General features: G+C 45.9%; 3 protein-coding genes across 5 annotated transcripts in view; 2 read left to right on the forward strand and 1 right to left on the reverse strand.

Annotated features, from left to right (window-relative positions):
- The window catches only part of MED12L (mediator complex subunit 12L), a 1012447-nt gene extending 1003911 nt beyond the window's left edge, over nucleotides 1-8536 (reverse strand). For all 3 annotated transcript variants that reach the window (XM_075340741.1, XM_075340740.1, XM_075340739.1), the window contains exon 1: nucleotides 8236-8536. The gene's annotated coding sequence lies outside the window, so the exon portion shown is untranslated. The remainder of the gene's footprint in view (nucleotides 1-8235) is intronic.
- Nucleotides 8537-21880: 13344 nt separating this feature from the next.
- CLRN1 (clarin 1) lies at nucleotides 21881-75603 on the forward strand. Its single transcript, XM_075340755.1, has 3 exons — nucleotides 21881-22293; nucleotides 59674-59853; nucleotides 72109-75603. Exons 1-3 carry the CDS (start codon nucleotides 22041-22043, stop codon nucleotides 72372-72374), a joined length of 699 nt encoding a protein of 232 aa, XP_075196870.1. The 5' UTR covers nucleotides 21881-22040; the 3' UTR covers nucleotides 72375-75603.
- Nucleotides 75604-80649: 5046 nt separating this feature from the next.
- Nucleotides 80650-192585, forward strand: MINDY4B (MINDY family member 4B). Its single transcript, XM_075338590.1, has 13 exons — nucleotides 80650-80779; nucleotides 126466-126584; nucleotides 126692-126719; nucleotides 149203-149370; nucleotides 153572-153691; nucleotides 156617-156711; nucleotides 158301-158466; nucleotides 163335-163400; nucleotides 172206-172276; nucleotides 179755-179827; nucleotides 182744-182914; nucleotides 188503-188683; nucleotides 192131-192585. Exons 2-13 carry the CDS (start codon nucleotides 126472-126474, stop codon nucleotides 192271-192273), a joined length of 1395 nt encoding a protein of 464 aa, XP_075194705.1. The 5' UTR covers nucleotides 80650-80779; nucleotides 126466-126471; the 3' UTR covers nucleotides 192274-192585.
- The last annotated feature ends 55254 nt before the right edge of the window (nucleotides 192586-247839 follow it).

Here is a 247839-nt window from a genome sequence, read left to right on the forward strand (position 1 = left end):
AAAAACAATTGACATGCTGCTTCTTTGAACGCATGGTTTTTGCCACAAATTATGCAAATTAAACGCTGCATTTGGAAACGCAAAGTCCGGACTAGAAATCCACATATTTCATTGACTTTGCAGAAAGATCAAAACGCATGCATTTTGGCATGAAAACGCTGCAGTTCAAAACGGACCTAAAAAGCACATGACACACAGGTGAAAACGCAAAGTGCACACACAGCCTTATGCGACGAGGGTACTATGAGGGGAGTGGTGTCTCCGATTTCTGGTGTCGGGAGATCACAGCGCAGGGCTTCATACATATTTGCTCAGGTTACTACTGCTGGCTGTGCAGATTTTCCTTTATCCAGCACTGCTAGGGTTAAGGGCAGGACAACGCAAAATCTTACTGTAGCATGGACAAAAGTAGGATTTGTGACATGTGCATATGCCTGCTTATCAATCAAGAGCATCTGACTCTAGCACATCTCTTCAATACTGGCAAGAAAAATGCTGATCTTGATGAATAGGGACTTTTGACTATGAAGGTGCACACAAAATGTTAGACTATTACAATTATTGCAGGAGTGTTCTCAAATAACTACGGTATATCTGATCCATAGCTTAGAATACATTAAACTACCATGATCCTTCTTAGTACAAGTAATACACACTGGCACTAGGCCCAATATTGGTTTATAAAGTATAAAGTTCAGCCAATGTTATACGAACATCTTCCTTGGCTGAATGTATTATGTTATGTGCTTACCAGTGATACACAAGTGTACTCACAACTGCTTGATACTTGATCAAGCGTCAAGGTGCTCAGGAACACTCATTACTCAATTGAGTATCACGGATGCTCGAGAGGCATGCTCGAATTCCCGCCTTGCATGTTTAGCATCTTTTAGACATTCAATCAACATGCGGGGATTGGCTGTCATACACAGTAATAGTGTAGTTGTGACGCCCTGGCAAAACCAGGTAGTTACAGAGGTTGTACAAATCTCTCTGGTACAAAGCTCCATCCTCTTTGGCATGCCAACACAAAACCCACACCTGGGTACACCACACAGCCAGTAAAGCCCAGTCACCCCCTCATGACAATAGGGACACACCAGTGGGCGGGACCAGGTGGATGGGAGCGCCCACCTAGAGGTCCTGAGGTGTCAGGGGCGGGAACATAAGAGAACAGTGCAGACAACACAAGAGTTGAGTTCTGACAGTTGACAGTGGAGGAGTGTGGAAGTGCAGTGGAGTTAGGGGTTGGGGCCCCTGGACTACCAGACTAGGTGGCAGACGGCAAGCAGGACCACAGGCGACGGAGATCTGGTCGCGGGAGACCTAAAGTGGACCGGGGCAGGGTTGTAGCCTGCCAGTGCCAACAGCGGGAATCCGGTCTGTAGGCTGTGCACAGTCGGGATACCTGGACCCTAGGACGAGGAAGGTTGCAAGCCCTCTTGTTAATTGACCAGCCGGGGACAAGGTTTCAGGCCTTGTTCCACAGAAGCCCAGAGAGCGAAACGGCAGCCCAGCGCAGGGGATAGGGTGTCCGTCAGGACCCACAGAAATCCCAAGGGTCAGATTTTGCGGGCCACAGCTCCCAACATACACAGTATTGGGAGTGGACTAAGTGCAGGAGGAAGGAACCCCAGGTATGGGACCCGAATGCACTTGCCGGAGGCGACCGGTCACTAGCAATTTGGTTTACCACCGGACTTGTGTGCGATTCTTTAAACTGTGAGTACACCATTTACCCCCGGTCCAAACCGGCACGTCCCCTCCAGCGGCCATTGCCCCCGTGTACCTGGGCCCCGGGACTACACCTCCCCTACTCGTGGAGGGGATTCCATCCGGTTGACCCACTCCATCAGCTCCGGGCGCCCCATCACCAGGCAGCGGTGGTGCTACCAACTCTCACCGCAACCCACGGGTGGCGTCACCGACAAAACCATCCCCTGTAAATACTCCCTTCCTACGGTTCTGAGGACGGCTGGCCGTGCGAGCCCGGATCCGAGCAGCCCATGCAGCAGACCGGCCCCCGTCCGCAACATAGTCATGTTGTGTACTGGCATTACTGTGATTGGCCGGCTGCAGGTCTTATTTGAGATTTGGGGGTGCGATGCTCGTTACACTGCAGACAAGGTAGTGTTGACCTAGTAGGGAGAACATAGATTAGAGCAGTTTTTATTGCCTTAAGCGGGCTTTACACGCTGCAACATCGTTAATGCGGAGTCGTTGGGGTCACGGAATTCGTGACGCACATCCGGCCGCATTAGCGATGCCGTTGCGTGTGACACCGATAAGCGATTTTGCATCGTTGCAAAAACGTGCAAAATCGCTAATCGGCGACATGGGGGTCCATTCTCACATCTCGTTACTGCAGCAGTAACGAGGTTGTTCCTCGTTCCTGCGGCAGCACACATCGCTGCGTGTGACGCCGCAGGAACGAGGAAGCTCCCTTTACCTGCATCCCGGCCTCTATGAGGAAGGAAGGAGGTGGGCGGGATGTTACGTCCCGCTCAGCTCCGCCCCTCCGCTGCTATTGGGCGGCGGTTCAGTGACGTCGCTGTGACGCCGCACGGACCGCCCCCTCAGAAAGGAGGCGGTTCGCCCGTCACAGCGACGTCGCCGGACAGGTATGTATGTGTGACGGCTGTTGTGCAACACGGGCAGCGATTTGCCCGTGTCGCGCAACAGAAGGGGGCGGGTACCCACACTAGCGATATCGGGACCGATATCGCAGTGTGTAAAGTAGCCTTTACCCTCCTTTTATACTTATACTGCTGCAACCTAAAAACAAAAGTTCTTGTGAGGGCTACATACTGTCGTTTATTCTAGTAAAACCACTATTACCGGCATTCAGTTTAATGATAACTGGTGGAGGAGAGATAGTTTAGGTTTAGAGACATATAGGCCAGGTATATTGGCTTACAGTCCTTCTATACTTATACTGCTATTGCAATCGAAAAACAGTAGTCCTTTTCAGGGCTAAATATTGTCCTTTATTCTAGTAAAATCACTGTTACTTGCATTCAGTTTAGCGACAGCTGATGAAGGAGGGATATTTTTGAATTTAAAGCATAAAGGCAGAGTTTATTGCCTTACTCCACTTTTACGTACTTACAGTAAAACATACAAAACTGAAGATGAAATGGATTGTAAGAGAATTATAGAGGTAGGCCTCATACACAACTTGAAAACGTTATAAAGGAGGGCATCATACACACCATGAAAAAATTAAGAGTGAGGGCCACATGGTGACCCTTTAAAAATTAAGAGTGAAGATGGCCTGATGAGCATCTACAAATATTGAGCAGCCTGATGACTTTGTTAATTTTGTAATATCAGCTTTGCTGCTTTGCCCCGCATCTCGTTTTTGGCAGGGACGCCAATGTACTCACTTCAGAAGTGTCCCCAGCCTATGGCTAGGAGACATTAGCTATTTAAGGCACCCTCCCCTGTAGGAAAGTGCCTGAGCAACTTCCATATCTAGTGTGTCTTGCACCTGTTAGTATGTTGTCAGGTTCCTGTGACCTTGTATTCGCCTAAACTCGAACTTGTCCTACTTGAATCTAAACCTATCCTGAATGAACCCAAACCTGTCCTGTCTGCACTTGAACCCGAACCTTTTCCGCCTGTACCAGTCATCCCGTGTGAACCAGAATCCACCCTGCTGGTGATCCTGACCCTGTCTGCCTGATGCTCCATATCCGTACCTGAGCCCCTGACTCCTGGATCAGCTGCTGCAGTCCTGGGACTGCCCCGGAGTGGTACCTGGTGTCTACCAGAAGTCAATTCCAACCTCACCATCTGATGAATACCCAGTAGACACTTAGTCACACCCCTACAGAATACCATGAGGTACAGAGAGTACAGTCAATGAACTATGGGAAAAAAGTATTTGATACACTACCAATTTTGCAAGTTTTCCCACCTACAAAAAAATGGAGACATATGTAATTTTTATCATAGGTACACTTCAACTGTGACAGACAGAATACAAGAAAATCCAGAAAATCACATTTTATGATTTTTAAATAATTCGTTGGCATTTTATTGCATGAAATAAGTATTTGAGCACCTACCAACCAGCAAGAATTCTGGCTCTCACAGACCTGTTATTTTTTTTCTTTAAAAAACCCACCTACTCTGCACTCATTACTGTATTAATTGCACCTGTTTGAACTCATTATCTGTGTAAAAGACACCTCTCCACACACTCGGGTGCTAGGGACAAAATTGTAGACCTGCACAAGGCTGGGATGGGCTGCAGGACAATAGACAAGCAGCTTGGTGAAAAGGCAACAACTGTTGGCACAATTATTAGAAAATGGAAGAAACACAAGATAACTATTAATCTTAATCTGTCTGGGGCTCCATGCTAGATCTCGCCTCGTGGGGTAAGCATGATTCTGAGAAAGTTTAGGAATCAGTCCAGAACTACACAGGAGGACCTGGTCAATGACCTGAAGAGAGCTGGGACCACAGTCTCAAAGATTACCATTAGTAACACATTACGCTGTCATGGATTAAAATCATGCAGGGTGCGTAAGGTCTCCCTGCTCATGACAGCACATGTCCATGCCCAAATGAAGTGCTCGCCAATGACCATCTAGATGATCCAGAGTAGGCATGGGGGATGGTCATGTGGTCAGAGGAGACCCAAAGAGAACTTTTTGGTGTCAATTCCATTCGTCCTGTTTGGAGGAAAAAGAAGGATGAATACAATCCCAAGAACACCACCCCAACCATGAAGCATGGGGGTAGAAATATCATACTTTGGGTGTACTTTTGTCATGATTTATTCCTGGCTCAATTGCAGCTGACCCTTTGCTAGTATTTTTCCTCTGATACAGGTCACATTGGGGTTAATTTTCTGCCTTATTCCAGAGGTCAGGCCACTATATTTTGGCACTGCACCTCCGGAACTACGCCAGTGATATTTCCAGCTCTACTGCATTCTGCTCATGAGTGACCTGTTGTCTGCCCTGTTCCCTCCTGACCTCTGTGTTCACTTGACCTGTTGTTGACCTCTGTTCTCTGTTCCCACCATATCAGTGTCTCTCTCGCTGTCTCCCTTCAGTTCCCTGCTCATCTGTCTCTTTGTCCATTCCCCATCAGCATACCTTAGTTTTCTTTCCTATCCTCTTCCCTGTCCTCCCCGCTTCTATGCTCTTCACTTCCCGGCTACTGACTCCTTGCTTTCACCTGACTACATCTTGATTTTTCTCTGTGTACTGACATGACCTCATGTTGTGATCCGGTGTCCTGACTATTCTACTGCTGGTGGGCTTGACTACTATTTCTTCTGTTAAGGAATCCTCTACTCTAGACGGTTTCTCTACCCCAAAGCTCTCTTGTGGTCTACCTGCTAATTATCTTCAAAGGTAGTTCCAGGAGTCTTTTGTGTACTACGTGACAGTTTTTCTGCAAAGGATACAGGGCGACTGCACTGTATAGAAAGGAGGATGGATGGGGTCATGTATCACTAGATTTTGGCCAACAACCTCCTTCCCTCAGTAAAAGAATTGAAGATGGGTCATGGCTGGCTTTTCCAACATGACACTGATCCGAAACACACGACTAGGGTAGCTAAGAAGTGGCTCCATAAGAAGCATTTCAAGGTCCTGGAGTTGCCCAGTCTTCAGACCTGAACCCAATATAAAATCTTTGGAGGGAGCTGAAACTAAATGTTGTCCAGCGACAGTCTCGAAATCTGAAAGATCTGGAGAAGATCTGGATGGATGAGTGGACCAAAATCCCTACTACAGTGTGTGCAAACTTAGTCAAGAACCATAGAAAACATCTGACCTCTGGAATTGCAAACAAAGGTTTCTGTACGAAGTATTAAGTTCTGTTTCTATTGTATCAAGACTTATTTCATGCCATAAAATGCAAATTAATCATTTAAAATTCATTTGATGTGATTTTCTAGATTTTTTTTAATTCTTTCTGTCACAGTTGAAGTGTACCTATGATAAAAAATTACAGACTTCTCCATTCTTTGTAGGTGGAAAAATTTACAAAAATTGGCAGCATATTAAATACTTATTTTCCCCACGTTATATGGTCATAATACAGTTTCATTGTTGTATTTTAAGTGGATCTGTCTCTAGATTTCACTTTACAAATTGCATACATTATTAGATGCATCGCTTAGGCTATGTGCGCACGTGTGCGCTCTGCACCGCACACAAAAGGTCTGCTTCAGAGCGCAGCTGAAAAGCTCCGTTCTGAAGCGCCTGGTGCCTGCAGAGTTCGTGCGCTCTGCATGCTGCCTCTCCCTACAGACAGCATGCAAAGCGCACGACATGTCACTTCTTAGAACGCACGCTTCGGGCAGCAGCCGAATCGCTGCGTTCTAATAGGCCACGTGCGCACGTCTCATGCACAATCTTCATAGATTGTGCTGGGGACGCAGGACGCCTGCAGTTACGCTGCGGTGCAGAACGCAGCGTAACTGCATGCAATACGCACACGTGCGCACATAGCCTTAGACCGACTGAGGCTAATGTACTTACTTTGAAAATCCATGTTGGAATGTCTACATAATTATATTAAAATTTGCATTTTATATGTCCAACTAAAGACTGATATAGCCCATGAGTCCAAGTGTATTCAATCTCCACCAATCCAGCCCAATGGACATCGGCAGCCTGTACTGAGCAATGAGAGAACTCAGCTGCAAGAGGGACACTGGGAGGCTGTCAATCAGTCTTAGTAGTGGGTAGCCATTGAAATTAAATGTTAAAAAATTTACAAAGCGATTGGGACATGGATTTGCAAAGTAAGTTCACTGGCCTCATCAAGTCTAAAATCTGTTCGATAATACATGCAATTTTAATTGTAAAAACTAGTGATATATCTTATATCATTTAGTTGTGTTTACACAATGTTTTTTGTCTCAAAACCCCAGCAACAATGAACTTTTAACACAAAAAACACAAAAAAAACAAACACTTTAATTTTGCAGAGAAATTACTTTTTCGCCCCAGTTAGGCTATGTGCCCACGGGACAACGTATCCACGGATTTTACCGAGGAAAACCTGCGGATTTATCTGGATAATTATTATTATTATTATTAAATGTTATTATAATTATTATTCTAGATAAATCCACAGGTTTTAGCAAGTGCAGACACTCCCCATGTTATCCTATGGGATTTAGGGAGTGCTGTATCAATGCTGTGGTATGTGTGGCAGCGGAATATGCTGCGGATGTCCCGCAGCCGCATGTAACTGCATGTCAATTATTCATGCGGAAATATCTTCGGAATTTCCGCTCCTCCACTATGGGGATACAAGGCAGGTATTCCGTAGGTATGGTATTTCCGCACTTGTCCCGCAGGTTTACTGCAACAAAAATGCTCGGAACCTGCAGCAATGAATAGCTGAGAATTCCGGAGAGCAGCCGCGGGAAACCTGCGGACAAAGTAGGCGGAAATATCCGTGGGTACGTTGTCCCGTGGGCACATAGCCTAAAGGTGACCACACCATGTGCACAAAGCCATATAGAGGAGTTTTTTGAGGCTAAGTTCACATTTGTGTTGTAAATTTGTATTTGATTCTTTTTCGTTTTCATCATTGGAACAAAAAAACTAAATAAATCTAAGATAAACATAAGATAAATCCTCCCCGAGACAGTGACCTGCAGCGCCAAACGCAAGTCTGTTGGTTTGTGTGAAGCAATGCATAAATATATAAAGATATATAGAAAATCTTACGCCTAGTAGCAATAAAAACTTGTAATAGGAAATTCAACTACATGTGCCTAATGACCCAAATGACACTAAAATCTGACACTGTATGTATGAAATTTCATGTACGTGTTGTTTTTATATCGCTTCAAAAGTTCTGCAAAGGCGCAAAGTTATTTACATGACAAAAAATTAAAAATTCGGTCTCACGCACCATTGAAACTTTTGGGCTCTACAGATTTGGTTCAATTAATGAATCTTTCAAACATGAAAGAATCTTGGCAAACAATGTCCCAACCATCCTGACGGAAGCTTTCATCCAAGCGGTAATGGAGCAATTAAATCTGTGTTTTGTTCTAAGGGTCTTTTTTCAACTATTCCGCTCTGCTAAAGCCACGATAGGGTTAATAATAGAGCGCTCGTACAGCTTTATTCTGTGGCACTATTGTAGTAGTTTTTGACGGCAGTTGCTAAGCAGAATTTTAACTCCTACACAACAGCCGTGAACTATTTATGCAACCGGCTACTGGATTGTGTGTGCACTTTTACTTGCCTTGGCCTCAGGCTATGTAGAACCGGTTTCCGGCCTCCTGGTTGTGTGAAGACCTCCTAGTCAGGTTACTTGTAGGTGTCACCAGCAATACGGTACATGCTGAGGATGCTGGTACTCCAGGGCTGCTATTGTGTTCATCCCTTATTTAGTGCATCAGGGGGTTGGGATGACAAGGCTGCAGCTGGTATTCAGAACAGGTCAATGAGCAGAGCTGTTCTGTGCTGCAGGCCCTGGGAGGGATCCAGTGAGTGCTGCAGTCCTAGCGCCTCTCATAACCAAGGCACCACCATGCACTTGTTCTTCCAGCTGCACAGGCTGACGTCTGTCAGGCTGCCGGCATCCAACCCACTTCACAGCTGGCCACGTCACAAGGATATTAAAGGGAAAGGATGCTCATTCGTGTCGGCTAAACCTCAATCAGCGATGCCCATGGGAACGTTTCATTGTCATTATGCTCTGTCTTTCAGATGCAGTGTAGAGATGATAAACCAATCCATTATAGGGAGGACGCCTAAGGAAATTGTTCCTAGTGGTTTTCTCATAGGCATTTCTATGGAACTTACAAACAAAAAAAATACATATTACAAAAGTAAATAATAATAATAATAATACATGTAAAAAAGGCTATGAAATATCCCTGAAATTCATGTGGTTTTTTTTTACAAATATTTAAACACACTTAAAAAAAGTGATGAATGACTCCTAAAGAGTCAACTCATAAAGAAAATCCCATAAAGGCTGAGTTCACATGTCCTGTAATCATCCATTAGAATGGATCCAGCATTGATCAGTTGGAAAATAAGTTGCGCAAACACAACTTTTTTGACCATTTTGAAAAAATAGATTTTTGCAGGATCCATTTTTTTAACATTGGAGTCTATGGAAAATGGATTAATGCTATTTATCTAATATTTAAAACTGATCCAGGAAGCAAAAAACAGACCTGTTACAAATGCAAAAAAAACGGATGGTTAACTAGAAATCAGTTAACAAAACCATTTTCCACAGACTCCCATGTTAAAAAAAATAGTTTTTCAAAACGGACAAAAAAGTTTTGTTTGCAGGAACCGTTCTAATACATCATTATTGTCAATGTGAACTTAGCCTTATACAAGAGCCACTGATCAGCACCTGCCTACACGGATGCCATTGGCTATACAAATGTACTAGTGCATCTCAATAAATTAGAATATCATCAAAAAGTTAATTTATGTTAGTAATTCAATACAAAAAGGGAAACACATATATTATATAGAGTCGTTACACACAGAGTGATCTATTTCAAGTGTTTATTTCTGTTAATGTTGATTATTATAGCTTACAGCCAATGAAAACCCAAAAGTCATTATCTCAGAAAATTAGAATAACTACCACAAAACACCTGCAAAGGCTTCCTAAGCATTTAAAATGGTCCCTTAGTCTGGTTCAGTAGGCTGCACAATCATCGGGAAGACTGCTGACTTGACAGATGTCCAGAAGGCAGTCATTGACACACTTCACAATGAGGGTAGCCACAAAAGGTCATCGCTAAAAAGCTCATTGCTAAAGAAGATGGCTGTTCACATTGTGCTGTATCCAAGCATATTAGTGGAAAGTTGAGTGGAAGGAAAAAGTGTGGTAGAAAGAGGTGCACAAGCAACCGGGATAACTGCAGCCTTGATAGGATTAAGAAAAGGCCATTCAAAAATGTGGGGGAGATTCACAAGTTGTGGACTGCTGCTGGAGTCAGTGCATCAAGAACCACCACACACAGGCGTGTGTCTATTGGTCATGAGTGGCCTAACACAAGGAATGAGATAGTTGTAGCCTATGTCCAGGATGGACATAGGCTACAACTATCTCATTCCTTGTGTTAGGCCACTCATGACCAATAGACAACGCCAGAAGCGCCTTACCTGGGCCAAGGAGAAAAAGAACTGGACTTTTGCTCAGTGGTCCAAGGTGTTGTTTTCAGATGAAAGTAAATTTTTCATTTCATTTGGAAATCAAGGTCCCAGAGTCTGGAGGAAAAGTGGAGAGGCCACAATCCAAGCTGCTTGAGGTCTAGTGTGAAGTTTCCACAATCAGTGATGGTTTGTGGAGAAATGTCATCTGCTGGTGTAGGTCCCTGTGTTTTATCAAGACCAAAGTCAGCGCAGCCGTCTACCATGAAATTTTAGATCACTTCATGCTTCCCTCTGCTGACAAGCATTTTGGAGATGGAAATCTCATTTTCCAGCAGGACTTGGCACCTTTCCACACTGCCAAAAGTACCAATACCTGGTTTAATAACCACAGTATCACTGTGCTTGATTGGCCAGCAAACTCGCCTAATCTAAACCCCACAGATATTTATGGGGTATTGTCAAGAAGAAGATAAGAGACACCAGACCCAACAATGCAGACGAGCAGAAGGCTGCCATCAAAGCAACCTGGGCTTCCATAACACCTCAGCAGTGCCATAGGCTGATCGCCTCTATGCCACACCACATTGATGCAGTAATTCATGCCAAAGGAGCCCCGACCAAGTATTGGGGCATTTACTGTACAGACTTCTCAGTAGGCGCCAACATTTCTGAGTTTAAAATCATTTTTTCAGTTGTTCTAATATAATATACTGATTTTCTGAGGTAATGACTTTTGGGTTTTCATTAGCTGTAAGCCATAATCATCAACATTAACAGAAATAAACACTTCAAATAGATCACTCTGTGTGTAATGACTCTATATAATGTATGTGTTTCCCTTTTTGTATTGAATTACTGAAATAAATGAACTTTTAGATGATATCCTAATTTATTGAGACGGCTTCCAGAAACCTGTAAAAATTAGTCAGAGTAATTGCTCATTCAGACATGCCAATTGGTCCAAGCATGGACTGACCACGGCTCTCCCAACCTGAGCCTGACTTCATACAGTATATTTCTTGGCCAGTCTGTACATTGAGATCAGACCGATGTGCACGGATGTCTGAATGAGCCCTGATTAATGTTATAAAAGAATAAGCATTCTTTTATAACATTAATCAGGGCACACTGAAAGTGTGACGCCCTGGACTAGCCAGGTAGTCACAGACATAACAACATACACCCCCCCACCCTAGACAGTTACAACAGTCAGACAAAAACCTTTGTTGCCTCCCTCCAGGGTCTGATGTCCACACCAGGTGGGGCGGAGCCAGGCGGTTGGCCCCACCCACCGAGAAGTTCACAGACCTGGAGGCGGGAAAAACAGAGAGATTAGTTTTGGAGGTGAAAGTGAGAGGAGTAAAACGTCTGCGTGTGCCTGGGTAGGAGCCCAGGCACTGACAGCAAGGTTGGCAGACGGTGGTGGCCGTCTGCAGGAGTTAGCGGATCTCTGCGGAACCGTAGGACCGGGGTTGGGCGGTGGCCCACCGGTACTGAACCGGGGAGCGGAGTGAAGTTAAGCACACAGGCAGGGCCATCGGACCCCGACCAGGCTTGGAGCCGCCGACAACAGTCAAATCCGAGTGTGACAGGAACCCCAGGGGTTTCCCAACAACCAAGACCCGACAGAAGGCAACCGTCCACACCGAGAGGATATACAGCCACTGCCATAGGCTAGAGATCCAAGGGCCAGTGCCTGCGGGCAAAACGGGCTCCTACGGCACCTATACGCCGGGGAGCGGACTACCGGTGGGCAACCACAGGAGTCAGAACATTCTAACAGGTGCAGGGAAAGACAGCCACCATCAGCTGTCCGGGGAGGGCACAACAACACTGCAGCCGGCTGCGGGACCCGTCCATCCGGCCGTTTGGTTTACCAGAGACTTTGTCATTGATTGTCTGAGTGAGTACACCAGTGCCATCCGGCACCGCGCCGCGCTGTCCCTGCAACCCTGCACCCTCAGCCATCCAGTCTCCCCGTTACACCATCGGGCCCCGGGATCACCAACCCCTACCCACGGAGGGGACAACATCCTAGCTGCTCCCTACCATCTCTCCCGGGATCCCCGTCACCAGCAGCGGTGGTGCCATCATCACCACGTCCCGTGGGTGGCATCACAAACCATCTCCCTAAACAAACCATCCCTTTTCACTCACGGGTGTGGAGCGCTGCTCGAGTCCCCAGGTCTGGCCCACCGCTCGAGCCACCGAGCAGCAGCAACAGAAGCCCCAGACCCGAGCGTGGCGAGCGCGTCCCCTCCGCCCGCGACAAAAGCTCCGGCAGTTCAGTGGTCTCTACTTGTCCTCGGAGTGATGACATTGTAGAACATTTTTGTTTCAGTGTATTCTCTATGAATCCTCAGGGTTAAATATCACAAGCGATAATGATGTCAACTTTTGTGTAACCTGTGTAATACTGGGTGTCTCTGTATAGTCCTACAATTCAACAGACCACATACTGTACATGGTGGAAAGAGCTGCAAAAACTTAACCATTTCATGCCCTCTTGTCAGTGTAGATTATTTTTATTAATTTAATATGTGCCATGTTTTTTGTTGATTGTATTGGGCATTTTACATTTGGCTGAGGCTACATGGCAAGTCATGTCATTGTGACATAGATTACTTTGTGCAGCTGCTGTATCGCAGTGTACAGTAGATGCAAGTAAATGGGGGAGACACTGCAACCCCGAGGGTACCAGGAATGCAACACTCAAGTAAAAAAAAGTTGGACTGTTTTTTACTTGCTTGTCGCAGTTGCATTTTCCTCGTGGTAAGAATGTCACCTGCTTCCCCTGCAGTGATTTTTGGTCATGGGACCTGTGTTGTGGCCACAAGCCCCCAGCTTTATAATGTGAACAGTGCACTCAACAAGAAGCTGACGCTCATCACCACAAATTGCATGTAATCTATAGCACAGTCATGAGAAAAACAGCCTTCGGCACCATCATATAACTGAATATTATATAAGGCCTCAATTTTTTTGCACACACAGTCTTAAGCCAATGATATCACAGCCAAACAAGCTAATGTCGATATTATGACCCCAACAGGTGGAACCCTACGCTTCTATGGAAATAAAAGCCTTGGTTTACTCTGCCTCCTCATCACCTCTCATCCTGCCTACACCAGGGGTCTCAAACTCAGCTGAGTATAAGGGCCGCACATAGAAAAAAAAAATATTTGGGGGGGGGCTGCATTATTTGCTGGACCCAGTGACATTTTTAGTGATCCCATTTTGTGCACATTTTTATTTCAGTTTATATATTAAAACTACTTTTTATGGGGAAAAAAAATTATTCTTTATTTTGATTTTTTTTACATTGTATCCCTTTTTTGTAAGTAGTATCATTTTGACAATTACCAATATATAATAATTTTGTCTAACAATTTGTAGTTATATTCCCATGCTGGTCCTCATCTTTAATATCCCCATCCTGTGGTAATGCGCCCATATTGTGCCCATCCTGTGATAATGTGCCCATATTCTCCCCTTGTACTATGTGTCCATATTGTCCTCTTGTAGTAATGTGCCCAAATTGTGCCCTGTAGTAATGTGCCCATATTGTGTTCTGTAGTAATGCACCTATATTGACCCGTATACAAATATGCCCATATTGTGCCCTGCAGTAATGTGCCCATATTGCCACCCTGTAGTAATGTGCCCATATTTCCCCCTTGTAGTAATATGTCCATATCACCCTCTTGTAGTAATGTGCCCATATTATCCCCTGTAGTATTGTCCCCACATTGTGCACTGTGGTAATGTGCCCATATTGCCCCCTTGTAGTAATGTGCCCACATTGCCCCCTTGTAGTAATGTGCCCATATTGTGCCCTGTAGTAATGTGCCCATCTTGCTCACTTGTAGTAATATGACCATATTGTGTCCTGTGGTAATGTGCCCATATTGTCCCCCTGTAGTATTGTACCCATATTGTGCCCTGTGGTAATGTGCCCATATTGCCCTCTTGTGGTAATGTCCCTTGTAGTATCCCGTTATGACGTTGTTCACATACAAAAAAAAAGATTTTTCTCACCTTTCCTCCGTTCCATCGGTGTCTTGCAGCCCGCAGGCACCTAGACCCCATGAGGGATGTGACGATTGCTGTGTCTGGTACACGGGGCCGCTGCCATCAATGTTTTCCTACTGGAGAACGATTTGCGGCACTGCTCTCCTCACATCTTTACTAATGGCAGCTGCGCTAGCCAATCAGGATACACCCACATTAGCTGCTGGCCTCTGATTGGCAGGCGGCAGCTGCCATAAGTAAAGCTATGTAGAGGTGTGCTTCTCTGCGTGGTGCGTAAATTATATTTGCCGGAAGGAAAGTGCTGACGGCGGCGGCCCCATGTATGTACCTAGCCACAATCTTCACGGGGTGTAGGTGTCTGCGGGCCGCAACAAGCAGCCTCAGGGGCCGCATGCAGCCCGCGAGCCACATGTTTGAGACCTGTGGCTTACACAATCCACTTTACCTCCCTACAGAGCCTTGACAATCTATCTTAGCATTAATACTCCTGTGGTATCCTAGTATGTGTTCTACTTCTGATGAGTTAAACAGTTGTTGTGTGGCAGTAAATCTGCTCCAGTGTGCCAGAATTACTTTGGGCACTGTGAGTAAAGCCCCTTTCACACATCCGTGAAAAATGTTTGTGTTTTGTATGGCCGTGTTGAAGGTGCGTAGGGCCCATCCGTGTGCTATCCATATAGCACACAGAAAGCAGGAACTTTTTACTTACCTGTCGCTGGTGCTGCAGTCCTGATGCTTAGGTCTCCGGCGATGCTGCTGCTGTTTACGGGTCTACGGTGTAGTGAATATTCATGAGCATAATGAGTGGGCCTGAAAGCAAGTGACAGCAGCGCCAAAGACCGTAGCGCTGGAGACAGGTGAGTATAGAAAATAATTTTATTTCAAAGACAAGTGTTTTCTCCAGTACGTCACACAGAGTATATCAGTGTGTAGTCCGTGTGACATCCGTGCTGCCGGAGAAAAACAGATTTGTCTCCGTGCGGAACACAAAGACTCGTGTGTGCTCCATATGGACACATGGTTCTTGTGAAAACACTGATGTGTGCGTAGACCCAGTGATTTTAATGGGTCTGCATATGTCCGTGTCTCTGGGATGTATGAAAACGGACGTCATACCTACCGGAATCACTGACATGTGAAGGGGGCCTTAGGAAATATGTAATGCATTGTGTTATGTACACTAAGGATTGTTGAATATACTTTGCTGCCATCTACTGGTGAATGTATGCATATGAAAGTTAGGTGTTCATTCTCTTCGCAACAAGCTGCCATGGAAACTGCTGGGAGGAGTCTCCCACCTCAGTGCTGATACATCAAGTTAACTGGATCAGTCCAGTCTAGTCAGGAGAGCAGGAGGAAGCTCTCAGAAGCTCTGTCCTAGTCCATGCTAAAGGAGATATCTTTTTTTTTCATATGATCACCACCACATAGGAGATAAGCTTTCTACAGCTAGGAGAGATAAGGCAGAATATGGGCTCGCCTGCATACTAGTTTTCTATGCGTTTCCAGCCAGAATCAGTGTAATGTGACTTCTACGTCACAAACGCTGGCTGCCCTACCCCCTGTAATAGGGAATGGTAGAGCCAAAATCGTGAATAGCTCCATACCACTAATGTGTGGCCACGGGGAGCCAACCCATGAAGTTCCCTCCATCAGCGAAGCATTACCTGGACTGGGCTGAATAATATCTTCAACAGCAAGTGAGGTGAACTGTACTCCAGCCGCCATGAGAGGCCCAAACTTGCTTTTTGCATAAGGAGAAGACCCCTACTTTCATAGGCAAAATACTAAGTGTATCCTATACAGTAGAGCAGAGGTCTCAAACACGAGGCCCACGGGTTGCATGTGGCCACTCAGGCTGCTTCTTGCGCCCCACAGGTCTGTTGACTCTGTAACGATTGCGGCCGGTGCAGGGGCCACAGCCATTATAGCTTTATTGTAGATGAACATTTTGCTGGTGCTGCACAGTCAAGCTCTCTCTTTACAACTCAATTCTGCTGCCAGCCAATCAGAGGCAAGAAACTGATGCATATGATCTCAGTTGCTTGCCTTTGATTGGCCGGCAGCTGCTCCACAGACCTTGACTCTGCGCGGCGGCGGCAAAACGAAGTGCTGACAGTGGCTGCGATCGTTACCATGTCCACATGCCTGTGGGCTGCATGAAGCAAAGAGGAAAGTGGACACCGAGGGAACAGAGGACAGGTGAGAAGAAAGTTTTGGTGTGTGTGCGTTTGTGTTTCCTGATGAGGCTTCACAAGTCAGAGGGGCTGAGGGTGTGTGTGTGTGTGTGTGTGTGTGTAGCATCTCACAATAAGGGTCACTGTAGCACCCAGGGGGCAGGGGTTAGTCAGGCACGGGTCTCATATTTGTTTTACTCATCACCGGGCCGGTGTGGTGGTCTGGGATGTCGCGGTGGCCTGCCCGGCTTCGTGCCCCGAGGTGTACACCAATAAGGAGGGAGGATGATGGGGGTTGTAGTAGGAAGATTGTCATGACGCCACCTGTGGTACGCGGCCAGAGATTAGCCGCTGCTGTTGCTGTCCTCCGGGGTGGATGGTAATAGCAGCCGAAGATGGTATCGCTCCCCACAGGCGGAGTGGGCCCCGGGAAGGATCATGAGGGAAGTAATGATGGTGAAGGAGGCCTTTGGCACTGAGGCGCGGGGCAGCGGCAATGGTAATAAGAGTACGGGTCAAATGCTGCGGTTCCAGGTGTCTTTACTCACTCTTTGTGCCGCTCGCCCGGGTAGTACTGGTCACTCACTATGATGAGCCCCGTCGAAGTTAGAAGCAGTCATCAGTGTTAGAAAGAAGAAAGTCCTTTTTCAGATTTGCCCTTCCAGCAGTGAGGAACTTGGGCCGGCCCTCAGCTGCAAGCCACAGGCCCCGTGAAGAGATGAAAAGAAAGTGGTGATGGTGTCGTGTCCCAGAACTGGTGTCCCGGGTAGACTGTCTGAAGATTGTGTGTGCTCCTACTTCTGCCCCAAGTGGACCCCGCCCCCCAGGTGGTTGGCTTTAGTGACCGGGGAAATCCCATGCATCGTGATGGCCACCCCCCTGCCTACCCTGAGCCATCCCCCCTGTGAGAAGGCTCCTAACCTATATGTAAAGTGTGAATGTGGAACACTGGTGATTAACCCCCTCCTTACTCGAGGCGAATATCGCTCCCTAAATAAGGTTTCATACACTGTGGCGACTGGAGCCTCAAGGGGCCACACATGGATGGGATTTTTCTACAAGAAGAGGACCTGCTTGGGCACATTACAAGAAGGGGACATGCATGGGCACATTACTACAAGGGGATAAGAATGGACATATTAGTAAAAGGAACAAGGATGTACACATTACCACAGGATGGGGCACATTACTAGAGGATGGGCACATTACCACAGGATGGGCACATTACTACAAGATTGGGACAAGGATGGGCACATTACTACAAAATAAGGACAAAGATGGGCACCTTACTAAAGGATGAGGACCAGGATGGGCTCATTACTACATGATGGGGACAAGGATGGGCACATTACTACAAGATGGGTCAAGGATCGGCACATTACTACAGGATGAGGACCAGGATGGACACATTACCACAGGATGAGGACAAAGATGGGCACATTATTACAGGATAAGAACCAGGATGGGCACATTACTACAAGATGGGGAAAGGATGGTCTCATTACTACAGGATGAGGACCAGGGTGGACACTGTTATGATCCGGTAATCATGGAAGAATACAAAAAACTCCCATTGGTGAAAAAACACCAAGAAAACCGGAGTAGTTGGAACCTGTGCTGACCGCAATCCCCTGACTTCAGACCACACTAGAAGTAGCCGTCGAGTGTTCCTAAAAACCTAGACGCCACATCACAGCCTGAGAAACTAGCTACGCCTCACAGATAGAAATGAGGAAATCTACCTTGCCTCAGAGTAACCCCCAAAGGAGTAGATAGCCCCCCACATACAAAGATTACGGTGATCTAGGAAAACATAATACTCAGAAAAAATAGATTTAGCAAAGGCGAAGCCCAACTAACTAGATGCAAAGGAAAGGAACTTATTGTGATCAGTACAAAATCCCTGTAGAAAAATACCAAACTCCTGATAGTAAAAAATGGCCCTGGAGGTCATACGACCTCATCCCCACTATATCAGGTACTCCTGTAAATAATGGGAGAACAAAATACCAAAAGAGCATAAAATACAGAAATACTAATAATCAAATTTGACAGGGATAAAATCCCTTTTCTTGCAGGAGAGCTAGCACAGGGGGAACCCCCATGCTAACAACACAATTGAAACAAAACGTAACCTGCAAGAAAACAGATACAAAGGAAAATAAGGAAAAACAACACCCTAAGGTGTAAACCAGGAAGCAAGGCAAAAACTGAAACTTATCTGCAGAAGTCTTGCTCAGGGATACAGGGAAGGACAAATCTCCAGGCCAGCAACAGAGACAGAGGAAAATACAATTATAGCAACAATGTAGAAGGAAAAACTGGGAACTAAGCAGCTAACACTTCATCTGGCTCACTCCAATTAGCTTGCAATAGACATGCTCAACGCTTAGCTGTCTACTCCTAGAGCTCGCACTATATGGCAGTAGTGAAACAATCAGTCCGTGGTGCTCATTTCAAAGAGAAAGACTTCCAAAGTTGCAGAATTCATAAGAACGAAAGGCACTCACCAAGACTTGCTGTAACGGGAATTTTTTTCCACATCGAATTACTGGTTGCGGCAGTGAGGGAGGGGGATGCATGGAGCATGTGGGACAATGGCCGTTTTGTGATGATCTCTTGCGCTTCAACGAGTCCACATGGGCACATTACTACAGGATGAGGACCAGGATGGGCACATTACTAGTGGATGGGACCAGGATTGGCACATTACTACTGGATGAGGACTGGCATGAGCACATTACTACAACATGAGGACCAGGATGGTCTTCTTACTACAGGATGGGTAACAGAGAGCACAAGAGAGTGGTGTTTTAATGCCGCGCCAATGGATCACTTCAGATGATGTTCAGACCAGTGTTACTTTATTGTTTTCCAGGTCAACGCGTTTCTGGGGCATCTGCCCCCTTCATCAGGACCACCAAAGAAACAGATAACATCCAGTAACACTGGTCTGAACATCATCTGAAGTGATCCATTGGCGCGGCATTAAAACACCACTCTCTTGTGCTCTCTGTTATCTACCGTTTTGGTGGCTGCAGCCTTGGATTGTGTGATACATGCGATTACAGTAGTTGTGGCTTCTCACAACTACATCTGGTGAGTAGTTTCACTCCCCCACCCCCACCCCTCACATATTGGGGTAAGACCCTATGCGCTTGTTTTTCCACAGCTTTTTCTCCGTGTTACTACAGGATGGGGACAAAGATGTGCACATTACTACAAGATGGGGACAAGAATGAGCACAATACTACAAGATGGGGACAAGGATGGGGCACATTACTACAGGAAGAGTGCAAGGATGGGCACATTACTACATGATGAGGACCAGGATGGGCATATTACTAGAGGATAAGGACCAGGATGGGGCACATTACTAAAGGATGAGGACCAGGATTAAGACATTACTAAAGGATGTTGACATGGATGGGGCACATTACTACAGGCCAGGGACAAGGATGGGAACATTACTACAGGATGGAAATAAGGATGAGCACATTATTATGGATGGAAATAAGGATGAGCACATTACTACAAGGGGACAAGGATGGGCATAATACTACAGACTGGGGAGCAGGATGGTGCACATTGGAACAAGAAGGGGAACAGAATGGGGGACATTACTAAAAAATGAAAACCGGAATGGGAACATTACTGCAAGATGTTGACCAAAATTACTAAACGGTGCTACTTGTAAAACTGTATTACTTACAAAAAGGGGATAAAATGATAGAATGTAAAAAAAAATTAAACTAAGGCATGATTTTTTTTACCAGCAAAAATATGAGTGTATGTATGTATGTATGTATATACATATATATATATATATATATATATATATATATACTAGAACGTGGCCCGATTCTAACGTATCGGGTAGTCTAGAATGTGTATGTAGGTTAGCAGATTGAATAATAAGGTAATGAATGGACTGGATGGGTTAGGTTTAATTTAGTATTCTTATAATTGGTTATTGGTTTTAAAATGACAAACAACAGAAGGAACAGTTTTAATAGATGAGTCTAATGTTTAATGATGTCCATGGCTTTTAATGAATGAAGGCCATGAACAGTGTAAAGTTAAGTAAAAATATGCTGATGCTGTGATGTGGCCCAATGTGGGTATGTGACCCATCATGGTGCAGCCACCATCCTGACATGTGCCCCAATCTTGTTGAGGAAATGTGTGCGGGGGCGAAGTGCGTGGGGGGTGGAGCCGAGCGGGGCCATGGCGCTGAGGACGTTAGTGCCGGTGACTGCATGGCTGGGGACAGGTGACTATCCAGGTGTGTGTGTGTGTTCAGTGTATACATGCGGAGAGCGGAGTGGGGGAGGCGGAGCTGAGTGGGGTAATGCGTGCGGGGGGTGGAGTGTGGGTGAGGGTGGAGCCGAGCGGGGCAATGGCGCTGAGGACGTCAGTGCTGGGGAGTGCATGGCTGGGGACAGGTGACTATTCGTGTGTGTGTGTGTTCAGTATACACATGCGGAGGGCGGAGTTTGGGGGTGCGGAGCCAAGTGGGGTAATGTGTGTGGGGGGTGGAGTGCGAGGGTGGTGTAACCAAGCGGGGCCATGGCGCTGAGGATGTCAGTGCCGGGGACTGCATGGCTGGGGACAGGTGACTATCCAGGTGTGTGTGTGTGTCTGTGTGTGTGTTTGTGTGTTCAGTGTATACATGCGGAGGGCGGAGTGCAGGGGGGGTGGAGCTGAGTGGGGTAATGTGTGCGGAGGGCGGAGGGGAGCGGTGGGTATGTGTCGGCTGGGTTGCCGGTGTGGGCTCCCGAGGGTGCAGCACTCACCAGGGAGTCGGGGCTCCATGTGGGTGCAGGGAAAAGTGTCGGGCGTAGTCCTGTCAGCCCGTAGTTCGTAGCTGTTGGTATAATAAACAAAAAACAGATGTTCAAAAACAGTGATCCAAAGGTGTATAGAAAAGCAATAAAGTCACTTTGTATGTGGTCCCCCAAATTATTGTTTTTCTATGTGTGGCTTTTATACCTAGCTGGGTTTTAGACCCTTGAGCTATACGATACCCCTTTTTGATTATCTGGTGCATTTACATCATTTATTATAATTTGCAGAACTCAGCTAACTATATACTTTAGTTTCCATAATGACTTGATATTCTCTTTGTTCACATGGGATATAAACAGGATTCTTCAATGCAGTTTTCATTTTAGAAGTAAATAGAAATGTAAGCAGCTGTGGAACAAAAAGGTTATTGATGTCGATGTGAAACAAGATAATTAAGCCATGACATATTGTGCAGTGTTGATGAAGACACTACACAATGTGGACAAGCTTGAGGCTGCAAATATTGTAAACCTGAGATGAGTGTGTACGGGATCATTTCTATGAAGATTTACAGATCACCTGGGACACAACTGGATGATTTGTCCATTTTCCAATAGACATGAAAATGGGAATGTTGCCCGTTTCTGGAATTTCATCTCCACCAATCAGGCAGAATGCATATCCTTAGAGTGGAAGCATCTATCGGGTTACACAAAGCTTCCATCTGCTGCCCGAGTCATCAAGTCAAAGGGAAGAAATAAGGAATAGCACTTTGTTCTCTATGCCTGCTCAGATGTCCACAGATAGATCCTACTGAGAATATTCCGCTTTCCTTGACCTATGGCTTTGTATCTTGGGTAAATTCCTCTTTGCACTGAAGTGCTAATTGTATTTAGGATAACTGTAGACTTTGGGTGCAATCATGCCTAAATTGCAGAAGAAAGTTCTCTTTTGTGTGGCTGGTACACTGAGCTTTGCCTGTGCCCTGGCAATCGCCGCTGCACTAGGAATTCAGCTATGGGTAAAGGGAACAGTATTGTGTAAGACTGGAGCCCTGCTAGTCAATGCTACAGGGGACGAGCTGCAGAAGTTTATTGGGGAGATCCAGTATGGCCTGTTCTATGGGCAACGAGTAAAGCAGTGCGGACTTGGTGGGAGACCCACTACATTTTCTTGTAAGTACATATTGTGTATATTTAATTTTTTCTTATTTGTAACTATTGGAGAATGTCTACATTATACTATGATAAGGACAATATATTAATATAATGTAGCACCCAAATGTTGATATCAAGGACCACAGCTGTGGGGATTAGTGGTACCATGTGATTTTTCCCTGGATGATGCATAGCTATGGTATATACATGCATAATCCTCCATAAATCTGTAAATTGCATCAATACGGCTATTCAGGAAAATGCATTTATATCTGTGTCTGGGTTTAGGCTTATATTTTTGTGTGGATGGTACTTGCCCAGTTGTGGCATCTCCTGAAATTATAGGCTTTATTTTTTTTGGTTTTAGTTTGGGCTACACAATGGATAGTAAGTGAAATAGTCAGTGGCTTGAGAAAACTTTGTGATTGACAAATGGTCACTTAAGACTTTTTCTTCCATAGGTTAAGATGAAAGACTCATGGCAACCTCGATTTACGCAAAATTTTTCATTGCCATAAACCACGATCAATAATGTTTGTAAATTAAGAATCAGGAATGCCGTCTTTTATCTCATTCATTCGGCACTCGTAGATTTTTCCTTCAATTCTTCTTTTCTTTATTTAGATCATAGTGCATAAATCTACCAAATAGTGTGACGCGTTTCGGTGAAAGGGATAACATGACCTTTTTCAAACTCAGCTGTGTTTGAGAAAGGTCATGTTATCCCTTTGACCGAAACGCGTCACACTATTTGGTGTTTTATGCACTGTGATCTAAAGAAAAGAAGAATTGAAGGAAAAAGCTACGAGTGTCGATCCCTATTATTTATTTAAGTTGTGGAGACCATCCAGCGATACGTGCACCGCAGTATTGGGAGTGCCTGCCTGTATTTTTCAAGTTATCTTATTCATTGTGACAACAATCTACAGAAAAGTTTTCTTTCACTGGCAGAATTTCTAGCAATAGGACTGGTTTTATCACATCTGATGTTTTCACAAATATTGAAATTTGTCAGTTTTTACTGAGAAGATTTTGTCATGTTCACTAGAATGTCATAAATGTGACCAAAAATTATTGAGGAACATCACCTGGAGCAAGGCAATGAGGAGTAATGGTAGATTACAAGGTTATGCCACAAGACTGGTTCACATGGCGCGGACAAGTTGGGGTTATTTGGTGGCCAAAAAGCATGTAAAAAATATGTCTTATAAAAAAAATATGTTCATCGATAAAGAAATGTGATTAAAGGGATGTTTTTGTAAAGAAAAAAAATGTAGTTAGTTTTTTACTTGCTGTGTTAACCCAAGCTAAATAATTCATGAGTATGACAGGTGTACTAAATATTTCCTTCACTTGTGCCTGTCGGAGTAATATACAGCCAGTCCAATTATTTGGGAGATAATTGAACATGAGTTCACATGGTGCGGACGGGTCCGGTCTCGTTTAGATGAGAGTATTATAAGTATGTGCGCAGCTCGTGTTATAATCGGAGACCAAATGAACTGATGTTATTGAATATGATGGTTCAGATGACAGATTTTTTCCCATGTGCTGAAGATAAAACGTCCCTACACAAGTCTATAGGTGTGCGACAAAAATGATACCAATGAGGTTCGGATCATCTGTATGGCATCCGATATTTACAGATACTTTGACATTCGTAACATAACAAACTGTATTTGGTCTTGTAATTTTTTAAAACTGCTGATGTATAAAAATGGATGTCATACTGATGTCATATGGATGGAAAAAGCAGATATACAGAAGACACACGGATGGCACACGGATGGCAATGTGGATAACAATCTTCTTTTTTTCTGGATGACAATTGGCTGATTTTTTTGACAAGCTCATCTTGACCCAGTTATTTTTCAGAATGTTTCAAAAACTATATTGAGAAAACCACACATATTTATAAAGATTTGTTTATTGAATGTGCATTTTTGGAAATACATGTACAAAAAATACTCCAAACCATTCAATTACTGAAACCAGAAAAACACATAAAAAGTTTCTTGATCACAAGATACACGCATCTTGAAAAAGTATTTTAAACACATGGTATTTTGATTGGAAATGTTGAAGGGATTGTCACTAGTTGACACCCAGTGCTTAGTCATTTGAGGACCCTAATTAAAATAAAAAACATTGTATACTCTCCCTCCACAGTGGGAGCATTGCAGCAATGTTGTCGCCGCTATTCTCAAAGGGTGACATAACAGTGTGGGATCACGTGCCTGGTGTGGTCAATGAGAGGCTGCTGTTTGCCATATCAATATCCCGTCAGGGCGGACCTCCTCTCTGACTAAATAGTAAGGTCTGTAGCCACAAAGTGACTGTCCATTGGCTGCAGCATGCATGTGACCGAACAATCTCATCTCATTCTCAGGGAACAAGACGCAGACATCACTAGAATACTGGCACCGAGGGAGGTGAATATATGCTGTTTTTATTTTGTTTCTCAATTGATTAAGCTAATTAATTGATTATAGGGGTTGTCTTCTACTTGGACAACCCCTACTCATTCCCCATGTTCATCCCCATAAAATAAATAACCCTATACTCAGCTACGGTCCGGCAACGGTTCCAGCAATGTCTAAAGTCACGTTCTTGGGGCCTACGTGCCATTGTTATGACATGCGAGTCCAATCAGTGCCGGCTTCCTTCACCCCATCTTCAGACATTTGAGCAGGAAGTCAGTGCAGCGCCCATATCTTACTGAAATGTCCAAAGGTGGGGAGAGAGACGCCTGGCATTTATTTATTTTTACAGGGGCAAATATGGGGAATGAGCAGTGGTTGTCTAAGTAGTGGACATCCTCATTAAGTGACCAGTTGTGACAGCTCATTTAGCAATTGTTACATTTTACAATTATTACTTTTTTGAAAGGCATTCTTATGCCTCATACAGATGAGAGCATTGTACAGACATGGGCTGTCTATTTTAAAGTTGGCTAACATATCGACCGCACACTGACCAATGTACTTCAATAATGCTGTTCAGATGGCAGTTGATTCCCACAGATCTAATGTCAGTGAGAAAAATATTTGCAGTATGCACTGTTATATTTCAGATAGCTTTATTCAATAGATTCATTGCCATTAGGAACCTAGGAAATTGTATCTTATCATGTACATTTTAAACTGTTGAGATAAATACAGATGTCAAAATTTGACAAATGACACATGGATGGAATACACATGACAATATAAATGAAAATAGTGGATGAAAATTGAATAATTTTTCACACACTTGTCTGAACTTACAGCTTGTTCTATGAAAAATTGTTTATATATCTGAGAATAAGGTCATTTTGTGCTTCCCGTATTTAGAAAAATTAATGGTGCCTACAATGAAACATGAAAGGTAGCAGTGGGGCTGTATGAGTAGTGTTAAGGCTGCTTTACACGGTACGACTGATTGTGCAATTTCACAATCGATCGTACCCGCCCCCGTCCTTTATGCGTCACGGGCAAATCGCTGCCCGTGTCGCACAAAGTCGGTAGCCCCCGTCACACGTACTTACCTTTCGTGCGACCACGCTGTGGGCGGCGAACGTCTACTTCCTGGAGTGGGAGGGACATTCAGCCGCCGGCCAATGGAAGCGGAGGGGCGGAGATGAGCGGTACATAAACATCCCGCCCACCTCCTTCCTTCACATAGCCGGCGGCGGCCGCGTGACGCAGGTGAGCTGCTGTTCATCGTTCCCAGGGTGTCACACGGAGCGGCGCGTGCTACCACGGAAATGATGAACAACTAAATTAAACAATATTATGGAACCTAGCGGCCAGTACACGACTCACGATTTGTGAGCGATACTGCGTCGCTAGGAGGTGTCACACAGGCCGGCATCGCCAGCGATGCCGGATGTGCGTCACAAAAACCGTGACCCCGACGATCTATCGCACGATAGATTGTCTGGTGTAAAGCAGCCTTTAGTGTTGAGGAGCTACATTTTATTGATGGTATGATGAATTCACAAATGTACTGCACTATATTGAAAGAGAAGATGCCACCATCACTCCGCGCCTTTGGTAGACGTGTACTTTTCCAACATAACAATGACCCAAAACACATCTGTTACATTTCTAAAGAACAGGGAAAAAGTGATTTAGTGACCAAAGTATGTCTCCTGATCTGAAACCAACCAAAACAAGTATGGGGAATTCAGAAGCAGCAAGCTGAGCACCACTCTCCATTCAGGCAATAAAAGAGGTTGTTTTTGAAGAATGGAAAAAAAATCGATGTTGTCTTAAGGCCATTTTACACACAGCGACATCGCTAGCGATGTCGCTGGTGAAAGCACCCGTCCCCGTCGGTTGTGCGTCACGGGCAAATCGCTACCTGTGGCGCACAACATCGTTAGTCCCCGTCACACATACTTACCTACCTAGTGACGTCGCTGAGGCCGGCGAATCGCCTCCTTTCTAATGGGGAGGTTAGTTCGGCGTCACAGCGGCGTCACTAAGCGGCCGCCCAATAGAAGCGGAGGGGCGGCGAAGAGCGGCCAGAACATCCTGCCCACCTCCTTCCTCCCTCATTGCTGGCGGCCGCAGGTACAATGTTGTTCCTCATTCCTGCGGTGTCACACATAGCGTTGTGTGCTGCCGCAGGAATGACGAACAACCTGCGTCCTGCGACAGCAACGATATTTGAGATTAGAACAACGCGTCAATGATCAACGATTTGGTGAGTAATTTTGAGGCCGGATGTGCGTCACGAATTCCGTGACCCCAACAACATCTCGTTAGCGATGTCGTTGCGTGTAAAGCCCCCTTGATGCCGCCAACTTGTTCATTCCATGTGTAGCAGATTTGGTGCTGTCCTTAATAATTATGGATGCCATACTAGAGGTAGTTGTTTTTGATGTGGAGTGTATTTATTTTTACATCAATTAATTTGAAAACAGAAAATGAAGATGTTGTAATGAAAGCTATATTATTAACCTTACTTTCATTTTATAGGTTAAAAAAATGTTTAATGAAACAGTCTTGCCAAACTTTTGTAAATTGTTCTTGTATTCAGTGAATTATTGATTAAAATCTCACTTTTTTGGGGGGTGTACTCATTTATACTGAGCACTGTGTGTATATATATAATAAAAAAAAATGCTGAAGGATAAATATCGCTTTTGTGACACTTGACTTTATTCATTATTTATTAAGTATCAGTAGTTTCCTGAAGTTATGCAATGCTAGGTAACTCTATACTGATATGCTGGCCTGGGGTAATGTGATGCTCACGTTCTGTGGTTTGTATGCACAACACGCTATCTAGCATTTTAATATAGTAATGTGTAATTATTCCCACTAGTAAATAGCATGATGACTAATAACTGTGAACTTAAAGGGGATTTTCCACTTTTAGAAAAGTGGACCCCGAAATGTTCCTATAATGGATAATGACATCATCAGATAGTACTCTCACACCCTAGGTCTAGTGCAGATTCTGCCGCTTCTCCAGTCTCTGGGTTTTGCCTTCAGCAGTAACTGCACATTGATGACTCACATAACTACTGCAGCCAATCACAGAGCTCTGTGACTTGTGTAGTTTTTTTTTTTTTATAATTTTTTTAGAGTTAAATTTTCATTAAATAGAGCATCGCTCTGATCAGGAGAAGCAATCGGACACTGCAGGATTCAAGTCCCCTAGGTGGACTAGTAAAATGAATAAAATACTGTATTTTAAAAAAAAGTTTTAAAAATTATGATAAAAAACCCTACAAGTTCAAATCACCCCCCCCTTTTGCCCCATTGAAAATAAAACAATAATAATTTTAAAAAATACACATATTTAGTATCGCCATGTTCAGAAATGCCCGATCTATAAAAATATAAAATCAATTAATCATTAAACGGCGTAGCGTGAAAAAAATTCAAACACCAAAATTACGTTTTTTTGGTTGCAGCAACATTGCATTAAAATACAATAACAGACGATTAAAACATTGCATCTATGAAAAAATGGTATAATAAAAATTCCATCTCAAGATGCAAAAAATAAGCCATCACTGAGTCCCAGATCCTAAAATATGAGAGCGCTACGGGCTACAAAAGCGCAATTCTTTTTTTTTTTTCAAACGTTCGATTTTTTTTCACAACGTAGATAAAGGTAAAACTATACATGTTTGGTATCTACAAACTCATAGTCACCTGGAGAATGAGAATACCAGGTCAGTTTTACCATATAGTGAGCACGGTAATAAAAAAATAAAAAAAATCGTGCAATTGCACTTTATATGCAATTGACCCCGCACTTGGAATTTTTTTCCCATTTCCTAGCACAATATGGGGTAGAATGAATGGTGTCTTTCAAAAGTACTCTCTTGGAAGAAGGGAAGGATAAAATGAAAAACGGAAAATCGCCCGGAGGAGAAGGGGTTAATGTCTGTGTTGAAGCGAAGATGAATTGAGAGTGACTCAATTGCAAGGAGTAATAATAGTGAGAAGGGGTATCCCCAACGAGTATATATTTTAATAGGAAAAAGAGTTCACCACTATAGCGAACATAAGCTGAGGGGCAGCTATACAGAGCATCCAGACAAAGAGCTGGTCAGAGAATTTCCATCTTTGCACAACCACAAGCAAATAAGGCCACAACATGGAAAAAAAGGCTTTTCTGATGTAGCACGCCTGAACCACTCAGGGCACTACTATGTACTGCATCTGTCGCGGGCGGGGAGGGGGCCGCTGCGCTCACCATGCTCGGGTCCGGCGCTGCTGCTGCTTGCTGCTCGAGCGGTAGGCCGGATCCGGGGACTCGAGCAGCGCTCCTCGCCCGTGAGTGAAAGGGGTTAGTTTTTGGGGTTTGAGAAGTCGGTCCGTGACGCCACCCACGGTTTGTGGTGAGGTTGGGACACCACCGCTGCTCTGGACGGGGATCCCGGGAGCGATGACAGGGAGCAGCCGAGATGTTTCTCTCCCTTCCGTGGGTATGGGGGTTTTGGTGGTCCCGGGGCCCGGTGAGGTGACTGGAAATGTGGATGGCAGGGGTTGGTGAGGTGCAGGGTCGCGGGGGCAGCACGGTGCCAGGCGGCACAGTGGTACTCACTCAGCCAATAACGTATACGGAGTCTCTGGTAAAACAAACCGCTGGATGGACGGGTCCCGCAGCCGGCTGCAGTAGTCACTCCCAGTAGGTTGGCGGAGGCTGCCTTTCCCTACACCTGTAGTGTGTTATCGGCCCCGATGGCTTCCCTCCGGTAACCCGCTCCCCAGCTCGGATAGGCGCCGGAGGAGCTCCTTTTGCCCGCAGGCTCTGGCCCTGGGAATTGTAGCCTTGGCGGTGACTGTATTTCCCTTCACGGTTTAGACGGTTGCCTTCAATCGGGTCTTTGCTGCTGGGAAACCCCTGAGGTTCCCATCGCTAACGGATTTGACCGGTTTAACGGCGACTCCAAGCCTGGTCGGAGTCCGTAGGAGCTGCCGAATGGTGCTGGCTTCTCTTCGCTCCCCGGTTCGGTACTGGCGGCCACCGCCCGACCCCGGTCCTACGGTTCCGCGTCGATCGGCCCCTCCTGCAAACGGCCACCACAGTCTGCCAACCTTGCTGTATGTGCCCGGGCCACGTACCCGGACACGGTCAGACTGCTCCTCACTTGCCACTTACTCCTTCACTCTCCCTAACAGCACTCCTTCCTTTTCCCTCCTCCAGGACCGTGAACTCCTCAGTGGGTGGGGACAACTGCCTGGCTCCTCCCACCTGGTGCGGACATCAGCCCCTGGAGGGAGGCAACAAGGATTTAGGTGTGACTGATGTGCCTAACCGTGGTGTGTTGTTGCAGTACCTGTGACGACCTGGCTTGTCCAGGGCGCCACACCTCCTCATCAGGATGCAGGGCCTGCCCCCAGTGACCTGGAACACCAGTGCCAGTAACACCTGCACACACCAAAATCCCAGTTCCCGCTCCACACCAGGGGTAATTGGATAGTCACATACCAGAGGGATGGCCACCTAGAGGGCAGAGCCAGTCGAGAGGATTAGACAGCCTGGTGGGAGCGGACAGAAAAGAGTCAATTAGTAGAGAGGGAAGTGGAAATACGTGCCTAGAGCTGGGTCATGAAATGGTGACTCGGGGGCACAAGAGAGTGGTTGCCAGGGTAGGTACACCTGAGTACCACTGGGACCAGAGCACCAACAGAGCACAGGGTCCTAGGTCAGTTATCAGCTTCACGTGGCCTGGCAATTACCTGCCCAGTGAGGGGACCTTCACGGACCTCAGTGACCCACAGATCCGGGGGCACCAGCAATAAAGCAAGGATCAGGGTTCGGGACATGGCCCGGACCTACAGGGTCAACACTGTCCACCATACGGAGGAGACTGCTAAAAAGGACAGTCGGGCCCCAAATCAGCTCCAAGCTACGAGGACCCAACCACACTGAGGGTGCTGGGGACAGAGCAACTGAGTCATCAAACTGGCACTGGAAATACAGGGACCTGAACCAGCCGTCCAAGGGCCTAACTGTGAGTAAAGAACTATTAAACTGCAACCCCCGGTGTGGCCTCCCTTCTTCAGCGAAAGTCTCACCATACATCCCTCTGGGCTCAGCCCTACCTGCGGAGGGCCTACCACCACAGCTGCCGTTACCACCAGCCCTAGGGGTAACCAACTCAGCAGCGGCGGTTCCATCATCTTAACCACAACCCGCAGGTGGCGTCACACTAATGATGACTTTTATGTCCCCTGTAAATACTCCCCATTAAAAAGCTCCCAGGGCACGGGACCGAGCAACGGCCACAAAAGTGACATGTCCCAGTTATAAAGCACCCGGGATCAAGTACCCCATAACCCTGGGCGACACACTGATATCTGATGAAAGTTGCATGCCTGTATGGTTGCTTTGCTTGCAGTGATGCAGGAGATGGTAAACCCTTCGTATGTTATCAGACGCTTGTCTGTGAGGGACAAACCCTACTTGGTCTTTGGGTATAGTAGAACCCAGCCTAGTATTTAGACTTGGAGCAAAGATCTTATCTAAAAGTTTGAGATCTATACTGTTCAGAGATATTGCTCAGTAATTGGACCATAATAAGTGGTACCAATTTGAGTTGGGTATCGTGGATATCTCTGCCATAAGAAAGGATGCTCCTATATTTTTGTCCATCTTTAAGAGAATTAAAATAATTTATTATATGGGGGACAAGAAAAGAGGCACAATTCCTATAGTAGAGAGCTGAAAAGCCATCTGGGCCTGTTTTTTTTATCAAATTTTAGTCGTTGGATGGCTCTTTCTATCTCAGAGGGGGTGATGGTTTAATTTAAGAATGTAATCAAACTGGAGTTAAGGGCTGGGAAAGGAAAAGAGTCAAAGAATGCCTCTATTTTTTGTGTGTTGTGTAAGAAGGAGTCGCTGTATTGTTATTCTAGTTGTTAAAATAAAATTGGTGATCTTTTGCGGGTTAGCAGTGTTAGGGATGCGATTATGAGTATATAAGTATATAAGAATTATATGGAGATATCCATAAAGAACAGGATTTAAGATGGTGTTTGAACTGTACCCCACATATCTCTTGGCATAAGACTCAGACAGACAGTCTGGGCTATTCTTGTGACAAGTGAATCATGCTGACATTGCTTAATATAAATGAGGAACCAAGCACATTACAGTAAATTGTATATCACAGAATAAGCTGTTCTACTTTATCCAATAGGAGACGTGTTACGTATTCTTGGCACCTAGCCAATAAGGTTATATATATTTGTACAACTTCCGGAAATAAATCAGTCTTACTTTCTATTCATATCTGAGCACGTCTCTGGTGTGTCTGAAAGGTGGTTATGCATGCTACCACGAGTGACTCATAATTTGGACTGCAGACAGTTTAAGAGGGATGCATGACTAGATTGCATCAACCTAAATTACGGCCTTATCATTTGGCGCCCAACGTGGGCAACTGAAAGATGTTTTCACCCACATTAAAGCTGGGGATTCTTTCTGGCCAGTAATGGAGCCAGGTTTGCAGTGAGGGTGCGTGTACCCTATCACCCAAGTGACACTGAAAGATGTTTTATGTATAATGCACGCAGTTTTTGGTGTATAACACCGTAGGGTTGAAAAGGAAAGGAAAAAAAAAAAAGGGAAGTGTTAGTTTCTATTTCAGTGTCCTGTGAATGTATGTATGTTGAAATGGAGAATTCTCCCAAAATGGGGGGAGGTTAGATGACACTGAATACACTATGTGTATTTTACCTGTCTGTGGAGCACTGTGTCCACGTAAGCCCACCCCATTATTTTCTGTTTTGAATGTAGATTTCTTTCTGTCACTCTGCCCTGGGTGGGGTATGGTATGGGGATATTATTGCAGGGTCTGACAGGAGATAGGGATACGCTGGAGGCTCGGCCCTGACCACCATCAGGTCTACCGTCGGGATGAGGGAGAGTGCAGGGCCCCCAGTTACAGGGTCAGCACAGGAGAGGTAGAGTAGATACGCTCCACTGCTTTTTCCTAGTTGTGTATATGTAGTCAGGGGGTGCTGCTTGGTAGTTTCCAAACCCTCTTGTGCTCTTTTCTCTTTCCCCGGGGTTTTAGGGGATCTTAGTTTTTAGAATTTCAGTGTTCTCCTGACCCCAAAGTTACACCCATTGCTCTTTCTTACAAACCTGGGTATAGTCCTTTGTATCAGGTCTCTGAGAGCCCACATGTAAACTACAGCTGGTAAAGACCAGGACACCCTCCTTCAAATGGCAAGACGTATGGAGATGAATCTAGCAGCTTACAAGATCACCCCACATACAGATGTGCTACAGTCACAGTCACCTGAAGAGTATCATCACATCATCTCCAGCCCAGAAGTCATTCTACCTGTTTGCCATGGAGTAAGACAGCAGCCCTTTGAACACTACTACTCAGCCAGATTGAACACCTACCGAAAGCACCAGTTGAAGATCAGTGCCCGTATGACATCACTGCTCCCTGACAAAGTCACCATCTCCCGGTGTGCGGTCCTTAATCCTGCTGAACTTCTCCCTCTTCCAAGGGGGGAGTGTCCCACCTCTGACACCTTGGTGGAAGAGGTAGTCGACTCTGGCATAGCTGAAACTCTGGATTCGATACAGTGACGGATACACCTTTGGACCCTGACTTAACCCCTTTGCGGATGGATCAAGATGTGCATCAAGAAGACGGTTCCACATGGGTATGGTGCTGGTGGCAGAAGACGCTGTGCTGATAGAGCAGTCGCTACCCAAATGCCTGTCTGTGAAGAAGCAGATGTATGTGCTCTCGCTGAAGCCTGCAAGATGGCAGCCAGCATCTACTCTGTGGAGGACAAGAGACTTGATCACTGCCAATGGAACTGTACGCCGCCATGAGGCCATAGAAGAACGGATGGAAGCTTTGCTATTGCCAGACAGAGTCGCGGTGAGCAGGGTTGAGGCCTACATTGGAGGAGTCAAGGGAAGCAGTAAGAAGTGCCCTCACTGACAGAACATCCAAAGAAGCCCCAAGACCATTTACGAGAGAAACAGTCAGTCAATCTGTGCTTTTCGAATGACCCAGATGTGAAGAAGAAAGGAAGGATGGAAAGTCTTGAGAAAACGTTGTCCTGACCCTACAAGAGCAAGTCCCAGAAGAAGAAGAGGACTGAGATAGGGTGCAGCTGTGGGCTCCCGGAGACCATAGAAAGTGGCTAGTGACCTGCTTTCACTGCCAGCCAAAGAGATATGGCAGGCCTTAGACACAGAACTGACTCTACACACCCCATACCAGCCACAGAATAGAGGGAAGGTTGGGAGGATGGGGCAGTGTAGAAGGCAAGGGCATGAGAGTCTTCGCTTGCATTGTTCAGTGTCAGACACACCCCAGCAGGGACCACTAGGTTGAGACCCTATGAAATCCTGTTTAGAAGTACCCCCAGATACTTCAACTAAGCTTGTTGTTTGTTTAAACATGTGCCTAAGGCGGGCTTTGCACACTGCGACATCGCAGGCCGATGCTGCGATGCCGAATGCGATAGTGCCCGCCCCCGTCGCAGCAGCGATATGTGGTGATAGCTGGCGTAGCAAAAGTTATCGCTACGCCAGCTTCACACACACACTCACCTGCCGTGTAACGTCCCTGTGGCCGGCGACCCGCCTCCTTGTTAAGGGGGCGGGTCGTGCGGCGTCACTGCGACGTCACACGGCAGGCAGCCAATCAGAGCGGAGGGGCGGAGATGAGCAGGATGTAAACATCCTGCCCACCTCCTTCCTTCCACATATCCTACGGAAGCCGCAGTGAGGCCGGTAGGAGACGTTCCTCGCTCCTGCGACTTCACACACAGCGATGTGTGATGCCGCAGGAGCGAGGAACAACATCGGACCGTCGCGTCAGCGTAATCATGGATTACGCCGACGCTGCACCGATGATACGATTACGACGCTTTTGCGCTCGTTAATCGTATCATCCAGCCTTTACACACTGCGATGTCGCATGCGATGCCGGAAGTGCGTCATTTTCAATTTGACCCCACCGACATCGCACCTGCGATGTCGCAGTGTGCAAAGTGCCCCTTATACACGTTTTTGAGTTTTCTCCTCCAGATCCAACCAGATCTAGATTTCTCTCTCTTTTCTTTTTCTCTCTCCTCTTTTCCTAACTCTTTTCCTCTCTCTTTTCTCTTTTCCTCTCTCTCTCCCTCTCTTCTCAATCTTTCTCTCTCTCTTTCTCTCTCTCTTCTCTCACTCTTTTTCTTTCGGACGAAGATCCATGCATTCCACTACAAAGAGATGTCGGACCTGCCTGAGACCAGGAGATGGCTGTCTTCCCTCTTCTACCCGATACTTTGTGCCAGGACGATGATATCTAAGCATGTGGACCAGAAGACGACTGTGCATCCCACCTTTGATGATGTCCCACCATCAGCGCCTGAGGACTGAGGAGCATGAGACTCTGAGTGAACCCAACCCTGATAAATATTAGCCCATTAAAGGACTATTGCCACGTTCCCCCTTCCTGAATAACGTGTGCCAGCGGAATATAGCCATGAGGACAGTCTAGAGAACACGGTCAGGATCTGGCTTCCTATGCATAGTCTGTTGGGTGGGGAGATTCATCCACAAGGGATGGGTTATCTCGTATGTGAGTGAGGTAACCATCAGCATTAGGACAGATCAATAGACCTGGAAAAGCAAGGAAAGACTTTTTGGCTATCTCCAAAGGGGGGACTGTTAGGGATGCGATTATGAGTATATAAGTATATAAGAATTATATGGAGATATCCATAAAGAACAGGATTTAAGATGGTGTTTGAACTGTACCCCACATATCTCTTGGCATAAGACTCAGACAGACAGTCTGGGCTATTCTTGTGACAAGTGAATCATGCTGACATTGCTTAATATAAATGAGGAACCAAGCACATTACAGTAAATTGTATATCACAGAATAAGCTGTTCTACTTTATCCAATAGGAGACGTGTTACGTATTCTTGGCACCTAGCCAATAAGGTTATATATATTTGTACAACTTCCGGAAATAAATCAGTCTTACTTTCTATTCATATCTGAGCACGTCTCTGGTGTGTGTGAAAGGTGGTTATGCATGCTACCACGAGTGACTCATAATTTGGACTGCAGACAGTTTAAGAGGGATGCATGACTAGATTGCATCAACCTAAATTACGGCCTTATCAGCAGTAAACCCTATGGCAGTGCGTAGCCGATTTGAGGTATGAGGAGCAGGGAATTCATTTGAGGCATTGTGCGAGGTTATAGTTGTATTAATCATGGAGGGCATAAAAGCATTGCTGATACAAATGAAGTGCACAATCTGCATTTTAAGAAAGGCAAAGACAGAGTTCAGAACATGCATGTGTAAGGTCTTGTTATAAAGAGGGGGAGGATGAGCTCTTTATTTGGAACTCTAGAGCTAACACTTTACTCTCTAGATCAGCTGCAAGCAGCTTCTTGAATGCAGAAACCTCTACTACTTTATGAGTGTCATGATTCCTCAAGGTGTGTTTGGATGGGGTGATTGACAGTTCAGTCGTCCAATTGGAGGCAGGGGTGTGCTGAGCTGTCAGTGTGGTGATGGACAGTTCAGCCATCCAATAGGAGGCAGGGGTGTGCTGAGCTGTCAGTATGGTGATGGACAGTTCAGCCATCCAATAGGAGGCAGGGGTGTGCTGAGCTGTCAGTATGGTGATGGACAGTTCAGCCATCCAGTTTGAGGCAGGGGTGTGCTGAGCTGTCAGTGTGGTGATGGACAGTTCAGCCATCCAATAGGACAGAGGGGTGTGCTGAGCTGTCAGTATGGTGATGGACACTCCAGCCATCCAGTTGAAGGCAGGGGTGTGCTTAGCTGTCAGTAAGGTGATGGACACTTCAGCCATCCAATAGGAGGCAGGGGTGGGCTGAGCTGTCAATATGGTGATAGACAGTTCAGCAATCCAGTTGGAGGCAGGGGTGTGCTGAGCTGTCAGTGTGGTGATGGACAGTTCAGCCATCCAATAGGAGGCAGTGGTGGGCTGAGCTATCAGTATGGTGATGGACAGTGGTTACTAAATCTTTAAAATATTTCATAATCCAACTAAATGAGCAGTGCCACGTTTATGGTGAGAAATAGGTCAGCTGGACTGGGGAATGATTAACATGTGCAAAAGATAGAAATATTCGTTATGTTAGGTACAAAGTGACTTGTGCAGTTTAAAATAGCAGAACCACAGAGCTAAGTGATTGACTGCAGCGGTCATATTGTTGCGGGCGGGGAGGATGGCACAGCTGCTGCGCTCTCGCTAACGCTCGGGTCCGGCGCTGCTGCGGCTGCTGCTCGGTGGCTCGAGTGGTGGGCCGGATCCGGGGACTCGAGCGGCGCTCCTCGCCCGTGAGTGAAAAGGGTGGTTGGTTTGGGGGATTTAGTCCGTGACGCCACCCACGGGTCGTGGTGAAGATGGGCACCACCGCTGCTGGTGACGGGGATCCCGGGAGCGATGGTAGGGAGCAGCTGGGATGTTGTTGTCCCCCTCCGTGGGTAGGGGTCGGTGGTCCCGGGGACCGATGATGTGACGGGGAGGCAGGGTTGGTGAGGTGCAGGGTTGCAGGGACAGCGTGGCGCGGTGCTGGATGGCACGGGTGTACTCACTCAGTAAGAAATGTACAAAGTCCTTCGTAAACCAAACGGCTGGATGGACGGGTCCCGCATCCGGCTGCTGTGACTCTCCCCGGACAGGTGATGGCAGCTGTCTTTCCCTGCACCTTGATGTTCTCGTTTGACTACTATGGATCCCCAACGGTAGTCCGCTCCTCGGTGTATGGGTACCGGAGGAGCCCGTTTGCCCGCAGGCGCTGGCCCTTGGGTCTCTAGCCTTAGGCGGTAGCTGTATACCCTCACGGTGTGGGCAGTTGCCTTCAATCGGGACTTTTGCTGTTAGGAAACCCCTGGGGTTCTGGTCACATTCGGATTTGACTATTGTCGGCGGCTCCAAGCCTGGTCGGGGTCCGATGGCCCTGCCTGTGTGTGCTGGCTTCACTTCGCTCCCCGGTCGGTACCGGCAGGCAAACGCCCGACCCTGGTCCTACGGTTCTGCGTTGCTTCACCACTCCTGCAGACGGCCACCACCGTCTGCCAACCTTGCTGTCAGTGCCTGGGCCACAAACCCAGACACCCAAGTGTTTACTCCTCTCACTTCCACCTCCTGGACTAAACTGTCACTTTTCCCGCCTCCAGGCCTGTGAACTCCTCGGTGGGTGGGGCCAACCACTTGGCTCCGCCCCACCTGGTGTGGACATCAGACACTGGAGGGAGGCAACAAGGGTTTTGTGTTTGGCTGGTGTCCCTGTCTAATGGGGGTGGGGGTGTTTGTGTGTTATCTGTGACGACCTGGCTAGTCCAGGGCGCCACATTCCCCCTTGGTGAAATGCAGACCGTCCGCGGGCTGCCCGTCCATCACCGGTTTTATTTATTTTTTTTTTCAAAAGCTGTAAAAATATAAATAACATATAAACATTTTAAACATGTAAGCATTTCTTGTGAGAACACTTAAACATTGCACATATAAACAAAAACATTTTTAATAATAACTGACGGACGGACGGATGTCTTCCGCTCTCCCACCCAAGCAACCTAGCCCTGATGCTGCCCCTAAGAAGTGGGCAGCACCCCTTGACCTCAGTCCAGGTTCAGACTGCCCGAGCAGAAACGGGTACGGTTACTCGCACCCGGCTGTCACTTCAGGGGACCCCACGTCCAGGGGGACCCCTGAACCCCGGAGGATGGCCACTGGTCCTGGTGGTGGCCGGGCCCCAGCCTGCTCTGCTGTGGGCCCTTCCTCCAATCTGCCTCTCCGGAGGCGGCAACGGCTTCCATCCCATTAAATTATTTACATGCTTACCAGTTCGTGGGTGGCCTGCCAGTTCTCGGCCATGTCCATGAGTAGTCTCTCATGCAGGTGGTACAAACACACAGAGTCCCTCCGGGGACAACTTGCCAGCAACGGCCGGAATAATCAGGTAGTCAATCAGATGACGGTCACGGTTGATTAATGTCATTCACTTAAACTGCTGAGGGTCCCAACGGGGGACAACTGCTTGCAACGGAGGACCGCTGCCACTATTGCTCACTTCCGTACTCCTCACCCGGCTCCAGGTGAAGAAGCACGGGTTCCAGCCCCTCCAGCGCACGGCAGGCGCGACGAGGAAGAGCTGCCCGGTATCCATTATTCCCGTTCCGAGGGATGTAAGTGGCCTCCATGTCATACAAGCCGAAGACTCCCTCCTCCTCCGAGACAGGCTCCGTGTCAGCCCCCGAGCCGCTGTCATGTAACTCCAGGGGGTTAATGGTGGGACCTGGCAGATTGGTAACGGTTTCCAGCTGAGCCCAGACTCGTGGCTCCTCAGTGGCAGGTGACCCGTCGCCAGCCGGTGTACGGAGGCCCGTCCTCGGTTCTTCTAAGTCACCCGCTCCAGCTGTTGATTGGCTGGCTTCCTATCGGGCCTCCGGACCCTGGCGGGGCAACACGGACTCTGCCACCTCCATCGGGGATGGTGGTCTGAGCGGGGTTGTACGGGCGGTCAGCACAGGCGATGGGTCGGGCCCTGCTGGGGCCAGGGGTAGACCGAATCCTTCAGCCGCAGCGGCCGGTCCTTTAGGGACACAAGGGTGTGGGTCTCTCACCAGCTCCTCTAACATGGTCTCTATCTCATGCGCCTGCATGACCGCAGCCAGCTCCTCCATCTCAGCGGCCCAGCGATCTAACAGGTCCCGTACTTGGGCCCGGTTACGGCAGCACAACAGCATCACTTGGGTGTTCAGCCAAGCCGCTGTCCCGGGGGCAGGCTCCGGAGACTCAGGCTTCTCAGATGGTGCGGACATGTTGCAAGCTGCTTCCAGGAACCGGTTATGTTTGCAGAGTCCTGGCGTCCCCGCTTTTATAGCCTCGGCTACATTAGGCAGACACACACCCGCCCCCCCCTTGGTTCTCTTCAGCACTTCCGTTTTTTGGGGGCGGGGCTTCGCTTTCGCACCTTCCCTGCTCAGAGAAGACGCTCGAGCGGGAGATTTTCGCGCCAAGATGGCGGCGCTTCAAAATTTTTGGCCGGACACCGCCGGCGGAGATCACAAGGCGCACTTCTACTGGTAAATAGAGGGGTTCAATCCTGTTCGTGACGCCAAGTTGTCGCGGGCGGGGAGGACGCCGCCGCTGCTGCGCTCTTGTTAACGCTCGGGTCCAGTGCTGCTGTGGCTGCTGCTGCTCGGTGGCTCAAGCGGTTGGCCGGATCCGGGGACTCGAGCGGCGCTCCTCGCCCGTGAGTGAAAAGGGTGGTTGGTTTGGGGGATTTAGTCCGTGACACCACCCACGGGTCGTGGTGAAGATGGGCACCACCGCTGCTGGTGATGGGGATCCTGGGAGCGATGGTAGGGAGCAGCTGGGATGTTGTTTTCCCCTCCGTGGGTAGGGGTCGGTGGTCCCGGGGCCCGGTGGTATGACGGGGAGGCAGGGTTGGTGAGGTGCAGGGTTGCAGGGACAGCGCGGCGCGGTGCCCGATGGCACGGGTGTACTCACTCAGTAAGAAATGTACAAAGTCCTCGGTAAACCAAACGGCTGGATGGACGGCTGCTGTGTCTCTCCCCGGACAGGTAATGGCGGCTGTCTTTCCCTGCACCTTGATGTTCTCGTTTGACTACTATGGATCCCCAACGGTAGTCCGCTCCCCGGTGTATGGATACCGGAGGAGCCCGTTTGCCCGCAGGCGCTGGCCCTTGGGTCTCTAGCCTTAGGCGGTAGCTGTATACCCTCACGGTGTGGGCGGTTGCCTTCAATCGGGACTTTTGCTGTTAGGAAACCCCTGGGGTTCCGGTCACATTCGGATTTGACTATTGTCGGCAGCTCCAAGCCTGGTCGGGGTCCGATGGCCCTGTCTGTGTGTGCTGGCTTCACTTCGCTTACCGGTCGGTACCGGCAGGCCAATGCCCGACCCCAGTCCTACGGTTCCGCGTTGCTTCACCACTCCTGCAGACGGCCACCACCGTCTGGCAACCTTGCTGTCAGTGCCTGGGCCACAAACCCAGACACCCAAGTGTTTACTCCTCTCACTTCCACCTCCTGGACTAAACTGTCACTTTTCCCGCCTCCAGGCCTGTGAACTCCTCGGTGGGTGGGGCCAACCGCTTGGCTCCGTCCCACCTGGTGTGGACATCAGACACTGGAGGGAGGCAACAAGGGTTTTGTGTTTGGCTGGTGTCCCTGTCTAATGGGGGTGGGGGTGTTTGTGTGTTATCTGTGACGACCTGGGTAGTCCAGGGCGCCACAATATAAGCTCGATGTGAAGTCACAGCCGCAGACAAAACATCGAGACTGGAGCAGCCGTTGCTATAACTGAAGAGGGTGAGTATTATCTGATTTTGTTACGTTTCCCAACAGGAATTGTTTGGGGCTCACTTTCTAAAAGTTGAAAAACCATTTCATATAACTTGTGTTCCTATGCAGCTTTAGGCTATGTGCGCACTTTGCGTCGAGGTAGTTGCAGTTGTAAACGCATCCTCTGGCAGAAATTTTCTTTGTCAAATTTCGTTTTGACCACAAAAACGCTATAAATACGCTTGCGTTTTTACCGCGTTTTAGCCGCGTTTTACTGCGATTTACATGCTTATTCATTGCTTAAAGTCAGATGCGTTTTGAATACAAATACACTACTAAATAAAGTTTATACATTCAAACACTATGAAAAAAAGGAAAAAAAATGATGATAAATATCATGAGTAAAATCATACACAAATTACCTAATTTTATGAAAATTATAACTGTGTATTAATATTTATGCATAAAATAACGTTTAATTATGGATTTTAATTAATTTAATTGTCGGACTATGTGTGTGTGTAAAGGGACAGATCATGCCCTTATTATAAAGTCAAAAACGCATGACTTTATGTTGCCAAAAAAGTTTAGTTAAACGCTAGGATTTTGATTGTGTGTGCGTTTTGAAAGTTCTCATTGTCTCTAATGTTAGCAAAACGCTGCCAAAATGGCAAAACAATTGATATGTTGCTTCTTTAAGGCTATGTGCGCACTTTGCGTTTTTACCTGCGTTTCCACAGCGTTTTGATGCCAAAAGGCATGCGTTTTGTTTTTCAAGCACAGTCTATGGGAAATAGGGATTTCTTGTGCACAATGCTGTTAAAAACGCAGCGTTTTAGTTGCAGAAATTTTGGCAAAAACTCAGCGTTTAAAGAAGCAACATGTCAATTGTTTTTGCCATTTTGGCAGCGTTTTGCTAACATTGGAGTCAAAGAGAAGTTGCAAAACGCAATCTACTTCAGAATTCTAGCGTTTTACATGTTTTTTGATGCAGAAATGCTTTTTGGACCAATTAAATGCATGCGTTTTTGGCAAAATATTAATGGCATGATACCTTTCCACACACACATAGTCCGACAAATAAATGTATCAATCAAAATCAATAAATAAATGTAATTTTATGCAAAAATATTAGCACAGTTATCATTTTAATAAAATAATTCATTTTCTGTATGATTTTAATCATTATAATTATTATCATTTTTCTCCATTTTTTTCAAAGTTTGAATGTTTAAACTTTATTTAGCATTGTATTTATAGTCAAAACGCATCTGACTTTAAGCACTGAAAAAGCAGGTAAATGGCGGTAAAAACGCAACCGTATTTTTAGCGTTTTTGTGGTCAAGACCAAATTTGACAAAGACAATTTCTGCCAGAGGATGCAGTTAGAACTGCAACTACCTCGACACAAAGTGCGCACATAGCCTAAATCCTGAGTTTTTGCCAAATTTTCTGCAACTAAAACGCAGCGTTTTTAACAGCATTGTGCGCTCAAGAAATCACAATTTCGCATAGACTTTGCTTAAAAATCAAAACGCAAGCATTTTCGCATTAAAAAACTACAGTTCAAAACGCTGCGGAAACGCATGAAAAAACGCAAAGTGCGCACATGGCCTTAGGCCGTCTGTGCTTTCCTAAGGGCTCTGTATGTATGGTGCTGTAATACACAGATGTTCTCTGTAACATATCTGCTGGAGCATGCAAGCACTTTTGTCTGTTGGATCTATAGTAATAGAAAAAGCAAAGCTATAGTAAGACAAAAAAGCAAAGCTGCAGGCCACCTATAAGATATTCACCAAATGGTATAGAGTACCAGCAGGGGCGTACATAGAAATCATGGGGCCCCATAGCAGAATTTCTAATTGCCCCCCCCAAAAAAATGAAATTAATAATAATGAATAAAAATATTCAGCTGGGTCACAGAAGAGCATATATCCCAACTTTGCAGCCCTTACCCTCCCAACTTTGCAGCCCTTACCCTCCCAACTTTGCAGCCCTTACCCTCCCAACTTTGCAGCCCTTACCATGTAATTTTCCTCCTATTGAAGCCCCCAGATTCCCTTTCATTGCAGCCATAAAATATGATTGCAACAAAAGTGCCCCCCAAACACGGTCAGTATCTTACATCGGTATTTGTAGCCAAATCCAGGAGCGGGTGATAAATACAGAAGTGGGGCCGTGTTTCTATTTTACTTTTCCTCTGATTGTTCCACTCCTGGTTTTGGCTACAAATACTGAGGTAAAATACTGACCAAATACCCAACATGGGCACGGGGCTTTAGAAGAGAATAATGGGCCTCAGATAGTCCTCCATATAGTAAAATGAAGAGGTGATTACTTGTTTTCACCAGACAACCTCTGTAAGTGCATATATGCTACAGTGTAATAATCACAGGACAGGGAGGGGTTAAACATTCAAGTATTTAATTTCTACTGGAAATAAAGAATCTTTCCCATAATGATATTAGAAAGAAAAAGTGACCTCCATACACAACATAATCCACTATACAAAGACCAATAATATCACATACAGGGGAGAAATACCGCCACACCGTGACCAGACTACGACTACATATTACCACCACATAGTGACCAAATACACTCACATACAAGGGAGAAATACTGTCACACTGTGACCAGATAACACGTTACCACCACATAGTGACCGAATACAACCACATACAAAGGAAGAAATACTGCAACACTATGACCAGACCACATAGTGACCGAATAATACCACATGCAAGGGAGAAATACCACCACACTGTGACTAAACCACATGGTGACCAAACAATACCACATGCAAAAGAGAAATACCACCATATTGTGACCAGACCACATATTAACACGACATAGTGACCGAATACAACTACATACAAGGGTCAAATACCAACATGTCATGACCAGACCACATAGTGACTGAATAATACTACAATAATGATTATGAATAAAAACCACAATACTAATAACATTAATATTACCATCAGTGCCATTATACACAGGAGCTCTGTATATAGTGTCAGTGTACAGGTAATACAGTGATCACCAGTGACATTATACACAGGTGTTCTGTATATAGTGTGTGTGTGTGTGTGTGTCTGTGTGTGTGTGTGTGTGTGTGTGTGTGTGTGTGTGTGTGTACATGTAATACACTGACTTACCAGTGATGTCTCTAGCTGACTTTGTTCACCTTCGCTTTTCCTCTCCATCTAGCGCTGACCGCCATCATTTCTTCCAACCAGAACATGCCTCTGCAGAAAATAACACACAGTCACCTTAGGCCGATCATTGTCCGAGCACATTCCACACTGTTTCCCTAATTTCTACACTACATCAGACTTTTGCTCCCACCATGGAAGATAGTATCCTAAAAAATAAACTATATTTCATCAGTAATAATGTCCCCTAATTTGCCCCTACAGTAATCATCTCCAGTATTTGCCATCATAAGCCAATAATGTATGTTCCTCACTCTGGCCCCATATAGTAATTATGTCCCCCATCCTGGCCCCCCGGATTTAATAATGTCTCCCATCCTGGGCCCCTATGTTCCTCCATCCCAGTCCCCTAAACTGTCCCATCCTGGGCTGCTTTGTTCCTCCATCCCAGGCCCCTAAAGTAAAAAACAGACACATATACACACATATGCACACACACTCACACATACATATATATATATATATATATATATATATATGCACACACACATGCATATACACTTAAACATACATATGCACACTCGTATACACACGCATATACTCATATATAGACACACAGACACTCTATAATATATATATATATATATATATATATATATATATATGTATACATATATATATACACATACACCCACATATAATATAAATATTATATATACACACACATGCATATACAGGCACACTCATATATATACACACACACATACGCACACACTCATATATACACATATACTCATATATACACTCATATATACACACACACTTGGTATATACACATACACACACGCATATTATATATATACATATATATATATATATATATATATACACACACACTCATATACACACATATACTCATATATACACTCATACACATACACACACTCATATTATATATATACAGTTAGGTCCAGAAATATTTCGACAGTGACACAATTTTCGCGAGTTGGGCTCTGCATGCCACCACATTGGATTTGAAATGAAACCTCTACAACAGAATTCAAGTGCAGATTGTAACGTTTAATTTGAAGGTTTGAACAAAAATATCTGATAGAAATTGTAGGAATTGTACACATTTCTTTACAAACACTCCACATTTTAGGAGGTCAAAAGTATTTGGACAAATAAACCAAACCCAAACAAAATATTTTTATTTTCAATATTTTGTTGCAAATCCTTTGGAGGCAATCACTGCCTTAAGTCTGGAACCCATGGACATCACCAAACGCTGGGTTTCCTCCTTCTTAATGCTTTGCCAGGCCTTTACAGCCGCAGCCTTCAGGTCTTGCTTGTTTGTGGGTCTTTCCGTCTTAAGTCTGGATTTGAGCAAGTGAAATGCATGCTCAATTGAGTTAAGATCTGGTGATTGACTTGGACATTGCAGAATGTTCCACTTTTTTGCACTCATGAACTCCTGGGTAGCTTTGGCTGTATGCTTGGGGTCATTGTCCATCTGTACTATGAAGCGCCGTCCGATCAACTTTGCGGCATTTGGCTGAATCTGGGCTGAAAGTATATCCCGGTACACTTCAGAATTCATCCGGCTACTCTTGTCTGCTATGTCATCAATAAACACAAGTGACCCAGTGCCATTGAAAGCCATGCATGCCCATGCCATCACGTTGCCTCCACCATGTTTTACAGAGGATGTGGTGTGCCTTGGATCATGTGCCGTTCCCTTTCTTCTCCAAACTTTTTTCTTCCCATCATTCTGGTACAGGTTGATCTTTGTCTCATCTGTCCATAGAATACTTTTCCAGAACTGAGCTGGCTTCATGAGGTGTTTTTCAGCAAATTTAACTCTGGCCTGTCTATTTTTGGAATTGATGAATGGTTTGCATCTAGATGTGAACCCTTTGTATTTACTTTCATGGAGTCTTCTCTTTACTGTTGACTTAGAGACAGATACACCTACTTCACTGAGAGTGTTCTGGACTTCAGTTGATGTTATGAACGGGTTCTTCTTCACCAAAGAAAGTATGCGGCGATCATCCACCACTGTTGTCATCCGTGGACGCCCAGGCCTTTTTGAGTTCCCAAGCTCACCAGTCAATTCCTTTTTTCTCAGAATGTACCCGACTGTTGATTTTGCTACTCCAAGCATGTCTGCTATCTCTCTGATGGATTTTTTCTTTTTTTTCAGCCTCAGGATGTTCTGCTTCACCTCAATTGAGAGTTCCTTAGACCGCATGTTGTCTGGTCACAGCAACAGCTTCCAAATGCAAAACCACACACCTGTAATCAACCCCAGACCTTTTAACTACTTCATTGATTACAGGTTAACGAGGGAGACGCCTTCAGAGTAATTTGCAGCCCTTAGAGTCCCTTGTCCAATTGCTTTTGTCCCTTTAAAAAGAGGAGGCTATGCATTACAGAGCTATGATTCCTAAACCCTTTCTCCGATTTGGATGTGAAAACTGTCATATTGCAGCTGGGAGTGTGCACTTTCAGCCCATATTATATATATAATTGTATTTCTGAACATGTTTTTGTAAACAGCTAAAATAACAAAACTTGTCTCACTGTCCAAATATTTCTGGACCTAACTGTACATATATATATATATATATATATATATATATATATATATATACACACACACACACACTCTCATATATATACAGATACACAGACACACACACATTAGAGGAGTTCTTACCTTCCCCCGCCTTATATCCAGGCTCCATTGATCCTCTCCTCTCCGGCGGGAAGCTGCAGTCCAGGGCGCACAGCGTGACGTCACAGTTAGCAGACACGGCAGTGTCTGTTAAATGTGAAAAGCAAGACGGCCTGCGGAGACACCATCACGTGTTTCTCAACGCTGGCAGGAAACTAGCCAGGTCTTTCACCGGGAAGGAACAACCACGGGAAGAGCAGTCTCCAGTCAAGGAGACCACCTATGCCAAACATGGTATCCATCCACAGACAGCCGTTTCGGGGTATTTGCCCCTCATCAGTGTGGAGTAGGAATCTGGCTAGTGAGACATTGCCTAGTAAAAGACTATGTGAGCAAGGATGGTTGACCTTAGGGAGATCAACATCCAACACTGCGGAGACACCATCACGTGTTTCTCAACGCAGTGATTCTAGAGCAATGCCCCCTGGGAAATATTCAAAGCAAGAAGGCCTGCGGAGACACCATCACGTGTTTCTCAACGCTGGCAGGAAACTAGCCAGGTCTTTCACTGGGAAGGAACAACCACGGGAAGAGCAGTCTCCAGTCAAGGAGACCACCTATGCCAAACATGGTATCCATCCACAGACAGCCGTTTCGGGGTATTTGCCCCTCATCAGTGTGGAGTAGGAATCTGGCTAGTGGGACATTGCCTAGTAAAAGACTATGTGAGCAAGGATGGTTGACCTTAGGGAGATCAACATCCAACACTGCGGAGACACCATCACGTGTTTCTCAACGCAGTGATTCTAGAGCAATGCCCCCTGGGAAATATTCAAAGCAAGAAGGCCTGCGGAGACACCATCACGTGTTTCTCAACGCTGGCAGGAAACTAGCCAGGTCTTTCACCGGGAAGGAACAACCACGGGAAGAGCAGTCTCCAGTCAAGGAGACCACCTATGCCAAACATGGTATCCATCCACAGACTAGCCAGATTCCTACTCCACACTGATGAGGGGCAAATACCCCCGAAACGGCTGTCTGTGGATGGATACCATGTTTGGCATAGGTGGTCTCCTTGACTGGAGACTGCTCTTCCCGTGGTTGTTCCTTCCCGGTGAAAGACCTGGTTAGTTTCCTGCCAGCGTTGAGAAACACGTGATGGTGTCTCCGCAGGCCTTCTTGCTTTGAATATTTCCCAGGGGGCATTGCTCTAGAATCACTGCGTTGAGAAACACGTGATGGTGTCTCCGCAGTGTTGGATGTTGATCTCCCTAAGGTCAACCGTCCTTGCTCACATAGTCTTTTACTAGGCAATGTCCCACTAGCCAGATTCCTACTCCACACTGATGAGGGGCAAATACCCCGAAACGGCTGTCTGTGGATGGATACCATGTTTGGCATAGGTGGTCTCCTTGACTGGAGACTGCTCTTCCCGTGGTTGTTCCTTCCCGGTGAAAGACCTGGCTAGTTTCCTGCCAGCGTTGAGAAACACGTGATGGTGTCTCCGCAGGCCCTCTTGCTTTGAATATTTCCCAGGGGGCATTGCTCTAGAATCACTGCGTTGAGAAACACGTGATGGTGTCTCCGCAGTGTTGGATGTTGATCTCTCTAAGGTCAACCATCCTTGCTCACATAGTCTTTTACTAGGCAATGTCCCACTAGCCAGATTCCTACTCCACACTGATGAGGGGCAAATACCCCGAAACGGCTGTCTGTGGATGGATACCATGTTTGGCATAGGTGGTCTCCTTGACTGGAGACTGCTCTTCCCGTGGTTGTTCCTTCCTGGTGAAAGACCTGGCTAGTTTCCTGCCAGCGTTGAGAAACACGTGATGGTGTCTCCGCAGGCCTTCTTGCTTTGAATATTTCCCAGGGGGCATTGCTCTAGAATCACTGCGTTGAGAAACACGTGATGGTGTCTCCGCAGTGTTGGATGTTGATCTCCCTAAGGTCAACCATCCTTGCTCACATAGTCTTTTACTAGGCAATGTCCCACTAGCCAGATTCCTACTCCACACTGATGAGGGGCAAATACCCCGAAACGGCTGTCTGTGGATGGATACCATGTTTGGCATAGGTGGTCTCCTTGACTGGAGACTGCTCTTCCCGTGGTTGTTCCTTCCCGGTGAAAGACCTGGCTAGTTTCCTGCCAGCGTTGAGAAACACGTGATGGTGTCTCCGCAGGCCTTCTTGCTTTGAATATTTCCCAGGGGGCATTGCTCTAGAATCACTGCGTTGAGAAACACGTGATGGTGTCTCCGCAGTGTTGGATGTTGATCTCCCTAAGGTCAACCATCCTTGCTCACATAGTCTTTTACTAGGCAATGTCCCACTAGCCAGATTCCTACTCCACACTGATGAGGGGCAAATACCCCGAAACGGCTGTCTGTGGATGGATACCATGTTTGGCATAGGTGGTCTCCTTGACTGGAGACTGCTCTTCCTGTGGTTGTTCCTTCCCGGTGAAAGACCTGGCTAGTTTCCTGCCAGCGTTGAGAAACACGTGATGGTGTCTCCGCAGGCCTTCTTGCTTTGAATATTTCCCAGGGGGCATTGCTCTAGAATCACTGCGTTGAGAAACACGTGATGGTGTCTCCGCAGTGTTGGATGTTGATCTCCCTAAGGTCAACCATCCTTGCTCTGTTAAATGTGACACTGCCAGAGCTGCACAAGAGCATCTGAAGGCTCAGTGCAGCCCTGGCCGACTAGAAAAATCATAGCAGCAGCGGCGAGGGACCGAGGTGAGTATGCAGGAACAGCGGGGTATCCACCGGAGGGCCCCAGATCCTCAGTGGGCCCCCCTCCCGTGCTTCATATAGGACTGGTTAACCGCCCTCTGCTATCGGCTGGCTGGGCTAGGGGCCCCAGGAACAGCTGCTTGTGGAGCCGTATGGGGCCCCTTGCCCTAGCCCAGCCAGCCGATAGCAGAGGGCGGTTAACCAGTCCTATATGAAGCACGGGGGGTTGGTGCGGGGGGCACTGAGGACCTCCTGTGGATACCCCGCTGTTCCTGCATACTCACCTCACCTCGGTCCCCCGCCGCTGCTCCTAGTTCAGCAGATCATGTCTGTGCACTTCAACACGCCGGCGGCTGGCGCTTAATAGTGACGTCACCGCCTGTGTTGAAATGTCAGAGCACAGCGGGACGATGATGTGAGGGCGCGCTGCGCTCTGTCATCGTCGCTTTCATCTGTCTCGGCATTTGTGATACCGATACATTTGAATGTGCGATCCTGGCGGAGGAGCGGTGCTGGCGCTGATACCGCGGGCAGCTGCCCCTGGGCCCCTTCAGGTCGCGGGCCCCATAGCAGTGGCGTGGCCTGCGTCTATTGACGGTACGCCACTGAGTACCAGTAAAATTAAACAAGTGTTCCCCTTACCTAACCACTTGAGTGGGAGGTTTAGGAGTCATGTGGGCAGTGTGCTCCATATTTCTTGGTCTTGCTCTGCTCTACAGCCCTTCTGGATTGATGTGAACAGAATAATTAGGTATGTCACAAAGAGAGAGAGAGGTCGAGAAGATCTATTCCTCCTTCATCTTTGTGAGATACATGCACCAACCTACAAAAGTTATAGGGTGCTTCCTCCTTCCCTCCCCATTTTTTTCTTATTTTCATTACAGTGAATAGGAGGCATGGGACTCAGTATCTCGCCAGTGCACCGTCTGCATACACAATATGATAGATAAATCGTGAGACTTTTTAGATTTCAGGTTTGCTATTGTGTTCTTGTATTACACACTGTGCATTGTCCATGCATCACTGATTATTGTGGGCTAAATCCAGTGATGCCTATACCTTATATTATCACACACATCTCAAAATGTACAAAACGCTTCCTAACGTGTAACATAAATGACAACTAAATTGTGTCACATCCCCAGGTCAAATCTTCAATAGTCTCATAGTAAATGAAGGATCAGACATGAGATTAGAAAGATGCTGATATCTGCCTGCTTAGAGATTTTATCAGGAGTATCTCTTTCCGGGACCAAAGACATATTCTAAAGGCCCCGTCACACTAAGCAACATCGCTAGCAACATCGCTGGTAACGAACAACTTTTGTGACGTTGCTAGCGATGTTGCTGTGTGTGACATCCAGCAACAACCTGGCCCCTGCTGTGAGGTCGTTGGTTGTTGCTGAATGTCCTGGGCCATTTTTTAGTTGTTGCTGTCCTGCTGTGAAGCACAGATCGCTGTGTGTGACAGCGAGACAGCAACAACTAATGTGCAGTGAGCAGGGAGCCAGCTTCTGCTGAGGCTGGTAACTAATGTAAACATCGGGTAACCAAGAAGCCCTGTCCTTGGTTACCCGATATTTACCTTTGATACCAGCCTCCGCCGCTCTCACTGTCAGTGCCGGCTCCTGCTCTGTGCACATTTAGCTGCAGCACACATCAGGCAATTAACCCGATGTGTGCTGTAACTAGGAGAGCAAGGAGCCAGCGCTAAGCATTGTGCGCTGCTCCCTGCTCTGTGCACATTTAGCTGCAGCACACATCGGGTTAATTAACCTGATGTGTGCTGTAACTAGGAGACTGGGGGCTGGTCACTGGTTGCTGGTGAGCTCACCAGCAACTCGTGTAGCCACGCTCCAGCGATCCCTGCCAGGTCAGGTTTGCTGGTGGGATCGCTGGAGCGTCGCAGTGTGACAGCTCACCAGCAACCTCCTAGCAACTTACCAGCGATCCCTATCGTTGTTGGGATCGCTGGTAAGTTGCTTAGTGTGACTGGACCTTAAGGGGCACTTTGCACACTACGATATCGCAGCGGCGATGTCGGTGGCGTCAAATCGAAAGTGACGCACATCCGGCGTCACTGTCGACATCGTAGTGTGTAAATCGTTTTTGATACGGTTAACGAGCGCAAAAGCATCAAAATCGTATCATCGGTGTAGTGTTGGTTATTTCCATAATGTTGCGACAGCGACAGGTACGATATTGTTCCTCGTTCCAGCAGGCAGCACACATCACTGTGTGAGAAGCCGCAGGAGCGAGGAACATCAGCTTACCTGCGTCCCGCGGCTCACGCCGGCTATGCGGAAGAACGGAGGTGGGCGGGATGTTTACATCCCGCTCATCTCCGCCCCTCTGCTTCTATTGGCCGCCTGCCGTGTGACGTTGCTGTGACGCCGCACGACCCGCCGCCTTAGGAAGGAGGTGGTTCGCCGGCCAGAGCAACGTCGCAGGGCAGGTAAGTGTGTGTGAAGCTGCCGTAGCAATAATATTCGCTATGGCAGCTATCACCATGATATCGCAGCTGCGACGGGGACAGGGACTATTGCGCTCGGCATCGCTATCATCGGCTTGCGATGTCGTAGTGTGCAAAGTATCCCTTAGTGGAAAAGATAGACCAAGCAGATGTCAGTATTCTATTAATTTGACAAATGGTAGCATAATAACTTACAAGGGTGTTGTCACAAATGTTCCTTTGCAGCGCTGGGGTCCTGGGTTTAAAACCCATCAAGGGCAACATCTGCAAGGAGTTTGTATGTGTCTGTGGGTTTCTTCCCACACATTTCTACGTGCTTATAAATAGCAGTCAGTCGATTTCACATATCAAGAAATGTCACTTTCACAAATTCTATGGTGCTTATTGAAAAAGATCTTCAGGAAACTGATGATTATTTCTCTAGATCTGTTCCCAGATGAGTATATGTTATTTATATATGTTGATACATGTAATAGATGAATATTGTAGATTTATGAATTAGATAGCAATGGATACCCTCATGTTGTATAGAATAATTCCACAGCGGAGAAGCCATTACATTTTTTGTTGCTGAAAACCAATCTATCTCTTTTAATTATATAAGAATCAGTTTATCCTGTAAACTTAATTGTTGTGGGAAAACCCATCTGTCTCAGCTACTACTAATTCCCACCAATTTCGGGGTCATCAGTTTACTTTCACAAAGGTCATTGTCATCCATCTACCAAGACAATTATTCATTATTTTCTCTGGCGCTTGTATTTTTTCCTCGTGGATCATTGGACTGGCATGTAAAATTTTAATGATGTCTTTGCTGAGCTGCCAATAAAATGTCACATTGGGCCACATAAATGAAGGAATCCAATTTGCAGATTAACTGCTGGCCACTACAAAAGGGAGAATCAGAAATATCTGTTAGTGTAACACACATACTGTATATAAATATTTATATATACATCATTCTCTCTGTCTATATATGTATAGCACATGGTGGGCGGATTAATCAATGCAATGAGTTTATATATTGTCCTAGAATTTGTTCCTGTAAGCATAAAGTTTATTATTCTTGACAATAATTCCCACTTAGTGACCAATCCATGTTTTTCAAATCTGTCACTGTCACTTTATGTGGTAATAGCTCTGGAATGTTTGTGATTCTGACAATGTTTTTTCATGACTCATTGTCTCATTGTACTTTATGTTAGTGACAAATATAGATCATTGTGTTTTGCGTTTATAAAAATATTGGAATTCCACATATGATCAGTTTTTAAACTTTTGAATGTTTATACTCTTAAACCAGTTATTTGTGCTATACACAAGCAAAAAAGTTAATGGAACCTGTCAGGCGCAATATGTGTGGCGCCCTGGACTAGCCAGGTCGTCACAGGTAACACTCACACACCCCCACCCCCACTAGACAGTACCATTAGCCAAACATAAAATCCTTGTTGCCTCCCTCCAGGGTCTGATGTCCACACCAGGTGGGGCGGAACCAAGCGGTGGCAGACGGTGGTGGCCGTCTGCAGGAGTGGTGAAGCAACGCGGAACCTTAGGACCGGGGTCGAGCGTTGGCCCGCCGGTACCGACCGGGGAGCGAAGTGAAGCCAGCACATACAGGCAGGGCCATCGGACCCCGACCAGGCTTGCAGCCGCCGACAATAGTCAAATCCGAGTGTGATCGGAACCCCAGGGGTTTCCTAACAGCCAAAGACCCGATAGAAGGCAACCGCCCACACCGTGAGGGTATACAGCTACCACCTAAGGCTAGAGACCCAAGGGCCAGGGCCTGCGGGCAAACGGGCTCCTCCGGCATCCATACACCGGGGAGCGGACTACCGTTGAGAATCCACCGTAGTCAAACAAGTACACAAAGGTGCAGGGAAAGACAGCCGCCATCACCTGTCCAGGGAGAGACACTGCAGCCGGCTGTGGGACCCGTCCATCCAGCCGTTTGGTTTACCGAGGACTTTGTGCATCTCTTACTGAGTGAGTACACCCGTGCCATCCGGCACCGCGCCGCGCTGTCCCTGCAACCCTGCACCTCACCAACCCTGCCTCCCCATCATAACACCGGGCCCCGGGACCACCGACCCCTACCCACGTATGGGGAAAACAACATCCCAGCTGCTCCCTACCATCGCTCCCGGGACACCTGTCACCAGCAGCGGTGGTGCCCATCTTCACCACAACCCGTGGGTGGCGTCATGGACTAAATCCCCCAAACCAATCACCCTTTTCACTCACAGGCGAGTAGCGCCCCTTGAGTCCCCATATCCGGCCCACCGCTCGAGCCACCGAGTAGCAGCAGCCGCAGCAGCGCCGGACCCAAGCGTTAGCGAGCGCGCAGCGGCGGCGTCCTCCCCGCCCCGACATATGCACCCAGAACCACAAGCATTTTTGGGTGCATGTTGCTAATCCCTGCCTAACCGTCCCTGTATACACTAGCATAGATAAAGAGATCTTTAGAAAAAGTATTTCTGAAGATTTTTTATTGTATTCTAATGAGCACAGGGACTAGTCCCCTGGGTGTTAGTTACCCTAGTTAGTCGGGTCCATTAGCATGTTAGTACACCCCTGTGAGCATGCTAACATGCAAATGAATGTGCAGCATCAGAGGATGATCTCACTCATCTCTCTCCCGCCATCGCGTCCAACACTGGATTTCTCAGTGCACATGACCCTGGAGTTTCAGTCATGTGCACTATAAAGCTGGGTGTGCGCGTCCTGGCTTCAAACTGAAGTAGTGCACATGACCCAAATTCTGGGGTCATGCGCACTGAGCCGAAAGCCAGCGTTTTACGCAATGGCGGTGGAGAGATGAGTGAGATCATCCTCTGACGGTGCACATTCATTAGCATATTAGCACACCCACAGGGGCGTACTAACATGCTAATGGAGCCGACTAGCCAGGGGAAGTAATGCCGAGGTAGTTAAAGGGGTTGTCCACTACTAGAACAACCCCTTCTGATTCTGTGTGTTTCACCCAAGTGAAATAAAAAAGCCTATACTCACCTCCGTGGCTGGTGCGGTTCCAGCTGTGCTGGGGCTCACATTCCCAGGGCTCAGATGACGTGCCGGCTTCTGTCTCCCCGCCTTCGGACACAAAAGTTAATCAATAGGAAGTGAGTGCTGCAGCTGCCACTCATTTCCTGTTGATTGCTCCTGTATCCAAAGGCAGGGAGATAGAAGCACGTGATGACTGATGTCACAACATTATGTGAGCCCCAGGAACGTGAACCCCGACACAGCTGGAACCACGCTGGCTGTAGAGTTGAATATAGGCTTTATTATGGGGAAAGCAGGTGGAATCAGAAGGGGTTGTCCTAGTAGTGGACAACTTTTTTAATATGAATAAGTGCAAAGTGGAATGAAAAATTTTATTTTTTTCCACTAAAATGTTGCTAGCATCCTAAATGGCCAAAATAGCTGGCAGACCCCCAAAGTCATGGCAAACATTGGGATCAAAGAATCATGATCTCTGGGTGCGAATTGGATTAAAATCTAGATGCCCCTATCGCTAGCAGTATATATGGGGTTAAACAGCCATAATTAGTTCCACTACCATATTATGACACTGCATTTTAAAGGGAACCTGACATGCAGCCCTTTAAATTACAAATTCATTTAATAGGGGTAAATCCTCCTGATATGTTCCTGATTAGCAAGAATATCAGAAGTCTACATCTCCCCCCATAATCTAATTTTGATATCATAAGCATACTTCATTAATATTAAAATTTCAAGAAAAACCCATAAAACTTAATTTGCTCTTCAGTCATAATCTTTGTAGGTTTTATTGTGGCACCCTGGACAAGCCAGGATGTCACAGGTACAGCAACAACACACCCCACACCCCGGTTAGGAACATCAGAGTCACACACAAATCCTTGTTGCCTCCCTCCAGGGGCTGATGTCCACACCAGGTGGGGCGGGGCCAGGCGGTTGGCTCCACCCACCGAGGAGTTCACAGTCCTGGAGGCGGGAAAAGGAGGGCAGTTGAGTTGAGGAGTTGAGTTGAGGAGTTGAGTTGAGGAGTTTTAAGAGTGGACGAAGTGTTAGTGGAGCGGACTGGCCGTGTCCGGGTACGTGGCCCGGGCACAAAAACAGCGGGGTTGGCAGACGGTGGTGACCGTCTGCAGGCGAGGCCGATTGACGCGCAACCGTAAGGACCGGGGACGGGCGGTGGCCCGCCGGTACCGGACCGGGGAGCGAAGAGAAGCCAGCGCCACTCGGCAGGGCCTGCAGACCCCGACCAGGCTTGGAGTCGCCGTTAAACCGGTCGAATCCGTCAGCGACGGGAACCTCCGGGGTTTCCCAGCAGCAGAGACCCGACTGAAGGCAACCGCTCAACCGTGAAGGGAAATACAGCTACCGCCACAGATAGAGTTCCCAGGGCCAGTGCCTGCGGGCAAAAGGGGCTCCTCTGGCAAATACACCGCTGGGGAGCGGGTCACCGGTGGGAAGGCATCGGGGCCGCAAACACATCAAAGGTGCAGGGAGAGACAGTCACCGTCAACCTACCAGGAGTGACCACCGCAGCCGTCTGTGGGACCCGTCCATCCAGCCGTTTGTTTTACCAGAGACTCCGTGTACGTTACTGGCTGAGTGAGTACCACCTTGCCGTCTGGCACTGCGCTGCCCCGTGACCCTGCACCTCCCCAACTCCTGCAATCCACCCTCCAGTCGCTATCACCGGGCCCCGGGACCACCAAACCCCCCTACCCACGGAGGGGAGAGAAACATCTCAGCTGCTCCCTGTCATCGCTCCCGGGATCCCCCTCCAGAGCAGCGGTGGTGTCCCATTTTCACCACAAACCGTGGGTGGCGTCAAGAACTACATCCCCAAACCATCCCTTTCACTCACGGGCGAGGAGCGCCGCTCGAGTTCCCGGATCCGGCCCACTGCTCGAGCCACCGAGCAGCAGCAGCAGCGCCGGACCCGAGCGTGGTGAGCGCAGCGCCCTCCCCGCCCGCGACATTATCATATTCAGTGTAGCATCTAAACGATGAATAATCTTTCACTGGACCAAACTGTTTGTAGAATCTCACCATACAGAAGTATTAATATGTATGTAAACAGGAGGACAAGGAGTACAAATGCACAAAAACTATCTCAGATGAAAATTTGCAAAATCTTATCGAAATATATACAAATATGATAAAAACAGGCAATGGAAAAAAAGATCCAAAATGACAGGGTAAGGCTACTTTCACACATCCGGTTTGAGCAGTGCGGCTCAATCCGGCTGTGAAACCTATGCAACGGATGCGGCGAAAACACCGCATCCTTTGCATAAGTTTTTACATGCGGCCTGTCCGTTTTTTTCCGGTTGCGGCATGCTACTGAGCATGCGCAGTGGAAGAAACCGCATGCGGCGGCCGGATGCGTTTTTTTCCGCATTGCGCCGCATCCGGCATCCATAGGCATGCATTGACAAATGCGCCGCAGCGGCCGGATGCGGCAAGATGCGGTTTTTTTGCCGGAGCAAAAAATGTTCCAGGCAACGTTCCATCCGGCCGCGGCATCGGCTAAATCTGCCGCATGTGGCAAAAACCGGACCAAACGCAAGCCCATGCAGCACAATACGGCACTAATGTAAGTCTATGCAAAAAAACCGCAACCGGCGGTAAAAAAAACGGTTGCGGTTTTTCTGCAGAGCGCCGTATCGTGCCACAGAGCAAAAACCGGATGTGTGAAAGTAGCCTAACAAAGAGGAGAAAAAGCCTGATTCCTGCCAAAGGGAGTGGAGAAAGGTTACAAAGTGGCAAGTATAAGCCAAATTACAGAGTAAATAACCACACCACCAGGAGGAGTTAGTGTTAAAGAAGGAAGGGAGTCTAAACTTATGCCTACCCCAGCCTTAAGGACAATAGGGAGTAACAGATAAATATTGTGAGTGTCAATAGAGGCATCCTCCACCTCCTCTGATGAAGCTGTAATACCTCCCTATGCGAAACGTATGTTAGGTCCTTTTTCCCCTTCTCTGCTTGCCTTCTTTCCTGACTATACCACCACTGGTTGAAGTAAGTTTTCACTTTTGTGCCGTTATGCCTTTTTGTGTGTCTCCTTTGTTTACCCAAGCTTCTATTGACACTGACAACATTTATCTGTAACTCCCTATTGTCTTTAAGACTGGGGTAGGCATAATTTTAGACTCTCTTCCTTCTTTTACACTTAAGGCCCAGTCACACTAAACAACTTACGAGCGATCCCAACAACGATACAACCTGATAGGGATCGCTGGTAAGTTGCTAGGAGGTCGCTGGTGAGATGTCACACTAAGCGACGCTCCAGCGATCCCACCAGCAACCTGACCTGGCAGGGATCACTGGAGTGTCGCTACACGGGTTGCTGGTGAACTGTCACACAGGCAGATCTCACCAGCAACCAGTGACCAGCCCCCAGCCAGCAGCGCCGTGTGGAAGCGTTGCTGCACTTGGTAACTAAGGTAAATATCGGGTAACCAACCCGATTTTTACCTTGGTTACCAGCGCACACCACTTAGCGCTGGCTCCCTGCACACCTAGCCACAGTACACATCGGGTTAATTACCCCATGTGTACTCTGCTACGTGTGCAGGCAGCAGGAGCCGGCTTCTGCGGACTCTGGTAACCACGGTAAACATCGGGTAACCAAGAAGCCATTACCTTGGTTACCCAATATTTACCTTCATTACCAGCGTCCGCGGCTCTCACACTGCCAGTGCCGGCTCCCTGTTCCCTGCTCTCCTAGCCACAGTACACATCGGGTTAATTACCTGATGTGTACTGTGGCTACGTGTGCAAGGAGTACAGCATGAGAGCGGCGGACGCTGGTAACGAAGGTAATTATCGGGTAACCAAGGTAAGGGCTTCTTGGTTACCCGATGTTTACCCTGGTTACCAGCGTCCGCATAAGCCGGCTCCTGCTGCCTGCACATTTAGTTGTTGCTCTGTCGCTGTAACACACAGCGATGTGTGCTTCACAGCGGGAGAGCAACAACTAAAAAATGGTCCACGACATTCAGCAACAACCAGCGACCTCACAGCAGGGGCCAGGTTGTTGCTGGATGTCACACACAGCGACATCACTAGCAACATCGCTGCTACGTCAGAAAAGTCGTGCCTCAGCAGCGATGTTGCTAGCGATGTTGCTTAGTGAGACGTGGCCTTTATTCCTCCAGGTGGTGTGGTTATTTACTCTGTAATTTGGCTTATACTTGCCACTTTGTAAACTTTTCTCCACTTCCTTTGGCAGGATCGGGTTTTTTCTCCTGTTTTTTACCCTGTCATTTTGGATCTTTTTTCTATTGTCTGCTTTTATCATTTTTTAAATAATAATAAAGAATTACAATTTTTCACCTAAGATAGTATTTGTGCATTTGTACTCCTTGTCCTCCTGTCTCCATCCATTTTTTGGAGGGTTTTTTCTGCCCTATTATGTCCCAATTTGATTTCTGTAATTATCTGGCTTAAATGGATATGAGCCATGTATTTACGGAATTCTGTGTTGAGAAGTGTTAATATGTAGTTAGAAAAACAGTATTTCTTTTTCCAAATGGAACATCACATGTATTTCTCCTTTTTTTTTAGTTTTTCCCAACCTGTTGAATGTTATTCCTGCCAGCATGCATGTCAGTGTGGTGATATTCGGTACAGCACTTATAGTGTTTGCTCTGGTGGGGACCGGCTTCTTCATGTTCAACGCCTTCGGAAAACCATATGAAACTCTACATGGTCCAGTGGGATTATATCTCTGGTGCTTCATTTCAAGTAAGTAATCCTTATTCCCTCATTCCAGATATTTAGCGAGGAAGGAAACTATAGGGCCATAGGTGTAAAACGTGCAATTCTAGATCCATTTGTCCGAATTCTGGATTATTTTTCATTAGGAGATAAGTACTGAGATAATGTAATAACCTGCAGGTAACAGGATACGCAAGGACTGCACGGAACCACGGGGGTTAATCAATGCAAATTTAATAATGTATTGCACAACACAGGTGGAGGAAAAGTGAGGGAAGGGAGCACAGCAGTAGAGATAATGCAATATACATACAACTACTTTGAATAACTTGTCAAAGATAGGAAGCCTCAGATTGTACTCCCAAAAGCAAAACACAGAAATCCTTATTAAACAAAAAAACGCAGAGTCCTTGTTATCTTACTTGTATAACACAGTGCAGAGTCTTTTCCTATCTGTCCCTAACTAAAAGTAGTGTGCACACTTAACTGCAGGTTTCAGCGTGGGGTACCTCGTCACCGTTGGGGCCCGTATTCCGCCGGCAGACACCTCTAAAGTTCAGTCTTTGTCCCGGATCTGTAACTCGCACGTGCTGCCTGGCTCCTCGCTCTCCACATCCAGCCTCTTTGGATCGGTAATTTGCACGTGCTGTCTGGCCCCTCGCTCCACATCCAGCCTCTTTGGATCTGTGTCTTGGGGGGGGACACCACGCAACACTCTAAGGTACTTGGACCTCGGAAAACAGGGCAGACTGAGGCCTTCTATCTTACAGCCCACTCGAGCACACTCCACTCTGCAAAACACAGCCACAAGTAGACTCCTCCTCCTCCTGTTCCAGACTCAACCAATCACTCGAGCAGTAGGACTTTTTGCCCGCTGTTCTCTGTTTTGACAGCAGGTGGCAGCATAACACAAGGAAGTCCACCAAACAGTCTTTTAACCTATATATATATATAAATGTTAACAGGTTTTACATTTACCCCCCTCTTTAACCTCGGCCGTCCCGGCCGATACACTCTTGAGGCACTCTGCAAAGGGGCACACGGTGGCAACTCCTGCCCTGCTTCACAACCTGTTGCTTGGGAGCCAATGTCGTAAAACAGGATTCAGTGACAGAACACACAAATTCATCTGCCAAGTACCGATCAGGGGGAATACCAGCATTAGCCCGCTCAGTCCGGCGTGGCACCACAACTAACTCACCAGACGTCGGCGCCGTATCAGGGAGTACAGTATTCCCGTCCCCATCTCTGGAGATTAGTGACTCCTGCTCTGCAGGGGTGGCACCTGTGTCTTGAAAGGATGGGGGTGTGGATCTCTCCCAGTCTGCTGGGTTGGTCGGGGCCCGCCACCATTCTTCATCGTCAGAGCCCTCTTCGAAGGTAACAGGAACAGGCACGGGCACCGTCTCCGAGGTACTTTGTCTGGTCCTGTCTTCTGAATAGCAGGGCCTCAGCATATTACGATGCAGGATGAGGGTGTCGCCTCTTCGCTCACCTCTCACTTCGTATACTGATCCGTGGGGAGAGATTCTTCTAATCACAATGTACGGCTCTGTTTTCCAGCGCTCACTCAACTTGTGTCTCGGGTGTTTCTCTGCAACTAGTACTCGGTCTCCTGGCAAGAACGGGGCTTCACACACAGGTTTCCGCTGCGGGTGTGTCTTTTCTTGCAACCGCTTGGTGACAATTCGATGGATAGTCTCCAGCCGCCGACGGTGACAGTCAACCCAGGAACCTACGCTCTGACCTTCACTGATCTCAGGGGGAGCTAGGTTCAGCTCTTCAATGCCTCTTCCGGCTCTTCCAAACAGTAGTACGTATGGGGTGTACCCAGTGGTGGAGTGGACACTATTATTGTACGCCCACACGAGTTCTGCGAGATAGCCGGGCCAGTGATTCTTACGATCATCCTCCAACGTGCGTAGCATTTGTAGGAGGGTCCGGTTAAATCTCTCGCAGGCTCCGTTGCCCTGTGGATGATAAGGCGTAGTCCTTGACTTCTGCATTCCGTAAATCCTTTGCAGCTCTCTCATGACACCGCCTTGAAAGCAAGCCCCTTGGTCGGAATGTATTCTTTTGGGGCAGCCGTACACCCGGATAAAGTCATCACTGATGGCTCGAGCCGCTGATTCAGCTGTCTGATCTCTGGTGGGCGTCACCACCGCAAATTTGGAGAAGTGATCTGTCATCACAAGGCAGAACTGATATCCCCGGTGGGAGTGGCCAATCTTCAGATAATCGATCATGAGTACTTCCAACGGCTCTTTGGTTACAATAGTCTGTACTGGTGCTTGCTGTGGGGGAGCCTTACTTAACTCGCAGGAACGGCACAGTTTACAGGCCTTCTCTACCGCCCGAAGCATCTGAGGACAGTATACTATTCTTTGCAACCACTGGTAAGTCTTGTCCGGTCCGAAATGGGCTCCCTTCTCATGCGCCTCTCGGGCCAGTGGTACTGCCATCTTCTGGGGTATCACTACTTGCCACCGTACTTCCAACTCTGTAGCTAGGTGCACCTTCCGATACAGCATCCCTTCTTGCACCGACAGCTTATCCCACTGGCTGAGAATCTGGAGGGCCACGTGCGACAGCGTGGCCCGTATTTCCTTTCTAGGCTTGCGCTGCTGGATCACCCACTCTTTCACTTGAAGCAGTTCTGGGTCAGATGACTGAATTTTCACCCATTCCTCTCTGGTTTGGCCAAGCAGGCGTGATGTCGTGCCCGACGTAATTTCAAGCATACGAGCCTCTACCACTTGAGCGGTGAATTTACTGAAGTCCGGAATTTCGTCTTCCTCCAACTGTTCATCTCTCTCCCCCACTGGGGCTTCGGTGGTAACACGAGAAAGGGCATCCGCATTCTGATTTTCATGCTTAGAGCGGTATTGCACATGATAATTGTATCTGGAGAGTCGTGCCAGCCACCTCTGTTCCATTGCTCCCAGTTTGGCGGTGGAGATGTGAGCCAGGGGGTTATTATCCGTATAGACTTCAATTTTAGCTCCCGTGAGATATTCCGAGAACCTTTCGGTTATCGCCCATACTAGTGCCAGTAACTCCAGCCGAAAGGAACTATAATTCTCGGGATTGCGCTCGGCTTCTCGCAACGTCCGACTTCCATATGCAATCACCCGTTCAGTACCATTCTGTACCTGGGCCAGTACTGCACCCAGGCCGTAGAGGCTCGCGTCTGTATACAACCGAAAGGGGAGGTTATAGTCTGCATAGGCAAGCACAGGGGCGCTAACCAAGGCCTCTTTCAATCGGTGTAAGGCTTTTGCTTGTCTTGGTCCCCAGCAAATTTTCTGTGCTTTTGGTCCTTTCGCAGTACCTCGGAGCAATTCGTGCAAAGGTTCTGCCTCCTTCGCGAAATCTTTGATAAAGCGACGGTAATATCCGGCTAGCCCCAGGAAAGCTCGAACCTCCCGCACTGTGCTGGGTGTGGGCCATTGTAGCACTGCTCTCACTTTCCCATCGGAGGGCTGTACGCCGGCTTCCGACACCTTGTGTCCGAGATATTCAATCTCTTCCTGAAAGATCCGGCATTTTTTTGGTTTTAGTTTAAGCCCATGGGCCCGTAACCGCTGAAACACTTGGCCCAGGTTTTCTAGATGTTTCTCAAAGGTTGCAGAATACACTACTATGTCGTCCAGGTAAATCAATGTGGCCTCGAAGGTCATGTCTCCAAGGCAACTTTCCATGAGGCGCTGAAAAGTTCCTGGGGCATTATTTAGTCCAAACGGCATGCGATTGAACTCGAAGAGTCCCATGGGTACAATAAATGCGGTCTTGGCCTTGTCTTTCTCTGCCACAGGGACCTGCCAATATCCGCTGGCCAGATCGAGGGAGGAGAAGTAACGTGCCTTTCCCAACGCCGACAGGGACTCCTCTATCCGGGGCAGAGGGTAGGAATCACGAACCGTGCATCCATTAAGCTTGCGGTAGTCAACACAGAAGCGGGTAGACCCATCCTTTTTCTTGACCAGCACGATTGGGGCAGCCCATGGACTCTGACTTTCTCTTACCACCCCGCTCTTCAGCATCTGCGCCAAAAGCTCTTTTACCTCTTGGTAGTACTTTGGGGGTATTTGCCTGTACCTTTCCCTGATCGGTGGGGCATCTCCGTGGGTATTTCGTGCTGAATCTTGTCAGTACAGCCGAAATCTTCTGCGTGACGGGAGAAGGTGGCTTGATTCTCCCAAATAAAGTCCTCTATGGCTTGGGCTTGCTCCGAAGCGAAGGGGCTCAGGTCCACTCCCATCTGCCCTAAGATGACGCGACTGTTCCATTGATCAGTGGGTTTCTCTTTTCTTTCCATAGAAAGAGCCCAAGTCCAGGCTTCCCCTGCCATGGGCTGCAATTCAATCGATTCTGCGGCCGCCACCTCTTCAGGCGCCAGGTAGACATGGGCCAGAACAACTCCCGAGGTCAAGGTGTAGGCCTGTTCACCAGTGTTCACGCAACGGAAAGGGACCCTTCCATTTCTTACTGTTGCTAAAGTGCGAGCCACCAACGGTTCGTCTCCGTTCTCTTCACCACGATAAGGCTCCACCAACACCTCCATCCCCTCGAGTGTATGGTGGGCCCCGACTGGCAAGGTGAGGACTGTCTCACGATTTGGAGGTAGAGTAATTGTTGTCTGTCTTGGGACTCGAACCCTCCCCACCGGGTAGCGGCTCCCACCATTCTTCCACAGTCCTCGGGCACGGATAAGGTGTTGGAAGACCTTCTGGGCAGGCCGGTTAGCAACTGTCGTCTTCCAGTAATCACAGCCCCCCGTGTCGAAGAGCAACTGGTCTAATTCTTTCAAGATGTTCATGCCCACGATAGCTGGCACCTCTCTGTCGTACCGGCCCTCCGTTAACACAATCCCTTTTTTGCCTACGTTCTGGCCACAGGCACGTATGTTCATCCACACGACCCCTACAACCGGAATGGGAAGATTGTTTGCAGCCCTCAGTTTGATATGTGCTCCTCTGTCAATGGACACAGTTTGTCCAAAATGTTGGTAGAAGAACTGTTCTGGCATGGTGGTCACTTGGGACCCAGTATCCATCAGGCATCTTACTTCTTTCCCTTCAAATTCGGCCATGATCGTCGGCGTGCTGGCTGCTATATCTTCAGGGCGTTGGTTTTCTCTAAGCTCAGTTGGTCTCCCCGCCATGTGCCCATCCATGGAGGGAGGCACTAGTTTAACGGCGGTCTTTCTTGAGACGTCTTCCTCTCCGGACAGTGTCGGAATAAATGGTTCCGATTTCCACAGTTCCAACACTGGTAGTCTCCAGCGGGTCTCGGTCGTCTCTGCTCGATCTGTCCCCTCTCTTCTTGATAGGTATGCGTGCGGGTATTTGGCCGTGGTGCGGTAGTTCCTACTTCTGATGCCGGGGCTTGCATATTCTTCAGCAACTCTTGTAGAGCAGTAACAGTCTCTTGTAACTGATCCACTTTAGCCTCAAGCTGGCTCGGTTCTCGGTTTTTCTCACCCGGGACTACCTTATGCATACAAACTTCACCCCAGGCGTTCTGCGGGTCGCAATTTTCAGTTTGTGTGCGGGAGACTGCTTCTTCCAATATCTCCTGGAAAATTAGTTTTTTTTCTACCCTGAGCCGTTCACGGAGGGCACCTTTGATCTTGGGGTTATGTAACCCACGGAGGAATTGATCTCGTAGGGTACGGTCAGCATAACCGGGGGTTTGTGCTAGCTCTGGCTCTGCTGTAAGCATTTGTCTCATTATTCTCTGGAGTGCATTTGCATACTGTGGCAGACCTTCTTCTTCACCCTGCAGCCTGTAGAACAGTTGCGCCTGTAAATCTCCTGCTTCTGGTTTCCCGCCATACACTCTCTCAAGAATCTTCACCACCTGCTCTAACGTCTTTCGTTCACTCTCAGGGCGCAATAAAATGGTCCCTTGAGCATGGCCTTCAAGGGCAATCAACAATATCTCCCCTTGATTTTCTGCAGTCACTCCTGCTACTCTCAACATGCCCCTCACTCTCTGCACCCAGTCATGGAGAGGTACATTGCTGCCAGTAAATTTTGGTATATGGGTCAGCATAGCCCCCAGGGACAGTTGCCTTGCTGGTATTCCCCCATCAGGTTGTATTAGAACACCTCCATCAGCGACACCCCCCTGTCCGTCCATGGTTCCGTACCAGCCTGCGTATCCTGCCGACTACGCCAAATGTAATAACCTGCAGGTAACAGGATACGCAAGGACTGCACGGAACCACGGGGGTTAATCAATGCAAATTTAATAATGTATTGCACAACACAGGTGGAGGAAAAGTGAGGGAAGGGAGCACAGCAGTAGAGATAATGCAATATACATACAACTACTTTGAATAACTTGTCAAAGATAGGAAGCCTCAGATTGTACTCCCAAAAGCAAAACACAGAAATCCTTATTAAACAAAAAAACGCAGAGTCCTTGTTATCTTACTTGTATAACACAGTGCAGAGTCTTTTCCTATCTGTCCCTAACTAAAAGTAGTGTGCACACTTAACTGCAGGTTTCAGCGTGGGGTACCTCGTCACCGTTGGGGCCCGTATTCCGCCGGCAGACACCTCTAAAGTTCAGTCTTTGTCCCGGATCTGTAACTCGCACGTGCTGCCTGGCTCCTCGCTCTCCACATCCAGCCTCTTTGGATCGGTAATTTGCACGTGCTGTCTGGCCCCTCGCTCCACATCCAGCCTCTTTGGATCTGTGTCTTGGGGGGGACACCACGCAACACTCTAAGGTACTTGGACCTCGGAAAACAGGGCAGACTGAGGCCTTCTATCTTACAGCCCACTCGAGCACACTCCACTCTGCAAAACACAGCCACAAGTAGACTCCTCCTCCTCCTGTTCCAGACTCAACCAATCACTCGAGCAGTAGGACTTTTTGCCCGCTGTTCTCTGTTTTGACAGCAGGTGGCAGCATAACACAAGGAAGTCCACCAAACAGTCTTTTAACCTATATATATATATATATAAATGTTAACAGGTCTTACAATAAAATCCTATATTTTATACATTGTATACAAATAAGCACTGTGACAAAATATTTACTAATGACTTAATTATTCAAATATGCTGGAGTATAGATATTGAAATCTCTTGTTAATGCACAACTCAAATGTTAATTTCAGGCTGCTAATTAGGCCTACTAAAATATTACCTGTTTTTCATCAATATGCTCGATCCAATTTTCATCCATCTATGTTCCAGTTGTCAGTTTTTGCCATCAGTATTTTTATGATGCAAAATAAAATTCCATCTCTTCTATTCATTAAATAGTAAAAAAAAAAAAGGGGACAGCAATTGGATGAGTGTTTTCTTTATTTTTTCATAGACCCTTTCACTTGAATGGGCAAGAGTGATCTGCAAAATAGATAGGAAAAGGAAAAAATGAGCAGCCCCATAGACTGTAATGGGAATGTGTTCTATCTGTGATTGTCTGAATGAGGCCTTAATCCAGTGCTGTTCAGGGCACCGCAGCATGGCATCACACATGTGATTATAGCCATAGGGCTATCCTGTGAACTAGTCGAAAAAAGGAAGGTGGTTTATTCCAACCTCTATAAAAGATCGGAGTCACACTTGCAAAGGACTCGCATCACATGTCATCACATATCACTGAGTCTCGCATCACATCACTCGACACGGCCGCACACTCTCCTGACAGGAGCAGGTCAGCTGCATGTATTTTTATGCAGCTGCACACTCGTTCCTGGAGAGCAACAGGCCATGCCGGGTGATGTGACGCCAGACTCGCGCAAGTCCCTCGCAAGTGTGACTCCGGCCAAAGAGTGTTTCTGGTGTTTTGGTTGCATTGACAGGTAAAATGGGATTGAGTTTAAAAATGCCCCACAATTAGGGATTCATATAGAGTGGGGAAAACAAGTATTTGATACCCTGCTGATTTTGCAAGTTTCAAAGAATGGAGAGATCAGTAATTTTTATCGTAGGTACACTTCAGCTGTGACTGACAGAATCCAAAAAATAGAGAAAATCCCATTGTATGAATTTAAATAATTAATTTTCAATTTATTGCATGAAATAAGTATTAGAAGTAATAGAAAAATAAAACTTAATATTAGGTACAGAAACCTTTGTTTGCAATTACAAAGGTCAGACGTTTCCAGTAACTCTTGACCAGGTTTGCACACACTACAGCAGGATATTTTGGCCCACTCCTCCATACAGATTTTCTACAGATCTTTTAGGTTTTGGGACTGTCACTGAGCAACATTAAGTTTCAGCTCCTTGCAAAGATTTTCCATTAGATTTAGGTCTGAATATTGGCGTGGCCACTCCAGGACCTTGAAATGCTTCTTACGGAGACACTCCTTAGTTGCTCTGGCTGTCTGTTTCAGGAAGACCCAGCAATGACCCATCTTCAATATTCTTACTGAGGTAAGGAGATTGTTGGCCAAAGTCTTGCAATACATGACCCTATATATCTCCCATTCAAAATGGTGCAGTCATCCTGTTTCCTTTAGAGAAAGGCACCCCCAAAGTATGATGTTTTTCTTTCCCAGAATAATCCTTACCCCACGAAGTGAGATCTTGCATGGAGCTCCAGAATGAGTAAGATTGACAGTCATCTTGTGTTTCTTCCATTTTCTAATAATTTCACCAACAGTTGTTGCCTTCGCGGAAGCTGCTTGCCTATTATTCTGTAGCCCATCCCAGACTTGTGCAGGTCTACAATTTTGTTCTTTAGAAAGCTCTTTGGTCTTATCCATGGTGGTGAGGTTGGAGTGTGATTGATTGAGTGTGTGGACAGGTGTATTTTATACAGGTAACATGTTCAAACAGGTGCAATTAATACAGATAATGAGTACCAAATAGGAGGGCATCTTCAAGAAAAAAACAAGTCTGTGAGAGACAGAATTTTTTGCTGGATGGTAGGTGATCAAATAAGTATTTTATGCAATAAAATGCAAACTAAAGGGGGCTTTACACGCAACGATATCTCTAACACTATGTCGTCGGGGTCACGGAATTCGTGCCGCACATCCGGCGTCGTTAGTGACGTTGTTGCATGTGACACCTATGAGCAAGTGTTAACGATCAAAAATACTCACCGTCGTTCATTTTCAAAAAATCGTTGTTGGTGCTGGACGCAGGTTGTTCGTCGTTCCTGAGGCAGAACACATCGCTATGTGTGACACTGCGTCCTCCGGCAACGAGGTGGGCGTGTCATTAATGTGGCTAGTCTCCGCCCCTTCGCTTCTATTGGCGGGCCATTGTGTGACGTCGCTGTGACGGCGCATGAACCTCCCCTTTAAAAAAGAGGTTGTTCGCTGCTCACAGCGACGTCGCTAGGAAGGTAAGTACGTGTTACTCGTCCTAGTGATATTGTGCGCAACAGGCAGCGATTTGCCTGTGATGCACAAACGACGGGTGCGGATGCTTTCACAAGTGACATCGCTAGTGTGCGTGAAAAGCAGCCTTAATTGTTTAAAAATCTTACAATGTGATTTTCGTGATTTTTTTTTTATTCTGTCTGTCACAGTTGAATTGTATCTATGATAAAAATTATAGACCTCTCCATTCTTTGTGTACCGCCCCGTGCTCGGCTGCAACCGAGCCGCTCAGGTCCGGACCTTCAGTGGGTGGCTCGAGGGTCTACGGACCCGGGGTTCCTGTGGTCACTCCGACCAAAAAGGGGTTGGCGGTTTGGGGATGTAGGTGTACGGCCGGAGCCGTGTTTTAAGTTTGTGACGCCATCTACGGGATGTGGTGAAGGTGGACACCACCGCTGCAGTTACTGGGCACCTGAGGGAGATGGTATTCAGCAAGTTGTTAACCCCTCCGTGGGCAGGGATGGTGGCCCCGGAACCTGTTGGGGGTGCTTGGGCGGTGCAGAGAGATGGGCGGCCGGAGGGCACTGGTGTACTCACTGTTAGAATGAAACACTCGAGTCTCTGGTAAACCAAGGTGATGGTGGTCGGTGCCCGCAGCCAGCTGCAGTCGGGTTCCCCCACCAGCTTCAGGAGTCCGCTCCCGGCTTGTGGATGTCGGAAGAGCCCGTTTGCCCGCAGATGCTGGCCTGTGGGGTCTCTGCGGTGGCTGCTTATCCCCCTCGTTGGGCTGTTGTCTTCTATGAGGGACTTTGGGTGGGAAAGGAGCTCAAGTCCAGACCGCAATCAGTTAATTAACTCAGTCCAGTAGTTTCTAGACCTTGTTTCAGGGTCTGAGTACCCCCTCTTGTGCTCCGGTTTTCTGAGTCAGTTCCCCGGGTTGGTACCGGTGGGCCACTACCCTGTCCCGGTCCACCACGGTTCCACCGAGCCGTCTTCCTGCAGACAGAGGCCTCCGTATGCCTCCTAGCCAGAGGTACCAGGGCTCCAACCCTGCCACCTGTCAGTGAGTTGCAGACCTGACACCCAGGCCTCCCTCTAGACTTGAACTTCAAGACTAGACTGACTGACTACCCTGAGCTAACTGCACTGAACTGAACTGAATTCAACTGAACTGTGTTTCCTGCCTCAGGCTCTCTGAACTCCTCAGTGGGCATGGCCAACTGCCTGGCTCCGCCCCCTGGTGTGTCCATCCAGCCCTGAGGGAGGTGACTAGGGTTTTATGTGGTTGGCTGGTGTTACCTAGTGAGGGGACTGGTGTTATGCTGGGCTCTATCTGTGACTACCTGGCTGATCCAGGGCGTCACATTTGTAGGTGGGAAAACTTGTAATATAGGCAGTGTGTTAAATACTTATTTTCCCCACTGTATTGGTAAGCATGTATTCTGTGAGGGTTCTGATCCAAAAACTATTACATCCAAAGTACTGAGACATTTTATGGGTCTATTCACATCCTAGAATATTTTTTGCAGACCGATGGTCCACATAAAAAAATGGAAACGTCCTATTTTGAGCCAGTTTGCAGACTGAGCTTACCCATTCTCGTGAATAGATACGCAATATGGATGTCACCTGAGTTTTTCACTGATTATTAGTATTAGGAATTGTTCACACGCTGCTTTTTGTCACTTTTTATCCATGCTTTTTTTCAAGAGTAAAATCCTTGCACATAATGAAAATTCTGGAACCTCATGCACAAGCATTTTTTCAAATCTGCAGCACGTCAATTTTTCCAGTGTTTTTGCAGAGTTTTTCATCTGTTGAAATGATTAGGGAAAAAAACGTATGTAAAATTTCCATCAAAAACACATAAATATGCTTCAAAAGCCTGTGTTATTAATGCAGTGTTTTACCTGTATCCATTCTGGATTTTGGTACAGAAAACTCTGCTGCTAATACTCTGTGTGCACATAACCTTTGGCCCCTTTCACCTTGCGTTTTGTCTCCTTCCAGTAGTCTCATTGAGGCTTACATCTGAACCCACCACAAAATGGGATTCGGACGTATGCGCCAACAGGGCCATTGACTATAAGGGGGCAGACAAACACTGTTGTGCGCCATTTTTGGGCATATACGCCTAGAGGAGGTGGACACCTATACGCAGTCTATGACGTTTGGATGTCTACGTCCAATAAGCGTATACACCTGAAAATGGTGCACGCGAAAACACATGGTGACTCCACCTGCACCATTATAGCCAATGGCACCATTGGCATATACGTCCTAATTCCATTTTGTGGGGGTTCGGAAGTAAAGCTCACTGGGACCACTGAACATGGGGAAGGACACAGTATAAAATATAGAAACTTGTGAAACCTGATTCAGTTTTTAGGGCAGAAGAGAAAAACAGATCAAACACAGATGGAAAAAACGGATACATGGTGCACAATTTCTTGAAAATCGGATCCTGCACATAGATGAAAATTGGTCAGTGTTTTGCAGATTGTTGAATGCAGTCTAAAAAGAAACTTTATGCATAACATGAATTTATCAAGACTGGTGCTGTTCCTGCCATATTGATGGGGGGCGTGCTGGAGTCAGACGCTCCTAATTGAGTAATCAGCAGCTTGTGGTGTGTGGCGTGCACCTCCGTACGATATGCTGGAAGTCTCACCCGAGTCAGGTACAGTAGTGAAATTTCTTTCTTTGGGAGCAACACAGCTCACAACATTTAGACGAGCTGTGGTGTTCTGCTCCTGCCAAGCCCCATCCCGTCCCGGCCCAGCTCCTCCCTTTTTGTTTTAACTGGAAGAAACTGGCGTGCTAATTTTTATGCATATTTTTAGGTGACTAAATTATGTGACTTTTAAAAGCTATTATGATAGAATCCTGGCATCAATGCTTTGATGAATTGGGCCTTGAGTGTGACTACTAATACAGTACTACCGTACAGTCCTGCACATTCATACATGCCTATGTTTGTATTCTAGGTTCCTGTGGCTGTCTTGTCCTGATCCTATTCTCCTCGGAAGTGAAGATGCATAATCTATCAGAGAAAATAGCTAATTACAAAGGAGATGGATTTTTATTTAAGACTCAGACAGAACACTTTGAGAAATCGTTCTGGATTGTCCTGATTTGCACCTTGATACATTTTTCGAATATTTTTTTGATTCGATTAGCTGGTTTTGATTTTCCTTTCTCTAAATCAAAGGATCTAGATACAAGTTCTGGAGCAATTGATCTGATGTACTGAGATTAGTGTTACACAATAACTATATGCACAGGTCATTTATAGACAAATGCAATGTTCCAAGTATCTGAACGGTTCTGATCACTGCTCCCACTTTCTAGATCAGCAGACATACATAAAGTGTTTGGAAGTGGAATATTCAGTGTTATGGGAATATAAGCAGTTTCACTGCATCACGATGAAAAATCATACCAACAAAAATATCCCACAGAAAAAATAATCTGAAAATAATAGAGAAAAAAAGGATGTGAATTACAGTTCATTCTGGTATTTTGGAGGAAACACTAAACAGGAACATCTATTAGATGCCCAAATAGAGGTTAAATAAGTGGGCACTAAGAGATTGGCACAAGAAAACTCATCTTCAAGGAAGTGTCCCATAAACATCATCTATCCATATGGGGGTGATACATTTATGATATCTTGAACTTCCTACCACTGGGATCCACACAGACAAAAGGTAAATGGAACCGTAGTGTGCAAGATCAACCCTCCATTCACTGTGTATTGATGTTGTGCTCTCACATGTCACTATCGCTGTCATAGACCGATAGAAAAAACGTAGAGTGAAAGAAGGCTGAATGGAGTTGTGGACACTAGTGATGAGCAAGTGTGCTCCCTCAACTTGTTACTTGATCGAGCCTCAAGCATCGGAGCTTGAAAGTTCTCAAGTTTTCCATTGACTTCCACTATACTCGGTACTCACGTCGTGTCAAAGCAACCCGATGCTCAATCAAGTAACGAGGAGTGGTTAATACACTCACACATCACTAGTGGACACACATTCTTAATATGGCTTTATTTACATAGAGAACTTACGAACCCCTTGTGATTGCTGAAGTCCCAGCAGTCAGACGCACAACATTCATACATTTATGAATTATCTCGTGGAAGACATAAAGGGCGTACTACATCATGTCTCAAAACTGCACAGAGACATTCCCATTGGCGGGAGGGTAAAATAATCCAGATTCATACATTATTGCTCCTATCTGTAGGTAAAAAATGAACATTCTTTATATGTGGAAAGATAATGGAGCCCATGATAATATTAGTTCACTTTGTATTTCCAATACTTACAGACAGAGTCAACCAAAGACTTAAAGAAGGCTGTATGTTTAAGATTGCTACAGGATACATCTCCCAAAGCCATGGTTTTTTATACAGATACAGTACTAGGGATCAGTTGATCAAGTCGTCATCTTCTCTATTCCAGGCAATCAGCTGTTATTGCTGGGGAAAGCCATGACACTAGTGCATTAGAAATGTATTCTTATGTGTGCTCACATACACCATGCCACTAGAACAGTGTTTTACAAAAGATCCAACGTTTATCACCATAAACCCTTTATTTTGCCCAAAATGTGATGATCATAATTAGAGAACAACATTGAGTGTAGCTCAGAGAAAGATTATAACTAAATATTTTGAAGGTAACAACAATCTCCAATCAGTGTGAAGTGTACAGGCCTTTGCTTTGAATGCCTTCAGCATATTTGTAGCCACAGAACATTATTAGTCTCTCACACTGCTCTGTTGTGATTTTGGCCCATTCTTCCAGTCTCTTGCACAGTCCTTTGACTGTTGTCGGTTTCTTGGCCATAATTTTGTCACCAAGGATTTTTGAGAGGTTTTCTATTGGGTTTAGATCAGGACTCTGGGCTGGCCATTTCATTGTTTCAATCTTTTCTGTTTCAAGGAATTGCTTTCCCGTTTTGCTGTGTGACAGGGGGCATTGTCCTGCATGAAAATTGCTGGCTGACTGAGTGATGAACGCAAGTAAGGAACCACGTGTTGTGGAAGAAGGTTCTGATACGCACTTGCATTCACACAGCCATGTAGCTGTATGAGAGGTCCAACTCCTGCTACAGAAAACATTCCACAAATCACTGACTTCTTAACACACTTTGGGTTCAGTCTTTCCCCAGTTTATTGATGAATATAATGTTTCCCATCAAACCCAAATAAATTAAACTTGCTTTAATCACTAAAATGAACTGTGGACGACTTCTCCTCTGTCCACACAACATGCTCCTCACCAAAGGTGAGTCTAGCATTTTGATTTTTTCTGCTAATGAGAGGTTTAGTCACTGCAGTGTAAGCTTTCAGTCCAAATGCTCTTAAATGTAGTGACACTGTATGACGAGACAGATCCTTACCCTGCTTGGTGCTGAACTGGTGAGCAATTCCAGCTACAGTGTTGAAATGATTACCCATGGAGAGTTTCTGCATTATCCTGTCCTCACTTGCATTTGTCTTTCGATGGTGACCAGCCTTCTTGGGGGACTTGAAAGAGTTTGTGATGTTGTAAAGATGCAATATTTTTTTAAATCACAGACTTGGAACAACCAACTTCTCTTGCAATGGCTGATAGAGTCATCTCTTTGCCCTTCATCTGGACAACCTGCTGCCGGAGAGTTTCAGGATTTCAGTCACTTTGGCATGGCACATCATTTTTGCAAAGTCAGTGCAAATTGGAAAGTTAGGCTACCAGTAACAAAAGGTTTGTCAGATAATTAAGGAAATTAGTAACAGGTACCAGATTAACATCAATAACTTGAAGGTATCTGAAAATGTTCTCTAATTTTGATCAGTGTTTTGGGGTTTTTATCTCATTTAAATTTTAATTATGAGCTTTACAATAAATTCAATTTATGAAAAAATCTTAAAATACTGCTAGTTTACTTATGTTAAGATATAATCACATAAGACTACACAATGACCTTAACATTTAGGAAATTGTGTATGGTTCTCTTATTTTGATCTCCAGTGTATATAAATGATCATTGGGGTAATAAATAGGTTATTTCAGTCCACAAGAATGAGAGAAATAACAATGGTTATAATATCAGAATTTTAAAAATGTCACTATGTCTGTACATAGCAATAGTGAATTCTGGTTATCGCCCTAGCTTCTAGTTCCCCAATAAGTCCATATTCTGTATGGGCCTGCATTCCATCCATAACTGGTCTCTCAAATGATCCCATGTCATGTGTACTGTTTGTATTGTTTGTCATCTCTCTATGTGGGACCACATAAACTCCAGGACCATACTGCTTCTGCACGGGCAATGTCCCCTATACTGTAACTACCCCTATGGCCATATTAAGTAACAAGTGTAAATCCACTTTTACCGTTTCATGCTGATGATAATGATGGTGCCAAACATTTTGGTGATAAGCATGTTTAGATAATTGCATAATGCTTTAATTAGATGTCATAATTTATTAATAAAAGCATCAAAAGTATGTTTAAATATTTTACTTTATGTATTTTGTTATGATTTATCGCACCCTTTAAGGAACCACAACGCATAAAGCACTCTGCATGCTTTTTGGACACCTGGATTCCAGACATAAAAAAATCACGTTACTATTACGTCTGAAAGGTTTTCGAAAAAGACACTGAATTAAATTGTGTGGAAAAACATACATAGCTCTGCAGGAGAAATGAAATAGTAAAATACTGTAGGCAAATGTGATGCCCTGGACTAGTCAGGGTTCTGCACAATCTTTCTCTCCCCGTGAAGGGCTCAACCCTCCATGGTTCTGGGAACCCAACCCGCAGTACTGACTCCACTAGCATTCACAAATCCTAGATACACCTTGCACCACGCTTTGTTATCCACGCCAGTGGTTCTTAAGCTGGAATAGGGCCGCTCACCTAGGGGTCAGGCAGGGAGGTGGGAGGTGTCAAGTTAGTTGAGAGGTAGCCCTCGAGCTGTGAGGAGCTCAGAGGAAGCTGGGAGTTGTAGCTCCCAGGGGGGAAAAGCAGACTAGGTTGCAGACGGTGGTTTGGACCTAGAGGAGTCGGACCTCCGGTCGCAGGGGATTGAGGCTAGGTGCCTAGGACCTGTCTTGGAGGTCGGTCAGCAGCCTGGGCCTAACCACCGGTCTGGGACCGAAGGCACAACGGGGTACACGGACCCTCGGTCGGGGAGAAGCTTCAAGCAACCCGGCAATTAACCTGCAGAGGACAGGGCCTCTATGGACTGTTCCATGAAGCTCAGAGATCAGGGGCACTAGCGCAATGAGGGGGATAGGGATTTTCAAGCAAGCGGCCCACTTAAATACCAAGCGTGAGCCCCTGAGAGCAAGCTCTTCTACTTAGCCAAAGTGGGGAGCGGGGCCCGGAAAGCTCCAAGCTGACGGGCCACAAAGGACACTCTAAAAATACTGTGCCAGCAGGCAGGTCACGGACCACCAGGCAGTGCTGCAGGGGACGGGACCCGGACGAGCTCCCCCAAGAGGGCAGCGGCACCCAGAGACTTGGTTTACCCTGTTGTCAGCGTCTGCTTTATTGCTGAGCGAGTACCAGATTATCCCCTGGAACCAGCGAGCCTGCGCTTCCCCCTGCACCCCACACCACCATCCAGAGTCCCAGGGCCTTTCCCTACCCGTGGAGGGTAACATCATCTAGCTGCCCCACTTCATCACCCCGGGTACTCGCAACGGCAGCAGCGGTACTCCCAATTACTGTACACCACGGGTGGCATCATGAACTATATATATATCTCCCCTGTAAATAGCCCCTTCTTCATTTGAGTGTGGCCCCTAGTACCTGGGTCTGGAGACCCTCGAGCCACGAGTAATCACCCCCGAATCCGAGCGGTTCGACCGCTGCAGGGGCGGCACACAAACACTGCACTGTGTGCAGTTTCTATATGGAGGATGTTTTCCATTCTTCAAGAACACCAGAATAAAGCCTGCTTTACATGTTTCAATATGTCGTGCAATCGCATTTGCGATTGCACCCGCCTCCATCGTTTGTGCGGCACGGGCAATTTCTTGCCCATGTCGCACAATGTTGTAACGCCCCGTCACATGTACTTACCTTCCAAACGACCTCGCTGTGGGCGGCGAACATCCACTTCCTGAAGGGGGAGGGACGTTCGGAGTCACAGCGACGTCACACAGCAGCCGGCCAATAGAAGCAGAGGGGCGGAGATGAGCGGGATGTAAACATCCCGCCCACCTCCTTCGCGGGATGCAGGTAAGCTGTGTTCATCGTTCTCGGGGTGTCACACGGAGCGTTGTGTGCTGCCTCGAGAACAATGAACAACCGGATGTTCGATTTTTAGAAAATGAGTGACGTGTCAACGATGAACGACAAGGTGAGTATTTCTGCTCGTTCATAGCTGTCACATGCTACGATATCACTAACGATGCCGGATGTGCGTCACTTACGACGTGACCCTGCCGACATCTCGTTAGATATATCATAGCGTGTAAAGCCGGCTTTAAAATTTGCCATGCTCCAGACTGCCCTGTAAAGGCTAAAGGGTGCTTTACATGCTGCAACATCGCTAGCGATAGCTAGCGATGTCGTGCGCGATAGCACCTACCCCCATCGTTCGTGCGACATTTGGTGATCGCTGCCGTAGCGAACATTATCGCTACGGCAGCGTCACACGCACATACCTTTTCAGCGACGTCGCTGTGACCGCCGAACAATCCCTCTTTCAAGGAGGAGGTGCGTTCGGCGTCATAGCGACGTCACTGCGGCGTCACTCAGCGGCCACCCAATAGCAGAGGAGGTGCAGAGATGAGCGTCCGGAACATGCTGCCCACCTCCTTCCTTCCTCACTGCCGGTGGACGCAGGTAAGGAGATGTTAGTCGTTCCTGCGGCGTAACACATAGCGATGTGTGATGCCGCAAAAACGACGAACAACCAGGGGCATGCACCACCAACGATATTATGAAAAGGAGCGACGTGTGAACGATAACAATTTTTGACGCTCCTTGGTGTCACACACTGCGATGTCACTAACGGCGCCGGATGTGCGGCACTAACGACGTGACCCCGACGATATATCGTTAGCGATGTCACAGTGTGTAAAGCACCCTTTAGTCCAGTGGATAAGGGTTGGCAAGAGTTAAACGTACCTCCACTAAGACAAGAAAATGATTACAGTGCAAGACTCAGCAGTATAATAATTTTTCTAAATCTCTCTGTTAGCGTTTTTTGCTGATAACCAGCCGCATGGACCTCCGGAAGTCTGTGGTGGGTGCAAACCACAATAACATACACAGCTTTCTTCCATTGCTTCTGGGCTGCAGTCTTCTGTGGATCAGCGAGTGTCATAGGGTAATACAGCGTTCACTCCTGTACTGGAGATGAGAGATGAGCAAGACGTTGTATTGTTTAGTGCACATACTTCAGGCCGTCCATGTTGTGGTTTATTAGCAAAAACTGCAAATCGAGTGATTTAGATAATTGATTAATCTTTAGAAGCTTGCACTTTAATATTTTTTTGGTAAAAGTGGAGCTTCACATTAAATGTTAGGTTACCTCAAATAACAATAGATATTCTTCCTATCTCATCCTTGGTGCTCATCACCAATGACAAGTCCTGTGAGAAAAATTCACCTAATCAAACAGACCATGATCCGATCGCACCCTTAGCACTAACAATATATGGTTCCCGGCCATACGACTGGATTCATGGAACTAATGCATCTGGAAACTTTTGGTCTGTTATCCAGACAGTTGAAGGGGTACTTTGCACACTACGACATCGCAGGTGCGATGTCGGTGGGGTCAAATCGAAAGTGACGCACATCCGGCGTCGCTGTCGACATCGGAGTATGTGAATCCTTTTTACTACGAGCACAAAAGCGTCGAAATCGTATGATCGGTGTAGCGTCAGTCATTTCCATAATTTCGGAAGGACCGATGTTATGATGTTGTTCCTCGTTCCTGCGGCAGCACATATCGCTGTGTGTGAAGCCGCAAGAGCGAGGAACATCTCCTTAGCTGCGTCCCGGCTGCAATTAGGAAGGAAGGAGGTGGGCGGGATGTTTACATCCCGCTCATCTCCGCCCCCCTGCTTCTATTGGCCGCCTGCCATGTGACGTCACTGTGACACCGCACGACCCGTCCCCTTAGGAAGGAGGCGGTTCGCCGGCCAGAGCGACGTCGCAAGGCAGGTAAGTGCATGTGAAGCTGCCGTAGCGATAATGTTCGCTACGGCAGCTATCACAACATATCGCAGCTGCAACGGGGGCGGGAACTATCACGCTCAGCATCGCTACCATCGGCTTGCGATGTCGTAGTGTGCAAAGTACCCCGAAGTCTCTGTCAGCTGGAAGCTTGTTCAACTACAGATATTACTCTTGATACCACCTATTCCCACAGAAACAGAAGATCGGACATATTAAACACCAATAAGCACGAGCCCAAATTTCATCCAGTCAATGCACAGTTGGGAGGTTGTTAGATACTTCAGACTATCAGGAAGTTTGAAGACATCTGAGGGTTCAAACGTCTTCTATTCCAAGTGTACAGTTGGCTTTAATTACTGTATGTTGTAATAAACTAGTCTTCCTGATATTTGCTATCTAAGAATTCTAAGAAATTAACAGCAAGAAAAATAAAGATGAGTAAAATGCGCTAACAACATCTATCAGGTTTGGTGCACACAATGGACTCCCCTATTCGAATTGTTTTCTACACTATAACAATGATGATATATTATGGAACTTTTTCAAAGAACCACCAGCGTTATTTTTTTTTTTCAGCGCTGGTGTGGCGCTCTAAATTTAAGTCCTCTGCCCCCTTTCGTATACTCACCTTCCAGTGGATTCACCATTTACCGATGCAGCTCCCATCATGCGGCACCATCTTGTGACAGTAGTTTCTGACTGGCTGGAAGCCATAAGTTACATCACAAGCTCCCAATGCAACTCAATTAGAGTCACAACGAGGCCAGAAAGATGCCCTCATAGACTTGTATTGAGTTGTGACCTCCGGCGCCTCCATGAAACACTGGAGCGCGTTAACAGGTCACAAATCGCCGAGACTTACCAGAGCTGCAGCGATAGAAGATGAAGCTGCTGGAAAGTGTGTGTAATACAGGGGGCAGGGATCTTAGATTTAAAGCACCACTCTAGTGGTGCAATAAAAAAATAAATGCTGGAGTGGGGCTTTAAGTAATTGCTAAATCTTTTGAAACCTATGTGACAGAGCAATCACAAATCAGTTCTGTTCCCCAAGTGTGGGATAACATTTGCCTTCAAGGGATTTGAAAGTGGTAATTCTATATATCAGAGCCTGCTCAGTCATGTCCTTGAATGACATTAATGCTCACATTTGTCATGCTTCATGATTCATAGCGGAGAACAAAGCCAAAACTAATAGCTTCAGCATTCGTGTCTCCATAGTGACAGTGGGAGGGACAGTCGCCCTTGTCACTCTAAATTCACAAGCGTATAATACAACGACTGCTCCAAAGTCATTGTGTATATACATATTATATTCTATGGGAAGAACCCTATTATGAGATCAACACAAGATGAAACCTTCCTGGACCACAAAAGAGGATAAAATCCTGGACCTGCAGAAGATCTGAGGATAAAACCAATTCCCTCCTTAGCTAGAGGTCTGGCATCCCAACCTGGATAAAGTGTGAGTTTATGTGTCTGCTCCACTTGGCTGCACACCTCTATGTCTAATTGTATTAAGTTCTGTTTCCACAATCCGTAATAGATACTTCAGTCACACATTATCATGCTGGGCTTAAATATAAAGAGATGGGATTCAACACTATAATAAGTCTACATCATTACTATAATAAGTCTACATCATTACTATGGCATTAAGAGACTTTCCTGAAGACTGACACATTTACAGCAACATAATCACAAGCTGCCCATAAATACTTTTTTTAGACCAGCATGTGATAATATATTGTTTTAGAAAGTTTTATTGACAAACTTTCACTGATTGACAGTTGTTTGATTGCCTATTTAAACAGGTAGACAAAAGCAAACAATGCGCACTGAGCGATCTATACTGGATCTAGGTCTATACTAGATCGCTCCGTGCGCATAGCCAGCCATGGTTCTTGGCAGTGCGCGTTCTATTTACAAATGACAATGCACCCCCAAGAACTATGATCTCTTGTGCTGTACAAAGGATCATGTCACCTGATCAACCATCATTTTGCTCATTCATCGAGTGATCAGTAGCCTGTTTACATGGCAACGTAATCATAAAACAAGCATTTTTACATTTCTTGTTCATGATTATCTTGTAGTGTAAAATATTGTATGTATTTTAGTAGATACAAAATGATTAACAAAGTCAGTGGGTAATTGCCAATCAGAATAAAGCTAAATAGTAAAATTATATACTTGAGAATTATTGTTTACTGAAAATAAATAAAGCATGAGATCTGAGAGGAAAACATTTCTTAATTCAATTCACTTAGGGATATAAAAAAAAATAATAAAAAAATAGGTAAAAAAGATAGCAACACTATATAACCAGCGAAAAGAGCAAAAGGGTTCAAGTTGCCTATAATCCACGTAATCCACGGAAAATGGAAGATGGCAGCACTCCAAGTAGTTTCAGTTAAACAAAGTTGGCACCTTGTTCATATTCACCCATATACTTCTGAAGAAGCCTGCCCGGCCACCGCACCCCTTCGCTAACAGAGCCCTGCGTGTGAATGTGAACTTGCAGGGTGGAGCATAACACTCACTTGCTAGTCAGAGTCAGCGTCCATCTTGGCGTCCTCATTTCCGGAAGCTACTGTACAGAAATCACACCACTCCAGGGTTTTCTTAACAAAACATTCTTTACTCGTATTCAACAGTTTCATGGCAGACATGGCATTCGGCATCCTCTCTTTCTCACTAGGGTATTCTCTTGCTTATACGACTCCCACTATGGGTGCAGCTGAAGTCTTCCTTCTGTTCCTATAAGCTCCCACCATGGGTGCAGCGGCAGCTTCTACATCCCTATGAGCTCCCACTATGGGTGCAGCGGCAACTTCCCCGCCCCTATGAGCTCCCACTATGGGTGCAGCGGCAGCTTCTCCGTCCCTAGGAGCTCCGACTATGGGTGCAGCGGCAGCTTCCCATCCCTATGAGCTCCCACTATGGGTGCAGCGGCAGCTTCTTCGTCCCTATGAGCTTTGACTATGGGTGCAGCGGCAGCTTCCCGTCCCTATGAGCTCCCATTATGGGTGCAGCTGCAACTTCTCCATCCCTAGGAGCTCTCACTATGGGTGCAGCGGCAGCTTCTCCGTCCCTATGAGCTCCGACTATGGGTGCAGCGGCAGCTTCCCGTCCCTATCAGCTCCCATTATGGGTGTAGCTGCAACTTCTCCATCCCTAGGAGCTCTCACTATGGGTGCAGCAGCAGCGTCTCTGTCTCTAGGAGCTCCCACTATGGGTGCAGCGGTAGCTTCTTCGTCCCTATGAGCTCCCACTATGGGTGCAGCGGCAGTTTCTTCGTCCCTTGGAGCTCCTACAATGGGTGCAGCGGCAGCTTCTTCGTCCCTATGAGCTACCACTATGGGTGCAGCGGCAGCGTCTCTGTCTCTAGGAGCTCCCACTATGGGTGCAGCGGCAGCTTCTTCGTCCCTATGAGCTCCCACTATGGGTGCAGCGGCAGCTTCTTCGTCCCTATGAGCTCCCACTATGGGTGCAGCGGCAGCTTCTTCGTCCCTAGGAGCTCCCACTATGGGTGCAGCGGCAGCTTCTTCGTCCCTAGGAGCTCCCACTATGGGTGCAGCGGCAGTTTCGTCGTCCCTTGGAGCTCCCACAATGGGTGCAGCGGCAATTCTCTTTTCTCTGTCAGTAACTCTCCATTCTCCTTATAAGAATCTACGGTACTTGCGATCATCCCCTCTTCCCTCTTCCAAATTATTGTCCGTTTATTACCCTGACGGCTTCAGCAAACAAGACTTGTAGAAATTGGCCTTGGGGTTAAAGACCAGCACTCGCACCTAGGCCCATGTCCTTATGTCTTCCTTGCCTGAAGCCTTCTTCTCCTCTACCTAAAATGGCCACACTGTAAATACCGTTTTCTACTCCTCTTAAATACCATTAACCTTTATACAGTATACCTAAAACTGTCCTTCCTTATACTCTAAATAACCACTAGATGGCAACATTCCTATAGTGAAATACTTCTGTGTTCCATTACATGCTAAAACCTGTCTCTTATCTAAAACCTATTTTACTGTCACATGCGACTTATAACAAAATTCACATTACTTAATAACATTACATGTAGCACATAATACATAGACATTGTATACAGTGCAGGGGGCTCGACCACCCACTACACTTTATTAAAACAATTTAGAGTGCTGCCATCTTCTGGTTTTGAAGATAGATAGATAGATAGATAGATAGATAGATAGATAGATAGATAGATAGATAGAGGAGACATTAAAAATACAAGGATGCACTATACAAGTTAAAACCTGAAACTCACCATTATTATCATGTATAGCATATTGTTGGGTTTTTAATGTATGTCCAATAATGATGAGCGAGCACTAAAATGTTTGAATGCTTGTTGCTTGAGTCGAGCAGGTCAGATGCTTGGATGGGCTCGACTCGAGTAACAAGTATAATGTAAGTCAATGAGAAATTTGAGCATTTTTCCAGCAGAACCTCCCAGGAAGTCTGAGGTGAGCAGGAAAATCGCTGAAAAGGATAGAAACAGCGCTCAAATGGAATGAGAACAGCATGGTGGGGAAGAGAATTGGATGCATCTCTGACATTAAGGTTGCTGTTGGGAACAATGTTGTAACCCACTTATATGGAGAGACAATAACATGCAAAAAACAAAGATAAAATCGATTTTACTGGAAAAAATATTAGGAAATATTCCTTGTTGTATAATGACTTGTATATAACACAAATGAAAAAAGAGGGGGAAAAAAGCGCCTCCTCCTTCCTTTAGGGTATGTTCACATGTAGCGTTTTTGCCCTTTCTTATTGCTTTCAATAGTGAAAAAAAATTCACTGTTAAATGTCATTTTAATATTTTAATACCTTATCTGGGCATGTGTTGTGTGACATGATCAGACATCCTGATTAATTTATAAAGGTAGGACGTCCAAAAAGTAGAAGGAAGAGGCACTCCGATACACCATGTATTAGACCTAAAAGAGGGCCTCATACAAACTCTGCTAAACTTGTTAGGTAGTGGAACTCCGAAACTCATAAAGCCTATTCACTCTGCATAGGAATGCCAAAAATTAAAAGGAAGGACTGCAATACACCCTGAAAGACACGTAGAGGAAGGCCTCCGAATATTTTTATTCCCATTATTAAGAGTGGGACTGGATACACTATTAAAGCCTAAGCACCATATGCAGGGGCTGACAAAAATTAGAAGGACACAAAGAGAAAGACCTCAGAAAATGTTTATTCCCATTACTAAGAGTGGGACTCATACACAAGTAAAGCCTATGCACTATATGCAAGGGTTGCCAAACGTTAGGAGGTACTCCAAAACACCCTTTAAGACATAATGACATATAGAGGAAGGCCTCAGAAATTTTTTTTACCATTTGTAAGGAGTGTGACTCCTACACTGGTAAAGCTTATGCACTATGTGCCAGGGCTGCCAAAAATTAGAAAAAGGCACTCTGATACACCCTGGAAGACACATAGAGGAGGGCCTCAGAAAACAGTTTTTTACCGCTTGTAAAAAGTGGGAATCCTAGTGTTGCAGGCGGGGGACAGACCACGGCGATGGGGGCTGCTCGAGACACTCGGATCCGGGGTCATGGTGGTGGCTCGAGGGGAAGCCGGACCCGGGCCTGTGCACCCATCCGTCGCCTGCATGTGTAAAGGAGAATTTGTATATAGGGAAGGTTTTGTCAGTGATGCCACTCGTGGTGTGCAGTGATGGTTGGTGACACCGCCGCTGCCGCTGGGGTGATGCCCGGGACCGATGGAGTGGGGCAGTTGGATGTTATCCCTTCCACGGGTAGGGGAGGTGTTGTCCCGGGGCCCCGTTACAGGTGGGATGGTGCTGCGGAGCGCAATCTGCAGGGTTGGACAGGGTGGTATTGGTGTACTCACAGTTCCTGAATAAATGCACACAGAGTCCAGATGGTAAACCAAATTGCCAGTGACCGGAGACCTCCAGCGGGTGTATTCGGGTCCCACACCCTGGTACAGCAAACAGGGGTCCCTTCCTCCTGCACTTAGTGTTTGTGGCCTTAATTTTGACTACTCCGCTTGAAACAGGGAAGTCCACTCCCAGTGATACTGTGTGTTGGGAGCTGTGGCCCGCGAGAACTGACCCGTGGGATCTTAGCAGGCAATTGCGGAGCCCTATCCCCCTCGTTGGGCTTCCATCTCGCTCTATCTGGGCCTCCTGTGGGACAAGACCTGAAATCTTGCCCCCGGTTGGTCAATTAGTAAGGTGCGTGAAGCTGTCCTTGCTCTAGGGTCCAGGTACCCTGTCGTGCACGGCCTCCGGACCGGATTCCCGCTGTCGGTACCGGCGGGCTACAACCCTGCCCCGGTCCACTTAAGGTATCCTGCGACCGGATCTCCATCGCCTGTGGCCCTGTCTGCCGACTGCCACCTAATCAGTAGTCCAGGAGTTCCAACCCCTGACAACCCGGTGTCTTCACAATCCTCTCTCTTTCTCTCTCCTAAGCTTGACTCACTTGTTCCCTCCCATTACACCTCAGGACCCCTACGTGGGCGTCACCATCTGCTTGGCCCGCCCATTGGTGTGTCCCTATTGTGATGAGGGGTGACTAGGCTTTGCTGGCTGGTGTTTGTACCTGGATGTGGGGTTTGTGTTGGAGAACCAAAGAGGAGGGATTCCTTCACCTGGAAGAGTGGTGCAGTCATCTGTGACACCCTGATTTTGTCAGGGCGTCAAACTAGACTGGTAAAGCCTATGCACTAAGTGGAAGAACTGAAAAACATTTACTACTGCTAGGTGTAAATATATATATATATATATATATATATATATATATATATATATATCTATGTAGTAGGGCATCATAGACATCATGGAAAAAATAAAAGCGGGGTCGCATGATCACCCCCCTGTGGATTTGGTGGAGGAGGAGAACACGAAAAAGAAGAAATCATGAACCGTGTACTCTTGTTTGAGTGGGAAGGAGTGCATGGGAATGCCTCAGAAAAAAATGAACATTAGATTTGGCTTTTTTATTATTATTTATTATTATAGCGCCATTTATTCCATGGCGCTTTACAAGAGAAACAGGGTATATGTACAACAATCATTAACAATACAAAACAGACTGGTATAGGAGGAGAGAGGACCCTGCCCGAAAGGGTTCACAGTCTACAGGGATTGGGTGAGGGTAGAATAGGTGAGGACAGAGCTGGTAGCGTAGTGGTGTACTGGACAGAGGGTTATTGTAGATTGTAGGTTTGTTGGAAGAGATGGGTCTTCAGGTTCCTCTTGAAGCTTTCCACGGTAGGGGAGAGTCTGATATGCTGAAGTAGAGCGTTCCAGAGTATGGGGGAGGCAGGCGATTGTGGCAAGAGGAGATGAGAGGAGTAGAGAAGGAGTTGTTGTGAGGATCTGAGGTTGCACTCAAGTAGGTACCGGGAGACTAGGTCACAGATGTAAAGACGAGACAGGTTGTGGATGGCTTTGTATGTCAGGGTTAATGTTTTGAACTGGAGTCTTTGGACGATGGGAAGCCAGTGAAGGGATTGGCAGAGTGGTGAGGCTGGGGAATAGTGAGGGGAGAGGTGGATTAAGCAGGCCGCAAAGTTTAGGATAGATTGTAGGGGTGCAAGAGTGTTGGAAGAAAGGCCAGAGAGCAGGAGGTTGCAGTAGTGGAGGCGGGAGATGATGAGAACATGCACTACTGTTTTTTGCTGATTGTTAGTTAAGGAAAGAACGGATCGTGGAGATATTTTTGTGTTGTAGTCTGCATGAGGTGAAGAGGGCTTGGATGTGTGGCTTGAAGGATAAACCAGAGTCGAGGGTTACTCCAAGGCAACAAGCTTGTGAGACTGGGGAGAGTGAGCAGTCATCAACTTTGATGGATAGGCTTGTTGGAGGAGTTGAGTGAAGAGGAGAAAGACAATAAATTCTGTTTTGTCCATTTTAAGCTTTAGGAATCGCGCAGAGAAGAAGGATGAAAAGCAGACAGACATTATAGAATTTTGGTTAGTAGGGAGGTAATATCAGGTCAAGAGAGGTAGATCTGTGTGTCATCGTCATAGAGATGTTACTGAAAGTCGTGGGACTCTATGAGCTGTCCCAGGTCAAAGGTGTAGATGGAGAACAGCATGGATCCAAGAACTGAACCTTGGGGGACACCGAAAGATAGGGGGCGAGATGAGGAAGTGGTGTGAGAATGGGAGACGCTGAAAGTTCGATCGGTTAGGTATCCAAAATAGGGCCAAGTCTGTGATGCCCAGAGATGAGAGAATCTGTAGTTTTTGTTCCACTGTTGTCATTCTATGGTGTTGAGATGTCTGGGTGAATCAAGGCCTTGTTTATTTTGTTAAGAGTCAATATGTCAGCATTTTTGGTTGACAGGCAGATATGCCTATCAGTTATTATGCCCTCGGTGGCACTAAAAACCCGTTCTGACAAACCAGTGATCTCTGGTTGTTGGTTAGTTTCCCTCTTGGTTGAACCAGAGCCTGTATCGTGTTGGTCCAACTGCTGAAGGATCTCTTGTCGTTCTTATGTTTTGCCTTCCTGTTTCACTTTATTCAGATGTACAGTACAGACCAAACGTTTGGACACTCCTTCTCATTTCTAGAACAACTATTAAGAGTAGACTTTGTGCAGCAGGCCTTCATGATAAAATAGCTGCTAGGAAACCCCTGTAAGGACAGGCAAAAAGCAGAAGAGACTTGTTTGGGCTAAAGAAGACAAGGAATGGACATTAGACTAGTGGAAATCTGTGCTTTGGTCTGATGAGTCCAAATTTGAGATCTTTGGATCCAACCACCGTATCTTTGTAGAAAAGGTGAACGGATGGACTCTACTTGCCTGGTTCCCACCGTGAAGCATGGAGGAGTAGGTGTGACTGTGTAGGGTGCTTTGCTGGTGACACTGTTGGGGATTTATTCAAAATTGAAGGCATACGAAACCAGCTTGGCTACCACAGCATCTTGGAGCGGCATGCTATTCCATCCGGTTTGCGTTTAGTTGGACAATCATTTATTTTCAACACGACAATGACCCTAAACACACCTCCAGGCTGTGTAAGGGCTATTTGACTAAGAAGGAGAGTGATGGGATGCTACGCCAGATGACCTGGCCTTCGCAATCACCAGACCTGAACCCAATTGAGATGGTTTGGGGTGAGCTGGACCGCAGAGTGAAGGCAAAAGGGCCAACAAGTGCTAAGCATTTCTAGGAACTCCTTCAAGACTGTTGGAAAACCATTTCCGGTGACTACCTCTTGAAGCTCATCAAAAGAATGCCAAGAGTGTGCAAAGCAGTAATCAAAGCAAAAGATGGCTACTTTGAAGAACCTAGAATATAAGACATATTTTCAGTTGTTTCACACTTTTTTAAGTATTTCATTTCACATGTTTTAATTCATAGTTTTGATGTCTTCAATGTGAATCTACAATTTTTAAAGTCATGAAAATAAAGAAAACTCTTTGAATGAGAAGGTGTGTCCAAACTTTTGGTCTGTACTGTATGCTCTTTCTTGTTTGGTTTGCCCAATCACATCTTGGGAGGGGCTATTTATACTCACTACTCACATACTTCAGTGCTGGCTATATTTCTGGATGGTCGTCTGGAGTTCAAGTTCCTTGCTTAAGGTTTTCTTACTGAGACATTGCTATTGTTATTCCCTGCAGTTTGTTTTTTTTTAATCCCTTTCCAACTATCACCTATTTTGTTTCATTTAGATTTGGGAGGATTCCGTGTATTCTATTATTATTAGGGTGCCAACCTCTGCTGTCAGGCAGGGACAAATCAGCGTCAGGTTTAGGGCAAGTATTAGCCTGTTTTGGAACCTGTGGATTTCTGGTTTTACATCTCCCCTGGTTTGTTCATCACTGTAAGAGTGTTAAGGTTCAGTCGTAACATTATAGCCAGTAAATTGGTGCATTTTGGGAGCTTCCTTATTTATCCGTTTTGCTCCTTGGCTGCTTAACTACAGGCCTTGTCACTGGGGGTCCCTGAAATTGGGGACCAACAAGAGGATGTGCGTTCAGCCATTACTAAGTAATCAAGGTCATCAGTGGATTCCATTTAAACCTATGGTATAGATGCCGGATTGCTTTGACAGTGGCTAAATTAATTTCTCTGTTTTTTCCTGCTTCATTTAAATTATACTTCTGTTTGCGATCAGTATCCTCTGGGTCTAAAGGGGGCTTTACATGCAGCGATATTGCTAGCGATATCGCTGGTGAAAGCACCCGCCCTCGTCGGTTGTGCGTCACAGGCAAATTGCTGCCCATGGCGCACAACATCGCTCAGAGCCGTCACACGGATTTACCTGCTGAGCCACGTCGCTGTTGCCGGCGAACTGCCTCCTTTCTAAGGGGGCGGTTCGTGCGGCGTCACTACGCGGCCGCCCAATGGGAGCGGACGGGCGGAGATGAGCGAGACGTAACATCCCGCCCACCTCCTTCCTTCCGCATTGCCGACAGCCGCAGGTAAGCTGTTGTTTGTTGTTCCCGGGGTGTCACACGTAGCGATGTGTGCTGCCTCGGGAACAACGAACAACCTGCAAGCTCAACAATCAACGATTTTTTGAAAAGGAACGACGTGTCAACGATGGACGATAAGGTGAGTATTTTCCATTGTTAACAGTCACTCCTTGCTGTCACACGCAACGACGTCGCTAACGATGCCGGATGTGCGTCACGGAATCCGTGACCCCGGTAATATATCGTTAGACACGTCGTTGCGTGTAACGGGGCCTTAAGAGTCAGCACTTAGGCATTATTTTGTCCTTGCTTAGCTGTGATCCACAGGCTTGGACTTTTTACTTACCTTAGAATTCTCTAGAGATGGCCTCTTTAGATGCATTTCTCTCGGCCCTTGATCTCAGTTATGACAATTTTGATAGGAGCACAGTTGCAGATCCCAGATTTGTGAATTGATTCAGAGAGATTGCAGACTTGAGGACTATGTTGCGGGCGGGGGCCGCTGCCGCTTCTCTCTTGGGGGGCCTGCTCAGATTTAGGTTCGCTGCTGCAGTTCAAGTGGTGACCGGACCCGGGCTCGAACGGCCGCCTGTCCTCACAACCGTCGGAAAGGGGATATTTACAGGGGACTTTCTGTGACGCCACCCGTAGGTTGCGGTGAGGGATGGTGGCACCGCTGCTGCCTGGTGATGGAGCGGGGCAGCAAGATGGGATACCCTCCACGGGTAGGGGATGTGTAATCCCGGGGCCCTGTGACGGTACACGGGAGGATGGCTGCAGGAGGTGGTGCGCCAGGCTGGTCTGAGGGACAATGGTGTACTCACAGTTAAGTGATTTCACACAAGTCCAGTAGTAAACCAAGTTGCCAGTGGCCGGCTGCCTTAGGAGGGTGCATTCGGGTCCCGCACCCAGGTTAATGAACAGGTGTTCTTTCCTCCTGCACTTTGTGTTTTTCTTTCCTTTTGGACGACTTCGCATGGAACGGAGAGGTCCACTCCCGGTTCTGTGTGTGTTGGGAGCTGTGGCCCGCGAAAGCTGACCCTTGGGATTACAGTGGGTTCTGACGGACACCCTATCCCCGCCGTTGGGCTTTCATTTCGCTCTATCTGGGCAGTTAGTGGGACAAAGTCTGGAACCTTGTCCCTGGCTGGTTAATTGGAGAGGAGCTTGCAACCTTCCTTGCCCTAGGGTCCAGGCACCCCGATTGTGCACGGCCTCCTGACCGGATTCCCGCTGTCAGTACTGGCGGGCTACAACCCCGCTCCGGTCCACGTTAGGTCTCCCGCGACCGAATCTCCGTCGCCTGTGGCCATGTTCACCATCTTCCACCTAGCCAGGTAGTCCAAGGGCCCCTACCCCTGACTACACTGCGCAGTCTGCACTTGACTTCTACTTCCACTCTCTGCACTTGACTGAGGTGTAAACTAGACTGTTGTCTGAACTTGACTTGACTTGACTATTGACTGTTATGTTCCCGCCTCTGACACCTCAGGACCCCTAGGTGGGCGTTCTTATCCACCTGATACCACCCACTGGTGTGTCCCTATTATCATGAGGGAGTGGCTAGGGATTAATGGCTGTGTGTTATGCCTGAGTGTGGGTTGTGATGGTAATAAGGAGGATATACAAGTTTTGTGACTACCTGGTTTTGCCAGGGCATCACAACTACTGCTCAGAATTTACACATGGGTTGTGAAGATCTCTTGGAATGACCCTGCTCTTCAGAGTCAGTTCTGCCAGGGACTGTCCGATCAGATGATCAGATCAGGGACAGTATAATTTCCTATTCCAGTCTGCAGTCTTTGGTGGCAGCTATGTCTTTTGCTAGTTGCCTGGATAAATGTCTGAGTAAGGGACACTTTTAAGGGTATCTTGTTTGCATCTCCATCATTTGAAACATATGAACCTATGCAAATTGGTCCTTGTAGGGATCCCAGGTAAAGTGTGGATCGCGAAGCACCAACTCAATTTTGTTTATATTGTGGTCGTTCAGGTCACGTCAAGGTTAAATGCTTTAGGTACATTAATGAATTCCAAGGAAAAAGAAAAAAAACGTAAGTATGTGGATGTGGATTCTGAAAGTTTGAGATTATCTTTGTTACAAACATCAGGGTTTTATTTTTACAGATGTTCTTGGAGACTAAAACAGAGTTTATTTTTACTCTTGTATTTGTGGATTCAGGTCCTGCACTGAATTGTATTGATCATGATTTTGGTATTAACTGTGATTATATTGTCCCTTTCCTCATTAATCCCATTCAAGTTTCAGTGATTGATAACTCACCTCTTTCCCAAAGCCACGTGACCTCAAAGGTTGAGGATGTGTTTCTTAACGTAAGTGTATTACACTCTGAATTAATTTAATTTATGGTGTTTTCTTCTTTACCTGCAAAATTAGTGTTGGGTTTGCTTTGGCTAGTTAGGCACAATCCTGCTTTCAGTTGGGAGACCATTGGTTTATGTAAGGTCTCACCTTCCAGATTTCATTCAGGATTTTAAAAACATATTTATTCATGGACTTTGTCACTGATTTACCCATTTCTGGTAGTAATAACGTTGTGTAGGAGGTGGTGGACCATTTCAGCAAGATGGTTCATTTGCTCGCACTTTCTAAGTTGCCTACTGCTAAGAGTTTAGATACATAGTTCATCTCTCAAATTGTTAGACATGGTTTTCCCAAAAATATTATTTCCAATACAGGGGTTCAGTTCTTGACTAGCTTTTGGCATAGTTTCTGTTCCAGATTGGGTATCAATATATCATTTTCTTCAGGATATCCTCCCAAGACTAAAGTACAGACTGAGAGGATGAACCAAAATATAGAGCAATATTTGAGGTGTTTTGATTCATCTAATCAGTAAGACTAGGTGAAGTTTTTGCCTCTTGCTGAATTTTCTTTAATACTTCCATGGTTACAGAACCTCGCCTTGTTTATTTTGTTCATCCTGTGTTTGGGAATTTTTCTGGGTTGCAGTCCTCTGTGCCGGAGGAGGAAAAATTTTCTTCCCATGTGATAAAAGTCTGTCAAAAGGGGTCTGTTGGTTTCTAGTGATCAGGCCACAAAAGGAGCAAACTGCAGACACAGAATGCTCCTGTCTTTAGAGTGCAGGAGTTGTGTGGTTGTTTTCTAAAAATTCACGGGATAAAGTAGCCTCAAGGAGATTTGCTTTCAAATTTGTAGGACCTTACAAGATTACTGAAGTTTTGAATCTAATAACGGTTAAGCTTCAACTCCCGGAAGCTTGGAAAATCAATAACGCATTCCATTCTTCCCTTCTAAAGAGATTTGTGGGAATGCCTAGTCTTTGTGACCAGGCATGAGTGAACCCGAACTGTAAAGTTCAGGGTTCATACAAAATAACACGTGTGCGAGTCCCGGACTCAAACACAGACTTTTACCTGTATGTCCAGTTCCTCTTCGGATTTGTCATCTGAATAAAGCTTGTTGAAAGGTTGCATAGCAGCTAATCAGCAAGCTTTTCCAGTGTGGGCATTTACGGTCCCATCACAGTCATGTCAAGTATTGTAATGGCCAAGATTGGCCAGGTAAATCACTGAAAAAAAAATGACGTTGGCTCCAGCCCTATTCTAGTTACCAGCTCAGAAAAAACAACAGCTATAGGCTGCAGCCCCCACCTGTAAGCTTTACCGTAGATGTATATCAAAATAGAGGGGATCATTTTCAAAAAAAGGCTTAAGGTCCCCCCATTTTTGATAAACAGCCATAGTAAAGCAGAGAGTTAGGGGCTGGTATTATCAGGATGGGAGGAGCCATGGATATTAGCCCCTCTCCTGCTCAAAAATACCAGCCCACAGCTGGCCAGAATTGCCACATCACATTAGATTTGCCAATCCTGGCATTTTACCCTCCTCATCCGGATTGCCCTGGTGCAGTGGCAATCAAGGTAATATAAGGGGTTAATGACAGGTGTGATTTATCAAAAAATCACAGCTGTGATTAAGCCCTGGATTATTGGACCAGGTGACGTCACTAAGTTTTCACCAGAGTTATTCAGAGGGCACACCAAATTTACAGATAAACAAGCTATACTCTGACTACTTTATATTGTATCAAAGTGTTATATCTTTAGTGTTGTCCCATAAAAAGATATAATAAAATGTTTACAAAATGTTAGGGGTTTAATCACTTTTGTTGTATACTGTATAAGAAAAACATGGATTTTTCTGGAATAAGATATCATATTACACATATTAAGGCATCATTTTATTCAGCTTCCTATGACCTACATATAGACAGCTTAGGAGGGTTGATCCTATTGACAGATTCCCTTTAAGACAGGGGTGGGAAACCTCCAACCCACGATGAAGTTTTCTGCGGCCCCCGGGCTGATTCCTGGGTCCGCAGTGCTCTGGCCAGCCACCGGCGCTTTAAATCCCCATGTGCGCTGTGAGGACTCACATTCCAGAGTCATACTTGTAAGTGATTCGTGCTAGTCTCACATCACATCACCCAGCATGGCCGCACTCTCCCCTGACAGGAGCGGGTCGGCTGCATGTATTTCTATGCAGCTGAGATGCTCCTGTCCAGAGAGTGTGCAGGCCATGCCGGATGATGTGATGTGAGATTAGCGTGAGTCACTTGCAAATGTGACTTTGACGCCGAAGCATTCACTACTGAACGCTACATAAGCGTATTATTGGGTCCTCACACTGGCCAGTGCCAGTGTGCTCAGGACTTACTTTGTGGGCAGGGTTAGCTCTCTGCGATCCCATCCCACAGAAGACAAACAGTAGCTTTTTGGCTTCCAGCGCTGTGTGGCCACCCTCCGGTGCTGTGTGCCCCCTCCCCCAGTGCTGTGTGTGCCCTCCGATGCTGTGTGGCCCTCTGCTGTGTGCCCCCTCCCCAGTGCTGTGTGCTCCTGTGCTGTGTTCCCCCTCCCCTGCTGTGTGCCACTCATAGTGCTGTGTGCCCCCTCCCCTAGTGCTGAGTGACCCTGTGCTGTGTGCCCTGTCTCCTAGTGCTGTATGCCCCCCTGTGCTGTGTGCCGCCCATAGTGCTGAGTGCTCCCCCGTGCTGTGTGCCACCTCCAGTGCTGTGTGCCCTCTTCAGAGCTCTGTGCTACCCCCCAGTGCTGAGTAACACCCTCAGTTCTGTGCCAGTGATGTCCATGTTTCCCTGTGTTGTCCGTGCCCCCCTAGTGATGTCTGTGCTCCCTAGTTCCCCCCTAGTGATGTCTGTGTGCCCCAGTTCCCCCCTAGTGATGACTGTGCTCCCCTAGTGATGTCTGTGCTCTGCAAGTGTTATCCATTTTCCCCAGAGCCCTCCAACTGTTGTCCATGCTCCCCTCATGATATCCGAGCCCCCTTGTGCTTTCCATGCCCCCCAGTGACGTTCATAACCCCCAGTGATGTCTGTGCCCCTAGTGATGTCTGTGGCCCAGTGACTCTTGTGATGTATATGCCCCAGCCCCTCTTGTGATGTGTATGCACTCAGCCCTTCCAGAAATGTATATGCCCTCAGCCCCTCCTATGATGTATATGCCCCAGTCCCTCTTTTGATGTGTACGTTCCCAGCGTCTCCTGTTATGTGTATGCCCCTAGCGTCTCCTGTGATGTGTATGACCCCAGAGTCTCCTGTGATGTGTATGCCCCCAGAGTCTTATGTGAAATATACATCACAGGAGGGACTGGGGCATATACATCACTGGAGGGACTGGGGCATATACATCACAGGAGAGGCTGGAGGCATATAGATAACATTGGAGACGCTGAGGTATATACATTACAGTGGATGGGCTGGGGGAATATATATCACAGGAGGAGCTGGGGGCATATATATCACAGGAGGGGCTAGGGGCATATATATTACAGAAAGGGCTGAGGGCATATATTTCATAGGAAGGGCTGGATCATATACATCACATGGGAGGCTGGGGGCATATATATTACAAAAGGGGCTGGGGCATATACATCACAGGAGGGGCTGGTGCATATACATCACATGAGGGGCTTAGGCATATACAACACATGAGGGGCTGGGGTATACACATGACATGACAGGCTGAGGCATATACATCAAAGGAGGGGCTGGGGCATATACATGTTTCCTATGTGATATATATGCTTTACCAATCTTATTATCACAAAGAGTCAACTGCGCTCCAGACAGAGACAAACCTGGAAAAGTAGTTGTGAAAAGCAACGTTACGTTATCAATGTCACTGAAAATTAACCATTGCACCAAAGAGAAGTAGCTCCGGCCACCACAGAACGGGTGAGTTAATTAATTGCTTGATCAAATATAGCCGGGTAATTTTTACATTGATAATTTTGTGTGGCCCCCGAAGGCTGGTAGGAATTTACAAATGGTCCCCAACAGTAAAAAGGTTCCCCACCCCTGCTTTAAAAAGTTAATAATATATTATATATTTTTGTCCCATTGTTTTGTTATTTTTAAAGCATTGTCTCTAAGTTGCAGGATGTATAATGATACAGGACTTGCAATGAAAAAAGAAAGTAACATAACCTGTAGCTCAGTACAAGGCATTGTAATGGTAGGAGACGACATACATACACATACTACATAATGGCAAAAATCTTAAGTCTTAACTCTATTTACAGCTCCTGTAACAGTAAGAAACAATGCGCGCACAGAGTGTTAATTATTTAATGTAGTATCCTCTATTGGCAGGCTGGATACTTTGTTACTTGCTTCTTTGTTTCCTAGTAACACAAATCTTTGTTGACACCTAATACATTTAGTTAGCCCATGTAATGCCAACTATGTGTCCAAGAATGAGAAACCGAGTTTTAGGCCTCTTTCACATGTCCATCCATTTAACGTATGTGTGTGAAGGTCTGTGGGGCAGGTCAGTATGTTTGTCTATGTGTGCTGCTCGGGTGCTATCCGTGTAACCTCCGCATAGAACATGGACAGCATGAACTTGTATACTGTCTCTGGTACTGCTGTTGCTTCCAGGTCCACGGTCAATGCAATGCATGAGCATAATAAGCGAGACCCGGAAGCAACAGCAGCACGGGAGACGGATAAGTATAATTTTTTTTATTTTTTTTAGCTGACAAGTGTTTTCTCAGGTATGTGTCACCACACGGATGACATCAGTGTGAAGTCCATGTGACACCAGTGCTGCCTGCAGAAAACAAACGTTGCTGTGCTTGTCTGCTCTACACAGACACACGGTCCGTGTGAAAACACTGATATGTGCACAAACCCATTGAACTTAAACCTTTACGACCAAGGACATACTGGTGAGCCCGCAGTATTCTCCACACATGTCTGCTGATTTGAGCAGTAGACATATGTGGCTAACAGGTGTAGGTGGATCGGAAATCCACCCGTGCCTGTTAACCCTTTAGATCGTGATTTAAATAGCTGCGGCGGGGATTGCGCTGCTCCTCACAACCATCGGCGGCCATGTGACGTGATGACGAGCCGCCAATGTGTTGCCATGGTCAGCTGATAACTCCTGAAGCTGCCATGATTCACTTCCTGTGAGAGCCAACAGAGTGCCAGCACTCACAGGAGATGACCATCACTCTGATCAGCAGAAGTACACAGGCGATCGGACACTATAGTGATAAAGGGACTAGTAAAATAAATAAAAAATGTAAAAAAATAAAAGAAACCTAAATCACCCTCCTTTCGCCCAATTGAAATTAAAACAGTTAAAAAAATACACATATTTGGTAATGCTGCATTCAGAAATCCCTGATCTATCAATAAATAAAATCAATTCATCTGATCAGTACATGGCGTAGCAAGAAAAAAAATTCCAAAAGCCAAAATTAAATTTTTTTGGTCGCCGCAACATTTTTTAAAATACAATAACAGGTGATCAAAACGTAGCATGCACACAAAAATGCTATCATTAAAAACATCAGCTCAAGATGCAAAAAATAAGGCGTCACTGAGCCCCAGATCCCAAAAAATGAGAACGCTACGGGTCTCGGAGAATGGCGACAAAAGCGCTATTCTTTTTATGGAAAAACGTCTACATTATTTTCTCACCCCTTAGATAAAAATAAAAGTGTAGATGTTTGGTATCTACTCATACAAACGTGAGGCATCATACTGACACATTTGGTCTACTTGTGCCCGGGTCTACGGTACGTGTGGAAAAGGAAACCAATCGTACCGGAAACACAGACATATGAAGGAGGCCTTAGAAATGATTTACTTGTAATATGATTAGAAAGGTTGAGAAAGTGCTTAGTGCTATATTCTGCATACTTCAGATGTGTTGGGTTTCTTACCACTTGTATGTTTTTCCCTGTTGTTTTACTTGATAGGAGCTTTAGGCTGTGTGCACACATTGCGTTTTTATCATGTTTTATGGTGCATTTTTGAGTGCAGTTTTGTGACAAAACCTGGAATCCTGATGGCAGTAAAGTCAATGACAATCAGTCAGTGTAGTGCACACGTTGAGTATTTCTCTTTGCAGATTTGGCGCAAAAATAAATCTTCAGCAGGTCAATTCTCCCAGCATTTTTGCAGCAGATTTCACCAATTCTAACTAATGGGAAAAATCTACACCAAAACGCATGGCAAAAGTGCCCCGAAAACGAGTGTAAGACACATATTTTTGCAGCTGCGTTTTTCATGACAAGAAATGCAGAAATAATGCAGACATTTCTGGACCAAATCGTAATATGTGTGTGCATACCCGTACGGTACGAGCCCATGATCAGGGTTTACAGCATTTTGGATGCAGAGTGCTTTCATTGCTTCCAATACGTTGCATTGTACAGTACAAGCACAGTGGATGGATTTATAGAAATCTCCTGCCTGCTGTACTTGTTTTTCCTGCAGCGTAAACTGACATGCGGTGTGGTTTCCTGAGCCGCAGCATGTCAAATTATGCTACGGTGCTGTAAGTGTTTTCTGCAAGGAGAACAGAAAGAAAGTCCACTGTGGCCCCAACCCTAATCGTGGGCATGGGCAGCTGCGGTCTCCTGCAGACAATACTCGCGTCTCTGCAAGAGGAAACATGCTGCATTCAGGACGTAGCATGTCCTAATCATGTGCGCAAACCCTTATGGAGCATTGTAAAATATCAATCAGCACAGCCCAGGACCATTTTGTCACTTGTTCCCTACCATCTATCTCCCACCTTCTGGTTAGAGGACTAGGCTGCACCTTAGATGTGTCCAAAGTTATGTCACTTACTAGGAGGCCCGGACTGGCCATAGGGCAATTCTGGCAAATGCCAGATGGGCTGTTCCCTGTAGTCACCACCGCTCTGCTCAGCAGTGTGCAGGCCAGGCAGCATTATCTGCCGTGTACACACTAGCTGCAACAGGACCAGGAGTTAGCGCGCTGTGCTGTGCCGGCCCTGCTGTGTGAGTGTGCCGCCCCTGTGCTAGCAGCCGAGCTGCTCGGATCTTAATTCGCAGTGGCTCGAGGGTCTCCGGACCCGGGGGTCGTGCGGCCACTCAAATGAAGGGGGATATTTACAAGGGAGGTTATGGAGTTTGTGACGCCACCCGTGGTATGTGGTAATTAGGAGTACCACCGCTGCAGTTAGGAGTACCTGGGGATGATGGAATGGGGCAGCCAGGTGTTGTGACCCTCCACGGGTAGGGGGAATACCCCGGGGCTCGGTGATGGTAGGGGAGTGCCGTTGGATGCAAGGGGGGGTCACTGTTGTATTCACTCAGTCCATTAAGCTGACACTGACAACTGGTAAAACAAGTCCCTGGACGCCGCTGAGGAAGCTTAGTTCAGGTCCCGTCCGCAATGGTGCTGCCTGGTGGTCCATGACCTGCCTCCTGGCACTAAATTTACTTCTTTGGTGGTCCCGGTAGTGTGAAACTTGCTGGGTCCCTCTCCCCACTATAGCTAAGTGTGGGAGCTTGCTCTCAGGGCTCACACTTGGGATTTTCTGGACCATTTTGAATTGAAAAGTCCTATCCCCCTCGTTGCGCTAATGCCCTGATTTTAGAGCAGGTGGGAACGGCTCTTGAAGACTCCGTTCTCCTCGGGTAAATTATCAGGTTGCCTCAAGCTACTCCCCGACCTAGGGTCCACGTACCCCGTCGTGCCTTGGTCCAAGCACAGTGATGGTGCAAGTCTGCTGGCTGTCCTCCTCGACAGATCCGTGCCCCTTGCCATGATCCCTGCGACCAGGGGTCCAGCTCCTCTAGGCCCAGACCACCGTCTGCCACCTAGATTACTTCCCAGGAGCCCTGCTCCTGACCTCCTCTCACTTTCACTTCTCAGACCCAACTCTCTCCTCTTGACACTCCTGACCTCTCCTCTCCAACCCCCCAGGTGGGCGACTCTATTCCACTCAAGCCATCCACTGGTGTGTTTGGTGGGTGTGGTACAGAGTGTATCTAGGGTTTGATTAGCTGATGTAGGCAACACCATGTAGTTAGGGACCCTAAACCAAGAAGGAGGTGGATACTGCACGGGAGGGCAGATTGTGCAATACCCTGTGACGACCCGATAGTCCAGGGGCATCACATGAGCGTATGCCCGGCATGCACTCAATGCTGAGGAGCGCGGTGGTGCCGGTGACTGCAGCTTCCTCCTTCCTATTGAAATGTATTGCGTTTCTCAGACGTAAATACATTTGAACATGTGTAGTGCCATGAATGGGCCCCGCCACCGACGTGCAGCAATGTAATGAGATCAGCACCTTGCTGACGTCATCACAGTGCTGCGGGAGACACAGACACAACGGGCAGCGGTAAGAGCTCCATGAAGGAGCCGAAGATGACAGGTTTAATTAATGGGGATGAGTAGGGAGAAGCTGAGAGCACATAATGAGGGAACATTTGTGAAGGAACACAGCTTTGTGACAGGCAGAAGGGGAGTACTGTATTCCGAGGGAGGGGGGCGGGTGTGTGTGGTGATGGGGGGTGCATTGTATTGTGTGTGTGTATGTGTGTGTGTGTGTGTGTGCAGGGCTGCCATCAGGGCATTACTACTGTGCCTGGTGTAGGGGGCCCGGTGAAGAGAGGGGGCAAGGCCAGGCCCGGGGTAAATACTTATCTTTAGCCTCAGGCAGAACGGGCCCCTTCTCTTTACCAGGCCCCAGTCACAGCAGCAGAAGCAGCAGCAGAGGGGCCCCGCAGTGTCGCTTCACTACCTGGCATGACTAATTTGCATGTGAAGGGGCGGAGCATGCAAATTAGCCATGTGCTGTAGTGGAGGCAGGCTCAGTGGAGCAGAGCAGGGCGCGTCATCGCTGGGCCGTGCAGCAGGAGGTGAGGTCATCACTCTGAGACCTCATTGCACTCCTGCAACAGCGGCTGAGGTGGCGAGGACGCGGCAGCCAGCGGGGACTGGTAAGCGCTGTGAGCTGAAAATTTGCTGATCTCTGCCCAGGGCCCGCGCTGATCTCTGCCCGGGGCCCGCGCTGATCTCTGCCCGGGGCCCGCGCTGATCTCTGCCCGGGGCCCTCGCTGATCTCTGCCCAGGGCCCGTGCTGATCTCTGCCGGGGGGGTAACGCTGATCTCTGCCTGGGGCCCGCGCTGATCTCTGCCCGGGACCCATGCTGATCTCGGCTTGGGGCCCGCGCTGATCTCTGCCGGGGAGGACGCTGATCTCTGCCCGGGGCCCGCACTGATCTCTGCCGGGGGGGACACTGATCTCTTCCCGCGGTGATCTCTGCCCGGGGCCCGCGCTAATCTCTGCCCGTGGCCACTCACCGACCCCAGCCCCTGTCTTGCTTCAGATAGATCAGGAGTGGGGAACCTCTGGCCTGGCCTCTCTGCTGTGAGCCTCCTGGCCTCTCTGCTGTGAGCCTCCTGGCCTCTCTGCTGTGAGCCTCCTGGCCTTTCTGCTTTGAGTCTCCCTCTGCTGTGAGCCTCCTGCCTCTCTGCTTTGAGCCTCCCTCTGCTGTGAGCCTCCGGGCCTCTCTGCTGTGAGCCTCCTGGCCTCTCTGCTGTGAGCCTCCTGCCTCCCGCTGCTGTGTGCACCCTCCCAGTGCTGTGTGCACCCTCCCTCCAGTGCTGTCTGTGCTCCCTCAGTCCTATTCATGTCTCCAGTCCTGTTTGTGCCCCTCTAGTGTTGTCCGTGCCACCGCCAGTACTGTCCGAGCCCCAGCCCCTCCTGTGATGTGTATATGCCCCCAGTCCCTCCTGTGTTGTATATACAGTGCCTTGCAAAAGTATTCGGCCCCCTTGAATTTTTCAACCTTTTCCCACATTTCAGGCTTCAAACATAAAGATAAAAAAATTACATTTAATGGTGAAGAATCAAGAACAAGTGGGACACAATTGTGAAGGAGAACGATATTTATTGCTTATTTTAATTTTTTGTAAAAAATAAATAACTGAAAACTGGGGCGTGCAATATTATTCATCCCCTTTACTTTCAGTGCAGCAAGCTCACTCCAGAAGTTGATTGAGGATCTCTGAATGATTCAATATTGTCCTAAATGACTGATGATGATAAATATAATCCACCTGTGTGCAATCAAGTCTCTGTATAAATGCACCTGCTGTGTGATAGTCTCAGGGTTCTGTATAAAACACAGAGAGCATCATGAAGACCAAGGAACACAACAGGTAGGTCCGCGATACTGTTGTGGAGAAGTTTAAAGCTAGATTTGGTTACAAAAAGATTTCCACAACTTTAAACATCCCAAGAAGCACTGGGCAAGTGATCATATTGAAATGGAAGGAATATCATACCACTGCAAATCTACCAAGACACGGACGTCCATCCAAACTTTCATCTCAAACAAGGAGAAGACTGATCAGAGATGCAGCCAAGAGCCCCATGATCACTCTGGATGAACTGCAGAGATCTATAGCTGAGGTGGGAGAGTCTGCCCATAGGACAACAATCAGTCGTACACTGCACAAATCTGGCCTTTATGGAAGACTGGCAAGGAGAAAGCCATTTCTCAAAAATATCCATAAAAAGTGTTGTTTAAAGTTTGCCAAAAGCCAGCTGGAAGACACCAAACATGTGGAAGAAGGTACTCTGGTCAGGTGAAACAAAAATCGAACTATATGAGCACAAATGCCAAACAATATGTAACAGTAACACAGCTCACCACCCTGAACACACCATGCCCACTGTCAAACATGGTGGTGGCAGCATCATGGTTTGGGCCTGCTTTTGTTCAGCAGGGACAGGGAAGATGGTTAAAATTGATGGGAAGATGGATGGAGCCAAATACAGGACCATTCTTGAAGAAAACCTGTTGGAGTCTGCAAAAGATCTGAGACTGGGATGGAGATTTGTCTTCCAACAAGACAATGATCCCAAACATAAAGCAAACTCTACAATGGAATGGTTCACAAATAAACGTATCCAGGTGTTAGAATGGCCAAGTCACAGTCCAGACCTGAACACAATCGAGAATCTGTGGAAAGAGCTGAAAACTCCTGTTCACAAATGCTCTCCATCCAACCTCACTCAGCTCCAGGTGTTTACAAAAGAAGAATGGGTGAGAATTTCAGTCTCTCCATGTGCAAAACTGATAGAGACATACCCCAAGCGACTGCAGCTATAATCGCAGCAAAAGGTGGTGCTATAAAGTATTAACTTAAAGGGGATGAATAATATTGCATGCCCCAATCTTCAGTTTTTTATTTTTTATAAAAAGTTTAAAATAAACAATACATTTTGTTCAACTTCACAATTGTGTCCCACTTGTTGATTCTTCACCATAACATTAACATGTTTATCTTTATGTTTGAAGCCTCAAATGTGGGAGAAGGTTGAAAAATTCAAGGGGGCCGAATACTTTTGCAAGGCACTGTATATACCAGAATGTGTCCAGGAGGGGGATGTATATAGCAGGAGGGGCCCAGGATGGGACATATATACCTAAACGGGGACATATATACAAAGAAAGGGACATACAGTTAGGTCCAGAAATATTTGCACAGTGACACAATTTTCGCGAGTTGGGCTCTGCATGCCACCACATTGGATTTGAAATGAAACCTCTACAACAGAATTCAAGTGCAGATTGTAACGTTTAATTTGAAGGTTTGAACAAAAATATCTGATAGAAATTGTAGGAATTGTACACATTTCTTTACAAACACTCCACATTTTAGGAGGTCAAAAGTAATTGGACAAATAAACCAAACCCAAACAAAATATTTTTATTTTCAATATTTTGTTGCGAATCCTTTGGAGGCAATCACTGCCTTAAGTCTGGAACCCATGGACATCACCAAACGCTGGGTTTCCTCCTTCTTAATGCTTTGCCAGGACTTTACAGCCGCAGCCTTCAGGTCTTGCTTGTTTGTGGGTCTTTCCGTCTTAAGTCTGGATTTGAGCAAGTGAAATGCATGCTCAATTGGGTTAAGATCTGGTGATTGACTTGGCCATTGCAGAATGTTCCACTTTTTTGCACTCATGAACTCCTGGGTAGCTTTGGCTGTATGCTTGGGGTCATTGTCCATCTGTACTATGAAGCGCCGTCCGATCAACTTTGCGGCATTTGGCTGAATCTGGGCTGAAAATATATTCCGGTACACTTCAGAATTCATCCGGCTACTCTTGTCTGCTGTTATGTCATCAATAAACACAAGTGGTCCAGTGCCATTGAAAGCCATGCATGCCCATGCCATCACGTTGCCTCCACCATGTTTTACAGAGGATGTGGTGTGCCTTGGATCATGTGCCGTTCCCTTTCTTCTCCAAACTTTTTTCTTCCCATCATTCTGGTACAGGTTGATCTTTGTCTCATCTGTTCATAGAATACTTTTCCAGAACTGAGCTGGCTTCATGAGGTGTTTTTCAGCAAATCTAACTCTGGCCTGTCTATTTTTGGAATTGATGAATGGTTTGCATCTAGATGTGAACCCTTTGTATTTACTTTCATGGAGTCTTCCCTTTACTGTTGACTTAGAGACAGATACACCTACTTCACTGAGAGTGTTCTGGACTTCAGTTGATGTTGTGAACGGGTTCTTCTTCACCAAAGAAAGTATGCGGCGATCATCCACCACTGTTGTCATCCGTGGACGCCCAGGCCTTTTTGAGTTCCCAAGCTCACCAGTCAATTCCTTTTTTCTCAGAATGTACCCGACTGTTGATTTTGCTACTCCAAGCATGTCTGCTATCTCTCTGATGGATTTTTTCTTTTTTTTCAGCCTCAGGATGTTCTGCTTCACCTCAATTGAGAGTTCCTTAGACCGCATGTTGTCTGGTCACAGCAACAGCTTCCAAATGCAAAACCACACACCTGTAATCAACCCCAGACCTTTTAACTACTTCATTGATTACAGGTTAACGAGGGAGACGTCTTCAGAGTTAATTGCAGCCCTTAGAGTCACTTGTCCAATTACTTTTGGTCCCTTGCAAAAGAGGAGGCTATGCATTACAGAGCTATGATTCCTAAACCCTTTCTCCGATTTGGATGTGAAAACTCTCATATTGCAGCTGGGAGTGTGCACTTTCAGCCCATATTATATATATAATTGTATTTCTGAACATGTTTTTGTAAACAGCTAAAATAACAAAACTTGTGTCACTGTCCAAATATTTCTGGACCTAACTGTATATTTCAGGAGGGGGACATTTATATATATATATTACACGTGTTTTTCCAAGAGGGGCAGTGAGACTGTAGGAGGTTTGAGGGGTGGAGGCAGAGCTGGGGTGGAGCCTGGGCGGAGTCCCAAGGGGGACCAAAATGTTTGCCAGTATGGGACCCTGAAATTCCTAGTGGCGGCCCTGTGTGTGTGTGTGGTGATGATGGGGTGCATTTTATTGTGTGTGTGTGTGGTGATGGGGGTGCATTGTTGTGTGTGTGTGTGTGTGTGTAGGGGGTGATGGGGTGCATAGTAGTGTGTGTGTGTGTGTGTGTGTGGTGATGATGGGGTGCATTTTATTGTGTGTGTGTGTGTGGTGATGGGGGTGCATTGTTGTGTGTGTGTGTGTGTAGGGGGTGATGGGGTGCATAGTAGTGTGTGTGTGTGTGTGTGTGTGTAGCGGGTGATGGGGGGTGAATTGTGTTTGTGTGTGTGTGGGGAGAGGGGTGATGGGGGTGCATTGTAGTGTGTGTGTATGTGTGTGTATGTACACCAAACCATTGGAGGACTCTGTTTTATGGAATTTTATCCTTTTCCCTTTGTCACATTTGGACAACAATGACTACAATTTAAGGAAACCCTCTCCTTTCAACTTTTTTCGAATGGACTATTTCATCTTATTAGTATAAATTCTAGGATGGACATTTATCTTATGGATATATATTTATTCGGTATATACAACCAAATTGTGGAGCATTAAGTGCAAAATTGTTATTTCTTTCAGTTATATATTGTTGCCCTTCTACATTTACCTCAGTGGTTACCCCTTTATCTGTGGCTACATTTGTTTATACTAGCTGCCATTTATTGATATATTGCCGGCTGATATTTGTATGTTCCTATATCTCAGTATCCTTCTGAGCTCCACTTGTATCTCAAACTGATCCATCTGACATATGGGTCCCATATGAAATTCATATTTAGATCTGTGCAAATACTCCTTTTTTCCACCTATGCGAACATTTTGCCACTCTATGAATCTGTTGATTTCCCCTGTATGAAGTTCGTCACTCTCTAGACTACACTGTCACTTTAAATTACGAGCGCTGCTGTATTGCTATTTGACACACGCGCAGTAAATATCTCGGGCGCATGCGCAGTATGGCTTTCCATGTACTTGCTTGGCTACGTGTATTTGCGCATGTGCTGTGGCCGTTCCTAACCTTGCATACAGAGGGAAGTCTTTTGCAGCTGCACGCTGACAACTTCCGGACGCGGAGTGCACGGCATGATTGCAACAACAGCGGTACCGGGTTATTCAATCTATTTTCATGTATTTATATGTGTGATTTTGGTTTTACTTTCACTATCTTTCCCTGATGAAGCTCGGTTAGCGAGCGACACGTGTTGGGTGGGATCTTATTTTGGCACCTCTCTACGGCTTCACTTTGCTGCATTACTTATGTCCTTTGGACCTGTTTCTAGGTGACGAACCTTGCATTGTTTCTATTGCATCTTAAGGTATCTAGTTTAACCTGGGTCTCCTTGGTCTGCTGACAGGTTGTACCATCTTATCTATGTTTCTTATTATATTCTATTGTCATGCTTTTCTAAACATATGATCTATACACTAGTACCCTGTTGCTGAGTCGATTGGTCAGGTGTCTGGCTTTTAATTGGTTTTATTGGTGTTTGCACTAAATTCTTAATAATAAAATTATTTTGTTACTATTTTGACTTATATTTGGTGAGTGGAGTGCTTTTTGCCTACTCTTTTTCTTCCCTGTTACAGTTATCAGTAGGTTTTGCACCCTCCCTCACTTATATTATTGTTGTAATCCATTTAGCTGTGCAGCCCTGTTCTCTTTTTGTGGTTATGTGTGTGTATGTGGCAAGTGGGTGATGGGGGTGTATGTGTAGGGGGTGATGGGGGGTGCATTGTATTGTGTGTTTGTGTAGGAGGTGATGAGGGGGTGCATTGTATAGTGTGTGTGGGGGGGGGAGGGGGAGAGGGGGGTGCATTGTCTTGTGCATTTGTGTGGGGTTACAAAAGAGAAATTTGGGGGGAATATTTGGGGACTCCTGACTCCTTTGACAGATGTGTTAGGGGGAGAAGGATGCAATATGTCTGATTTCGGATTCCCTGAGATAAGCTGCCATAAGAGGAGTCTGACAGTGGCTCTCCAATAGAGAACACTGGAGCGCTCAGGTGAGCTGAGTAATGGTGTGTATAAGTTGGGAGAGATAGCTGATGACACAACAATCAACTACTATCTACTGTGTATGGGAGCTATGACTAGGGTATTGTAAAGTGTCTCACGCAGAATAACCACACAACAAGCTGAGTGACGATGGAAATATACGGCCACAGCAACCTTTATTAATTACAATTAAGAACAAACTCAAAAATGACAACCATCATAACCGTAACCTTTACCCTGAAATCCTAGATGGCCTAATCCACTGGACAGCACGAACAAACCATCTTCAGTCGGACCACTCAGACTAGGGGATGACAATTGTCACAGTGCTGTCCCTTCCAAATTTTAACCTGTTTCCCAGGAACCGCCCCGGCCGGAACTTAACCATAACCAAGTATGAAGGGTCAGCATACCTCCAATGTGAGCCCAAACTTCATTAACCAAGGCCATCCCTGATCTCCTCACCTCAGCTGCCATGACATGAAATACAACATAACAATTAAAAAAACACCACCTTCCCGTCGACAACGAGTATAATTTCCAAAAATATTTTTTTTATTTTAAACCACATAAATAAGAACGGGTGGGCGGGTCATTCACCGGTAATTGATCCACACAACAGAATGTCCCAACGGCTCTTCTTCCCTTTATAAAGGTACTCCGTCCTCCTTCTCCCCACCTCTTCCTAGAAGCTTCCTCCAATCTCATATCTGACCCCTAACCACGTGGCCATTCAAATCCTTATAACTCCCTCTATATCCTACTGAGCAGCGCGCCAATTCCTAGTTAACCCCTTCCTGCTCAAACTCCCTATTAACCCCGTATGTGCCTGGCCCTACAAACCCCTGTCATGTCCGCTCTTCTACTATGGCTGCACCCCCACTCCATCACTTCTCTTTTGGCAGTGGTTCATGTGATACACCTCTAGTATAACATCCAGGCCCTCCCCAGTTCATTGACCTGTATTTAAGTCAGTTTAGAGCCATCTTAAAGTAGATATACAACTTTTAAATAATATATAAACAGTAGTGATGAGCGAGTACTAAAAAGCTCGGGTGCTCGAAGTTCGGGCCGAGCCTCCCAAGATACTCGAGTACTCGGCCCGAGCAACGAGCCCAATGTTATCCTATGGGAGACCCGAGTATTTTTGTGAAATGACCACCGGCAGCATGTAGAAACCCTAAAAATGTCACAAAAGTCTCAGAAGAGTGCTCAAATGACATGGCAACAGCATGGGGAAGACCCCTTGAAGCATTTATCACTCAAAAGTCACAGCTGTGAACAATTTTGTCCGCGTTTTACGCCATTTTTACGGACTCACCAGAAAACCTTCCAAAATGACACCAAAATGATTTTTCATGGCGGAAATGTTAAGGGCACATACCCAATAGTGAGATAGAGCTAATGTATGTTACTTTTTGAGATCAATACATGAAAGATTTTACGTAAAACATTGTGTGGCACTCCGATGTCCCTGAGAAGAGACGTACATAAAGGCCTCTGAGTCTAATGTGCCCATTTTGAGGAACTGAGTCTTTGTAGTATTTTCCTTTGCCAGGGCAGTCCAAAATTGTGAGGTTCACCAATGCCCCTGCATACAGACGTGCATGATGGCCTGTAAACCTGAAGTGCCCATTGTAAGGAAGTGGGTCTATTGTAGTATAGCCCTTAGGCGGGGCAGCCAAAAATTGGGAGGCTCCACGTTGTCCCTGCATAGAGACATGCATGAGGGCCTCAAAACATTAAGTGTCCATTGTCAGGAAGTGGGTGTATTATAGTATAGCCCTTTGGCAGGGCAGCCAAAAATTGGGAGGCTCCACGTTGTCCCTGCATAGAGACGTGCATGAGGGCCTCAAAACATTAAGTGTCCATTGTCAGGAAGTGGGTGAATTATAGTATAGCCCTTAGGCAGGGCAGCCAAAAATTGGGAGGCTCCACGTTGTCCCTGGATAGAGACGTGCATGAGGGCCTCAAAACATTAAGTGTCCATTGTCAGGAAGTGGGTGTATTATAGTATAGCCCTTTGGCAGGGCAGCCAAAAATTGGGAGGCTCCACGTTGTCCCTGGATAGAGACGTGCATGAGGGCCTCAAAACATTAAGTGTCCATTGTCAGGAAGTGGGTGTATTATAGTATAGCCCTTTGGCAGGGCAGCCAAAAATTGGGAGGCTCCACGTTGTCCCTGGATAGAGACGTGCATGAGGGCCTCAAAACATTAAGTGTCCATTGTCAGGAAGTGGGTGTATTATAGTATAGCCCTTAGGCAGGGCAGCCAAAAATTGGGAGGCTCCACGTTGTCCCTGGATAGAGACGTGCATGAGGGCCTCAAAACATTAAGTGTCCATTGTCAGGAAGTGGGTGTATTATAGTATAGCCCTTAGGCAGGGCAGCCAAAAATTGGGAGGCTCCACGTTGTCCCTGGATAGAGACGTGCATGAGGGCCTCAAAACATTAAGTGTCCATTGTCAGGAAGTGGGTGTATTATAGTATAGCCCTTAGGCAGGGCAGCCAAAAATTGGGAGGCTCCACGTTGTCCCTGGATAGAGACGTGCATGAGGGCCTCAAAACATTAAGTGTCCATTGTCAGGAAGTGGGTGTATTATAGTATAGCCCTTTGGCAGGGCAGCCAAAAATTGGGAGGCTCCACGTTGTCCCTGCATAGAGACGTGCATGAGGGCCTCAAAACATTGTTCCCATTGCAAAGGAGCGGGTCTCCTGTCGTTGTAATGTCCATTCTGCAAAGAATGGGCGAAAAAATTTACCACTGGGGGTATACCTGAAACAAAGGCCTAACTCTTGTAACGGTCATCATGGTGGCGCATGAGGAGAAGGAGGAGCAGTCCAGCGATTATCCAAAGTCCAGAAGTGTGTACCCATGGGTGACTGGAGGTACATGGCAAATTCCCGTTACAAACTTTAAATTCCGCTCTCATTTGCTGGTGGTGTGGTGAAGTCTGGCCCAATCCAACCCTTGTTCATCTTGATCAGAGTCAGCCTATCAGCATTTTCAGTTGACAGGCGGGTGCGTTTATCTGTAATGATTCCACCTGCGGCACTAAAAACACGCTCTGACAAAACGCTAGCGGCAGGGCAGGCCAGGACTTCCAAGGCGTAGAGAGCCAATTCATGCCACGTGTCCACCTTGGATACCCAATAATTGTAAGGCACAGAGGAATGTCGGAGTACAGTTGTTCGATCTGCAAGGTACTCCTTGAGCATCTGGGCAAACTTAGGATTTCTTGTGGCACTACCCCGCACCTCAGGGGCTGTGGTACGTGAGGGGCTGAGAAAACTGTCCCACATCTTAAAGACTGTTCCCCTACCTCTGGCGGATTGGACTTGTGCCTCTCTCGGCTGTACGCCTTGGTTGTCCACTGATTCCTGACCTATGCCGCTAGCGTTTTGTGAGGGGAATGCTTTGCCTACTTCCGTGACTATGGCCTTCCGGAACTGCTGCATTTTGGTTGACCTCTCCGCCTTGGGAATAAGAGACATAAAGTTCTCCTTGTAGCGTGGGTCTAACAGTGTTACCAACCAGTAATGATTGTCGGCCAAGATGTTCTTAACGCGAGGGTCATGAGACAGGCAGCTTACCATAAAGTCAGCCATGTGCGCCAGACTCTTAACAGCCAGGACTTCAGTAGCCTGACCAACACGTTGACTGAACATGCTGTCCTCCTCCTCCTCCTCCTCATCTACCCTGTCCTCTGGCCAGCCACGCTGAACCGAGGATATGACTGGTGTGCATGTCATATCCTCAATTTGGCCGGAGATTTGCTCCATGTCTTCATCATCCTCCTCGTCATAGTCCTCCACTGCACGTTGTGATGAGACGAGGCTGGGCTGTGTGTTATCACCCACACCCACTACTGTTTCTTGCTGCAACTCATCGCGCTCCGCCTGCAATGCATCATGTTTGGTTTTGAGCAGAGACCGTTTTAGAAGGCAGAGTAGCGGTATGGTGACGCTAATAATGGCGTCATCACCACTCACCATCTTGGTGGAGTCCTCAAAGTTTTGGAGGATGGTACATAGGTCGGACATCCATCTCCACTCCTCAGGTGTTATGTGTGGAGTTTGACCCATTTCCCGACGGCTTAGGTGATGCAGGTACTCAACAACTGCCCTCTTCTGCTCACATATCCTGACCAACATGTGCAGAGTTGAATTCCAACGCGTGGGGACATCACACACCAGTCTGTGAGCCGGAAGATGCAAACTGCGCTGAAAGCCGGCAAGGCCGGCTGAAGCAGTAGGTGACTTTCGAAAATGTGCAGACAGGCGGCGAACTTTTAACAGCAGATCAGACAGCTCTGGGTATGACTTTAGAAACCGCTGAACCACGAGGTTGAGCACATGGGCCACGCATGGAACATGTGTCAGCTGGCCTCGCCTCAAAGCCGCCACCAGGTTCCGGCCATTGTCACACACGACCTTTCCTGGCTTTAGGTTCAGAGGTGTGAGCCAGTGATCTGCCTGCTGTTTCAGAGCTGTCCACAGCTCTTCTGCATTGTGGGGTTTGTCACCTATGCAGATTAGCTTCAGCACAGCCTGTTGCCGCTTCGCCGAGGCAGTGCTGCAGTGCTTCCAGCTTGGGACTGGTGTGGAGGGTACAGTGGATGAGGATGCGCAGGAGGAGGAGGAGGCTGAAGAGCATGACATTCCGGAGCTGTAGAGTGTGGGTGAAACACTGACTGAGGTAGGGCCTGCAAACCTTGGTGTGGGAAGGACGTGTTCCGTCCCTCGCTCAGACTGGGTCCCAGCTTCCACAATATTAACCCAGTGTGCCGTCAACGAGATGTAGCGGCCTTGCCCACAAGCACTTGTCCACGTGTCTGTGGTTAGGTGGACTTTGGGTGAAACAGCGTTGTTCAGGGCACGTGTGATGTTTTGTGACACGTGGTTATGCAATGCGGGGACGGCACACGGGAGAAATAGTGGCGGCTGGGGACCGAGTAACGTGGGACAGCTGCCGCCATCAGGTCGCGGAATGCTTCTGTCTCCACCAGCCTAAAAGGCAACATTTCCAGCGCAAGCAGTCGCGAAATGTTAGCATTTAGAACTGTGGCATGTGGGGTGTTGGCAGTGTATTTGCGCCTGCGTTCAAAGGTTTGCTGAATGGATAACTGAACGCTGCGCTGGGACAAGGACGTGCTTGATGATGGTGTTATTTCTGCGTAGGCAACTGCAGGTGCAGGACCGGAGGAGGCTTGTTCGCAGGCAGCATGGACAGGGGATTGGTTCGCATGCACAACCAGCGAAGACGTAGCAGTGACATCAGCAAGCACTGCTCCTCGACTCTGTTGTACTTCCCACAAAGTCGGGTGCTTGGCTGACATGTGCCTGATCATGCTGGTGGTGGTCAGGCTGCTAGTTTTGGTACCCCTGCTGATGCTGGCACGTCAGGTGTTGCAAATGGCCTTTTTAGAATCATCTGGAGCCAACTTAAAAAACTGCCAGACTCGGGAAGACCTAACATTTGTACAGGCACCTTGTGTCGTGTTGTTGTTCCGGGGAACGGTTGCCTGACTTCTGCCTGGAGCCACCACCCTGCTTCTTACTGCCTGTTGGGATGCTACGCCTCCCTCCCCCTGTGCACTGCTGTCCTCGCTCTGCATATCCTCCTGCCAGGTTGGGTCAGTTACTGGATCATCCACCACGTCGTCTTCCTCTTCCGCACCCTGCTCCTCCTCCTGACTTCCTGACAATTGTGTCTCATCATCGTCCACCCCTTGTTGAGACACGTTGCCAACTTCGTGAGAACGTGGCTGCTCAAATATTTGGCCATCTGTACATACGATCTCCTCATGACCCACTTCAACATGAGCTGGCGAGAGGCCAGAATGTGCGAATGGAAACGTGAACAGCTCTTCCGAGTGTCCAAGTGTGGGATCATTAATGTCCGAGGACGTGTATTCAGCCTTGTGGTAGGAAGGAGGATCAGGTTCTGAAATGTGCGGTGCAGTATCACGGCTACTGACACTTGACCGTGTGGAAGACAGAGTGTTTGTGGTGGTGCCAATCTGACTGGAAGCATTATCCGCTATCCAACTAACAACCTGTTGACACTGGTCTTGGTTCAAGAGCGGTGTACTGCTGCGGTCCCCAAGAATTTGGGACAGGACGTGCGAGCGACTAGATGTGGCCCTTTGTTGTGGCAAAATTAGAGCTTGCCCACGACCTCGGCCTCTGCCTGCACCACCATCACGTCCACTTCCTTGTTCCTTGCCAACGCCCTTGCGCATTTTGCAATGCTGTGCTGACGTGTATTCACTAGACTTGGGCGTTATATCAAAGTTTGTGCAAATCGTGCACCTGTACGCTGCCACCGACAGGCACACACGTGCGGTTTTTAAATGCAAGCACGGACGCACTAAGAACCTAACAGATTTTAGGAGCAAAAATTAATGACGAGAACTCTGACACTATCAGCCACTGCTGACTGACGTGTATTATACACTACACTTGTGCGTTATATAATTGTTTGGTAAAAACGCACACAAGTGCACCTGTACGCTGCCACCGACAGGCACACACGTGCGGTTTTTAAATGCAAGCACGGACGCACTAAGAACCTAACAGGTTTTAGGAGCAAAAATTAATGAGAACTCTGACACTATGTGGACTGTTTTAGACTGTGTACACCAGCCCCAGATATGATGAAGGCTGGTATACGGTCACCACTAGGAATGGCTATATACCCTGCCTGCCTGCCTGCCTGCCTGTATACTGCTACAATAGTCCTGACAAGGACTCTTTTGGTCACTAGCCTGTATTCCGACCTGGCTATACCCTGCCTGTATACAGCAACAATAGTCCTGAGAAGGACTCTGCTACTGTACTCCGACCTGGCTATACCCTGCCTGCCTGTATACAACTAGAATAGTCCTGAGAAGGACTTTTGGTCACACTGTTTGCAGCCCTGCTACGGAAATAGCTATAAAGGGCCGCAAACCTTTCCCTGAAGCAGCGACACTCTCCCTGCACTGACTGTCTGGATAGCTGTGAGCAGAGCACAGCGCGCCCGCCGGTATAAAGGCTCGGTCACGCTGTGCAGGCCGGCCAATCACTGCAATTCCACAACTAACAGGGCTGTGGCATTGCAGTGGTCTGCCAGCCAATCCCTGCATGAGGGCTGGCTCTCAAAAGAGCGCCAACATGCAGAAATGAAGACCACGAGTACAGCACGAGTATCGCGAGATTACTCGGTCCCCGCCGAGTAGACCGAGTACAGTGATACTCGTGCGAGTACCGAGTAGTAACAAGCATGCTCGCTCATCACTAATAAACAGTTAAAAATGTCCTGGCCATGAAGCCAGTAGTGTAGCAAGTGTCCACTACAGGCACTCAATGGCTACAGAAGTCACCTTGCTGAACACTGACAAAAAAAAGGCCAAGAGGACCGCCACCGCATCGGATCTCATTTTATCCTATTTGTATCTGATATTACATTTTTTTAGAGGTTGTATAACCCCTTTATACCTAGACATTTTATAGCCATTTCTGCTTTCTTCATTCTTAAAATCCAAAGGCAGATATTCTTTACCACCTACACTGTACAGGAATGAACCCTCAATAATCCTAACTAGTTCATTGCATTTCACCTTATCATGAAACGCTCATTTTGTCATCAATTTGAGCCTTTTTTTGTTCAAAAGGAATTGAATCCAATAAAGAACAGTATCATTTTTATTCTATAGTTCCAAATTTTGGTCAATGACAAAGAGGACTTTAGCTCTTTGATTATTCTTCAGTCCATATTTTCATAAATAATTCATCTGACTTGATGAAATTAACATATATTTTGGTTTAAATGTCTTTAGAGTATTGTGTGAGTATTCTGTCCTATTAGATATGACATCTAGTGAAGGCATATAGTCATTTTCATATACAGTCCACTGTTTACGGTGGTCTATAGGTTGTTCAGTGATGACATCTTAGTCCTGTCCTACACTTCCACAACTATTATATAGAATATATAGCTTATATATAATGAATTATTTATAATGGAAAAGTATGATAAGCAGTAAATACAGCAAACATTATGGAGTTACAACACAGGAACATAAAGACACTTAGTGCCCTGTGAAATTTGTTTGGGTATCACATATCTAAACATTCAGATGCTTTCATAATGTGTTGAATGATAACAGAGAATGGGAAGTGGAATATGAGAAGTCATTAGTTTGCAATCCTTTGTGTATGTGCCTTTGTCCTCCGTGGGCATTATCACAGCTATGACAGATTTGAATAAAAGTGGGTTTAAAGGTTTTCACTGTAGGACAAGATGCCAAGAAGCCGAGCATTCCTGATAACCTTTATTACATTGCCATGGCAGAAAGGTTTACCCAAATCCCCCTAGTTTGTTTTTTTAACCATTAATGCTCCTATCATTAATTTTGACTTACAGTATATAATACACAATAAAATTACAATGCAGTAACACATTCTGCTGTCTCATGCAATAGATATCAGAAACTGGAAATGGAATCTGTTAACTGCGACCATGTCTCCAAAAATGAAAAGCTTGTGACAGTTAAAAATTAAAGGGTTTGTGCACCTTAAAGTTTTTTTTCTTTTTGCACTGCTATAGTGGTGCTTTAAATCTATGTCCCCTGTCCCCGGCAGTCTTATACTCACCCTTTGTCGTCTTCACCTTTTTTTCAGCATCGCTCCAGTCCCACAGCGCCATCTTGTGACCTTAATTTCGGACTGGCCGGCAGTCAGAAGTTACGTCACAAGCTCCCAATGCAAGTCTATGAGAGCCAGAACTAGGCCTTCATAGACTTGTATTGAGTGATGACCTCTGGTGCACTCCATGAAAAGCTAGAGCTGCCGCCAGGTCACAATCTGCCAAAGACTAACAGGAAGTGATGCAGTTAACAGATGAAGATACCAGAGGGTGAATATAAGTGGTGAAATTTAAAAAGCTGGAGTAGTGCTTTAAGATTGTTCTTTTTTTTTATTGAGATCTCACATGATATGTCATTGTCCACTGCTATTACAACCTCAATTTCCAAAAAATTGTGGCATCGTGAAAATGTAAAGAAAACAATAATGCAAGTATTTGAAAATCTTGATTTTGCCCACCTACGTGGATGGCGTCCGAGGCATCATCCACGTTAATCAGCACAAAAGCAGGGCGAAAGGAGGGACAGAAGGTGCAGATTAGGACGCTCATCAGACCGGATCAGACAATTTGCATACAGGGCGGCAGATTTTATAAAGGTATTTGTGGGGTCTACAGTGGGGGTCAGGGGGTAACATGCACCTTTATAGAATGCAGCACAGACGCTGCTTAAGGTGCTAGTTTTAGTTTACTCTCTCCCCACTTTAGATGGTTAAGGAATTAACTGGAAATGAGATCTGTGGCTGGCCCTCACTTCTTTTTAATTATTCAACCGTCTAAAGGTGGGGACAGAGAGGCTGGCATTGATTGGACACGGGGTTCACATGTTATAACAAAGTCACATGAGCCCTGGGAACGCGAGTTCTGACTGTCAGAGTAAATGGAGACAGAACAGGGACCCCTAAGCTGGTCATAAGACTGAGACTCTGCGCTATCCCTGATCTCTAAGATAGGTTTGATGGAAACCAGGTTCAAGCCCCCAGCGTGACCCTAACTCCTGTCGGGACCTTGATTTTACTCCCCTTCTCTAACACCCTCAGGGCAGGTTGGAAAACACAAAGACAAAACCCCACAAAACGGCACAGACAAGGGAAAATTGAAACTCATACACACAGCACTCAAAACACACAGGAGAAACAATATGTGTACCGGGTGGGCAATGCAAAAGGGGAGAAAGTAATGCACAACAGGGGAACGCTCACAACACTCAGAAGTGCAGCACGAATCACCATATATAGGAAAAGCACCAAAACCAGGATCACTGGAGTAAAAACTGAAGCTATCATCGGCACCACCTGGAAGGAAGCAGTGCCTTAAGTAGGAAAGTGGCAGCTGTACTTGGCAAATCAGCAACCTGAGCACTTAGGAATTAACTCCTGCATAGCTGAAGACCATTGAACCTGAACCAGCCGGCGCCTAGTGTGACGCCCTGGGCAAGCCAGGGGTCACAGGTAATAATACCACCACACCCTACACCCCGGATAGGTACACCAAAGCTACACAGAAATCCTTGTTGCCTTCCTCCAGGGGCTGATGTCCACACCAGGGGGTGGGCCAGGCGGTTGGCTCCGCCCATCGAGGAGTTCACAGCCCTGGAGGCGGGAAAAACCAGTGAGATCAGATCAGTTTAGGGGAGAGTGAAGAGTGAAGTGGTGGAGGAGCAAGAGAGAGGAGTAAAAGTGGAAGAGAAAGTGACAGTTGAGAAAGCCTGAAGTTGGTCCGGGTGTGTGCCCCGGACTGAGAACAGCAAGGTTAGCAGACGGCGGTGACCGTCTGCAGGAGAGGCTGCTTGGAGGTTGCCGAAAGGACCGTGGACAGGTGGTGGCCCGGCGGTACCGGAGCGGTATACGAAGAGAAGCCAGCACCATTGGCAGGGGCCTTTCGGATCCCGGCAAGGCTAGGAGTCACCGTGAATTTGCCAAATCCGTCAGTGAAGGGGACCTCTGGGTCTCCCAACAACCAAGTCCCGATTGAAGGCAACAGTCCAACCGTTAGAGAGAGACACCGCCACCGCCAAGGCACCAGTTTCTCAGGGCCAGCGCCTGCAGGCAAAGAGGGGCTCCTCCGGCCCATATCCAAGCCGGGGAGCGGGTTACCGGTGGGAACCCATCGCTACCAACATAGACTTAGGTGCAGGAAAAGGGACCGTCACCATCAACTACTGGGGAAAAGCAACAGCAGCCGTCCGTGGGAACCGTCTTTCCAGCCGTGTGTTTTACCGAGAACTGTGTCCCCGTCTCAGGCTGAGTGAGTACCACAGTGCCGTGAGGCACAGCGCTGCCCCCGTGTCCCTGCACCCCACCAAGCCCTGCAGCGGCTCCGCCATCCCTCATCCCCCAACTCATCACCGGGCCCCGGGACGACCACCCCCTACCCACGGAGGAGAGAACCAACAACTTTGCTGCTCCCTGTCACCGCTCCCGGGATCCCCATACAGAGCAGCAGTGGTGTCCATACAATCACCACAACCGTGGGTGGCGTCACGGACAATAAACTATCCCAAAAACCAAACCCCTTTCACCCCGGGATCCGGCCCATCGCTCGAGCCACCGAGCAGCAGCAGGCCGCAGCAGCAGCGGCAGCCGGACCCGAGCAGTGGGAGAGCGCAGCGTCCCCTCCTCCGCCCGCGACAACTTGGCGTCACGAACAGGATCTTACCGCTCTGCCGTTGGGTAGAGGTGCGCCTTGTGACCGCCGGAGGTGTCCGGCCGGAAAATTTCAGGAGTCGCCATCTTTGGAGCGAAGAGTTCCCGCTCGAGCGTCTTCTCGAGTAGCGGAGGCGCGAAGGCCAAAACCCCGCCCCGATAGAGGAGGGGCCGGAAAGAGGCTAAGGGGGACGGAAACAAGATGTCCGCGCCCGACGGAGCCGCTGGAGGAGCGGTGGTCGCAGCCGCAGTGGCACCCGTGGATGGGAATGGGCCTGCCCAGGTCCCGGCCGTGCTGGCAGGAGGTGCCGCGGCCCCCGCTCTCGCTCAGGTGATGCCATTCTCCTTGCCCTATGTGCCCGGAGCTACCTGGCTACCGCAGTATGACGGGAGACCTGATGCTTTACAGGTCTTCCGGAAAAAGCTTAATCCGCTTTTGGAATTGTACCCCCTGACCGATAAGCAACGTGCAGCGGTAGTGCTGGGCCAGCTAACCGGCGCGGCTGAGCAGGAAGCGGAGACCTGGGCCGAGGGAGACCGGTTCTCTGTAGCCACCATCTTTGAGAAGCTACAGACTGCATTTGAGACCCGTACCGAAGCTAAGCTGAGGATGCAGTTTTACCAGTGCCGGCAACGGTCTGTGGATAGCATTCGGGACTACGCTTTACGTCTGCAAACCGCCCTTCGCACCCTAAAGCGGGTAGACACTATCAATGAGGCGGACAGCAACAAGATGTTAGTAGAGCAATTTGTGCAGGGGATGAGGTCCTCTGAGGATCGCAAACAGCTCCGGCTGTGGGCCCTGGAACACCCTGATGTGGACTTTGCTGTGTTAAAGGAACGGGCCATTAAAGCACTGCAACCCCCAGCTTCAGAAATCTCGGAGCCAGCCCCGTGGCCAATTGAGACGGCCTCTCCAATGCCTACAGCTCCCAGCAGCACAATGGAAGAACTGGCAGCCCAGGTTCGCCGCATGGATGGAGACCTCGCCAAGATTCTCGCTGCACTCCAACCTTTGACCAGATCCTAGCCTCCAACCAGGATACAGCTCGCCGACAGCCCTGAGGATGTTCCCTGGATGCAGCGGAGAAGTGCTAACAACTCACGGAGCAGACCTCCAACCTGCTACAAGTGAAGCAAGCCTGGCCATTACTTCCGACAGTGCCCGTTAAACGGAGTAGAACCCCATGGCCCCCCAGACTGGCGGGACCGGTATATCGGGGCCCGGCCCATCATCCCCGTGGCTGTGGACGGCATACCGGTGATGGCTCTCTTGGACACTGGATCACAGGTAACCACCATACCATACACATTATACCAGCGGTATTGGGGGACAGACGAGCTGGCACCCCCAGATACTAGTATAACACTGATTGCTGCTGATGGACTCCCATTGACCCAAGTGGGGTATAAACAAGTGGCTATGACAGTGGGGCGAGCTGAACAGGGTATGATTGTGATCATGAATGAACCCAGTGACCATAACCCGAAGATAGTGCTAGGAACCAATGTGATGGAGCACTGTATGGGTGATGTGTTGGCCCTACTGCAGCAGCTGGCCGCCACGGCGGCGGGGAGCCGACAGAGAGCTGTGCAGCGTGAGATCCGAGCCTTGATGTACCGCCAGCATGTAAACTCAACAGGAGGAGAGATTGGTGGAGTGAGAGTGATGGATGCTGCTCCATTGATTGTACCCCCTAGGAGTGAGATGATGATTTGGTGTAGAGCGGCAGTAGGGCCTCAGGGGCGTGACTACCCTGCCATGATAGAGCCCATGCCCTCCGAACACTGGCCCACCGTAATGGCCGCCCGAGGGGTGGTAGATGTAAAGAAGGGGAGAGTGCCCGTGAGGGTGCTGAACTGTGGGGAGGAAGAAGTCAGGCATCCCCGGTATGCCACCCTTGCCAAGCTGCTCACCCTGGATTCCCACACTATCCACGAGGCAGCTCCCCCAGTCTCCCCACCTACTACCAGCACTCACCCGCCCCAAGGGGAGTTAAATGAGTGGCACCAACAGCTACACGTGGGCACTGACGATACCCCTACACATCACAAAGAAGGGGTGTACAGGGTGGTGCGGGAGTATGAGCAAGTTTTCAGCAAACATCCATTAGACTTTGGGCAGATCAAAGGGGTCCAACACCACATCCCCACCGGTGAGCACCCCCCTATCAAAGAGAGGTACAGGCCTATTCCCCCTGCGCATTACCAATGCGCCAAAGATATGTTGAGGAACATGAAAGAGGCAGGGGTTATTCGGGACAGCTGTAGTCCCTGGGCCGCCCCGTTGGTGCTGGTCAAAAAGAAGGATGGCACCATGCGGATGTGTGTGGACTACCGGAAGATTAACCACATAACGCATAAAGATGCTTATCCACTGCCCCGTATCGAAGAGTCTTTGGCCGCACTGAGAACTGCAAATTACTTCTCTACCCTTGACCTCACTAGTGGATACTGGCAAGTGGCAGTGGCACCGGAGGACCGGGAGAAAACCGCCTTCACCACCCCAATGGGGCTCTGTGAATTCAATAGTATGCCGTTCGGGCTGTGCAATGCCCCTGGAACCTTCCAACGGCTGATGGAGTGCTGTCTGGGACATCTAAACTTCGAGACCGTCCTGTTATACTTGGATGATGTGATTGTGTACTCCCAGACGTATGAAGCCCATCTGGAGCACCTGGCCGAGGTGTTCGCGTCCCTTGCCAAATACGGGATGAAGTTGAAGCCCTCTAAGTGTCACCTGCTGAAACCCAGAGTGCAGTACCTGGGGCATGTAGTGAGTGCAGAAGGTGTCGCCCCCGACCCTGAGAAGATCACTGCCATCCAAGGATGGCCAAGACCAACCAAAGTGAGGGAAGTAAGGCAGTTTCTGGGTCTGGTGGGGTACTACAGACCAAAGGTGGTAGACCCATCGGAGCCCCACTGGTGTGGGAAGAAAGGCATGAGGAATCCTTCCGCCAGCTGAAAGAGGCCTTGACCGGAGAAGAGGTCCTAGCGTACCCTGACTACGGCTGCCCATTCGTCCTCTACACAGACGCCAGCAATGTGGGATTGGGGGCAGTCCTGTCCCAGGTTCAGGACGGGAAGGAAAAAGTGATTGCTTATGCTAGCCAAAAGCTCCGGCCAACTGAAAGGAACCCTGAGAACTACAGCACCTTCAAGCTCGAGCTCTTGGCACTGGTATGGACTATCACTGAGCGGTTCCGCCACTACTTGGCCGCAGCAAAATTCACCGCTTTCACGGATAACAATCCGTTGACTCACCTGGACACGGCCAAGTTGGGCGCGTTGGAGCAGCGGTGGGTGGCTAGGCTAGCCAACTATAACTTCACAATCAAATACAGGGCTGGTCGTGTCAACATTAATGCTGATGCACTCTCTCGGATGCCCCACTTGTCAGAAGAAGGGTGCGAGGATGACGACCTCGAAGAGATCGAGTTGCCTGCATTTCACCAGCCACCAACTGAGAAGGTACATGTCCACCAACAACGGGTGAACCTGGATCCACTGCCCAGTCAGGAGTGGCAGGAAGCTCAAAACCAGGCGCCCGCTGTCCGCCTAGTCAAGACCCTGGTGGAACGAGGCTCTGTTGGGATGGACCCTGCCGCCCCAGCTGAAGCCCAACGCTTGTGGAAGGAACGGAACCGGCTGTACCTACATCAAGGGAAGCTGTACCGTGAGCTGATCAACCCGAAGACTCATGAGAAAATCCGCCAGTTGGTTATTCCCCAAGCTGATGTGCCCACTGTTTTGCAGGCATACCATGATGGTGCCGGACACTTTGGATGGAAGAAGCTGGAGATGCTGTTGAGAGAGCGGTTCTATTGGAGTGGGATGCGGGAGTCTGTAGAGGCCTGGTGCCGAGAGTGCGGTCCTTGCACGCTGAGGAGGAAGGACGAGGCCAGCCAGAAGGCGCCCCTACACCCGATCATTACACATCAGCCGCTGGAGCTGGTCGCCCTGGACCATGTCAAGCTCACCCCCAGCTGAAGTGGGTACGCCTACGCGTTGACCATAGTAGACCACTATTCGAGGGTCATGGTGTTTGTCCCAGTCAAGGACCTAACTGGTCGTACTGCCGCTAGAGCGTTCCAGGCTTATTTCTGCCGACCACATGGATACCCAGAGAAAGTGCTTACTGACCAAGGCCCGGCTTTTGAAGCAGAGGTGTTCCATGAGTTCTGCCAGTTGTACGGCTGCAAGAAGATCCGGACCACCCCTTACCATGCCCAGACCAACGGCATGTGTGAGAAGATGAACCACTTGGTCCTGGGACTCCTCAAGACGTTACCGCTGGAAGAGCGGAACCTGTGGCCAGAGAAGCTACCCGACTTGGTCGATATGTACAACAACATCTCGTCCAGCTCAACGAAGTGCACCCCAGCATATCTGATGAGGGCTCGCCTCGGCCGACTGCCGGTGGACCTGGAAATGGGATTGGAGGCCCCAGAAGCACTCCCTTCGACAGCTGAATGGGAAACTCGGCGGAGGGTACAATACCGGCAGATTCAAGAATATGTTGAGAAGAACTTGAGTCAGAGTCGGGAACTGCAGGAGCAGCGCTTCAATCAAAAGGCGTCTGCTGGCCCTTTTCAGCCCTGAGATGTTGTACTGAAGCGGAAGAGGAGAACCCACAAGCTGGATGATCAATGGGAACAAACCCCGTACGTCATACAGCCCACAGGATGGGAAGATGGGAAGGCCTACCAAATCAGTCGTGACTAAGGGGGCACTTTGGCCACGGTTTCCTGGGACCATCTGAAAGGTGCCCACCAGCCTTAAGAGCGGCGGCTGAAGTACCGGTTCCCCCACCAGCAGAGAAGGCAAAATAGGTGATCCACACTGCGATGGGAGACTTCCCAGCAGACTGGCCTACACAGAACGGCGCGGTGATTCTTCCAGTGATACTGTTCCCACAACCCGTGGATGAAGGAGTGACGGAGGCGATCAACCGTGAGTCAGTGCCAGTGCCCAGGGATGAACCTGTACCCAGCTCCCCTATGCCTCTGCCTGCCCCACACGATAGCAGGGAGGAAGAACTGATTGTTCCCTCTGCCCCACTGCCTAGCCCCACGTACACCGGACCCCGGAGGTCCACCCGTCCCAACCTAGGTAGGCCCCCACTTAGGTACAGGGAAACCGTTCTTTAAAAGGGCAGGGGGGAGAGAAACTGTGTGTGTTTAAAAGTTTAAAAGTTTTGAAAGAGAAAAATGAAAGTGATCAACTGATGGAGTAACCTGATCGTCAGCACTGTGATTGAACCGGCCGTTGCCGGCACCGTTGTCCCCGAGGGGACCATCCACAGTTTATGCATAGGGAACTCTCTATGAACAGGCCCGAGAACTTGCAGGGCAACCACAAATGTTAGTGGGTTGTAAATAAAAATGTTGTGTTGCAGCTAACCGTTACCGCCTCCGGAGAGGCAGATTGGAGGGAGGGCCCGCAGTGGAGCAGGCTGGGGCCCAGCCACCACCGGAACCGGTGGCTACCCTCTGGAGGGGAAGGACAGATCCCGCTCGGGTAACTGGTTCAGGACTGGGGTCAAGGGGTGCTGCCTGTTTCTTAGGGGCAGCATCAGGGCCAGGTTACTTGGGTGGGAGAGAGCGGCAGTAGCAATCGTTAAAATGTTACCGTAACGTTTAAGAAAAGTGCCTTCCGCTGTGGGATGAAGTTATTATACTTGTCTTGTGTTTTTTTATCTTTTCAGAAAAATAAAACCGGTGTTGGACGGGCAGCCCGCGGACGGTCTGCATTTTGCTAAGGGGGAATGTGACGCCCTGGGCAAGCCAGGGGTCACAGGTAATAACACCACCACACCCTACACCCCAGATAGGCACACCAAAGCTACACAGAAATCCTTGTTGCCTTCCTCCAGGGGCTGATGTCCACACCAGGGGGTGGGCCAGGCGGTTGGCTCCGCCCATCGAGGAGTTCACAGCCCTGGAGGCGGGAAAAACCAGTGAGATCAGATCAGTTTAGGGGAGAGTGAAGAGTGAAGTGGTAGAGGAGCAAGAGAGAGGAGTAAAAGTGGAAGAGAAAGTGACAGTTGAGAAAGCCTGAAGTTGGTCCGGGTGTGTGCCCCGGACTGAGAACAGCAAGGTTAGCAGACGGCGGTGACCGTCTGCAGGAGAGGCTGCTTGGAGGTTGCCGAAAGGACCGTGGACGGGTGGTGGCCCGGCGGTACCGGAGCGGTATACGAAGAGAAGCCAGCACCATTGGCAGGGGCCTTTCGGATCCCGGCAAGGCTAGGAGTCGCCGTGAATTTGCCAAATCCGTCAGTGAAGGGGACCTCTGGGTCTCCCAACAACCAAGTCCCGATTGAAGGCAACAGTCCAACCGTTAGAGAGAGACACCGCCACCGCCAAGGCACCAGTTTCTCAGGGCCAGCGCCTGCGGGCAAAGAGGGGCTCCTCCGGCCCATATCTAAGCCGGGGAGCGGGTTACCAGTGGGAACCCATCGCTACCAACATAGACTTAGGTGCAGGAAAAGGGACCGTCACCGTCAACTACTGGGGAAAAGCAACAGCAGCCGTCCGTGGGAACCGTCTTTCCAGCCGTGTGTTTTACCGAGAACTGTGTCCCCGTCTCAGGCTGAGTGAGTACCACAGTGCCGTGAGGCACAGCGCTGCCCCCGCTCCCTGCACCCCACCAAGCCCTGCACCGGCTCCGCCATCCCTCATCCCCCAACTCATCACCGGGCCCCGGGACGACCACCCCCTACTCACGGAGGGGAGAACCAACAACTTTGCTGCTCCCTGTCACCGCTCCCGGGATCCCCATACAGAGCAGCGGTGGTGTCCATACAATCACCACAACCGTGGGTGGCGTCACGGACAATAAACTATCCCAAAAACCAAACCCCTTTCACTCACGGGCGAGGAGCGCCGCTTGAGTCCCCGGGATCCGGCCCATCGCTCGAGCCACCGAGCAGCAGCAGCAGCGGCAGCCGGACCCGAGCAGTGGGAGAGCGCAGCGTCCCCTCCTCTGCCCGCGACACCTAGCTCTGGCTGAACAATCCAGAAGCCTCAGGTTGCTTGTCAGTCTCTGTAGTGTGAATAGAGTCTGACGCCACAGTGTTAGTAGGTGTGTGCAGAGCTGAATATCGCATGACACTGATACATGGGGGCGATCATGGGGAATGAGAAGGGGTTGCTCAAGTAGTAGACAATCCTTTTAAGTGATATAAAACAGACCTGACCATTAGAAGCTAAGAACAAATCAACACAAATATTATTATCACAGGCAACTTTGCCATGGTCTTTAGCAACCTAAAAATCCAAAACAGAAGATTAGACTGGTTACAGATTTTTCAATTTATATCAGTTGATGGTTTGTAAGAGGAACTTAAGACACCCACATAATTAAAACACTTTCCTACTTAACAACAATGTAATGTGCTGAGTTTATGGAGGTCAGAACTTATCAACTTTCATCTCCATTTTGAAGCAATGAAATGCAGCACAATAAGGCATAAAACAATCTCTTCTTTGAGCACAATTCATACATGTAAATTATTTATCCCGAGGAAACAGATATTTTGTCCCAGACAGAATTTAACATGTGTTTTGTTATAAAAAGGGCAGATGATCTATATTTATAAAGTGAGGAAAAAGAACAGACAAGAACGTCCATCTCTGATAAAACTTTAATCAAGAGGTGTCGGTGTGAGCTTACAGCCCGTTCTCAATGGTGACACTGTCAGTAACTTTCTGTCTGGCCTTTGTTGGGGATGCAATATCAACCCTTTATGTCCATTATAAAAGAAGGACCCAATTATTCCTCTTCTCTATGTTCCCACCAGCTTCAAATGGACAGGAGACCTTTGGACAGAGACTCCAGCTTAAAAACAATGGAACTGGAAGACATTGCAACCAGAATTTCTGCTTTGGATAAATGGAGATCAATATTCAGTTCTCAAGGGTGAGGCGGGTAATCCTATTGGGGGGTATATTATATTGCCAGGACTCATATGCTGCTCCAGATTTTGCAATAAGTTTGAAAGAATCTATTACTTTTATTTCTTTCAGATTGGAGATCAGAACTCCAGCAATGCAGGTAATTCAGGTCAATGTATTGTGATAATATCTATTGACTTTTGTATCATCTTGGCTTGTGCATAACTGATAGAAATGGATGACGAGTTATCCCTGTTGGAGAAGTCATTGTCTTTGTTGGATATAGTATGTGCTTTATTCCACATTTCCAGAAGAGAAGCACAATAAATACAGAAATATTTTTTCCGAGAAATTAACAACGATCTGACTGACATACGGTATATACATGTGTGTGTCTGTGTGTGTGTGTGTGTGTCTGTGTGTGTGTGTCTGTGTGTGTGTGTCTGTGTGTGTGTGTGTATACAATTGTTACAATGCATTTAATGTTATAATAATGGGTTTTTCCTTTGTTCCATCATTTCATAGCATTTTATAACTACAATATACAGTATATAGGCTCATACACAGCTATATTTCTAACCCATGCAGTGCAGATCTGTTGGCCCATACTGTATCACCAAAGGTTTTCAATTTTTCATGCAGGCGCTTTTATTTGTTGTGACTTTTTAATCTTGTCGTAGATTCCATTGCATCCTACAAAGCTAATACCCTCTAAAAGCACTATGACACTATAACACACTAAGGTCTATAATGGAGTGCTCAATGAGGCTAAAATACAGTAATATAAAATACATAAACAGCAGCAGAAGTGCAAAGAAGGAGATGATAAATTTACCCCAAGATGCGGCAGACAGACCTTTATCCACAGCACTCCCACATCTTGTCTATAATGTTTTCTAGCAATGATTGTCTAAATCAGGGGTGGGGAACCTTTTTACTGCCGGGGGCCATTTGGAATTTTCTACCAACCATCGGGGGCCGCACCAAATTATCAACTTAAAAATTACCCGGATATATTTGGTCAAACAATTAATTAACTCACCCCTACTGTGGTGGCCGGAGCTGCTTCTCTTTGGTGCGGCTGTGATGTTCGGTGATATTGATCATCTTGTTTCTCACAACTTCTTTTCTAGGTTTGTCTCAGTCTGGAGATGCTGGGGGCATACACATCACAGGAGACGCTGGGGCGCATAAATTACAGGAGACACTGGGAGTACACATCACAGGAGGGGCTGGGGCATATACATCACAGGAGGTGCTGGGAAATATACATCACAGGAGGGGCTGGGGCATATACATCACAGGAGGGGCTGGGGCATATACATCACAGGAGGGGCTGGGGCATATACATCACAGGAGGGGCTGGGCCATATACATCACAGGAGGGACTGGGCCATATACATCACAGGAGGGGCTGAGCCATATACATAACAGGAGGGGCTGGGGCATGTACATCACAGGAGTGGCTGGGGCATGTACATCACAGGAGGGGCTGGGGCATGTACATCACAGGAGGGGCTGGGGCATGTACATCACAGGAGAGGCTGGGGCATGTACATCACAGGAGGGGCTGGGGCATGTGCATCACAGGAGGGGGTGGGGGGAGTACACATCACAGGAGATGCTGGGGCATATAAATCACTAGGGGGGCATGGACATGACTGGGGACAAGGACAGCACTGGCAAAGGCATGGACAGCACTGGGTGGCAGCACGGACAGCAATAGGAGGCATCACTAGGGAGGCACAGACAGGACTGGGGGAGCATAGACATCACCAAGAAGGTACGGACTAAACTGGGGGTCATAGACAGCAGTGGGAGGGTACAGACAGCAGTGGCGAGTACAGAGCACTGGGGGGTACACAGTACTGAGGGGTGGCACACAGCACTGGGGAATAAGGAGAGCATAAGGGGGGCATGGACAGCACTGATCATGGCATGGACAGCACTGATGGCAGCATGGACAGCACTGGTGGCAGCATGGACAGCATTAGGTTGTGCGGACAGCACTGGGGGAGCATAGACATCACCCAGAGGGGTACAGACAGCACTGGGGTGCATGGACAGCAGTGGGAGGTTACCTGTGTAACCTCCCACTGCGGGAGCATAGACATCACCCAGAGGGGTACACATTGTACTAGGGGGTACACAGAACTGGGGGATACACATTACTAGGGGTACACACAGCACTGGGGGGTACACACAGCATTAGGGGGTACACACTGTACAAGGGGGTACACAGCACTGGGGGGTACACAGCACTAGGGGTACACACAGCACTAGGGGGTACACAGGACTAGGGATACACACAGCATTAGGGGGTACACACTGTACTAGGGGGTACACAGTACTAAGGGTACACGGCACTGCGGTGTACACACAACACTGGGGTTACACAGTACTAGGGGTGAACACAGCATTAGGGGGTACACGTTGTACTAGGGGGTACACAGAACTGGGGAATACACATTACTAAGGGTACACACAGCACTGGGGGATACACACAGCATTAGGGGGTACACACTGTACAAGTGGGTACACAGCACTGGGGGGTACACAGCACTAGGGGTACACGCAGCACTAGGGGGTACACAGGACTAGGGGTACACACAGAATTAGGGGGTACACACTGTACTAGGGGGTACACAGCACTGGAGGTACACAGTACTAAGGCTACACGGCACTGCGGTGTACACACAACACTGGGGTTACACAGTACTAGGGGTACACACAGCATTGGGGGGTACACATTGTACTACGGGGTACACAGCACTGAGGGGTACACAGCAGTGAGGGGTACACAGCAGTGAGGGGCACACAGCACTGGAGGGTACACACAGCACTGGGGGGTACACACAGCATGAGGGGGGTACACACAGCACTGAGCAGGTGGGCAGCGATGGGTTGAGTACTCACAGTACTGGGGTGGGGGGGAGGAGTCACACGCACAGCACAGCACAGGTCCGGGAGGCCGACAAATCTGCTGCAGCTCTTCTGTGACTTTATCGCAGAGTGCTGCTTACCCGGCCCACCAGAGCATGCTAGCACAGGCTGGGGTTAAGCCTAGAATGTATGGGCTGCCGTCAGGTCTTGGAAGGAGCCTGTACATTTTAGCGTTTAATAGTGAGTCTGTTTAGAATGTACGGGCTGAAGTCAGGATCTGGATGGCGCCCGTACATTCTAGCATCTACCCATACGGCATCAGGCAGTGGGATTTAAAGGGTCGGCAGTCGGGAAAAGCGCTGCTGCCGCCAGAGCACTACGGTCCCCGGGAATGTGCCCAGGGGCCGCATAAAAAGTTGTCACGGGCCGCATACGGCCCGCAGGTTCCCCGCCCCTGGTCGAAATCATTATTATCAAGGAATACTGGATAAAAGAATGTACTAATTGTTTTCCTTCATTTTATAAACTAGATTATATTACCTCCTTCTATACATCATTATCCCTACACTCAGGCATAGGGGATACATCTATATAGTATTTTATTAGTTCTGGGCTACATAAGAGTAACCAATGGCAAGTGAGGATAGGAGAATTCCCATCATTGAGATCTTACACTGGCAATCTGCTTCTAACATTTTTACAGCAGGACATGGTGCAGAGAAGAATCACTTATAGTAAAATACATGTGTCACATACCGTATTTCCCCAAAAATAAGACAGGGTCTTATATTATTTTTTGCTCTGAAAGATGGGTTAGGGCTTATTTTCAGGGGATGTCTTATTTTTTCCATGATCAACAATCCACATTATTCAAAAAAAAAAAACAAAAAAAAACAACTACATTTATTCAAATATAGTAATATTGAATTCTGGAGCATCAACATAACTCTGTAAACTCTATTATCTATTTATATAGCTCTTATTTCTCATCTATTTATCTATACATCCATCTAATATTTATTTCTAACTATTGTCTACTTATCTAATATCTATCTATTTATATCTATCCATCATCTATTTATCTATCTATTATCTACGTATCTATCCATCTGTGATCCATAAATCCATCTATCCACACACTGCATATACCGTAGAAGATACAAACTTGAAATATAGAATTTAGTCCATTGCTGCATAATGTAATTACATCTTCTTTTAATCTTCGTCAGTTCTCTGCCAATATTCAGCATCATTCCCTTACCAATTACTAAATGAAGCCTAATGATCTTGAACATAAAAGACGATCTTGAAAATTATGAACAAAGCCATCAGTTTGTAATTGGATTTTAGGAGTACAATATAAAACTGGATTATTGTCACGGTGACTCTGGGATAGTGGAGAATGGGGGCCCCTAAGCTGTCGCTCAAGCTAGGGGGCCCTATGCTATCCCTATTCTCAGGGATACCTCTAATAGTGGGGATGCCAGAGTCACCTGACCATTCCTGATCCAATTCACCTCCTCCCTAGGAAGGATAGGACAGGAGTGTAATGAAAATCATAGCTATAGACAGACAAAGGAAAACCAAAACTCTGTCAAACACATAGGTAAAGACAATAAGAGATATAGTAGGAAACACAAGAGTTCGAATTTTGCTACAAAACATCAGGGGTAAAGTTCCACAACCGCAACAAGCTGATAGCACAATTTTCACAAAAGTATCTGGGACACCACACCACACAGACCAACATGGAAACTATTGCTGGCATGGGTAGTGTCACAACGCGGACTAGGAATGGTCCGGCATGAGCCAAAACACACAACAATAGGGGTTACTCCACGACAAACAAGGGGTACACTGGGGACACTTTAACAACGGTGGGTCCTAGGACTAGTGAGAGGGAAGATGCACTTCTCCTACACTTACCTATTGCTGTACCCTGCACTCCTGGCCAGTCCCTATACAGGTTCCCCACCTGTCGCCGAGCAGGAACCTGAAGCCCTGAGAGAGCCTACAATAGTCACTGGCTAGGGAGGGGGCAGGTAAGGGATACTATCCCCACTGCCGATCTAGGACAACACACCAGTGAAGGAAGACAGACAGGGGAAAAACACTACAATAGACTGCTGCAGTCAGCACCAAGACTGCAGCCACCACAGTAACGTCAACAGAGAGTTTCAGCAGCTCCATCCACCTCCAGGCCCAGCATCCAAATGGCAAAGAGAATAACCAGCACCCTTTGCTGGTAGCAGAGGATAGATAAAGGGACTGGGAGTTGTCCCAAACCAGAAACACCTGAGCTGGTAAGTAGCCTGCTTGCTGGCAAGGAATACTGATATTAACCCTACAACTGCCAAAGAAAAGGAAAACACGTTTAATATTGAGAGTCAAGAATGGCAATGACTCTCAAGTTATAAATCAATCACTAAGTCTCATATAGCAGGGAGACAACCGTGATAGGTAGAAGATTTCATCCAACTTAAATAGACGGGGAGCAGATGTAATTGGTTTCCCCACCACATGTGATCAAAGGAACCTAGCAAGCAGACTAGCAGAGCTTAACTCTTGCTATCCTGCCTATGAATCAGCACACATTAGGTTGATGTCCGAGTTCGCCAGTGGTGATCCCAGATACCAGAGAAATCATCGGGAGAAGTGTCAGATTTTGCAATGTGAACAGAGTCAGATGCCGCCATGACAGTCGGCGAAGTTCGTGCAAAACTCGTTGTTTTATGCAGTCACTGGGGGCTGCCATTTCTGGTCGCAAGTGTGTAAATGTCTCTGAACAACAGTTATACACATCAAATACATCAAATACTGCACACACAAGGCAAAAGAGGTTGATCTCCAATCCTACCTGGTATTCTGAGGCCATATTAGATGTGAACTGTGTATGCTCTCTGGCATGTGTCGTGTACAGCTGAAGGAGGACTATGGTTCCCTGTTTTTGGAGCCAGGCGCTATGAACTGAGCTCGAATCATCCTCACTCACAAGTCCAGTCACCATGACCTGTGACCTCACTCACAAGTCCTCGCTGTTCTGCCAGTACTTACTTCTCACTTGCCAGTGCTCACTGCTCCTTAATGCTAGTGGGTAAGAATAAATCAGGATCTAAGGAGTAAAAAGCGCAATAGGGTCTTAACTGGACATCACCTTGTGAGGTTGAGGCAAACACAATGATGAAATGATTTGAAAATGACAGCTGATGCAGAATCCACGAACTGTAAAGCCAAATCTAGACTGAGAGGATAAAGAAATGTGGTTTCTCCACACTGATTTAGAATTCATATGAAAGGACCAGGACACATGGACCAGGATGTCATAAGTTTTTGAAAGTACTCCAACTTTTTCATCAGTATATAACAGAGTTACCTAACCTAGTAATTTGTCCATCCTTGTTCTCAACTTGTAGTAATGCCCCCATCTTCTAGCAATGTCCCAATCCTGCTCCCTATCTAGTAGTAATATTGCCATTCTGGTACTCGTCTTGTAGTCATGTCCCCATCCTGGTCCCTATCTTGTAGTAATGTCCCCATCATGGTCACCTTCTAGTAATAATGCCCCCATCCTGGTCCCCATATGGTAGTAGTGCCCCCATCGTGGTCAGCTTTTATTAGCAATGTCCCCATCCTAGTCCCCATACAGTAGTAATGTCCCCATCCTATTCCCCATATAGTAGTAATGTCCCCATCGTGATTACCTTCTGGTAATAATGTCCCCATCCTAGCCCTCAAATAGTACTAATGTCCCCATCGTGGTCACCTTCTAATAATAATGTCCCCATCCTGGTCCCCATATAGTAGCAATGTCCCCATCTTGGTCCATATATTGTGTTACTGGACAATGCAGCAGCGTCCAGTACAGTAGACTTGGCTGACAGGATAATATACAGCAGCGCATACCTCCCAACTTTTGAAGAACAGAAAGAGGGACAAAGTATGCAAATTTTGGCTATGCCCCTAGCCACACCACAAATCCCACCCATTTGGCAGTGAGGGATGTTCAGCAGATGCCAATGACTGTTCATTCATTCATAGCAGCCAGACCTTTCTCATATTTATATAAGCGTCATTATATGACATGTTACTTTTTTACAAAAATATAAAAAAAATAGCCAGCTTACTTTTATAGTAGATGTAGTAGAATAAGGTCTGTTAGGATCTGTCTTCACAGAGAACGATGGGAGCCAGACACTCAATCCAACAAAAGAAGAGTGAAAATGCACAATCCAGTTGATGATAGTTGTATATTCACAAAATTGTTTCTTCACTTTAAAAAATAAATACTTTATTAATCACTGTTTAAAACACTGAAACAGTAAGGCGGGCTTTGCACGTTGCGACATCGCAAGCCGATGCTGCGATGTCGCACGCGATAGTCCCCGCCCCCGTCGCAGGTACGATATCGTGTGATAGCTGGCGTAGCGAAAATTATCGCTACGCCAGCTTCACATGTGTCGCGGGCGGGGAGGAGGGTGTCAGCACACTACGCTCGCCCCTTCTGCTCGGGTCCGGCGGCTGCCGCTGCTCAGTGGTGGCTCGAGCTGTGGGCCGGATCCCGGGGGTTCTCGAGCGGCGCTCCTCGCCCGTGAGTGAAAGGGGATTGGGTGTTGGGATATTGTTTATTGTCCGTGACGCCACCCACGGTTGTGGTGATTTCACCACCGCTGCTCTATAGGCCCGGGAATGATGGTGTGTAGCAGCGAGATGTTGGGTTGCCCCTCCGTGGGTAGGGGTTGGTGATCCCGGGGCCCGGTGAGGAGGTGGGAGATGCAGGGCCTGGTGGGCGCAGGGACGCGGGGGCTGCGCTGTGCCTTGCGGCACGGTGGTACTCACTCAGCCTGAGACGATGACACAGTTTTTAGTAAAACACTCGGCTGGATGGACGGGTACCCCCAGACGGCTGCAGTTGTTGTTTCTCCCCTGACCCAGTTTGATGGTGTAAGTCCTTCTTCCACCTCCGTGCACTCTTCTCCTGCACTCCGGCTTCCAGCTGGCTCCCCGGTTCCATACAGGTGGGCCACTGCCCAGCCCCGGCTACCTTCGGTTCCACCAGCTGTCTCCCCGGCTCCCTGCAGACGGCACTTAGCGTCTGCCGGACTCTCAGTACGAGGCCCTAGGCTCCAACCTAGGCCCCTGGCTCTGTCTGCCTCTCTGCAGACCTTCACTCTTCCTCTCCTAGGACTAGACTGGGCTTGTTTCCTGTCTCAGGCCAGCTCACTCCTGGGTGGGCGTCCCATCTCCTCACTCCGCCCACCTGGTGTGTCAGTCTGAGCCCGAGGCAGAAAGCAGGTCACTTTGGGGATGTCTGCTGTGAACTGCTGGGGGTGGGGGTGTGTGTGTGTTGTTATCTGTGTCCCCTGGCTTGTCCAGGGCGACACACATGCACTCACCTGCCCTGCGACCGTCGCTCTGGCCGGCGAACCGCCTCCTTCCTAAGGGGGCAGGTCATGCGGCGTCATAGCGACGTCACACGGCAGGCGACCAATAGCGGCAGAGATGAGCAGGATGTAAACATCCCGCCCACCTCCTTCCTTCCGTAGAGCCACCGGCGGCAGGTAAGGTGAAGTTCCTCGCTCCTGCGGCGTAACACACAGCGATGTGTGCTGCCGCAGGAACGAGGAACAGCATCGTACCATCGCTGCAGCAAAATTATGGAAAAGTCGGAGCTTGCAACGATGATACGATGACACTTTTGCGCTCGTTTATCGCATCATCTAGGATTTACACACTACGACATCGCAAGTGACGCCGGATGTGCGTCACTTTCGATTTGACCCCCACCGACATCGCACCTGCGATGTCGTAGTGTGCAAAGCCGCCCTTAGACTATCCCCTGTTATATTTGCCCTACATAATGGAATGGGTGACCAGAAAAATGCCCACCTGGTGATTGTCCTGTACAGAAGTTGCAACCGTGTTATACAGCGCCTCATACTTACTCTTCTTTTTTTAAACTCAAGGCGACCTGCCTGTGCATTAGCCAGTGTTAATTTGTTGCAAGCCAGGTAGTTCTGCAATCCATCAAAGAGAAACCACAAGCTGGGATGACTGCAATGGAACATAGAATTAAGTGCATAGTGAAATCCCTCACAACAGTTTGTGGTTTTTGGTGACTGTTTCAGGGCTGCATCATGATGATTCCATATTCTTATAGGAAATGTAGGATCTCTATCAGCTGCACCCTCAATATATGTAGAAAAAAGTATGTGAGCACCTTATTATAGCTTTCCTCATCTGGGAATGTAATGATGATGGAATTAGTGTGCACACAGCCGGTTAAATTAAGAGGTGCTGGTAGATGGGATATAACCTCCCAGGTAGTATATAACAAAGTTCACCGCACTCTCCAATAGTTTTTCATGCAACAGTGAGATTTATTTAGAAATATAGACGGTGGACAGTAGAAGGCAAGGGGAAAAGCGACTACAATTGTAGTCGCTTTTCCGCTTGCCTTCTACTGTCCACCGTCTATATTTCTAAATAAATCTCACTGTTGCATGAAAAACTATTGGAGAGTGCGGTGAACTTTGTTATATATCATCTGGGAATGTGGCAGCAAGCTTGTCAAAAACTCATCTCACATCTTCAATTGGCACAAAGGCTAATGCAGCAAGAGATTTAAGTGTAATTTTTATGTTGATATTACATACATACATTCTGTTTTCAAATCAACATTTTTTTATTTTTCTGAGACTCTGACAAAGATGAAAATAACACCCTGTAACATCAGCATGTGGAAAGGCAACCTTTACTGTAGTCACACAAAATGTCTCAAAATCCACTAAAACCTTTTGAGGTACCAGATTTGGAATCAATAGCTTCATTATTTCAGACTCTTAAGTGGGCTTTACACGCAACGACATCGCTAACGAGAAGTCGTTGGGGTCATGGAATTCGTGACGCATATCCGGCCTCATTAGCGACGTCGTTGCGTGTGAAACGCAAGAACGACCGTTAACGATCAAAATTACTCACCTAATCGTTGATCGTTGACGCGTCGTTCTAATCCCAATTATCGTTGCTGTTGCAGGACGCAGGTTGTTTGTCGTTCCTGTGGCAGCACACATCGCTATCTGTGACACCGCAGGAACGAGGAACCTCACTGTACCTGCGGCCGCCCGCAATGAGGAAGGAAGGAGGTTGGCGGGATATTCCGCCCGCTCATCTCCGCCCTTCCGCTTCTATTTGGCGGCCGCTTACTGACGCCGAACGAACCTCCCCCTTAAAGGAGAGATTGTTCGGCGGCCACAGCGACGTTGGTGAAGAGGTAATTGCATGTGACGCTGCCGTAGCGATATTGTTCGCTACGGCAGCGATCACCCCATGATGCGCCACCGACGTGGACGGGTGCTATCGCTCGCGACATCGCTAGTGATGTCGCAGCGTGTAAAGCCCGATTTAGGCTGTGTGCGCACGTCTGCGTGTTGCATGTTTTTACACTGCGTTTTGAACCGCAGCGTAACTGCATGCGTCCTGCATCCCCAGCACAATCTATGAAGATTGTGCATAATCCAACCACACGTTGCGTTTGGGAGCGCAGTGTTTCGGATGCTGAAATTTTGATCCAAAACGCTGCGTTCTAAAAAGCAACATGTCACTTCTTTTGTGCGTTCCGGATGCTTTTCCCACTCTGTCTATGGCAGAGCAAGCATCCAGAACGCATGAATTCTGCATGAATTCTGCATTCAACAATGCATCCAGAATGCAGCTTTTTGGCTGTGTGCTGAAACGCACGAGCGATGCGGAAGATTTGACACGGCAGAACGCAAACGTGCGCACATACCCTTATATGTGTTCATGTCCTTTCTTTGTAGTAAAATGTGGCGGATATGAGTTACCCACTTTGGCATGCCAAGTGTATAGTTGGTAAAACATTGGGGACTTTATAAAAGGTGCCATCTCCATAGATTGTATCTATGTTCAGGTCAAGCATAAGATCTCTATCTCCTAAATCCAGAATCCTGTTTCGATCATCCGATCATGAAGTATCAGTTGACTATACTTTTTGAGAATGCAAAAATTTATAGTTTTTGGGTTAGGCAAATTACCATCTGTTCTATGATAGACCAGGCTTCTTGCAAGAGATGATTTTCTTGTCATATGGGCCAATACATCATTACTCAACACAGACAATACCTTTCCCATCACGTTGCGAGGAGTAGCACTTACTGCTCTCATGTCTTCTCTCATTTTGCTTTTGGCAATGTTTGCTTCTGCTTTTTGAGGGCAGGAGTCATGACAATGCTCTGTTGGTTCTTGAACTATGTTGTCATCTTTTGTTTTGACAATTGAATGGCACTTTAAAGAGTGATGCAGTCGGCATCTCCAAGTCACCACTGCAATGATAGTGCAAAATGAAAGATATTCAAACCCCAAGTAAATCATGACTTTGTTGTTCCTCAGGCTTCTTGAAAACTCCATTGTTTGCACTAAAAGAAGGAATAGAATACTTTAGATAAACTCAAAATACACTTTTATAGAAAAGAAACTAATAAATATGGGGGGGGGAACACCTGTAATGACGGTGGTCACAGGGATCAAGGTCACAACCAGGCACCGGGGTACAGGGACCCGCCAACTCTGATGCCTGCTTCTGCTGAATCTGCATCCTCACTGAAGACACAGATCCAGATGACATGCATCGTGTTGCAGAGACCCGTCGGGTCCCTGCAAAGCAATACATGCTACTGGCACAATGGCTGTGAGCTGAAGGCTAAGGTGCAGCCATAGGGAGTGTGGAACACACTCCAATGTCAATGTCAACTGCCGTGCTGGTTGTGCGGTGGTTGCAGAAGACACCAGGCAATGCGGGGCAGAGGAAAAGTGAGTAGAATGTTTTTGTTTTTAATTTTGCATCAGGGGCAGAACAGGGATACACACACTAGGATTGGGGACAATGTAAACTAGGATGGAGACATATATACCAGGAAGGGAGCATGTATACCAGGATGGAGACTATGTGGACCATACATACCAGGATGGGGACCATATATACCAACATTGGGACATATATACCAGGATGCGGACTATTCCCCAGGATGATGGGCATATATACCAGGATGGGGAATATTACGACATAATGAAGGGAAAGGGGGCAATTCATAAGTCTTTATAGCATTTAGAACGCTACAAGGGCCCATATATCTGAAAAACATGTGTGTGGGGGAAGGCAGGTACAAATTTCACACTGGGCCCCATTGGACTCTAGTTACACCACTGCAAAACATATCATACATTCCCAGCAAGAACACAAGGTGGTACAAGCGACAGTCTCACTTTTCTGCTGTGCCTTCTGGACTTCGAGGACCAACTATGTCTGCCAGCAGCACCCTGCTTTTTGTGGGCTCCAATTGAGATGATAATGTATTAGATGTGACCTGCAGTTCCGTGTAACTCAACAGATAATATAGTGATACTTTTGTGCATACAGATAGTAGTGATTGCTCCTCTGGATCACACTGCTGCTGGTTCTGCATGTGCGGCTGTTTTGGGCTGGTGGAAGGAGTAAGGCTGCTTTCACACTACGTTTTTTTAACATCCGTCATGAACGTTTTTTTAACGCAAAAGCGGATCCAGTGCAAATGCGTTTTCATTTCAATGCATTTGCAATGGACTCGCGTTAACATGCGTTCACCTGCGTTTGCGTGCGTTATAGTGAGGATCCAGCGACTTGCAGTTTTTTAACATTTTTCAAAAACGCTACTTGTAGCGTTTTTGAGCTGCGTCCAAATACTGCAAGTTGCTGGATCCTGACTAAACAGCATGCAAACGCATGTGAACGCTGGCATGCTGATAGACAGAATCCTGCTTGCTCTACTGAGCATGCACAGAAACCAGCCTCGGGTGATCAGTCCCTCTCTCTCCTCCCTCTCATTCCTCCCTCTCTCTCTCTGTCTCTCCCCCTCCCTCTCCTGTCTCTCTCTCCCACCTGAGAGCTGCGGACACTCGTAACCAAGGTAAATATCGGGTAACCACTTGTCTTAGTTACCCGATGTTTACGTGTATAGACGCTCGTAACCAAGATAAATATCGGGTATCCAAGCAAGTTACCCGATGTTTACCTTGGTTACGAACCTCCGCAGTTGTAAGAAGCCGGCTCCCAGTCTGGCACGTTTAGTTCCCCTCACTCCCGATCACATGACTCCAATGCCCGCCCCTAAACATCCAGTGACAGCTTTTACAGCAAAAAAACGTTCATGACGCATGTTAAAAAAACATAGTGTGAAAGCAGCCTAAGGCAGAATCAATGAGAGATGAGAGCAGACTGTATCTATCTATTGCTGATACTGACAGACTGCTACAAACCACAGATCTTCATCATTTTTGCAGTTTTGCACTAGGTCAACTGTAAATCACAAGTTGATCACCTATCATGTGAACATCTTCACCTTGAACCTCAAATATCATAGATCTGATTGATGAATTATTTATTTTTTAAACTGAAGAAAGAATTTTGTGAATACACAACTATCATCCACTGGATTGTGCATTTTTGCTCTTCTTATGTTACTTTTTGTGTCTATAAGGCCGTGTTCACACATTACATAAATCCTGTGGTTTTTTGTTTTCTGCCGCTGTCTGCACCAAATTATACAATAACAATCTTCACTGATTTTGCCTCTTTGCTGCATTTCTTATGACTTTTCCCCATTATTTCATGCATTTTTGGTTCAGATGTGAATCTACGTTTTTGTGTTTTTTATAGTACAGAAAAGCTTTGCTTCTGCAGTTATAAAAGTCACTGCCGTTTTCTCCATGCATTTTTTTAAGCACCACATAAATGCCTCTAGAGGAAAAAAAACACCAAAACTGCAGAGTTCAGCAGTGTCTTTCATGGAATCACATCCACTTTGCTTGCACAATTACACACAGCAGAATTTATATGCAAAAAAGCAGCAAAAAATCCTGGCATTTACACAATATGCAAATACGGACTAAATGTCCAAGTAGAGTGGATGAGACATCATGAAATCTCCGCCCTCGGTGCGTCTAAAGACACCACTGAACTATGCAGTTTTGGTGTTTTTTTTTCTCTATAGACTTTTTTGTGGAGCCTGAAAGAAAATGCAAAAAAAAAGTGCTGTTACATTATTAAATACAGAATCAAAGCTTTTCTGTAGTATTAAAATACATTAAAAACCCAAATTCATATCTGCACCAAACATGTATCAAATGTAGGAGAAAATGCATAGAAAATGCAGCAAACACGCAAAAATCAGAGAGGATTATTATTTTGTTGTGTGGACACCTGCAGAAAAAAGTCAGCATTTACACTACGTGTGAACACGGCCTCAGTGTTACATTTTTATTACATTTTTTTATGGGTTTTAATAGAGAATGTTAATCAATTGCGCCATGTTTTTCACCATTTACCGATCCCCATAAATAATTTGATCGCTGTGTTGTTTGGGTCATTACGATTACAGGGACACTAAATATGTCCATGTTATTTGCTGATTTGTGTTGTTTATTATTTTTAAAATAAAGTGCAATAAAAATTACATTATTCTATTTTTTTTATTATTTTTAGTAATTTTATTAGAAGAAACAATCTTTTCCTCACCCTCTAGAATAAAGGACACAAGGATGCTGCTCTGTTCAGTGGATCTTTTCTATGTCCTGTGTAATCAGAGGTTGCATTGTAGGTTCATGTACATGTGCATAAAATACTTCCTCTGACATCATCAAAGCTGGTGGCTCCACAGCTAGGACAGCTAAGGCTGAAGTTATGTGTTTGAAAGCTACTGCCTTGATTCCAAGGGAGTGTTGAAAAATAAATTTTATTTTTGTCATTTTTTTCCTCATTTTTTTATAGTAGTTTTATGGGAACAAAAGAATCTGACTTCTTCCTTCAGTAACATGGAGATCTATCTATCTATCTAAAAAAAATGTAGCCATAGAAAAGCACCACTATTGCAGGGACTGGGTGCCAGGCCTTGCCACAACCTTCAATACAAAGAGAAGCCCTGCGTCACTGAAAAGATAGGTGCTCTGAGGTAAAAAACATATACAAAAAGGAGATAACCCCGGCACACTACCGCTCCCAAAAAGGCAATGATACAGTATTTTGTATGCAAAAAAATTGTTTTATTGACAAATTTTTTTCAATATTTCATCATATGTACTTGGTCCAAAAATTATTATTGACGTTTCGGCTGGAGGCCTTCGTCAGTATGGACTTTTTATCTAATAGTGACAAAAAAACAAATCAATAACACATATACATTTCAGAACTTATGTACAATCACATCCAATATCTTTTGATCAGAGTAGACGAGGATAGTTAATACAAGGCAGAGATACTATGAGAAACATATGAGGGCACAAAGGTATCATTTGTCAGTATAGGTCATATAGATCCAATTTTATTAGAATATTTAGTACTTTCAAAAGAGAAAGGTATTCTTTAGAAAAATAATTATACGCAAAGTTACTACTAGAAGTGAGGACGTGCGAGTGACTAAGCAAATGGAGGACCGACCAGGCATGGATCAAGAAAATAAGAGAGTTGGCAACAAGAAAATGGTAGGAATGAATGAGAGATGAAGGGCACAAGAAAAAGATGGAGGACTGGAGAAAAAGAAGGAAGACAAAAAGAGAAGGGAGAAAACAAAGAGCAGGGAGAAAACAAAGAGCAGGGAGAAAACGAAGAGCAGGATAGAAATAAAGAAATAAAGAATGATAAGAACAGGAGCACAGAAGGTAATATGGGGTAAATGTATAGCACACTCACCATATACTTATAGATACAAGTGAAGATATATGGCAGTTAGGCCGCAAAATAACATATGGAAAGTCTCTCAAAATCCTTATCTATAATGGAAAAAACATGTGTTAGTATGTCCTACAACATTGTCATTTGTGCAGGTATAAGTATGCCAGAAATTTTTTTGCATACAAAATACTGTATCATTGCCTTTTTGGGAGCGGTAGTGTGCCGGGGTTATCTCCTTTTTGCCACAACCTTCCACTTGTATTATATATTCAAAAATAGAAAAATAAAAGCAGCACTCCAGCTTTTGAGTGAGAAAAGGCTTTAAAGAGCCTGTGGTGACATTTCAGCTCCAGGTGAACTTTTTTCAAGCAGTGAAGTGTATATCCACAGGATATATATATATATATATATATATATACATATATATATATATATATATATATATATGTATATATATATATATATATATCATTACCAATTAGTACTTTTGATTTCCTCTCATCATATATAAGCAAAAAAAATAATATATTCATAGTGACATTACATTTGGGAAGTATCACTTACATTTTCAAAGTGTATACAATTCCATATATATATAAAGTAATATATTGTTTTTTGAAACACATCGTGTTCAAATTTGTGTAAAAGTGCAATGCACTATTAATCATTCACATGTGCTTCAATTCATTTTAAATACATAGATAAATAAGAAACACTCACTTTCCTGCATGCTGCAGCATTTGCATTTGTATTATCGTCAAACTCGGCGTCTCTACACCGTGTGCAGAATTATTAGGCAAGTTATATTTTAGAGGATTTTTTTATTATTTATCAACACCTATGTTCTCAATCAACCCAAAAGACTCATAAATATCAAAGCTTAACCCCTTAACGACCCATGACATACTGGGAATGTCATGGATCGTGTGCCGTTTATGCCCTCCCCCTGCCGCAGGCAGGCGGCGGCGATCCGCGCACATATCAGCTGTTTTCAACAGCTGACGTGTGCCTGCTAGCCGCGGGTGAAATCGCTTCCACCCGCGGCCATTAACCCCTTACATATCGCTCCCAAAATCAGGCAGTGATATGTATATGCGCGCCGCCATGACAGTCACTTACCCTGCCCCCACCGGAAGTCACGTGACATGATCACTTGACTTTCGGTGGTTGCCATGGTAGCACAGGGTCATGTGATGACGCCTGTAGCTAACATGACTCACTTCCTCTCAATGCCGGAATACAGCCGGCATTGAAAGTAAAGCACCAAATCTGCAGTTCTCAGCTCTGTAGCTGAGATCTGCAGATAGTGCAGAGCGATCGGATTGCTGATCGCTATAGCCCCCTAGGGGGACTAGTAAAATAAAAAAAAAAGTAAAAAAAAAAAGTTCTAAAATACTAAAAAAAAATAAAAAAAACCTAAAAGTTCAAATCACCCCCCTTTCACCCCATTGAAAATTAAAGGGTTAAAAAAATAAAAAATATACACATATTTGGTATCGCCGCGTTCAGAAATGCCCGATCTATTAAAATATAAAATCAATTAATCTGATCAGTAAATGGCGTAGCAGCAAAAAAATTCCAAACGCCAAAATTAAATTTTTTGGTCGCCGCAAATTTTGCACAAAATGCAATAACAGGCGATCAAAACGTAGCATCTGCGTAAAAATGGTATCATTAAAAACGTCAGGTCAAAACGCAAAAAATAAGCCATCACTGAGCCTCAGATCCCGAAAAATGAGAACGCTACGGGTTTTGGAAAATGGCGCAAAACGTGCGCCACTTTTTTTTGGACAAGCTTGTGAATTTTTTTAAACCCCTTAGACACAAGTAAACCTATACATGTTTGGTGTCTACAAACTTGCACTGACCTGAGGCATCACATAGATACATCAGTTTTACCATATAGTGAACACAGTGAATAAAATATCCCAAAAACTATTGTACAATCACACTTTTTTTGCAATTTTTCTGCACTTGGAATTTTTTTGCCGTTTTCCAGTACACTATATGGTAAAACTTATGGTTTCATTTAAAAGTACAACTCGTCCCGCAAATAACAAGCCCTCATATGGCAAGATTGATGGAAAAATAAAAAAGTTACGGCTCTCGGAAGAAGGGGAGCAAAAAACAAAAACGCAAAAGCGTAAAGTGCCCGGGGGCTGAAGGGGTTAATATTTTTGCAAGTTGGAGTGGTGTTTTTTTAGATTTGGCTACCTTAGGAGGATATCTGTTTGTGCAGGTAACTATTACTGTGCAGAATTATTAGGCAACTTAATAAAAACCAAATATATTCCCATCTCACTTGTTTATTATCACCAGGTAAACCAATATAACTGCACAAAATTTAGAAATAAACATTTCTAACATGCAAAAACAAAACCCAAAAAATTAGGGACCAATATAGCCACCTTTCTTTATGATGACACTAAACAGCCTATCATCCATAGATTCTGTCAGTTGCTTGATCTGTTTATGATCAACATTTCATGCAGCAGCCACCACAGCCTTCCAGACACTGTTACGAGAGGTGTACTGTTTTCCCTCCCTGTAGATCTTACATTTTATGATGGATGACAGGTTCTCTATGGGGTTCAGATCAGGTGAATAAGGGGGCCATGTCATTATTTTTTCATCTTTTAGACCTTTACTGGCCAGCCACGCTGTGGAGTAGTTGGATGAATGTGATGGAGCATTGTCCTGCATGAAAATCATGTTTTTCTTGAACAATACCGACTTCTTCCTGTACCACTGCTTGAAGAAGTTATCTTCAAGAAACTGGCAGTAGGTCTGGGAGTTGAGTTTCACTCCATCTTCAACCCGAAAAGGTCCCACAAGTTCATCTTTGATGATACCAACCCATACCTGTACCCCACCTCCACCCTACTAGCGTCTGAGTCGGAGTGGAGCTCTCTACCCTTTACTGATCCAGCCTCTGGCCCATCAATCTGGTACTTGTTTAATAAATTAGACAGAGGGCATGCTGGTAGTAACTCCGGCACTATTACAGGACATCAGGAATGCAAAATGTGTCGTTACTGCATAACGAGGGGTCCCGCATTTGCTCCTATGGTGCCCAGAGATATGTGGGCAGCAAAAGTTCCAACAACTAGGTATTTATGTAAAGCTGCGAGCAAAAATGGAAGGGATCCAGCAACCGCCAATTAAAGATTAAAACATGACTTTTAGTAGAAAAACATTAAAATTAGAAAAGGTCCATAATTACAGCATGAGTAGACCAGGTGTCCGTCAACGCATTTTAGGCAGATCCCCTGCCCTTAATCATGACCAAGGGCAAGGGATCTGCCTGAAATGCATAGACCGACACCTGGTCTAGTCATGCTGTAATTATGGACTTTTTCTTTTTTTAATGTTTTTTATTAAAAGTCATGCTTTAATCTTTAATTGGCGGTTGCCAGATCCCTTCCATTTTTGCTCATTGTTTCAACCAGATTTTTGGCCCAGGATTTCCGAGCGCCATTTTTGCTTTCATTACATCTGGTTAACTGTTCACTTGTGTTGTTGTGATTTATGTAAAGCTGATAAATTTTACAATTGGGGAAAAAAGAAGGAATTTTTTTATTAAATTAGCGTTAACTTCTTTAGATACTTTTTTCAGAAATTAGATTTTTGAGATGCAGTCTTCAATAATATAGCTTTTAGGTCTGTTCTGCCATTGGCCGATTTTTGAACATTCCTATGCTGCTTTGTAGTCATGTCTGTGATGTTAAATACACCTTCATCTATGGCTCAACGTATCCATTCAACAAGGCTGAAAGTGTCGAATTTTCTGGTAATTGAGAAGAGTCAGGAAGGCAGAATCTTGGCAGGCGCTGGTAGAGAAGCCAGAGTGTCAGTCATCACAAGTGCCTCCACCTGACGTCTTCTGTTACATTGTTATTATGAATATTTGCGAACAGGTCCATATGAATGGAGACGCTTCAAAGTTAAGTTACATAGAATTACTCCAGGAAGACGTCATGAAGAAACCAATAGTAAGTGACACCTCACTTTATGAGCAGGTTTATGTACTGCAGCGTCCAGATAAATAAATGCCATAGTATTAGTTCATTAGAGATCCTTGTACACGTATGAATTGATTTTCTGTTGATTTCATCTAAAATATTTTGCAATATTTCAGAAATTGTTTTTTTAGCTTATAACTTGCTTTAATTACATTTTGCTCCAAAACCATATTGTCATATGTGAGATTAGTTTGTCTAAGTAAAACCTAATATTTGGAGAACAAATAACTTTAAATACGTGTATAGATACAGTATTAATACTTCTGTAATTCCAAACCTAAGATTTTGTAAAACAGAGTTACCACTTTGAATGTAATGTAACGCAAAATAGTGTAAATGGGTCTAAAACGCAATCAATTCCTAACGATATTACCTTTATCTTCCTATGAAATTACCCCCTTTGTACATAATGCATTGTGTGATTATTAGCATTTTAACATTAGTTATATTTTTGGGATAATTTTTGTATAACTGCATATGTAAAAAATAATTCAAAGGACAAATTCAGTACTGGACAAAAATCTGGACACCACTGTTCATGCAACGGTTTTCTTCAAGAGGAGACACATATGGAAACAAGGAGTAAAGAACTCCTTCAAGACTGTTGGATAGTCATTCTAGGTGAATCCCTGATAAAGCTGCTTGAGAAAATGCCAAGGTGTAAAGTGGTCATTTAAGTAAAATGGGACACATTGAGAAATCTAAGGTTAAAGGGCCCTTTACACTACATTGTTCTACATTTAGTGGACTAATCAGGACTTATATCCGAACCCCTGCAAAACACGATTGGATTTGGGACGTATGTGCCGATGCTGATGAGAACATTAACTATAATGGTGCAGACTGAGTCACTGTGTCCTCTGTTGGAAACGTTTTCTTGTATATAAGCCTACTGTAGGCAGACACCCAGATGTAGTCTGCTTCAACTGGTGCCCGTCTACAGTAGATGTGTACATTTGAAAATGGTGTACGACAGAGTACATGGTGACTACATCTGCTCCATTGTAGTCAATGACATACATTCGAATCCTGTTTTGCGGTGGGAGGGTTTCAGACATAAGCCCGATGGGATCATTGAATGTGGAGAAGAACACAGTGTGAAAGAGGATTAACATATATTCCGGTTTGTTTCATATGTGTTTTTTGACTTCTTCCTTCCATATGGGTTCCTTCATGGTTTTGCTTCCTTTAGTCTGAATCTACAATGTGCACATTCCAAGAAAATTAGGAAAATGATTGCATGAACAGGTATATCCAAACATTTAACACTAGAAGTCCCAGAAATTTCGAGCGCCATAGGGTTCCAATGGTAAAAATGTCAAATGACCCCTCTCTGGGACTTCTAGTGTTAACCAGTAGATCTAGTGAAATCACAGGTAAGTAAACTTAAAAAAGCTACATGTGGAAACAAAATGTGATGAAATGTTGTCAGTATTAGTGGTGATCGCTTGCCAGATCAGTTTTAATAACCTAAACTAACCAAATATATCATTTATCTGTGGGCTTTCATCCTTCTTCCATTGCTTAGGTTTTTCAGTAAATAGGAAAGAGACTCAAAGGGATGTCCAGCTGCTATAAGCAAATCTCAAGAAAGTGTGTCAGGGAAATAAAACCCAAACTGCTGAGAATTCTGTCATATTTTATTAAAGCAATCCAAATGATAAAGAAGTGGTTACACGGAGTTTATTTCATCAACACAACCCCATCGTAAAGCGTAGCCTCGTGCCAATCACCTATTTGTTAGGGATCAGGCTGTATGATCGTTATGGGTGTCCAAACCTTGACCATTTTACTCTAGGCCGATTTCACATAGTTTTATTCTACATACGTGAAAAATGGATGGATTTTTATCAGTGTTTGGTCTGGATGTCAGTTGTCACCAACAGAGTTTCATCAGTTTTTCTAGTATGAAAAATGATGGTTTCTCAAGTCTCTCCTTGCAAACAATCAGTGAAAAATGAACAGTACTAGAATGCAACTAGGATGGCATCATTATGTTATACCAATAGTATTTTATTGACTGATAAATTTGCATGGGTTATCTTGTTCCATGGCTAGGATCAAAGTTGGGCAGGTTTCTGTGTTTTTATTTGTTTTTTTTGCGAACACTCAGGCTATGTGCGCTCACTGCAGAAAAACGCACCCTCTAGTAGAAAAACGCTCCTCTGGCAGAAAAACGCACCTCTGGCCCAAAAAAATCATCAAAAACACATGCGTTTTGGACAAGTTTGGGTGCATTTTTGCCCATACATTTTTGCCCATGCGTTTTTTCCCTTTATTCAATGGAAAAACGAAGGGAAAAATGCAAAATGAACTGATATGCTGCTTCTTTTTTTCTGCATCCAAAACTGCAGGCAAAAAGAAGCAACATGTGCGCAGCCTTTCTGAATTCTCATAGACTTTGCTAAGGAAGGAAATGTATGCAGTTTAGGGTAACAAAATGCACCCAAAACTGCAACAAAAATGCATCAAAAACTGCACTGTGCATACAGGGCCTTAGTGTGTAAAAAAACCCTGACATCTGAACAGCCCCATGGACTATAAAGGATACCTGTCATATCAGTGAAAAATGCCGATATAAGATGTACTTGAAAATTGAACATGTGAAAGTGGCCAAATTGTATTACCACCCAAATTTTCATAGAAAGTTAGGTATTCATTTAAAGGGTCACATCAACTTTTAAATGGATGATGGAAGTCTAGTTGATGACCGGTGGCAGAATAAAGGTTAACTTTTCTGGTACCCCACTGCAGATTAAGTACAGAAATGCACGGTGTACCATTTGATCTGACATAGGAATAGATCTATAAGAGAACAGTAAAATGGATGTCTTTCAGCAGTTTTAATGTACAATAAAATAAAGCAATAAGGAAAGTTTTATTAGTAATTTAGCTATAACTTTACTTTTACAAATGTTATAAATTACTCTGCCGTCTACACCAATACACATACATACACACACACACAACTACTGGTGATTAGTTCTCCACTAATTAACTTAATATGTTGTTGTTCAAAGGCAACCCAAGATCCCCACAAAGCAGATGAAGAAATTGAGGAGAGGGCAGAGACTACAAACAGCAAGAAGCACGGGACCTTTCCAGGCAGTATTTTCTATTCCATCCCAAGAGAGTTGATAATAGCATCCGACCTCGGTGGTCAGCCCATCTCAATAGAAATGGCAATGGTAAGTAGAGCTTATCAGTAAAGCAAGAGATGAAATCTAAACCAAGACCAACAAAGGGCCCATGAAATACTATCTGTCACACTGTAAGGACAGGCAGAATGTCATTAATGTAGATAAGTCAGTAGAAGGTTTGAACAAGAAGATAACAGATCAGTAATACACTCCTCACTAATGGAATTGCAGCATCAAGTAAGAAAAGTCATCGAGTTCTGCAAATGACGGGATCGAGATAGATGGGTTAGTGATATGGAAATGGCAACAAATTTTTCAAAACATCTTGATTTACTCAGTATCAAATAAATTAGAAATGCATGGACTTATACACCTTGGCTGCTCTCCGTGATGTTATTGATGGTGGTCTGAGAAATGGTCTGCCATGCTGAATGCCCTCGAGCACGCAACCATAAAGATTCAATGCTGGCAGCTTCCTTTCCAATTGCTGACCAATGACATCTCAGATATGCTTGATGAACGACTAGACTGGACACGCTGCAGACCATGGTAATACATTTAGGAAACGCAGGATGGTAACGGTAGGATGAGCAACAGTCTGGCATTTTCTTGTTAAAAAAAAATTGGCTACTGGTACTTTTTTACCTTCCCTCGTGGCATACTCTTCAAAGCATTGCCCACATGGTATACTCTTCATAGCGTTGTCTACATGGTCTCCAGACCAATCTCTGGCTATTATTGTCTTTAAGACAAAACAGCACACATCGCTGAGGAGAATAGACCTCTATTCCAGTCTCCATCGCCATGTTGCTCGGCACCATGATAAGCTTTGTGAGCTGGGGTGTAATGTCAATGGAATACTTATGGCTGGATGTCTGACTCAGCAAAATGTCAAGCAAACGACTTCTGATAGTTTGCGTAGTTTTAGGTTTGGTATTTGATGTTACAGTGAAAAATGGCTCACGATGCATTCTTCAAATCTGATAAGACCATGAGGGCAATTCATAAAGAGGCCTTCATGAGGGAATGTCACATCGGTGCTAGTACCTGGATTATAGTGTTTGGTGGCATAATGTGTGGTATTTGGTCCCCTTTTAGTCTTTTTTTTTTCAGGTACACTAACTACTCATTGTTACATTTATTTGGTCATGGAACTAATGGTATGACCATTTCTCTAAAGTGTCCCAGTAGCCACTTTTTCAACACAAAATGTGATGCCTAATGTTGCTCTTGCTAATATGAACGAACTGCATGGCCTAAATGTGCTACCATGGCATGAAGTATTCCAGACTAGTCTCCCATCGAACACATCTAGGACATCATTATAGGAACACCTTGGTAAATGATGCACACTAAAAGATCTATAATTGATCATTTAGTGCACATACGCTGCCTGTTATGGCTCGGTTTGGGGATTCATAGTTACATAGTTACATAGTTACTTAGGTTGAAAAAAGACCTAGGTCCATCTAGTTCAACCTTCCTCCACCAGTTCTACATTTAGTCACTAAGTCATTTATAACCAACGATGTTTTGTGTACTGAGGAAATCATCCAGCCCTTTTTTAAAAGCTGTTATAGTATCTGCCATTACTACCTCTTGTGGTAGTGTATTCCACAGTCTGACTGCTCTAACTGTAAAGAACCCTTTATTATTTAGCTGTCGGAATCGCTTTTCTTCCACTCGCAGTGAGTGCCCCCTGGTCCTTAGTATTGTCTTTGGAAGAAATAAGTCATGTGCCAGTCCTTTATATTGACCACACATGTATTTATACATATAAATGAGCTCTCCTCTGAGACGTCTTTTTTCTAAGCTAAACATATCTAACTTTTTCAACCTGTTTCTGATTCGATCCAGCGACCTGTGGTTTCGTGGTTGGCTCAGGGGCGAGTTGGGTGCGGCTGCACCTTCACCTTTTCCATTACCTGTGTGTGTTAGTGATTAATGTTCGTAACATTATAGCCAGCCTGTATTGTGTGTTCTGGGGTGTTAGCATGGATCCAATTAACACCTTGGTCACACAGCTGCAGACGTTGTCCTTGGAAGTTGCGGATATCAAGTGACAACAACAAATCGTGTGTACGGCTGCACATGTATACTTTGAATAAGCACCATTTTTAAAAAATATTTAGTTTTTTTGAAATTAGAAGGGTTATAAGTTTATCGGCAATTTCTCATGTTTCCAACACATTTTTTTTAGGGACCACATGACATTTGAAATGACTGTCAGGGTCCTATGTGACAAAAAATACCCAAAAATGACAACATTTTGAAAACTGCACCTCTCAAAGTGCTCAAAACCACATTCACAGAGTATATCAACCCTTTTGGTGCTTCATAGGAATTGAAGCAATGTTAAAGAAAAAAAAAATGAAAATTTTACTTGTTCCCACAAAAATACTGCTTTAGCCCTAATTTTTTCATTTTCATAAGGGTAAGTGGAGAAAATGGAAACTACAATTTGTTGGGAAATTTTTCCTGAGTACACGCGATACTCCATATGTGGTGGAAAAGTACTTCTAGGCACATGGCGGGGCTCGGAAGGGAAGGAGCCCTATTTGAATTTTGTAGCGGAAAATTGGCTGGAATAGATAGCAAACGACATATCGCGTTTACAGAGCCCTTGATGTGTCTACATAGTAGAGACCCAACACAAGTAACTCCATTTTGAAAACTACACCCTTAGATGTTTGGTGAGCGCCTTGATCCCACAGGTGCTTCACAGAATCTTATAATATTGAGCCATGAAAATATACATTTTTACCCCAAAATTGTTGCTTTAACCCCAATTTTTTTCATTTTCACAATGATAACAAGAGAAAGTGGACCATACAATTTGTTGTGAAATTTCTCCTAAGTACACAGATACTCCATATGTGGTGGAACACTACTGTTTGGGCGCATGGCAAGGCTTGGAAGGGAAAGAGCACTATTTAAATTTCGGTGCACAAAATTGGTTAGAATAGATAGCAGGCGACATGTCATGTTTGCAGAGCTTTTGATGTGTCTAAAAAGCCATGACAATGAAAAAAAAAATTCAAAACCACATTCAAGGAGTTTATTAAGCCTTTGCTGCTTAACAGGAATTAAAGCAGTTGAAGAAAAAACAAAATTTACTTTTTCCCACAAAATATTTATATATAAATATATTTTTCCGGAGAAAGTGGAATATACAATTTGTTGTGCAATTTCAGTACAGAGATATTCCATATGTGGTGGAAAACTACTGTTTAGGTGCACTGCAGGGCTCAGAAGGGAAGGGGTGCTTTTGAATTTTAGAGTGCTATTTTGACTGAAATAGATTGCAGATGCTATGTCACATTTGAAGATCCCCTTATATGAAATCAGAAATCCCCAACAAGTAAACCCATTCTGGAAACTGCACTTCTCAAATAATTCATTTAGGGGTCTAGTGAGCAAGTTTAACCCTCGGGTGATTCATTGAATTGTATAACATTGGGCTGTTGCTTTGGCCCCAAATTCCCTCTAAAAATTCATCTATGGGCGTAGGGACAATTTTGCAGCTCTACACTTACAGAGCTGTTAGCTCTTCTCTACTCCTCTCAACCCCACACTGATGACTGCTAAATGCGAACTTCAAGAAGTGTTTGTAATAATACACAGCTTGGCTCTGCTCCCCTTCTCTGCTTGTAATAAATGTAGATGATATCAGTGATAACAGAGAGGAGAGCAATTCTGTGCATCATTACATGCCTAACACAGAGAAAACTGGGTCTGTCATTCTCTGGAGTATGTTTTCTTTTCCCCTGCATGACATCTCCACCTTATAATTGGGCAACGTCATACAGGAGAAAAAGTCAAGAACCTCAAGACAATTCTCTATTACTGTTTACTTATTATTAAAGAAAATTAGAATCTAAATTATACAAGCTAATATCTCCTCAGTGGAGATGGAAAATGGAAAGACCTAAGTATAATTCAGTTCTACAGCCACTACTCCATGAAGGGTGCTCTTTAAGAAAACAGTTGAATCTCGTCAATTTTAGGACTGGTATCTGCTTGATTCCATGAACTGTATGACAGTGGTCAAGGGTTTGATGCTACATATATATATATATATATATGTAATTAGTTCCAATTAGGCACATAGACATCATATCTAAGAAATTACAGCAGATGTAGTAGCATTTATCCACTAACCAGAAGAGAGGCAGAATTTATTTTTAAAAAAGAGCTGTCCAGTTGGACCAAACTACTTAATCATTTTTTTTATATGTATATTTTTAAGGCATTGAAGAAAATTCTGTTTGGAAACACATTTCAAACATTCAACTATGAATGGAAAAAGTCATTTTTCAAGTTTCGAGAGGCCTTTTCTGAACAAGCTTATGGTTTTGAAGCAGAGAAGGTAAGTGATGTTAAAAAAAACGACAACTCAGAATAGACTTTACTATTAAAAATAATAAACAGTAATTGAAAATAAAACATATGTGAATATCTGAAATTGTCAAGACTTGGATATCTCAACTCCATAGTCAACAAATCAATCCAAAAGTAAAATTAGCAGTCTTGTAGTTTTCACCTTGACACACTACCCCAGGGGCAGGTTTAGACCTATGCTTCTTGTCCTTTCAGGAAGAGTTTATAGCAGTTTTCCTTATCAGCAAAGGCAGGATAACAATGACTACCGTATTTATCGGACTAGACGCACTTTTTTTCCCCAAAAATTGGGAAGAAAATGGGGGTGCGTCTTTGAATGTAGCTTACTGGGAGGATGCAGGGACAGTGAAGGGTCACAGGAGGCAGGGCCGCCGCTGAAGGAGGCCAACGGTGGCATGAATGGGGGAATGCTGTGGGCCCCAGACTGTTAGAAGGAGTGTACTAGTAGCGCAAGGCAGGCACCATTGATCTTACAGCAATGGACATGATGTACTTCAAGAAAATGGCATTTTCTTGAAGTCTATTGCTTTGGAAGTGGCGCATGCACAGAACGAGTTCTCGGCTCTCTGAGATCTCAATCTGAGCAAGCACCTCCTCTGGCACTTTTTCTTGAAGTCCATTGCATTTGTTACCGGGAGATTAATAGTGTCTGCCTCCGCTGCCGTAATATTCCCTCCTCTCAGCCCAGGGTGCGCATCATCGCTCCACTCGTGCCACTGCTGGATTCCTGCAGAGGCGACCCTGCCTCCTGTGACCTCACTCCACTGCCCCGTGTCCCAGTAAGCTACATTTGGTCTATAAGACCATAAGACTACTTGATGGACCTTAACATTAATTTTTTTTTCCTATTTTCCTCTTCTAAATTTGGAGTGTATCTCATGGGCCGGTGCATCTTATAGTCCGAAAAATCTGATAATCAAATCAATATTTATTTTTTCTGCCCTTTGCCTTAAAAACAGCATTAATTCTTTTGGTATACTAGTTTTTGAAAGAACTTGGCAAACAAACCACATATTGTTTGTTGATGTAAGTCAGGAATTTTTAGGATTATCATCAAGTGTCCGAGTAACCAATTATGATAATTTTCATATTTATTGTAAGATACTGGTCCAGCTGGTAAAATGAAGGTCTCTGGATTTACTCAGGGTTCTTTGTGACTGGAGGTGAGTGGCCCTCCAGTGATGTGCTCCTACTGCAGAGAGCTGAATCCTGTTCCTGAATCCCGAGCCCTGCAGTTTTATGGTCAGATGAGTGACATTTGTTTTATTTATGCATGAAAGGCTGCTTTTATTTGCTTTATTCTGTTCTGGTTTATGAAGTGCTAATAAACCAGTTGAAGATTTAAATGGAAAACATTCCTCTGTCTACTTCATAAAGCAGCTGAGTGAGCCGATCTACCATAGTAGGTTAAAATGCAATCATAAACAAACAGAAATAGCTGTGTTTGAGGCTTAACACTGGGTGAGAAACAGACAATCCCTGCTAAGAAGGTTAGGTTATTGATGACAGGTTTATTTCATAGGTCATGCATCATGGCAAGACTGAACAAAGCAACAAGAAGTAAGATTTAAAAAAAGACTAGGATTTCAAAATGTGCTGTTCAAGTTTTTATGAAGATGCTCCAAGAAATAGTCAATTTTGAGTACCAAAGACACATTGGTCGGCCAAGGACACTAAGGGGTACTTTGCACACTGCAACATCGCTAGCCGATGCTAGCGATGCCGAGCGCGATAATACCCGCCCCCTTCGCACATGCGATATCTTGTGATAGCTGCCGTAGCGAACATTATCGCTATTGCAGCTTCACACGCACTTACCTGCCCTGTGACGTTGCTCTGGCCAGCGACCCGCCTCCTTCCTAAGGGGGCGGGTCGTGCGGCATCACAGCGACGTCACACGGCAGGCGGCCAATAGAAGCGGAGGGGCGGAGATGAGCGGGACGTAAACATCCCGCCCACCTCCTTCCTTCCACATAGCTCGTGGAGGCAGGTAAGGAGATGTTCCTCGCTCCTGCGGCTTCACACACAGCGATGTGTGCTGCCGCAGGAACGAGGAACAACATCATATCTCCTATTGGTGCGACATTATAGAAATGTCCGACGCTACACAGATCACCGATTTACGACGCTTTTGCGATCGTTTATCGGCGCATCTAGGCTTTACACGTTGCGATGTCATTACCAGCGCCGGATGTGCGTCATTTTCGATTTGACCCCGACGATATCGCAGTAGCGATGTCGCAACGTGCAAAGTACCCCTTAGTGCAGCAGTTGAAAGATGCATCATGCTTAGTTCCCTTCAAACTTGGAGAATGTTCATTCATGCGATCCGCTCAGAACTATCTTCAACCAGTGGGAACCCAACTACACCCATCTATTGTTCAGAGAAATCTGGCTAGAAGTGTTCATGGAAGAATTGCTGTCATAAAGCCATACAACAGGTGAAATAAGTATTGAACACGTCACCATTGTGACATGTCAATTGTTTTTGCCATTTGGGTTTTGCACTGCAAAGCTGAGTTTTTGACCAAAGTTCTGCCACAAAAAGGCTGCAGTTTGAACTGCAAAGTGCGGACAAGAAACCCAAATTCCCATAGACTATGCTTGAAAAGCAGAACACATCCATTTTGGCATTAAACGCTGCAGTTGAAAAAGCAGCAAAAAAGCAGGTAAAAAGCAAAGTGCGGTCGCACCCTAAATGTTCGGGTGTGATGTATAAATTCTAGAAGAAACTAGAATTTAGAAAAGTAATTGGCAGGTAAACAATCAGAAAAATTAGTGTAGATTGAAGCATTTTCTATTATATATGAAAACCTATACATCATTTTATATGGTTCCATTTAATGGCATAACAGTAATCTAATTGATAACAATGCAAATGTGTATATTAAAGGGTGGAACAAGAGCCATTCAGCTGGTGGTGCAAGCTCACATCATTAAGTACCTGCTTTTCACAAGGAACAAGCATGAATACACTTCAATAAAAAGGTAAGACAATCAATGGGAAGGGAATATAACATGTATCTACATCATTATAAATAGCAACATACATAAGACATGAGGCTTAGCTACAGAACATTCGCCAATGTAAAAACAGCTGTCTACAATCCCAGTATCCTTTAAAACAGACTTTACCATGAGTTGATATCTCACATGAGTACAATATTTTTAAGGCAACTGTGATATTTCAAGTGAAATAAGCCCTATTTAGTTCACTGATTAACTATCTACATATTAGGCCTCCTTCACAAGACAGTGTTTCCAATGCGGTGTCCATTTTCACTCGTATTGGAGACACATTCACACATATACTCATCAATTCATCTCTGTTGATCTTTACACCTCCATGTTTTCACACAGACCGTGTGAATGACATGTGTGTCCATATGATCCACACGGAAACATGTTCATTTATTACAATCAGCATGGATGAAACGGGTCAATAGAAATCTATGGGCTAGGAAAAAGACATTTGATGCCATCCGTGTGACACATACCAAAATTAAATATATTTAAGAAATTCATGTTTTTCGTGTATTAAAGATATGCAAAGATGATAGATATATAAATAGATAGATAGATAAATAGATAGATAAATAGATTTGCTTTTAACCAAATAAATAAGTATATAATTGAAAGAAAAAATAATGTGGGGTCCCCTGCCTTTTTTGATAACCAGCGAAGGTAAAGTAGAAGTTTTGGGCTGATATTACCAGGCTGGCAATGTCCATAGTTATTGAGCCCTTCCCAGCCCAAAAATATAAGCCTACAGCCACCCCAGAAGTGACACATCACATTAGATGCTCCAATTCTGGTGCTTCACTTCAGCTCTTCTAGGTGCACGGTAGCAATCGGGGTAATGGTTTTTAGGGTTGATGTCAGCTGTGTATTGTCACCTGGCATCAAAGTCTGGTGTTAGTAATGGAGAAGTGTCTATCCGACATCCCCATTACTAACCCAATAAGTAAGAAAAAAAAACACACACACAAAAAAAAAGTTTGTTTGAAAAAACACTTTCCAACGTCTTCTTCGTTCACCAACTTTTATGAAAACGAAATTGAGGCAATCCACTATAGACCAGGAATTCTGATGTAATCCACAAATGGAAACCTGAAAGACGTAAAGAGAGAGAAATAAAAAACAAGACACTATCCCTCATTCACCAAATTATTAGAAAACAAAGTTACCATTTCAGACATACTCTAGGGGTCTAGCAGCAGCCACTCCTGGCTAAAGCAGCGCCTTGTGAAACCCAGCCATGATTAAGAGCGGTGTGTCAGGAATGTCATCGCTCATCACTAATATCACCGCTCATCATATTCGCGGGTTTTGCGTCTCTGACATTCCTAGTGACTGGAAAAAGATGAACATGCTGGAAGGTGAGCATAAGACAGTGGCAGGGGTCTTACATTTAAAGCACCACTCCAGCGGTGCAACGACAAAAACACTGGAGTGCTGCTTTAAGGAATCTGATTCACTCTAAACTTTTATTTCATGCATGTAAATATTCTCACATTTATGTAATTAATGCACATTTTACGATACGTTACTTTATAATATGTGTTTTTCTTAATTAGTTTATCAGAATTAAGCCAAAAACAGCAAGAAATGGCCCTGGCAACTTCTATTGCGGATATACTTTGGACAACAGGAGAAATGAAGAGAGCCACCACCTGCCTCATCACCAGTGATTCATATTTCACAGAGAGCCCTGATTACAAAACAGATAATTTTACAGAAAGAGTATGTAAGAGCGGCACTTCTAATGGTATTCAGCATCCGCCGCACATAAGGAGAAATTTCTGAAATGTGGCAGAATTCTGTCTTAGGGTATATGCACACATTAAGTATTTGTTGCAGATAATCCTGCACCAAAAACGCGTCTCTTTGCAGATAAAATTCTGTGTTGATGTGTTTTTTAAGCATTTTTTCCCAGTCATTATAATGGGGTTAAAACGCTGAATTATCTGCTTCAAATCTGCAAGGAAAAAAACATAAGCATCGATGTCTAGAATCTCATTCACTTTGCTGGTACTAGAAAATTTTTCAGCTTTTGTGACAAAACTGTGCGGAATAAACAAGACATAAACACAAGAAATACTTATCGCGTGCACATACCCTTGGATTGCACTGGAAGCTGTCATACATGTAGTACAGAAAATGTCTTGTGCGTTTAAGATACTTCTCATAACTCACTAGACTTTTATTAAACTTGTCTAAAAAAATAGGAAATCCAATAGATGTTGTAAATGCTCCAGATGTGCTTAGAATTCGTAAGTTGGTATAAAATATTTCTGTAAGTTATGGCAGCTGAGAGGAGGCATAAGAAAGAGAAAATGCCAAAATTATCCATGAAGGTGCACCAAATATATTCCTGTGTTCTCCACTGTGATACTTTTTTGACCTGATTGGTTTAGTATTTGTGTCTAAAAGGATGATAGGGGTAATAAATCTGCACTAAATGCACCCTCGTTTTTGCTGCGATTTGCAGCGTTTTTGCCGCGGTTTTTTCATGGGTTGGTTCCTGCGTTTTTTTTACCATTATATATGGTGAAAACCGCAGGTACCTGCAGAAAAGAAGTAACATGCACATTAATTCCGCAGCAGAAATTCCGTGGGTAAATCCACAGGTATAAGAAAACACAGTGTGCGCACAGCATTTTTTTTTACCCATAGGTTTTGTTGGGGAATTACTGCAGAAATGTTAGGCACATTTTCTGCAGCAAATCCGCGGTAAATCCGCAGCATGCACACATAGCCTTAAACAATAGGTCACTTTCTGATGACGTGACCTTTAAAATAATTGAAACTGAATTATTACATTTCTCTTTAAGATCACAAAAAACATATTTTTTCAATTAGAAGCATTGATATTTTTCTTTAACGGGAACCAACCAGCAGGATTTTCATGTATAAAGTAAGGCCAGTGCTATACTGGCACTAGGACGCTGAATGTAAGCATAGCTTTTGTTCAGAGATTGGAGGATTTATTTCAGAAATATGCACAAGTAAAGTTACAGCAATGCACTGCTATTTGATTGATAGCAGCTCCATTATCTAATAGGTGGGTTGGATTTTGCTATCGATTCCCGTCCTGTCTGCTTCTTGGCTTTGGTAGATGTAAGGGTATGTGCGCACGTTGCTTTTTACCTGCTTTTTACCTGCTTTTTTGCTGCTTTTTCTTCTGCGCTGTTTAATGCCAAAATGGATGTGTTCTTCTATTCAAGCAAAGTCTATGGGAATTTGGGTTTCTTGTTCACACTATGTTGTTCAAAATGCTGCCTTTTTGAGGCCGAACTTTGGTCAAAAACTCAGCTTTGCAGTGCAAAACCCAAATGGCAAAAACAATTGACATGTTGCTTCTTTGAAAAGCTGAGTTTTTGACCAAAGTTCTGCCTCAAAAAGGCAGCATTTTGAACAACATAGTGTGAACAAGAAACCCAAATTCCCATAGACTTTGCTTGAATAGAAGAACACATCCATTTTGGCATTAAACAGCGCAGAAGAAAAAGCAGCAAAAAAGCAGGTAAAAAGCAGGTAAAAAGCAACGTGCGCACATACCCTTAGACTGTATGCATTTTGAACACGTCCCATCACATGACAGAAATGACTCATACCTGGAAGGAACCCATACAGTCTAGGATCTACCAAGGCCAGGCAGCTGACAGGGGCGGGAATAAATAGCAAAACCCGATCCACATATTAGATATTCTATAAATCAAATAGCAGTGCGTTGCTAGAACTTCACTTGCACATATTTCTTAAATAAAGCATCCAATCTGAGAACAAAAGCCATGCTTACATTCAGCATCCTAGCGCCAGTATAGCACTGGCTTTACTTTGTATATGAAAATCCTGCTGGTTAGTTCTCTTTAACTACTTCTGGCTTAATCATCCAGGCAGTCCACACTTTACTTTGCAGTGACATTCTAAAACATCAATGCAGTCTATGTAGCTTTGACAAGATCTTGAATCTGTGGTGGTAGGGAATCCAGCTGTCACACACATCCATGGAGAAGATAGATATGGTTTATTATCATGCTTACCTTCTCTAGCTCAGTATACACTGCACTGAACCAGCACTGCGCATATAGATTAGGAAGGACTGTCAGTTCTTCCATCTCTGGACCCAGTGATCATGTGATCACTCAGAATAAAAAGAAAGAAGGAGCTGATGAGTCCTAGGAAATCCACAAAGCCCTACTATGCAACCAGGAGTTTCCTGTAACTGAGGAAAATATACCAGCCCCAGCTACAGATGGAAATCAGCAGAAAAAAATAACATATTGATATTTGAAAATGCCCAAACTGTCTTTAAAGACCTTATGGGGGACACAGTGTAGAAAGCAGTGCTTTTTTTGTAAAAAAATATTTGCTGGTACGCATCTCTGAGACGAGGAGCGGGAGGGGGGGTGCTGTTAGGCGCTGGCGGCCAAGATTGAGGAGGGGTGTGGGGAGGATCTGTCAGCCGGCGGCCGAGTTTGAGGAGTGGGAGGGAGTGCTGTCGTTGCTGTCGTGCTGCCGGGAGATCCTGTGCACAGTTTACTACATACTACATATGGTACTGTATGTTGGAGAGAGAGGCAGGGGGAGCAGAACTACAAGGCTCAGCATACTCCATCCAATAGTGTATGCAGGAGAGCAGACAGCAGCTGCCGGACTACAAGGCTCAGCATCCTTCAGCCAAGACTGTATGCAGGAGTTTCTTGCCCAAAAACGTAAAATGTAAAAAAAAAAAAAGACGGGGCTTTGCCATATTTTTGTATGCTAGCCAGGTACAGCAGGCAGGTACAGGCTGCCCCCAACCCCCAGCTGCCTATTTGTACCCGGCTGAGAACCAAAAATATAGGGAAGCCCATTTTTTAATTATTTCATGAATTTCATGAAATAATTTAAGAAAAAAAAAAATGACGTGGGCTTCGCACAAATTTTGTGTCCAACCACGTACAACTAGGCAGCTGGGGATTGGAATCCGCAGTACAGAGTGCCCAAGCTTTCTGGGCACCCCTGCTGCGAATTGCAGTCTGCAGCCACCCCAGAAAATGGCGCTTTCATTGAAGCGCCATATTCTGGTGCTGTATCCAACTCTTCAAGCTGCCCCGGTGTCAGGTGGCTCGCTGGTTAATAAGGGGTTAGGGCCAGCTGTATATTATCAACTGGCCCTAAGCCTGAAATTCATGGTGTCACGCCAATATTAGACATGGCCACCATGAATTTCTTGTAAAGATAAAAAAAACCACAAAATAGAGAAAATATTTTTATTAGAAATAAAACACAACACAATTAGTGACTCCATCTTTATTGACATAAAGAACCCCCCTCCGCAGTAATCCTGGGTCAAGGGTCCCGCGCCGTCCAATGCTGGAAGGCAAAGCGATCAGATGATGTCAGGTTAAAGGACATGAATCACATGACACATCAGCTGATTGTATAAAAGCCGGTTATACAATCAGCTGATGCATCAGTGAAAAAAAAAAAACTACTCACCTGTCTCCAAAATCCCGGGACACGACTGATTGCTCCAGGAGCTGCCGGTAATCAGCTGCTGCAGTCACCTGACAGCACCACCTGATCGCTTAAACCAGTTGGGCTGTAAAAAGCCAGCCCCACTGCTGGACTTAGACTGTCAGCTGATGCCATAGCGTGACTGCATCAGCTTATTACCGGCAGGTCCTGCAGCCGATCAGACATGTCCCAGGAGGCTGAAGACCGGTAAGTGTGAGATTTTTTTTTCTAGTGTTCCCGCTTAGCAGCTGGGAGCGGACATGGCACCGGTGGTAGCAGGGGGAAGCATGGGGGTGAGGTTTGAGCACTGGGGGCCGGGGGGGGTGAGTACTGGGGGACCCGATCGCCGGCGGCAGGAGCAGAACAGTGATTACAGGGCAGGTGGGAGGGAGCGGAGGTCGGTGGGGAGGTTGAATCGGACGACGGGGGGGCAAAAGAGGTCGGGGGGGGAGGGGAAGACAGCAGAGGGCAGCAAATACCTTACCGGATGGCAGCAGATCGGGGTGACCGGCCGTTACATCGATCTTCAGCGTCCATGAACATCTTGAAGAGGGCGGGCACCCACCGCCCCTCCACATCTGATTGGAGGGATAGCGTCACATGGATGCTAGCTCCAATCAGATCGGAGGGGGGGACGACACAGAGGTCACCCTGCGCCAGCCAGAGGTGCTTATCCTCAGCGCTCTTCAGATTTTCCGGTACGCCGTACCGGCGCGTACCACCGCAAAAAAAGCACTGGTAGAAAGTAAGTAAATAAATTCAAATAGCAAAAACAAAAGAGTAAAAAAAAAGAAAAAAAAAACCTTTTAGCCTAGATCACTGTTTTTATCCACGCTTTTATAAAAAAAATGTCAGATATACAGTATACACACGTATTTCAGAAAAAGGGATATAAAAATTATATTTAAAATTAAGCCCTATTTGTTGCAGAAAAAATTAGGCAAAAATTATTTGAATATATGAAAGAACCGTTAAAAGCGCATGTACAATAAAACACAAAAATGTGTTTTGTCAGAAAGGCGGAAAAAAGTTAATGAGTTAATAATTATTACATAATACAATGCTTATTATCATATTGCTCTAACGACATTTCTTTCCATTGACAGCTCCAATTATTTGAATTTGTAGAAAAAGACAAATTGGAAAAATTTGTTTGTGCCCACATACACTGCGTGAGTCTGAATATGGATTGATTTTCATTTTTTTAGTTAAATTCCTGGAGAAGAAACCCAGCTTAAGGGCTTAGGGGGGCTTTCCACGTTGCGACATCGCTACTGCAATCTCGTCGGGGTCAAATCGAAAGTGATGCACATCCGGCGCCGGTAACGACGTCGCAACGTGTAAAGCCTAGAAGCCGATAAATGATCGCAAAAGCGTCGAAAATCAGTGATCTGTGTAGTGTCGGTCATTTCCATAATTTCGCTGCAGCGACAGGTAAGATGTTGTTCCTCATTCCTGCGGCAGCACACATCACTGTGTATGAAGCCGCAGGAGCGAGGAACATCTCCTTACCTGCGTCCCGACTGCAATGAGGAAGGAAGCAGGGGGGCGGGATGTTTACGTCCCGCTCATCTCCGCCCCTCCGCTTCTATTGACCGCCTGCCGTGTGACGTCGCTGTGACGCTGCATGACCCGCCCCCTTCGGAAGGAGGCGGGTCGCAGGCCAGAGCGACGTCGCAGGACAGGTAAGTGCGTGTGAAGCTGCCATAGCGATAATGTTCGCTATGGCAGCTATCACAAGATATCGCATCTGCGACGGGGGCGGGGACTATCGTGCTCGGCATCGCTATCATCGGCAAGCGATGTCGCAGCGTGCAATGTACCCCTTAATCCATGCTATCTGTGAATTGCTGCTAGGGTCACATGTTTCTGAAGACCTATCACAGCCCTATAAAACATGGTGGAACTTGTTCCTCCATGCCAACTATAGCTCTAGTGATACTAGTTTTGTGCATTGTGTTCCAGCTTTTGGTGAACTGCTGAGTGCTATTTGGTGTGCTGTGGAAATATTCTCATTGTTTGTTTATTTCTTCCCTGTACTTTCTTTCTCCCTGAGCACGTATTGTCTTTACTCGTGTGTGCGTTTGCAGTAAGTTTGTTCTTTGGTTTTCCCCTGTCTTTGTTTCTGTGGGATTCATCCCTCCTGCCCCGGCCTTCCCTGGAGGTATAAGACCAGGGTCTGAGCAGGAGTCATGGCTATGTTGACAAGCAGACCTCGCCACCATCGGGCGTACCTCTGAAATAAGGGATAGCTGAGGGTCCCTAGTCTGAGGGCTAGTCTAGGCGCCCCCATTTCTAGTTACCGTGTCAACCCCGTGATAGCAAGGAGTGAAAAGGTGGATGCTCAACCTTCACTTTATTCAGATGGGACTTTGCAGAGCATCATTATTGTGGGGTCCCAGCATTCAGAACCCAGCAATCAATAATCAATTAATTTAATTTTCATTTATTGCATACGGTGATGGCATCCATTAGTTATCAGTTTAGTGGGTACAGCTAGTGCCCACTACTATTACTCTTTGAGATCATTAAAAAGATGCACTAGTACTTTGTTCCTGGCAGTAGTTTTGTCCCTACCTCACCTCATTATGTAGGTTCACAGTTATACAGAATTCAGTGCTTTTTGTTGAACGCTACATCAGAGTTTCCTCAGAATCCATGAAAAACTGTATTTCAAGAGGAACCCCGACATAACTCCAAAGAAGCCATTCACTTGACTGAAGCTGATGGAGTCACTGTGGTTGCTATCTGGCCTCCGTCCTGGAAATATTCATCTTTTTCTAATTGTCATGAAAACCTGGTTGACCACATTTTTCTGCAGGTCTGAGAGACAAATACCTTCCAGGACCGAGGCCAGACTGTCCACAGTGACTCATAGAAGTTAATACAGTAGGCAGAGAAAATTGACAAAAAAAACAGGGCAAAAGCATGCAATAAGTGACATTTATTAGTATGTAAAATAATGGGTTAAATTAATGCATCCAAATAACTCTTTATTTTATACTACTAATAAACCTTATTGGAACTCCAAAAAGCCCAAGTGCCTGAGTTTTTTGGCAATTTTAACTGCCTACTGTAATCCATTCATACTGGCAGCTTCCTACAGCGGAACTGGAGGCACCTAGCGCTTTAAGGGCTCATGTGCACGTAACTGCTGAATATTCTGCAGCGATTTAACAGCACATGTGCGCATGAAATCGCTGCAGAAACACTGCGTAATGGATGCAGTTTTTTGTAGAAAAAAGGCTGATTTCATGCGCTATGGCTGCTGCCCCCACCATAGACAGAGCGGGAGCTGCATCCATAGCGCACAAATTAATTGACATGCTGCTTTTCTGAACGCTCGGATTTGGGTCAAAATTTTAGCACCCAAATCGCTGCGTTCATAAAAGCAATGTGCGCACGTCTCATGCACAATCTACATAGATTGTGCTGGGGATGCAGGACGCATGCATTTACACTACAGTGCTATACGTAGCGTAAATGCATGCAATTACGCAATGTGCGCATGAGCCCTAAAAATCACAGATAATGGTGACTGAAGCATATACAACTGTTGGGACTCCTCACAGCACACTAAGCTGAGGACCCTCCATACAACCACTATACAGTGACATGCAAATGTTTGGACACCCCTGGTTAAAATTACTGTTATTCTGAACAGTTAAGCAAGTTGAAGATGAAATGATCTCTAAAAGGCATACAGTTTGGCTGCAGAAATTTCTGCAGCGATTTGAACAGGACATGTGCGCTTCAAATCGCTGCAGAAATACTGCGTAATTGATGCAGTGAAAAAGCCGATTTCATGCGCTCTGGATGCAGCCCACACCATAGACAGAGCAGGGGCTGCATACAAAGCACACAAAATAAGTGACATGTTGCTTTTTAGAACGCAGCGATTTGGCAGCATGCAAATCGCTGCGTTCAAAAACGCAACGTGAGCATGGATTATGCACAATCTTTATAGATAGTGCTGGGGACCCAGGATGCATGCAGTTACGCTGCAGTGCAATACGCAGCGTAACTGCATGCAAATACGCAACGTGGGCACAGAGCCTTAGAGATCACACATTTCATTTTTACTTTACGCAAAAATAATGTTGTTTTACATTTTTAAATGAACAAAAAAAGGAAAATGAGCCTATGCAAAAGTTTGGGCACCCTGCATGGTTAGTACCTAGTAGCAGCCCCTTGGGTAAGTATCACAACTTGTAAACGCTTTTTGTAACCAGCCAAGAGTCTTTCATTTCTTGTTTGAGGGATTTTCATCCATTCTTCCTTGGAAAAGTCTTTCAGTTCTGTGAGATTCCTGGGTCGTCCTGCATGCACTGCTCTTTTGAGGTCTAGTTTCAGATTTTCAATGATGTTCAGATCAGGGGACGTTGAGGGCCATTGTAAGGATGCACCTTTTGAGGTCGTCTACTGTGGATTTTGACGTGTGTTTTGGATCATTATCCATTTGTAGAAGCCATCCTCTTTTCAACTTCAGCTTTTTTACAAATGGTGTTATGTTTGCATCAAGAATTTGAGAATTTCTTGAAATTTCAATGAATTAAATCTTCCCTCTACCCGTGAAATGTTCCTTGTGTCATTGGCTGCAACACAACAAAGCATGATTGATCCACTCCCATGCGTAATGGTTGGTGAGATACTCTTTTCCTGAATTTCTGTCGCCTTTCTTCTCCATGCATACCTTTAATCATTGTCGCCAAAGAGTTCTATTTTAACCTCATTGGTGCACAGGACTTGATTCTAAAATGCATCAGCTTTGTTTAGATGTTATTTTGCATACTTATTTTGCTGAATTTTATGGTGAGAACGCAGGAGAGGTTTTCTTTTGAAGACTCTTCCATGAAGGTCCTATTTGTGCATGTGTCTCTGAACCGTAGAACAATGTACCACAACTCTAGAGTCAGATAAATCTTCCTGAAGGTCTTTTGCAGTCCAGTGAGGGTTCTGATTTGCCTCTCGCAATCCTATGAGCAGCTCTCACATAAATTTTGCTTGGTCTTCCAGAACTTATCTTGACCTCTACTGTTCTTGTTAACTGCCATTTCATAATTACATTTCGAGTCAAGGAAAGGGCAACTTGAAAATACTTTGCTATCTTCTTATAGTATTCTCCTACTTTGTGGGCCTCCACCATTTGCATTTTCAGAGAGCTAGGCAGCTGCTTAGAAAAACCCATGGCTGCTGTTTTTTGGCACAAGCTTAGAGGCAGCTGGGTTTTTATAAAGCTTTGAAATTTGCATCACCTGGCCTTTCCTAATGAGGATAGTGAATAAGCCATAACCCTAACAGGCTAATCAAGGTCTAAAACCTTGGTCAAGGAGCACAAAAATCTCCAAGGGTGTTCAAACTACAAAGGAAATGTAAACTACAAAGGAAATGTGTCATCTTTAACTTTATGACATCTAGAGATCATTTCCCCTTCAACATTTAACAATAACAGTAATTTTGATCAAGGGTGCACAAACTTTTGCATGTCACTGTATCCGCCTGGTTATTGGTTATTACGTTATGTGTTTTGCTCTGCTTTTTTGTTAATCACTTACATTCAAGTGTATGGCTCAACTGAGTTACATGTTGAAATACTGTTTTTTGGGGGTTCCAACAGAAATCACGACATACAGTACCTTGAAAAATATTCCATACCCCATTACAGTTTCCATATTTTTCATATTACACCCACAAACATAAATGTATTTCATATGAATTTTATTTGATATAGAAACACAAAGTAACACGTATGTGTGAAGTGTAAAGGAAATGATGCATGGTTTTCTAAATATTTTAAGAATAAAAATCTAAAAATTATGATAGGCATTTTTATCTAGCCCCTCTGAGTCAATACTTCTCCATATGTAGAAGCATCTGTCTATGCAATTACTGTTGTAAGTCTTTTGGGAGAGTCTCTGTCAGCTTTACACAACTAGAGGCTAAAATATTTGTCCATTTTTCCTGGCAAAATAGCTCAGTGAGATTGAACTGAGAGTGTCTAGGAACAGCAATTTAAGTCTTGTCACAAATTCTCAAATACTTTTGTCTCATCTGACTAGAGATACTTTATCAACAGACAGGCTGTGTCCCCTAAAGAAGAAAGTGCTGTGGTCAGATGACACCAATGGAGACCTTTTTGAACTGAATCTGTCGCGGGCGGAGGGGATGCGCTCGCCACACTCGGGTCCGGGGCTTCTGCTGCTGCTGCTCGGTGGCTCGAGCGGTGGACCGGACCCGGGGACTCGAGCAGCGCTCCTCACCCGTGAGTGAAAAGGGGGTGGTTTGGTTAGGGAGATTGTTCGTGACGCCACCCATGGGTCGTGGTGATAATGGCACCACCGCTGCTGGTAACGGGGATCCCGGGAGAGATGGTAGGGTACAGCTGAGATGTTGTCCCCTCCGTGGGTAGGGGGGGTTTGGCGTTCCCAGGGCCCGGTGGTTGTGACGGGGAGGCTGGATGGCTGGGGTGCAGGGTTGCAGGGACAGCGTGGCACGGTGCCGGACGGCACTGGTGTACTCACTCAGACAATCACTGACAGAGTCTCTGGTAAACCAAAACGGCCAGATGGACGGGTCCCGCAGCCGGCTGCAGTGTTGTTGTGCTCTCCCCGGACGGCTGATGGTGGCTGTCTTTCCCTGCACCTTTTAGAATGTTCTGACTCCTGTGGTTGCCCACCGGTAGTCCGCTCCCTGGCGTATAGGTGCCGTAGGAGCCCGTTTTGCCCGCAGGCGCTGGCCCTTGGATCTCTAGCCTGTGGCGGTGGCTGTATATCCTCTCTGGGTGGACAGTTGCCTTCAATCGGGACTTGGTAGTTAGGGAACCCCTGGGGTTCCTGTAACATTTGGATTTGACTATTGACGGCGGCTCCAAGCCTGGTCGGGGTCCGATGGCCCTGCCTGTGTGCTTAGCTTCACTCCGTTCCCCGGTCCGGTACCGGCGGGCCGACGCCCGACCCCGGTCCTTACGGCTCTGCGGAGTTCCACTAACTCCTGCAGATGGCCACCACTGTCTGCCAACCTTGCTGTTAGTGTCTGGTCTCCAACCCAGACACCTCAAGTGTTCACTCCTCTCACTTTCACCTCCAAGACTGAACTGCACTTTTCCCGCCTCCAGGCCTGTGAACTCCTCGGTGGGTGGGGCCAACCGCCTGGCTCCGCCCCACCTGGTGTGGACATCAGACTCTGGAGGGAGGCAACAAGGGTTTTATGTTTGGCTGCTGTAACTGCCTAGGGTGGGGGTGTGTATGTTGGTATGTTTGTGACTACCTGGCTAGTCCAGGGCGTCACAAATCCAAAACACTATGTGTTGTGGAAAACTAACACTGCACAGTACCCTGAAAACACCATCCCCACCATCAAACATGGTGATGGCAGCATCATACTGTGGAAAGGCTTTTCTTCAGCAGGGACAGGAATGCTAGTCAGAGTTGATGGAAAGATGGGATGGAGCTAAATACAGGGATATCTTGTAAGAAAAATGGTCAGAAGCTACAAAAGACTTGAGACTAGGGTGGATGTTCACCTTCCAGCAAGACGACGACCCTAAATATACTGCCGAGCTACAATGGATGGTTTAGGCTGCTTTCACACCTCCGGTTTTAGCAGAGCCGGCCAATCCGGCTCTAAAACCTATGCAACGGATGCGGCGACAATACCGCATCCTTTGCATACGTTTTTTACATGCGGCCCGTCCGGTTTTTGCCGCTTGCGGCAGGCTACTGAGCATGCGCAGTGGAAAAAAACGCATGCGCCGGCCGGATGCGTTTTTTGCCGCAGGACGCAGCATGCATTGCAATGCATGCTGCGTCCTGCCGGACAAAAAACGTGCCAGGCAACGTTCCATCCGGCCGCCGCATCAGCTAAATCTGCCACATGCGGCAAAAAATGGATGGAACGCAAGCCCATGCGGCACAATACGGCACTAATGTAAGTCTATGCAAAAAAAAACACAACCGGCGGCAAAAAAAAACGGTTGCGTTTTTACTGCAAAGCACCGGATTGTGCCGCACAGGAAAACTGGATGTGTGAAAGCAGCCTTCGATCAATGCATATTGACATATTATATATATATATGTGTGTGAATGGCCCAGTCACAGTCCAGACCTAAATTTACCCAATGAAAATCTGTGGCAAGACTTGAAAATTGTTGTTCTCAGACGCCTCCATCCAATCTCACTGAGCTAGAGATATTTTGCGAAGAAGAATGGGCAAAAATGTCAGCCTCTAGATATGGAAAGCTGGTAGAGACATACCCCAAAAAACATGCAACAGTAATGGTAGAAATAGTTGGTTTTAAAAAGTAGTAACTCAAGGGGCTGAATACAAATGCACTTCACAATTTTTATTTTTTAACCCCTTAATGACCCATGACGTACTGGGTACGTCATGGATCGTGTGCCGGTAAGCCCCGCCCCATGCCGCCGGCAGGCGGCCGCGATCCGCGCACATATCAGCTGTTATCAACAGCTGACATGTGTGCCTGCTAGCCGCGGGTGGAATCGCTTCCACCCGCGGCCATTAACCCCTTACATTTCGCTGCCAAAATCTGGCAGCGATATGTATATGGGCGCCGCCATGACAGTCACTTACCCCGCCCCCACTGGAAGTCACGTGACATGATCACGTGGCTTTCGGTGGTTGCCATGGTAGCACAGGGTCATGTGATGATGCCTGTAGCTAACATGACTCACTTCCTCTCAATGCCGGAATACAGCCGGCATTGAAAGTAAAGCAGCAAATCTACAGTTCTCAGCTCTGTAGCTGTGATCAGCAGATAGTGCAGAGCGATCGGATTGCTGATTGCTATAGCCCCCTAGGGGGACTAGTAAAATAAAAAAAAAATTAAAAAACAAAGTTTTAAAAAATTTAAAAAAATAAAAAAAACCTAAAAGTTCAAATCACCCCCCTTTCACCCCATTGAAAATTAAAGGGTTAAAAAAATACACACATATTTGGTATCGCCACGTTCAGAAATGCCCGATCTATCAAAATATAAAATCAATGAATCTGATCAGTAAACAGCGTAGCAGCAAAAAATTCCAAACGCCAAAATTACATTTTTTGGTCGCCGCAAATTTTGCGCCAAATGCAATAACAGGCGATCAAAACGTAGCATCTGCGCAAAAATGGTACCGCTAAAAACTTTAGGTCGAGACGCAAAAAATAAGCCATCACTGAGCCTCAGATCCTGAGAACGCTACGGGTTTTGGAAAATGGCGCAAAACGTGCGCCACGTTTTTTGGACAAGCTTGTGAATTTTTTTAACCCCTTAGATACAAGTAAACCTATACATGTTTGGTGTCTAAAAACTCGCACTGACCTGAGGCATCACATAGATATCTCAGTTTTACCATATAGTGAACACAGTGAATAAAATATCCCAAAAGCTATTGTACGATCACACTTTTTTTTGCAATTTTTCCGCACTTGGAATATTTTTGCCGTTTTCCAGTACACTATATGGTAAAACTTATGGTTTTATTTGAAAGTACAACTCGTCCCGCAAAAAACAAGCCCTCATATGGCAAGATTGATGGAAAAATAAAAAAGTTACGCCTCTCGGAAGAAGTGGAGCAAAAAACAAAAACGCAAAAACGGAAAGTGCCCGGGGGCTGAAGGAGTTAAATGTTTACACTAGAATACCAGGTATCATTTCCTTTACACTTCACAAATACTTACTACTTTGTGTTGGTATGTGACATAAAATCCCAGTAAAATACATTTAAGTTTATAGTGTACCATGAACAAAAATGTGGAAAACTTCATGGGGTCTGAATACCTTATCAAGGCACTGTAGTGCTTGGCAGCGAGCTCTTAATTATTGTGAACCGAGCCTTGGAGGTTGGGAATTGACTTGAACTATTGAACATGAAGCAGCCTAAAGAGCAGTGCTGCCCTCTGATGGCCAAAATTGAAAATGGAAATGTTTTGCTATTCATAACTACTGTATATGTTAATATGTTTTTTTTTTATATTAGTTTAAAGAAGAGGGCAGCCATGGAGTCATACTGTTTCTGTACAGTTTGCTTTTCTCCAGAACAATTGAAAGGTGAGACATTTTCTGTATTAAATTTGGCTTTGGTTTTAATATTATCATGATCATAGGAATCTTTTTCACAATACATAGTGGAGAACATGTAGAAAAAAGTCACAGAACGAAGCAAGAAAAACTATTTTTGATTTTTGCACATTCAGTCTATGTAAAGTAGATATAAAAAGTCTACACAACCTTGTAAAATGCCAGGTTTTTGTAATGTAAAAAAATCATTAAGTGGTATTTCAGTAAGATAAAGTGCCTAATGCTAAATTACTAAAAATCAGAATTTGAAAATCAATAAAAAGTTCAAAGAAAAAGATAGGTGTAATATTTAGAACACAGTATTTAGTATAGCACCTATTAATAAATAAGAGACCTTATACTATAATTGTTTAGTGCATCAAATATATATATATATATATACTAATAGTTATATCAGAAAATAATATCACCATTATAAAGTGCATGTCACAAGACAGTGTAAGGCTTCTGCCACACTCACGTGAAATTCACGCACGTGCCGAGAGACACGTATTTTCCCTGCGTGTTGCGTGCAGGTAAGTACGTGTCTCTGGTACGTGCGGGCCACGTGTGTTCTACGTGTGCTATCCGCGATAGCACACGTAGAACCGGTAATTATTATACTCACCTGGTCCTTCCTGCTGTCCGCGCTGCTGTCCGTGGTGCTGATCCTCGGTCTCCAGCCCTCCCGTCTCCCCGCTGCTGCTGCTGCCAGGCAGTGAAGTGAATATTCAATGAGAATAATGAGCGGCGGTCGGCAGCAAGAGGCAGCAGCGGCAGAGACAGGAGGGCTGGAGAAGGTGAGTTAATGTTTTTTTATTTTTCACTGACATGTGTGGTTTCTCCGGTGCGTGTCACACGGGACCGCATCCACACTACACCCGTGTGGTGCGGGTGCGGGCCGTGTGACACCCGTGCTGCGGGAGAAAACACTGACATGTCAGCGCTTTCAAAAAAGCACACACGTACAAACGCACACGGACACACGTTCCGTGTGGTTTTACGTGTGTGTGCCTGCTACAATAGGGTAGCATTGGTTAAAGTGTCTCCGTGCCGCCGGTACGTGTAAAAAATGACAAACACGTGCCGGCAGCACGGATGTGTGGCGCTAGCCTAAGGTTGATCCATAGTGAGAATAATGTGTTAGACCATGATAAGATGATATTTACCAAACCACTATCCCACTGCTCTCTGAGATCGATGTGTGTTTCGGCATCACTTCATCAAGGGCTGGTGATCGCTTATCTGTCAATTGAAAAAAAAATGAAATCTTTTCAGGTGGAATAAAATAAAGAACTAAAATATTGTGGTTGCGTAAATATGCACACCCTCAAACTATTATCTTGTTGAAATACCATTTGAATGTACACAACCAGCACTTGCTAGGAACTCCTGCAGCTCCTTTAATGTTGCTGTAGGTCTCTTGGCAGACTCCTGGACCAATTTCCCTCTCGTCTTTCCATCAATTTTTGATGATCTGTTCTAGGTAAGGTCACTTTTGTTCCAAATTTGAGCCATTTCTTGATGACTGTCTTCACAGTGTTCCATGGTGTAAATAATGCCTTGGAAACTTTTTTTACCCTTTTCCTGACTGATAACTTTCAACAATGAGATCCCTTTGCTGTGTTGTAAGTTGTTTAAAGACTATAGCTTTTGCTTTTGCTAAGAAAATGTCAGGAAAATCCTATTAGAACAGTAAGATGTTATATGGGATTTATCACAATCACTCTACAGAGAATCTGACATCTCATACATGCTGCTTAATCGACAGGCAGTATGTGTTAGATGCTGGCTATATGATCTAAGCCAGGTATGCGTGATTTTGAAATGCTGCACTCTTTAAGATAAAAACATACTTAAAAAGCTGTCTGGGACCAAACTGCTCTGGAATCTAGTTTGATACGTGGGACTCTAGCAGCTTCTCCCTGCCAGCTGCCCTGGACTGACAGGTCGATCCCTGCATACGTGTATAAAGAGAGACCTGTCGGTGCGCAGGGACAAGCCGTCGGGTACCCACATGTCCATCTAGTCTCCAGAGCGGCTCTTTTCCTGGCAGTTTTTAAAGAATGTTCTTCTCAGAAACGCTACAACGTTTCAGAGTCAAGCAAACCTGGCTGACTGTGGATCGGGCAGAATGCATCACCTGTCAGGCTCTCTTTCAGTGTTGGCAGCTAACATGATGGCAGTTTAACATGAACACAACCACAAACCCAATTATAAGAGGGTGTTAGCCCTTATGCAAACACATTACTTTAGTTTAGATATTTTTATTTTCATTTTAAAAAATTGTTTGGTTTGCTGAATGTATTGGTACAGATTATGGATGATATTAAAGGTGGAAAAAGTTCCAAAATTATTCTTCTTGGTATTATTTTGTTTACATGACAAAAGCCAGGCGTTTTAACTGGGGTGTATATACTTTTTTAAATGCACTGTATTTATCTATCTACAGTGCCTTGAAAAAGTATTCATACCCAGTAACCTTTTTCCACATTTTTTAACATTGCAGCCACAAACTTAATTGGATTTGATTTGACATACCAAAGGGTGCTTTACATGCTGTGACATTGCTAGCGATAGCACATTTGGTGCTCGCTGCCATAGCGAACATTATCGCTACGGCAGCAACACACCAACATACCTTGTCAGTGATGTCACTGTGACCGCCGAACAATCTCTCCCTCAAGGGGGAGATGCGTTCGGCGTCACAGCGACGTCACTGTGGCGTCAATAAGCGGCCGGCCAATAGAAGCGGAGGGGCGGAGATGAGTGGGACGTAACATCCCACCCACCTCCTTCCTTCCGCATTGCCAGTGGACGCAGGTAAGGAGATGTTTGTCGCTCCTACGGTGTCACACATAGCGATGTGTGATGCCGCAGGAACGACGAACATCGTTCCTGTGGCACCAGCGATATTAAGGAAAGGAGCGACGTGTCAACGATCACCGTTTTTGAACGATTTTGCGATCATTGATCGTCACTTCTTGGTGTCACATGCTGCGATGTCGCTACCGGTGCCGGATGTGCGTCACTAACGACGTGACCTCGACAATATATCGGTAGCAATGTCGCAGCGTGTAAAGCACCCTTAAGACTAGGTAGCAAGTATTTCAGAAGTGTAAATAAAATTATACATGGTTTTCTAAATAGTTTAAAGGGAACCTGTCACCAGGTTAACTGCAGCCACCACCAGTAAGCCTTTATTTATATACAGCATTCTAGAATACTGTCTAAAAGTCAACAAGCTGATCTTTATAACATAAAAAAACCCTTTTATTATATTCACACGTGGGGCAGTCCAGTCCAATGGCCATCACTGGTCTTGATCCAGGACCTTATCTCTTCTTATGAGGTCCGTCCTCTTTTCTTGCTTCATGTGGATGATGTATCCTACGTCATCAAACACAGTGTCCTCCGTTGCGCTCCTGCACACGTGTATTTCCCTCTTCCCTGTTGAGGGCAGAGCAAAGCACTGCAATGCACAGGTGCAGGGAAAGATCAAAAAATGCTGGTTTATGCGCACTACAATACTTTGCTCTGCCCTCAGCAGGGTAGAGAGAAGTGCGCATGCGCAGGAGCTCAGTGGAAAACACTGTGTGGATGATGCAGGATGTGTCATCCACAAGAAGCAAAAGGGGGGATGGTGATCGCAAGCAAAGAGGAGGCGCCAGATAAAGATCAGTGAAGCCCATCGGACCGCACAGCCCCACAGGTGAGTATAATAAAAGATTTTTTTTATGTTATACAAATCGGCTGGAGGACTTACATACAGTATTCCAGAATGCTGTATAAAAGGGCTTACTGGTGGTGGCTGCAGTTTACAGTGAAAAGCAAAAGGGTAACAATGTTCTGAACGTTTGAATTTCAGATTCCATATCTCACCATTCATATCTCATCAAGAGCAAACCAGTAACAATCCAGTGACACAACAAGAATCTGCATAACTAATCACATGTTAAATAGTTGCAAGTCAAATTTATGTCTGAGAAAGGAAAGATGATTGTCTATAAAATGAAAGTAGTCTCGAACTCAACGCTGTAGTGGATGGTGAGATATGGAGTCTGAAAATCACAAATTTAAAACATTGCTACCCTTTTGCTTCTCGCTGTACATGGAAAAAACCTGGTGACAGGTTCCCTTTAAGAACATAAATCTGAAAATTGTGATGTGCATTTGTATTCAGGCCCCTGTAGTCTGATACCCCTAAATAAAATTCTGAGTGACCAATTGCCTTCAGACGTCACCTAATTAGTAAATTGAATTGACCTGTGTGTAATTTATTACTACAGCTGTTCTGTGAAGGATTCAGAGGTTTGTTTGAGAACACTAAGGCTATGTGCTCACGTAGCATATTTGCATGCAGTTACACTGCGTTCTGCACTGCAGCGTAACTGCATGCGTCCTGCGTCCCCAGCACAATCTATGAAGATTGTGCCTAATCCATGCCCACGTGGCGTATTAGAATGCAGCTCTTCGGCTACTGCAGAAGCACTGCGTTCTAAGAAGTGACATGTCACTTCTTTTGTGCGCTTTGCATGCAGACCCCGCTCTGTCTATGGGAGAGGCTGCATCCAGAGCGCATGAAATCGGCTTTTCAGTACGGACTGTTTCTGTAGCGATTTGAAGCGCACGTGTGCTGTTCAAATCGCTGCAGAAATTTCTGCAGGGACAGAACGCAACGTGGGCACATAGCCTAAGAATCCAAAAGCATCATGAACACGAAGAAACACCAAACTGGTCAGAGATTAGGTTGTGGAGAAGGAGAAGAGTAAAGCAGGATTTTGATATAAAAAAAAATACCCCAAGCTCTGAAACTCTCATCAAGCACAGTGAAATCCATCGTCAAAAAATGTAAGGAGTATGTCACAACTGCAAAAGCTACCTATACATGGTCATCCACCTAAACTGATACCCCAAGCAAGTAGAGCATTAATTAGAGAAGCAATCAAGATGCCCATGGTCATTCTGGAGGAACAGCAAAGACCCTCAGCTCAGGTGGGAGAATCTGTCCAAAGGACATGAGTTGTATACTCCACAAATCTGGCCTTTATGTAAAAGTGGCAAGATAAAAGCCATTTCTGAAAGCATTAAGAAGTTCCATTTGAAAATTGGCAAAAGGCCATGTAAGGCACACAGCTAGCATGTGGAAGAATGTTCTTGGGTCACATGACATCAAAGTAGAACTTTTTGGTCAAATACAAATTACTATGTGTGGTGCAAAACTAAAACTGCACATCACCCGACAGGTTGGGTCACCTTCCAGTGAGACAACAACACTAAACATACTGCCAAAGCAGCAAAGGAATGGTGTAGATAAAAGCGTATTCATGTATTTGGAAAAGCCCATTCAAAATCCAGATCTAAATCCCATTGCGAATCTGAGGCAAGACTTGAAAATCGCTGTACAGACGCCTCCATCCAATCTCACTGAGCTAGAGATATTTTGCAAAGAACAGTGGTCAAAAGTTTTACCCTTTAGATGTATAAAGCTGGTAGATACAGTATACAGTACAGACCAAACGTTTGGACACACCTTCTCATTCAAAGAGTTTTCTTTATTTTCATGACTCTGAAAATTGTAGATTCACATTGAAGGCATCAAAACTATGAATTAACACATGTGGAATGAAATACTTAACAAAAAAGTGTGAAACAACTGAAAATATGTCTTATATTCTAGGTTCTTCAAAGTAGCCACCTTTTGCTTTGATTACTGCTTTGCACACTCTTGGCATTCTCTTGATGAGCTTCAAGAGGTACTCACCGAAAATGGCTCTCACTTCACAGGTGTGCCCTGTCAGGTTTAATAAGTAGGATTTTTTGCCTTATAAATGGGGTTGGGACCATCAGTTGTGTTGTGCTGAAGTCTGGTGGATATGCAGCTGATAGTCCTACTGAATAGACTGTTAGAATTTGTATTATGGCAAGAAAAAGCAGCTAAGTAAAGAAAAACGAGTGGCCATCATTACTTTAAGAAATGAAAGTCAGTCAGTCTGAAAAATTGGGAAAACTTTGAAAGTGTCCCCAAGTGCAGTGGCAAAAAACATCAAATGCTACAAAGAAACTGGCTCAAATGAGGACCGCCCCAGGAAAAGGAAGACCAAGAGACACCTCTGCTGCGGAGGATAAGTTTATCCGAGTCACCAGCTTCAGAAATCGCATGTTAACAGCAGCTCAGAATAGAGACCAGGTCAATGCCACACAGAGTTCTAGCAGCACACACATCTCTAGAACAATTGTTAAGAGGAGACTTTGTGGAGCAGGCCTTCATGGTAAAATAGCTGCTAGGAAACCACTGCTAAGGACAGGCAACAAGCAGAAGAGATTTGTTTGGGCTAAAGAACACAAGGAATGGACATTAGACCAGTGGAAATCTGTGCTTTGTTCTGATGAGTCTAAATTTGAGATATTTCGATTCAACCACTGTGTCTTTGTGCGACGCAGAAAAGGTGAATGGATGGACTCTACATGCCTGGTTCCCACAGTGAAGAATGGAGGAGAAGATGTGATGGTGTGGGGGTGCTTTGCTGGTGACACTGTTGGGGATTTATTAAAAATTGAAGGCATACTGAACCAGCATGGCTACCACAGCACCTTGCAGCGGCATGCTATTCCATCCGGTTTGCGTTTAGTTGGACCATCATTTATTTTTCAACAGGACAATGACCCCAAACACACCTGCAGGCTGTGTAAGGGCTATTTGACTAAGAAGAAGAGCGATGGGGTGCTACGCCAGATGACCTGGCCTCGACAGTCACCAGACCTAAACCCAATCAAGATGGTTTGGGATGAGCTGGACCGCAGAGTTAAGGCAAAAGGGCCAACAAGTGCTAAGCATCTCTGGGAACTCCTTCAAGACTGTTGGAAGACCATATCCGGTGACTACCTCTTGAAGCTCATCAAGAGAATGCCAAGAGTGTGCAAAGCAGTAAACAAAGCAAAAGGTGGCTACTTTGAAGAACCTAGAATATAAGACATATTATCAGTTGTTTCACACTTTTTTGTTAAGTATTTAATTCCACATGTTTTCATTCATAGTTTTGATGCCTTCAATGTGAATCTACAATTTTCAGAGTCATGAAAATAAAGAAAACTCTTTGAATGAGGTGTCCAAACTTTTGGTCTGTACCGTATACCCCAAAAGACTAGCAGTAGTAACTGCAGTGAAAGGTGGTCCTAAAAGGTATTGACTCAGGGAGACTGAATACAAATGCACTTCACAATTTTCAGATTTATATTTTTAAAATATTTACTAAACCATGGATCATTTCCTTTACACTTCACAAATACTTGCTACTTAGTGTTGGTATATTACAAAAAATCCCAATAAAATACATTTAAACTTGTGAGTGTAACATGAAAAAATGGGGAAAACGTCACAGGGTCTGAATACTTTTTCAAGGCACTATATCTAGCTCTCTATCTATTATATTCCTTTCGTTTTTATTATTATATTTTTGTTTCTTTAGGATTCAACAAGATCTGGATCACACAATATCTCATCTCTTACATTTCTGTTTTGGAAACTACACAGTTAGACAGGTGACTATCTGAAGTGCTCACTTTGTCTAAAAATAAGCAGAGCTTAAAAATATGCAGATGTTGAATAAGATTTAAATAAGTTGTCTCAACATCTTAAATGTATAAAATTGCTACATGCTTGGAAAAATAGACAAGTTTGCAATTTACCTCTTTTGTTACGATAACAGAAGAAGCTGTGGAAAAAACAAAGCGCAATAGAGTCTTACCCTCGTATGTAAGGGTATAGGATGGGAGAGCAATACTACTCACCAAATGTGGTTGTGAGAGTCACAACCACTGTAATCGCATGTAAGATTTGACCAAGGCAGCAGCAACCCAAAGCGGCAGATAACAGAGAGAGGTAGAAACCGGGTTCTTCAAAGCCGCGCCAATGATCACCAGTCAAAGGACCAGATCAATGAAGCTTTATTATTGCATCGGTCTACGCGTTTCAGGAGCCCTGCTCCCTTCCTCAGGACCACCAGACATAAGCATACATCAAATCCCTTTCGTTCCTGTAGCAGCACACCGCTATGTGTGACACCGCAGGAACGAGGAACATCACCGTCCCTGCGGCCACCCGCAATGAGGAAGGAAAGAGGTGGGCGGGATGTTCGGCCCACTCATCTCCGCCCCTCTGCTTCTATTGGGCGGCCGCTTAGTGACGCCGCTGTGATGCCACACGAACCGTCCCCTTAGAAAGGAGGCGATTCGCTGGCCACAGCGGCGTCGCTAGGCAGGTAAGTATGTGCGACAGGTGTAAGCGATGTGCACCACGGGCAGCGATTTGCCCGTGACGCACAACCGACGAGAGCGAGTACGCTCGCTAGCGATATCGATAGCAATATCGCTGCATGTAAAGTGCCCTTAAGGCTATGTGCCCACGGGACAATGTACCTGCGGACGTTGCCACAGTTGTGTTCGCAGGTTTCCCGCAGCTGCTCCCCGTAACCCGCAGCTATCCATTGATGCAGGATTCGAGCATTTTTGTTGTGGTAAACCTGCGGGATAAGAGCAGAAATACCTGCGAAAGTCCCGCCCTATAAATCCATAGTGAAAAGGCTGGACATCCGCAGATACTTCAGAATGAATAATTAACATGCAGTTACGTGCGGCAGCAAGACATCCGCAGCATATTCCGCAGCCGCACATACCGCAGCATTGATACAGCACTCCCCAAATCCCATAGGATAACATGGAGAGTGTCTGTACTTGCGTTAATCTGCAGGTTTATCTGGAAAATCCAGATAAATCCGAAGGCTTTCTGCGGCAAAGTCCGCGGGTACATTGTCCCGTGGGCACATAGCCTTACTTTAAGGCCATGTGTCCTTGCTGCGGAAAATGCGCGGATTTTGCCGCGGATTTCTCGCGGAAAAGCCGCGGATTTTCCGAAAATCTGCAGCAGCGGCACTTCCAAGCCATTTCAATGGCATTTTGGAAATGCTGTGTCCATGCTGCGGATTTTTCCGCGGCGGATTTGCCGCGGATTTTGATCCGGAAAAATCTGCAGCATGTCAATTATTGTTGCGGATTTTGGTGCGGATTTTGGCTATAGAATTGGGAAGAAAAAAAAATCCGCATCAAAATCCGCGGCAATTCCGCGGTAAATCCGCGGCAAAAAAAAGGTGCGGATTTGCCGCGAAAGTCGCGGATTTTCATGCAGAAAAATCCGCAGGTACATTCTATCGTGGACACATAGCCTAAGGGTAAGCACACATGGCGGGAAAAACGGAGCAAGTGGAATGCAATAAACAAATCGCATTCCACCCGCACCCATGTTCCTCTATGGGCTGCTCTCATGAGCGATTTTTTTTTCTCAGCCCTAATCGGACCGAGAAAACAATCGCAGCATGCTCTGGGTGGAATCCGATTAGTTTTCTCTTGCACCCATTTAAGTCTATGGGTGCAAGAGAAACATCGCACTGCATTCGCATTACACCGGTGTAATGCGAGTGCAGTGCGAGAATTGCATCAGCTGACAATGGAGGAAATTACTCAATCCCTCTCCTCTGCAGCGCCCGCCCCCTCCTCCGCACTGTACTGTGATCACAGGATCGCATCACAGTGGCTTGACAGTTGCATAACACTTGGCTTACACTCCAGCAGAGCGGGAGCCTAGTGTTATGCGATTGACTTGCAATAAAACCTGCGTGTCCCCAGCCTAGGGGGGGTCACTAATGAGCCTCAGGACACTAGTCATACCCTTGGACCTCTGAATTAAGACAGCAAGGATTGCAATTATGGGAAGAATCAAAACTGTGAGGTGAAGTCACAATGATAAGTAATAAAAGCACATGAGGCTATATCTAAGAACAGGCAGGGGGGCATAAGCCCTTATAGGTTTAGACAGAATGTAGATTGAAATACATTTTTATCCCTTCAGAAAAAAATCTTTTAAAAATCCTCTCCATTCTCAAGGAGAGTCTAGCCTTAAGATGATGAGTTGTGCCATTGGTGACTATAATGCCTCATTCACATTGTCAGAATACAGCTCCAAAACAATATTATTAGTTCTACTGATAAATTGATAAATACTTCTTATATTTAAAAATTTCTGGAAAAAAAAGTTTAAAGGGGATGTCCAATACTTTTACATTGATTGCCTGCACATCCGCCTCCCATTCTAATCAATAAGAGGCGAATATACAGTACCCGGCCACTATCAGAAGACGGGGCAGCTCCAGAACTGAGCATTTCCGGCTGCCTGCTGCCACCGCCGGAATCGAGAACAGATGATCGGCAGGGGTGCGGGATGTCAGACCCTAGCTGATCAGACATTGATGTCCTATCCTTAAGCTAGGCCATCAATGTGAAAGTAGTGGATAACCCCTTTAAGATCTAAATGCAAAGAGAATATTAGCAGTATATTCTGAATAGGAATATAACATATTTCAATTATTTGGTTACAACACTATGTATTGACTACTTTATTTGCAGGCAGTTTTGAATCTTATGTTAACTGGTAGAGCAAGTCCACATGTCTTTAATGGTGACCGGGCTGTGGATGATGAAAATGTGGAGCAGAAGTACCATGGAGTCCTTACACGCAGTGACGTGGGGTACTTACATTGGGGTAGAGAGGAGATGGAGCATAACAGACTTCCTCAGGTAGGAGAGTACTTAACTCTTGTAGGAAACGCAATTTATCCTAATGTTTAGAATTGAAAGAAGTCTGTTTATTTTAGTAGAAGAATAAGTCTTTGTCTGTGTCTGGTATGGAAGCTCAGTACTCTTTCAATTGAATAAGGTGGAATTGTAATAGCAGATACAACTTACAGACAGATATTTTGCTGTTTCTGGAAAATAAGGATAAAAAAGCTATACATACAGTACTGCGCAAAAGTTTTGGAGAGGTGTGGGAAAATGCTGTAGAGTAAGGGTACCGTCATACTAAGCAACGCAACCAGCGATCCCACCAGCGATCTGACCTGGCAGGGATCGTTGGTGCGTCGCTACATGGTCGCTGGTGAGCTGTCAATCAGGCAGATCTCCACAGCGATCAGAGATCAACCACCAGTGACCTGTGTAACGACGCTGTGCTTCGTAACCATGGTACACATCGGGTTACTAAGCAAAGCACTTTGCTTGGATACCCGATATGTACCTTGGTTACCAGCGTCCGCAGCTGCCAGAAGCCGGCTCCCTGCACACATAACCATGGTACACATCGGGTTACTAAGCAAAGCGCCTTGCTTGGATACCCGATATGTACCTTAGTTACCAGCTTACCGCAGGCTGCCAGAAGCCGGCTCCCTGCTCCCTGCACATTCAGATTGTTGGCTCCCGCTGTCAAACACAGCGATGTGTGCTTCACAGCGGGAGAGCAACGACCAAAAAATGGTCCAGGACATTCAGCAACGACCGGCGACCTCACAGCAGGGGCCAGGTCATTGCTGGATGTCCCACACAGCGACATCGCTAGCAAGATCGCTGTTGCGTCACAAAAAACGTGACTCAGCAGCGATGTCGCTTAGTGAGACGTGGCCTTAAGAATGCCTTCAAAACTACGAGAAGTGTTGGGAGTTTATTTTTATCAATGAATAAAGTGAATGAACAAAAGAGAAATGTTATCAAATCAATATTTGGCGTGACCACTCTTTGCCTACAAAGCAGCATGAATGCATTAGTTCTTCTAGGTACATTTGCATGCAGTTTTTGAAAGATCTTGGCAGGAAGGCTGTTCTAAACATGTTGGAGATATATCCACAGATCTTCTGTGGATATAGGAGTGTACAAATCCTTTTGTCATGTAATTACAGATAGACACAATGAGGGTATGGTTCCAATTGTGTATAGCTTCCAATGCGAGAGGTGTCAGCCGAGAGTCATGCGACTGTGATGAGATCTTGCGATCGAGTCACAGCATTAGAGAAGAGGGGGGAACACTTTCTCCCCATCTCCTCCGCTGCCTGGCTCTGCGTATATCACACTGTACTCGGATTACATGCGAGTGCAGTGCGATGTTTCACACGCTCCCCTAGAGCTGTATAGTGGTGTGTGAGCCGAGACTCACTGTGAAACGCACCATGCTGCGATTCATTCCGCATGAGAAATCAATCGCAGATGGACACTGCCCCACAGTTTGCATTAGAGTGAGAGCAATCCGATGTTTTACAGAATTGCACTCGTCAGTGCAAAACCACAAGTAAAACCGAACCCTGATGTTGAGAATAAGGCATTGTGAGGGCAATATCATCACTTCCAGGACTCTTTGCTCTTCTTTACTATGAAAATATTTCTTAAAGATGGTATTTCATGATGGAGAAGTTGCCTGTATTTCTCAGAATAGAGGACATCAAGAAATAGACTGAGTACAGTTGGTGCAGTGGTTAGGCCAAGGAAACTTAGCGCATGAGAAGAAAGACACATCATGGTTACTTCCCTCAAAACAATATTCATGAACGAGTTGTTGCCAAACCTTTGATAAGGAAACATTTGGTCAGGATAATTGGTGAACATTGTGCTAAGAAATACAGGAAGATAGTCTATTATCCAGCACCATCAGGGAAGTGTCTTAGGGTACCATCACACTAAACGACATACCAGCGATTCCGACCACGATATGACCTGGTCAGGATCGCTGGTACGTCGCGACAGGGTCGCTAGTGAGCTGTCAAACAGTCAGATCTTCCCAACGACGCTACAATGATACGGCGGTCGCTGGGACCCTGTCACATGGCACGATTCAAATCTTGATTAGTAACATAGGCGTGCATCTACATTGCCTTTTCCGCGCCCCCCCCCGGCTCCGATTGGTGCTCGTAACTGCGTTGTGACTGGGCGGCCTTGTCTTTAGAGAAGGCAACATAATAGCGCTTCCATCCTTCTCCATCTTGTCCATCCTACAGTCCCGATGCAGAATGGACTGTATTACGATCTGCTGCTACACGCGGTCCAGGACAAGTGAATTCAGCCCTCTGAAATGTACTGCGATCTACAAGCCAGAACAGAGGATGGAAGCGGCAAATCCGAACGCAGTAACGATCACCAATTGGAACAGAGAGGGCGCGGAAAACAACGAAGATGCACGCCTACGTGAGTCGCGAACGAGGTCATTGGGTAAGGTGTCAAACACACCGATGCGTGTTGCCCTGCGGGAGCCCGACGACCGAAAAATGAATCAGAACAGTGTGTAATGATCAGTGATTTTACAGCAGGGGCCAGGTCGCTCCTTAATGTCACACACAGCGAGATCGCTGATGAGGTCACTGGTACGTCACAAAACCTGTGACTCAGCAGCGATCTTCCTAGCAATCTCGCTATGTGAGAAGTACCCCTTATTGGATTCAAATTATCTGCAGTAGGACAATGACCCCAAAAGTCATTAAGAAATATCTTCAATGTAAAGAATAGGGAGTCCTGGAACTGATGATATGGCCCCCACAGAGCCCTGATCTCAACAGAGACAGAAGGATTTGCAGAAGCCTACATCCACAGAAGATATGTAGTTAGTTCTCTAAGATGTTTGGAAAAACGTCCTTGACGAGTTCCTTCAAACACTGTACAGAGGTGTACATAGAAAAATGTATGCCGCTCTTGAAGCAAAGGGTTATCACACCAAACATTAGTCTGATTTAGATTTCTCTTTTGCTTATTAACTTTGCAATTTTCCTCATTTAGAAAAATAAACTATTAATGGTGTTGTCTGATGCATATAATGCCCTAAGTTAAGCCATAACCACTACCACTATCGTAATTTTATTTATTATAAAATTCCAAACTATTCTCCATATTTTGCAAATCACTATATTTATATATGCTAAATAGGTATATAGCATTGTTGTGCTCTACAACTTCAGTTTAACCCTATATCTGCAGGTAAATAGCACCTTCTCAAGTGTTTAGTGTGACATTTCATTTGAGTGGAATCTCAAATGGGACATCACAGAAGCACAGCACTGCAGATTCTATCACCCCACAGCTTCTATCACCCCCACCCTGCAGCTTCTATCTTTCTCCAGTTCCAAGAACACAACATCAACGGGGAGGGGGGGGGGTTGGAGCAGCAGTTACTTATTACAGTTTGTTTTATCAATGTCCCCTGTCTAGAATCAATCGCCATGATAGTAGTACAGAGAAAGGACTGCAGCACCACAGATACTATCAATGGAGAAACACATCTTTTGTCATAGCTGGTCGCTGCCTCCTTTAGGGGTACTTCACACACAGCGAGATCTCTACTGAGATCGCTGCTGAGTCACGGTTTTTGTGACGCAGCAGTGACCTCATTAGCGATCTCGCTGTGTGTGACACTGAGCAGCGATCTGGCCCCTGCTGTGAGATCGCTGCTCGTTACACACAGCCCTGGTTCGTTTTTTTATTGTTGCTCTCCCGCTGATAAGCTCACATCGCTGTGTGTGACAGCGAGAGAGCAACAATCCTGAATGTGCAGGCAGCAGGAGCCGGCGTCTGACAGCCTGCGGTAAGCTGTAACCACGGTAAATATCGGGTAACCAAGGTGGTTACCCGATATTTACCTTCGTTACCAGCCTCTGCAGCTCTCACGCTGCCTGTGCTGCTGGCTCCTGCTCCCTGCACACGCTAAGCTAAGCGGTGTGCGCTGGTAACTAAGGTAAACATCGGGTAACCATACCCGATGTTTACCTTAGTTACCAGTGTCCGCAGCTTCCAGCGCCGGCTCCGTGCAAGCGCAGCGTCGCTTGCATGTCGCTGCTGGCTGGGGGCTGGTCACTGGTCGCTGGTGAGATCTGCCTGTTTGACAGCTCACCAGCGACCATGTAGCGATGCAGCAGCGATCCTGACCAGGTCAGATCGCTGGTGGGATCGCTGCTGCGTCGCTAAAGTGTGACAGTACCCTTACTGAAATGAGACATCATCGGGGTGCCTGATATAAGTAGAGTGAGTGACAGCAGCAACATCCCCTGATGACAATTAATCTCAGTGAAAGAGTCCAGACTCTGTGGGGCGACGCTGTTGTTACTCACCCTACTCCAATCTGCTTCTACCGCTTCTAATGATGTCTCATTTCAGTGAAACAGGTAATGGGAACAGAAGAATTATGGCAGGGGTGACAGGAGCTGTGGTAAGGTAAGGATATGAGAAATATGATTGCAGTGACAGGAGATGAGGGGCAGCAGACAGAAGTTGCAGTCAGTTCTTCCTGCCTCTGTCACTGTGATTGATTCCAGATGTCATCAGGGGACGGTGGTGAAAGAAGGTGTGGTAACTGACAGCCGTGCTGCCCCTTGATGATATCTTGCAGGGCAAGACTGAGAACAAAAAGCAGCCCTGGCACACAAAACACACCAGCCCACATACTATAACACTACTCAGCCCTGATCAGCAAATTTTACGTTTACGTTGACATGCCCCCCACCACTTAAAGCTGTTATTTCAAGAGGCACATGTGAATGGCGCCACAGTGCGTATGATCAGCCACAGCTCCAAGTACATGATGCTCTTCAAATCTACCTTTCTTGGGATTGTGAGGCCATACTGTCAGACCGGGCCTGATGTCTTGTTCTAGGATGACTGATAGAAGCTGTGGGGAAGTGACTGCAGAGCCATCCTTCTGTGACATCCCGTTTGAGACTTCCTCCAAATGAAATATCATAGTAAATATCACGTATAAAAATGCTATTTACCTCCAGATATAGGGTTAAACTGTAGTAATAGAGCACTACAATGCTGCATGGTCACTTTACTAAAAGTGCGGCTGCCAGGAGAAAACTAACATATTTCCTCCCAGCTTTCAGTTACGAGGGCAAACACAGTGTGGGTACAGTGACGGCTCACTATACTATGGGCAGCAGCTGTAACCACTTTGACAGCCTGCTTTGAGCCACATCTGTGCAGAGCAAACTGTCAAAGTGAAGTGTAGTGCCTACAGCCGCAGCTAACAGTATATTGCGCCACAGCTGTATCCACACTGTGCTCATCCATGTAGGCCTCTATGACTGAAAGCCAGCAGCTGCCAGAGGGCTAAAAGTTAATTTTCTCCCAATAACCACTCTTTCAATAAGGCAGCTGGACAGCATTTTAACATTTTTACCTGCAGATTAACCTTATATCTGTAAGTTAATAGTGTTTGGGGACATGACAGTTTCCTTTTAAAGCACTTTAATTTGATGGGAAATACATCTCTGATATTGCTTGTAAACAGTTTTGCATACAATAAATTTCTATAGCTATTTGTTTTATTAATTTGACATTAACATCATGTTAATTCTCGACAGGTAGGCAGCATGCTAAAAACACCAAAGTATCCTATTTGGCTTTGCAATATTAATGGCACCTACAGCGTCCTGTTTGGAACAAACATGTCTCTATTATGTGACTGGAAAATGGAACACTCTTTTGAGCTTTATTTCTACAGCGGGCAGTCTACCCAAAGGAAAACCGCTCATCTGACAATTGGTACGTCTACATCACATTCATGCAATGTTTGCTTTGGGTCTGCGCACACGTTGCAGTTTTGTCGTGGTTTTATCCCATTTTTTTCACAAAACCTGAAGGATTTCCTAGAACAAGGAAAGTGAATAAGATTCCTAAGGTCTCCATGCACACACTGCTTATTTTTTTTGCTTGCAGATTTGCAGCAGATTTAAATCTGCAGCATGTCAATTCTTTCAGCATTTTTGCAGATTTCACCCATACTAATGACTGGGAAAAATCATCAAAAATGAATGCAAAAAAACATGTAAACGTGTCAAAAATGCATAAAGACGCATGTATTTTATGCTGTGTTTTTCCTGCCAACACAGCAGATTTGCAGTAGACTTTCTGCGATATGCAACTTGTGCACATATCCTTAGTAAAATTCAACAACTAAAGGCTGCTTTACAAGTAGCGACATTGCTAGTGATGTCGCTCGTGAAAGCACCCGCCCCCGTCGTTTGTACGTCACGGGCAAATCACTGCCCGTGGCGCACAATGTCGCTAGGACGCGTCACACATACTTACCTTACAAACGACGTCGCTGTGGCTGCCGAACAACCTCTTCTTTAAGGGGGCGGTTCGTTTGGCGTCACAGCGACGTCACCATGCAGGAAACCAATAGCAGCGGAGGGGAGGCGCTGGATCGTCACTCCCACCTGGTTGCCGGAGGACGCAGGTACGTTTTTGTTCGTCGTTCCTGGGGTGTCACACGTAGCGATGTGTGCTGCCTTAGGAACGACGAACAACCTGCGTCCTGAACAAGCAACGATATTATGGAAATGAACGACGTGTCAACGATCAACGATATGGTGAGTATTTTTGATCTTTAACGGTCGCTCGTACGTGTCACACGCAACGACAACGCTAACGAGGCCGGAGGTGCGTCACGAATTCCGTGACCCCAACGATATCTCATTAGCGATGTCTTTGCGTGTAAAGCGACCTTAAGACTTCTATCAGCCTTCCAGATATCAATATTGCTGATATTACAATGAAATAAAACTTGAACTCTATGCTACCAAAAACAATATACAGCTATCATAGATGTGGTCAACACAACATTGAACAAAGTTAGGCCCCCTTCACACGTCCGTGATAAAAACACAAGTTTTTCATGGTCTGTGGTATGGGTGCGTATGTGTGCGTGTTATGCGTGTGTGTTCAGCGTGTGCTGATAGTGTGCTCTCCATGATAGCACACGGACAGCAGGAACCTCTATACTCACCTGTCCCCGATGCTGCTGTACCTGGCACTGCTGCTTCCGGGCCCGCGATCCAGTGAATATTCATGAGCATAATCCTGTCCGCAGCTGTCATGAACTGAACCACAATCACTGGGGAATCAGTCGGTGCTCGCGGTTCAGTCCTGCAAACCCTGAGTTCAGTCCAGGCTGCACTCCGGAACTCAGGTGAGAGCTCCGGAGGTCAATGCAGGTAACCGCAGCCAGGCCTAATATTACTGGCGGTTTCTCAGTTAGCCAGTCCGACACTGCCCACAGAGCATGCAAGAATGTACACAGAACTACAGTAGGGCAACATAAATTTCTAAAGGTGCCGAAATACAGCTCCAGGTAACTGGGAGGTTTTCTAGTCAAAATAAGTAGTGATAGACAAAGGCTGAAATATTCGGGTTTGGATTATTCATTTCAAATATTTTGTACTATTCGTGTATTTGTCACACATAACAAATCAATGCAAGTTAATGGGAAACTCAAAAAATGTTCTGACGGACCCTCCCAGGATGTCTGGCGGGTCTGTAAAAATGCTGAAATGGATGGAAAAGTGCTAAAATTGAATACGAACAGCAAGGAGATGATGCCTGGATGCAACTCTGAAGCACAGGTCACTTCTGGGAACAATGTTGTCAGAGTATTATGTCACTTTGAAGTGTGGTCCCCTGCCTATTTATGATAACCAGTGTTTTATCTTGGCTAATTATCAAAAATAGAGGCACGTTCTTGATAACCAGCAAAGATAAAGCAGACAGCTGGGGACTGGTATTCTCAGACTGGCAACGTCTATGGTTACTGGACCCTCCACAGCATAAAAATAGCAGCTCACAGCCACCCCATGATTGGAGCATCCATTAAATGCACCAATTGTGGCACTTTACAAGGTTTATCCCGATTGCCCTGGTGCACTATCAATCGGGGAAATATATGGTGCTGATGTCGGCTGTGATTTGTCAAAAATCATGGCTGCCATCAAGCCCTGGGTTGGTAATGGAGAGGTGTCCGAGACCCCCCCTTACCAACCCTGTAAGTGAAAAGAATAAAAAAACAAACAAAAATTATTTGTTTTAAATAAAAACTCACACCCTCTTTCACCAATTTATAAACCCCAAAAACACCTCTGCAGATCTGACGTAATCCACATGACATCCCACGACATCCCATCTCAGCTCTGCTACATCTGAAGGCCATGGTGAGCGGTGATTTTAGAACACGTGACCACTCACCGCAGCCTCCGGGACACACTGAGAGCAGCATGGGAGCTGCCAGATATGACCTCAGGTGCACTCAGTGCCTTTAAGGTTACTGGAGTTCCCAGCTGCTTAGAGATCTGAAGGCTGTGAACTCTTACCATAATTCACAGCCTCCAGGTATCCCAAAACTGGAAACTCTAGGAACCTTAAAGGCTCCCTGAAAGGAGGCTTTAATGGAAACTTGAAGGTTCCTGGAGTTCCCAGCTGCTGAGAGATCTGAAGGCTTTGAACTCTTACTAGAGTTCCCAGCCTTCAGGTGTACCAATGGCTGTTAACTTCAGTGACCTTAAGGCTCCTTTAATGTTACCGAGTTGACAGCTGCCGCAACACCTGGTTACCAGAGGTCACAGCCACCAGGTCTCCCAGCAGCTATGAGGCCCAGAAGAATTAAATTAATCTTTAAGATTCCTGGAGTTCCCAGTTGCTGGGGCATCTGAAGGCTTTGAACTCTTACCAGAGTTCAAAGCCTCCATGTGTCCCAACAGCTGGGAATTCCAGATAGAACCTATAGAAGCTTTGGGAAGCGTGAAACGGCCATCGTCCAGTCACTCTCTGCATCTTCCTGCATACCTGCTCACTGCCAATATGTTTTATGGAGCACAAATAAAGAAAAACATTTTATACTGCTGGTGTGTGCCCCCTCTTTCTGCTTTTTTGTGGACTGAGTACAATTCTTAGTATCTGCTCTTATTCTTGACCTCTTAGGGGCTATGGTCTTATTAGGGGTGTGTTCTTTAATTCTGGGTGTGGTAAATGTCCATAAAATTGTTGGACTATACATGAATTTTGGTCCAATTGTTGAGAAAAAAAATTGAATAGTAGGTTGTACCCTGTAGGATGGTTACTGACTGTATGAAATTGGCTGTATACTGTATGGGGATTTAAAATTAACAAAGGATAACGCAATTTATTTAATAAATTACTTATTTGGTTTTCTTTCAGATACCCACTCACATCACTGGGAGAAAACCTACAAAATAGATGAAGGGGATCACGAAAAGAAATTTCCATCACTGGAAATGACTATTAGAACCAAATGGGAAGGGGCTGCTATTAATTGGCATGGAACTATGCCATTTTTCTAAACATACAGTATATGGATTTTAAATGGAACAAACAAACATAATTAAATGAAAAAAATCAGCATTGAACACTTTGTTTATTTAACTGGACCACCAGCCAATGAATAGTTAATGGCTTTCCATAATATACTCGAGCCTTCATGGCTTGGACCAAAGCAATAAAATCAATAAGACTGTATAAATAAATGTAAAGTCATTTTTCAAAAAGACTTGTGCAATCATATAAATAGCATTTATTTAAATTTAAGGTAAATACCATAACAAAGGAAAACAGTACCCATATATGATCAGTCACATTAACAGAAAAACAATAATTTACCTATAAATCTAAATTTAAAAAATGTGCCTGAAAAATGATTGTAGCAGCAATAAAAAATTGACCATACACAGTTTGTTACTTGCTTATGTGGTGCTACTATTTTCCACAGCGCTCTACAGACATTATCACCAGTGTCCACATTGGGTCTAATTTCCCTATAACCACGTCTTTGGAGAGTGGGAGGAAACGCATGCAAACATAAGAACATACAAACTTATTGCAGATGTTGTCTATGGTGGGATTTTAACCCAGTGCTAACCATTGCCTCCAACATTCTCTTTTGTACAGTTTCTTAAAAAAGTATATATACCCCGTGAACTTTTCTACACTTTTTTATATTGCACTCGCAAAGTTGTATTTTATTTGGATTTTATGTGACATACCAACACTAAGTAGCAAGTATTTATGAAGTGTAAGAGAAATTATTCATGATTTTTAAAATATTTTTAAAATCTAATTTTTAAAAATGTGACATACATTTGCATTCAGCCCCCTGAGTCAATACCTTTTAGTATTACCTTTCAGTGCACTTAGTGCTGTAAGTCTTTTGGGGTATCTCTCTACCAGCTTTGCACATCTAGAGGCTGAAATTTTTACCCATTCTTCATTGCTAAACATCTCTAGCTTACTGAGATTGGATGGAGGCGTCTGTGAACAGCAATTTTGAAGTCTTGCCACAAAATCTCAATTGGATTCCCATCTGACCAAAGCACCTTCTTCCACATGCCATGTAAGGACACAGCTAGCATGTGAAAAAAGATGCTCTAACCATATGAAACTAAAATTGAATTTTTTGAGTTAAATGCAAAACGCTAAGTGTGGTGGAAAACTGACACTGCACATCACCCTGAAAACACCATCCCCACCATCAAACATGGTGGGGCAGCATCATGCTGTGGGGAGGCTTTTCTTCAGCAGAGACAAGGAAGCTGGTTAAAGTTACTGGGAAGATGGATGGAGCTAAATACAGGGAAATCATGAAGGAAAATTTGGTAGAGGCAGCAAAAGTCTTGAGACTGAGGCATAAGTTCACCTTCCAGCAGGAACATGACCCTAAACATACTGCCAGAGCTACAATGGATGGTATATAGATCAAAGCATATTCATGTGTGTGAATTGCCCAGTCGAAGTCCAGACTTAAATCCCCTTGAGAATCTGTGGCAAGACTTGAAAATTGCGGATCACAGACGTCTTCATCCAATCTCACTGAGCTAGAGATATTTTACGAAGAACAATGAACAAAAAGTTTCAGCCTCCTAGATGTTCAAGGCTGGTAGAGACATCCCCAAAAGACTTGCAGCAGTAAGTGCAATGAAAGGTGGTCCTACTAAGTATTGACTTTGGGGGGCTGAATACAAATGCACATTACAATTTTCAGATTTATATTTTTAAAATATTTAGAAAAACATTTATCACTTTCTTTACACTTCACAAATACTTGCTTCATAGTGTTGGTATATCATATAAAATCCCAATAAAATACAATTTTGTGGGTGTAATGTGAAAAAAATGTTTAAAAGTTTACATGGTATGAATATTTTTTCAAGGCACTGTATAAATATATATACATGCATATACTACTGAAGCTATATAGAAATTTTAAACTTTTTTCTGTGCCAAGAGTAAATTCTAGGTCATTTATCCATTTCTATAGCAACTGCTGGCAACATATTTCTCCCTATATAATACTGAGAACGGCTCATGTTGTAAGCTATTTACTATGCAGGCAGGGAATTTCAAAGAAAATTGTCACATACTTTAAAGGGATATAGGTGCTTTACTGTGTTTAGGTGGTGAGCACAGGCAGGGGGTTATTTTCCAAGCTAAAATCATATGTACAAGACCAGTCACCTGGTTCTAGCATATAATACAAAATTTAAGAATGTGACATATGTAATATGGTCAATAGTAAAATCCTGGAGAGGAGATACTTTTCACCGAGGTTATTAGCTTTAGTGATGTGAAGCCCGGAACGTAAGCTCTGGCATCATTATAGTGCTGAGAGGGTTAATCGGCTATAACAAGGGCTGGGCTCTTTGTGAACAGTCAAAGAAATGGGTGGAATGGTTGTTCACATATCTCCACCCAAGGGTGTGGTCCAGCAGGGAAAAGCAAGGAGTCTGGAATCATTAATGTTCTGTGTTTGGAGGTTGCAGATTCCAGGACTGGAATTGTGCAAAAAGTGAATCCTGATTCTGAGAGGGTGGATCCCCCAGATGTACAGACTGAGTACTGTTTTGGTTTCTTTATGCCAGTAGGGCTGTTGTCGTTTTGCTTTATTTTGTGTCAGTTTATGAAGCTTTTAATAAATCTGCTGGAATTTTAAATGAGAAGTGTACCTCTGTGTACCTCGTGAAGCAGCCAAGTGAGCCGATATACCATACATTACACATATTATTAGTTATCCCTGTACAAGACCTAGAGGTCCCTTACGTATCTGAATTAGTTTTATATGTTGTGATTTTTTTTTCCAGAGTTGGAGCTCAGTTAGAGCAAGAATTTCATCATACAGCTGTGCTTAAAAATTTACATACCCCGGCAGATTTTTTTGCTTTCTTGGCCTTTTTTCAGAGAATATGAATGATAACACAAAACATTTTTTCCCACTCACGGATAGTGGTTGGGTGAAGCCATTTATTGTCAAAGTACTGTGCTTTCTCTTTTTAAATCATAATGACAACCAAAAACATCCAAATGACGCGCTTTATCTTCTCAGATGGTAAAGCTGTCCATTCTTCTTGGCAAAAAGCCTCAAGTTCCTGTTAATTCCTGGGCTTTCTAGCATGAACTGCGCACTTGAGTTCTCCCCAGAGTGGCTCAATAATATTGAGGTCAGGACACTGACATGAACACGCCAGAACCTTCCCTTTGTTCTTCTGTAGCCAATGACGGGTCGACTTGGCCTTTTGTTTTGGATCGTTGTCTTGTTGAAACATCCAAGTACGTCCTAGCTTCCGGGCTGATGAGTGCAAATTTGCCTCCAGTTTTTGCTGCATTCATCTTTTCTTCAACTTTGACCTAATATCCTGTGCCTTTGTAGCTCACACATCCCCACATCATCAGCGATCCACCTCTGTGCTTTACAGTAGGAATGGTGTTCCTTTCATCATAGGCCTTGTTGACACCTCTCCAAATGTAACATTTATGGTTGTGGCCAAAAGATTCGATTTTTGTCTCATCACTCCAAATTACCTTGTTCCAGAAGTTTGGATGCATGTCTCTGTGCTTTTTTGGCATATTGTAAGCGAGATACTTTGGGGCATTTGCGCAGTAATGGCTTTCTTCTGTAGACTCGACAAGGCAGCCCATTTTTCTTCAAGTGCCTCCTTATTGTGCATCCTGAAGCAGCCACACCACTAGTTTTCAGTGAGTCCTGTATTTCAGCTGATGTTATTTGTGGGTTTTTCTTTGCATCCCAAACAGGTCACAAGTGAAGATGTTACTGTGCCGCCCCCACGTCAGCAGCAGCCGTGCTGCTCGGATCCGGATCCGCAGTGTGGCTCGAGGGATTCTTCCGGACCCGGGGGTCACGCGGACACTTCAAATAAAAGGGGACGTATATGTACGGGGATTGCTGTAAGAACTACGTGACACCACCCACGGTATGTGGTGAGATGTAGCACCACCGCTGCTGTTGGGGAGCACCTGGGGGCGATGGGATGGCAGCTGGATATCAACCCCTCCGTGGGTAGGGATGGATGCCCCATGGCCCAGTGTCTCTGTGCTGAGGATGGTGGCTGCAGGGGCCGGCGCGCCCGGTCAGACCGGGGAATGTCAGTGTACTCACAGTCAAATGAATCAACGGTAAACCAAGGTGTTGGTGGTCGGCCGCCGCGGCCGTGTGTATTCTGGTCCCTCACCCGAGGTGATGGTCTGTGTTACTTTCCTCTGCACTGGTTTTAGTTTTCGTTGGACTCCTCGGTATAGAACACGGGAGCCCGCTCCCAGAACTACGGGTGGGAGCCTTGCCCGCAGACGCTGACCCGTGGGATCTAAAGTGACCCTGGCGGATGCCCTATGCCCCGCGTTGGGCTGCTGGTCTGCTTTTCGGACTTTTGGTGGGACAGGACCTATAATCCTGTCCTCAACTGGTTAATTAACAAAGCCGGTGGTTCTGAACTCTGCTTCAGGGTCCAGGTACCCCCTCTGTGCACGGTTTCTGGGTCGGTTCTCCGGTATCGGTACCGGCGGGCTCCTACCCTATCCCGGTCCACCTTGGATCTCTGGCAGCCGTCTTCCCATCTCCTGACAGACACAGACCACCATCTGCCACCTAGCCAGCACGCCGGGGCTCCAACCCCGACGCCTTTTCTCTCTGGCTTCACTTAAACTTGACTTTCTCTTCTCCTCTCCTTTGAACTCTCACTTAGAACTCCTTCTTTCGACTACTTATTTTCCCGCTCTGGGTTCTCTAGACCCCTAGGTGGGCGTTTTCCTTCCGCCTGGTCCCGCCCACTGGTGTGCCTTTCCTGCCCTGGGGGGTGACTAGGGTTTTGTCGGCTTGGTGTAACCCTGTGAGGGAAGGTTTTATGCGGGGGCCTATTTTGTGTGTGACCACCTGGCGGCACCAGGGCATCACATTACCTTTATTAGCCATTCAAACCCATTTGTGTCAACTGCTGTGCATGTTATCAGGCCAAAATGACCAGGGCATGTGAAATTTTGATCAGGGTCATTTGGATGTTTTTGGTTGTCATTATGATTTGAAGATAGAAAACATAGTAGTTTGACAATAAATGGATTCACCCAACCATTAACCATGAGTGGAAAAAAGTTTTTGTTATCATTTATGTTCTCTGAAAAAAGGCCAAAAAAAGCAAAAAAATCTGTCAAGGTATGTAAATATTTGAGCACAACTGTACATGGCGAAGATAACTTGCCTAAAATTAAAAATCTCATTCTAGAATACACCTGGATCATGTATTATATTGAGGGATTTCCAGCCAAATATATACATAAAAATGTTAGAATAATAACTTATATACCTTACTGATGTAGTCCAATTTGGCAATGCACCCACATTGTCTGGTAGCTGCCTCATCTAGGGTTCTAACAAGTTTACTCCCATTCCAGAGCAGAGGACAGCATTTTCTATGTCTGTTCATGATGGGATGAGTGCTCAATTCTGTAGTTAAGCCCTTCTGGGTCTATGCTTCAGTTGTGACAGAATATAACATAATATATGTCAGCCTTTCACACATAGCACGGATCATAAGCTTCCACAGAAAATATTGTCCTATGTTGAACAACTGGCCAGAAGCAAACCAGCCAGAATCAAGATCGATGATATCGAGGACAACTGGATAACTGACCTAAAGTAGCTCCGCTTTACCTAATGTGAGGCACAGGGAGAGCAGGCAGGTTCCGAATCCAGGGGAGACGGGAGCAGCGACGGAAGACGGAAGCGGCAGGCTCCGAACTCAGCAGCCCGGTGATAAGACAAATAGTTTTTTTCCTACAGTACTGTAGTCACTGGCCACAGAACACCACAGGTACTCTTCGTGCCCCAGTAGGGACAGGAAACCACACTGAAGATGGGAGGTGGGGAGGGGTTATTTAACCTCTGTGTTTCCTGTCCCTATTAGGGCGTGGAGTTAACTCCTGTGGTGCTGTTGTAAGAGGGTGGTCGCAACCCCAGAGAGAGAGAAGATGCCTCCCTGAAGACATCACATAGTTGTGAAGCATTTATTGAATGTGTTGTATGGGGTTATTAATGTATTGTTACAATAATGTGTAATTTTATGGGGCTACCACTTGATGTCACCCAAGAGCAGGACACTGGCACTAGGAGCAGGCATAGGTATGCAGTTGAAGGCTAAATCTGCCTGGTAACAGACAGTTGGGAATTTGAAATTAGCCTATAAGGGAGTAGCTGGTGCATAGGTAAAGAGACTGTTTCTGTGGAAACGTCAGTTAGGGCCCAGCCTGGGTCGGAGTCAGGCCTCAGGCCTGTGGAGCAGCAAAGTCACTGGCTATGTGGAACTTTTAACAAGGAAAGTGGAGATAAAGTTACAGTGGTGTGCAGATAGAGATGGTTGAAGTTAGTTAAGTTTGGGACACAAGACAGAGCAGGAGCAAGGGGACGAGAAAGAAATCAGAATGAAGGAAAGTGGGACACCTCTGATGATGGAGTAAAGAAGGAGACACAGGAGAGAGGGAGCTGCCAAGAGAGACATCATTTGGACCACTCTACTGAGTCCTGCGGCTGGCACAGGATCCTGCAGCTGGAGACCTGAGAAAGTCTGAGGAAAGATTGTGGGCTTGCAGGGAATCAGTGCGGCAAATAGGAATAAGCCCATGGGCACCTCTTTGGGACTGTGGTGTGGAGTAGTGTCCGAGGGCACTGTATCCAGTAGTTCATTTCAGTGGCGGCCCTGAACTACCTGTATGAGGTCATGGTGACCGGTCTCAAAGCCTATAACAATACGCACCTACCAGAGGTGAGACAGACAGAAGGATGGAGCTAATGTACGGCTGTAAGATGGACTTTAATAAAGAAAACCTGTTTAAGTTGCCTGGTTATCTTGGACAATTCCTTGTTGCTAAGGACGATGCTGGTGATCAGGAAAGGACCACTGTGCTGGAGAAACCAGGTATTTCCCTGTGGGATGATCCCCAGCCCTCCATATTCCCCTTACTGCTTGCTCCATGTGCTCCCATGTTTTCAGTGACGGCCGCCACCGGGGTGCGCTTGGTGCCCTCCGGGCACGGGACCACGACTACAGCTGAGGCACCCCCTGCCCACCGTTACACTGTCATGGAGGGTGACTAGAGAAAAGGAAGTTTAAGATGGAAATACGCAAGTTCTAAGAGTCTGAAATTATCTCTCATGCATACTTCTGTATTTTTCTTACAAGTGTCTTTGGGAACTAAATCTGGGTTTATTGATACTTCTGCATTTGTAGATTCAGGTTCTGCCTTAGATCTCATTGACAGTGATTTTTATTTATTTTATTTATTTGTCAAATTTGTATGCCGCCCTTCTCCAAAGACTCAGAGCAGCTCACAACATATAAATGCAAACTACAAAGCCTTTAACAAATAAAACAATTAACGTAAAATAAATATATCTTTTTTTTTTACTTTAAAAATTATAAAACCCCTAACAGACATACTCCATTCATACCCATCTTAACACAGTCATAAATTATTAGCCTTATCCGACACAACTTTATTTGCTGTATCTGACGATCTTGAAGGTATGCTTGTCCTATAGCATGTAGGGCTTTATAGATGATCACCAACACTTTGAGTTGTTCTCGCAGACTAATCGGTAGCCAGTGCATCTCGCGATGTGTTGGCAAAATGTGGGAACATCTAGGAAGTCCCACAATGGCTCTTGTGGCTGCATTCTGGACTACCTGCAGTCTCCGAATACTCTTCAAGGGTAGCCCCATATAGAGAGTGTTGCAGTAGTAATAAGGGCATGGGCCTCTGTGCGTAGAGCCTCACGATCCAAATAAGTGCGCAACTGGTGCACTAGGCGAACCTGGGCAAACGGTTTCCTCGCCAGAGCCGATACATTGTGGTCTAATGTTACCCGTTGATCGAGGAGGACTCCCAAGTTGCAAACCTTCTCTGAGGGGGTAATAAACTCCCCCCCAAAGCTAATGGAGGGACAGTTTGAATTGTCCCTAAGAGGCAATACCCACAGCCACTCCGTATTGTCGGGATTCAGCCTAAGCCTATTATCACCCATCCAGACCCTCAAAGCCTCCAGACACCGACACATCACCTCTGCTGCTTCGTTGTTGTGTATCATCCGGGTACTGATGGCAACGTACCCCGTGTCGTTGGATGATCTCACCCAGTGGTTTCATATAGATGTTAAATAGCAGGGGTGAGAGGACTGACCCCTGAGGCACCCCACAAGGGAGAGACCTAGGAGACGACCTCTGACCCCCCACTAATACTGACTGCGACCAGAGAGATAGGAGGAGAACAACCGTAAAACAGTGCCTCCCACTCACAATCCCTCCAATCGGCGCAGAAGGATACCATGATCTATGCTATCGAAAGCCACTGAGAGGTCAAGAAGCACCAGAATAGAGGACTCACCTCTATCCCGGGCCCGCCAGAGATCATTCATCAATGCGATCAAAGCAGTTTCAGTGGAATTAGCCAGGCCTTAAACCGGACTGTAAAGAGCCTAGGTAATCGATCTCATCCAAGGACCGCTGTGGTTGAGTGCCACCACCTTCTCTATAACCTTCCCAACAAAGGGAAGGTTGGAGACTTGACGATAGTTGTTAACGCCTTCAGCTCCCAGCCTGTTTTCAACTTAAAGAGCCGGACATTTTTTGCAATTTTGACCAGTGTCACTTTATGAGGTTATAACTCTGGAACGCTTCAACGGATCCTGGCGATTCTGACAATGTTTTTTCGTGACATATTGTTCTTCATGTCAGTGGTAAATTTAGGCCAATATGTTTTGGGTTTATTTGTGAAAATTTCAGAAATTTGGCAAAAAGTTTTAAAAATTTTGCAATTTTCAAAATTTGAAATTTTATGCCCATAAATCTGAGAGATATGTCACACAAAATACTTACTAAATAACATTTCCCACATATCTACTTTTCACCAGCACAATTTTCAAAACAATTTCTTTTTTCATTAGGAAGTTAGAAGGGTTCAAATTTCATCAGCAATTTCTAATTTTTCCAACAAAATTTACAAAAAAAATTTTTTAGGTACCACATCACATTTGGAGTGATTTGAGAAACCTAGACGACAGAAAATACCCAAAAGTGACCCCATCCTAAAATCTGCACCACTCACTCTGCTCAAAACCACATGCAAGTTTATTAACCCTTTAGGAGCTTCACAGCAACCAAAGCAATGTAGAAGGAAAAAATGAAAATTTAACTTTTTTTACCCAAAAATGTTACTTTAGCCATAAAATTTAGCCTTTTTACAAGAGTATCAGGAAAAAAATGCAATTTCTCCTGAGTACACTGATATCTCATATGTGGTGGAAATCAATTGTTTGGGCGCACGGCAAGGCTCGGAAGAGAAGGAGCATCATTTGATTTTTTGAAAGCAAAATTGTCTGGAATCATTAGCGGATGTGATGTTGCGTTGGTAGACCCTCTGAGGTGCCTAAACAATGGAGCTCCCACACAAGTGACCCCATTTTGAAAACTAGACAGCTCATGGAATTTATCTAGATGTTTAGTGAGCACTTTGAACCCCTGGAGGCTTCACAAAAGCTTATAATGTTCAGCTGTGAAAATATATATTTTTTTTACCACTAAATTGTTATTTCAACCAGGTAGCTTTTTTTTCAGAAGGGTATCAGGAAAAAATGCACCATAAAACGTATTGTGCAATTTCTCCTGAATACACAGATACCTCATATGTGGTGGAAAGTAATTGTTTGGGCGCACGGCAGGCTCACACGAGAAGGAGTGCCATTTCACAGCAAAATTGGTTGGAATTATTAGCGGATGCCATGTTGCGTTTGGAGACTCCCTAAGGTGCCTAAACAATGGAGCTCCCCCACAACTGACCCCATTTTGGAAACTAGACCCCCCATACAAAAAATATTAGTTTGGTGAAATAAAAAATATGGACGTCAGTAAAAAAAAAAATAATAATATGAGCGCCTGCAACTGACACTAAGGCAAGTGACAAACGTTAGAGCGATGCACGAATCTCACATAGCATCACCCGGCACAGCCGCACACTTCTGTCTGGTAGAGCGCGACCGTGACGGATGATGCGATGTGAGACTCGTGCATCGCTCTCACGTGTGGCACTGGGCTGACCCTTACAATATTCAGTAAAAATACTGTAGTTGACGATTACTACAGTATAATTTTACTGGCCCTCAACTAAGTTTATTTGTATTTCTTTCTTAGTTTACAGAAAAAAAATCAGGGCGCACGCACGGATGTGCTGCAAAAAGGGGGGGACTAGGTGGGAGGGAAAAAAAGATGGATGGAGGATGGGAAAGTGCGCTGCGGATGGAGGCGCGGCAGAGGATGGGAGAGGGCATGGCGGAGGATGGGAGAGGGCGCGGCGGAGGATGGGAGAGGGTGGGCAGCAGATCAGGGTGAGAGGTGGTGGAGGGGGCAGCAGATCGGGGAGGGTGAGAGAGGTTGGAGGGGTCAGCAGTTCAGGGAGGGTGAGAGGTTGGAGGGGGCAGCAGATCAGGGAGGGGGCAGCAGATCAGGGAGGGGGCAGCAGATCGGGGCGGGGGCAGCAGATCGGGGAGGGTGAGAGGGGGCAGCAGATGAAGAGGATGGGAGAAAGCAGGCAGCAGATGAATAGGATGGGAGAGAGCAGGTAGCAGATCACAGAGGGGAGCAGCGGCTAATGAGGGAGAGCGGTGGCAGCAAATAGAGGGCGGCGGATCGGGGGATCGGGGGCATGGGCGGCCGATTGCGGGATCAGGGGCAGGGACTTACCAGGGCACGTGCAGAGATCGCTTTCCTCAGCTTCCATGGACAGAGTGAAGCTAAGGGGGTGGTCACCTACAGGTCACCGGCCCCATATACACAGTGATTGGAGAGATCGGTCACAAGGCCGGTCTCTCCAATCAGAGCTGGGGGCGGGTGAAGTAGCGATCACCTAGCTCCAGCCAATGATCAGTACTATAGCTGCACTGATCATGGCTGGATTTCAATGTTTCAACCATTTTCAATGGCTGAAACATTACAGTGGCTGTGATTGGCTGAGCGGCATTCGTCAGCCAATCACAGCCTCCGTAGGTCCGGGGAGGAGGCACTCCCTTCCTGAGGTCAGGCAGAGGTCCCCTCCTTCCCGAATCTAAGGTTTGTGTGAACCGATTGCACTCACCGGGGCTGCGGTGTCGCGATTTCGACATGACGTACTGGGTATGTCATGTGTCGTTAAGTACCATGTCACCAAGTCGTTAAGAGATTAAAATCTGGCGGGTACAGGGAAGGCCACTTGAGGAGGGGACGCACAATTGCCTCCTTGTAGGGAGCCGGAAAGGACCCCTCCCTCAAAGAAGCATTCACAAAATCCTAGATCCAGCTCCGTGTTACCTCTCTACCGGCCACAACCAGCCAGGAGGGGCACGTGATCATGCAATTGAATGAGGGTACAATGTTTCAACTCTCGGTCATCCCATTCAAGTGTCAGTGATTGATAATTCTAGCCTTTTTCAAAGTCATGTTACTTCTAAGGTTGGGAATATGTTCATGAAAGGTACATGCGTTATGTACAGAATCTATTTAATTCATTGTTCTACCTTCCTTACCCGCTAAACGTGTGTTAGGCATGCCCTAGTTAGTTAAACACAATCCTACCATCAATTGGGAGACCCGTGAGATTAAGTATTGGGGGGACTTGTGTTTTACTAGTTGTTTGTCCAGACCCTTGGCTTCTGTGAGATCTCACCTTCTAGAGTTGTTTCAGGATTCTGAGAATATGTTTTCTGAGACTGAGTGTGAAGTTCTTCCTTTGCATAGAGCATATCATTGCGCCATTGAATTTAAACCAGATGCTAAAATGCTTAAGTCTAGTTTGTTTAAGCTCTCTGTTCCAGAAAAATAGGTCTTGAAAAATTTTATTAAGAAGAGTCTGGCCACAGAGCATATACAGCCATGCACCTCTCCGGTTGCCTTTGTTAAGAAAAAAAGATGGAGGGTTGTGTCCATGTCTGGATTTTAGTGAGATAAAAAATAGATCATAGTCCATAGTCCTTATCCTTTACCCCTCATACTTGATCTGTTTAATCAGTTGGTTGGAGCTAAATGGTTTTCTAAACTTGACCTGAGAGGGGTATATAACCTCATACGTGTTCGACAAGATGACAAGTGGAAAACCGCTTCCAAGTACACCTGAGGGTCACTTTGAAAATTTGCTGATGCCATTCGGGTTGACTAATGTTCCGGTGGTTTTTAGAACTTCATGAATTTAATATTTGCTCTTGGTAGGTAGATTTGTAGGGATTTATTTGGATGACAAGTTCTTCAAATTCTTTGTGACAATCATTTATTTGCCAAACTGGTGAAATGTCAATTTGAGGTTCAACATGTATATATTTTAGGTCATATTTACATTGGGGTTTCAGATGGATCCCGTTAAGGCACAGGCGTCCTTGATTGGGTGCAACCTTCTAAACTTAAAGTGTTTCAGAGATTTTTAGGCTTTGAAAATTATCTTGGGGGAGTCCATTTTCTCTTGCTACCCTTGTGAAAATGAAATATTTTGAGGCTCAAGCAACATTTTTGTGGGAAAAAACTATTTGTTTCATATTCACGGCTCAACAGTCTAAAATTCTGTGTAGCACCTGGGAGTTCAAGGTGCTCACCAAACATCTAGATAAGTTCCTTGGGGGATCTGGTTTCCAACATGGGGTCACTTGTGAGGTGTTTCCACTGTTTAGGCACACCAGGGGCTCATCAAATGCGACATGGCATCCGGTCATGATTCCAGATAATTTTGTATTTGAAAAGTCAAATGGCGCTCCTTCCCTTTCGAGCCCTGCCGTGAGCCCAGACGGTAGTTTTCCACCAGATATGGGGTATTGGCCAATGCTGGAGTAAGAGTTGTGGCAGAGCGATTGCCGCAACTTGTCAATAAACTGTCAAGCGGCGGTCACCACACCCCACTTTGTAGGAGCGGGGTGAAAATAGTGTGAGAACGGCATAAGTTGCATACTTTTAGCGCAGACTCAAGTTGTGCCAAAATTAAGAAACTTAACTTCAGACTATTGGTGTAAAAGCATAGATGTATCAGGCCCACAATGAACAAACTCTTATACTTCATTTAAACCTGTCTATTTTCACTCCTTGGATAGTTTCAGTTGAACAAACAACCCCTCCATGCTGACACAGCAGCCAATGTTATAGTGCACAAGAGTCAAATTCCACAAAGACCGCCGGTATGTGATGAAAACATTACAGCACACACTATTTTAGTCAGCCTACTGTATGTCATGGCAAGGAGATATGTCACAGGATCCCTGCCCTAGGGTCGCAATTTGATTCCATTTGCCTGCATAATGCTGTAATGTCTGTAGCAATATTTGGCAGTGTGACAAAAGTCCCCATGCAGTCCCAGAATAAGGTTGTGTGCACATGTTGAGTATTTGGATGCAGAATTTTCTGCACCATTTCTGCATCTCTTGTCAGGAAAAAATATGTTTTTGATGCATTTTTTTCTTTTTCAATGGTGAAACAAACATGCAAAAACGCTGGAAGAATTGACATGTTGCAGATTATTTTCTGCACCAACTCTGCAAAGAGAAAAAAAACTCAACGTGTGCTTTACACTTAAGGATTCTCATTGACTTTGCTGGCATCAAGATTTTCTTGCAAGTTTTGTGACAAAACTGCACCAAAAAAAGTATCAGAAAACGTGATAAAAACGCACATTTTCATTTGTTTTTTAGTTTTTAAGTGTAGTGCACATATTGAGTTTTTTCTCCTTGCAGATTTGGTGCAGAAAAGACTCTGCAGCCGGTCAATACTTTCAGCATTTTTCACAATTAAGATCAATTAACAAAACACATGCAAAAATGAGCATTTTTGCATTTTGAGCTGCAATTTTCCTGCCAAGAAGTGCAGAAATTTTTGCAACCAAATACTCAACGTATGCACAGACTTAAAAGGGTATACCCATCTCCAAGATCCTATCCCAAGATTTAGTAGGTGTAATAATAATAATATAAGCAAACACCTCCAATTAGAAATGTAGTAGAGTTCTTCAGATTCCGTATGTTACTTACCTCATGTGCAGGGCATTGCAGGATCTTAGGTATCCATTGTTACAGCTGCGCATATTGTGAGTTAGTTGCTCGTGGTCATCACCATGGATACCTAAGATCATATAATGCCCTGCACATGAGGTTAAAGACATGGCTTTATCAGGAGAACTATAATACATTTCTAATTGAAGGTATTTGCTAATATTATTATTATTACACCTACTACATATTGGCATTGGATCTTGGAGATGGGAATGACTCTTTAATGTTTCTGCTGCATGTGGGCATCCCCCTGCAATGAATATCATGCAGCCAGAGCATATTGAAGGCCCATTTACTGATCAATTATCACAACAGTTGAAAAAAAAATTGTCTCAATAACCAAACAAAAAGCAAACACCAAAACAAGTCTCATATATGACTATGTTCTTAGTTTAAATTTGTGTTTTGGAGGTGACAGAATCTCTTTAACACATGAATGACCTATAATGTACATGGTCATCATTAGTTGCTAAGGCAACTATGAAACTGGCTCAGGAGCAGAGACTCCATACCGGGCAGACGCCCACTGTATAACACAGCTGGCATCTGCTGGTGACTAGAGTAATAACTCAGATCGTTGCAGTTTGACCATTTAAATGCCGCTGTCAACCTCTAACAACAGCATATAAATGACATCATTCCTGGTGTGCATGCCGTCTTCTATTGAACTCATGGGTTACCGTGGTAGTTGGCTGACCTTCATAGGAGAATCGCAGTTTCACTATGTGTTAAATTTGTTATAAAGTATAATCGATTGGGTGATTACAAGTTCAAGTCCACTAAAGGGGACAAAAAAAGTTTTTAGAAATCTGAAAATAAAAAATGTAAACTTTTATATGAACCCCCTTTCAAAAATAAAAAAGGTAATGAAAACATATATATACACAACACGTGTATATCTATATATATATATATATACATACATATATATATATATATATAGTATATATTATATATATATATATATATATATATATATATATATATATATATATAATTGCCTTATTCTGTCTGTCTGTCTGTCTGTCTATCTGTCTATCTGTCTGTCTGTCATTCTCCAAAATTGTGTCCTTACGGTGACACAAAGCTGATTGGCCGCTGGGCTCGCCATGGCCCCGCCCCCCCACACGGATTGGCCGCTCGCCCAGGCTGCGCCCCCACACGGATTGGCCAGCCGCTCGCCCAGGCTCCGCCCCCCCCACAGATTGGCCTCTCGCCCCGGCACCCTGCAGGCATTGGCAATTCGGCCACGCCACGCCCCGCCCCCCTCACGCAATGCACGCTAGCTCTGGCCCCGCCCCCTCCCTCCCCCCGCGCATTCCCCGAACTGACACGGCTGTCACGGAGGTGAGTACTGTACTCCCCCTCCCCCCCCCCGCGCATTCCCCGAACTGACACGGCTGTCACGGAGGTGAGTACTGTACTCCCCCCCCACCCCCACCCCCCCCCGGCCCTCGCTCGCACGGGAGTGGTGTGGATACGTTGGTAACCATGCTCGCATGGTTACAAGCGCATCAAGGTCCTGCTGCGGCGGAAGATCCACACGCACACACATAACAGCACACACACAAACACACACACATCAGATCACACTCACTCTCACACACACCTCACATCGCATCCACACACTCACAGCATCCGGCGATATCGCTTGCTTCTCGGCCTCGATACTGTGCTGTTGTGACCTTCCAGGACCTGACGGAGGATCACATGGCCAGAGGCATGTGGTATCTCCGGATGTTTTGAGTGTGATCGCGTATGTGCGATATCGTCAGTGTCTGTGTGTGTGAGTGTATGCGATCGGGTGTGTGTGAGTGGATGCGATCGGGTGTGTGTGAGTGGATGCGATCGGGTGTGTGTGAGTGGATGCGATCGGGTGTGTGAGTGTCGGCAGAGGAGCACGGCGTGCTGGAGGAGGCTGGGAGCAGAGAGGCTGATCATGGGGAAGGCTGGGAGGGGGAGGCTGATGCTGGGGGAGACTGGGAGGGGAAGGCTGATGCTGAAGGAGGCTGGGAGGGGGAGGCTGGGAGGAAGGAGGCTGGGAGGAGAGAGGCTGATCCTGGGGAAGGCTGGGAAGGGGAGGCTGATGCTGAGGGAGGCTGGAAGGAGAGAGGCTGATGCTGGGGGAGGCTGAAAGGAGAGAGGCTGAGGCTGGGAGGAGAGAGGCTGATGCTGGGGAAGGCTGATGCTGAGGGAGGCTGGGAGGGGAAAGCTGATGCTGGGGAAGGCTGGGAGGATGGAGGCTGGGAGGAGAGAGGCTGATCCTGGGGAAGGCTGGGAGAGGGAGGCTGATGCTGGGGGAGGCTGGAAGGAGAGAGGCTGATGCTGGGGGAGGCTGGAAGAAGAGAGGCTGATGCTGGGGGAGGCTGATGCTTGGGGAGGCTGGGAGGAGAGAGGCTGATGCTGGGGAAGGCTGGGAGGAGAGAGGCTGATGCTGGGGACAGAGAGGAGAGGCTGATGCTGGGAGGAGAGAGGCTGATGCTGGGATGAGAGAGGCTGATGCTGGGAGGAGAGAGGCTGATGCTGGGGGAGGCTGGGAGGGGGAGGCTGATGCTGGGGGAGGCTGGGACGAGGGAGGCTGATGCTGGTGGAGGCTGATGCTTGGGGAGGCTGATGCTGGGGAAGGCTGGAAGGAGAGAGGCTGATGCTGGTGGAGGCTGATGCTTGGGGAGGCTGATGCTGGGGGAGACTGGGAGGGGAAGGCTGATGCTGAGGGAGGCTGGGAGGGGGAGGCTGGGAGGAAGGAGGCTGGGAGGAGAGAGGCTGATCCTGGGGAAGGCTGGGAACGGGAGGCTGATGCTGAGGGAGGCTGGAAGGAGAGAGGCTGATGCTGGGGGAGGCTGGAAGGAGAGAGGCTGATGCTGGTGGAGGCTGATGCTTGGGGAGGCTGATGCTGGGGGAGACTGGGAGCGGAAGGCTGATGCTGAGGGAGGCTGGGAGGGGGAGGCTGGGAGGAAGGAGGCTGGGAGGAGAGAGGCTGATCCTGGGGAAGGCTGGGAAGGGGAGGCTGATGCTGAGGGAGGCTGGAAGGAGAGAGGCTGATGCTGGGGGAGGCTGGAAGGAGAGAGGCTGAGGCTGGGAGGAGAGAGGCTGATGCTGGGGAAGGCTGATGCTGAGGGAGGCTGGGAGGGGAAAGCTGATGCTGGGGAAGGCTGGGAGGATGGAGGCTGGGAGGAGAGAGGCTGATCCTGGGGAAGGCTGGGAGAGGGAGGCTGATGCTGGAGGAGGCTGGAAGGAGAGAGGCTGATGCTAGCGGAGGCTGATGCTGGGGGAGGCTGGAAGGAGAGAGGCTGATGCTGGTGGAGGCTGATGCTTGGGGAGGCTGGGAGAGGGAGGCTGATGCTGAGGGAGGCTGGGAGGAGGGAGGCTGGGAGAGGTAGGCTGAGAGAAGAGAGGCTGATGCTGGGGGAGGCTGATGCTGGGGGAGGCTGGGAGAGGGAGGCTGATGCTGGGGGAGGGTGGGAGGAGGGAGGCTGGGAGGAGAGAGGCTGATGCTGGGGAAGGCTGGGAGGAGAGAGGCTGATGCTGGGGACAGAGAGGAGAGGCTGATGCTGGGAGGAGAGAGGCTGATGCTAGGATGAGAGAGGCTGATGCTGGGAGGAGAGAGGCTGATGCTGGGAGGAGAGAGGCTGATGCTGGGGGCAGAGAAGCTGATGCTGGGGGCAGAGAGGCTTATGCTGGTGCAGCATGGGGGATGGAGCACGATGGGGGGGTGCGCAGCATCGGGGATGGAGCACGATGGGGAGTGCGGAGTATGGCGGATGGAGCACGATGGGGAGTGCGCAGCATGGCGGATGGAGCACGTTTGGGAGTGCGCAGCATGGCGGATGGAGCACGTTTGGGAGTGCGCAGCATGGCGGATGGAGCACGTTTGGGAGTGCGCAGCATGGGAGATGGAGCACGATGGGGGGTGCGCAGCATGGGGGATGGAGCACGATGGGGAGTGCGCTGCATGGGGGATGGAGCACGATGGGGAGTGCGCTGCATGGGGGATGGAGCACGTTTGGGAGTGCGCACCTCCCCCCAACACACACACACACACACACACACGCGCGCGCACTGCACAACACACCACACACCACACACACACACACTGGGAACCACAAACAACTGCCCTACACAGACACCCACACACACAGACAACGCTGCACACACACAACACCCAACACACAAATACCGCGGCACACACAAATATACGCACATACCGCACAACACACACATTGCACAAAACATACCTCCCCCCAAAACACACCACACACACACAAACCGCGCAACACACACACAACGCTACAGACACACAGCGCTCCACAAACAACGCAACACACGCAACACACATACAACACCGCTCTCACCCCCCGTCACACCCAGACAACACCCAGAACATGTACAGCCCCTACACAAACACTTGGTAACTACACACAACAACATCTATATATATATATATATATAACAAGAATCATACATGAACTACACAATACGTAAATTCTAGAATACCCGATGCGTAGAATCGGGCCACCTTCTAGTATATATATAGTGGTGTTCGTAAGTCCTGCATAGGCATAGGATAAATTGATTTTTCAAGTTTTAAACGTTTTCTGTCGAATATCTTCGATGCTAATATGACATATTATATATGGTTTTGTTCAGAAAACAATTTTGCATTCTCTCCCTGTAATATTTTTAGCTTTTGAAGCAGTTTTGCCAGAAATTATTGCAACAATATGGGAATTGAAAGCACAACTAAATATTGTACAGCTTCAGATCCAAAATTAGCCAATCACAGATGAGGTTCTTGTGACTAATCATAACCTGGATATGGCAGCCAATCACATTCCATTACATTGCATCACATCTGCTGCTTAGTTTGTTTGTTTTATCTGTAGGTCTATCTAGTGAATCATACTGTAGAGCTTTATGATGGGGGCCTTCAGATTTTTGTCAGCGGAGGATCATGTGCGAGTTGTGGTGCTACATGAAGAGGGTTATACAAGCCCCCAGATCGCAAGGAAGGTCGGCTGTAATCAGAATATAGATGTAAGAATTTTGCAGAAACATAAGCAGCTTGGAATTACCTAGGACAGGCCCAGATCTGGTTGGCCCAGAAAGTCAACTAAAAGGGAGGATAGAGTACTGATAAGAATATCCCTTGCCAATCGAAAGCTCACCTCTCCTCAGCTTCTGCGAGAATGGCAAGAAAAGTGCAATATTGAGGTAGCAACATCAACTGTTAGGAAGAGATGTTTGGAAGCAGGATTGAGAGGGTGCAAGGCCCGAAAGAAGCCATTGATGACAGCCATACAAAGACAAAGGCGAAAACTGTGGGCATTGAAATATTCAAAATGGAGGAAGGAGGAGTGGGAAAAAGTGCTATTTATTGATGAAAGCACTTTTTGCATTTTAGGAAATGATGGCAAGTCTTATGTGAGGTTTCCACATGAAGAGTACAAGCCAGAGTGTTTGAGCTTCTCTGTGAAACATCTGATGAAAGTAATGATTTGGGGCTGTATGGCAGCCAATGGTGTTGGAAGGCTTCATATTGTAGAGGGTATGGTTAATACAAAAAAATACATAGACATCCTTATAAGAAATGCTGCCTTGTGCTCAACACCTGTTTTCAGGGGATTATATCTTCCAGGATGATAATGCTCCTTGTCACAGAGCTAAGACAGTAACGGAATGGAAAAAAAAGAACAAGGTGGCTACTATTGACTGGCTAGCCCAGTCCCCAGTCCTCAATCCAATTGAAAATTTGTGGCGCATGGTATTGTCGCGGGCGGAGGAGGGGACGCCGCGCTCTCCCTACTGCTCAGGTCCGGCTGGCACTGCGGCTGCTGCGGCCTGCTGCTGCTCGGTGGCTCGAGTGACGGGCCGGATCCCGGGGACTAGAGCGGCGCTCCTCGCCCGTGAGTGAAAGGGAGTTTTTGGGTGTGGGGATTGTTTATTGTCCGTGACGCCACCCACGGTGGTGGTGATTTGTTGACACCACCGCGGGTCTGTATGGGGATCCCGGGAAGGATGGTATGGAGCAGCCAGTTGTTGTGTTGCCCCTCCGTGGGTAGGGGTTGGTGCTCCCGGGGCCCAGTGGTGAGGTGGGTGATGCAGGGCTTGGTGGGTGCAGGGACGCGGGGGCAGCGCTGTGCCTTGCGGCACTGTGGTACTCACTCAGCCTGAGACAATGACACAGTTCTCGGTAAAACACACGGCTGGAAAGACGGTTCCCACGGACGGCTGCACTTGCTTTCCCCAGTAGGTGACGGTGACGGTCCCTCTGTCCTGCACCTAAGATGATAATGGTTGCGATGGGTTCCCACCGGTAACCCACTCCCCGGCTTGGATATGGGCCGGAGGAGCCCTACTTTGCCCGCAGGCGCTGGCAAAGGGAAACTGGTGCCCTGGCGGTGGCGGTGTCTCCCCTTCACGGTCGGACTGTTGCCTTCAATCGGGACTTGGTTGTTAGGAGACAGACGTCCCCTTCACTGACGGATTTGGCAAATTATGGCGACTCCTAGCCTTGCCGGGATCCGAAAGGCCCCTGCCCTGGTGCTGACTGTTCTTCGTATACTGCTCCAGACCACCGGGTCACCACCCGTCCGCGGTCCTTCCAGCAACCTCCGAGCAGCCCCCCTGCAGACTATCACCGCCGTCTGCTGACCTTGCTGTCACTGTCCGGGGCACACACCCGGACTCACTTCAGGCGTTACTACTCTCACTTTTCACTTGACTTCAGCTTCACTCCTCAGCTCCTCTACCACTTCACTGTTTACTCCTCCACTACTCTAGCTGAACTCTGTTCTCTCTCTCAAGCTCTGCCTTAGCTCAACTCCTTCCACTTCCTCCTCCAAACTCTATCTCTGTTCTTCTTCCTGCCTGGTTCTTCCCGCCTCCAGGGCTGTGAACTCCTCGGTGGGCGGAGCCAACCGCCTGGCCCACCCCCTGGTGTGAACATCAGCCCCTGGAGGAAGGCAACAAGGATTTTGGTAGCCTTGGTGTTCCTAACTGGGGTGTAGGGTGTGGTGGTGTTGTGACCTGTGACCCCTGGCTTGCCCAGGGCGTCACAGTATCAATAGATATATCTAAAAAACAGCCAAGGACCAAGAGAGAGTTGATTGAGGCTCTAATACAGGCCTGGAACCACATCATCACTCGTGAACATCTGCGGGAGCTTGTTCACTCAATGCCACAGAGATGCAAGTTGGTGCTCAAGAGCAAAGGCTGCCAATAAAGTATTAGAAGCTAAAGATGCACTCAAAAGGCCCTTTTCAGGACTCTGAATTAAATAAAAAATAATAAATCTTAAAAAGTAAAATTTAAGTCTGTGTGAACTTGCATTGGAAGTAACTTAGAAACCTGTTCACCATTCTACACACTGTACTGGTGTAGGTATGGTTATCCTGTAAAAAAAAAATCAAAAATGCACATACCATAACAATTTATACACTTGGGACATTCAAAAATGAGCATGGCATACAATGATGGATTACAAAAACATATATGTTCCACCAGTTTCACTGTAGAGATGCAGAAGTATGAAATATATATTTTTCTTTATGCCTATGCAGGACTTATGAACACCACTATACACAAACACACAGTATATATATCCATATATATACACAGTATATATATGTATCCCAAAATGCCATTAATAAAAATCAATGCCGAGGGCACACAAAAAACAAACTCTCACAAAGCCACAACAGCAAAACAAACATTTATTGGATCTCAGAAAACAGCAACACAAACTTTTTTTCTATTTAAAAATTTTAGATTATTTTTCCCCATTAAAACAATTGGAAACAGGACAGGTTTTGTGTTGCCATAGTCGTACTGACCAGGAGAATCATGTGCCAGGTCACAATAAACAGCGTTAAAATTCAAAAACAATGACTTTATTTTTCCATGTCTTGCGGTTTCGTCCCCGTTTTCCAGTACATCATATGGTAACCTGAATGGTGTCATTTAAAATTTGTGTTGCTAAAAACAAGTCCTTGTACTATTTGGAGAACCCCATTCCCAAATGCAATATTCTCCCATGTCAAACCCACTGAGCTCACCTGTGATGTCACCACAGAGGGCTTGTGCGACATCATATTGTACCTCCCCCGTGTCAGTGGCCGAGCCGCTCGGGTCCGGAACCGCGGTGTCTCGAGGGGTCTCACACTCGAAGTGAAAAGGGGGATATGTACAGGGGATTTGGAAGTTCATGACGCCACCCACGGTGCGTGGTAAGATGGAGTACCACCGCTGCTGTTGGGGCGCCCGGTGGCAGTGATATGGTAGCAAGGTGTTTAACCCCTCCGTGGGTAGGGGTTCTGCCCCGGGGCCTGGTGATGGTAGCAAAGGGGTGCCGTTGGGAAAGAAAGGGTTTCTGTGTACTCACTCAGTCCAAGAATACTGACTCCGACAGCTTGTAAACCAGAATTCTGAGCACCGCTGCAGCAAGGAGGGAGCATGCTTGGATCCGTGTCCTTGGTGTTGCTTGTTAGCCTGTGACCTTTTCCGTGGCACCTTCTTCACTGTTTGGACTCTGTAGTGTGGAACTAGTCGGGTCCCGCTAACCCGTATGGTTATCGGAGTGAGCTTGCTCTCAGGGTTCACGCTTGAGATTTGATGGACTGTGTTTTGGGACAGTCCTATCCCCTCGTTGCGCTAATACCCCGATTCTGGAGCGGGTGAGGGATGAATCTTGAAGACTTCACCCCTGTCTGGTAAATTACCAGGACGCTTGAAGCTACTTTCCGGCCTAGGGTCCACATACCCTGTCGTGCCCTGGCCCCTGCCCGGAGATGGCCCAAGGCCGCCGGCTGCCCTCCTCTGCAGATCGGTGCCCCTTGACACGATCCCCTGCGACTGGGGTTCCAGCTCCTACCAGGCTCAGACCAACGTCTGGCACCTAGTAGTCTAAAGGAGTGCTGCTCCAACATGGTGACCTCTCCCTCTGAGAGTCACCACTCCCCACCTTCTCCTTCCACTCCTTTTTCACTTCTCCTTCTACACTTTTCACTTTCCCTTACCAACCCTCCAAGTGAGCGGTCCTATTCCCTTCAGGCCCCCCAATGGTGTGTCTGGTGGATATGGTGCAAAGTGTTCCTAGGATTTTGACTGGCTCTGATCCAAGCAACACCAAAAAACAGGGATCCGTAACCAAGGAGGATGCGGATACTATGCAGAAGGGTAGATTGCACAATATCCTGTGACGACCTGATAGGCAGGGCATCACATTCCCCCTTGGTTAAACGTAGCTCTTCCCCGAGCTACAGGACACCAGAGGTTTATTTTTGTTTTTAACTGTAGAAGAAAAAGGAAATTTAAACATTACACAGTATTTATTAACGGGTTCATCCCACACAGGGGAGGTACTGTACTTAAACGTTACTAACTTTTACGAGTTCACCGTCCAACAGTGGGACGCTACCGGTTTAATTGGTAACGGAGGCTCAACCTACTCCGTTGCAGCCCCTTCCGGCGACAGTCCAGTCCAAGTGTCCCGGACCCAATAACCCGCCACCCAAACAACCTGACCCCCCTGGAAACCTATCCGCGGGTCCATGACCAGGTTAAGGTCCCGGGTGTTGTTTTAGACGACTCTGGTTGGCATAGGAGGTGCAACTATGTACAATACACAAGTTCATGTTGGTCATGCCAGTCCTAGGACCATGGTCCATGTTTACTTATATATACCTATAACATATAACGGAGTCCATGTACCGGTTGTACACACTGAAAAGGAATTTGGTTGTTAATCAGGTAACTTCTTTGTTCAATTTCAATTATTCACTCTAACTTTCATTGGCTGATATCTATATGAAAAATAACAAACTGTACGAAAGCAATTCTATGGCATTGTAAAACTACTGGCATTGTAACATTTTTCAACATTCCTAGTAGTAAATCGTCAGGTCCCGTAGCCACGCTTCCTTGCGACTACGTGCTACTGACGCCGACACAAACCCTTCTTCAAACATCACATGTTTGGTTACCTCCAGGGCATACCAGCCCCTCTTCCCGCAATGCCGGGTATAGGTAACCATCTCCTCCGGTTGAAGATTGCGCCCGGGGTGTCCCCAAGGGAGGTGCTGCGCTACGTCCCGTTGGGACACATACACCCCTGCTGTGAGGCCTGCTTCGCGGATGAACCCCCACCCTAGCTCGGGGTCAAACCGCTCCACAAGGCCACGGCACTGTGGCCCTTTAACTCGAGAAGCAGCGCTCTTCACTTGCTCTTTTTCTGCTTTGTTACGGGTGGCAAACTCCCGTGGTCGCCGATCTCTGGCTGCAATCACCGCTTGTAGCTGGTACTGGTGTCGTTCCCAGTAGGGGGCATCAGTGTCCGGCCTCAGCTCCCTATCTGGCTCAGGCTTTATTTGGACTCTGACGGCCCCAACAGCCACCGGGATGCCGCGCGGTAGCGGAACAGGTGGACTTCTTGGCTCCACTTCCGTGGCTGGAAACTGAAAAACCAACTGCTCTGCAGCCGGGTTAAAGGGTCCGGGTGCTCCGCCTCTGAGGACGGGCCTGGTGATGCGACCGGGTCTGGTCTGGCCGGGCTCCGGACAACCACTGTCATGACAGGGATGATGGTCGAGATCGGGGCCTCTGTATCTGGTACTTCACACTTAAATACTGCAGGTTCTGCTGCCGGGATTGGTGTGGGCAGCTCGTAATCCGTCGAGGACGGGTGGGTGACGGTGGAGTGCTTACCACGAGCGGGGGCGGTCCGGATCCCTCAGCCGCTGTGGCCAGATTTGAGCAATCAGTAGGGACTGGGTAACCGCTTACCCTCTCTTCACGTGGGATTTCAATCTCACGGGTTTGCACCGCCATCGCCAGGCTCCGCATCTCTTCCCTCCAGTGGTTCAGTATAAACAGGAACTGTGTCTGCATTCTCCTGCACAGCTGCTCTGTCTCCTCCTTGATCCATATCGCGGTCCCGGGAACAGCACGCTCCAGTGACCAGTTTCGCTCCGCCATCTTGCCACTGCGTCGTCTAGGAATGTTATGGCGTCCCTGCTCCACTTCCGCTGGGATTACATTCCGGCACGCCCCCTCGGTCTTTTCTCAGCACTCTTTCGCGTGCTGTGACCCTCTGGGAACTTCCGGTTCCAGACTCACACACAAGACGAAGGGCGGGGATAAGGCTTTGCACGCATTTTCAGTGTTTCGGTGTTTTGGCGCGAAAAGATGTCGGAAAATGGTGGAATTGGTGGGAAAAGGACTCACAGTTTTCGGTTTTCAAGGCGCACGTCACCCAGGTAAGTGGGTCCTGCTCGTATCCTGCCAGGTTTTTCAAGGTGTACCGCCCCCTTGTCAGTGGCCGAGCCGCTTGGGTCCGGAACCGCAGTGGCCCGAGTGGTCTCCAGACCCAGGAGGGGAGTTGCGTGCACACTCGAAGTGAAAATGGGGATATGTACAGGGGATTTGGAAGTTCGTGATGCCACCCACGGTGCGTGGTAAGATGGAATACCACCGCTGCTGTTGGGGCGCCCGGTGGCGGTGATATGGCAGCAAGGTGTTTAACCCCTCCCTGGGTAGGGGGTTGTGCCCCGGGGCCCGGTGATGGTAGCAAAGGGGTGCCGTTGGGGAAGAAAGGGTTACTGCATACTCACTCAGTCCAAGAATACTGACACCGACAGCTTGTAAACCAGAATTCTGAGCATCGCTGAAGCAAGGAGGGAGCATGCTTGGACAATACCTTGTGACGACCTTATAGGCCAGGGCGTCACAATATCAAGTGAGCGCTGCAGCCCATCAGCAGCAGCTCGTCCATAGGAAGGGAGAGTGAATCTCTCCCTTCCTATGGACGAGCTGCTGCTGCTGCTGCTGCTCTTTGACTTCCTCTGGATGTCAGTTATGTATGAAGGGAGTGTGAAGTGGCCACATAATGGCGTTTTATTGACTGCAGGACTCAAGAGACTAACAACTAGTGATGAGCGAGCACTACCATGCTTACTGAACAAAGCCTGCAGTGCGAATACAAAAGCAACTCCCTGGACTTACTTTATTGACCCCAAAAAGCTCCCAATTTAACCAGGTAAAAGAAATAATGTTAAGATATTCACCTGTAGTAAAAGAGGATCTTATTCTAAGCAAGATGTTAGGGGGAGGATGCAAGCGTGTTGCCAGATGCGGATATTTTCTGGTCAATTCCCGGTCACCAAGCTTATATCGCAATAACCCCCCGGCAGGGCTGGCTATCAATAACTGTTTTTTACAAATGTGTGGGAAATCGCTGTCACTTTGCACAGAATGAAAATAATCATCTCCTTTTACCTAATAATACTGGTCACAAAATAAAATCTTTTATAAATTGCAAGACAAACTATATAGCATATTGCATCGAATGCTGTAGGTGAAGCTCAAGTTACATGGGATACACAACCCGCAAAGTGACCAAGCATATATCGGAGCATAGGTCTAAGGGGTACTTTACAAGCCCCGTCGGTTGTGCGTCACGGGCAAATCGCTGCCCGTGGCGCACAACATCGCTAACACCCGTCACACGAACTTACCTGCCTAGCGACGTCGCTGTTGCCTGTGAATCGCCTCCTTTCTAAGGGGGCGATTAGTGCGACGCCACAGCGACGTCACACGGCAGTCGTCCAATAGCAGAGGAGGGGCGGAGATGAGCGGCTGGAACATGCCGCCCACCTCCTTCCTTCCTCATTGCCGGTGGTCGGAGGTAAGGAGATGTTCGTCGCTCCTGCGGTGTGACACATAGCAATGTGTGATGCCGCAGGAATGACGAACAACATCGCTACTCACCAGACAACGATATCTGGTGCTTGGACGACCTCTCCAACACCAACGATTTTTACCACTTTTGCGATCGTTGAAGTCGCTCGTACGTGTCACATACTGCAATGTCACTAATGACGCCGGATGTGCGTCACAAACACCGAGACCCCGACGATAAATCGTTAGCGATGTCGCAGCGTGTAAAGTACCCCTAACATTAATATTGGTAATTCCTCATATTCCGGAGCTTTGAGACATTTTGTTACCATTCACAAGTGTAATTTGCCTTTGTTTCTTTTCCTTTGCCTTGTAAAAAGTTACCGGACTTGTCCTGAGAGAGGTGGCAATTGGCAAAAATGCCTCGCCGTAAGGGCATATTGGATTTTAACCTTTAGGCTATGTGCCCACGTTGCGTATTTGCATGCAGTTACGCTGCGATCTGCACCGCAGCGTAACTGCATGTGTCCCCAGCATAATTTATGAAGATTATGCAGGAGCCGTGCGCACGTGGCGTATTAGAACGCAGCACTTCGGCTGCTGCCCGAAGCGCACGTTCTAAGAAGTGACATGTCACTTATTCCGTGCGCTCTGCATGCATCCCCCTGTTACGGGGGAACCGGCAGATTAGGACCAGGGGGTATATATCCTAATCGCCAGTCGGGGCCCACCATGCTCCAGATGACAAAGGAGCTGCTGGCACCTGAGGGTTAGGCGGAGACTATAGAGCTGGATGGCTCTGAGATAACCCAGGAACTCTGGGAACCGGTCACGTGTGTTGGGACACGTCAGACCGGACAACAACCCGATTAGCGTTTTGGTGCACCTAGCGCTACACCAACCACGTGTGCAGGAAACACGTCAGGCCGGGTGGTAACCAGGTAGCGTTGACCGGAAGACCGCCACGAAAGCGCCCTGTCGGCCACGTGTGTAGGACACGTCAGGCCGAGCGGTCCTCCGATTAGCGTTTCTGGCCACCTCTCGACTGGCCACGTGTGTGTAGGACACGTCAGGCCAGATGGGTACACCAGTAGCGTTGACCGGGAAGCCAAGGAGGATAAGGAACACCCTGTTAACTCCACAGGGGTCCTGGGGTACACTGTCCGTGCGCGTAGGGGGCACAACCGGACAGGTGGCGCAGCAGGTGCATTGTCCGTGTGCGTAGGGGGCACAATCGGACAGGTGGCGCAGCAGGTGCGTTGTCCGTGTGCGTAGGGGGCACAATCGGACAGGTAGCGCAGCAGGTGCGTTGTCCATGTGCGTAGGGGGCACAATCGGACAGGAAGCACAGCAGCCGCAACCCAGTTAACGCCACTGGGCTGCTATAGCAAGACTGGAACGGCAGGAGGGAAGCACGGCGCCTGACCCTGATGTGCCGAGCCACGAATCTTGGCGTGACCGGCACCGTTCGCCTAACCCTACCTACCGCTTCCCAACATAGGCTTATGCCGCAATGAGGCTCTAACATGGAGGTGTGCTCTGACTGAGCAAATGTGAAGACTGCGCACCTCCATGTTGTCTCCAGCCCCTTTTAAAACCTGGGTCTGCCCCAAACCCAGGGTGGAACCACCAAGGTCCAATAGCAGAGTGCCATGTCATCAGTGACGTCACATGCGACCTATCCGGAACCGCCACGTCATTGATGACCTCATGGCAGCCACGCCCCAAACACTTCACCAGTCATCATCTGACGACCAATACTGAGGTGCCAGATCATAGGGGCGGGCCTCTGCGAGCCAGTCCGGAGTTGCCACGTCATCAGGACACCTGACACCCTCTGCCCTATCAGGGCCTGCCACCTCACGGACATGCTCAGTGAGGTCCTTACCGGACCTAGTCTCTGATGCACTAAGTGCCTGAGCATGCTCAGTAGCCTGAGACACAGGCTTAGAAAGCAGACTATCAGTTTGAGCATGCTCAGTAGGCACATCCCAGAACTTAGACACAGCACGAAGTCCAAGTACCTGTGCAAAGAGGCTGTTAGGGTTAATTGTGGGAGCATGCTCAGTAGCCCTAACTGAGGACTTAGTCTCAGACATAACACAAACAGGCTGAGCATGCTCACTAGGCAAAACACCGGGCTTAAACTCTGGCTGGGGTAAATTGGCGCACGCATGCGCACTAGCCGCCTCTCCACACTTAGACGTGGTGGAAGGAACAGCCAACTGGATGACCCGAGGCACGGCCAAGAACGGCAGCCGGCGCCGGTTCGTAACACCCCCGCTCTGTCTATGGGAGGGGCTGCACTCAGAGCGCATGGAATCGGCTTTTTTTTTTCATTACGGACTCTTTCTGCAGCGATTTGAAGCGCACGTGTGCTGTTCAAATCACTGCAGAAATTTCTGCAGGGACAGAACGCTACGTGCGCACATAGCCTAAAAGCCAAGCACCCGCACAGCCTGAATTCTAGAAACGATTTATATTATATTTATTGATATTAATTGTACATTTTAGTCCACTCTGAATAATACAGCTTATATGTTGTTTTTTTCTTTATATTTAACACATTTTCTGATTGGTTGCCTACTTGTTTAAATACTTACCCATAATTCTGTGCATTATCCTATGACTTAAGGGCACCCTTTGTGCCAGAAACATGTCAGGAATGTTTGATAACTTGTGGCTCCACTGGTTTTAACACATGTTCAAATAAAGAGAGAATTTTTTTTACATTTTCATTCCAGGAAGTGCCGACTTTTTCTGCTTTGCATCTACAGTATGTCTCTCTGGTGGACTTTGTCTGAGAACTCCTGCTATTTCACAGTGATTTCCAACACTTGAACGTCCTGCAGCTCTTTCATCTACCTTGTTTCTACTAGTACTCGTAACAAGCAGTTACGGGGAATGGAAAAAACAGCCCGAATCGTGATCTCCAGGGTCTCAGCTACCCCAAGTAGCTGAAACCATGGAGATTTTCCGAAGCTGGGGGGCGCTATGCATTTTTTTTCTGACTGCCGTTTTAAAATGGCAATCTGGTATAAGTACCCTATTCTGACGCCGTTTTAATCCGTATGGCTGTCTTAAAGGGGCTAAATAGTTTTTATTAAAGAATTTCATAACAAGTATCCAAAACAAAACCGAACAGAACAAATAATAACATTAAACACAATACTCAGTACATAGAAATATAATTAGACATTAACATTGCAAGTGAGTAAACCGTATATCTAAAGGGATAAAGGGATAGGGTAGATAGGTAGGGAAGGGGAGAAGGGGGAAAGGTGGGAAGACCGTGGGAAGGGATAACAAACAGCGGAGAACTTTGTAATAATTCAAGATTATATAGCTAAATAACATAAGATGTTGAATATAAAAAAGGCGAATTACAGTCATATAAGTTTACATTTTTCAAGAACAATTAAATGTAAATCAGACACTAAGCACATAGACCAGAGGCTATGGAGTATTCTGTTGATAAAAAAGCCAAGGGCTCCTTTTTTTTTATGGTATGCAGCAAATAAGTTATTATCAGTTGCATGTTACTGTTCAAATTCGTTATGTAGAGTAATTTTGTCAGTCACCTCGGTGATTATTGGAGTCAAAACCTGTCTCCAGTAAGTTGAAATTACATTTTTTTGCAACCACACATATGTGAATTATAATTTGTCTAAATATTGGGATGATGTGCTCCATGTCCAAGGATAAAACAGCCATTTGCGGCATAAGATCAATAGAGATGTGAGTAATAAGATTTATCAGTGCCGATATTCCTGACCAAAGGCCCTTTAATTTGGGCAGCTCCAAAAGGTATGAAGGAGATTTCCCTCCCTTGCGCATTCTCTCCAGCAAAGTGGCAATGGAGTCAAGGCTGCTCTATTTAAAACCACTGGAATATAATAACATTGTTTGATCGTTTTGTAGTATGATTCATGCAGAGTTACACAAGCAATAGACGAATATGTTGTTTTAAGGCAATGCTGCCATTGTTCCAAGGAAAAGGTTTTATTCAGATCTTTCTCCCATTTGATCATATAAGGTCTCTTATCGAATGAGTGGTCATTGTTAATATAATCATAAATATTGCTTGTCTTCCAAATTGTCACATTAGCAGAGTTGCAGAGCAAGACACTAATAAGTTTCGGCAAAGAATTCTTATTAGGCCTCTGCCACACCTCAGTATAAATAACGTATGTGTCTCACGTTCCGTTTTTCGGGTGCGTGTTCCGTTTTTCATGTCCGTTTTGCCGGTATGTGTATCATCCGTGTGATGGCGTATGCTCACTGTGTGTGTGGAATATCCGTGTATGCGTGACATACGTACGTGTAATGTCCGTGTGCTGTCCGTTTGAAATGAACCATTTTTCATTAAAATTGACGTAGAAAAATCATCATCATCAGATACTGGTGTGTCTAATTGGACCTAATTGAACTGCAGGATTGGTAACGTGTAGGTGTTTTTTCGATTAAAAATGCACACGGACGGCACAGGTAGCACACGGACATGCTACGTGTCACATACGTGCAGGCATGGACCCATTGACTTTACTGGGTCCGTGCCTGCGTGATGCCGGAGAAACACGGACATGTTATGAGTGAGGAAAAACGCACACACGTTCAAACGACACGGACACACGTTCCGTGTGGTTTTACGTGTGTGTGCCTGTTACCATAGGGTAACATTGGTGTACGTGTCTCCGTGCCGCCGGTACGTGCAAAAAAGGAGCAAAAACGTACCGGCGGCATGGATGTGTGTTGGAGGCCTTAAGGAGTAAGTCAATAAGAGCCCCTCTAAGTGAGAGAAGCAGTTTAAAATCTGTTTCAGGGATTCCAAATCTAAGTCTTATAACTAAAAAATTAATATAGTCCTTGCCATTATAAATATCTTTAATACTTTTCAATACCAAATTGGCCCAGGGGGATGGAATCTTTGCATTTGCTAAGACCCCCAGGAACATTAAAGGGTACTCTTTAATTTCATCAAACGTGAATATTCTAAGTCTATGTCTAGATAACTCTTTCCACGCATTAACAGTCGCTGAGAGAGTAGGAAATTTGCGTAGGGGCAAAAGGGGATTTATAATGTGAAAGAGAATGAGTGAGCGGAGTGATGAACAACCATTGAGCCATGCTTCCAAATCATTCCAGGCAGGAGATTCATTATTATTTACCCAATTTTGGCTTTGTCTTATTAGGTTTGTTTGGTAATAACTCATTATGCTCGGAAGACTATAGCCCCCTTTTTTATGTTTTGATAAAACATTTTTTGCTTCTCTAGGTTTTTTATGGTTCCAAATATAGTCGTTTAGTAATTTCTAAATCTCGTAAAGGTATTTTGACGGGATAGTTAAAGGGATTGCTCTAAAAATATATAATATTTTCGGGAGAATGATCATCTTAAAAGACATAATCCTTTCAAGCCAAGTTAATTCCCTCCGTATCACGTTGTTAATATCTTTCCAAACTGTTCCAACCAAGTTAATCTAAGTTAGATTCCACTAAAGAGTATACGTTTTAATAAGGGAGATTGCCAAATACTTCAGTGACTCTTCTTCTCATGTAAATGAGGTAATGTTCTTAATATTTCTAATATCGGCATCTTCTAAGTTAAACTGTAATATTTTGGATTTTCCTCAATTTAATTTATAGTACGAAATTCTTGAAAATCTGTCTAATATGGCTTTTGTTTCTCTGAGTTCAGAGGGTCAGAAAGCGATAGAATAACTCGTCTGCAAATAATCCTATTTTATATTGGCGTTTGTTAGAATGCCCTTTATTCTGCCGTTACTTCTGATATGTTTGGCTAAGTGTTCCATTGCCATTGCGAACAGAAGTGGAGAAAGAGGACAATCTTGCCTAATTCCATTAAAAATAGCAATGAGTTTGGAGAGATAGTTATTCGCGTAAATTTTTGCAGAAGGGTTAGTGCAGAGGGACATAATTGTCTTGATGATAGTTTTATTAAAGCCAAATTTAATTAGGGTTAATTCCAAATACTACCAATTTATCTTATCAAACGCCTTTTCGGCATCTAAGGCCAATAGAGAGGGAGATTTTGTGATTCCCATAATAGATAAAGTTTAATGTTCTTCTGGTGCCGTCTGAGGCCTGACAACCCTCAACAAAGCCCAAATGATCATTATTAATGATCCTCGGAAGCATGCTTTTCAATCTTGTTGCAATTATTTTGGCAAATAACTTCACGTCAGTGTTAATCAAAGAAATTGGCCTATAATTGCTGACAAACTCTTTATCTCCTTTAAGTTTGGGGATCACTAGAATAGTTGCTTGTAGCATTTCAGCAGGGAATTCCCCTACTGAGGATACCTTGTTAAACACTTTCGTTGAGTATGGCACCAGATATTGTGAAAATGATTTAAAATACTCATTAGTGAAGCCACCGGGTCGAGGAGATTTCCTAAGTTTGAGACCATTAATTGCTTTAATAACTTCCACTTCTGAGAAAGGAGAATTCAATTGCTCTAATTGTATTAGAGAAATTTGTGGGACGTTTATTTCCAAAATGAAGTTATTAATAGAGTCACTAAGAGCTTGAAAGGTATAGGGGTCATCTTTTAGGTTATACTTTTTTGAGTAAAACCCTGCAAAAGTATTAACAATATCTTTTGGGTGGACAGCAGTAGAGCCATCCTGTTTTCTGATCTTATTGATTCTCTAACTCTTGCCTGCTTCAGTTTCTTAGCCATGAGTTTAGTAGGCCTATTCACAGAGATATAGTAATTAATTTTCATAGAATGAGCAAATTTTTCATATTCTCCAAAGAGAAGCAATTTCAAGTCTGATCGCAACTGTAATATTTCGTTATGAATTTCTGGGGAAGGAACGGGAAGATCTTGTTTATTACGTTCTTTTTTTCTCTCAACTTGGCTTGGATAAGATTTACTTTTTCTTTTTGTTTCTTTTTGTGAATTGATGAGATTTGAATCAAAACTCCCCTAACTCCCCTATGCCTTGTGTGCATTCCATAAATTTATGGGACATATAATATCCGTAGAATTTTCAATAAAATATAGTTTAATTGCCTGTTCAATGTTTCTTTTAGTTAGGGGAGTTTAACAAATATGAGTTGCATTTCCATAGAAAGTTATTTTGTAATGAGGGGCCTAACATAACTTCAGTTAATATTGAAAAGCGATCTGAAAATGTCAATGGGTTAATGACCACTTTTTTAATTTTTTGAAATAGAGATAGAAACTGTCAATACTATGTCTATACGTGAGAATGTTTTCTGTCCATCTGTGTAGTAAGTATACTCTAGAGAGGACGTATTAATTCACCGAATGGCATCCAAGAGTTCTTGTTTTCACAGCCAGGTCTTTAACGTATCAGGTTGATGCTTAGACGGAGCAGTGGAATTCATCCCCCGGTCAGGCACCAAGTTAAAATCACTCAAGATGATAAAGATATCCTTTTTTAATTGTTTTAATAGTCTCATAAAGTTTATTCAAGAAACAAATTTGGGCTTTGTTGGGAGCATAAATATTAACGATCATACAGTCATGGCCAAAGGTTTTGAGAATGACACCAAAATTATATTTTCACATGATCTGTTGCCCTCTGGTTTTTAATTGTGTTTGTCTGATGTTTACATCACATACAGAAATATAATTGCAATCATATTATGAGTACCAAAAGGTTATATTGACAGTTAAAATGAGTTAATGCAGCAAGTCAATATTTGCAGTGTTGACCCTTCTTCTTCAGGACCTCTGCAATTCTCCCTGGCATGCTCTCAATCAACTTCTGGATCAAATCCTGACTGATAGCTGTCCATTCTTGCATAAGCAATGCTTGCATTTTGCCAGAATTTGTTGGTTTTTGTTTGTCCACCCGTCTCTTGATGATTGCCCACAAGTTCTCAATGGGATTAAGATCTGGGGAGTTTCCAGGCCATGGACCCAAAATCGCTATGTTTTGTTCCATGAGCCATTTAGTGATCACCTTTGCTTTATGGCAAGGTGCTCCATCATGCTGGAAAAGGCATTGTTGGGCGCCAAACTGCTCTTGGACAGTTGGGAGAAGTTGCTCTTGTTGGACATTCTGGTACCATTCTTTATTCATGGCTGTGTTTTTAGGCAAGACAGTGAGTGAGCCGATTCCCTTGGCTGAGAAGCAACCCCACACATGAATCGTTTCAGGATGCTTAACAGTTGGCATGAGACAAGACTGGTGGTAGCGCTCACCTCTTCTTCTCCTAATAAGCTGTTTTCCAAACAATCGAAAAGGGGATTCATCTGAGAAAATGACTTTACCCCAGTCCTCAGCAGTCCACTCCCTGTACCTTTTGCAGAATATCAGTCGGTCCCTGATGTTTTTTCTGGATAGAAGTGGCTTCTTTGCTGCCCTCCTTGAAACCAGGCCTTGCTCAAGCAGTCTCCGCCTCACAGTGCGTGCAGAAGCACTCACACCAGCCTGCTGCCATTGCTGAGCTAGCTCGGCACTGCTGGTAGTCCGATCCCGCAGCTGAAATAGTTTTAAGATACGGTCCTGGCGTTTGCTGGTCCTTCTTGGGCGCCCTGGAGCCTTTTTGGCAGCAATGGAAGCTCTCCCCTTGAAGTTCTTGATGATGCAATAGAGTGTTGACTGAGGTTCAATCTTTGTAGCTGCGATACTCTTCCCTGTTAGGCCATTTTTGTGCAGAGCAATGATGGCTGCACATGTTTCTTTAGAGATAACCATGGTTAACTGAAGAGAAACAATGATACCAAGCACCAGCCTCCTTTTAAAGTGTCCAGTGGTGTCATTCTTTCTTAATCATGACTGATTGTTCGCCAGCCCTGTCCTCATCAACACCCACACATGTGTTAATGGAACAATCACTAAAACAATGTTAGCTGCTCCTTTTAAGGCAGGAATGCAATGATGTTGAAATGTGTTTTGGGGGTTGAAGTTCATTTTCTTAGCCAATATTGACTTTGCAAGTAATTGCTGTTAAGCTGATCACTCTTTATGACATTCTGGAGTATATGCAAATTGCCATTAGAAAAACTTAAGCAGTAGACTTTGTTAAAATTAATATTTGTAGCATTCTCAAAACTTTTGGCCATGACTGTACACAACTGGTTATTTACCAAACATACCAAAATAATATATCTACCCTCCTCATCTTTACACTCCTGCAGCAATTTAAAAGGAGGTGTTAATATTAATGATTGTCACCACTCCTGCTGTTTCTTTTATACTCCAGGATCTTTAGAGATATGGGAATATTTTTTATTTTCAAATTTAGGGTGATTAGCTCTTGCAAATTTGGTTTCCTGGAGACAAATAATGTCCTACTATTTTTGATTTCCTTGCACGCTAAATATCTATTTTTTGGGCTATTGGGTCCTTTCCCATTAGACGATAAAATTTTAATAAACATTTCTTTGTGTCTGGTTCAATTAATGTGGGGAGAAGTTGCTGTTTAAAGATGCCTTTGATTGAGACTTGTTATTGACTGAATGCAAATACAAGTGGAATTAATACCTAAAAGAAAACTTTTTAAGTTAGAATACTGTACAGGTACGCAAAACTTGCACTACACCTGACAACTAAAAATGGAAAAAGTGAAAAAGAAACAAAAGAGGAAAAAAAAACAAAAAACAAACTCAAAGTCCTCCTAGAGGCACCACCAATTGTAGGCACACCTCTCATGGGGGTAATGTTCGTGGCAAAAACTCAAAAGAACCATCTTCTTCAAGTGAAAACATTTTCCAAAAAGAAAAAAGAAAAAGAGAAAAAAAACGAGGAAGATTGGAACAACCAATTGCTATTGTTAAAATGGACATACAATATAGGATGAAAATATTCCAATCTAATGTGTACTGAAACCTCTGTAGAAGGAGTAAAATAAGAACAAGACGGAACTAAAAACTATGAAGAAAAAGGAAGCATAAGAACCATAGTATAAATTTCTTTTCAATCCAAAAAGGTTCAAGAACCAGGTCTCTCTTTAAAACTCTAATCTGAAACATATCCTGCTCCTGTAAGTTCAAAAGTCAACAGTAGTTATGGTAAAAAGATTCCAAAAAACCAAGGCAACAAATAAAGTCTCCATATGAATCATAAATTCACAGTCTTACTTCGGATAAGCCACATCAAGAAGGAAATCGAGCGTTCGGTGGGCGGCACTTATCTTCGTCCAAGTAGAAAATGACATAGTCCAGCAAGATAGGAAGGGTGCTGCACCAATGTCACTCAGCGATAATGCATGTGTGCTCGTCGAGGGCTGGGAATTACCGTATCCTGAGCGGGGGTGCTCGTCCAGAAGAAAAGTCCAGGTACCGATGGATGAGTAAAGGAAATGAGGGACCGCACTCCGTACCGCTGTGCAGGAATCTTTAGTTTATTAGATGGTGCAGGGTAAAAAGCAGGAGACGAGCTGTGAGCTGGCTCCCAGGTAGAGGACGACAGCTGTTTCGCCTAACTAATTAGGCTTCCACAGGTCCATATGTGGAGCTACAACGGCACCCCCTATATAGGAGTGCTCACAGGTGCGTCGCATGCCACATAAAAACATACATAGGAGAATATAATGTGCATATAAAACATGGAACACACCATGCCACAATACAAAACAATAAAAACAAGGTTATTACAAAACGATTATACCAAAAAAGAAGAAATAAAGGACACCGAAGGAATACATATGCAAAATATGTCAAAGCACACACATATGGAGGAACTACAGAAAAACTGACAGATCCACGCGATCATTTAACCCCAATGCCCCCTGAGCTCCATAATTAATGATTAGTTTGGCCTCAACTTGTAGTAAAAGTTTCTGAAGGTTGCCCCCCCTCGATGGGAGGACAACCTTCTGCAGGCCAGCAAAACGGAGGACAGCAAGGTTACCATTATGATGCTCGCGGATGTGAGAAATCAGTCTAGGAGAACCTTTGCCTGACGTTACCGAATTGTAGTGCTCCCTGAACCTGACGTATAAACATCTGATTGTTTTGCCTATGTAAAATCTGCCACAAGGGCAGAAAATCACATAGACAATGAATTTAGTTTTACAAGAAATAAACTGGAGGACCGAATGTGAGTGCGAATCCACCTGTAGGGATCGGCCAGTGAGATGCAGGTTACAAAATCTGCAGTTGCCACACCGGTAATTACCCGGCGGGCAGCATCTATCGAGCCACACAGAGGGGCTGGTAAGTCTATTTCTCACTAGTTTATCCCGTAGGTTAACGCAACGTCTGAACGAGACCAAAGGATTAGCCTTGGTCATTTCAACCAAAGTAGGATCTCTTTCCAGAATGTGCCAATGCCTATACAAAGTTCTCCTAATGACATGCTCCAAGGGACCGAACCGAAAGCTAAACACAAATCTATTCAGATCATCAATCTTTCTGTCAGGGCGGCCCATGCGATTAGAACAATGGACACCAGATCTAGCCCTCTCAAAAGCAGAATCAATCAACTCCTCAGGGTAACCCCTTTGCTGAAGCCTTTCCTTTAATTCCATTGACTGCTGGAGAAAAGTCTCCTCAGAACTATTAGCCCTGCGTACCCGCAAAAATTGACTGTACGGTAAAGCCGTCTTAGTATGAAGGGGGTGTGTGCTCTGGAAATGTAAGAGTGAGTTGGATGCCGTCGGTTTCCTAAACAATTGAGTGTGAATATTACCATCCCTGATGGAAACCTCAACGTCCAAAAAATTGAGGGTATCGCCACCAAAAGAGGAAGTGAAGGACATATTCATTGTATTCGAGTTGTTAAGATGTGACACAAAATCAGAGAATAAATCCTCCGTGCCATCCCATACAATGAATATGTCGTCCACATACCTCAAATAGTGGCGAATATACCTCAAAAAGGGGTTGGTATCGGAAAACACATACTTGCTCTCGAAAGATCCGAAAAATATATTGGCCATGGCACAAGAGACAGGGGTACCCATAGCGGTACCCCCGCACTGCAAGTACCAACGGTCCAAAAAAGTAAATGCGTTCCTAGAAAGAACAAAATCAAGGGACTCTTCCACAAAATTGCAATAACGAGCATCCTTCCCACTCTGTGCCACCATTTCCTTCACAGCTTGAACCCCCAAACGCTGGGGAATGCGGGTATAAAGGCTCTCCACGTCAATTGATGTTAGTTGGAAGCCTTGCTGCCATGTTATACCTTTATGTAGTGCCAGAAAGTCACCAGTCCTGGACATAAGAGGGGATATGACTAAGAATGGGTCTTAGCAGCCAGTCCAAATAGTGTGATAAAGGCTCCGTTAAAGAGCCGATACCAGCCACTATAGGATGGCCTGGGGGATTGTCCCTACTCTTATGGACTTTGGGTATACAATACCAGCAAGGCTTCGTAGGGTAAGGAGGGATCAATTTGTCCGCCTGCGTCTGCGAGAGAACACCTAGACCAACGAACTTGTTCAAGAGCCGCACCAAAGACTTCTTAAATTCCTGAATGGGGTTGCTAGGCAACGGGGTATAGGTGGCTTTGTCAGATAACTGTCGGAGGCACTCTTGGACATACTGTTGCCGTGTCAGGAGGACAATGTTGCCCCCCTTATCCGCCTCGCGGAACACAGTGTCCTCCCAACCCCGCATAATGCGAATAGCAGTCAATTCGCCCTGACTCAGATTCTGAGTGGGGTTAGTATAGATCAATGCCTCAATGTCTTTAAGGACAGTATCCTGATACAAGTCCACCAAATTACCCGGTACCGTGGGGGGATAAAAATCAGATTTAATCCCTTCAGTGAACCTATTCACTGGTAACGCAGAAGTAGCCACACTGGGGCTAGACCCATGATGGGGTTCATTCAGACTGAGGAGTACCTCAGCATCCCGAACCACATCTGCGTCAAAAGCACCCGTGACATCGAAGTGGTTACTATCAACAGTGCACGGGATATGCCCCTCCGGAGTAGATCCCGGACTGCCCGATGCAGACTGAAAATGTTTGTATAAATGGATCTTACGGATAGCTTTAAACAAATCCACCCTAAACTCAGCAACATCAAAAGGTTCAGGAATACAAAATTTCAGACCCTTGGAAAGTACGGAAATCTTGTCAGGAGATAGAGAATGAGAGGAAAGGTTGATGATTGTGTTTATACTAGACTGAGTGACAGAGGGACTATTCAATTCCGCCAGGACACAGATTTCCTCTTGCGCCCTCTGCCCCGTGCGTTTCTTCCTGCCCCCCCGTCGAGTGCGTTTTCTAAAGGGGCAGTAGCTCTAAACGCACCTGAGTTACCCCCAGAGGGGCCTGAGACCACCTCCTCGGAGCCACTGGACTCCGAGTCGGTGGTCCAGTATCCCCTGTTGGCACCAAAAGTACTTAATATGGGGTCTATGCCTATAATTTTTGGTGCTGTCTTTAGCCCAACAGAAAACCTGCTTCCTCTCATAGTCCCTCTTGTCCCTGAGAAATTTTTCTCTTTTGTTATTTTTAATTTCAGTCTGCACGTTCACCAACCTTTTATCAAGTTTTAAACAAAATGCATTCCAATCATCATTTGACATTCTTAATCGTGTATCTTGTTTTAGAGCATCCAGTTCAGAGTTCAGAACAGCATAGTCCTCCTTGTTTGTATCCAATACAAGATGTAACAGTTTTTTAGAGCACTCCAATTGTATATTTTCCCATTGCTGGGTAAACGCAGTGTCCTCTTGGAAGTGTGAAAGGGTTTTGATAACCCGATCACATTCAACATACGATTGCAAAGACTGTATAGTCCAAAATAATCTCACTTCCTTTTCTGCCAGTGTCTGTATCCGAAATTCAAAGCAGTGTGCAAGCAAACCAAAGAAACAGTCAGTAATCCAGCAAGATAGGAAGGGTGCTGCACCACTGTATGTCACTTAGAGATAACGCATGTGTGCTCGTCGAGGGCTGGGAATTACCGTATCCTGAGCGGGGGGTGCTCATCCAGAAGAAAAGTCCAGGTACCGATGGATGAGTGAAGGAAATGAGGGACCGCACTCCGTACCGCTGTGCAGGAATCTTTAGTTTATTAGACGGTGCAGGGTAAAAATCAGGAGACGAGCTGTGAGCTGGCTCCCAGAGAGAGGACGACAGCTGTTTCGCCTAACTAATTAGGCTTCCACAGGTCCATATGTGGAGCTACAACGGCACCCCCTATATAGTAGTGCTCACAGGTGCGTCGCATGCCACATATCAAGACCCTTTCACACTTCCAAGAGGACACTGCGTTTACCCAGCAATGGGAAAATATACAATTGGAGTGCTCTAAAAAACTGTTACATCTTGTATTGGATAAAAACAAGGAGGACTATGCTGTTCTGAACTCTGAACTGGATGCTCTAAAAACAAGATACACGATTAAGAATGTCAAATGATGATTGGAATGCATTTTGTTTAAAACTTGATAAAAAGTTGGTGAACGTGCAGACTGAAATTAAAAATAAAAAAAAGGAGAAAAATTTCTCAGGGACAAGAGGGACTATGAGAGGAAGCAGGTTTTCTGTTGGGCTAAAGACAGCACCAAAAATTATAGGCATAGACCCCATATTAAGAAGAAGAGTACTTTTGGTGCCAACAGGGGATACTGGACCACCGACTCGGAGTCCAGTGGCTCCGAGGAGGTGGTCGCAGGCCCCTCTGGGGACATGATTTCCGTACTTTCCAAGGGTCTGAAATTTTGTATTCCTGAACCTTTTGATTTTGCTGAGTTTAGGGTGGATTTGTTTAAAGCTATCCGTAAGATCCATTTATACAAACATTTTAAGTCTGCACCGGGCAGTCCGGGATCTACTCCGGAGGGGCATATCCCGTGCACTGTTGATAGTAACCACTTCGATGTCACGGGTGCTTTTGACGCAGATGTGGTTCGGGACGCTGAGGTACTCCTCAGTCTGAATGAACCCCATCATGGGTCTAGCCCCGGTGTGGCTACTTCTGCGTTACCAGTGAATAGGTTCACTAAAGGGATTAAATCCGATTTTTATCCCCCCACGGTACCGGATACTTTGGTGGACTTGTATCAGGATACTATCCTTAAAGACATTGAGGCATTGATCTATACTAACCCCACTCAGAATCTGAGTCAGGGCGAATTGACTGCCATTCGCATTATGCGGGGTTGGGAGGACACTGTGTTCCGCGAGGCGGATAAGGGGGGCAACATTGTCCTCCTGACACGGCAACAGTATGTCCAAGAGTGCCTCCGACAGTTATCTGACAAAGCCACCTATACCCCGATGCCTAGCAACCCTATTCAGGAATTTAAGAAGTCTTTGGTGCGGCTCTTGAACAAGTTCGTTGGTCTAGGTGTTCTCTCGCAGACGCAGGCGGACAAATTGATCCCTCCTTACCCTACGAAGCCTTGCTGGTATTGTATACCCAAAGTCCATAAGAGTAGGGACAATCCCCCAGGCCGTCCTATAGTGGCTGGTATCGGCTCTTTAACGGAGCCTTTATCACACTATTTGGACTGGCTGCTAAGACCCATTCTTAGTCATATACCCTCTTATGTCCAGAACACTGGTGACTTTCTGGCACTACATAAAGGTATAACATGGCAGCAAGGCTTCCAACTAACATCAATTGACGTGGAGAGCCTTTATACCCGCATTCCCCAGCGTTTGGGGGTTCAAGCTGTGAAGGAAATGGTGGCACAGAGTGGGAAGGATGCTCGTTATTGCAATTTTGTGGAGGGTCCCTTGATTTTGTTCTTTCTAGGAACGCATTTACTTTTTTGGACCGTTGGTACTTGCAGTGCGGGGGTACCGCTATGGGTACCCCTGTCTCTTGTGCCATGGCCAATATATTTTTCGGATCTTTCGAGAGCAAGTATGTGTTTTCCGATACCAACCCCTTTTTGAAGTATATTCGCCACTATTTGAGGTATGTGGACGACATATTCATTGTATGGGATGGCACGGAGGATTTATTCTCTGATTTTGTGTCACATCTTAACAACTCGAATACAATGAATATGTCCTTCACTTCCTCTTTTGGTGGCGATACCCTCAATTTTATGGACGTTGAGGTTTCCATCAGGGATGGTAATATTCACACTCAATTGTTTAGGAAACCGACGGCATCCAACTCACTCTTACATTTCCAGAGCGCACACCCCCTTCATACTAAGACGGCTTTACCGTACAGTCAATTTTTGCGGGTACGCAGGGCTAATAGTTCTGAGGAGACTTTTCTCCAGCAGTCAATGGAATTAAAGGAAAGGCTTCAGCAAAGGGGTTACCCTGAGGAGTTGATTGATTCTGCTTTTGAGAGGGCTAGATCTGGTGTCCATTGTTCTAATCGCATGGGCCGCCCTGACAGACAGATTGATGATCTGAATAGATTTGTGTTTAGCTTTCGGTTCGGTCCCTTGGAGCATGTCATTAGGAGAACTTTGTACAGGCATTGGCACATTCTGGAAAGAGATCCTACTTTGGTTGAAATGACCAAGGCTAATCCTTTGGTCTGGTTCAGACGTTGCGTTAACCTACGGGATAAACTAGTGAGAAATAGACTTACCAGCCCCTCTGTGTGGCTCGATAGATGCTGCCCGCCGGGTAACTACCGGTGTGGCAACTGCAGATTTTGTAACCTGCATCTCACTGGCCGATCCCTACAGGTGGATTCGCACTCACATTCGGTCCTCCAGTTTATTTCTTGTAAAACTAAATTCGTTGTCCATGTGATTTTCTGCCCTTGTGGCAGATTTTACATAGGCAAAACAATCAGATGTTTATACGTCAGGTTCAGGGAGCACTACAATTCGGTAACGTCAGGCAAAGGTTTTCCTAGACTGATTTCTCACATCCGCGAGCATCATAATGGTAACCCTGATGTCCTCCGTTTTGCTGGCCTGCAGAAGGTTGTCCTCCCATCGAGGGGGGGCAACCTTCAGAAACTTTTACTACAAGTTGAGGCCAAACTAATCATTAATTATGGAGCTCAGGGGGCATTGGGGTTAAATGATCGCGTGGATCTGTCAGTTTTTCTGTAGTTCCTCCATATGTGTGTGCTTTGACATATTTTGCATATGCATTCCTTCGGTGTCCTTTCTTTCTTCTTTTTTGGTATAATCGTTTTGTAATAACCTTGTTTTTATTGTTTTGTATTGTGGCATGGTGTGTTCCATGTTTTATATGCACATTACATTCTCCTATGTATGTTTTTATGTGGCATGCGACGCACCTGTGAGCACTCCTATATAGGGGGTGCCGTTGTAGCTCCACATATGGACCTGTGGAAGCCTAATTAGTTAGGCGAAACAGCTGTCATCCTCTACCTGGGAGCCAGCTCACAGCTCGTCTCCTGCTTTTTACCCTGCACCGTCTAATAAACTAAAGATTCCTGCACAGCGGTACGGAGTGCGGTCCCTCATTTCCTTCACTCATCCATCAGAAAATGACATAGTGCTGGGCAGCGCACCTGATCTAATAGAAGGGCATGATCAATAGGCTGTGAACCGTGAATGTTGTATTTTGCAGTTGCGGTCATTTCTACATCGGAAAAACCATCAGACCGATGTATGTAAGGTTCAAGGAACATTTTAACTCTGTAACATCCGGAAAGGGTTCCCCTCGGCTTATCGAGCATGTCTGTAGTGTACATAACAGTGACTCTAATAGTCTAGGATTTACAGGGCTGGAGAGGGTATCCCTCCCCCTACAAGGGGGTGATTTACATATGCTCTTACTACAGACTGAAGCTAAGCTCATTATGAAGTATAAAGCCCAGGGGAGCCTTGGTCTGAATGACAGGAATGACCTCTCAGTTTTTCTATGAAAGTATATTGAGCATCTCTAGATGTCCTTATGTATGGTTTGTATTTGTATTTGTAATATATTGTATTCAATTGGATGACATATGTATGTATGTCAGTTTTGTTGCACTATTTGTAAACTGCACTCCTCACCTGTTTTTAATAGCAGTGACATAGACCTGATACAGCCCTCTCATAAGGCGCCGGTCTATGCCTGTCCACATGGACCCGAGGAAGCGTATCAAAACGGCCGTCGTCCGTGAGGGTGGTCGTCTTCTGCTCTACTCCTGCCTTTTTATGCACCGCACTAAATAAACGTTTAAACTGGATTCCGGTGAGTGCTGTCCGTTTACTTCTCTGGACTACTTTCACAGAAAATGAAATAGTGCTGGGCAGCCCGCCTGATCTAATAGAAGGGCGTGATCAATAGGCTGTGAACCGGGCACTGTGCATTGCACATATCTGTGTGACTGGTGCCCAATGTAAAACAATATTAGTGTGCTTGTTCAATACCAGCAGCCACCTCTTCCATGATTTGGTAGGTTGGGAATGGCTATTCCATCGGTATTCCACACCTGTGTTACCTATACCTTTATCATGGTGAGCCGGCTGCATCCTGCGAGTGCTATTGCCATTTTGACCTGAGTTGGCTGGTGGCTTTTTTCTGGTGATTTTTTTTTTATTTTTTTCCTAGAAAATGATCCTCTGTCCCTCTTCTGGAGTAAGGATCAGAGTGGTTTTCCCTTTGTGTGATAAGTTTGGTGGGGAATCCCCATCTGTATAAAATTCCCCTTTGACGCAGGATCTTGGTTATAAATATGAAGGATTTCCTTAGTTGTATTGTATCCTTTAACAGGTGCGTGAACACTTTGATTTGCTCATATGGTTGAGGGAGGACTTTTTTGTCTCTTAAAATAGCCCAGTAGTTGTTTTTTTGTTTGAAAACAAATGAAGTTGCAGACTGTTGTTTCCTCGGATAGTCCACAGGAATGGATTTCGGACGTGGTAATCTGTGGATTTGATCAATCGTTAAATCCAATGCTGTGGAACATGGGATTACCTTTTGTAAAATATTTTCACAAAGACTGATAGCTTATTTTGGGTAACATTTTCGTTTATTCCTTGCAATTTTATATTGTTTCTTTTGTTTCAATCTTCCAGGTGCGTTAATTTTGTGCGAAGGTAACGAATTTCTTGCAGAAGATCTTGCTGAACTTTTTCCAGAGATCCAGTTTTCCCTTCTACTACTACAACCCTTTTTTTCATTTATACAGTGCCTTGCGAAAGTATTCGGCTCCCTTGAATTTTTCAACCTTTTCGCACATTTCAGGCTTCAAACATAAAGATAAAAAATTGTAAGTTATGGTGAAGAATCAACAACAAGTGGGACACAATTGTGAAGTTGAACGAAATGTATTGCTTATTTTAAACTTTTTTATAAAATAAATAACTGAAAAGTGGGCGTGCAATATTATTCGTCCCCTTAAAGTTAATACCTTTTGCTGCGATTATAGCTGCAAGTCGCTTGGGGTATCTGTATTACTTTTGCACATCGAGAGACTGAAATTCTTGCCCATTCTTCCTTTGCAAATAGCTCGAGCTGACTGAGGTTGGATGGAGAGCATTTGTGAACAGCGGTTTTCAGATTTTTCCATATATTCTCAATTGGATTCAGGTTTATTTGTGAACCATTCCATTTTAGATTTTGCTTTTTGTTTTGGATCATTATCTTGTTGGAAGAAATATCTCCGTCCCTGTCTCAGGTCTTTTGCTGACTCCAACAAGTTTTCTTTAAGAATTGTCCTGTATTTGGCTCCATCCATCTTCCCATCAATTTTAACCATTCTCCCTGTCCCTGCTGAAGAAAAGCAAGCCCAAACCATGATGCTGCCACCACCATGTTTGACAGAGGGGATGGTGTGTTTAGGGTGATGAGCTGTGTTGCTTTTATGCCAAATATATCATTTAGCATTGTGCCCAAATAATTCGATTTTGGTTTTATCTGACCAGAGCACCTACTTCCACATGTTTGGTGTGTCTCCCAGGTGGCTTGTGGCAAACATTAAACAACACTTTTTATGGATATCTTTGAGAAATGTCCTTTCTCCTTGCCACTTTTCCATAAAGGACAGATTTGTGCAGTGCACTACTGATTGTTGTCCTATGGACAAACTATCCCACCTCAGCTGTAGATCTCAGCAGTTCATCCAGAGTGACCATGGTCCTCTTGGCTACATCTCTGATCAGTCTGCTCCTTGTTTGAGATAAAAGTTTGGATGGACAGTCACGGGTCTTGGTAGATTTGCAGTGGTATGATACTCCTTCCATTTCAATATTATTGCTTGCACAGTGCTCCTTGGGATGTTTAAAGTTTTGGAAATCTTTTTGTAACCAAATCCGGCTTTAAACTTCTCCACAACAGTATCATGGACCTACCTGTTGCGTTCTTTGGTCTTCATGATGCTATCTGCGCTTTAAACAAAACACAGACTATCACAGAGCAGGTGCATTTATACGGAGACTTGATTACACACAGGTGTCTTATATTTATTATCATCAGTCATTTAGGACAACATTGGATCATTCAGAGATCCTCAATGAACTTCTAAGTGAGTTTGCTGCACTGAAAGTAAAGGGGCCAAATAATATTGCACGCCCCACTTTTCAGTTATTTTTTTAAAAGTTTAAAATAAGTGTGATGCCCTGGACTAGCCAAATAGTCACAGACATAACACCATACACACCCCCTTCCCTAGACAGTTACACCAAACAAAAACCCTTGTTGCCTCCCTCCAGGGTCTGATATCCACACCAGGTGGGGCGGAGCCAGGCGGTTGGCCCCACCCACCAAGGAGTTCACAGGTCTGGAGGCGGGAAAAGTGACAGATTAGTTTTGGAGGTGAAAGTGAGAGGACAAAGTCTGTCGGTGTCTGGGTAGGGGCCCAGACACAAACAGCAAGGTTGGCAGACGGTGGTGGCCATCTGCAGGAGTTAGTGAATCTCTGCAGAGCCGTAGGACCGGGGTCGGGCGTTGGTCCGCCGGTACCGAACCGGGGAGCAGAGTGAAGCTAAACACACAGGCAGGGCCATCGGACCCCGACTAGGCTTGGAGCCGCCGATAACGGTCAAATCCGAGTGTGACCGGAACCCCAGGGGTTTCCCAACAACCAAGACCCGACAGAAGGCAACAGTCCACACCGAGAGGATATACAGCCACCACCATAGGCTAGAGATCCAAGGGCCAGCGCCTGCGGGCAAAACGGGCTCCTACGGCACCTATACGCTGGGGAGCGGACTACCGGTGGGCAACCACAGGAGTCAGAACATTCTAACAGGTGCAGGGAAAGACAGCCACCATCAGCCGTCCGGGGAGAGCACAACGCTGCAGCCGGCTGCGGGACCCATTCATCCAGCCGTTTGGTTTACCAGAGACTCTGTCATTGACTGTCTGAGTGAGTACACTAGTGCCATCCGGCATCACGCCGCGCTGTCCCTGCAACCCTGCACCCCCAGCCATCCAGCCTCCCCGTATCACCACCGGGCCCCGGGATCACCAACCCCTACCCACGGAGGGGACAACATCCTAGCTGCTCCCTACCATCCTTCCCTGGATCCCCGTCACCAGCAGCGGTGGTGCTAATAATCATCACGACCCGTGGGTGGCGTCACGAACTATCTCCCTAAACACACCACCCCCCTTTTCACTCATGGACGAGGAGCGCTGCTCGAGTCCCCGGGTCCGGCCCACCAGTCGAGCCACCGAGCAGCAGCAGAAGCCCCAGACCCGAGCGTGGCGAGCACGTCCTCTCCGCCCGCGACAAAAGCAATAAATTTCGTTCAACTTCACAATTGTGTCCCACTTGTTGATTCTTCACTAGAACATTACATTTTTTATCTTTATGTTTGAAGCCCGAAATGTGGGAAAAGGTTAAAAAATTCAAGGGAGCCGAATACTTTCACAAGGCACTGTGTCAATTCTTTGACTAAGATGTTCTATAGTCGCTTGCAAGGTTTGGGTTTGTTTTTCAAATGCCACAGTAATATTTTTGTTAATAGAGTCAATCATTTCCCTCATATCCGATTCTGTGACATATTTACGAGTACTTTCAGAATTTCCTGGTCTTACAAATTCTTTAGATCTGACTACAGGGTCTGTAGATATTTCCCGATCCAATCTTGGACAGGTTTTGCCTGGGCTTAGAGAAGGTGATGTTTCTCCTGATAGAGACTCTTGGTCAGGTGAGGAAGCTTTACCAGCTGTACCCCATGTTCCAGGCTCTTTTCTTTTATGGTTTGTAGTGATTACAATAAAAGTTTCCATGTCTGAGTTGTTCGACTGGTTCTCCACTTTTGAATCACTAGTGTTATTTGTATCTCTTTGCGACTCCTGTTCACAAGGTTTCCTGGATTTCCCTTCGTGAGAAGAAAATTGTGGATGACTTTTAGAATTAATTATGTAAATTTTATTTAGTGAAGAGTGAGAAGAACAAGTATGGTTTTTCACCCTCTGGGGTTTAGAATTAGCATCTGTCACAGAAAGTCTACTAGAAGCATGCGTAGGTTCTGGGTTAGGGTGTGCATTTTCTTTCATTGCTTTAGCAGTGTGGAGATAAAGACGCAAAACTATTATAAATATGTAACTTTGGTTTGTGATTAGAGGAAGCTGAAAGAATGCTTGAGTAACAGTACTGAGTTTGAAATGGTTATAACAAGGCAGTGTATCAATATTTTCGCACAGAATCTACCTTAATTTAAATTCTACAACAATTCCTTTATTCTAAACACCTTAAAATCACAAAACTATCCCACACCATGAGCAAATACACACAAAAAAAAACAAAAACGGACTCTATGAAGCCACAGTGTAAAAACTCTTTTTTCAAAGAATCACTTAAGGATTTTTTATGGAGACTGTCTATAACGGGGCAGATAATCTATATGCACCCTAGACCAAATTTGTCTGTTACCTGTCAATGGAGATATAACTTACGTTACACGCACCCTAACGTTCAAATGGTGTCCCCATTCCACGACGGCTATCACTCGGAAGTTGCCCCTAATCTCCCTCACTAGATTAGATTCGGGTAGATTAGATCGATAGATACAAATAATAGTTCAAATTAATAGTCACTTATCTTAGATATGTTCATGGCAGCCTCTCCACATTGTGCATGGTGTCTATGGAAAGGCTGGGTATGACCAATGAAATCAAAGAGTCCAAACACTCGACGCGTTTCCCCCCACATAGTTGGGGGATCATCAGAAGACGAAATTAAGGCTCAATCGCCATTCAGATGTTTAGCCGCACATGTAGCAGCATATGTCCCTCCAAGATGGTGCATGTGGCAGACCTGTGACACCAGATCTGTACTGTCACTGTCAGATATGCAGGCTGGTGTATAGTATGCAGAGCTCTGATTCGTCTAGAGAGTAATTCATGAAGTCCCCCATGCACCACCGCCTTATCAATGGCAGTAGCGCATTATGAGCAAATATATATCTCTGTTGAATGTATAGCTATCAGCAGTCAAATCACTCACTGCCTCCAGCCCTTATCATATCAGTAGGAGCTGCAGGAGTTGGGGCAATGAATGAGTACCAGTATTCACTGTGTTATAGGTGAGTCAGTGAGATATTAAATGACAGGACCTCTACTTCTTCAGCACACCTGATTCTTATAAGAAGGAGCAGACAGTCACCACTCCCTAGGACAATTCAGGTGTCCGACCCAGAGCGATAGCTATTTCTTTATTGTATTAGATATGTAGTTCCAGCACTTAGTAGTGGTCAGCAGGGGACACAGGAGACCGATTCAATAGGAAATCCCCACAGCGCTATATCCCTGTTCAGATTGGGGAACAGCAGATGAGACCGGAGGGCGGGTCTAACAGGGAATCTCTGCACTGACCGTAAGGCTAGGTTCGCACACTGCGTCATTTTGACGCTGCGTTTTTGTGCGTTTTTGGCCGCTAAAAACGCACCTGCGTCAAAAAAACGCATCAAAAAACGCATGCGTTTTTGCCGCGATTTGGTGCGTTTTGCTGCGTTTTTGATCTCTGCGTTTTGCTGCGTTTTTCAAATGCATTGCATGGGCGGAAAACGCAGAAAAACGCAGGAAAGAACTGACATGTCCATTTTTTTTTTTTAACTCAAAAACGCAGGTAAAAAAAACAGATGTGTGCGGACAGCAAAAATGAAAACTCAGACTTTGCTGGGGAAGCAAAGTCCTGCAGTTTTAAGGCCAAAAACGCACCCGAAAAACGCGCAAAAACGCCGCGAAAAACGCACTGTGCGCACATAGCCTAAGTGGTGACAGGACCACACCACGATCTTGAGGGCTGAGCGGTATATTGTAGTATAGCTTGGCGATCACACCGCCGCAGCCCAGGTTCACTGACACCAATGACAGTGTCAATGGGAGAGTTGGCAGCAATCAGCTGTTAGAGGGGTGTCTTCAGACACTACCCCCAGCACGGAGCACTACAGCTGGAATCACAGGGGAGCAGGACAACCACTTACAGCGCTGTATCCAGAGTGGCTTGTCACAGGTCCCCCATGCCCTGATCACTCGATGAACACTCAGACAGAGCGATTTATGACTAGTGGGAGTTATTATATTCAGCAGGTCCTAGGCATATCGCCAGCCCCACAGGACAAGCTTTTTAATATGGGGATAATCAGATTTGACTAGGACCCTCGCAGCCGGAATCCACTTTCACCGCTGCTACAGTCAGTGAGGAGTCACTATGGCAACGACAGTATAACAGTGGTGATGGAAAATGTAATCCCCGCCGCCTTCAAACGGCAATATCTTTGGTGTGCCACCAGGCTAGTTCTGGTGTCAAAATTTTCAGAATTATGTCCACTATCTTGCTAAAGTGGAATGGAGCCGGTCCTTCAAACGGATTTCTTAATAAAGGCGTTTTTTAGTAGTCAAGGGCCAAAACTGAGGTAGTACATAGTAAAAATAGAGGCAGTTTAATGCCCCACAGATTATTTGTTAAAAAATTTGTGAAACAAGAACATATAGGGATGGGTCTGGTCTCAAAATAGTCCAGAATAATGCCTCTACCCCTCTACAGAGGTTTTGACAGAAAATTTTACTATACATCAATTTTATGTCGCTGTAGATGGTTAAGCCCAGGAGCTCGGACTCGCGCTGCCTACTCCATTGCCATCCTGGCAACACCCTTGATATATAGAATTGAAACACAAGCAAGTAAAGTTTGTAAAATGAGCAGCTTTTTGATTTGTAGCAGTTGCCGATCAGCTAATAACAGGGATGGGTTTTCATAGTGATTTCCACCCCCCCGCGTGTTATTCCTCCCCGTTATTTATACTAATTCCATTATAGAAGCCTTTTACTAAGGTTGTGGCTAAATCCCAGTTTGCAGAATGACCTGTGGGCGTGACCAGTTTAGTTAGTGGGCGTGACGATGTTTCCCCGTCCACTATACTGATGCAAGGGGGGCTTCGCACCCCCCCTTGAATCCCCATTTGGGGGTCTAAGGCTGGGGCCACACAGGGATCTACTGCGATCCTCTCTCATGACACTCTGCTCGCGCTGGCAGCACAGCAGAGACGAGTGTCATGTGTGTGTCCTGCGACTGAGGACCGACCGTGCGAGCGGACCTCAGCTGCGAGGGGAGGGCCGGCTCTGAGGAGGGGCGGGCAGGAGCTGCGGAGGGGAGGGAGGGATTTCTCTTCCTCTCTCCTCCGTAGCCGGCTATTGCCATTCTCGCACTGCACTCGCAATACACTGGTGTACCGCGAGTACAGTGCGATTTTTCTCTCACCCCATAAACTTGAAGGGGTGCGAGAGAAAAAGTCTCGCATTACAATCGCAGCATGCTGCGATTGTTTTCTCAGTCCGATTAGGGCTGAGAAAATAAATCACTCATGTGTGCTGACACACAGGCTAAAATTGGTCCGAGTGGAATGCGATATTTTATCGCACTCCACTCGCACCGTTTTTCTCGCTGTGTGGCTTAGGCCTTACCCTCAGATCCCCACTTCTATTATAATCAACTCCATGCCCATGTAGCACCCCTGCGGTACCAGGTGCCACAAATGTGAATGTGGAAACCCAAATCCCGGAAAATCCGTGCCAGTCAACACACCAGCACCTTCAGGCCACACACACAAGCCCAACACCAAACTGGGAGACTGCCTAGCAACCGGTAAAAGGGATGGGCACTGATTGCATAGTTGCCACCCAATCTGTAGGAACAGACCCTGCGAGGGGAGGGGCCAGTTGGCGGAAGGAAGTGGTAGTCAGTCAGAAAAGGAAGTGGAGGGAGGAGTTGAGAGTAGTAGTAGGAGGAGTGAAAGAGTGAAAGTACAGAAAGAAAGGAAAAGACCTGAAGTAACAACGGAGTGCTGTGACAGGAGTGAGGGACTGTGGAGTAAGGAACCAGGACTCCAGGCACCGTGGGTTACCTGTGGAAGTGTAATACTCCAGGGACCGCGGGGCGCCTGTGGAATTCTGGAACCTAGGCTCAGAGGACTCAGCACGAGGCGGGGTGCAGACCCTAGGACAGTGGGACACTTTATGGTCAACTGTTAAATCTGCCAGGTGAGAAGATCTCCAGAGTTTATTGCCAACCAAAGAGTCTGAGGCATCAGCAGCAAAGAGGGGACCGGGGATTGAACCCCTTAAATAGTCCAGGCTGCTTGCAATATGACCAAGACAGAAACAGAGGGGTTCCCAAGGAGCTCTAGGCCATGGGAGCCCATCAACAACAAGTGTGCACAGACACCAACCCAGGTCACAGCTGACACAGAGAACAAGAGGTGCAGGAACACCTGGAACTGGCACCAGCGGGTCCAAGCACTGAAACCAAGTAAAACAAGTCAAGTTAAAACTGCAATACTGGTGTGTAATGTTTCCTTATCACCTCGGTACACTCACACTGACTGTTCCCCACTACAATACCCATCATCCATTGCTGGGGTCCAACCCTGCTTGCAGAGGGCCCAAAACACCTAAGCTGCACTACTCCATCAGCCCCAGCAAGACCTTGCAGCGGTGGTTTCGAATAACCTGGCCGCACACCGCAAGTGACGTTGTCGACAAACTATTTTTATTTCTCCCTTTTCTTTTATTTTTACCCGGACCGACCTCCAGGGTCATGGAACCGGGTATCGGCCGTGCCCACGACTGATCTCCCACACTGCGCACCACGCGCCCGGGAACGAGTACCCCACAGCCCTGGGGCATCACACCCAAATACACGATAAAGAATAACGTATCTTCCTGATATCAGCTAAGTCGGCGAAGGCCCCGCCCCTTCTGAGGTCATACCCATGTGACCAGAAGGAGTGAGGCCACAGCCAACAGAAAAATACTGTTGCTTCCTGGTATCAGTTATACATTCTAGTTGACAACTAAAGGTATGTATAAAATCAGCCTGATAGTGCCAGTATAGCACTGGCTTTAGGTTATATAGGAGAATACTGGTGATTGGTGCACTTTAATGTATCACAGGGTACAAAGAACCATATTGCCACGTGAATATCTATTTAGTAATAAATAACAATAAATCACCACTGGAAAGATGAAAGTTCCATGAGAGAGGAGAGATTTCCCTTACAAATTAAAGGAGGTGTCTACTACGCACCTTCTGCACCAGTTCTGTTCCAGTGATGTTGGCACTTTGTCTCCCAGCGATCGTATGACATTGCCTGCAGCGCTCATGTGGCATAATGCTGCGGTCAGTAATGGACTTGACCTACCTTCCTTGGATGCTGCGCTCATGTGGCATATTGACATGAGACTCGGGACACCTGGTGCCAACCACTGGAAAGGGGCCGGTGCAGGAGGTGATCTGTTTATTTTACATCAGGAAATATAGTATTTAAGAAGGAGCTTGTCTGAATAGTGGACAACGCCTAATCCATAACTTGGAGACAGAAATCAGCGCACGATTGTCAGTATATAGGAAGTCGCTCACCCTCCCAGTTCTATGGACATTTCACATGGGGCTTGGTAAGGGGTGTTTTTTCAATTGTCATATTTTAAATATTTGTTAATAATTTTTCACTATGTCCCTCGTCATGGACTGTTATTAGTGTGTTTAATATAGCAAATGCTGGGAAGAAAGATATTGGAAGGTTTGAGTTGTAGCACATTCCCCAAAAAGGTCCCAGCACACACAGACGTGCCCTCCCTCAGCTCCATCAACAGGAGAAAAATTGTGCCAGAAAATGGGGAAACAAGCAAAAAAAAAGACAACACCGAGTCTGATTTAGACTACATTCACACGACCATTCCATTTTTGCGGGCCGCAAAAAACGGTCCGTTTTTTTCACAGATGCATCCGTGTGGCATCTGTGTGACATCCGTTCCGTATATGGTCCGTGTGTCATCCGTATGTCTTCCGTTTTTTTTGCGGACCGCAAAAAACGGAAGCAGCAAGAAAGATAACTAGATGAGTAGATATAGAGATGGATAGATATAGAGACAGAGAGATAGAGGGATGAATGAATGAATGCATGAATGGAGGGATAGATAGTTAGACAGATGAGAAAGACATATATAATGTCCCACCCCCCTACATATTCTAAGCTTGCACCCTTTTGTGACTTTCATGTGGCACTAAAGGGTGCTTAGCCTTCTATTCAGTCAAAAAATATATAATTAAAAAAAAAAAAAAAAAAGAAGTGGGGTCCCCACTACCTTTTGTAGCCAGCTCGGGTAAAGCAGATGGCTGCAGCCTGCAAACCACAGCTGGCAGCTTCACCTTGGCTGGTAATCCAAAACAGAGGGTACCCCACGCTGTTATTGTAAATTAAATAAATAATTTAAAAACAAAAAACGTGGTGTCCCTGCCCCCACAAATTGGTTCACCAGCCAAGGTAAAGCAGACAGCTGGAGTCTGGTATTCTCAGACTAGGGAGGTCCACCATTATTGGACACTCCCCAGCCTACAAATAGCAGGCCACAGCTGCCCCAGAAGTGGCACATCCATTAGATGTGCCAATCCTGGTGCTTTGCCCCAACTCATCCCGTTGCCCTGGTGCGGTGGCAAATGGAGTAATATATGGGGTTGATGCCAGATGTGTAATGTCACCTGGCATCAAGCTCTGGGGTTAGTGATGTCACACGTCTATCAGATACCTGACATCACCAACCCAGTCAGTAATAAAAAA

The sequence above is a fragment of the Anomaloglossus baeobatrachus genome, chromosome 3 (genome assembly GCF_048569485.1).
Source record: "Anomaloglossus baeobatrachus isolate aAnoBae1 chromosome 3, aAnoBae1.hap1, whole genome shotgun sequence".
Taxonomy (NCBI): Eukaryota; Metazoa; Chordata; class Amphibia; order Anura; family Aromobatidae; genus Anomaloglossus; species Anomaloglossus baeobatrachus.

Excerpts from the sequence above, each read along its gene's own strand:
- MINDY4B (XM_075338590.1), top strand. The coding sequence starts at position 126,472 with ATGGACAGGAGACCTTTGGACAGAGACTCCAGCTTAAAAACAATGGAA. Across the intron at positions 156,712-158,300 it reads GAATACACTTCAATAAAAAG|TTTATCAGAATTAAGCCAAA; the intron begins GTAAGACAATCA and ends TTTCTTAATTAG. Across the intron at positions 179,828-182,743 it reads GAAACTACACAGTTAGACAG|GCAGTTTTGAATCTTATGTT; the intron begins GTGACTATCTGA and ends CTTTATTTGCAG.
- CLRN1 (XM_075340755.1), top strand. The coding sequence starts at position 22,041 with ATGCCTAAATTGCAGAAGAAAGTTCTCTTTTGTGTGGCTGGTACACTG. Across the intron at positions 22,294-59,673 it reads GAGACCCACTACATTTTCTT|TTTTTCCCAACCTGTTGAAT; the intron begins GTAAGTACATAT and ends CTTTTTTTTTAG. Across the intron at positions 59,854-72,108 it reads TCTCTGGTGCTTCATTTCAA|GTTCCTGTGGCTGTCTTGTC; the intron begins GTAAGTAATCCT and ends TTTGTATTCTAG.